The sequence below is a fragment of the Drosophila nasuta genome, chromosome 2L (genome assembly GCF_023558535.2).
Source record: "Drosophila nasuta strain 15112-1781.00 chromosome 2L, ASM2355853v1, whole genome shotgun sequence".
Lineage (NCBI taxonomy): Eukaryota > Metazoa > Arthropoda > Insecta > Diptera > Drosophilidae > Drosophila > Drosophila nasuta.
Window position 1 is genome coordinate 12,700,684 of NC_083455.1, and position 226,093 is coordinate 12,926,776.

The 226,093-nt window shown below is 37.6% G+C and overlaps 17 protein-coding genes and 2 long non-coding RNA genes across 24 annotated transcripts; 10 read left to right on the forward strand and 9 right to left on the reverse strand.

Annotated features, from left to right (window-relative positions):
* Window positions 1-23,246: 23,246 nt before the first annotated feature.
* LOC132796142 (uncharacterized) lies at window positions 23,247-45,466 on the forward strand. Of its 3 annotated transcripts, none has more exons than XM_060807208.1 (4): window positions 23,247-24,056; window positions 38,288-38,399; window positions 44,327-44,810; window positions 44,874-45,466. In XM_060807208.1, exons 1-4 carry the CDS (start codon window positions 23,631-23,633, stop codon window positions 44,971-44,973), a joined length of 1,122 nt encoding a protein of 373 aa, XP_060663191.1. In that variant the 5' UTR covers window positions 23,247-23,630; the 3' UTR covers window positions 44,974-45,466. The 3 variants fall into 3 exon arrangements, with proteins under 3 accessions (XP_060663191.1, XP_060663197.1, XP_060663203.1); XM_060807214.1 differs by having other exon boundaries at window positions 44,330-44,810; XM_060807220.1 differs by lacking the exon at window positions 38,288-38,399 and having other exon boundaries at window positions 24,004-24,056.
* A 104-nt stretch (window positions 45,467-45,570) lies between these two features.
* Window positions 45,571-48,478, reverse strand: LOC132796136 (UDP-glycosyltransferase UGT5). The gene is made up of 2 exons (XM_060807196.1): window positions 47,637-48,478; window positions 45,571-46,666 (listed from the first exon to the last, which is right to left on the reverse strand). The coding sequence occupies exons 1-2, from the start codon at window positions 48,326-48,328 to the stop codon at window positions 45,757-45,759; spliced, it is 1,602 nt and encodes a 533-aa protein (XP_060663179.1). The 5' UTR covers window positions 48,329-48,478; the 3' UTR covers window positions 45,571-45,756.
* Window positions 48,479-49,800: 1,322 nt separating this feature from the next.
* On the reverse strand, window positions 49,801-55,059 carry LOC132798710 (uncharacterized). The gene is made up of 5 exons (XM_060810667.1): window positions 54,926-55,059; window positions 54,139-54,846; window positions 52,134-53,989; window positions 50,607-51,288; window positions 49,801-50,542 (listed from the first exon to the last, which is right to left on the reverse strand). Exons 1-5 carry the CDS (start codon window positions 54,987-54,989, stop codon window positions 50,163-50,165), a joined length of 3,690 nt encoding a protein of 1,229 aa, XP_060666650.1. The 5' UTR covers window positions 54,990-55,059; the 3' UTR covers window positions 49,801-50,162.
* A 418-nt stretch (window positions 55,060-55,477) lies between these two features.
* LOC132798713 (hyaluronan mediated motility receptor) lies at window positions 55,478-57,296 on the forward strand. Its single transcript, XM_060810670.1, has 3 exons — window positions 55,478-55,835; window positions 55,897-56,290; window positions 56,345-57,296. The coding sequence occupies exons 1-3, from the start codon at window positions 55,535-55,537 to the stop codon at window positions 56,832-56,834; spliced, it is 1,185 nt and encodes a 394-aa protein (XP_060666653.1). The 5' UTR covers window positions 55,478-55,534; the 3' UTR covers window positions 56,835-57,296.
* Window positions 56,843-57,334, reverse strand: LOC132798716 (probable 26S proteasome complex subunit sem1). Its single transcript, XM_060810672.1, has 2 exons — window positions 57,122-57,334; window positions 56,843-57,062 (listed from the first exon to the last, which is right to left on the reverse strand). The coding sequence occupies exons 1-2, from the start codon at window positions 57,228-57,230 to the stop codon at window positions 56,935-56,937; spliced, it is 237 nt and encodes a 78-aa protein (XP_060666655.1). The 5' UTR covers window positions 57,231-57,334; the 3' UTR covers window positions 56,843-56,934.
* A 104-nt stretch (window positions 57,335-57,438) lies between these two features.
* LOC132798711 (menin) lies at window positions 57,439-63,931 on the reverse strand. Its single transcript, XM_060810668.1, has 3 exons — window positions 62,223-63,931; window positions 59,956-61,214; window positions 57,439-59,896 (listed from the first exon to the last, which is right to left on the reverse strand). Exons 1-3 carry the CDS (start codon window positions 62,458-62,460, stop codon window positions 59,231-59,233), a joined length of 2,163 nt encoding a protein of 720 aa, XP_060666651.1. The 5' UTR covers window positions 62,461-63,931; the 3' UTR covers window positions 57,439-59,230.
* A 286-nt stretch (window positions 63,932-64,217) lies between these two features.
* On the forward strand, window positions 64,218-65,742 carry LOC132798714 (WD repeat domain-containing protein 83). Its single transcript, XM_060810671.1, has 4 exons — window positions 64,218-64,382; window positions 64,445-64,636; window positions 64,850-65,380; window positions 65,441-65,742. Exons 1-4 carry the CDS (start codon window positions 64,304-64,306, stop codon window positions 65,563-65,565), a joined length of 927 nt encoding a protein of 308 aa, XP_060666654.1. The 5' UTR covers window positions 64,218-64,303; the 3' UTR covers window positions 65,566-65,742.
* A 2,081-nt stretch (window positions 65,743-67,823) lies between these two features.
* Window positions 67,824-88,667, reverse strand: LOC132798712 (hormone receptor 4). The gene is made up of 3 exons (XM_060810669.1): window positions 87,863-88,667; window positions 80,335-80,677; window positions 67,824-69,851 (listed from the first exon to the last, which is right to left on the reverse strand). The coding sequence occupies exons 1-3, from the start codon at window positions 87,952-87,954 to the stop codon at window positions 68,340-68,342; spliced, it is 1,947 nt and encodes a 648-aa protein (XP_060666652.1). The 5' UTR covers window positions 87,955-88,667; the 3' UTR covers window positions 67,824-68,339.
* LOC132798717 (uncharacterized) lies at window positions 79,406-80,340 on the forward strand. The gene is made up of 3 exons (XR_009633966.1): window positions 79,406-79,662; window positions 79,718-79,820; window positions 79,875-80,340. It is a non-coding gene; the product is annotated as an uncharacterized LOC132798717 (long non-coding RNA).
* Window positions 88,668-89,532: 865 nt separating the features above from the next.
* LOC132789746 (transmembrane protein 214) lies at window positions 89,533-95,732 on the forward strand. 2 transcript variants are annotated; one of them, XM_060797986.1, is made up of 7 exons: window positions 89,533-89,722; window positions 89,795-90,129; window positions 90,686-91,300; window positions 91,360-91,713; window positions 93,993-94,406; window positions 94,588-94,706; window positions 95,265-95,732. In XM_060797986.1, the coding sequence occupies exons 1-7, from the start codon at window positions 89,599-89,601 to the stop codon at window positions 95,377-95,379; spliced, it is 2,076 nt and encodes a 691-aa protein (XP_060653969.1). In that variant the 5' UTR covers window positions 89,533-89,598; the 3' UTR covers window positions 95,380-95,732. The 2 variants fall into 2 exon arrangements, with proteins under 2 accessions (XP_060653969.1, XP_060653979.1); XM_060797996.1 differs by lacking the exons at window positions 89,533-89,722; window positions 89,795-90,129; window positions 90,686-91,300; window positions 91,360-91,713 and adding exons at window positions 91,900-91,972; window positions 93,760-93,889.
* Window positions 95,733-96,961: 1,229 nt separating this feature from the next.
* On the forward strand, window positions 96,962-169,258 carry LOC132798629 (uncharacterized). The gene is made up of 8 exons (XM_060810562.1): window positions 96,962-97,624; window positions 105,012-105,444; window positions 156,894-157,216; window positions 159,516-159,593; window positions 159,919-160,051; window positions 166,522-166,765; window positions 167,147-167,244; window positions 167,865-169,258. The coding sequence occupies exons 2-8, from the start codon at window positions 105,168-105,170 to the stop codon at window positions 168,131-168,133; spliced, it is 1,422 nt and encodes a 473-aa protein (XP_060666545.1). The 5' UTR covers window positions 96,962-97,624; window positions 105,012-105,167; the 3' UTR covers window positions 168,134-169,258.
* Window positions 139,922-140,506, reverse strand: LOC132796123 (uncharacterized). The gene is made up of 2 exons (XM_060807176.1): window positions 140,368-140,506; window positions 139,922-140,286 (listed from the first exon to the last, which is right to left on the reverse strand). Exons 1-2 carry the CDS (start codon window positions 140,440-140,442, stop codon window positions 140,017-140,019), a joined length of 345 nt encoding a protein of 114 aa, XP_060663159.1. The 5' UTR covers window positions 140,443-140,506; the 3' UTR covers window positions 139,922-140,016.
* Window positions 169,259-178,624: 9,366 nt separating the features above from the next.
* On the reverse strand, window positions 178,625-180,143 carry LOC132796008 (peritrophin-48-like). The gene is made up of 3 exons (XM_060807022.1): window positions 180,081-180,143; window positions 179,449-180,020; window positions 178,625-179,388 (listed from the first exon to the last, which is right to left on the reverse strand). The coding sequence occupies exons 1-3, from the start codon at window positions 180,085-180,087 to the stop codon at window positions 178,816-178,818; spliced, it is 1,152 nt and encodes a 383-aa protein (XP_060663005.1). The 5' UTR covers window positions 180,088-180,143; the 3' UTR covers window positions 178,625-178,815.
* Window positions 180,144-180,447: 304 nt separating this feature from the next.
* Window positions 180,448-181,926, reverse strand: LOC132791406 (peritrophin-48-like). Its single transcript, XM_060800304.1, has 3 exons — window positions 181,820-181,926; window positions 181,176-181,750; window positions 180,448-181,106 (listed from the first exon to the last, which is right to left on the reverse strand). Exons 1-3 carry the CDS (start codon window positions 181,869-181,871, stop codon window positions 180,516-180,518), a joined length of 1,218 nt encoding a protein of 405 aa, XP_060656287.1. The 5' UTR covers window positions 181,872-181,926; the 3' UTR covers window positions 180,448-180,515.
* A 434-nt stretch (window positions 181,927-182,360) lies between these two features.
* Window positions 182,361-182,740, forward strand: LOC132798565 (uncharacterized). The gene has a single exon (XM_060810473.1). It carries the CDS (start codon window positions 182,370-182,372, stop codon window positions 182,661-182,663), a length of 294 nt encoding a protein of 97 aa, XP_060666456.1. The 5' UTR covers window positions 182,361-182,369; the 3' UTR covers window positions 182,664-182,740.
* Window positions 182,741-186,161: 3,421 nt separating this feature from the next.
* On the forward strand, window positions 186,162-188,157 carry LOC132798479 (protein I'm not dead yet; the record flags this gene model as incomplete). The annotated part of the gene is made up of 9 exons (XM_060810349.1): window positions 186,162-186,272; window positions 186,332-186,473; window positions 186,527-186,643; window positions 186,701-186,849; window positions 186,902-187,016; window positions 187,083-187,132; window positions 187,202-187,324; window positions 187,378-188,062; window positions 188,119-188,157. Coding segments are annotated over exons 1-9 (1,425 nt in total), but the record flags the coding sequence as incomplete, so codon positions are not given.
* A 2-nt stretch (window positions 188,158-188,159) lies between these two features.
* Window positions 188,160-188,448, forward strand: LOC132798480 (uncharacterized). The gene is made up of 2 exons (XR_009633948.1): window positions 188,160-188,210; window positions 188,278-188,448. It is a non-coding gene; the product is annotated as an uncharacterized LOC132798480 (long non-coding RNA).
* A 7,595-nt stretch (window positions 188,449-196,043) lies between these two features.
* LOC132798855 (uncharacterized) lies at window positions 196,044-199,694 on the forward strand. Of its 3 annotated transcripts, XR_009633982.1 has the most exons (3): window positions 196,044-196,759; window positions 197,541-199,532; window positions 199,587-199,694. XR_009633982.1 is itself a non-coding variant. In XM_060810847.1 (2 exons), exons 1-2 carry the CDS (start codon window positions 196,211-196,213, stop codon window positions 197,967-197,969), a joined length of 978 nt encoding a protein of 325 aa, XP_060666830.1. In that variant the 5' UTR covers window positions 196,044-196,210; the 3' UTR covers window positions 197,970-199,694. The 3 variants fall into 3 exon arrangements, 2 of the variants coding, with proteins under 2 accessions (XP_060666830.1, XP_060666831.1); XM_060810847.1 differs by having other exon boundaries at window positions 197,541-199,694; XM_060810848.1 differs by lacking the exons at window positions 197,541-199,532; window positions 199,587-199,694 and adding an exon at window positions 196,825-197,505 and having other exon boundaries at window positions 196,057-196,759.
* Window positions 199,695-214,614: 14,920 nt separating this feature from the next.
* LOC132792020 (uncharacterized) lies at window positions 214,615-215,479 on the reverse strand. Its single transcript, XM_060801217.1, has one exon. It carries the CDS (start codon window positions 215,232-215,234, stop codon window positions 214,824-214,826), a length of 411 nt encoding a protein of 136 aa, XP_060657200.1. The 5' UTR covers window positions 215,235-215,479; the 3' UTR covers window positions 214,615-214,823.
* Between the last annotated feature and the right edge of the window lie 10,614 nt (window positions 215,480-226,093).

A 226,093-nucleotide genomic window follows, 5' to 3' on the forward strand; every position in this document is an offset into this window, starting at 1 on the left:
CACATGATTTGTTTAGCAAGAAAACAAGCATTTAATACAAATTACATACTATAATATGCGTACATAAACATACAAATACAAACATACTCGTATAGAGAACGATAGACATAATTCATGCTATACTTACGTAACATAACTTCATGTATCCGACTGTCCCAACAACTGTCATTCTCTCTAGCAAAAACAAAACAAAAAAACAAAGAAAACTTAATTATAATGAACTTGATATTAATTCAGAAGCCATTATGGAACCCACCAGCGAGAACACAATAATAACTATGAATATATTCACAAAACAGAGAACAACACTTCAACATTTTTACATAAAATAAAATCTGACTTTATAAGTGTAAGTTTAAGTTCTCTGATTTTAGTTTGACTTCAAACAATAAATCATCACTGAAAGGACTATGTTTTAAAATGTGAGCTAAAATCAAATACAAAATTATTCACATTAAATTCAAATCACGTTGTGTTGTGAATATGAAAAGCATTGGCAATAAATAAAGCGAAAGCAATTGTTGTTTCGTATGAAAATTAAAATAAGTACATATATTTTGTATATGTATTTAATTCTAAATAATTTAGTGCTCATATACTATCGAAATTCAACATTTGAACATTATCAAAAGGCATCTAATACAAATTAAAATTAAAAAAATGTTTAATTTGAAAGTATTCGCAATTGATTGCCCAACAATGAGCCGTTAATAAGTATTTTTGTGCTTAACTTGTTTTCACATTTATTTGCCATAATTTATGAGCATTTTGTTTGCTCAAATATTATTATATTTATTGAATTCCACACACACTCTCACACACCAACACACACTCATAAGCACTCACAAACACACACAGAAAGTGGCACTCAAATGCGCAAATTGACCCATAAATAAATTAAACATTTATGTAATTGTTTTTAGAGATGTTATGCAAATAAATAAAATAAACATATGTATGAAATATATACTACTACAAACAAACAAAAAAAACAACACAAAACAAATAAAACCAAACATTTCAACACGATTTTATTTCTAACCTTAGCATAAATTTTAATGTATAATATAAATCAAACACATTGAAAGCGGATGAGCAAAAACATTTAAGAACAAAAAATAAAACCACACTTATTATAAATAAATGGCGCATTATTATTATCTATATAAATATAACCATAAAACGGAAACCAAATATTGTTTAATTGCTCAATTAATTATTGTCAATTGTCATTATTATGGTAAATTTATTTGCGGTTTGTTAAATGGAAAAGAACGCTCGGAGTATTGACTGTGAAACCTTGAACACCCATGGCCAATAGCGTTTCTGAAGAGAGAGCATTGATTCCTAGATGACCTTAATATCCTTGAATGCCTATCGTTCAAAATGAGTCTTACGAATGGATTAAACCACGTCCTTTGAAGACCCATAAAAAGTTATAGAAAATTTTTGAAAAGGATAAACTTATTTCAGCCATATCCCGCGCATATCCTTAAGGATTTTAAAAGGAAATATGTTTTTGATGTCACATGAAAGACCACTATCGAATTGCATTCAAACTTTTCAAACATATTTTTCAAAATTGTACTGCAAAATTTTTCAAGGGGGAGGCATGCAAAATTTGGCCAAAAATCGAAAAGTTCTTTGTATCTCGGCCATCTGAAGGACTAGGAGGATGTCCTTTGGCACACAGATAGTGATTTTAAAACCTAAGCGAAATACAAAATAAAAAGGACGAAAGTCCTTGAAACAACCAAGATACAAGGACTTTTTTGTTTAGAGAAAATAGGCCATATCTCGGCCATATCCTTGCCGATCTTCTCCGGCAATATGCCAATCGACTTCTTTTAGCAAGGACTACCAACTGGCCAAAGGACATGCAAATCGTCCTTGCGGTTCTCGAGTTATCCAGGATTTTTGATATTTGAAAGAATTTTTGGCAATTTTCGACACCTCAAGAAAAATGACAAAAAGTGTTGCCTATCTTTAAGGCGCAAAGTGTTATGCAGCTGGAAATAAAATACTTACTGTACTTACCATTTCCTATAGGCATTGATTATATTAAATGACCAAATTAAAAGTTAATTATATAATCGTTGCCTATCTTACAGGCGCTCAAGTTATATTTATTTACAGAGTATGCTTTTAGGAACTTGTCTTGAAACTAAATCGGATAGATATTTTTAAAAATAAATGACGCTTTATTAACAAATTCTTTAAATTTATAAACATGTTTGCATTGTTCTTAAATCCTTTACTTATAGATAAACAGTGAGTTAATTGTAAGCTTCTGCGTTCAAATATTAACTTTGCAATTAACATAGTAGTAAATAACTTAATCTAAGGTTGAATCTACATTTTCCCGCTATTTGTATATCTGTAACGAAAAACAAATTGATAAAGAATTAATTAGAATTCGTGTAAAGGCTTTAAGGGATTCAAGTTTAAAATTTACCAAGGTTACATTAGAAAGTTGTCAAAACTAAAAGCCACAATGTTATTCGCCAGATACTTAAAAGTATCAGCAATCGGGATGTGAGCTTTGCTGCAGTTGTTGAGAGCAACACCTTTTGCCAGTTTTGCGAATAACAATCAACATTAAGTAGAAAAGTATACGGTGTATACGGTAATGTTTTCGTGCTCGTCCTGGCACTCTCAGTCGGGCTAATGATAATGGCTTAGCAGCTAGGCAAACTTCTAATGAAAATGCATAACAAATAGCTCAGCAGCTAACCCATTTTCACTCAGACGACGAGAACCGCAAAGAGGAAAACAAAACACGCAACTCACGTAATTTCCACACACACACATACACGCACGCACATAGTACGATGTGGTTTCAGCATTATGATCTAAAATTTATAGAATTTATAAACAGAAAGCACCCAAAAGGGTTAACGATGATAGCGCCCCCTGGCGGCCAAGAGGCCAAGGCAACAACAACCACAGAGCAACCGCACACATTTAAAGCAACAACAGAGATGGCTACATAATAAGATTGAGAGAGAGAGGGAGAGAAAGGTGTAAAGATAGCGAGCGAGCGGAAGAGCATGGCAATAATGGTATCAATTAATGTGGCCATGGAGGATTCGGCGCTCTTTTGTGCAGCACACGATTGCATCGATTTGGCAATGTGAAATCACGCGGATATGCAGACAAGCCAAGCAAAAACTGCTAAAGCAAACACTGCCCCAGCAAGCGATAGGCGTTAATTCAAGGGGCGTGTCACAATGGCAACGGCAATTGCAACAGCAAACTGCAAACTGCGAACTGCAACTGCAACAACGAAAAGGAAAAGGATCAGTGCACTGCGTTGCAGCCTGCTCACAAATTAAAACCGCACACGCACAGAGGCAGCAGCGCTGTGGCAAGAAGTGACATGGGGCGTGGCAAGGAGGAAGAGCCCAAAGGATATACGGAATTGTACTGCGGCACGGCAAATGGAGGCGTGGGAGTGACAAAAGGGGCAAAGGAGCTGGGGCAGCAATGATGTTTGCCATGATATGCCTGCATAATTAATTCTCACACACACACACACACACACTATTGCACGAGGGGCAAGAGGTTGCCAAAGGAGCGAGAAAGCGAAGGGGAGACGGGGAGGGGCTACAGGTGGATGACGTCGCCTCGTGCAGAGAGGAAATGCCGACAAACGGCAAATGCCGCAGCGCTTAAATTGAAACTCATTCGCACACACACACACACACACACACTAACAGAGGGCATACACATGAACTGACAGGCAGACAGAAATTTACATAAAGGAGCCGCACCCACACACACACGCGTAAACGCACACACACACACACACATGCAGATATACAGACACAAACATGCCACAGTTCCCCACGCAATTCCCACTCCAGGGTTTAAGTCTACGCTAAATGCGCTTAATTTCCCGTTCGCAACTTTTTGTGCCGCATACTCTACAGTGATCGGCAAAAGCGATTTCCACAACACTTATGCAAAAACACATTTGCATACTTTGAAATTTCGATAAGAATTCTTCTTAAGTAATTAAGGTTTTATTATTTCAAACTTTAAAAATTGATACTTAAAATGTTGTAAGAAATTTAATTTTTCCATTATTTGTATTCATTTTGTCACTTTTTAAGAAAAACTTCAGGAAATAGATCGGCAAAAGCGATTTCCACAACACTTATGCAAAAACACATTTGCATACTCTGAAATTTCAACAAAAATTCTAATACTGGTAATTAGGTTATTAAGTTTTTATTATTTCCAAGTAACCAAATTAATTTGGTTAAAATATTGTTATTAATATTTACTTTTTACTTTAAAATTGAATTGAATGAAATTAAAGTGTCTTTATTTGTATTATTTTTGAGAATTTCCAGTGCAGGAAATAGAAAGTAAAATATTTAAATTATTTTTCAAGATTTCCCCCCATCAAAACGTGTTGTTTTAGTTTTAAATTTTAAGTTGTAAACCTTGTGCGTATACGCAATATTAAATTTCAGGGGTAAATAATAAGTATATTTAATATTATACTATTCGCATGCTGAAGTGTAACAGCAAAGATAATTGCCATAAAGTATTCACAGTTCGTGCAAAGTTGTTGAGCATATTTTTTTTGCTGCTATTGTTGCCATTACAACGTGGCATTTTTACGAGCTTCATATCGGTGTGAGGGTGCAAATGTGTGTATGTGTGGGTGTGTAATTGTGTGCGCTAATTTTGTTTTTGCTTGCATTTGGCAAACGAATATGGCAAACATTTATAAAGAATTAAGCATTAACACAATTCGCTAGAACAGAACAATTTGTACAAATAGTATTTAAATCTTATTTCATTTTAAAGTGCAAATCTAATGATTCGTATCTGTCGCTTTTGTCTCACTATCCTGTTAAATATTGCATACTTTACAATAGTGAAACCAACACCTAACCAAGCGATAGTAATACTTTGATAAGGCTGTTTGCTCTTAACTGCTTTCAGCATGGATTTCAATAGCTGAGCTGCGATGAGCTGAGCTTAGAATGGAATGTGTGGCGTCATTTATAGAGTGACGACCTTGAGCGTCACGTGAATGTTTGAGTTGTTATGCAGTCGCGATCTTGCCGGGTTTATAGCACCTTAGTCGGCATTGACCTTAGCCCAGAGCCCAGAGATACAGTCAGAATCAGAATCAGAATCACACAATGACCCCATCGCCCAGGCACGCACAGCAGCTCAGTTAGCAGCAGGCGTGGCAGGAGTTGCCTCTTCTTTCTATTCTTTTTTCTGAAGCACTCGCGATTATCCTCGGCGACGCATTGGAATGGGATTGGTAACATTGAAGGGTATGGGAATGTGCTCTCAAGAACCCATAAACCGGCAGAGATGCCCCATTCCCGGTTATGTGTGTGTGTGTGTGTGTGTGTGTGTGTGTGTGTGTGTGTGTGTGTGTGTGTGTGTGCCATTGATATATGATATGGTTGGGATTGCTCCCAACTTCCCGACGACGACGAGCGACGAGCGAACCGACTCAACGAGCGGCGCGTGAAGAAAAAGCTAATAAAAAATATTTACACATGCACGCTTTTTGTGCGCCGCTCTTTCTCTGTGTGTACGAGATGTAGATGGAAATGTATCTTGATAAGAAACGATACGCTTGTGGCACAAAAGAGCTAAGCAAGGTACAAGCACTCGTCCCTTCCTACCGCCTGCTAACTGTGACTCTGTCTGTGGGAGTGACATTAAAAGAGCACTGCGAATTTGATTAAATGGAAAAGCCTGCGAAGCATTGCCATCGACTGACGCACTTAGCGATTGCATTTGGCATTTAAAGATAAGACTTGAATGGAATATTTTTACAAAACTATTATATATCATTTAATGTCTTATAGAATTGATGCAAACTCAACTGCAAGATAAGTTAGCAAAGATCTGATTAAATTGTTTTAAAATAAATCTCTTAATTAGTTCTTGACCTTCTTTTGAAAAATATTTTATCATGCTATTTATAAACATTACAGGTATAAGGACCTTTTTCTAGGGGCAATTTCCCCTTCCTAGAGACACTCAGTTTAACCTACCTTTAACCTATTTATTTCGAGAGCACTTAAATCAGTTCAACACATATATAATTTCAGATATAAAAGTGGAGTATGGTAAAAACACAGTAACAACTGCGATGAAAAATAAAAATAACAACTTTAAAATATTAAGTAAAATTTGATTTACATGTCCAATGGTCAATTGAAATTACATTTGTCAGTTGTAAAGCACTTTATGATCACTTAAAAATGAAAAACAAAACGAAAACATGCACAATATTTACATTTGGAAGTGATTAATAGATTAGAGCTTAATAGCTTGCCAAACACTTGCAATTGACGACCCATAAAATTGCAAATAAATAATCTAAATGCGTACAAAATCATAAATTTATTATATAAACAGCAATAAATTTGAATGCGGTCTCTGCAAAAGTATTTTTAAAGACGAGGTAAGGTTCGCATTTAACCCACATTTAAGGTTAACCAACGTAAAAGCATTAAAAATCCTTTTATGCCTCGATGTTGTGCTAACATTTTAGCCATTCGATGTTGACTGCAAAAGCAAAACCCAAAGCAAAAAAAAAGGTGGCAAACGAACCAAAACAAACCCAGAATTTGAGGAGGCAGAAACAGGCGCCGTGGCAGCAACAACAAACATTGAGAACAACAAGCTAAAGTTGCTGATTGTTGTTGTCGCTGCTGCTGTTGCTGTTGCTGTTGCTTTTGCTGCTGTGGCTGCCGCTGTGAAGCGTGTGCTAATCTTATTTTTATGGTCTCGACGGACTTGGACTTGTTTTTTGGTTGCTCACGCAGAGTGAGTTGAGACTGTGAGACTGTGCCGGGTGCGTAAATGTTGCTGCCAGAGTGTGTGTGGCTGCATTTGAGCCAAGTTAAGTTATTGGCAGTGAGTGGTTGTTGTTGCCGTTCGCTTGTTTGCATATTAGTCACAGCAGCAGCAACAACAGCAGCAGCAGCGACTACTCGATGTCGATGCTGTGGATCAGAGATAAAGACAAGAGGGGGATAAGTTAGAGAGCGAGTACAACACACTAAATTGAGTATTAAACGAAAGAAATGATGTCGAGGCTGCACATCTGAGGCTATTAGAATTAATCAAAAGGATTTGTTAGCGCTTTGCAGCCGCAGGCGGTCAACGCACACACAACAAACACAAGGGGAGTATCTAGTATCGAGTATAGAGTGTATATATAATCGCGCCACACACAAGTGTGGGCTGAGGTGTAGTTCGAGTTCGAGTTGTGGCTGTGGCTGTGGCTGAAGATGTTGTCGATGCTGCTGCTGCCCCATGAAACAGCTGCTGGCCAGAACAAGATATCGTTTGTCGACGCAGGATGCGAGTTTTGCGCATTTTGCGGTTAGTTTGGCAATAAATTTGTGCTGGCTTATTGATATTTATTATTAGCCCCGGAAATTGTGCTCATGTTCTGGCCATATATCGTTGCGATAATGTGGCGTTTGGGAATCGAAGAGCAGCGCCGAAGAGAAGGCATTTGATGTTTTAGCTTTAGCTTTTGCTGCAGCGCTTCTTCTGCTTCGCTATGATTATAATTGATTGTATTTGTCAAGGCTTAACGATGTTTGTGTGCCGAGGTTAAGTGGGTCAATTGAATGACAAACCGGGATTAAACTGAACCTCAGTCCATTCACAATCGACATAGTAATTGCCGCCTTAAGTCCCCACATAAGCTGGCATCTTATGTGAGCCATAATAATACATTAATTTTACAACATCTTTGGGCGTTGTTACAATGACAATTTCAATTTGCAAATATGTGCATAAAATAAAGGTGCAAGAAAAAAGAGAAAGGCAAGGAAACCAAATCAAACACACATTGCGAAAACATCTCAGCCCAATTCTCAGGCAAATTGCAGTCAAGACAAAAGGTCTTGACCGCCTCGACGTTTCCGCACACAACTTCACTCCGCTGCAATCCCCTCGAATCACACGATAAAAATACAAATTAAATGTGCAAAAAGCCGAATTTCAATTTCGCATTCGATTTTTCATCGTGTTATTTACAAGCTTTCAATTTCAAATGCGATAAACGACACAAGCAACAACAACAACTGCCAGTGGCTGTCACTATAAACGCAACAGATTGCATCAGCCCCGCCAGCGAGCAGACAGACGGAGGGAGGAGAGGAGGGGGAAAGAGGGGGACTGCGATCGTAGTCATATTCAAGACCAAATCGATTTCGACTGCGATCGAAGCGACTTCTCTCCTGGCATCTTGGCCTTTGCTATCTTTGGGGCACTTGCCCCACGCTTCTTCTGCAACGTTGTTGCTGTTGCAGCTGTTGTTGTTGTTGTTGCTATAATTGTTGTTGTCGTTGTCGTTGCACGAGCAATTAAATTGCGAAATAATCATATTTATTGGTTGCCTGCCAACAAGATGGGCACCAAACACCCGCAAATGAAATGAAAATCAATTGCTAAGACGCCGCATACCCTGCAATTATTAACCACTTGCATTGGGGTATAGTGATCGATATGTAAAAGTGAGTTGTTGATTAGAAAATTACATATAATTGCCATTCATCAAATGTTAGTCAAACAAATGCGTTTAAAAAATGAATTGTATGGAACATAAAATACTAAGCTATGGCATACTCTGTAATTTATAAATAACAAAGTGAGTTCATGCATTCATCAAATGTCTGTAATAAATTACACAGATAAACTTATTACAATGTACATGAATTACAAACTGTTGCCCTGTAATTATGAAAGAGCTACAATGAACCATATTGCTTATGATTATTTTTAACAACACAAAGTTTTCAATATTTGTCAACCATTTTAATAAAATTAAACTGATTGTAGTATATGTTTATAATAGCGACCCCCTATAATTAAACCACTAACTATATAATACATATATAGTTCACGTCTTGAAAGTAAATGAGTTCATAAAAGATGTAGAAACAGATAGATTAAACAAATTGGGGAAAGTTTTGCATTGCCAAAATAAAGAAGACATATCTTACCATACAAAAGAAATTGCATAATTTATAAAATCCAACAATTGTTGGAGGGCTAAAAGATTTATTTTTTGCCAAAACGTTGTCGTAAAATGAAAAAAAAAAAAAAATTTGAATTAAATCCCGAATTTTACAATACCCTATTATTACTCTCAATAAATAGATTTCAAAATTTTCCCAAGCAACAGAGTATTTACCAGTCGATCACTTTCTTAAACTAAATTCTTAGTAGTTTCTGTAGTGATGTTAGTCAGTTGACAGCATGTTAATTTGCCGTTTATACGACGACTCAAAAGCCTGGGCGTGGACAGGTCGCAATAATTGCTAATCGACAATCGATAATCGACAATCGGCGAATTGGCAAATGGCAAATGGCTTTCTCATAATACGATCTATGGAATCGAATGCCAACGAGCTAAGACGTTCAATGACCGGCGAGACAGTCGTGTGGGTGTTGCAAGTGTTTCCCCTCTTGCCTCTTGCAACAACTTTCGCGTAAATCGCACATACCCTACATACATATGTATGTATGTATATGAATGCGAAGAGATTTAGTCGAGTCTGCAGTTGACTCATGAAAAGTAAAATGGGGCGAAAGGTTGTAAAATGATTAAGAGGCGTTTGCATTAGACAACTCGACTATTCTGCCGCTGTTGCTGCTGCTGCTGTTGGTGTTGCTGTTGCCCTGCTGCCCTCCATTGGCTCTCTTTTACGCTAGGTGCATTAGAAAGTTCGTGGGAAGTCTTTTCAAGTCGCGATTGCCGCCTCCAAGGAGGAGTCGCCACAAAGACACACAGAGCAAGAAACCAGAGGAGAGCTGAAAGTGCATCCAAAAAAGTTTTTCCATTGCCCGTGTGCAAATGGTATTCATAAAGGAAGCACACACACATTTGCAAAACTTAAGAGGTGGTAATGAAAAGCGCTAATGCGAACTAACATCTGAGTGAACTCATGTGTGTGTGTGTGTCAGCTGGGTGTGCAACTTTTATGTTAATTGAGGCAATGCGTCAATGGCATTCACTGCTCTTGCTCTTGTGCTGCAACTTTGGGTTATGTCAACTGTGAAAAGCGCCACGAAAAAGGTGCCAAACAGTTGAAAGCATCTCGAAGTTATCTCTCTCTCTCTCTCTCTCTGTCTTTCTATCCTTCTTTGTCTTTCTTGCTGTCTCACTCTCGGCTTGCCTCGCCGTGGGCCGCATCTCAACGTGTGGGCTTTCTTTATGTGCCACATGCTGTTGAACCAAACGACATTACTCTTCGACTTGCCCCACAAAAACTATTAAAGTTTCCAAGATGAAATTAAGCAAAGTTCCATCAACAAAAGCCGCCCAGGTCAACCACTATAAAACTTTACGAGACTCACAAAATCAATTACATATTTCATTTCGTAAACTTCATTAAATGTGATTTAAGCAAATAAGTAATTGGTTTAAGCATCGATTTTTTTATATCCTGAAAATTGGAACAACTTTCATTTAAGACATGGCAATAAACAAACATCCAAATAAAATGCTTTAAATTTCATTTCAAATTAAAACATGTAGAACTAAAAAGTTTTAAGTAAAAATCTGTGGAAAAGTCGGACATCAAAGAGGCACACAACATTTCTAATGCCATTTTAAAAAGTGATCGACTTCCAAGATAGCGATAAGCTGTAGTTCTTTTATTTGCATTTGTCACAACAAACTAATCAATAATCAAACAAATTTAAGTAAATATACAATATTGAATTGTGCTTGGACTATAAGATGCTACTCATTTTCAATTACAGAAATACAATGCAGTATTTTTCTTAAAAACCCCAAATTAATATACTACAAAAAAAAAACTAAAGTATACCGAAGGCTATTATTTTTTATATTGATATGGTACTACATTTCAAATATACTATAGAGCACAAAATATACCAGATTGTCAGGCAAAGCAAAGTAAATTATATATCTATCTCTTATAGATAGATCTAGGGTTTTCTACGGACTGAGACGTTCAGACGGATATGGCTACATCGTCTCGACACAAAGTTATAACTGGTATAAAAATCATTTAAATATTTATAGTAATTATGTCAAAGTTAAAACAGTTAATGCTCTCTTTCTGCAATTTTCAATGATTTTCCCCCTCATTTGGCTTCCACTTTGATCTATTTCTTAAACTAGTCTCACAGGCAAATTATAATAATTAGCCTGAACTGTCAGATAAATGCTGAGCACTTTTATTGATTGAGTGAACGTTAGACGCAATTTAGACAGTTGCCCACACAGACAACTTACTTCGATCTCAGCCTGTTTGATGCACATTAAATATAAATAATAAATGAAAATGGGCAAAAAAATGCTGTGTTAATATTTTTTGCTATTTCTTTCTTTTTTGCGTTTTATTACATTGGGGATTTTTATTGTGGGCGCTGCCATTTGGTTGCCAATTTAGCGATAGCGACAGCGGCTGCCACATGAGGCAGCTGCAACAAGTGCGACAATTTCGATGATAAATGTGGTTTATTTTTGGCTGGCGACAGTCGGCCAAACTAAATACACACACAGCGAAAAGCAAATAGCAAAAAGCAGAGCAGCCTCTAAAGGAGGCAACTCAGTCATGGCAAAGAGAAACGGTAGCCGACAAAGATACAAGAAAACACGAGCGAATACACAAACTGGAAATTGGGTCAATCAGCTATCCGTTGGGATCTCAAAACGCTGCTCGTTACTCGCTGTTCGTCTGTCTGGCTTTTCATTTTTTTTTTGTTGTTTTTTTGTCGCCGCAAGTTCAAAGTTCTGCCACGACCCGGATATAAAGACAGACAAATAGAAAAATGTTGTAGCAGCGCAACTAAAAGCAAAGCCATAGGCAAACCCAAGCTAAAACCAAAGCTAAAGCCAGAGGCAAATGCAAAGGCAAAGGCAAAGGCAAGAGCAATGAGATGCCATCAAAGGCGCGCCCTTGTCCGCCTTGGGAGCAAAGTCTTGCTCTTAGACTTGGGCTGGAGTAATCGTCGCAATCGTCGTCGACATCGTCTGGAGACCAATGCTTTGCCTTTGAGCGACTTGCGATGATCTTCACGCCGCCTGCTAGAGATGGGCGCGTGAGTCAATTAATCTATTAGATTGCTACCTGACATCGACTCAAAGATACTACAGAGGATTAGCCAAGCTTGAGTACAGCTCTCTAATTAGTATACAAGGGCTATGATTGAATGATCTTCAAAAAAATATTTATACAATTCAACAATTGGATTAAGTTATACGAACACTGTTGTAATCATAATAAGAATAAGAATATGTGAACTAAAACTTAAGAGTTCCTGATTCAAATAACTAGAGTGCCTATATGATTGTTGTTAGTATAGATTTGTATAGAGTATTATTACGAATACTTTTTTTTAGCAAGAATATCTTCCTATACATAGCAAACCCTAAATTAAATTGCAAAAATATAGGGCTACAATCATTAACAACGCAAAACAATGCGAAAGAAGTATTATTGTTAAGATATACCATATCAATATACCAAAAAAGTACTTAAGTATACGAAATTTAAGTTTAAAAGTAAAAGCCAATTTCAATAAAAGCAAAACAATGAGAAAGCAGTATTATCGTTCAGATATGTCGAGTAAATATACCATCAAATACTTAATAATAATAGTTAATAGTTAAAATATACCAAATAAATATACCGAAAAAATACTCAAATATACCGAAATTAAATTTAAAAGTGTTTCTTCAAAAGTGTTAAATCCAGTGTTAGTGCTAAAAGCAATATAATGAAAAACCAGTCTTATCGTTAAAAATTAAAAATTAAAAGTATCGAAACTAACATACGATACTTGCCGTACATCGATATTTTCGTGTATAGAACTATCTAAATTCAAAATACTTTTAAAAAGCAATAATATCTTTTATGTCACTCCCCAGATCTCAGAGCTCACTTCCTAAATCTATATTAATTCCCTCACTTACACATATCAATCTTCTAATCCCACATTTACTATCTTAATCAAGAGCTTCCTCGTGCCTCAAATAATTTATTTACAATTTGGTTTCCATCTCTAGCTCAATATCTGGCTGCAGGCATCACATTGCAGTTGCAGTTGTAGTTGCAGCGTGTCTCGGACTCTGGCATTGTATGCACAATGTCTTGAGTTGTGTTGTTGTGTTGCTGGATTGTTTTTGTTTTCGGCTATGTTTCTCGTGTTGTTATTGTTTGGCAAACAAGCCGCGAGAGAGGAGCACAAGTTGTACATTCGAGGTTGTAAGTTGTGAGACTTCGTCTTCGTCTGCGTCTTCGACAACGTGTTGTTCGGTAATTATCTTTTATCAGCACAACGCCTCAAGTTATGCTGCGCTTTTCGCCGCCGCATCGCGATGCCTTAATCATTCTTATCGTCGGCAAATCTTCTCTATGTAAAGAAAGAGAAAGAGACATGAAGGGAGAGTTCAAGTTCAACTAAGGTCGAAGTTGCAGTTGCAGCTGACTTGGGTAGCTCAGCTTGTGGTTGCATTGTACAATTAAAAAGCGTAACGTGCAGCAAACAATGATGCTAGAGAGTGTGTCTCTCTTTCTTTCTCTCTCCATATCTTTCTTCCTCTGCGTGTTGTCGCTGCTGATAAGCACGTGGCCATCAGGTAGCTGGACAATGTGTCGCTCAGCTCGTTTGCAGCTCTAACCACACAACAACGAGACGAGGTCGCATTTTGATTGATTAAACGCACGCATGACAGTTGATGCACTTAGACACTGCATCCCGCTTGCTCTCTCTCTCTCTCTCTCTCTCTGTCCCTCTGCCAATTAGTGTTGCTTGTTGAATTTGGGGATTTGGAATTTTGGAACCGTCGTCTTAATGCCGCATTTTGATTACCCAAGCGTAGGCAATTTTCTGTGTCAAACAGCCAAAAATGCATCGTGTTTGGTGCTTTTGGTGTTTTGCTTAATTGCCAGAGGCCATTGAGGATTATTACCGGTTGACCTTAGCGCTCGCTTAGGTTGCCTCATCTGCATACATGTGTATGAATGTGTGTGTGTGCTTGCTTGCTGCAGGGTGGGGCAGGGATCTCTGCACTGTGTGGCAGCTTCGATTATGAAATCTCCAGTCGAATGTTGTGTGTGTGGTTTGTGTTTGCATTTTTTGCACATAAATTGCTTCGACTTTGACTATTTTAAATGCTTGTGACTCTTTTTGTTGTTGTTGTGTTTTCCGTTTCGTTTTTCTAACTTTGTTTTGGGGCGCCCAGAGCATCGAGTGTCTGCCAACTGTGGGGAAAAATGAGACAATGTCTAGAGAGGCCCGGCTAGCGAAATATGACTTTTATGCAAATTGCTTTGTAAATTTGCGATATTTGTTGTCTGTTGTCTGTTGTGTGTTGTGTGTTGCCAGCGGTTTTTCCTGCTCCCTGTTGTTATTTGGCTCGTTTTGCAGTTATTGTAAACCAATTTGCCAACGTGATTTGTCTTTTCCCTGCTCCTTTATTGCTCATGTTGTTGTTGCGGTTTTTTTTTTCTCCCTTGACAGTTACTTCTTGAGCCGTTCCTGCATAACGTTTATTAGCCAGTGGGTGTTGTTGGCCCGGTTAAATGGTCTCGGCTCTGGCTTACTGTCGGAAGTGTGAAGAAGAGGTCTCTGACTCTGACTCTGACGCTGGCTTTTGGCTTGCGGCATCACAAAATTGACAGTTGCTGCTTGGCACTTATACCTCTTGTGTAATAACTGTGAAGGGCATGCTTGTAAGAGTTGCTGTTAACTACTTAGTGAAAAAGTATAAGGTTCTAAGATCTAGAAAACAATGTTCAAATTAATCACCGAACCTAAAATCTTTAACCTGAGATCAAAATGTACGAAAAATTATAAATTAGTCTTTTCTGAAATTTTATATTCTATTTTTAACTCAACATTTAAGAAAAATTAAAGATTAGAATTTTCTGAAATTTACGGTTTTTACTTCAAATCTACATTTAAGAAAAATTAAAGATTAGTCTTTTCTGAAATTTTGTATTCTAACTTTAAATCAACATTCAAGAAAAATTAAAAATTAGTCTTTTCAGAAATTTTGTATTTTTAATTTAAATCTTTTTTCAAGAACTTGTATAGATTGAAATCTTCTTTAAAAATTTATTTGAGGTTAGAACCTTTTTTAAGAATAACTTTTTTAAGATCGAAAAGAATTGAAGTTAAAGTAAAAGCAAAGAGTTTTATTCTTGTTTTTTTAACGTAATTTTTATCTCTAAGTTAAACTAAATATTTCTTAAGCAACTTATATTTCTTATCTTTTGCAATAACAGACTGCTCTTTACCTTCATGTTATCTTTTTTCTATAAATATTAACTATAAAGTAGATCAGCTAATCATATTATATATTTATACACTAAGCACATATTTAATGTGTAAATTAATTAGTCATTTAATCTCAACATTGGATATCAGTCTATTAAATTGCAAATATATTCTATACAATAATTTAATTTATTGTCGCTAGTTATCTGTCTTTTACAGTAGCATGTAATTGCAAATTGAAGAATCTAGTAAGCATGTTGCATAAATTAATTATGAGTATCTGCTAGTTGAGCGTACGTTTAAGTGAGCTGCTTGCTGTCTTACTGCATTACAGCTAATTACTACATTTTTAATATTATTTGACACAATGACTTTGCAGCCTCGTATTTCCGGCATCTTAACTGCCTTGGCACAGTTCCAATGCCCCATTTTCTGACCTTACACAAAGAGCACACAAAAAACTAAGCAGTTTGTTTGGGGCTAATAAGTAAATGTCAGTGCCAATTGTTAGCCTACTAAAGAGAGAGACAGGTGAATAGAAAAAAAGTGAGGAAGAGTGCCCACCCACGGTCGAGGTCTGAAATACTCTAACTTAAGCAGAAAAACAATAAGAGTTCATTAGATAACTTATAGTAATGAGCTAGATTACTCATAGAATTTTGTGGTTTATTAATTTCACAGTTCTCATTTTCATTCAAGTCAATTACACAGCGTTGCTTTAAGTGAAATATATCGCATTTAAATGTGCCCCCAAAAAGTTTGGCTTAATGACCCCCATTTGTGTCAAACAGCAAGCAACAAGAAAAAACTTTGATCATAAAACAAATTAACACTTGCGCTTATTGCCAAAAATAAAGCAATTCATTTGCATTTTGATTTTGAATGCGAGTGCGAATGCGAAATGTGGCCCACGCAAACCGCACAAATGGTCATTGCTTTTGAGTGCAGTAAAACCAACAAACACAAAACCAACAAATATCAAACTGGCGCAGACATTAAATAGACGAAAACGACGACGTAAAGTCTCGAAATGCAACGCCAGATGCACTTTTCCTAACGCCTCGCCCCACCTCTTCTCTGGTCTGTGGAGTCGCCCCAGTCATCGCACGCCTCATTGCAATGTTGCCAACTTGTTACGCACTGTCTCAAAGACCCAATTGAATAGACTTGGCGGCCCGAACTCGTATCCGAATCTGCATAAAGACAACTACAGCAACAACTACACAAAAATACACCAAATACAATATACAAATACAAATACTCATGGCCCAACCCAAAGCAACAGAGTCCGGCCCCATCATGCATCATCATTAACAATCGTTGTCGTTGCCGTTACATTGTCGCTGTTGTTGTTGTTGTTGTAGTTGGTGGTGTTGTTGTTGTTGTCGCTGTCGCGCCACCAATGTTGCCTCCGATGTTTTCTTTAATGTTGCGGTCGCCGTCATGTCTATGCCACTGATTTTTTGTCGACCGTCTATTTTCGCACAAAACTATTTATTTACTTGCGTTTTTCATATCATTTGGCTTGGGGCATCACAACTTTGCCAGTGCACAAGAATTTCCCCGCGAAGTTCTTGGTTGAAGTTCGTATTCTAATTTTTGCGATTGGCTAAAGAAAACAATGCAATTTTGTTTGCTTTTGAAATCCTCAGAATTATAACAATAACAATTGGAAGTTTCAATTGAAATTTTGGCACATAAATTTGATTTATATTGAATAGTAAATTAAACAAATAATTAGCACATTTAGCTGGTAGTTTAATTGAGGCCTTGATTGGTATTTCAAATGTGTTTGAAAGATCCTTTTGTATTAATTTGAAATACTAACTTGAAAATGTAACATAAATGACTATTAATCTATTACATTTTTTAAAATTTAATGGTATTTGTTCAGCTTAATATTCTAATTTAAATTGAGTAACCAAATAAATAAATACTGTAATCTTTGGAGAGTGATTTCAAATGTTCTTAAATGTTATTTTTGTAATCAATCTATTATGTTTTAGTTTAAAATTCAAAATGAAATGTATCAGCAAAAGAAGTAAATAATCGTGAACAAAAGTGTTAATCTCTTGAAAGCTACTTCAAATGTTAATAAATGTCCTTTCTGTATTATTTTTTAATTCTATTGAAGTCAAATTAAAATCTATACTTAAATGCTAATCAATCTATCAATTTTTTAAATATAATGGCGCTTGTTTAGCTTAAAATCCAAAATTAAATTTAGTAGCAAAATAAATAAATAATCAAAAACAAAAGTGAGTATCTCTTGAGAGTGATCTCAAAAATCACATTACTAGTACCTCAAACAAAACTTCTGCACTTAATTGATGTTTGCTAACTAAAATATTGATTGTAGTGTATTTGTCATTTGGTTTTAGAGTTGTGTTTATCGTGTGCTTTTTGTTTACTTTGTCTGCCAGTTTTTTGTCGGTTTTTCCTTTTTGCATGGCTGCTCGTCTATTTTCGGGCCAACATTTCTTGGCACAGTTTCTGGGCTGGTTTCTTTTTGGGCCCAGCTGTTAACTGTAGCGCGTATGCCGGTTGCCTTTGGCTGGCCTAGACTCCTGTGTGGCTATTGTTGTTGCTATTTGCTTGCACTCGAATCTCTCTCTCACGTGTGCTTTACCTTTTGTGCCGAGCAATTTGTCTTGGGTCAGACGTTAATCCTGGCTGGAGCTTATCGTGACCAATGTGACCAATAAATTTGTGGCTTTCTTAAGTTTCCCAGCGCCGATGCCGATAATTTGTTTATTGTTTGCACATTGGCAACGGAAAAGGATGACTATATATTCGCCTTAGAGCAGTTGGTTATTGTGTGTGTGTGTCTACTGCTCCATTTTCTTGGTGCATTTTCAATGGAAAAGTGAAAATCAAGACATGGCAAAGTGCAAATCATGGCACTCACAATTTTCACACGTCTTAAAGATCGCTGCCAATGGATCCATGACAGCATTTAGTTTTGTGTAAACAAATACTCCAACAACATAGAGAACTGGGGCAGGGGCAAAGCAGCAACAGCGACAGCAACAGCGACACTTCCACTTTCACTAATTGACAATTCTGTAGCTCAATCGGAAAAACAAAAAAAACCGCAGACACCAAGCAGACAAACGACAACAAAACTGAACGTGACAACAAGAAGTATAAAGAGCAATAGCTGGATGGATAGCTAAATAGATAAAAGAGAAATACGAAGAACAAGAGCAAGAGCGAGAGCGAGAGCGAGAGGGAGAAAGGCAAATTGAGCAAACAAATATCGATTCACTTGACGCCCCCACAAAATAAAGTGCGGGCACAAATGGGTTAAGCATCTGCCTTATCGATATGCGATATGTTCATGTTGTCCAACAGATCGGCGACAATTTACAATTTGACTCTTGAAGTGTGATCAATATCCAATTGCCAGCTGAGTTGCAATAAATGAGCTCAGCTCTAAGCAAATGAAATTCTATTCTCTCGCTGCATTTTATTGATGCTTAGGTCAATGTACTTACATATGTATTTATTACTATAATAATTATAAAATAAACTTGGATTAAAAAAATTTAATGAAAGTATAAAATTTCCCTACGCAATAGATATAGATAGATCTTAGATTTGATTTCTTTCTTCACAAATGAATTATAATAATGAGCTTAATTCTTCTTATGTTATAAATAAAATTTTAACTGAATATCGAAAAATAGTATTTTTATTTTTTTATATTATATTTTGGAGATACAAATGGGTTAAATTAAATGGAAAATAAAAGTATTTTCCTTTTCCCATTTTTTTTTATAAAATTAATTACATTTTTAGAATATTAATTCTTCTTATGTTATGATAAAATTTTAAATTAAAATCGAAATATAGTATTTTTAAAATATTTATTTAAAATATTAATAGTTTAGATTAACAAATCGGTTAATTTAAATGTGAAATAAAAGTATCTTACTTTTTCCCATTTTTTTTTTATAAAATTTAATTACATTTTTATAATATTAATTTTTCTTATGTTATTGTATAATAAAATTTTAAATTAAAATCGAAAAATAGTATTTTTAAAGTACTATATTTTGGATTAACAGACGAGTTCATTTAAATGAGAAATAAAAGTATCTTACTTTTCCCAACTTTTATAAAATTAATTCCTCAACCAAAGATTTGCTTTTGAAATACACAAATCAATCTATAGCTTATCTACCTCGCGTGCCTTTTCCCTTACGATATATTCCACGAATTCCTTTGATCCCACGCAACTGCACTGCATCTGATGTCGGCGCCAAATTGATTTCACGAAAACTTCACTCAAGTCACCCCGAAACCAAAAGAAAAAAACCTGCTGTGGCATACCTATCACAACAAAAGCCATGAAGTCATTTTTTTGAGAGCACTCTTTGGGTGCTGTGATGATCAGGTCCAATTGCTGTTGTTGGCCCAAAGCATTTTGTTGGCGTGACTAATGCATAAAAGCATGTCAAACAATTAGGAGAAATCGATTAATCAATGTAATGTCGGAGAAATGATCAATGAAGAGCGTAGTATTCTGGACTTGGAAAAACCAAACCGATATATGAAATGGAGAAAGAGATAAAATATCGAAGGAAAGCGGAGAGAGCAAAAGTTAACCGAATACCAAAGAAACAAGAGCTGTGTAAAGTGTTTGCAAATTTTTGTTGGCTTGACATGCAATGTGGGCGTTGCCACATTTAAAGCTGTGGTTAGTAGCGAGGGGTGTCAGGTGAGTTTTATTTTTTTGTAGCAGACCGCAGACGGAAAAGCATTATGGATGATTGGCTTGGTTCAGCCAACTGGACACGCCCACAAAAGTGTGTTCTCCCAGTGGGCGGGAGACTGTGACGCAACAATGTGTCAGAATTTTGTGGCTTGATCATTTCAAGCTTCAAACAAAAAAAAAAACAGAAAAAACGTAGAGTTGAAAACATTGTTCGACTGACAGATTGACTGGTAGCGTTGAGAGCAGTTGTCCATCAGCAAACGCGACGGCGACTTTTCCACTCTGCAACTCTGCAGAAACTGCGGCTGAAGAAACTGTCAGAGACAGGCATATGGAACGGGTATTGGGCTGGCTGGTTGGTTGGTTGGTTGGTTGGGGGCCTCACAGCCACTTGACAAGATCATTAAGAAGATTTATGCGCTATTAGCAAAAGCAGCCAAAGGCCATAAATAAAATACGAGTACTACGAGAAGAACGCGGCAACGTGCCGGCAGAGAGCTGAGAGAAGCTGCCAAGAACGAGGCGACAACAAACCCGTTGACAGATACACGCCCCACTAACTGGCTCCCATCTGGCTGGAGCACAAATGCAGCTCCATCTGCATCTCCCAGTCCCAGCGAGACACTGTGGCAAAAATAATGACACCTCGCATATGATGCGGATAAACACTGTTCTAATCCTTCACAAGCAAGTTTATTTGTTTCAAGAAATTTGCTTTGCGAGAAGTGTGAAAGACATCGGCGAATGTCGAGGGATATATTTTCACGCATAAAAATAAATTTTAGATACATATTAAATGGTATTGTTGACAGTATTTCAAATCGTTCGCAGAAAAAAGGGTCAAATAATTAATTGCCCAGTAAAATGCGAGAGATATGTTACGAAACCAAATTGTTCTGAAAATGCAGAAGTCAAAAGTTTAAAATCTGCACAAAGTATGGTAATATTGTCAAAAGCTCTTGCCGATAAGTCGTCGAATAAGATAAGTATTATTTAAAACAAAAATGTTCTCAAAGATAACGATATAGTCTTAAATTTAATTAAATTATTCAAGTTTGGTGTAATTAATTTCCATCTAAATTTGTAATTTTTATTAAAAATAAAGAATAATAACCAATAATTTTGATCCCCGGTAAAAATGTATATTGAAAGCATTGTAACAATTTGTTAACTTGTTTTGATGATAACTGACTCAACCGGATGCTCTTGACTTTTTCTCTTAGTGCTTAAATAACAGCGTGAATCTACATTTATGCAGTTTGCATACGTTTTTGTGTGTGTGTGTGCAGCCATGACCATGAGCTGAATCCCAAGATATTTAGAATCACGCTTATCAATCGTGTTTGTAATTAACATTTACAAAAGACAGAGTCCGATAGTTGATGACTCAATTTGCAAGAATATTATCTCGACATTTGACATATGTTACGTTGCATTGCATTAAATAATGAGCAACAAGTTCTTATTGATAAAAGAAATCTAATGAGCAACAAAAATGCAAAACTGATTCATTTGCTAATTTCATCATTTCAGCAATTAAAATTGGAGCAACGCAGTGGACTTTGTGCTACTGTGGAGGCTAAGTGGATGAAATGAATGAACTTGAAAAGGTCAGTGTAGAAGCTAAGCTTTCCGAGGAATGTGGATGGCAATGCAAGAAGTAGACTTTAAGAACATTACTCTCCACATCTCAGTTATACAAATTGAGTTCTTAAACTACAGCTGTCCAACTGTTGATTTGTTTATATGCATGCAAAGTGATTAAACGGAATAGTGGAACATGGAACGATAATGGCAAGGTGAGAGAGCGGCGCATGCGAATGCTGTTAACAAAACGAGGGGGGGGGGAGAGCAAGGTAAAGAGCGCAGGCGCAAGCGAGACAACACATGTCAAACAATAAAAGCTGCTCATAAGTCTGCAGAGCGCGCGCATTCCTTGTTGTGTCTCTGCCTCTTGCTTTACATTGCTTCCCATACAATCTCCGTCGCACTCTCCCCACACTGCATGCTGCTAATCGGACTGCACAAATACAAAGCACAAAGCTGTATGGCGTGTCTGGCGCGCCAGTCGCTTTGTCGCTGTGGCGACGCAACGCGACGCGACGCCATGCATTGCGTATTTTTATTTGCATAGCAAAATGCTTGGAAGTCGTCTAAATAAATCACTTTAATTGTCGCCTTTAGATAACGGCTGCAGTGCGTGCACTTTTATTAGGTGAAATCTGCACACACACAAGCACGTAGACAGATGCATGTGAGATGAGATCAGCGTGTGAGTTAGGAGTGCACACGAATATCATTTGCACTACTAAGAACAACTGTAACTATAAATAAATATGACACTTACCAAACGATGCAGCTTAATTCGGGTGGCCGCATGAGTCATAAGCAGCCTGAATTATTTGATCATCAATTCTGCATTTGCACACACGCACAATGAAAAAACAAAACAGTAGTCCCACAATTAACGAAAATGATTCACGTAGTACTTCGAAAGACAGACTGAACAGAGGACAGCCAGTGCGAAATGTCGATTGCCAAAAGCGTGCTCAATCGGGAGTAACGCGACGTGTGCTGAGAGCGACACTGAGCGTAGCTTTGCATGCAAAGCGAGTCCTCCAACTTATTGACACCCACTCTCAGACTCCATCTCTCTCTCTCTCTCCATCACTCTCTCGTTCGTACGCATGCTGTGTGTGGTGGTCTCGTAGAAAGCACAAACAGAGCAATTGCAAACGCACAAGCATGCTTGCGCTCACAATACTCCGGCCCCCCCACGCATACAGCAAGGCAATCGCACGCGACGATCGCAGAGAGAGAGAGAGAGAGAGCGTGAACAAGAGCGAAGCTTTTGCTGCTGCGACAGACAACAGCGACAGCAACGGCTGCTGCTGTTAATGCCGCTGCTGCTGTTCGACGCTGCCCTCAGATAGAAAAGAACTCCCGACGCGTTCACATCGTTGGAAAGCAAGCGCGCGTAATTTGAATACAAGAAATACAAAATAAGCAACAATACAACAAAAGAACCAAAACCTAAGTGAACAAGTGTGCAATAGTGACAACAATATATACATATATAAAAAATACAAATTATTTAAAAAGCCCACATACGAAATTTCAATAAAAAAAAACCGCATGGATCATAAAAATATTTATAGCACTTAGTTGCGTTTAGCCGCAATCTCTCAATCTCAAGTCGGTTTGACAGCTGCCGTCGCCGGTCTCTTTTTTATTTGTATTTAAAACAACATTTAAAAAAAAATCCACAACAAATCTACGCATACATATTGACAGCATTTGAAGAGCAGACAGCAGACAGCAAACAAATTTTCAAAAAATACATATAAAAAACCACTTGAAATTGCAAGTTCTGACAAATTGTTGCTGAGTCTGGGCAGCTGCTGCTGTCGCGTGTGCCAATAAAAAACGAAAACCGACAAGAAAAAAACGTTGACAAATATTTAGCAACGCGTTAAAAAAATATTTCGTGCGTGACGACATCTAAAAATAAATGAATTAGAATTCGAAGAAAGAGATTTATAATTAAAAATATAAAATGTTAAGTGAATAATTGAATTGCAATCACAAATCACAAAAATTCAATTCAATCAAGTGCAAATAAATCAATAAAATATATCTCAAAATGATGATGTCCAGCATGTTGTATCTTTCGTCATTCTTGTTACTGTCCATGTGGAGTAATGTGCTGGCCACAACTGACAATCAGTTAACACATCCAGCACTCAATAAAACTGACGCGACCCTGAGGCGTCCATCTAATCAACTGACTGTGGATCAGCAGGAAGACGATGATTATTATAGCGACAATGAGCCAAGCGATTCCATTGATAGTGATTATGCGGCGCCTAAATATAGCAACCCGATCTGGATCACTCCGACGCCGTCACCTCCAACAGCACCTCCATCCACAACTCCAACGACTCCAATGCGAACATCATCTTCAACGGCAATGCCCATGGCAATGGCTTCTTCATTGAAGCGCGTGCCACGGCATCCTCAGTATTTGTGGCACGCTAATCGCGTGGATGACGACGCCGCCTTTGATGAGGTGAGTTTCAATTCAAGCGCGCTTCTTTGCTGGGTGGCCACATGGACACAAGAACTCGCCTCGTTCTTCGTGGAAATCATAAAATCATCGTTATCTTTCTATGTGCTCTTTACAAATCTCTTTCTCTCTCTCTCTCTCCCCATCTCTGTCTGTAAATATTTGCCAGCCGTGCAGCAAAGCGTGGCGCGTGGGTGGCTCGAATTGTTATGATTGCGTTCAAAGTGAACATGCGCAGCGAGCTCGCTCGCCTCGCTCAATAAATTCTCAAGCTTTGCGAATGCGAATGCAAATTTTATGGTCTACAAGACTGCAGATTTATGGTCTAAATATGTCAAGTTCCCTCACATAAATTTGTTATGAGAAATTCCAATCTATTTTTTTTTTTTCAAAAATAGACTTGACCATTTGTGTTAAGCGTCTGCATATACCAAAAAGTATTCCAATACTTTATAAATATTGCAATTTAAAGTAACTAAGCAATTGCTAAATAATACTTTAACTTCATTCTTGATAACTAAATTCTTTATTATTTTTATAACGTGTTTATACTAAAGTTTTTCATACACATACCAAATGCACAATAAAATACTATCATTTTATGAGAAAATTTATTTCAGTAATAACTACAAATAACAAATGCATAAGATGCGAATTAGTGAAAGAAGACACAAAAATATTTTTACTAAATTGAATTCTTTAGAGTTTAGAGTATTGATAAGAATATATTAAACATTTTGAAAAATTGTACAATCTAAACTTTTGTACAATTATACCAAAAAAATATTTTTATAACATTTAACTGCATATTCAATTGAAAAATTTCTAATTGAACTGTATAAAAAAAACAATTCAATCCAATCATTAAAAGATAATAAAAATGATTCATTTTCTATTTCAAATCTGGATCACTTACTCACTCACACAAATTCATTTCATAAAAAAATCGCAAACAGATTTCTATTTCTAAAGATTTCTATTCATATTTACAATAAATATATAACTAACAGTGCAATTGAGTATTTATAATACACAATAATATTCAGTAATGTAGCTAAATTAGTGAACTTAGTGAAAAACGAAAAGTTTCTTGGGCAACCCACATCAGTTGTCAGCTTTAGCTCAGATTGTGCATTAGATGTGAATGCCTCACCTTGAACCTCAATAAGAAATGAGAAGCAGCACGAATGAATGAACGAAACGAATGTAAGCATATGAGTGTGTGTGTGTGTGAGTGTGAGTGTATGAATGACTAACCCTGAGCTTGAGCCTGCGCCTGAATGTTGAGACTGAATCTGAATCGTGTTTATCTTAAGCTGCGATGCCAGTGTCGATTTTGAGAGGAAGCCCACCCAGTTTGGCAGTTATCCAATGGTGAAGCGAACGCCTGGCAATTATGAAACGTGTTGCGGCAGCAGCCAATTTGGTTAACAAGCCAATTTCGCACAATGCTTCTCGTAAATTGCCACGATCGACAGTGGTCTTCAGCCATATGTGGAGACCTCATAGCATAGCATAGATCCTGCAAAAAGCAACAGCACAACAAGATCAGGCTCCGTCTCTCTGTGATCAGTTTCACTTTCTGGCCTGTAATTGGGCCAAGCGTGCCGACAAAGACGGACAAAGAGACAGAGAGTGAGAGAACACGAACTCAAACTCGAACTCGAGACCGAGACCGAACCTGTCTTCGATCACAACTGGACAATCGAACAGCTGGGCTATCGCTATGTAGCATAGCGGTCATGTTAACTGATAAGCAGTAAGGCGATCAGTAGCCATTTAAGGCGAGCTCTTGAGTGGCTCTTCACTTTCCGTTAATTGCCTCAATTGACTTGCTGAGCAACCAATTGCCTGACATGTTGTAACAGTTGTCGCCTTAATGCGAGTATCCCCCGTATGAATACTCATATTCATACTCATACTCACACTCACACTCACATATGCAAATGAGCTCCAATTGCTGTCAACCAGCAGATCTTCCCCTGAATTCATTCTCCTTTTTGTTTTTTCGTTTATTTAAATGATCTCTGTTTAATTTGTTGACTCACCAATATCACAATACTATTGTACTTGAATGCAGATTACATTCGTCCACTGCAAATCAGATCAATTTAATTCGTATTCATTCTGCAACTAAAGAGCATGATTCATGCTAAAAGTATTCGCAAATTCCAACTCTTAACCATTTCAAAAGAAATGAAAATCATTGAAATGTAATTCATATTCACATAAGAACGCTTGAAATTTAAAGAAATATTTCCGAAAATTAAATTTATAATTTCTTTAGAAAGAATGTTTCTCAGTTGCTTTTTAAACTGACATAAGATACGCCAAGCAGATTTCTGGGAATTCAACTATTTAAAATTGAGCAGAAAACATTTTGAATAGTTGAAAAAGTAGAAACAAAGTATGATAAGGAGATTTCTAAATATATAACAATCAGAAATTAATCAGTACGAACTAAGACCACAAAACATTTTGGGAAATTAAATTGTAGAATAAACCTAATGTAAATTGATAATTTCATGAACGATTATAATTAAAGCTAAATTGCGAATTTATGACATTAATCAAGGTCAAAATGATATCCTATGCTCAGAGCTAATCTATATTAATTTGAGGGCATTTATGGCACATAGAAATGTGATTTACTAAATTTGCTAATATCACGTGAATTGAGCAACAATTTCTCTCTCTCGCAGCACAGTTCAATACATATAGATTAATCTGCTTAATCTAAAGTCCGCACACACAATTTAAGGGGATTTCCAGAAAAGCTGAAACCCGAGCTGGCATTAGCCAGAGTTGCGAATCATCAGAGAGAGAAGATTAAAGAGCAAGGCGACCGACAGTCAGGCGTTGTTGCTTCTGATTCTGTTGCTGTTGCTGATTAATGTTGATGTGTGCTTCCAATAAGTTGCATTTGCAACTCTCAAGTTACAGGTACCACCCAACCACACACACACACACACTCAGACACACTCTTGGCCAAGGGCTGAAGACCTTGACAGCTATTTTAATAAGCTTGCAACGTTGTTGCATGGCATAGCTTATGGTTATGCATCGCTCCTTTGATTGCTGACCTTTGGAAGGAATTTAATATTGTGCTCTCGTCATTTTACTTCTTTTCCTTTCTTGCTGCCACTCACCGGTTGTTGCAACAAGCTCTCAGTCCTTTGGCTTTGAATCACCGCACTTGTTTCGCTCCCGTTTTCATTCTTCACTCTTCACCGGCTGCTTTATTATTGCTGTTTACTTTGCACACATTCCGCATTCGTTTGCATAGCTACGAGTGCAATAATAATAACAGAAATAAGGTGAATTAAAATAACTTACAAATAATGCGAGCATTCTTACAAGATATTTGTGACGCTGTAATTTCATCATCTCAGATATTCGTCATGGAGGAAACTCTGACTCAAAAGGTCAGTTGGGTTATCTTCGCAGCTTTCGCTGTGAATTAAATTGTTCAATGCCATAGAACATCGTTATCAACTGGCAACTTGAGAAGAGCGACGTTTCTACAAACTATTTACAAACATTTTGCTCTCACACTTGTTTTAGCGGGCAGCTCATTTATTTACATTGATATGATGAATAATTAATCAAGCAAACTGTTAGTTTGCTTTTCACCTTACAAAACAGGTCATGAAATGTGTATTTTATTTATATCAAAAGTGTTGCTTTTCAAGTGTGCAATTTCAGAGAATCTTATCGTGTACTTCAACAACACAATTGAAATTTACCCATTTCGACTTAATAACATAAATATTTATTTCAATGTTGTTCGACATAAGTATTACAATTGCATTTCATCCTGTTTGCTTGACACTTTTAAACATATGTGGCAATGAATTCAACGGAAATACATTTTACAAGAGAGCAAATTGAAAGCATAAGAACACATTTACGATTATAAAATATATGTGAACTTAACTTCTTAAGCGGAAACTAAATAATTTCAGAAGTGGAAGAAAGTAGAACTTTAAGGCAATCGTCTTAACGAACAAATATCTCCACTTTGAGTGCCAACACTTTAAAGATGATTAAATGCTTATATAATAATATATCAGATACATATGTACATTACATTTTACATTATTAGAAATATATAAAAAGTATATATACGAGTATCTTAAAACTTTGAGTAGCAAGAAAAATCAGTTATTTAAAAAGAAAATTAAAGTGTTATCCTAACCTACAAAAATAAAATAATTTAAAATAAATATAAAGAAGTTTCATACAAATAAGAAAGTAGAAAAACTTGAATACAATCGTTAAAAGAATAAAATATTTCCACATCGACAGACAGAAAGACAATATAAAAAGAACTTTAAATGCCTTAAATCATTAAAAAACCTCAAAATTATTTCCAGAGAAATAAGAAAGCAGAAAAACTGTTATACAAACATTAAAAGAATACAATGTTTCCACTTGGACAGTCTGGAGGAAGCAGACATAAAGAGGATGAAATGCTTGCATCATAACATATCAGATGCATATACGAAAGTGCCTCTGATTGTTAAAATGCAACCATCTATCAATCAGAAAATGAGAAAAGAATTAATCCGCTTGCTGCGTGCACAATCCTTTGCACTTGCAACGTTGCAACATTTTGGTGCAGTTGCACTTTACAAATTGCATCGATTCGATTTCAGAATCACAGCATCGATTTCTTGTAATCTGCCAGCACAATTCTGTTGCGAAAGAGGAGACCCAAAAGAAGTCTCCGGACTAATTGTAAGCTTTTAAGCTGCCGCATACCAATGGACATGCCACAAATACAAACACACACACAACTCCTGAGGAGCAACTGTAAAAATGGAAATGAAAATGAAAATAAAATAAAAACCTACATAGCATTCGATTTCTTGCCACATCTTGCTAGTAAAATTGGGGATACCGAAAAACTCTTCATAGTGATTTTGATTTATTGGCATTATTCATTTATGATTGCGCCGACCGACAATGTCATAACTCGCACTAATGACAGGCAAATCGGCTTATGACATAATGTGGCCAACATGCTGCCTATATGTATATATCAACAGAGGTATCTATGTATATATTTATATGCTACTTATATGTTTGTACATCATTTCGGTTATATGCGATCCGGGCGTGATTTATAGGCCAACTAACAAAATGCGGAAGCCCCAAATTTATATGGCAAATCTATAAAGTTTTATAAGTATTATTAATAAAGAAAAAAAAACCGCACACGTCTTGTTTCAAGCCTTAATGAATGAGGAAAACCAAAAGCTGAAATGCTGAAAACTGAAAACTGAATACCGAAAAAAAAAACGGAAAACCAAAAACCGAAATTGTAGCGCCAACGGCCAAAGTGTCAAACCCGAAAAAAGAAACTGTCGCCAAAACAATAAATTAAGATATTTGGCATTCGACTTGTTGGCATTTCGAATATCTTTGTTGGCTGCTGCTGCTTTTGCTGCTGCTGTTGCTGCTGTTCATAATTTACTGCCCCGGACTGTTTGTTGGCTGCTTTTTGATTGATCGTCGACTTGTTGGCCATTAAACTGGCGCGCCAAGAGTCGTGCAATTAAAACACGACAACGATGCATATGGAAATCTCTTTACCTCCCAAGCATCACAGCATCACAGCATCGCAACATCCCATGAAAACCTGCACACTCTACACTTTTCCGAGCTCATTAAGATAGTCCCGTTTATAGGAGTGTTGCCAATAGCTACTTAAAATTAGAATGAGAAATAGAAGTGTGAGATAAACTGGCAAAAGTCTCTTAATTGATGAAAATTCGTTGCATTAATCAACAAAAAAGTGTTGTTTGTTTGTCCTTAAGAAAACTGATAACTGATTGCAACATGGTGTAAGCTATTAAATAAAATATATATACTAATATGTTAATCACAAAGATGCTATCATTAAAACTGCATTATTGAATATTGAAATACTTGAAATGATGAGAGCATTAAACTTTTCATAAAGAATTTTTAATAAGATTTCAAATTTTTTAAATTAGCAAATCATCATTTGCAAAAATTATTAAAATGAGGAATTGTATTCTTATTAACCAAATTTACTTGTAACTGTTTTCTATATAAAATCATAAGAAAATAATAAATACTCCAATCATTATACCTTCCTAAATATACTATTAAAATACATAAAATGACAGTTAAAAACATAGAAATTTTGAATTATTATTAAAATATAGAAAACAGAATGGGCAACAAATAAAATATAAATTTATGATATAAATTCAAAAATAAATAACAACTATTCCGATTTTATAGTGACATTTTTCCATTCTTGAAATGGGAAATAGAAATTTTGAATTTATTGAACTATTCTAGAATTTTCGTAGAATTATCATAAGATCTTTATTGAAGAATTGATTTTCTTTGTACAATTTTGACATCATATATATAATTATGATTGAAGATTGTATTCTTGATTTAAGCACGTTATTTTAGAAAAAGAATTTGAAACAACCTAAAAAAAACGTATTTCAACAATCACTCCACAACAAACTTTAATAAAACCAATGCACTATTTGCAACATAATCAATAAAAGTGTCGACATAAATTCACTATTTGCAATAATGCAATAAAAATGCTCACAAATATTATGGCCACATGCTAAACAGATGTTACAAGCTGCATCACCATGTTGGCAAACTCTTTTTCCGACTTCGCCTGGTGAAAGAGAACAACGCGTAAATGAAGCAAATTGCAAAAGTCAATCTGTGGCAGAGACCGTTGCCCAACAAGCGGCAATCTCGCTTATGCAATCTCAATCTTGATCAACAGACTGTGTGTGTGCGAGTGTGTGAGTGTGTTTGTTGCATGCTGTGTGTGGGCGTTGCAATTAGAAGAGCTCCGTCATGTTCTTGTAGCCAAACAGTTCGACGTCTCGTCAGGGCAATCAGTCAATTCAATCAGACACACACTACTGCCTAGAAGTATGCGTATAATCAGCTGTATGTCGGGGCCACATTTCCGGCATATTTATAATCGCAAGTCGTAGTCTAGTCTAGGCTTTCTTGCCTCGCCTGGCAAACGTGTTGCAGCAACGCAGTTTCGCAGATTTTTTTCGTTTTTTTTTTGGTTTAATTGGACGCGCCTTGAGCGGTTCTCAGGCCAGGCTCATGTGGCATCATGCAACAGGCAAGAGGCAACAGTCAAGAGGCAGGCATCGGCATCGTCATCATCATTATTCTCATCATTATTGGCTGTCATTGACATTGGTCGCTGTTTGCCTTTTATGGCCCACAGGCGGCGCTTTTGTGCCAACGCTCGCTTTCTTCATCTCTTAATTTCTCTGTCTCTCTCGCTCACTCTCTCCTGATCTCTTTTTCTCTCTCACTCACTCTCAGTCAACTGCTTTCGTTTTCGCATTTCGCCAAAGCAAACAAATAAAATTGTCATAATAAACAGACCAAAGAGAAAAGGACAGACGGAGAGACAGACGGACGGACAGACATTTGGACGGACAGCATCCATTTCCATTCGCTCGTTAAAATTAAAAAGCATTTTACGCACTCGCCCAAAGGCCGCTCACAATTTTAAAAGTCGCCTCGGCCAGAGAGCAAAACTGTGTCCAAATGTTCAAAATGTTCAAATTGTGATGTCTTTTAATGCGCGTAGTTTCAATTAAGTTATAAAAAAAACCCCCCAAAAACAAAAAAAAGAAAGATAGAGAGAGAAATATATCTGCACATATTCATGCAAAACTGTTGCCTTTTTCTTTAATTACTTAAGTTTATGGCCAGTGTGCTACAACCAGCCTAATTGCCACTTTTATGTCAATGTATAAAAACGAAACACAAAAACCAAAAAAAAAGAAAATATGCAAAAATGGAAACAAAAAAATTGCTTATAAGCATTTCACATTACGCATTCGCCATGTGGCATGTGGCAGGAGGCATGAGGCATGAGGCAGTGTCTGTCTGTGTCTGGGCCATGTTTACAATTTCTAAATGAAAATATTGAGGCGAAATGTTTTCCAAAACGATGCGCTGCTCTGCTCGTTTCTATGCCTAGCTTTTAGCCAAATTACAGCATTTTTGCAGTTAACAGCACAAAGAAGTCCAACACACAGAACAAATAAATGAAAAGATACAAAAATGTACAACAAGGAAGCAACAACAAGAGCAACTCAATTAAGCCAGAACGAAAACACGTATGCTCTACTTGCATGTGAATGAATTGCCTTTTGTTGCTAAGCAAACTTTGAAGCGTCTGTGAACTACAGGCTATTAAAAAACAATAAAGAAGGCTACAGCTAAGTGTACTCGACTGTTAGATACCCGCTGTAAATTAGAGAATTAATATACCAACATAATATACCAAAAATACGGAAATATATCGATTTAGCACTACATTCAAAATATACCACAAAGTGCGAAATAAACCATATTATCAACCAAACCCACGAAGAACAGACAGCAACTGTGTTTTTCTAATCTGATCTCAACCAGGAAATATAAAGATCACAGTTATGATTGTTTGTTCTCTAGCTTTAATATCACGAAAAAATATAGCTTTATCTCTAATAGTTTCTGAGATCTACCAATAAATGGATAGACGGACAGACAAGCGATATTTGGCTTTTTTAAATAAAAAATTATTTAAAATATAAACAACTTGTTTTTTGAAAATCTGTTCTTTTATATATAGTAGAAATAATTAAAGATTATTGGAAAAAATAAATTAAATCGATTAACATATTTTTACGAATTTTACATCACCTTAAAGTCAGAAGTGTCAAACATGTATCCACTTTTCGTCGTCACTGTTTACTTTATAGGGTCCTTATAATACCCTTTTACTCTATGGGTACCGGGTATAAAATAATTTTAAGGAAAGGCTATGCAATTGATTTACCCATGAAACAATTTTTTTTTTATTAGCCAGTCCAACAAGTTCAGCTTCTTATCGAAAGATGCGTGTGGTCATGCAATTCGCCAAGATATCTGAAAAAGATACAGTTTTATTATGAAAAACCCGTGAAAGTTCAAATGCAAACTAGAAATATAAAAGCACTTAATTTTGCCAAATGAAATTGACTGTTCAATATTGCAAACCAGGGAATAAACTCTTTAAACTGAAACAGAAACCAATTCAGTATAAACTTTAAACATTGGCATTGTGGCAACACGTTGTGGCAAGATGTCTACCAAAAAGTTGCAATTGCTTTTGGACAAGTTAGTAATAAGGGAAAAAAGATTGTGTTAGGTTGCGAATCGGCAATTGGCAGCTGAAATAGACACGAATTGTGGCAAGTTCGAATGTGTCTGTTTGTGTGTGTGTGTCTGCAGTTTGCCACATATTCACACTGCAGTTGGACCGTTTGTTATGCTCTCTTTTCCATAAACAAATATTGGGGCTGAGTTTTTGTGTGTTTATTTGCACAGTTGGCGGCAAATTTGCCGCTTTACTGACTCGATGTGGTTCTTTCAGCTACTGTTTTGACTGCTGACTCCCTGAACTGGCTGGCAACTCATTCGGTGGCAGCATATTCACTGACCACGAGCAGTGAGAGAGGCCTCTAAGCGAAACGAAACGCAACGCAACGCAACTCCTGAACTGGGAGGATCATAAAAATGAAAACAGTTTGTGGGGCGTGCTATTTGCATTTGACTCATAACTCTTTTGATTGCAAATAAACCGAGGACGGGTTTCATTCAGTCCACTGCCCGAGCTGTTGCTGTTGTTGTTGTTGTTGTTGTTGTTGTTGTTATTGTTTGCAGTGTTACCTTCTCTGTGCTTTGGGCCCATAAAATGCCAGACGCGCGAGTCACACCCACGCCAGGAATTTGACTCGTTTCATTCCCGGGGCATCCTTCAAAACCGAGCACCCAACTGAACTGAACAGAAAAGAACCGAAGTGAGCTGAGCACAAGGCATATGCAAATGAAGTTTGTTTTTATTGTTTGGTCCCCGACAACAACAACAGTAACAACAACAACTGTTTTCGAATACTGTCAACCGGCAGACACTTAATGGGTTTTTTCATCTGCTTTTGCAGCTCCGACACCAACTCCATCTCCAACTCCGACTCCAGACGGGGTCTTTGGGGTCTGGTCTTTGGGCAACCGAAACGTCACTGGATTTCGGAATGGGCCTGTCATGGCTGAGCATGCGTAATGAAGCTTAAGTAGAACTGGTTATAAAAAAAATACAGACACACTCGAAAACAAACTGCCAATGCCCATGAAAATGCTACACCTCACAAAAAGGTGGCAGTAGCTTAACGAACCCAAGGAGTTTCGCTCTCCCCCCCAAAAAGAGGATGAAGCGCTATTGAACTGTGTGTGTGTGTGTGTGTGTATGCCACAAAGACAATTTTCGACCTAGACAATGCAGAGAGTGTGTTGAAAGGTAATCAATTGTGATGTGAGAGAGAAATGCTGAAGCTGTGAAAGTGTAAAACAGAACACTTCTAAGCGAATAATGCAGAGCGTGTGTGAACAATAAATTGAATAATATAACGTATTAACGAAGAAGAGAAAATAGACAATACTTTTGGGAATATTTGAACAGTATAACACATTAATGAAGTAAACAATATGCAATGCACTTAAGACATACTTACAACAATGGGAAAAATGTAGAAGATGTGTATAACGAAATGGAGTATAACGAATGCTTCAAAAAGTTAATTTTTGATCATTTTCGAACATTCTACTAAACTTAATTTAAATATAGAAATATAGTACTACAAATATTTGCATCAAATGAGTTAGAAAATGTTAAGTTATTTAACTGTTATTTAATTAGAATGAAGTATCTTAATAATATGAATAATTTATTATAATTAGTGTTTATACTTTTATTATTCACTTATGGATATTTTTACTGAATATATTTTTCCTCTTAAAATCTATAACTTCATTTTCCTTTTTTAATTTTGTTTATATGTTAATGCATATAATAATAATAGTACAATACAAATAAAAAATAAATTATGTCTTCCTTTAAGTTAAATAAAAATATTACTCTTTGTTTGAAATTAATAAGAAATGCGAAGGCTTTTTAATTGAGCATATTATCTTTATAATACTGCTTGCTGTTTATAATCTCAGAGCATTAATATTTTATGTTTCATCATAAGTTATTTTCCAACTGTTGATGTTATTTTCAATTAAAGAAGCAGCTGCAAAAGTGACGAAAGAGTTTGTTATTAAATGCAATTTTGTTATTTTATTTCCGTCTCTTTTAAATGCAATAAAAACCATTTAATATTTAATTATATTTCATTCATATTGTTCCCCACAGCTGTTTGTAATGGACATCAAAGCGTTAAGGAATTGCAATAATTGAAAATTAAATGCACGCCAGATGGGAATTTAATATTAATTTCAAATTCAACTGCATTTGGCAACGAAATTGAGCTCAATCAAGATTGCTGCCATTAAGAAATGTTTAAGCACGCACACATATGTAGAATAGGACAAATGCAATTTACAAATTTACAGATATTTAAGGACATTAAACGCTTTCAACCTGCCGCTTTCACCTCTCTTTCCCTTCAAACGCCACACAGTAGGCAACAAGATTTGAATTGAATTTATGCGTCTGATTTATGGCATGTTTGCTGTTGTTGTTGTTGTTGTTTTTGGCATGTTTTTGCCGCGTGGCTTGTTCAAGGCAACAATTTGTGTTTTAACACGCGCATCACAAGCAGAGGAAATTGCAATGTGCCACAGACATAACACACATAAGTGCAACACCTGAAAACAACAAGCGTAACGCTATCACTTTCAGCTCAAAGAGCAGCAGCGTTCACCATAAAAAAAAAAAACAAAATACAAAAAAATTAAATTGAAAATTTTTCACAATTTGCAAAATATCGATTTTCAACAAAAGGACACGGCTTTCGTTGCTCTCCATATAGTATATTTTGTTTTTTTTCGCTCTGTTTGAGTTGCAAGTGAGTGTCATGAAAACTAACGACATGCATATAACTGACATATAATGCCAAGCACAGGCAACGAATGCGGGAGGAAAATGAGGGGGAAAGGAGGGTAAAGGAAGCTGATGGCGTGGGTAATAAATGAAGTGTGCAGTCAAGAAAAATGGCATACAATTCGCATTCTCTTGGCATTCGTATTCGCATTCGCATTCGCATTCGTATTCACATTCGTATTCACATTCACATTTGCCTTCTCAGGACATCGTGCGGCAGCCCGTTAAGTGAAATGGCCAATGTGCTCGGCCAATGCAGGATGCAGCAATGTGTGTGTGTGCGTCTGTGTGTGAGTGTGAGTGTGTGTGTGTTGGGCATGTCTTTTGCTTGAGAGCAGTGTGCCACATGTTTCTTATTTATTTCAACCCGCAGATGCGCCTTTTGAAATGAATATTTTGCAAAAGGATATGGCCTGCACTTTAACCTATTTAAAAAACGCAATAACTTTTGCATCTTTATTTATCCAACAATTATATATACGTATACATTTTTGTACCTTTCTTTATGCCACAATTATGTATATTACATTGTATTCTGTATTCAGTACAATGATGATTACAATTTACTTCAGTAAACCAAGGTAATTGCATAACTTAAAATAAGAGCCGACTTAAAATAGTTTTAATTTTTGTTTAAATTGCATTTAATCGCTGTTTTCTTTTGTGTACGAATACGGTATGAAACTATCGATTTTATATTATACAGTAATATTATACTGTATATAAATATACATTATAGTATATTATTCTACTACAATTTAACTACCACAATTCAAATTGATATACAAACTTTCTATGCAATTGTAGTAGAAGTTTCGGTATTCATAAACTACTTATTATTTCCTTCTAAACATAACATTAAAAACTAATTAAAAACAAAATTTTAATATTATTATTCTATATTTAATATTTGCTAAACTATGATATCTAAATCTCAGAAAATATTAAAATAAAATCCCAACAAAAATATTTTTAAATGTGCAAATGGAATATTGAAAACTTCCGAAAAAACTTCACTTAATGTTCACAAAATTCTAAAATAAATCCGTCAAAAAGAGAATACAAATGATTAATCATAAATGTGCAAAAAGCATAAGCTAACTTATGCAGAAAAATAAATGTACAATTTAATCTCTGCAAGGCTTTTTCATATTCAACAAAATTGTTTCCATACAGATTTTGAACCGAGATTTTTCTTCAACCTAATCCCAAAAAATATACAAGTAGTTAAATTTGTCCCAATTTAATCTGTTGCATGGATTTACAATATTTCTACATTTTGCAAGGCAAAAAACAACCACAACAAAATTTATTAAATAACAAAATGTTACCATATGTACGAATAATATATATATATATGTATATGTATATGTATATCGGATGTGGCTGTTCTCTCATGCATTACACAATTCACAGCGAATTTTATGTTTTCTTTTATTTATACATGTATTTTCACTTTTTCAATAAAAAGAAAAACCAAAAACCCCCCAAAAAAAAAATGTGTAAATGTTTCATATGTTGATTGCATGGCTCCCAAAAACATATTGAAATAGTGCAATAATAATGAAAGCCGCAACGCGAAATGCAATATGAAAAGTGAGAAACTATATATGCAATGAGAAATGACAGAGGCAAAGACTAGAAATTACCCTGTGAAAGTGTAGAACAATTATTAAATCAAAAAAAGAATTACAAAGAGGAAGAAGTGTTTTAGAAACTTAATATCGACAAAAATCGAATAACAATCGTAAGAATCATACAATAATAATAGTATTTAATATTTCTGAAAATTTGATTGCGATTAGATAAAAATTGACGAAGTTATTTACGCCTATTGCAATCGGGTTTTAGTTGCTTTGGCTGACAAATCTGGTATATTTTGACCTTTATACCTTTGGTATATTTTAGTACTGGTATAGTATAATATTTGGAATATTTTAAGAATAAAATCGCACTGGTTTTCTTTTATTAAAAATGGATAGCGAGTCGAGTAAACACGACTGTAACTTTCTTACTTGTTGAAATGTTTCTTCTAGCTTTAATATACCCCTTTCAAAGCTTTTAGAGGGTATTTCTTTATAAGTATATATGCACGTATGACTTTGCGTGGTCGGGCCAAGGCAATTGCAAAAGTAAATCAAAAGCGAGAGTGAAAAAAAGTGCATAGGGCACCGAAAGTGGCAGTTGCAACATTCTACTCGACCCGGCATCGCATTTCAATTTAATTTTCATATTTTCTCCTCCCACTGATTTCCCGTCGTACTCTTTCTTCACTTTGCAGGCGGGCTATCAATCGGATCAGGCGGTCGGCACTTTGACCGCCCAGAAGCAACAGGAAGTGGGCACAGCCGAGGGTGTGCAGCTGAGTCGACGTCTCTACGCCAGTAATCTGAGTGAGTATGGCAAAAAAAAAAAAAAAACAAAACGAACAAGATGTACTATATTTTAAGAGCACACACATTGGCGCCATTAAACGCCACAAATTCCGCCTTGGGAAAGGCCTCATGAAGGCATTTCTTCATCTGCTGTGTATTTGTGCTCGGCACTTGATCATCACGTTTTGGCCATAAAAATTGTGCTAAGCAAATGGCATTTTGTCCCGAGCAAAGCCAAAAGACAATGTCAAGGAATCAGCGTCGTCGTCTCGCTCCCGTTTGTTTTCGTTATTTATATCTGTGAATGGGGTGTTGTTTGCTGGTTTGCTGGTTTGCGGATCGTCTAATGCCCATTTTGACTTCAGCACGTGACTGCAAGCAGTGATGAAACATTCGCCAGCAGCCAAAGGGCACAAGTTAAAAGACAGTCGAGAACGAAGTTTAGCCCCAGTAACATACGAGTATATGAGACACTTTCTAAATGGCCAAGAAACGCACAAAAGAAGCAACCAAAAACCAAAAACTTGCTGCCATCGCCCCACCCAACCACAAAAAAAGTAAAAAAAAAATTAAACCTCTACCAAATGCCACACATTTTCACTCTGCCAACAGCGACTTTTCTACTTCTTTTCGCTCTCTTTCTTTTCTCTCTCTTTCTCTCTCTCTCTCTCTTGCTTGGTCTGTGCACTTTCGTTGCAATTAAAACGAGTTAACTTGTCAACAGTCAAGTTTTTGTTGCTGTTGACTCCTCTTTATGACAGACTTCTTTCCACAGCCATGCTCTAAAAGTCAACCAGAGTCATTCTAAAATTTAGTTTAAGGTGCTCAACGAATTTACTGCAAGTCTTTAAAACTAATGTGCACAGAAATGCAAACTGAAGACACATTAGCAGTGCACAAAAATTACAACACGAATATATTAAATATGACACACATTTGTAGTGTTTAAAAGAACAAGTTCGGAAGACACCAGAGAAATGTTAAAAAAATATATATTAGGAATACAATTTTAAATGTTTAAGAATATATATTTATGACATAAATAGGCTGATTTGTAAACCAACCCAATTAATTGAAATACTTAACATTTTAGAAATTTATTGAATATACAGTTTTACATTTTAAATAACAATTCTTTGTCAACTAGACAATCTGATAAAATGAAGAGACATAAGTACAACAAAAAAAAAACGAAGTAGTGTAGTCAATATCAGTAATTCTCTGGCGGAATTTTCCGGGTGCGAAACAGTGAAAAAACATAAACATAAACAAATTTAATAAAGTAAAGATTATGTTAAGAACTTTTCCTGTTTTACGATAAAATATATAGTATTCATTCATTTCATTCATTCATTAATTTTTTGGCTTGCATACCTATTCATTTTGAAATAATCTTACAACAGAATATTAATTATAAAATCATTCCTAGCTCTAACAAAAATGCAAGTCAAGCGCTGTAAAATTTAGATTTTTCTCAAAGTAAAAAAATATTTTTGTATATGGTTTTTTCATTGTAGAAGTGTCGCACGTAATATTTTGGCATGAGAATTACCCACAAACATTTTTGTAATGTACAAATAAAAAATACATATTTTACTGAGCAAGTAAATTAAATTAGATACGAAGTCCTGGCTCCACTGCACAGAATCGTGTTACAAGTTCACTAATATGACTAAAACATTGAAAACTTATAAGCTTAAAGGTTTAAAGGAATCGAATGAATGAGCATTAAAATGGTTTATCAGATTTATATAACATTTTTCACATTGTTAAACTATGCTTCTAATACGTAAATATTAATTGGCTCTGCCAATTTTATATATATTTAATATACTCGTAGCAATCAAAAGTATGATTGACAAAATTCAGTATCAATATAAAAGAAAAAGTGTAAGGAAGTGTATGGAAACTTCGTTGAACTGCACTTGACACTTATTTAGTGTTTATTGTTGTTGCGCTGCTGTGGTATTTTAGCCTTGTGCTGATCTTGCCAATTACTTCATTAAAAGCCTACGACTATCGGGCATACCAGCAGCCACAACAAGCACAACAACAACAGCGACAACAACAATATTTGCCCAGTGCAGGCATTGACAATGAAATGTGAGCTCATCGCGTGTATCTTTTTCGTTGCCACTTCCATTCGACTGGAAAATTGCCGCTTAAAAACGCGCGTTAAAATCGTCGTCATCTCTCTCTCTCTCTCTTTAGTTGTATTTCTTTTTATTTTTCACTTACTTGTGTGTGTGTGTATTTTGTGAACCGTTAAGCGCGTGTGGACAACAGCGACGTCACCACAAATGAAAGTGTGTCACTAAGCCTGGGAAATTGTTAACTGATATGCCACAATGTACTCGGGTACTTTGCTGGTTGTTGTCGTTGTTGCAGCTCATTCGCTGTGGTTGCAGTTGCAATTGCCGGCAGCACTTTAAATGCGTAATGATGCAACAATTTTCTTATCACATTTTTGTTGATGTCGTTGTTGTCAGCGAATAAGCATGAAAGCGGCTTTAGACTTGGACTCCGACTCGGCTTTTGGTCACAATCGATTCTCAATATGCGTGTTCGGAGGAGAGTATTGGCTTCTGTTTATTGGCATTTGCCGCAGCGACATGTTTACCAACTTACCAACCGTTATCTCGAATGTTTGTTCAATGCTGTTGCTGTTGCTGTCCATGCCACAGTCTGACGTCGCTGCTGCTGTTGCTGCTGTGGTTGCAACTGATTCAATTGTTAGGCATGCAATGCCGCAGATTCCAAGAGCTTACGACTAGAAAATTGTTCGCTATTCAATGGCTCGCCTCTTGAGTGTTATTTATAATGGCATTCATTCATTTTGTTTGACTTTCGAGCGTTGCTTCTTCTTCGTTCAACTTCCTTGAGTGAGTTTCTATAGAATATCACTAACCAAACACCAGATGAATCACTCAATGTCTTCTTCGATAGGAATGCAAGCAGCGTTAAAGATAATATATGTAACAGAGATGGAGGCTTATCAGTATCGGTTAGCATTAGCAAGTCGATAGGCACGAAGCTATCAGCATTAGCAATCGTGTTTAGCAAATCATCAGTCCTCAAAAATAGAACGGAAACAGCAGCAGTCGTCAGTCGTAAGGAAGCAGTACACAAATTATCAATTATCCATATATAATATTAAATAGTCAAAGGTTATCAATATTTCCAAAATTACAAATATTTAATCTGCAAAATATGTAAAAGAGAAATTGATAACAATATATGTTTACCAGCAAAGAACTAAAAGATATTTCAAATATTTTGAAGTTGAATTAAAAGTCGAAAACATTCAAAATAAACATATATCATTTAATTTGAAATTGAAAGTTATTACCATCAAGAAGTGCTTTTTAAACTGCTAAATAGAAAACCAATAAAATATTCTTAAATGTGTTTGACATTTAAGTCAAATTACCTTATCTGATAAGTAGGTGAGAGTGCTTAAAAAGCACATAAAAAACGTATTCCTCAGCTGGTTTTGGGTAACAATAAAAATGTGTGTAAAGTATCGCTGCAAACATCATAAAATCGCAAATTAGGTCATTACATATAAAAAGTTACTTGTATCTCTTAAAGAAATCAATATATTAGGAAAGAAAGATGTTTTAAGCAACAAAATATGTTGTACAAGGACAAATAATAAATACATTTTTAAAATAAAAATGATTTAATAATTAAAATGGAAAATAAATCACTGAATGTCGCAGCCATCGGTGATATCAATTAAAATTTATCGCAACTGCTTTGTGTACGACATAAAAAATCAAGTGTTACGTTGTATTTTTTTAATAAAGTTACGCGTTTCTCGCGCGTTTTTAAACGCAGTTCAGTAAACTTAATTATGGCAACGCTGTTGCACCTTTCAATGCCATTTTACGCACAACAATAAATAAGTATTGAGAAAAAAAACGAAATACATTAAAATAATCCAATCAGTTTAATCAGACCCAATTCGTGATGCTAGCGTTTTGTTCGCACACGGTTTTTGTCGCGCGCGTTTTTTGTCGCCCATTTACATTTCATTTCATTTTTTGTGTTGTTTTTTGTTGGCATTCGTTGAAAAATAAAATGTTGTGTATTCCTCTTTATTGATCGGCAGCATTTTGCACCTTTATTGCCCTGCAAACATTTCTCGTTGCTTTTTTTTTAGTCGTCGAAAAGGCCATAAAAAAAACTCGCAAAAAATAATTCTCTGTGTACGCAGTTTTTATGCTGCTTCCGTTATCGGACACAGAATCGTCGTCGTCGTTGTCTGTTGCAAATGCCGACAAACTGCAGCCAATAAAGTCATAAAGTTTTGGCACAGCAAACAAAGCAACAGATGTGTGCGTGTGTGTACAAAACATTTTCTCTCACACTCTACTCCCAATCGAAATTCGAACTGAAAGCCGAAACAGAATGGGAATCAGAGTTCACATAACGAGCATTCACTGTACACACACAGTACAGCATGTCAGACGATTGAATCATCAAATTGGCAGACGACACGGCGACAGCCACAGCCACAGCAGCAACAACAGCAACAGCACACACACACAACATGAATTATTCAAGGCCCCCAATTTGTTATTGCCGCATAAGAGAGCCGTTCTTCAACACAATGTGCAGCTGCAAGCAGCTGCTAGTTGCCTTTTCACAGTTGCTGTTGCTTCTGTTTGCTGCCACGTCTTCTGCCTTTGAACTTGCCCCCTCGAGTTGTTGGGTGGGTGAAGTCAGTCGCAAATTGCTGCACTTAGCCGTGACCGTGTGGCGTTGCATTCAACGCCCACAATCCCATAAAGTCATTACGTCTGCCATAAAATGCTACTTGCCACAACAACCTTTGCTTCGGGCAAACTGCTCGTATCGAAACGTCCAATTAGGAAATGTCTTATTACAAAATTGTCTGTAACAGTAAACTGTTCGCTCTTCAAAAGGCTAAGAATTATACTACCAAAATTATTTAACTAAAGAAAAGTCTTCAATACGCAACTTAAGCTTATCTTGTTAAATATGCATATTTCCTTAGAAGTTTGTGAATTGGAATGAATTTGATTTCATTCAATTTTCCTAACCTTAATTTGACAGCACTTTTGCTTTACTAAATATTTTCAAAAGCATTTATGTCAAAGGCATAAACAATGAGTATGGAAATACGATAATGTTCATTCAATTTGGTAATATAAAAACAGCAAATAAAGCCAAATTTGCATATTATCATATAACAAATTCTGAAAGCTTTTATGTCAATAGTAAATCAATAAGTATAGAATATTATATTAAATTACACAAATTGACCAATTAATTTAATTACATTGTTGGATAGTTTACTTGAGTCTTAAATAAGAAAACTTGAAGCCAAGCTAATAAATTGCAATATAATCTTAATGCAAATATACATATTTTCTCAGAGGATGAAATGAGAAATTATATTGATGCAACCAACAAAAATAAAGCTGACAAATTTGCACATAAACGTATACTTAATTTTTGACAGCACGTATGCTTAATTGAATAATTTTGAAAGCATATGCGTCAACGGAAAATAAATGTGCATTACATATGAAAATATGCAAATTGATTAATTTAATTAATTAGCGCATTTTACTTTGAATTATCAGGCACTTTAAACAAAAGTTTTATAATAAGGGAACACATTCGTATACGTAATTTTCGCTGTGGCTGAAGTATATCGCACGCAGTATTTAATTGAGAAGCACTTATTATAGCAATGTTCGACTGTATTAATGGGACTTATAATAACAACAACAAGAACAGTGAATGGAAAAATATCTTATGCGTAATGCACAGTTCAAGAGTTTTCTTTTGTTCCACTTGCAATTGTCTCTTTTAGTACATATGCCTTTTTTGTTTATTGTGTGTAATTTTACGATTGCATATTATTAACGACTCTCTATATTGTTTTTTTATTATTTTAATTTTCCCCTCAGGAGGCATGGCATTTGCGCATCTACAGCGTATTAACAACGAGGCACGTTGCAGGTGGCCGCAACCACGTGTCATCCACATCAACAGCGAGACATCGAAACATTATTCACCGCGTGCAACAATTCTGCATCGTTGCGACGAAGGCACCGGCTGCTGTGAAGAAGACTTTATGGTCTGCAGTGTGAAGACGAAAGCAACCGTGGAGCTGCCCTTCTTTGTGAAAGCTGTGGGAAGTCCCCGGGCTTCGCCCCAGATGCTCTCGCTGACCAATCACACCGAATGCGAATGCGTCAGCTTGTCGGCCGTGCAGCAGACGCAGCGTCGCAAACGTAGCTCGCAGTGCCTGTGCCCCAAGCACTTTAGCAACTTTAGCAATGCTCTGAACTGGCATCACGGCACAAGTTGCCGCTGCGATTGCCACCTCAACGATGCAACGTGTCAGCGCCTGAAGAACGGTGACGAAGGTTTCTCCATGTCCGAGCGCAGGTCAGTGAATGAAATGCATTTCCAATTTTCATTTGCTTCATGTATTGTTATTTCTTCTTGCAGATGCATTTTGTACAACGATTGCAGTCCGCCCATTTGCAACTATGGCCTGTATAATTCACACAGCGGACGCTGTCCGCGTCCACAGCAGCGCCATCTATGAGGCGGTAGTGGCAGTCTAACGCCATCTACCGGTCTCAAATGGGATAACGCAGCTGCCATCTTAAACATAGCAATCCAGAACTGTGCATACATTAAAATATTACACACACACACACACACACACACACACATACACATACACTTACAGTCGTATTGCATTCAAAGCAATTGAACATTTATCCGCTGTGCGATTAAATGTGGGCAAATCATGTGAATTCGGCAGATTCATAATTCAATTTAAAAACAATCTAGAGAAAAAACAATTTCGGAGTATTTGATATCATTTGATTTATGAAATCAATTAAACATATAACAACAAAAAAAAAACAATTTATTTAAACATTCAAAAGATTGAATATCATTGCTTGTTTTTGTGAGCATTTAAATGGCCAATTTATGCATTCAAATACAAAAATATTATGCTATTGTCTTTACTAAATCAAAATGAATTTCCTTTAGGCAGTTTATAAATTCAATTGATGACAATGCAAAATAGAAAAGTCTAAGCAAATTTGAAATATAAAACAGAAAATGTACTCAAATATTTACACAACTTTTTAAAGCATTCAACAAGCATGATTTGCCCACATATTTAAACAACCTTTAAAGGGCTGAAATTGAACGCCTTCGAATCGTTTTTCGAATGTCGAACAGAAAAAGTATTGAAATAACTAACATTCAATTTGTACTTAAGTTACGCATATAAGTTTCAACTATAACTATAAACATAAACTATTTGTACTTATGATTAAACGATATAGCTAGTCAGCGATCACAATAGTGTTTACATTCTGATAATAAGCCACAACAGCCACGTGAGCAATGCCACAATGAGATAGAGAACAAGCCGAATGTCCAGTAAGTAATACTCCCAAAAGTCAAGTTCTCTAGCAGGACTATATAAATGCTTCGCTTTCTTGTGCCTGATGACATACTCAAGCCAATAGGCTGCCAGGTAACTGGCATTTAGGGGACGATCTCGATAGAGGAGCGCATCCTTTTTGATCTTTTGCTTAAACGTTGCATCGCCCAGCATTCGCCTTATGGCACTCAGCAGCTGCACTTGGTCAACACTTTGCACATCCAACGTTAGTCCCCAGCCTTTGTTCTGCATTTTACGCAGATTAGCGCGCTGATCACCGACCAAAGGCAATCCCAACAAGGGCACACCATGAAACAACGCCTCACTCAGACTTCCCTTGCCGCCATGCGTGATGAAGAGCTCAGCCTCGGGCTGTGAGAGCAGTTGCGACTGTGGCCACCATTTGGCCAGCTTAATGTGGGCATGTGTCAAGTTAATGCCGCTCGCATCGTTGCCATCGTGTGTCCAGTAAATGTCATACTCGGGCAGCTGGACAAAAGCCGCCGCAAAGCTTTGCTCCAAATGCTTCGATGCCAAGCGCCAAGAGAAACGTGTGCCCAAACTGAAGAGAATAAATGGTCGCCGCTGTCGCTGTTGCTGTTGCTTTGGCAGCTGCTGCTGTTGCTGTTGCTGCTGCTGTTGTGCTAATCCCTTGTCGAATGCAGCATCAACGTGAGACTGTTGCTCCATCACAATGCCGCCAATGTCCAGCATGCTGGGCAACACGGGACCAATGGGACCTTCGCTAATCATGTGATGATTGTTCAGCGCCAGGACAACTCGACGTCGCATCTCTTCAAAGCTGGGATAACGCGGCGATGCGAAGTGTGCGCTGTAAATGCAAAATAAATGTGTTAAATGTGTTGCACGTTGTATATATTAATTGGTTTTTTATCTAGCCTAATCTTATCTGACAACAACAAAGTGAGCGAAAGCTCGTGGAGTGTGCTTAACAGCGAATGACACGCGGCAAGTTTGTTTGAATCACATACAGGAAGCAAAATTAAAAAAAATCAAAATTACTTAGATAAACTTGAATAAAATGTGATATTTGTGCAACCATAAAATAAAATAGAAACCAAATAAAACATTTGTAGCTTAATAACCTATGTGGTTATTAGTACTTGAAAAAAATACAATTGGCTGCCATATGTATAGTAATATGTTAAAAGCTTTATCTACAATATAATGCTGAACCCTCATATCCAATGAGTTTTGTGCATAATCAGTAATTTTTATTATCGAAACTTTAAATGTACTTGACGTCAATAAAATCTGTGATTGATTTTCAATTCTTCTAAAAAAGTAGTTCTTAATATTGCGAGATGGCTTAGCAACAAAATGGAATTGGTTTAAATATTAAACATTAATAAAATAAATAAAATTATCTGCAGTATAAATCGAGGGCGTATTTAATAATAATAGCCAACAGAGATTGATAAAACTATTATTTATATTCTCTGCACCTTTAGGCTCTCATTAAAGTCGTTGATTGGTTCTTAATTCTAAATATGAAATGCCAGAGTTTGTTCCACAATGTGTTAATAGAATAACAAGATTCAAAACTATGCTAATAATAATTTCACATTCTGCACTACAATTCGAGTAACTATTCAACATCAAATCACATATTAAGTATACGACACAGGTACATTTACTTCTACATATCATGCATTTAAAATATATGGAATTGTTTTAATGCAACTACTATATGAGTAGATGAAAATGCTGTATCCATCCCACATTCCCTTACTTGCATTCTCAGCAATGATTTTCAAGAATAAAAGCCTCTCTGGTCTCACCTATAAATGCGTTGCATGACCCGCCTGGCCAAGTACTCCGATGACTTCTCCCACAGCCCAAACAGAAGTGCTGGAAAGCCAGTTCGTTGCTGACTATCGTAGGGCTGGGGCACGTACCAACGCTCCTCGGCATTGCCCATCAGACTGTGGATGAATCCAATGGGCTGCTGGGTGGATATGATGGCCACAGGGCAATCGAAATGTGCAGCAACGCCCAGCAGATGTTCATTGAAGTGATAGCCGAGCAGCAGCAGATCGTAACGAGGCGTAGGCACATGCTGCATAAACGCCAGCCAAGCTGGCTGCTGCAACAGCTCCCCAGACAGCTCCAGACGCGTCAGTGTCCACTGTAGGCGTGTGATAAAATTGTCATTGTGTTGCCGCTGCTGTTGCTGCAGCTCGTGGTTCGTTGGCAACTGCCAAGGCACCAGCACATGCTTCACTTGCGTTGTATTCGCCCCCGCCGCCAGCCAGTCTTCCTCCAGTGGCAAAGTGGTGACCAGAGTCAGTTGATGGCCGCGTTGCAACAGCGTTCGAGCCACCGCCAAATGGACGAGCAACTGCGAGCGATGCAGATTCACAAATACGCCAAGTATGTGACTGCCATTGGCCACTTGAATAATGCAGGCAACGAGCCAGAAACCAAGCCACAATCGGAGCGAGGCAAGTGTGGAGTTGACCGGCAGATTCATAACTGTGGCACTGCGTTCACATTAACAGCCCATTAGCTGGGCCAAACGGAATCCCAATCAATCAGCCTGATAACAGACTCGAAATTAGCTTACACAACAACAATCACAGTTCCCAAGCAAAACCCTAGAGAACAACGAAGTGCGGGATTTATAACGCGATGATATACGAGTGCATAGTGTACATAATTGCTAGTACAGTATACATTGCCTACAACGATCAGCATCAGTTCTGTCAATATAATCAATTTCGAGTGTGTCACACATTTCAAATAATCAATTATGCAGAGAAAGCTTATTCCGGTTTTTTGCAATAAAAGATTCACATGCTCTCTATTGTATTTACGCAGAGTAGATAAACACAAATTAAATGCACTTTTTCAATTTCAAAATGTATTTAACAAGCACTATCAGTGAATAGATTCGCGAGGGTCAAAAATATTTATGCACAGAACTATTAAAGTAACTATTAACTATTAAGTAAATCCCGAAAAATAGAAAATAAAAGGAGCGCAGAAAAAACACAACTGCTCGCCACAAAGAGTAAAAGTCAAACCAACAGGTTTGCTAAAAATTTGAGAATTTCATATACTTAGGTTGATCACAAAGAGTTTTTGCATTTCGAAATAGATTTTTTTGGAACTCTGATGATGTCAACATTCCACACTGGGATATAGAAGCAAAAGCGTTGAACAGCTGGCCGCTTTTCAGCAACGTCAAGGGTGCCAATTAATGGCACTTAAGACACACACCCATAGATTTTTATGTAGAGGTATTACTTCGTAAAACACTCTAAACTATATTGTTTCAGAAATGCAAACTGTCAAATTCACACATATCTACATATGTATTTTAACAAAAAAGAAAGCTACAGTCAAGTGGGCTCAACTGTGGGATACCCGCTAGCTTCAAAACTACATATATTCTAAAAATATACCAAATTAATATATCGGTAGATTACTACGTTCCAAATGTACTATATAGTACAAAATATACCAAATTGTCAGGCAAACAAACTAAGACCCGATTGCAGTAGGCTTTCTTGGCATAAAAAAGTATTTCTTATAGTAAATAACATCTACCATTTTTATCCGAACATAACCAAATGTTGAGAAATCATCAATACTGTAGCTTTGATTGATTGAATCGACTCTAATCTATCGAAAACATATTAAGTCTCTTACATACATTTTCTTCACGCACAAAGTTATAATACCCTTCTATTCTTTGGGTAGTGAGTATAAAAATATAAAACAAAAATAAACTAAATGTTAATTTGAAATGAAATTCGCGATTCTGCATGTCAATACAAATTGCAAAATTTAATGTACATATATGTTCAATACATTCTATAAATAAAAAGCTATGTCACATATATGTACCTTTAAAAATACATTTTTAAATATACATAGAAGGTATATTTTTTCAAAGAAAATATATATATATATATATATATAATATAATAATTTCTGAGCTCTTTCTTCAACTTTAAACTTTAAAGTGACACTTATTCCACTTAAAATTAATGCCTATTTTTCCTGCAAATTATAAGACATAACTTTCTAAATTAAGAGGTCTGCAAGAGCCTATCAATCCTTCACCAATCGTAGGTAGTTATTTTTTTTTATAACTAATTATTTGAAAAATATTGAACACTATTTATGAATCAATGCAGTTTTGCACATAAAAGTGAAGTTTCATTACTGTTTTCAGCAAAAGCACTAACAAAATTGACGCTGTTGTCAAAATCACTGAAAAAAAGGTATCTGTGGCTCCTAAGAGTGAAATCGAAGTGAAATTCGAGTGGAAGTGATTTCTTTGGCAGTCCCCTCATAGTTCATTTTTTAGGCAACTTTGAGAAGAAGTCCTCGTGAAACTCCTTGAGTATCAGCCTAAACTTGTCCGCCTGCTGGGCCAAGACCAGCTTATAGTCATCGTGTTCGGTTTCGAGCATTTCATCAGCCTCGCCAAGCGTGTGAAGATAGTGCAACCAATTGGTCTCCAAATCGACGATCTGCACTCGCGTCTCCTCAGACATGGTGACCCGATACTTGTGGAGCAGCACAAACAGCTCGAGCATGGGCGTAAAACGTGTCTGCTTCAAGGGCAAAGCTTTGATAAGACGTTCGAAGAGCTGTTGGGCAATCACAGATTCCCGCAGAGTGCGTGGCACCTGCAGCACCTTGTGCTCATTGCGTGCCATATAGCCATAGAGTGCTGTAGGAGAGATGAAAAGTGAATTTCAAAACCGAAATAAATAGCTGGTTTAGTTTAAACTTACACTGTATCAATGCTGTGGCATGGTTGAGTAACAATTTCATATTCAACGCCTGCCACTTTTCGATCCAGTCGAGCAGCGTGCTTTTGATGGGATTCTGATTGATGAGCACAAAGTGCACATGGGCAATGGCGTCCACAAACGAGATGTCATCGGCCAGCGAGCTGTAGTACTCGATTCCGCCCTCAAAAACACCCGCAGTCTTGGCACTACTCATCACTCGCTGCTCGAATATCTCATCTGTCATCTGCCACAGCGAGTTGTGCTTCATCCAATGCGCCACATACTCTGCAATCTGTTCGTGTTGGCGTGTAATTTCTGCCTCAATACTGCGCACCAATTCCGAGCACTCGACATCCTCACGAAAGGCGCGACCAAAGCCAGGTCTGCGTTGCTCCTTGGGCAGTTTCAGTTTGTGTCCTAGCCGTGGAAATTGATCCACTAAACTGTTCACGCGATCGATAATGCCACGCAACTGCTTGGCAATCGTCTGCAAGTCAGGTGTAAACACTATCTGAGAGTCCTTCACATCGGACTCCATCACCAGAATGGGCGTGGATGGCATATTGTCCTCACGGTGCAACGCATTCTGCAGCGACTCCAATGCACCGCGTATGCAGCTGAGAAAAGCGCTGGCCAGCATATCATCAAAGACGTTTACAAATCGATACCACTCAGTAGAGAGCTAAATAAACAAAATATATAAGCTTTAATTTGGGTTTTGGAAGAACATGCCTACTCGAAGATCTCAACGCATGGATTAAGGCAAACTATTTTGATTCTCTCTAGATACGATTTTGTTGATTGTTCAGGCTGATTGAATAAAAACAAAACAGTGTGTTTAAAATCTTCCAAATAAGTAAATCGCAAAAATACCACAATATACTTAAGGTTATAAGTGATATAGTACTACATGCAAAATATACCATAGAGTGCAATGTATACCAAATTGTCAGGCAAAAATAATTCTTATATCACTCTTATCTTCCTTTGGCTTGTAAGATACATTTCAAAGTTATAATAACATTCTATCCTATGAGTAATGGGTATAATAATAATATTATATTATTCTAGTCTGTAAGTAATTTATTCTCAAACTTTTTTTCAAGATATTAAAAAAATAAAGAACGTTTTTCAAGAATAGAAAAATAAAGAACGTTTTTCAAGAATAGAAAAATAAATTAAATGCAGATATTATATAAAATATTTAAAATGTGTGTGTGTTATGTTGCTGTCACACATTTTTTCGCAATATTAAGAAAGTCAATCCATTCAATTTAGCATCCAATTAAAGTCCTTATAAAGTTAGAATATGATTACTGCAGTTGTTCACTTTTACTGTTGGAGTGTGGAAGTTGGAAAGTATCTAAGATATGAACTATGTACACTAGCTTTGGTTCAATTGCGATTGATTGATTATTCAACCGGTCAGACGGACAGACGGAGTGCAGAACAAGAAGTCTTTGCATTAAGCCTTCTACTGTTATCGAATTTTTTGAAAAACTTTGTATTTGATATTTGCTCACTCACCTCCTCCTTGACATCCTCAAACTCGAGCGCCACAGCGAGCATAATATCCACAATATTGTTGTAGTAAAGTCGCAGAGAGCTGTTGCCGCGATTTAACCAGCTGCTGAGCTGCTGCTCAAAGACAGAGATGTCGACGGCGCCGCTAAAATTCAAACGCAGCATAACCGTATCGCAGATCTTCTCGCAATTTCGCCCAATTTGCCGATTGGCACGCTTATACAACTCGACAATCTGACGCAGATACTCCACGTGCAGCACGCAATCATCCAGCCACTGAGTGTAACCCTCGCTGGGATCAACGATGGCGCCAAAGGTGAGCTTGAAAATACCTGGCGCCAACTGACGATCGCAGTCCTGGATCAAAGGGCGAAGCAAGCGACGCTCTCGATCGCTCAGAGCATGCATAATACGATTGTAATCCAAACACAATTGCTGTACGCTATTGCATACATAACGCAGCGTGTCGTGGCGTTCGTAGATCTTCTTGACAGGAGCTGGCACTGTAAAAGCCAAACGCTCAAAGTGCTCGGCTTGCATATTGAGTTGCAGCACGCCGGCATCCATGTTGCACTGCAGCAGCGCCTTGGGCTGCTTGCCACGCTGCAGCAGATGACGATCCAGACGCTGCCCCAAATTGCCGCAACACTTGGCAAACGATTGCTGCCAACTGTCGTACGAATTGTGCATCTCACGCTCAAAGTCGCCGCACAACAGCTCAAACTTGGCAATGATGCCAGCGGCTTGTGGCACCATTGGCAGCCACGAATTGCTGCTGCTCAGCAATCGCTTATAGATCCACGTCAAGCGCTCTAAGTTGATGCGATAGGCCAAAGCACGCGCCACATGTGGCAGCAGCCAGGATTCGTTGCCACGTTGCTGCAACAGCAACCGTGTGGTGGCATCCATGTCCTCATCAAACAGCCGCCACACATAGTTCACCTGCTGCAAGTAGAAAGGTCGCAACTTGGCATGATACGAATAATAGAGCAGCACATTCAATGCTTCCAACGCTTCTTCCACATTGCAGACACGTCGAAACACATTCGCAATGAGCCGCTGTTGTGTCTCCTCCATGTGCTGCACGCTGCGACGATAGTTGGCCACCTGTTCGTACCACTCGCCACGATGCACATTCAACATTACATCCTTGGAGCCGCAGCTTTTTAGCTGCTCAAGTGCGTTCAGAAATTGCTGCTCCACATTCGATGCAATCTTCTCCAGTTGCTCGCCATTGGTGCCACTAAATTGCGTCGGCTCAATGTGCTCGGTTTCATCGAGACGCCCAAACACAATCATCGATTCACAAATGTCCATGAGATCACCCAAGCGTTCCATAAACGCATTCACATGATTGAAGACAATACCCTGATCCAGCTGCCAGCCAATCTCCTCTTGTTGCTGCTGCACATGTTCCTTGTAGGCGAGACAGCATTCCAGCGATAGATGGCACATTTTAATGCCGAATCTTGGACAACCACCTAAGATTTCGTCTAGCTTAATTTGCTCGGTGCAGTATTTGATAATTTGATTGCTCAAATTGCGAAATAATATCGTTATCCTGGCACTGCTTTTGTAATGAGCCGAATGCAGCCAAATGAAGCGCAGCAAATGTATAATCTTGGGCAGCAGCTTCGTCACTGCCGCAGGTGTGGCAGCCACATCGATTTGGGAGCAGGGTTCAACCAATAGATTGAGATATTTAATATTGGAGGCGGCTAGTTGCTCCTCCACCTTGGCGGCCTCAATGAGCTGCTCGATTTGTGGCATGTGCACCGAGTGCCACTGGCGCAGCACCTTGAACACCCGCTGCACGTCAAACTGCACCAACTGCGAATTGAGTCCTTGAAGCACCTGCACTATAAGAAAGCGAATTAGGAAGCTTTTAGTGGGAGAGAAGCAACTCCAACACTTAATGGACTCTTTAAAATTCTTGCTTGAATACCGTTCTACTCTAATGAAATAAATTATTAACATAACAAATCTTGATTGATTGTCGTATACTTACATCGATACTCCCAGAACTCAAACTCATCTTGTACCGTGGCCAAATCGTTGGGCACCACCAGCGTACAATCGCCGAGCAATGTGCGAATCTGTGTCGTCCAATAGACAGCAATGCTTTCTAGATTCTTGAAGAGAGCACGATCGCAAACAATCTGCTCGCCACCAATCTGATGCAGCACAAAAGGCACATAGAGCGAGGTGATGCCACCAATCTTCGAGTTCATGGCACAGAGAAAGACCAGCAATCGATCCAAACTAGCGCAAAATCGAGCACGAATACTTTCGTTCCAATCGTCAAAGTTGCGAAAGATGGGCGCATAGAAACGTTCCAGCAAATACATGAGACAACCATCGGCATCGCTGTGTACGGTGCCAAAGTGAATCTCGTCATGGAAACCATCGACAGTGAATATTTCATTAGGTTCACTGCGCAGGAAGTAGCTAATGTCGTCGACAGGATCGTTGGGAAAGCCGAGGTATGCGGTTAACCGATTACCCGAATAGAAAACGGTAAGAAGCGGTTCGCTAACTTCCAGCAGCCAACGGCGGATAATATCTAATGCTTGTTCGTGCCAATCGCGCTGATTTAACGAATATAATGTGGTCATGCGTTGAATATATTCAACCAGTTGGTTCAACTCCTCATCGCTGTAGGTGGGACGCGGCGTTACTGGACGTATCTCTTCGGGTTTTACTTCCTCTTTGCGCTCTATTAACAAGAAATAACGGTATTAATAAAATGGCTTGCTTTGGATACATATTGTAAATAATAATATACAATTATTTACCCTCATCATCAGACAAATCTGAGTCAGTTAGTCGCTCATCTTCTACAGCGCTGGAGGACGTCATTATTGCAATTTAATTAAAAGCGCAAACAACACACTAAACAACATGTCGGTCGTTCCTATGACAGCTACATTGTAAAAGACGTTAGGGCGGCATTTATATTCAACTGCGCTTTGCAACACTCAAATAATACTAACTATTCTACTTTGAAGCACTTAACATTTCAAAACATAGTTCGCTTACTTATCGATAAATATTCAAAAGAACGACAAGTTCAATAACGTTATATCATAGCCGTTAATAAAAAAAGGAGGTTCTTTATGTCAAATTTTCTTGAACACTGTACTGAAACTCGAATGGAATATTTAAGATAACTTAAATGATGGGCTTCTTCCGTCCGCTTTTGTCATAATTGGCCATTAAATTTTTCTCCTACAAACACACTGCAGAAAAACTATTCGGTAGTATCGCTCGTAAGGCTTGCATCACTACCATATACTCCACATATTTTGGTATATTTTCTAGGGCAATATTAGGATATTATTCGAATGTAACTTACAGTCACGCTACGATATTGGCGTTCATTTTGCAATCAATTTTAAAACGCCATGTCCGTAAAAGCCAATCCCGCTGTGGAGCAGGTCTGTAAGGCAGCCAATTCACTGTTCCCCGAGTTGAATGTGCGGCCCTCCGATATAGTCAATCCCACCGAAGCATTCCTCGTACGCATTTTAGTAACCTGCCTAAAGGCTTATGGATTTCGCGTTGATCCGCCATACAACATCGACAGCGATGACGCCTCGAAGATGAAGCGCGTCTTTCTAGCGAAGCTGTGTCGACAAGTGCAGAAAATATTGCAGATCTCGTTTCCCAGCAAAACTTACACCTACTACGACATAACACAGCCAAGTAGGTACCAAGAATAATAGTTTAGCCAAAGATTTATAAAAAAAAAAACCTTTTGTTGCAGCTGCCAAGACTACGCTCAATACTTTGGATGTGCTCATCAACTATTGGTGCTTCTATCGCATGCACAAAAAGAGCATTATTCAGCCCATCATCGAGCGCATTCACGAGCGTCAAGCGCTGATTACTGTCAACGCTGCTAAGCGGAACGAGCTAGAGCAGCAGCAACAATCTGGTGTGCAGGATAAGATTGAACTCAAGGAATGCGAAGCCAACATGCACAAACTGCACGATGAGTTGACACAGGCGAAGACTGAATTGAAGGTGCAGTCAAAGGCGCTGCGACAAGTGGAATCGGAGATGGCAGTGGAAAAAGAGATGAAATCTCAGATTGAAAGTCAACTTAAACAAATCAGCCAGCTTGTGGTGCTGGACAGCGATGTGGCGGATGTTAAAATGTAAGTTATAGTTTAAATACTTTATGTATAATACTACAACATGCTTTTTAACAGGGAAACAAAGGAGTTGACTGCACAAATCGAGAGCCGCAAACTTGAGTTGGAGAAACTCAAGCAGATTTACAATGAGCGGCGCGTGGAACTCGAGACTATTGCACAGCTTAGTGAGCACATTGATGAAGCCTCCAACATTGTGCCACCCGAGGTATTGAGCGGCTACAAGGATTGCAAAAAGACTCTAGAACGAGTCGAAAAGACGCACAAATCCCTTGTGGAAAATCATCAAAATTTGCTGGACGCTCAAGTGAAGTTGCAAGAGCGCGAGCAGCAGAATGAGGCCAACTTAAAGGCGCGTATTCTGCAATGCGAGGAGCAAGTGGTTAAAAAACGAAAACAGAATAAAGAGCAGGAATTAGCGATTGAGCAGCAAAGCGTTGAAATCGAAGAGTTGCAACAGACGCAATCGACGTTGGAGCAGCAGCTTGAAGAGGAGCAGCGCGTGGATGAAAATCTAAAAATCTTTGTATCAAAATTATCTCTCTAAACACGCACTTGTATCTTAATTAATATATAATTCCGTTTTGTTTATTACTAGTTTGTTTTAACTCAATTATTGTGTGGTTAGATACGAACGCCGAACGATTTCATGTCTCCATTTTCTTGCTCTCCAAATGCGCCTTGAGCTGTTGACTGAAATCATCTTCCACATTGTCGTCATCCCAATTATCTTCCCACACGTTGGGCTCTTCAACATCGTCGGCTACACGAAAATCTGCAACACACAAATTGCAACTTTTAGTAACAACAAAAACAAATATTTCATTCACTCACCTTCAGCGGGAAACTCTTCGAACTCATCGTCTTCCTCGAGCAAGCCCAAGTCTTCGCTCTTTTGATTGGTCTCCTCCTTTGTATCCTTCTCTTTATCGGCCGAAGACATTTTTCGTTATGTGTATTTTAGCAGTTGAATAACAATTGTTCAACAATTTTCCAACTATTTATTTGACGCTTGCCAAAAAATGATGCCGAGTCACTTGTGTAGAGCTCATGTAGTGTGACCGTAGATTCGATAAGTTACATGCTGAAATAAATAACACATGAGAGGTCACACTGAAATAATTTGTTTTGGCTTATCGATAGCAAGGTGTTTTTGAGCGCTATCGGCTTAGTGAAAAATCGAGCGCTCGCTTTTTTTGCTTTTTGAAAGATGCATTTATTGTTTTTTTTTTTAACATTTTGACTTGTGGCTATTTGACTTTCAAGCTAATAGGGTTATTGAGCAATTGCAAATATATATATATACGTAACGTTTAACATTGATAATAAATAGTTTGCGGTATGCTTTTGATTTATTGCATGTATTCATTTTGCTGTTTTGCTTGATAGATTATTTTTTTTCGTTTAGAAATTTGGATTGGATTTTTGTTTGCCAAAAGTGTTGGGTTTTTTTTAGTTTTTTACTTCATAGCTTACGGTAAAAATTTTGTATGCCAAAATATATCTACATATGTATGTATTAATATAGATTTGTTTTCTTTTTATGTTTTTGTTTGTAGTTTAAATATGCTACTTTTATAAAGGAATAAAACACCATACATTTGATTAATTAATTAATACCATTTGAACTTATTGTTCGATTTGTGTTCTCTTGTTTTTGTTTACTTAGTTTTTTTTTTAATGGGCTTAATCGCTTCCTCGTTTTCTCTGCTCTATACAATTTTCATCACAGACGCACGACGCACAAATAAAAAAAAATAATGCTTATTATCATCATTTAACAATTTGTTTTTAAGCTCCGGTTTGCTTATTATTTTTTGTTATCTTTTTTTTACTTTTTTTACAATACTTATTCGAAAGTTGTAACAAAATAAAATACCTCTGTTTTGTTTTTGCTGATATTTAGCATTTGGATCTTTGATCGATTATTTAAAAAGTGCATGCCGCGTCCCTCCCACGGCCCTTGTTTTGTTTTTGTTAAGTGTGAGTGTTTAAGTATAAAGTAGTTTTTGATAAATATGTATATGTTTATGTTTTATGGTTAGTGTATTATTAGATACGTATATTTATAGTACATAATAAGTATATGAAAGCTTTCTAGAAAAAACAGTTTATCACATATAGAGAGGAAGTGTTAAATATGTTTTCCGTTGCGTTAATAAATGTCCTATGTTCTTTCTATTTATTTTTTGTGGTTGTGTGTTTAGATATTTCTGCTTACTGTAAACAAAACATAAAAAAAACAGCTTAGCCTCATAAAATGCATAAATTAGTAGATATACATAGATTAATTTATAGATATAGATGTAGTATAGTACTTTTGTTTACACATATTTCAAATTTTTCGTAGAAGAGCACCAATAAAGTTACGTTTGAGCTTAAGCAAAAATTATAGGGAGGAATTTTTTTGTGAGGAAACAAGTTGTAGTAATAAATACACAAAAACAATACAAATTAATTCATTAGACAATATTAACAGACTAAAATACGGTTACAAATACGTTAGAGCGAGTAAATCGAGCGAGAATTTAATAAACTCGTTCGATTTGACTCGCTGTTCTTACAGCGAACTCTTTATAAATAGTCGACAGCTTTGTGTGCTTTCTTCAGTTTGTGTGTGTGTGAGTGTGTGGTGTGTATGTATAAGGTGTGTGTGTATGTGTGTGAGTGTTGATCTCTTTTTAAAACGCTAAGCGTTCTCTAACGGTTTTTGTTGCGCGCTTACAAACTACATAAATACACATCGAACATCAAAAATATTGATAGCGCATAACTATATATGCATAATAGTAAAGGATTAATGCCAATAAAAGTCCGCAGGCAAGTCCAACGAGTCGCTGAATTTGCTCGCAAACCACACATATACAATATACGATATACATCTATACATATATAATATATATAAATACAAACAACAAATTACTACAATTTCGATTTTTGTGTTTACTCGCGTCTTGTACGCTTCGGTCGCGACGCTGCAATTGAATCCCCCGCCCCCGACGATGCACTCGCTGCACTGCCTCCGCCTCCGCCTCCAGCTCCTCCGACTACTTCCGTGGACGCTATCGCTGTGATTGTGGCCGAAATGGTTGCTGGCTGTCGACTACTGTCCACTGCTGCTCCACGGACTTTACGCGATGCCACCGACTGCGCGGTGACCTGCAATGATATGGCATGCGTGTTGAGTTTCTCCGCCAGCAGCAGATCCTTCAGACCCTTCATCTTCTGACTATGTAGCGTGATCACTGGACGCTTTAGCATGATCTCAAACGGATCATAGTCATCGACAATTGGCGTCGCCTGCTCAACGTTATTGCTGGTGCCGCTGCTTCTGGTGTTGTTCTCCTCCAATTTAGCTTCTTTGTGCTTTGCCTCAGTTGGCGGCGATTGCGCCGCGCTGCCGCCATTGCTTGTTGTTGTAGTTGTAGTTGTTGTAGCCTCCTTGTCTGTATTGTTGCTGTTAACCGTCTCCGTCTCCACCGTTGCTTGCTGCTTCTGATCGGCAAACGGTTGACCGCCGCCTTGCAGCAAAAAGTCGGGATTTAAAATCTTTTCACCGCAAGCAGCTGTTAAATCCGCCAGCGTTGTGGGCAGCTCCGATTTGGGTTTCTACAACAGCAGCAACAATTAGTATCAAATCTCTGAATAGTACACTAATTTTTACTCACTTCATCCTTCTTAACAACAGTGTTGTTATTGTTGTTGTTGCCCTCCTCAGCTGCTGCTGCTGCTGCTGCGGCAACTGCTGCTGCTGCTGCTGCCTTCTTAGCCGCCTCCTCCGCCTCCAAATCCTCAGGCAACTTGATGACCACCTGCGAGCGTATATCATAGTCGAACTTGGTAATGTTATTCACCAGCGGCTTGGCCCAACCAATGTGCAAAATGGGCGTCAAGCTGTCCTCCTCCCACTGACAGATGCCATCGTAGAAACGCAACAGATTGGCAAAAACTTCCGCATCGCGTAGAATGCTACGTGCTGAATGCCCCGAACTCTCCGTTTTCATCACATAGGGTATCAGCTCGTTGGCAATGTCCAGCAGCTCCTTGTAGATTTCCTCATCGTCGCGACATTGATAAGTATACAATCGGATAACATCCGCGGCATTGGCCCAGGCGGCGAATGCCTCGCGATACTTGAGCAACCGATTGTAATAGTTGCCCTGAAAGATGTGCGGATAAACGTGATGATTGTGATAATAGCTGCGGGACGCTTCGATCGCTTCGCGAAACAACTGCTCGCAACTGATGCTGCGATGCGTGCGATTGATCTCCTCCAGTTCACCGAGCAGTCCCAGTGCCATGGGATAACGCTTAAGGTGCCCCAAATCGTAGAGCAGCCACAGCAACTGTTGCTGCAGTTCGGCAACTTCCACACAATCGCTATTCGCACTCAGGGAGATGTTCAATGCCACACAGATGGCAGCGACTTCCATGCCACGTTCACAGACCACAGCCAATCCACCTAGATATAGCCAAGAGCCGGATTCAATGCCAGCCCCAATGTCCTGTCCACGTTTATCCTCGCTGCCTTTGCCATGCCAGGTCACCTCGATGCTTTCCACACGCTTCTGGCCGAACATGACCCACGCATGATCCTCGGAGATGGCCAAACGCACATCGCGATAGCCGAGCAGTTGACATCCCGCCGTGGTGGCAAGCGCAACGCCAAAGCAATCCAATTTGTTGCCCGACAAATAGCTGTAGAGATTCTGCAGATGTGCCCGATCCTTGTAGCTGCTGCGTATTAGCGAATTCCAGATGACATCCGACACCTTCTTGATGATGTCGCGCGTCGCCTGGCGATGCGGCTTTGGCTTGTCCACCACTGACAGAATGGTCTGGAATTTCTTATAGAGTCCTGCGATCAATTCATGAGTGACCACCGGAAACGGAACGCTGTTGCCCATGATGACATCGCTGCTGTTGCCTAAATGGGGTAAAAGCGAAGAAGATATTAATATTGATACTACTAATATATGAAGACGTAAATTTAATTGAAAAAAATTGTATTTAAATGATAATTGATTAGTAATTTTTAGAAAAGAAAGAAAATAATATATAAAAGGAATATTCCAAATATAATTCCGTGCTGTTTTTTTTTCAGTATTCCAAAAAATATTTCTTATTTTTATAATATTCTACTTATATTTAACATCAAATAAATAATTATTAAATTTGTAATTATTAAAAATGTAAAATCTCTTTAATTTTAAAAATAATTAATAAATTATTAAATTTTTAATTATTAAAAATGTAAAATCTCTTTTATTTCGTTTGTGTTTCGTGTGGGAGAACAATTATTTAAGGCATCAAAAATTTTCTTTATAAAGGCTACATATGTAGATCCCTTACTATAAACATAATAATATATAGTAATAAGTATACTTTAAGTAAATTCTTAAAGTTCAGTCTTTATAGCAGTAAATAAAGTTAATATTTTATAAGTTTTACCATAATAATTTAGAGCCTCTAAGACACAAACTTTTACGATACAAAAAAATTCATAAATTAAAAATTAAAAGCCAAAACTTTATTAAATTCATTTACGTTAAATTTTAATTAAAATTTTTGAAATGTAGGTGGCGAAATATTTATAAAAAAATCAGCCAATTCAAATGAAAAAACGTCTAAATTGCTTCACAGAAATGTAAATAACACAAAAACTATAGCATACTTTAAGGCACTGTTAAATAATCAAAAGCTGACATTCATATTTTAATCGAAATAATGTTGGAATTTCAATTACTAAATATGAATTAAAAAGAAATCATATAAATTAAAACATAGCATATATAAATATGTTTTAAAAACATTTATAATTTTAGGTGACAACAAAGAAAAAAGTAAAAAAAAATATGGCATAATTTTAGGCTTGCGCAAATAATCAAAATCCTTACACTACGGTTCATGAATGAAATGCAATTTGACTGCTCACCTAGTGCCGCTTGTGCTGCCTGCGCCGCCTGAGCCGCTTCTCCGGTGGTGAGCGACAACTCGATGTAGCCAACAACGATGGAGAGCAGCGTCAGATCGGGCTCGATGGCGCTGGTCAAGGCGCGTCGAAAGAGATTCACCACATCGCTGGTGGACTTCAAGGGGAACAAACTGGCATCGATGATGCCATTGAGGGCCATGCAAGGACTTGCGCTCGCGCTGCGTGTTACCGTCGACATGATGTTGCACCACTCACAAATAAAAAAAAACTAAAACACAAATTGCTCTGCTTGTTGTTGTTGTTGTTGCTATTACTGGGATGATGATTTTTCACTTGCTTTGGTGGATGCCACTTAGCACTGGCCGCAGGCGCTGTTGCATGCACACTGGACGCGGAGTTGCACTTCCACTTGGTGGTAGCAGCAGCAGCAGTACAGCCAGACACTTTGTTGCTGCAACATTTGTGCTTTGAGCGGCAACAGCAGCAGCAGCAGCAGAAGTTTCAACAGTGGACAAGGGCGCGGGCGCAGCTGCGAAGGGTGGGAGAGAGAGAGGGGGGTGGTGTGCAATGGACGCCACAAGTTGACAAACAACTTTTTTACTTTCCACCTTGTTTGTGCGCGCACTGTTTGCCCTTTTTTTCAATGTTGTTGTTTGCTGCTGCTTGTTGCTGTTGTTGTTGTTGTATTTGCTGCTGTAGTGCTTGTTCTTGTTGTTGCTGTAGTCACTGCTCTTATTGTTGTTGTTGCTGTTTTTAACTTCTGTTGCTCTTCTTCTTGTTCTAGTTGTTGCTGTAGCTGCTGCTGTTCTGAGCTCGCAGCTTGATTGTGTGTGTGTGTGTGTGTGTGTACGTGCGTTTGTTATGTGCTTGTTTTTCTTGTGTTTGTGTGTGCTTGCACTTGCGTTTGTTTGTATTTGTATTTGTATGCACTTCTTATTCTTGAGCAGGATTTTTATGCAATCTACTGTGCGCTGCGTGGCGCTGCATTTTCTGCTGCCGTTAATCTTGTTGCTGCACTTTCGTTATCGCTGCTGTGGCTGTTGCTCTTTTTGCTGTCATTTGCCTTCTGTTTTGTGTATTGTATTTGCTGCGTGTGTGTGTATGCGTGCGGTGTGTCGTTCAATTGCACCACACTGGACACTTCGTTAATTTTGTCGTGCAGTTTGCAACTGCTGTCGTCGTTTTTGCTGCCACTATTGCTGTTGTTGTTTTTGCTTTAGTTAAATATCCTGTCGTCGTCGCTTCGCACTCGTTTGCACACGTCAGCAGCAGAAGCAGCAAGCGACAAACAGCGCAGCGGTCGCCGCATCGACGTTTCGAGTTTGTTGTTTTTTTATATGGTTTTGTAGGGCAGGTGCGTAGAGCGCCCCACAGCGGACAGTAGCGGAAATTGCGTAGCTTTCGGGCTATCTTATTGCGTAGCATCCAAAAATTGCGTAGCGCGCGTCTCTTACATCCCCCCTAGCCAACAAGCACACGTGCTTGCTGCGTGTTTTATTATGTGCCACGCAATTTGCGTCGCTCTTTTTACGCGTTTATTTATTGTTTTCAATTTAATATTTTTCACCACTTTGATTTACTTAAAGCACAAACCGCGTTTCACTGCCACTCTTTCAGTTTTTTTGTGTTTATTTCGTAAATTGTTGAAAAAGTGCTGCTGTTGCGTCGCGCACTGTTTTGTTGTTGCCGCTGCTTTATTTATTATTGTTGGCATTAGAGCTGGAACCGATTCGATTTTTAGTCGATTTCAATCGATAGTTTTTGTTGGCGTAAAAAGAATCGACTTTTATGTAATTCAAGCGGACAAGTAGTTATTGCTCAATTAAAATTTTTAATTAACTCAGCGAAATGATACCTTAATAATTTATGTTATTATGCAATAATTTCTGAAAAATTCTATGATCGATTATAAAACTGTAATTTCAAATCGATTTTATTTTGAATCAGATCCAGCGCCAGTGTCTTGGTATTTTAGAACTAGTTTAGTATATTTTGCTATTCACTGCACTCGATACGTCTTGTGTATTTTTTGTAACTGCAGTTGCGGTCGTTCTAAAAAAAACATAAACAAAAATTGTTAAATGCCGGAATTAGCGAAATTCAACTGCAGCCAGACCATCGATTGCAAACAGGGTGCGGTGCGTGCAGTGCGTTATAATGGTAAGCAAATACTTAATTCTAGTTTTACTTGAACATAGTTACCAGTAATTTTGGCGTTTTAGTGGATGGAACTTATTGTATGAGCTGCGGCTCAGACAAGAAGGTAAAACTCTGGAATCCCGCCTCGGGATTGCTGCTGAAGACCTACGGCGGTCATGCGGATGAAGTAACTGATGCAGCAGGCAGCTGCGATAGCAGCTATATAGTCTCAGCCAGTCTGGACAAGAGCATTATCTATTGGGACGTATCAACAGGTGAGGCGAAACATTTATTAATTGTTACGGCAGCAGAGCGATAATAAATTTATATCAAATTTTGACAATCACATTAATAATAGTATTATAAATGTTTGCTGAATATTTGGTTACTATTAAATAATGGATCGTTTTGTTGATTAGTGGGTATCATAAAGTCGAGCAATCTCTCAGTTGCTTTATTTTGAATTTTTCAACTACTTCTGTTTGTAGGCACACCGGTGCGACGGCTGCGCAGTCATGCTGGAGGTGTGCGATGTGTCTGCTTCAACGAGGACTCCTCCATAGCGATCTCTGGGGGACGTGACAATGCTGTGATGTGCTGGGACATACGTACACGACGCCTCGATCCTGTACAGGTAATGAAAGAGGCCAAGGATTGCATCACAACGGTGCTGACCAACGAGCACAAGATCTATGCCGCCTCCCTCGATGGCTGTGTGCGACACTATGACATTCGTGTGGGTGAAATGACCTGCGATAAGGTGGGCGAACCCATCACATATCTGGCGCAGACACGGGATGAGCAATGCTTGGTGGCAGGCTGTCAGGATAGCACTGTGCGGCTGTTGGACTGTGAGACGGGCGGATTACTCAACGAGTACAAGGGTCATCAGGCGGATGACTATCACATCGAATGCGGCATTTTGCAGAGCGATGCTCACATTGTGGCGGGATCCAGCGACGGTTATGCTTACGTCTGGGATCTGGTGGAGGCCAAAGTACTGCAGCGTATTCGCATAAGTAATTTAATACTTTTCGTTTTTAAAGTACGCCTGTTAAACTATATTCTCTTTCTTTCAGGTGACAATGGTGGCGTTGTGCATTCGCTAGCGACGCATCCGAAGCGACAAGAACTGCTTTTCGCTAGACGGAGAGATATGTATGTCTTTACTACAGATGTGCAGATCGAGGAGGAACAGCTGTAAATGATCATTTTTAGAATAGACTCCTATAGTTATAAGCTATACTAAATAGGGCAATTATTAAATACATAAACAAAGATTATAAATTCAGTGTTTAGTTGAAATCGATATCTGCAATTAATTCTATGTGATAGAAGATTACAAACAAATCTACATGAAACTGCTTTTTTTCCTATATCAGCTTTAAAGAAGTAATCGCTTATGCTTTTCTTTGGATCACTTAAGAAAAACTTTCGTTGCCCATACGCATCCCAAATAAGTATGCTATAGATTTTTTTTAACTGACGTATTAATCGGAAAATCCGCCATTTTTTAAATATCCCGATAGTTTAACGGCCTGGCGATAAAATGGTATAGAAAAGGATAATAATAATGCATTAAAAAAACATTGGTTGCCTAATCCAATAGATCTGAAAGCAATAAGTAAACACACAATGAATAAAAAGCACAAATTGTATTTCTTTGAGGGGAAAAGGAAAAACCATTTATTTGACATAATTTTTTCGTATTTTTTTTTTGTTTGTTTTGTTGTTTGTAATTATTTAATGTATTTTGTTTGTTTATATAGAGCATGAATGTACGTAGTAATATGTTGTTTGTTGTTGTTGTATGTATGTATGATCTGGCTTATGTATATAATGCGTAATCATGTGGTTCTTGTTGTTGTTGTTGTTTAGCTATTAAATGTGAAGGCGCCTTTTTTGCAAGCGCGCAACACGTACGCAAAAAATCTTCGCATGCAAATGCCTAATACATGTCCAAGTGTGTGCGTTTGTGTGTGTGTGTGTATGTGTATGGGTGGAGCGCCGCTCTCTCCATCATTCTCAAACTCTCTCTCCGTTTGTTTGGGGGGCCAAGCCGTTGCTACGCTGCGCACTCTGCCGGCTATGCTGCCGATGCATTTGTTTGCTCTCTCTTTATAGCGGTCTCCCTGTCAGACGACAACCAGACACTATGTGCCATTGTGGGTGCGTGACTGACAAAAAGCCTGCTCTGACAAGCGCGCAGCGTCCCAGCGGCTTAGTAAGAGAGATTCTGCAGGCTTGTTGGTTCTACACTCTCTCTCTTGTTGTAGCTGTCGCTCACACTCACACATGCATGGGGCATTTGATACGAAGGATGCGCTTTATTTTCTTTTTTTTTGTTTTGTAATTTGTCGCCTCTCTTATGTTTTTGTTTGTGTTTTTAACTGTGAACTCTCTTGCTTGCTTGCACTTAGGTTCTAATCGCATAATACAATGTAATGTATTTATGGACAATTTATTTATTTATATGTATATGTTGGATGTATGTATGTATATATATATATATATGTATATGCATAATTAATGTACTTGTATTTTGTTTTAGTAGTAGTTATAATATATTATGTAATGTTGCGTTAGCTTATGTCGTATGTACTTTGCATGTATGTATATAAAGTATACATATATTTATATATATATAAATATATATGTATGTGGGTGTGTATATGTGTGCTGTGTGTGTGGGTGTAGTTTATATAATAAACGATTTTCACTTGCCACGCACTCTCCTCTCCTCTCTCCTCTTTTCATCTTACAATTAATTATATAGATATACACAATCAACAAAAACTCAATAAATTCCAAAATCCAAAAAATTCTTGTTTGCTATCCTTTTTTTGTTGTGTTTTGTTTTTTGGGCAAATCAAAAGGGAAAAAATACAATTAAGTTCGTTTTTTTTTTGGGAGGAGGTTGTTTATACATACAACGTAATAATAATAATTGATTGTAAATATAAACTTAAAATAATTAAATAATAGAAAATAATTTAAAAATGTAAAAATTAATGCGATGGTGTTTATAGAGTTCAGCATGCTCATCATACATCATTTTACATCATACATCATACATATGCATATGTATGTATGTGCTTTTCTATGTGTCTGTGTGCTGTAGCATGTACCATTTTGTTTTTATTTTTGTTTTTTTTTTTTCGTTTTTTATCATATTTGTTAGTTTAGTTTTTTTTTTTGTAATCTTTTTTGTTTTCGCATATTTATATTTTAGTTTTTTTTCCTTATTTTGCTCTATTTTTATGTTTTATTGTATGTGTATGTGTGTGTGTGTTGTAATAAACAGAAAATCATAAAATTTTATGTCTATTTTGTTTTTGTACTCTGTTTTGTTGATTCTGCCTGTTGGTTGTTGTTTGTTGTTGTTGTTAAATCGTTATTTCTCTCACTTTAACTTAACCAATAAATGAACAAATTTTTTTACTCTTTCTTTCATTCGCTCTCTTTTCTTTGTTTTTGCATTAAATTACAGTGGCTGTGAGTTCTCTGTTGTTGTAGTTGTTCTGTTATGGAAAATGTGCTGATTAAAACTGCAAATCAATCGACAACAAAAAAATATTTGTTAACTGCACACGAAAATTTGTTTACGATTTTTTCATATTTTTATACAATTTGCCATATTTTGTTTGTTTTTTTTTTTTTGTTTTTGTAAAATTTCGTTTAGTTTTTTCGACAGCAGCGACGACGAGTGCGATCGCAGTTGAGCTTTTGTCAACATGCAAAGCTGCTCTCTTTTTAACGTCGCTTAACAGCTCTGTTAACGCAGGGCGGCTGCTGTTGTTGCTTAACAGCGCTGCGCTGCCGCTTATTATGTAAATGTTTAGGAGTTGCTGCTGTTGCCGCCGCTGTCGCTGTTGCTGTTACTGTTATGTTATTGCAAGCGCCTTTAATACTAGTGAGTAGAGAGGCGCTGTTAATGCTGCTGTTGCTGCTATTGTTGTTGTTGCTGTTGTTGGGCAATCAGGATGACGGCAGCTGCTTGGCAACAATGACACCGGGACGGCACTGTTTGAGTGAAGTGGTAATTGTAACGGGATGACTGCTGCCGCTCAAATGATGTGTCGTCGTCGCCCCTGATGTTGTCGCATCCCTGGTCTGCACTTTAAAAATGGCCGTTGGCGTGACACGGGCACTCGATAAGCTGCCCATATCCTTGGCCGATTTGGCTGTAATGATCACCTGCTTATTGCCCTTGATCTGCAAGTAAGGCGTCAGTTCGGCCAACGCCGCATGCTGTTTGCCTGTGGTCAATGCCAACGGCGCATCCTGCGCCAAACGATGCGTTGCACCACCGGCTGTGGTGAGTTGCATGCAATGCTGCGACTGTTGCTGGTGCTGCTGTTGCTGTTGATGATGCTGTGAATGATGCGACGTCTGTTGCTGCTGTTGTTGGTAGTGCTGTTGCAACTTGTGCTGCTGATCACCATCGGCGAACAGATGATCACCCTCCAGGTGGCGTATGGCCTCCACAATGGTCTCGAGATTTTGACGCGAACGCGTAAATACCGCCGTTCCACCCATCACCGTGGGCTGATCCAGTTTCTCTGTCTTCACCTTGACGATCTTCTCATTGATGCGCTCCACCTCCACTTTGGGCGTGGCCTTGATCGCCTGCAATATCGGCGTGCTCATGCCCTCGGCATACGCTTTGGCAATCGCATTCACATTAACCTCATTCTCCGACTCGGTCGAACTATTCGATGAGAGGATGACCTCCTCATGCACCTGATCCTCGCTAATGATCTCGGCTGCTGCATCTGATTCGAGCTCCTCGATGCTGGAACACACAACCACCTGCTGTTGTCCGGTCATCTCATCGATCTCCACATACGAGACGGTGCCGCCCAAATCCTCCAGCTCCTCGGCACGCACAAAATTGTCGGTGTGCTCGATGACCTCACGTGGAATGTAGGCGCCGCTGCTGTTGGCTGCCACAGCGGCAACAGCTGTGCCTGGTGGCGCGGTGGCAACACTATACAGTTGTCGCTTGATCATTTGCAGCTCATCCTCGAGCAGGCGTCGCAAACTGCGCTCCTTCTCCAGCAGCTTCTTTGTCTCCAGCATCTCTTTGGCCGCTATTATGCTGGCATTGCTCAATTTACTGGCCGCTGCTGCATTGGCGGCTGCCACGCCCCCTTGACCACCAGAGAGCAGTGTCATGGGTTCGGGAGACATCGATCCAAGTCCTTCGTCCGAACTGTCGCTGATCGTCTGCATGTTGATGACGTTGTCCGTCAGCTTGCGTTTCTTAATGGCCACCGCACTTGCTCCGCTCTGGTTGTTGCTGCTGCTGTTGTTCGTTTCGTTGGCATTGCCGCTGCTGCTGTTGTAGTTGTCGCCGGAGGCGCCACCGCCTCCATTTGCTTCGTGTTCACCGACCTGACGCTTCAGTTCGCTGTTCTGTGTGAGCAGCTGCGTCTTCTGGGTCTCCAGATCCACAATGTATTGGAAGGTCTGTTGTAGTATTGCCGCCTGGAAAAGAAGAAAATGGAAATTTCATTTAACAAATTAAGTACTTTAATCTGTAATATTCTAAAATAAAAAGTATTTCAACTTGCAACTTTATTATCTGATATTTCGACTTAACACATTTAGTTCGAAAAGTTAGTTATTAGGGTCTCTGAATTATCTTAAACCCCATTCATTTTATGCAATAACTAAAGCGCTTTATAAATGAAATTTGTAAATTTTTAGAGCATTGATGGGATTGGTCAAATACTAAATTAAACTAGAATTGTGTGCAATTTAAAAAAGTAATGACTTCAAATGTTGTAGCTCCAGTTCTTATAGTTGTTTTACCAGCAACAACAATATTTTTGCTATTGATGTACATAGATAAAGAATTTATGTAATTTTTGCCATCGAAATTCCCTTTCTCTGACTGCTGACACTAAGTACAATAATTAAAATAGAATCTAAAATTCCCATTCAATTATCGATATCTCTGCAGATCTTGCATTTCATCGCATAAACGCAACCCCAACACAAGCACTCATACACACTCGTTATACACACGTTTCGTCTGGGGGCCTCACAATGAAACTCATTCACAAGGCAAGATGACAAGAGCAAAGAGCACAGCGCAAAAGCAGCATAATTGCCAAAGAGCAAGCGAGCGAGTGCGATGACTATGAGTGTGTGAGCAAGAGTGAGAGGACGAGCTTTTGATAATTACAGCAAATGAATGCACGCATACATGCACGCAAACTTAACACACACACACACACATACACTTAAGTGGCGGCGCTGTGGTTTTTGTTTGTGTTTTTTGTAGTTCTTGTGCTGGAATTTGCATTGGTTGTAGAAAGAGAGCTTATAGTAAATAGTGTAGTAAGCAAGTTGCTGTTGTTGTTATGTTGTGTTGTGTTCTTCGCTTCTGTTGTGACGCCGTGTCTTTGCCCAAAAGGTGAAGGAACTTGTGTCCTTCAAAATGCGCGCGTTCTCGGCACAAACAACACACACATACATATGTATGCATGTTTATGTCTCAGATAGCATATTTGCATTGGTATGTGTTTTGTGAGAGTTGTTGCTGCATTTCTGCACTGAAGAATTCCCATGCAAAATAGGCAAAAACAGCAAATGTGCGTGGGCAACGCATAAAAGTTGCATAGCAAGCAACCTCCAAAAGGCGTAGGCGAAATGGAGTCGATGATGGAGAGAGAGTATGCAAAAAATGTGCAAAACTCCGGCAACACCCAAAATAAAGCCCATCATGCCATTGCCAGATGCAGGCAAAAACATTGAACTGGTAGAAGAGGGCAGAGGCTGCTGCCGCATCATGCTAATGGAATGCGAAAACTGTGTATAAATTCTTTAGCTTGTGTGCAGCTTTGTTTGGGCTTTGATTAAAAACTAATAAATCTCGCGTTGTCTCTCGTTGCATGCTGCAGCAGCAGCAGCAGCCATAAAACTTGTTTCACATTTTTCTGGTCGCCGCCGCCGCTTGTTGTCGGAGGTCACTACTACAACAACTAGTACTCGACTACGCCGGCTACAACTACAATCATACACAAACACATACACTTGCACACACAGCTGCTACTCTCTCACTCTCGCCCTCTTTGTCGCCCACCCGCTCTCGCTGCAAGCACAGCTGTCTGTGCGGCCAATGTTGTTTTGATATGATGGGGACATACAGCAGACGGTGTGAGAGCGAGAGATACAGTGAGTACAGTTTTCTCAGCTTTTGCTGTGATAAAAATCGAGCGGCATCGTCGTCGTTGTTGCTGTTGTTTTGCTTGGAATTGCAATGTCGCGCGCATATACATATGTATTTTATAATAAAAATAGTATAATAATAAAGCACATACAATTTAAGTTTTTCTATGTTAATTTATGCAATTCATTTTTGTTGTGCTCGCCGCCGTCGCCAACAAAGGCCGTTCATTGACATCAGAAGGCATTGGAAACGCATTGGAAAACAACAAAGCATAGTGGAAAGTCGCACATGGTTATTTGCAAAGAGGGCCGCCATAGAATGCTTGCAAATGATTAAAAATCCTTTCAAATCAACATTACTATTTTTGTCATTGTAATTGCTGTTTCTTGCTTATTCATAAATTTTCAAATTACCCCAGAAGACTTGCACTTGCTTCAAATATCACTCAAGAGCTTTCAATTGTTAAATATTTTCCAATTGGGTAAAAATTCAAATGGGAAAATCGTGCAATATTTTCCCCCTAGCCCATCATATGGCCGGCAATTTGAGGCCTTGGCTAATAAGAAAATATCGTCGTCGCCGTCGTCATATCTACGACGCAGTCAGAAAATGCCGGCAAAAATCTATACACAAATCGCCCCCAGCGCAAAAAAAAAACAGCAAAGCAATAACAACAGCGCTACAGCTGTACTACAAGCACATACATACATGTGTACATTTACACACAAATACATGCATGCATAGTTCTTCTTGGTGTGAGTGTAAACAAAAAGCCGATCAAACGCGCGCGCGAGACTCTCGTTGTAGTTCCAACAAGAATCCCAGCCAACGCGTTCGAAACCAAACCAAACGAAACCAACCCAACCAAGCACAAGCAAACCAACAGCAGCGCTGCGCAGGCAGCGTTTTTGCGGCGACTGTACTTTTTTTCCAACACACCGCTACAAAAACACACCACCAAACAGCAGGCAGCGACAGCAGCAACAGTTCCAATACGAAAAGTTTTTCAATATTCGCCGGCACCAAATGTTGCTAGAGTGTGGTTGGTTACTGCTGCTGCTTCGCTCTCTTCTACGTTGTACGGTCGTGTGCACGAGAGCGAGAGAGTGAAAGATAGTGAGAGAGCGTTTGGTTTCGTTAAGTTTACGTTTCATTTCCATTTTGTTGCGCTTGAAACGGAAATGGCACAGCCAGTCAGCAGTGTGGCGAAAAAACATGTGGATTCAAGCTTTTTTTTTTCCATCAGCTTTTTGGTGACGCTACTTTGCTCGCTCGCGCTCTCTCACTCTCACTACACATTGAGGCGTCAACGTAAACACGTGTGTTGTTCTCTTAAACTTCCAGTTGTTTCCAATACAAATTGGAAACGACTGTTCAACTGCTTGTGAGAGGGAGAGAGAGGCAGCAATCTGAAACGCGTGTACAGCAGAGGCAACAACAGCAATAGCAGCTGACTCGATGCTGCTGTTTTGCCGTCTGCGTTTCTATAAATGGCGCGGCAGCCGCGTCGACTGACGGCGGCGACGGCCTGTTTTCTGTTTCTTTGGCCCTACACACACTACACACAATTTTTGATTGAATAAAATGCATAAAAATAGCAAAAATACATGCAATGAGAGCAGCGCGCGCCAACTGCCAACTGCTGATTCGTCACCATCAGCTGAGTTGGCAGTTCTGCGTGAGTGAAAAAAAATAGTACTACATAGCATTTTTATGACTGTGACCAGTTTTATGGGCGCGCCCGGGCCACCCAAAAAGCACAACAACATGCTGCCGTCTGTCGACGAGCAACCACCGCAAATGCATAGTCCCCCTCCCTTCTTTAGGCAGCTGGCCTACGTGCGTGCTCGCATGTTTTATGCCCAGAGAGAGCATAAAATTAGTCCATAACTTGTAAAAATATACAAAACAAAAAAATCAATTTATTTATATGTACACCAATTGTTTGGTTTGAAGTTACAAACCAACAATGCCAATGTTGTCTATTTGACGTATCCAGAATATTCTAAAATATTGTATTTTTAAATTCTTCTCAGTCGCATACCAAGTTCCAATTCGATCGATATACACATTCATGCATTGTATGAATATTTCTAAATTGATTCTACTACGATGCAGTAGTATATTGATTGATCAATGTACGAATGGTTTTTGAATTAAATCGATTCTGCTGTTTGTTGATTTATCGATATACGATAAATACATACATTTACTTGTATTGAAAACGATTCTAGTTCAATTTTTTTATCATCTCAATTGCATTGCCACTTTTGCCTCTTTCTCTCTCCTATTGCGTCGCACGTTTTCGTTGGCGGCAAACAATTAGCGTTGTGTTTGTTCTCGCTGCTTATCTTCCTCTGCCAACGTCGAAGTCGACGACAACGACAGGTGCAAGAGAGTATGAGTGCGAATGCGAGAGCATGAGGAGAGGGTGAACTAAAATTCTGCTCTCCTTGGGCGAATAGCGCGTCGTATACATACATATATACATACATATGTATGTACATAGTTAACAAAACAAGTCAGCTGACATTAAAATTGTAGTTTCATGCTGTTGCTCTTGTTGTTGTTGATGCTGTTTTGCGAATTTGCGCGTCTTTTTTCTTGGGCAAACAAAAGCGCGTGTTTTGTGCGGCCACTGCTGTGGTTGATTAACATTTTTTGTTTTTTTTTTCGTAGCGTTGAGCTTTTGCATGTCCAATGAATTTTTGCTAAAATTAGCAAACACACACATGCATGCTTGCGTATATATGTATTTACAAACATAGCGGAATTTGAGATGGCCGCACACATTGCAGCCTCAGCTCATTTTGCGAAAAATACACACACGCACACATATTTCACATAGTATTTCGCTGTTTTTGGCAATACATGCGCAACTTCTCATGCGCAAAAAAAAAACAGCTGCGGCTACTAAGCGCTGCCGGTATTGATGCGCACATACGCACACACACTTGCTTACCCATGTACATGTACTTTGTTCACTCATACAAATGAAAAAGCACCCACATGTCGGCAGAGCACACACACATACACACATCTTTGGTTCGCTCGTACTCGCTCTTTCGCACTCAGCTGGTAGCGCGCCCACAACACCAACGAATGGGCGCCAAACATGTGTTTTCTACACACTCACATGCACACAGATACATAGCTGTAACAAAAGCTACCGCTGCTCATGATAATCGGTGACAACATCGCTAAAGTGCGAAGGAGAGAGCAGCACAATTGCATTAAATGAATACTATTTATAAAATGTGAGACATATGGACACACTGCTGATGTAGTTCACAATAGAAGTGCGATTGAACAAAATTTCACAGAAAATGTCGTCATCGAGACAAAAGCCAAAGAGATTACGGAGCACAACACAAGAGAAGGCGAGGTCATTTTGGGGGGTCTCTCGAGAGAGCAGAAATAAAATAAAACAGCTGTCGTTTTGTGGATCTGGTAGCGCTCAAAATATTTAAATATAAACACTCATTTTTTTGTGTTGTGTGCCAAATTGTATTTTGCGTATTTAGCTAATTTTTAACGAGAGTCGCCGGCGCCATAGCAGCTGCTTTGTGGCCTGTGACTCAGTCTATAAAACATACATACATACATACATACATATGAATGTATGTATGTACACACTTATATACTGTATACATTATATTACTTATTTACACTAACCTAATTTAAGTATAACACGTGCTTTGCCTCTTCGCTTCTCTACTCTACCCTTTTCTCTTTTAGCACTCACAACCAAAGCTCGTTAAACGAGTCGTTAAGTGTTCGACACTCAAAAACATAACGGATAACAAAATGCAGTCCTGCATTGCCAGTGTTGCCTAGCTGCAAAACATTCATATGCAATGCACAAGTGTTGCCTCTCCAATTTGCCAAGACTTCTGCTTTTGCTTCTTCTCATTCTTCTTCTTTTTGTTTTTGTTGTTGTTGTCGTCACTCGCGCTTTCAGCGACTTCATTAAAATTCCATTACAAAAGGTCAATAAAACTTTGAACCAACAACAATGGGCAAGACATACATACAAAAAAAGCTCATGGTCAACGAAAGCATTTAATTAGCATACAAAAACAAAGAACGAACGAACGAAAAAAATGGTTACACACAAACACACACATGCGGGATGGGTTGAAAGTGTGTTGAAAACCATTTGAATTTGAATAGCAGGAGAAACAGCACAGCAACAACCACAAATGCGATGAAAGCACGAAAGCAACAAAACAACATTTGCCGTTAGAGCATTTTTTGTGTATGCCGGCAAAACGCGTTGTCAAATTCCATTGCAATAACAACAACAACAATGACATGAAGCAGCCGACAAAGCAAAGCGGCGTCAACGCTGACGCTGACCCTCAAATACCGTCGCACGCATAAATGCGAGTGTATGTATGTGTGCGTATTCACAGCAGATCAGCTGATCGAATTTCATACCTACAGGCAAGTAAAACCAACAAAGCGAACGCGAAGCGTATTTATTTTGATTCGCATGTGTGTGTGTGACTTCACACCCAAGACAGCTGTTTTAATTAACCCAAATAAAATAAAAACAACAACAGCTGCCAGCCACGCTGCGCATTGCATTTTGTTTTAAAAATAACGCTTTTAATTGCAGCGTAAAATTGAATTAAAAATAAGAAACAATGATGCGGGCGGGCGAGAGCAATTGCTCTCAAACTTTGGTCAGTCACACAATGCTTTTTCAACTGTCGTCGAGACGACGACGCAATTGGGAAAGCTGAGCTTTTTGCCGGTCAACCTTGTTATTGCTTGACCAGCTGAGCTGACGACGTCGTATATGTGTGTGCGTGCAAATTGCGCAGCAAAAATGCCGGTTGTTTTTTTGTGAATTAAATAAAAATATATTTAGCTTTGTTTGTTGTTGCAGTAGATTTACTTATTTAGTATTTTTCATTGTGCTGTGTTTGTTATTGTACATTATTTAGTACTTGAATTATCATCAGCTGTTTGCTGATTCATTGATGCAAGCTAATATTGTTATTGCTGTTGTTGTTGTTAAGGGGAAAACGGAACGGAACTAACATCTGAATGTGGAATTCATAGACCGCCTTTCCCATTTTGATGCTGTTAATGGCTTTTTTCTTTTGCAGTCGCCTGTCGCTTCTTTAGCCATTGATAAAAAAAGAAGAAAAAAACACCGCAACAAAGTCATTAAATCCGGCGAGACGGCATTCCATGTAATCAACAGTAACTGCAACAACAAGTCGAAAGCTTAGCTCAGCAAAGCAAAGCCTGCAATTGACAAAGTGACGGCGTCGTCGGCTACGTTCGCAGCGGCGTCGATCTTTAAGCGCCAGACGACGACAGCGGCTCTGCCAACGACCGACCGACATTTTTGCAAATACACATACACACACTGTCACACTTGTCTGCCTGCTGTCTGTAGCTGTATGTGTGTGTGTGTGTGTGTGTGTGTGCGAGAAGAAAACCCACAAAGTAATTGATCCATTGCACTTATGCTTTGCTAGGCCGCCGTTATTGTTGCCTTGCAGCTTTCTCTCTGCTTTCTTGTTGTTGTTCGCTGACTTGCTCGCTGCGTTCTCTTTGCAATTGCATTCTTGGTGTCTGTTGAAAGTCACAGTTAACGGCTCTCGCCGTTAAGTTATCGTTTTGCTAGTGACCCTGCATATTCAATAATCGTCTTCTGCCACCCACAAAGGAAACTTACGCACACATGAGCAAGCACATATAAAGCAATTAAGTAAAGCGCATAGACATTTAAATTTTAATTAAAAAAGCAAAAAAAGGGAGGAGACATAAAATAATTTCAAATTACGAAATCAGGCTGCATTAATTGCATTCTATAGCCAAAGATAATCTCTATAGTAAAAGTAGTGCGCAAGTGAACGAGATGACGACAACTTTTTACTACGCTGAAAGTACAGCTACACTCACTAAATGTGCCATCTATTGGCGACTATATACAAATCATGTATGTATATATGTACATAGCTGACATAACAGCAGCAGCACCTTGCGCTTATGTATTTGTTCTTATGTATGGGTGTTGGCGCATCCCGGACCAGCTGCTGCGCTGCAATCGGCGCACAAAGGTTGCCCGATGCCAATGGCCTAGTGCACTGTTTGCCCTCTACTCCCCACTCTCCTCTCACGGTCTTGCTCCCTACCTATGCAGCCCTTGCCCTGCCACGCCTTTTTGCCGGGCCAACGACAACAACATGCATTGCGCAGCTGCGCGCCAAACGAAAAAGCTGAACGCCCAATTCTTCCTATTAGAGTTTGAGGGCAACCATCCAGTCCCCCTAACCCACCATCCACAAGTCCTTTTCCTACACACGGCTGCCTGTGCCTGTCACTTCCAGTCGTCGTCATCGCTGAAACAGCTGCCTACCAGGCGCCAGGCAGCCGACGCCAACAAAACGTTTCATTTCGACAAACAAAATGGCAATGAAACAGGCGTGTTTCCTCCCTCCGCCACCCACTCACAAACTACCATCACCTGCCATCATTCACTCACTCTTTAGCAATACGAGCGAATGAATTGGAGAGAAAGAGAGAGAGAGCGCGTCGCTCTCAGCTGTGGGCAACATCATTTTTGTATAGTGGGAGTTGGTTGGGCTTGGCTATCGACGCCGTCAAAGCTTTGAGTCTGTGCGCCGACTACAGTTAACTGTAGTCCTAAGCACCTAATGTCATTGTCTGTGTGTGTGTGTGTGTAAGTTGTAGGAGTTGTAGTAGTATTAGTCTATGTCCATCCAGTGTTGTGTTGTCCCTGGACTACAAACTTTAGGGTTGGTTTTTTTTGGGGCGCTTTTGGCGCGCACTGGAATAGGCCGCAAGACAACTGGATCGATATTTTTGGAGCTGATGCCTCCTGCTAACGTTAATTTTTGGTATAGAGAGACACATAGAAATATGCTGAATACAATAATTCCAGTTGTCAGCCCCACAATTCCTTCTCTCATGCTTGCTCTCTCATGCGACACTTTAATGTAGGTTAGTTCAGCTGCTGCTACTGCAAAATGGGCAACACAACAAACGGGACAAAACTGTACGCAATTGCACTTTGCACTTTGGCGCCACCTAGCGCACAAGTTCAATGACCCGCCTCAACGAGTAAATCACAGACTACTTGGTATAGTCGTTCCTTCTCTAACCTACCAACCATCCACAGTTCTTATGTATGTATGTACGTATTTTCGCAAAGCTCTCTGTGCATGTGTGTGTGCTTAAGAGTGCGTTTACATGCATGTGTTTTTGTGTGTGAGCTGCATTCATCGTGCGACCTGATTCCGATTTCATTCGTTGCCGTCGTCAGCGCCGTCGTCAGTTTGTTGTCGTTTTAGGCCTAAGCCAAAGCTGCCGTCACTTCAACGTAGGGCAAGGGAGAAGTTGAGGGGAGAGGATGGCTTTTACTCCAAGTTGGTCAAGCTAGTGCTGCTCTCCTGCTCGCACACTAAACTACTACATACTACAATGTTTACTATGTGTGATAAACGTTGCAGCACTGTAAAAGCAAAAAAAAAGAACGCAAAAAATCCATAAACTACTTGCATCGCAAGCAGTAAAAGGGAGAAGGAGCAACCACCCACCAATGGAATAGTCTCTCTCATTCATACTCCTTCGTTCGTCATGGCTGCCATACGCCCATTATGTCATTCATCACGACACAGCAGAGCAGCAGCAGCGTCGACGTCGGCGTCAACGCTGCTGATTTACCCCTTTTCTGATGTTGTTGTTGTCGCGCGTGTCGTAAAGTAACGTATTTTTTTTTTTAATATTTACGCGTTTTTCTTCTTCCTGTTTACATTGTTGTGTAGCCCTTTTACTCTTTCACTTTGCTGTTATATTGACACATGAGCTGTCATTTTCTTGTTTATGCTGCTGACTTTTTAGCATTTTGTCGTTTGATTTATGCTTGCGGGCAAAATGAAGTTTAGTTTGTTGGCTGACATTTTTCAATTTGCAATAAATAAGACAAAAACAATAACAAAAAGGACCGCAGCGCGATCTCGATAACTCAGTCATATATTTTGGCCCTTTACAATTGTCGAAACAAACGAAAGAAGAGAGAGCTAGAGTGAGATAGAAATAGAAGTCTAGCAGCAGACACATAAATAACGACAAAAGAAAGTATGTACATACAGCAAATGAATCTTTTTTAATATGACAACTTGCTGATTTACAGCCGTCTGCTGCACACACACACATACAGTTACATCCCCCCACGCAGCAGCCGTCACAACAAATCGATGTTTGTCTCAAGGTGAAAAATCTACCGCATAACTTGCGTATGTATGCAAAAGAAAACAAAAAAAAAATAAAATAATAATGCCCAACAAAAGGTGACTGCGACGTCAAAAAGGTTGCCATATCAACAAGCCTTGTAAAGGGACCTTCACGTGTCAAGAGGCTAAAATGGTAGGAGTGTGAGGGGGAGAAACATACATACATTGTTGACGTCGCTGTTGGCGTGCAGCTTAAGCGCCGACATTTTGGAAAGTTTTAGCAAAGTGACTGCAGTCAAAGTGCGAGAAGGAGTGCGGCAGTGTGTGTGTGTGTAAGTGTAAGGAGCGGCAATTTGTCAACATATGTGATAAGGCACAAGGTATTTGTTGCTGTTGTTTCTGTTGCTCTTATGCTAATGTAATTGGAGTTGCGTGCTCATTGAGGTGTTGAGCTGTTAATGGTCTACTCTACCAATATACACACACTGCCTGCCCGGCTATTGCAATCCAATTAGTACCTAGACGCAGTGCCGTTCAAACTGTAAAAGGTTCTTCTTGTTTGTTGTTTATCACTTACCTTGCTCAATTTTTCGCCCTCGTGTCGCGGCAGCAGGGAACGTAAACTCTGAAAACCGGCATTGATGCTCTGCATGCGTCGACGCTCATTGCTATTGGCGATTTCGCGTCGCATACGTTTCTCGGTATCCAAAATGGGTTTGCCACTTGGCGAGCTGCCTCCGTCGCCCCCTCCACCCATCCCATCGCCACCGCCGCCGTCTGCTCCCCCTCCTCCCTTTGTGGTATTCGAACCGCTCATGTTCGATTGACGACGCTGCGAACTTGTAGTAACCTGATGCGACGGTTCGGTGGTATATTCAATGTGATACGTATTCTCGCCCCCAGAATCTTCGAGTTGTAATCTGTAAAACGCAAAATGAAACAATTACAAAATTAAAAAGATATTGTAATAGTCATATGATTTGTCTTGCATATATTTATAACACACAAATCCAATTAACTTATACATAGTCAACCACATACACACACACAGCACAATAGCGTTGAAAAATTCATTCATTCATAAATTTACAATTCCATTCAATTCCACACTACACAGTTTTAGTTTAGCTGCTGCCCACACACACACTTACAAACACACATAACAATGCGACGTCGCGTCGCGTCGCTGCAAGCAGCGCTGCCCATAGGCAAAGCCAAAACCAAAACCACTTCGCATCAATACAACGAAAAATGTACAAATAATAAACACAACTACAACAACAACAGCATAAAAATCAACATGTCGATGGCGAGCGTAAGAAGAGAGTGTGAGAGAGCGGAAGAGAGCGATAAACTGAACTCAACTACTGAGCGTCGTTCGTTGCTCGCACCGCACAGCTGTCAAATATGGATAGCCATTTTGTTGTTGGTGTTGGTGTTGCTGTGTTATTGTTATTGTGACTCTTGGATTAAAGTCGAATTTATGCTACACACATACACACGTAGCATAAGAATTTCAAACAGGTTTCTTACAACAACAAAATACAATCTGAAAATCATTTTCACAGGCCATACAAAAAACATATGAGAGTTTGTCTATGTGTGTGCATTTAAGAGCGTCTGTGTAAAGTTGCAACACTGCATTCCAGCAGAAAGCAGCAGCAGCAGCAACACGAAGAAGAACGTTGCAAGACAAAGTCAACGATAGAAAATCTTAGACGAAGTTGTCGTCGTCTAGTTGCATTGGTTTATTTTTAGCAACATACCATTACCATCCACAACAAAGGTCGTTCTCCGGCAGCATATTTGTGTTGTGGATGCGATACCCTGTACAGCTCAGCCAAGTGAGGTACTACTGTGGGCAAAAAGTAGTAAGACTTTGTTCATAATTTTCAAATTCTTTATTTATTCGGTCAAATCTATTTCGTCCCCCTCAAAGTAATCCCCCCCGGCCACAATAAACTTTCGTAAATTTTTTTTCCAATATTGGAAATAGTTGTTAAAGTAGATTTCCGGAATAGCCTTCCATGCGCGTAGCGATTCTCGTTTAATGTCTTCAATTGACTCAAAACGGTTTCCCCGGAGCGATCGTTTGAGTTTTCTGAACAGCCAGAAGTCACACGGAGCTAAATCAGGCGAATACGGTGGTTGTGGAACGATATTGGTTGAATTTTTGGCAAAAAACTCACTAAGAATCAATGCAGTATGCGACGGTGCATTATCGTGATGCAAAAAGCAACAGTTGTTGATCCATAATTTTGGTCTTTTTAGACGAATTGCTTCACGAAAACGACGCATAACGTTCAAATAATAGTCCTTATTAACATTTTGGCCGGATGGAAGAAATTCATGGTGCGCAACACCACGAAAATCGAAAAAAACTGTCATCATGACCTTGATTTTTGAACGACTTTGACGTGCTCTTTCTTGACCCTCCTTGAAGGCTTTTACCACTTATAAACATTTTTTGTGACATGGTAGAATCACCGAAGGCCTTTTGCAACATTTTGGAACATTTCGGCACCCGAAATTTGATTCCGCACACAAAATTTAATGGAACTTCTTTGTTGAATAATTTCACTCATTGTAAAAATCGCCGAATGCACTTTCTGTACTTCAGAAAAACAAGCATATATTAAACACTAATGATTATTTTGATGTGATTTTTGGCATAGAAGTTACTGACAGTCTTGCCAACCTAGAAACAAAATATTTCGACGAATGGATTTCCGCACGAAATATAAATTAAAAAGTCTTACTACTTTTTGCCCACAGTAGTATATTCACTGTTTCACTTATACAAATTTAATACACTCTAATTAGCTTAATCTTTTACAATACTAGCTTTTATTTGATCGAATTTGGTTTTAATCCATTTATTATTTTATTACTTTAAAAAAATTATATAAAAATTAGATATTTTATATATATTTGGCAGCATCAACAAAAAACAAGTAAAATTGTATTGGTGTTATACCACTTTTATTATTTTATTGTAGTTCAATGCTTAGTTTAGAAATATTTTCCAAGTATTTTTAAATAATTTATTTTGAAATTATTATAGGGTAGCTAGTAATCGAAACAACTTGCAGTCTTCTCGACTTTGTTGTTTGTTGCTCAAGCGGATGTTGCTGCACTTGCTGCTCTGGAATTTCTATTTACGCGAACAAAAGGTAAAAGCTACACAATTTGAATGGAAGCTGCAGCAGCCAGAAGCAAAAACCAAAACAAACACCAATACAAATTATTTTCGGCACGCAGTTACAGCAAGCAACACATGCACAACTTACTTGAATATGCATGTGTGATATTGTTGTTTTTACTGCAACAGCTGTTAAAATTAACATACACAAACACAGCAGGGTGCGCGGCTAATAATAGCGATCATGCTAAACTTAACAGCAGCTGTTAAACATGTCAGATCAGGGTGGCCATCATGTGTTGTGAGTTTGCTAATTTAACAGCTGCTGTAAAAGGAACCAAAATTATTTGAATTTGCAATTGCAATTGGATGTTTTGCATGTACTACGAAATTTCACTTGCAGCTAAAGAATAACAAGCAAAGAACACATGACACACAACAGCTGCTGTTGCTGCTGCTGCCCGGGGGCCGACGCTGCTGTTGCCCCAAAGTTCAATGTAGTTCATTGGCCACTTTTCGCTAACCAACCAGCACACACACACACACACACACACACACATGCGCAAATACAGAAACCTAAACAGAACAGACAAAGCCGAAGTCACGAGTGCCGCCGAGTTGATGTTTTTGTTGTTGCTGTTGCACTGCACATAAATCGTATGCAATGCATGTGTATGTGAGTGAAGTGTGTGCATGTGTGTGTGCGTTTATTGGGTCAACGCTTACGTCATCATTTTTGCCTGGAATTTGTCGGCAACAATTTTCGCCGATTTGCAGGTGGATGGAGCCGTCGCTGCATTAATGTTTAATTCATAAAGATAAATATGAGTTATGTAATCCCCATGTACACGCATTGTTGTTGTCCCCCTCTAACCATCAGGGCAGTCAATAAGATGCAAAAATCGAAGTAATCAACTCAAGTTCAAAATGCCTCATTTGAAGTGGTTATAGTATTATTACTGACTTCACTAGAGGACTTCAAGATCCTAAAAAGTGAGCTACTTAATATTTATAGTTTAATTCATAACATTTACAACTATTTTACTTTTTATTTATTTTTTAAGGTACTATAAACAACAAATATTATACCCGTATTGCTGCATTTTTTTCCTAGAATAGATTACGATAAAACGCTACTAAAATATAAATTGTGTCAGGTCCAAGAATCGTTTGTTTACATTCTGTATATTATACATAGGGAAAATTTTGCAGCGTTTTTATCTATATTAATAAATCATTAACAGTCGTTACTTTTTGATATGTATATGACAACCTAGATTTTAATTAATTATTTAGATTAAAAAAATCATTACCATAGATGATTTTTTATTTAATTCACTGAATGCATATTTTTTATTTTTATAAATTATAAATAAATAATATTTTCCTAATTTATTTTTCTAAATTAATTTGTTTTATTGCAGTTGTTTATAATTTTAACTCAAAGTTTATTTGAATATTAGCAAATTACGGGTTTTATTACATTGATTTCCACATTTCCCATTGGTGATTTCAGATGCTAAAACAGCGAGTATTTATTTGGTAGTCAAAGCTTATCCTTATTTTATTTGGTCACACTTTTACGATCGCCCAGATGACGATTATGAGCATGAAGGGGGAGGTGAGTGCAAAGCTGCTGCAGCGTTTTGTGCCCAGTCACGTATTTGCGCACACACACACATACAACATCGCATACTAACACATACATAGTTGCAAATAAAGGCCGAACTAAAGCGTAGTAAATGCTAAAAAGGTAGTAGAAGAAGCAGCAAATGGCGAAATGCGCAATAAAACGCAATAAACTTTGCCACTTGCGTAATGTGCAGCACAGCAGCAGCAACAATAGCAACAATGTAGCATAAACAAATGAAAAAGTTTAGAATAGTCTCTGCCCCCTCTTTCTGACTTCCCCTCTAGCAATTGAAACGGATTCAAATGTGTCGGCCTTTTGGCGCCACATTTGCAATAAAAATATAAACAGAGAACATGCAATTTCGATGATGGGGTCTATGGGAGGGGAGGAGTGACACATAACGGTTACATAAGCGCACACGCTCTCGCATGAGGTAATTCGAGATGAATGTGTGCGAGAGAGTGAGAGAGCGGGAGGGAGGTAGGTGTACAAGTAATGCCTTTGCATGTTGCTCAACATGCGTGTGAGTGACAAAAACAACAGCTGTTGAGTAAGTGCTGCCAATGCACAGAAGACTTACACATTAAATGAGTAAGTGCTGTTAATACATTGATAGTTGTCACACAACAGCAGCTGATGGCAAAAGTTACGTTAATCTTTTGCAAAATTTTCGCATTTTAAGCAAAAACACAAAAAAATAATATCATGTGTTTTTCAACATCAACAAAACTGGTGCCGAACACTTGGCGCTTCCCTCTCACTCTCTTTGCTTGCCTGCTCATTCGCTCACCCACTCTCACTCTTAGGCAGACGTCGACGGAGCGCAGGTTGCCCATAATATAAAATGCCGCATGCGAAAAACGCAGTGGGAATTGAAACAGCGAAACGCTTGACATGTGAAACAGCCATCGCCCAAAAATTTGCGCAGCAGCTTTTTATCTTTGCTTATTGTTGCAGTCTATATGTGTGTGTTTGTGCATTGTTTTCTTATTGGCAATTTTTTTCTCTTTTTTTCGAAAATTTATAGCGCACACACAACACACACATACATATGTAAATGTATGTGCATTCACAGTCAGCGAGATGCGTCGGCGTTAACAGCAGCGGCATTTTGTGTATATGTTTTTTTTTTCAATGAACTGTCTGTAGTAGTAGTAAAAAGCGCTGCTGCGGTGTGTGGCGGCATCTGTACTTTTTGCACATACAAATTCCCCTTACTCAAAAAACACACAAGCTCTCTTTGCTCTTGCTATCTTTCGCTCACTGGCTCTCTCTGTCTGTTCGACTCTTGTCGGGCGAAGGAGCAACAAGCTTTTGAGTGCAATGCAAACACACTCACTCTAGCTCACTCACTCACATGGGCTGCCTTATGTACTTTTGCAAAGCTGGAGAGTGTGAGAACGCGAGGCCGACAATTGAACTGCACATGCAGAAACACATACAGAAGGCAGCTGGCGTCGCAGTCGCAGTAGCGCATTGACGCCGCCTTCCAGTGTGTGGGGAAAACGGAAATGACGCCACATGCAAACACAATTTGCGTGTGTGTTTACGTGTGTGTGAGAGAGCATGTGCAACTCTTTGGAGACTTTTAGCCAAGGCACTTTGCCGGGCGCAGCTGCTGCAGATGTTGTTGTTGCAAGGCGCATTTTAAATTATTTTTCTCTTTTTTATGTTTTACTTTTGGCATGAAAACGTATATAACGAAATTGCAATTTGTGGGCTAGCAATAAATAAAAAGAAAAGCTGTCAGCTGTTTCGCACAATTACTCGTAGTGTTGATAAAGTAAATAGTAAGAAGAAGACCTTCGGCATGCAGTTATACAATATAAACATATGGGAAATGCCAGGCTTATTGATAAGCCACACGCACACACACAAGGCCTTGAGGGCTGTCAGCTGCCTTAGAGGGAAAGGGAGAGAGCGAGTATGTACGGCGATTGGTTTCTTTTACGTCAGCCTCAAGCTGACTGCTATGAAGATATGTGTGTGTATGCGAACATATGCTGAGCAAAAGCAACCGCAACAACAGCAGAGGCGGCTGATAACGTTGACGTCGTCGTCTCCGTTTTGCTGATTTTGTCGTCGTGTGACGTGTGACCAACAAAACCATATGATTTTGATAAAAGGGCCGGCGCAACTTTCGCCGCGAGCAAAAATAAAACTACGATTCGCTAATAAGCAACAAAAACGGCAAACAAAGCAAATAGAGAAAAAATGAAAAAAGCAACAACAACCGCTAACTTGCCTCTACTCTTTTACTCTGTTTCTCAATTCTCGTTCTTTCGTACGGTAAATCAAATGTGTCATTTTGTGCAAATAAAAAAATATACCAAATTTTAAGTATATTCATATATTTTATAGTATATTATTTTTGTATTCAGTTGCTTTCTGCACTTCTTTCTACATTCTACATTTGTAGTGTGAGTAGAGAGCGATAACATTGCTCGCTCGCACGCTCTTTCTCTCACTTATTCAGGTAGCCTCTGCCATATGATGATTATAGAAATATTCAGCCGGTACAGCTGACTTCACTGCTGTTGATTAGACACAGTGTGCCATGATAAGCAACAGACGGCGACAGCGACGCGTTGTTTGTTATTGACTGAGAGAGCGGAGAGAAAGAGAGCGCATTGCAGATCGTAATGCAAATAAAGCAACAACTATAGCACATACTTTGAAATTGTACAACTCAAATAGATAATTAAGTTTAATTGAAATTTTTGCAGCAGCTGGGCAGCCATAATTTTTTGGACAACAGTGTAAAACCCTAACAGCCGTATTTTTTAAACATGGCGAGTGTAAAACGTAAAAACAACAAAAGTGAAGAGCAGACAAGAAAAAAGTAGCGTCACCTTTTTCCAGCCCAAAAGTGAGAGAGAGAGAGAGAGAGAGAGAGACAAAGTGGTATATAAGCGAAACGGGCAGAGAAACAACAAACGGGGGAATGGTGTGGAAATGAAATGGAATGCTGTCCATACGTTTTCCCATATGTACGCTTGTTATTTGCCTGTGTATGTATGTGTGACTTCGCTGCTTTGTAATAATGCACTAGTGGTGGTGTATTTATGCGGCGTTTGTTTTGTGCGGCAAAACAGGCGGCAAAATTATATACGACGTTTTCTTTCGTTCGTTTCATCCTTGGTGATTGTGTGTGTGTGTGTAAGAGAGATAGCATGATGCGTAACAAAAATAATCGATAATTTGCGTGATAAAAGCGAAGAAAAGTGCAAGCGCAAAAACGTTTTGTTTATTTTACCTTTAAGCGTTTGCAGAGTAAACAAAAAGCGTAATATAATTATTGTTTATTTTTATTAGTTATGGGCCACTTACTGTAATTCTTCATCCAATTCCTCGGCGCTGTTGTATTCGGCGTTTTCCAAAATGACTTCCTCCGTTTTGATGGGCAGCGGTACAGAAGACATGTTTTATTTTATATTGTATTTTGTTGGTTTAGCTGATGCTGTTGTTGTTGTTGTTATTACTGTCGCACACACGTGTTTCACTAACACTGCTCTGCTTTTTAATTTTTGGTTTTGCAAGTTATTTGCTTTGCGAATTGTTTTTGTTTTTGGTCACACTATGCTCTTACACGCATATATACATATATATAAAAATATATATATATGTAAACACACCACACACGAAATCGATCGTTGACTTTTCTTTTTGCTATTTGCAACTGTATGAGTGTGTTTTCGATTTTGTCGTCGTCAGCTGGTCGTCTGTCTGCTGCTTCTTCTCGTCGGCTGCCTTCAGCTGCTTTTTGTGTTTAGCGGCAAAAAATTTGTTAGGCAGACAACACACAAACACAGACAAGCACGCATTCACTCACACACACGCGTACAAACAGCAGGCGGCGCGCCGTTAAGATTTTATTTCTTCTTTTTAGCGCGACGACGTTGTCGATGACGTTGTTGTTATTGCTGCTGTTGAACAGCACAAACACTAAAAGTTTTTCATAAACTTTTGTACAATATAAATTTTTGCAGCTGTTGTTGTTTTTTTTTATTTTGCTTCGGCGAACTCATACACTGATAGATATATATATGTATATATATATAAGCAAAATGGTTGCACTGTACGTAGACCGCGTTTTTGGTTCAAAGCGTCCGCGACACACGTCTGCTCGGTTCAAATAGTCAACGCAAATTAACAGCTGTTAAACATGGATAGTGTGGCCGCATCAACAAACTAGGAAAATGTACCAAAAATGACAGGGGTGCACATCAAAGGTACATCGCAAGTATTTCTTTTACCCCGCCGGGAAGTACAATATTTTAATTTAATATTTATATGAAATAATTCAAGTATTATCATATACAAAATATATTATTTGTACTTATTGGGCTGCATACATAAGTGAATCAATAATAAATTTTGGCTATTGGCAATTTCAAAGTCATAATAAGGAAATATTTTGAGAAAAGCATTCCAATAAAGCATTCAGCAAATTCAAATTGTTAATTCTAAATGGGTTGCTATGTGACCATTGCATGCAAAAACACGTGAATAAATACTGACGCTCTTATACACTGTGGGATTTTTTAACATGAGGCGTGCTCTTAAGCTGTTACTTAGCAGTTGTGAAGAGAGTGAGCTCTGTTAATCAATGTTGGCTGTTAAAATTTGATTCACAACCAAACTTTAGAACTTTATTAAATAGTTTAAGATGGTTTGATATAAACTTTATATTATAAAGCAATTTAATAAAATAATTTTCATTTTGTAATACATACAAAAATTTAATATGAATTCAAAAAGTTTACGCTTAAGCAGCAGTGCGACCATGTTATTCACAGTACAGAATTCCACTCACTGTTAACTAAACAGCAGCAATTTTCATTTGTTATGAGTGTCTGAGAGAAAAAGAGAGCGAGTGTTGCCAGTGTTGAAAAAGTACGCTTTGTTGAAAGCATAGTATGCAGCTAACATTTTTGAGTATTTATTTGTTTTTTTTGTATGATTTTGTATCGCCGGCTGCTTTGCTGCACTTGCACTGCAAACACACGCACACAAACGCGTTTTAATTGAAACCACACGTTAATTGAATTAAAGAAACGGAAAAAATGTCGAACAATCAGTGGGAAGTCGTCGCAAAATCACGCAAACAGCGAAATTTAGAAAAGAAAGTGACGGCGCATACGGAACAAAAGCGAATTGCCGCCCAGCTGCCAAAACTCGAAGAACTTTGTAAGTCAAAAGTGGGAAACTGAAGGAAAGAAAATGTTCCCATTTTATTGTCACCATCGTTTTTATTTGCAGTGCCAACGCAGCAATATCGCAATTTGTTTGGCAATCATAATAATAACAACAACAATAAGTCGCACTCTCCGGCAAAATCAACTTCCAGCGTCGCTTCTGCATCATCGAAAAGTAAATCGCCACGCAAAAGCAACAACAATGCAAAATCGAATGCAACAGCTGGCGGAGGGGCTGGAGGTAATGGAGATGCAGCAAAGAAGCAAGCGAAACAAACGTCAACAAAGCCCAAAACCTTGGAGCAGGCAATGAAGCAAATAACACCCGATGATTTCGCAGCTCAAGTGGCGCAGGTGAAAATCAGTTGTCCGGGTTCCGAGCTGCGCTGGCTGAGCAATGTAAGTGTAGAGTTGCCACATGACAATGCTGCCAACTTCATCGGTCTGTCCTCATGTAAAATGAACTATAACTTGGTGCCTATAAGAGTTAGAGCTATCAAACGTTGGGATTACATTTTTAAGGTTTAGAAGCATACATAAATTAAGTGATCGCACTCTTTTATAGTTTTTTTTTAAGAAAGTCCGCCTTTCCGTTCTTTTGAATAGATATATCTCTGTGACTATAACGGCTAAAACTGTCAAATTTGATGAGATCTCTATTTAAACTCAATAATCTTATTATATCAGATTATTGCTTTATCATTCTATCCTTCTGCATACTACAATCCGTCTGTCCGCTTGTAAGAACATCTTATCATATTCTCTATCAAATTTTCAGACCATGCTCTTCAAACTGAATATTTGTATTTTATCATTCGGCTTTACTTTTTTTTTCATCTAGTCCGCTCCATGAATCTCTGCATATAATTGATCTAGAGCTACCAAATTTACCGATCTTATTATCCACTATCAAAACTCTTAATACTCTCCATATCACCACGGGTTTCTTTTGCAGATTGCCAGCTATCTAAATGGCGCCTTGTCCTACGACTGTGATCCCGTGTTCTCGGGTCGCAGTGCTCAGTATCCCAGTAACTTGGCCAGCAGCGCCCTCAAGCAATCGATACTGGAGTTTCTAAGCAGTGTAGGAGAAACGAATCTGGAATACTTTTTCTACTCGCTGCTCGACAGCATGGCCACGGAGTTGAACAACGGGCAGCACGTGGCAGGCTACAAGTTTGTGCTGCAGCTTATTGGACAGCACTGGCCAAGCATTTGCTCGCATAATATGGCCAAAACGGCGCTGTTACGCAACTCGTATCAGAATCGGAGCAACATCTGCTTGAGCATCTTGTGGGCCATTGGCCAGGGTGGACATCAATCATTGACCGAGGGCGTTAAAGTCTGGCAGAATCTGATGTTGCCCAATTTGGAATTGCGCAGCTTTAGTAAATTTGTTGTGGAACATATTGAGCGCGTGTTGCTTGCAGCTGTGGCACGCAAGACTGACGATCATTTGCTGATAAATCAGCAGGAGTTTTTCTACTGTTACAATTCGTTGAATTCTACGTACAATAATCTGCCCAAGGAATTGCAGCAGAGTCTTAAACGTAGTGCGCGATTGTTGCTCGTAAGTGCAAATATCGATAGATGACAGCGAAAAAGCATTAATTATTATTGTATTTACAGCAACGTTATATACAAAGTCCCGTAAAGCAAGCGAATATCTTTTTAACGCTGCTGCGCGAAATAAAAACGGATGGCGGCAAACAACGCAACGAGATCGACGGCTGCATTAGCTGTTTGTTGAGCTCCGGTGCCGATGATTGCTTCAAAGTGTGGCGCATGAACTACAAGAAGCAACAGTTGCCCAGTTTGTTGCTATTGCGTGCCATTGACAATGATTGGACGGATTCCACCAAATTGCTGGCCCAATCCGAAGCATATCATGCTTTTTTGCAAGATGTGCGGGGCCTAAACGAGGAACTGCAGTCGGCCAAACGTAAAGATATCTACGTTGATGACTTGCAGTCCGTTTTAAAGGTGAGATTATTCAAATTTTCAAATATTACGCGTTATTGATTTGTTTGGCGCTAGTGCTCTCTTTTTTGCGTTACGGTGACTCCATTTTGCGGCAGTCCGCTCTCTTTCGCGTTTGAACGCTTCCTAGCTGGTCACACTTTTTGTGTTGGCGCAGCTGTTAGCGTGTCTACGCTTTACTATGAATGGCCTTTTGACGCCATTGTGTGTAGACGTTACGAGCTGATTGTCAGTTTATTGCAAGTCGCTGCACAACAAAAAAGTAATTTTCCATCGCTGGTCTAATTAATTTGCTGTTTTAACAAATTTGAATTGTTTTTGGGTTTCCAATTAGAATTCGCAATTGTGTTGCCAGACATTTACGTAAACAATTTGTGTAATGCAACAAATTAAATGCTGTTGCTTTTAAAGTGTGTGTGAAACACACATGCAGTGTTGGTGTGTGTGTGTGAAAAAGTGAAAGACGCCGTCAAAGCCGGGCGCTTAAATAATTTCTCTTTTTTGCACTAGAAGCAGCGCAAAGTGCGTTTTGAAAACGACGGGTTTTTGTGTTAGTGTGTGTGTGAATTAGTGTGCATATTTTTCATACAGCGTTGCCATGCAGGCTGACCACTTTTTTTTGCCGCTAATTTATGCATATTGTGAGCGTATGTGTGTTAGTCTTATATTCTTATCGCACGCAGCAGCAGCTATTTATGATCATAGAGCGTTGCTTTTAACATATATTTTTTTGTTTTCTGGCATGGATGATGTGTTATAGCTGCGATTGGCTGTTCGCTGCCCCCTCCAACCTCACCGCGCCCCACCCTCATCTCTGATTGTGCGCAGCGCAGCCTGTGGTGGTGTCATTTCAATTTAGCTTTTTTCACTTCGGCGATAACAGTGATGTGCAGCTTCTGTTTGACCGCTGCCCACGTCACTAAAAAATACCTTAGAAAAAAAAGAAGCAAGGCGGACAACAACAATAAGAAGATGCCGAAGAAGAAGAGTAAGAGCAGTGACGCTGGCAACAACAAGTTTCTTGGGTCTTGGCCATTTTCTTGTTGCTGCTTCAACACGTGGCGGCCTTTTTCCTCCTCAGATTTTCTTTGCTTCGCTTTGCTTGCTGCGTTGTCAGTTTCTCCACGTCTAAATTATTTTTGGTTTTTTAATAGGCAAATTTTTGACAGCATCTCTATTAAAAACAATCAACGTTCGCAGTTCATTCAACCTGTGATATGTTGTGTTCTCTATTACACATATTAATACAGAAGGCGTAACGCTTTAAACAAAATACATACATACATATGTATGTTAGTTTCGATGTATGTATGAGGCTTATCACAGTTACACTGCAGAGCTCTCGCTCGCTCTCATGCATTGACACACTCAGCTGATGACGCGTCACATCAGATTCGATTCTTGTCTCTGCCCTTGTGACGTATGCAGCTGCTGCTTTGGCTGCTGCTGATGTTGACGCTTTATCTTGCGCGCGTTTTTTTGCCAATCACATTATTCGTGTTTGCCGACGTGCAAATTTTGTATTTTGTTGCTGCATTTCGTTTTAATTGCCTCGCTGACCGGAGCTTGACTTTAATTGCGACTTAACGACAATTTGCTGAGCTTTCCTTAAGCTCTCACTTAAGTCACCCGCTCTCTTTGTCTTTCTCTACGTCTTGGTGCGCTCAGTGCTGTCAACTTTTGCGCTGTAAAAAAGCTGGTTTTTAACGGGGAGTAAAACAAAAAAGCTAACAGTCTTTTAAGCAAAAGCGAACCAAAATAACTTGCGGCTTAAATATTAAATTATATTATGTACTTAAATTTCCGCAATATTTAAAATTTGAATAAAAAATTGCTTTGCGCAGTTTTTTAATTGATAATCAAAAAAGGCCAGTTGCAAAAACATTGACAGCACTGGTTGCTCTCTCCCTTAGTGTGTGATTGTGTGTGTGCGTGTTTGTCTGGCGTCACTTACTCTTTTTTTTTGCAACACAATTCAAACTACAATTGGAAACAAAAACAAAAATACATCTCATTAACGATAATTGTAATTTTTAAAACCAAAAACAGTTGAAGTGAAAAGAAACGCAGCTGAAAAGTTTAGTTGGAATTAAAGAAATAAAACAGAAAATCATAAATTATGGCTCAGGTTAAACCGAAACAAAGCAAACAGGGCAAACAAGCGCCTGCCGCAAAGAAGGTAACAAATCCATCATATATCACTTTCTCTCTCGCACAGCTAGGCTTTTAGCATATGTAAGTGATTTAATCAACATCTCTCTTTCTCTTTCTCCCCCTCGCAGACCGTGCAGGAGAAGAGCAGTGCACAACAGAAAAAGAACAAACAGAATGCGTCGCAAAAGAAGAAATGCGGTTGCTGCAAATGGGCGCTGGGCAGCATTTTTATCATCGCCTTGATTGCGGGCGCTCTCTGCTACGACACCGAGACCAATGGCAAGGGCGTCTTTGAGAAATCGGCCACCGGCAAGATACTCAAAAATGCCGGCGTGTTGCCCCATGTGCAGAAGGCGTGGTATGTGACAATGGGCGCCAGTGCCCGGGGTTACAAGTGGGCCGAGGAGCATGTGCCGCCGTATGCTGAGCCGGCGTTGAAGACCGGCTGCAATCTGTGGAAGCTGGCGAGGAATGCCTGCTGCAATGCCTACACAAATGGCCTCAACTATTGGCGTCTCAAGTGGCCAGCGGTTGCCAAGTTTGTGAGTATAGAGCTGACATCATTCATTAACGGTTTGCTGCTAGAGATTTGGAAAGTTGTGTGATGGTTTATTATTATGAGTGGTAAACCGGTTTAACACTCAACACCAAACAGCAACCAACAAACACTTCTAACCTTTTGCCTTCAACTCATGCTCTTCCCACTTCTTTTTTTTTTGTTAGATTGATCAATATGTGCCAGATTTGTCGAAGAAACTCGAAGCATTCGCCGCGGGAGCTAAGGATGTGGCTGTCAACAGCTACGAAAAGTCCGCCACGATCATCAAGGAGAAGGTGCTAGTGTAAGTATGCTTATTGCTTTATAAAAGCAAAGAAGGGTAGCTAGATAATGAGAAGGGTACTCGAACACCTCTTAGTAGAGATATTCTTGATCAAACAAAAGATAAATCGATGTCAGACATTAATATTTCCAAATATTAGCATTACTTACTACCAACAATTGTTATTTAGTAAACATGAAAACAATGTTTTAAAGGTATCCTGAGAATTTCCTATCGGTCCGATTCTAATTATAAAGTCACGATTTAATATGGATCTCTGTTTGATCATATATTTACAGCAACCACTTCAGACTTTGTTTCAAAATTTGTATCTTGACAAATTCATCTCAATTTAATGAATAATTGTTACAAAAATTATATTTGCAACTAAATTAAGAATTTTATATTCTTACATAAGGAAATATTAAAGAGATTATTAGAAAGAGCAAAACTCAAGTGCAGCTGTTGCAATAAAGTCGCAAATTATTCGCTCAAAATAGTTAGCGGAGAATTGAATGTCGGAATAAGTTCGACTTTGGTTTTTGTAATTGTTATTTTAATTGCTTTTTACTATTGCAGTGGACGCTTCTCGCCGGAGAACATTAACCAGGCCCTCAATCAGACGCGCAATGCGGCACTCGAGTACTACAATCAGTTCCACAAAAAGGTCGATGCGTATGCCAAGCTCAAATGATTTTAAGCGTCCGGCACGTTTAGCAATCATTTCGATCAGCATACAACAACATCAACAACAACTACAACAAACAACAGCAACAACAACAACAACAACGCGTCATAGTCAAAAAATTAGAGAAACAACCCATTGAAATGCAATTTTAGTCGAAGAGAATGTGAGCAAAAATATTATCAGCAAACAACAAAAAAAAACACCACTGTAATTCTCTCATGTTTTTCAACAGCAATTGTAATAACAACAACAAGAGATTGTCGTTAACGAAGAACATTTATAATTATAAACATACAATTACACTTAGTAAATTAAAAACCAAAAAAAACGAAAAAAAAACAACAAAAACATAATCAGCATTTAGTTGTAAAGTGAAGAAGAAGAATATGCGATACCCTGTAAATGAGCTCGCGAGCTGTTTTTGTACAAATTTTCCACAAGTTTTGGAAAAATTATCTTTTTACAATTTGTTTACAAATCCGCGTCGCGAGTTTCGCTCTACGAATTTTCTGTCCTTCAATAAACAAAATTCAGCAATTTAATTAATTTATAAATCATGCATATTTTCACAGTCAACACATTTTCAAATTTTTCGAAATTTTTCCAAATGCATTTTCTGTTTGGGGTTCGAGACGCGCGCAACGAAGTAAATTAAGTGAAAATCAACAACAAACATTTCCAATTGCATTTCAAAAAGCAAAACAAAACAAAACGTAAAATAAAATAAAAATGTTTAAACAAAAATGATAGCTACTTAGATATTTAAAGGTTTCTTTGTAATGTTTATCATATTTAGTTTATTGTGTGTATCGAATGAATGCAATTTTTTAAGCATTTCTCTCAAAAGACTTTCAATTACAATGTGTTTTTTAGTCAGAATATGTTTTTTAATTGAATTTCAAATTGTAATTCCAATTGTAAGTTTAACGTATTGAAGGAATTTTTGCATAAATAAACAAGAGTTGAAGAAAGATTAAAACGAACTCCGAATTGTCACTAATTTGCCTTAACACTAAGATTAACTGTTATTTGTATTTACAGCTCTACGTAAACATGCTGCCAATGTTAGCGAAGAAATCAACCGCTGTACCTTTTGGGATATTTTTAGTACACCCTTTGTTGCAGGGGTAAACTTAACATAGCACTGTTATTAAACAGAGCTGGGGCATGCTAACAGCACAAGCTGTAATTCAGAAGGGACATTTCGATTTGTTGGTAAATAACATTTTTGAAAATTCTTGAATGGGGTTCAATTGCGTTGGTGCAAAGTACGATGTCTGAAATCTGAAAAATCTGAAGAGGTCTTTCAGGTCTAGACCCCGCTTTGGGTCGCGATAATGCGATAATAATTTGAACAGTGGAATTACTTTACTGATAAGGAAATACGCACTTGCGTATGCCAAAGTTTTATAAATACTGCAAAGCTAAACTTATGTTATTTTAAAAATAATCACTAGCTCTGGTAAATGTGTATGTACGATTTAGTGAAAATGGTACAGAAAATGTATTTAAAAGGGTCTTTACATTACCATGTAGTAGTAAAGTCAAGAACCATACTAAGCACAGATAACCGAACAGCAGACTTAACATAACAGAGACCACTGCTTAACAGCCGCTGTAAGCAACATATTTCCCCTCTTCATAATTCGCCGCACTTGTATTTTTCGGAGTTTCGTTGCCCCGCTGCGCAGCTTCGGCTACGTCAACGTCGTGCTGCCGACGGGACACGTTTGCAATCGGCAGGCAGGCGGCCAGACAGAAAAGCTTTACGCTTTCGTGCAGTCTCGAACGAATATCAATTCGCGACGCACGTGTTTTTTCGTGGACTACACCGCGCGGCATATCTGATGTCCCAGAACAAGCGAGCGAGCGAGAATCGCGTCGTCGTACTATTCATTGTGTATTGTTGTTGTCGACGTGTGTTTCTGTGGTAAAGGCGGCTTGGCTGTCGTAGTTCTTGGCAAGCAGATTGCAAATGCATTTTTGATCAGCGGCAAAACGGAAAGTAGTGTGCAAGCAAATCGTTTCGTTACGATTCGATTCGATTCGATTTGTGCCAATTTTTGTGTGGTGTGAAAGTGAAAAGAAACGCAAACGAAAACGACAACGAAAACGTAAAACGTAAAGCGTAACGCAAAAGAGTGTGGCCAGCTGTTGTTGTTGTTATTGTTGTTGGAATATCGCGTAACAGATAAAAAGCTGTTTTCAAGCAACAATGTATAGACAAGCAGATCTTAACTAAATTTCCCACGTAAGCAAAATAAGTTGTACAAAACACACACACACAAGTCTAGTATTATCTATCTTATGTTTAACCCATGGCAATAAAAAATACACACTCGCATCACGTACACGGCTCATTTGACTTGCATTTCCCTTTTCCACTCTCTCTCTCTCTCTCTCTCACCCTATCTCCCTTACACTATGGAAACACCTGCTCCTCCTTCTCTTTCGCTCGCGCTATCGCAATTCTCGTGTATAAATCAAAGTAAAATATTTATTTCGCATCGGAAATGAACTCCGACAAGCGACGTGATTTAATGCTAATCGAAAATGCATTTGTTACAACTTTGGTTTTTCCAATTTTTCGCTTCAAGAAAACACACACTACTTATAGATTTTCTTTTAGTATTTTTCTATTTTTTTTTATTTGAGTTGGGTTATTTGTGTGCAAGTTTGTCTCAGCTGAGAAACAAACACTTGGAACTTGGATTGAAAGTTTGCTCCCCTCTCCGAAAGAAAGTAACTTTTAACTTATCTGCTTTTGATTTTGTTTCTTGCTGCTTGCCACATCAACCGAACTTGCCACTGAAGCTGATGGTGATGCTGATGAGAGCACGTGTTCATGTCCTCTTCGCCTGGACAACTGGAAACACCGAAATGTCTAACTCTGACTCCAATTTTGTCTCTGTTTCAGTCTGCTCTTCTTCTTTTTCTTTTTCTGTTTGCTGGTTCACTGTTGTAAGCTGTTGAGTGATTTGTTGATTCCGTTGAGATTTTTAGTGAGTGACAAATGATGTTAGTTCTTTGGGTTAACAGTTTTTCTAGTGAATGAGTGGGTTTTATGCTTTGTTTTCTTATTCCTCCTGCTTTAAACTTTACCGCATTTCTCACGAAATTCATAGAATTTTTTATGACTTTTATGTTCACATTGTTTTTGATTAGATCATCATCATATTACGTAAAATATTTTCCAACTGAACTTTTTAATAATAAATGCGATTTATGAATGTGTTTTTAAGCATCCGAAATAGGTCAGCGAGCTTTGAATGTTTATTTTTTGCTAAAATATAAAATTCTTTAAAATAAACTTTTCTTAAATTCGATTTACAAATGCTTTTTTTTAGTACACTAATATAAGTTTTTCTTTTTATTACTAAAATATATATTTCTTGCTCTTTTTTCATTGTTTTTTGTTGATATTTTAGTTAATTTTCAAATTAAAAATTTAAATTTAAAATTTGAAGATGTTATTTTAAGTTTTAGACTAATTTAATTGTGTAAATTTTAGCAGCAGATTATTAATGACTTTTTCGTTCTTTCGCTTGTTTGACAACAACGAGATAAAAATGATGATTGAGCGTGTTTTCTGTAATTAAATACAAGCAGTGCATGCTGAATTATACTTTATTTAGTAGCCAAAAAGTAACATGTTAAATTACGTATACGTCATTTTTTCCATTCAATTTTTTCGCTACCGGAAAAATATAATGGAATTTCGCTGATGGCGTTATTTAAACCAATTTAATTTTGCAAATTTAAAGAGCATTTGAAGAGGATTATGAATGGCATTTTGCTATGTTTTCTTTTGGTGATAAAAATAGGAAAAACACAATTATGATTGAGCAGTTTTCCTGTGGGAAGAAAAACAAACTCAGAGACTGTTAAGTGGGCAAAAACTGAATAGTTAAAAAAATACGTATACGAAATATTTTGTATTATCAATTTTCACACACAAAAAGGGTATTATTTTTATGCAAATCACAATTCCAACAAGAATGCTAGACTCTACAGCAGCTTTTACAGGATATGCGTAGAATGTATTGTTTACAATTATCCTGATACGCTTGTAATGTTCATAATCTTCATGTTATTCTCGTTATCCGCTGCTTTAGCTCATTTTATAATCTGACCACCTGATGCCCATCCATTTTACGTTTTGCCATTCCATTTTGTTGTTAAATTCTCGTAAGAAACGAAAATGCAAGGAAAATATTTAAAATATCATTTTGCGATGCTCGGGAATTAATTGAGCTTTCAAAGGAATTTTTGAAGGATCTGGTAACGTGTAACATTTCCATTGATGTTTTTGCCAACCGTTAAATTTGCTTTCGTGGGGGGATTTACATACATATGTACATATAGATTGTATATAAGATTGTATATGTTTATGTATTTATACAGGTCGTCATAATATTGTTAATTAATTTGAAGATATGTCAAAGGTCAGGAGACAGTTTTGCTACATTTTCTTTTCGTGTTTGCAGTGTGTGTGTGGGGCATGATTAAAATGCCAAACGGAAATTGCCCACAAAAATCAGGAGTCTGTTGGAATTTTGGTTTTGTTGTTTCAAAACAATTTCGATGGCGCCGTGGTATGCGAAAAGTGGAAAACATTTTCCATAGCCGTTGGCGGTTTTCCTGCTCTTTCTCGGACCTGTTTAAAGCGTCAAGGATGCGGCGGCGCCTTGATTGTCAGCTGCCAGGATACACAGTTGAGTTGAGCTTGGCTCACCAATTAATTTAGATGCCGGGCAGAGGCGGAGAATAATAACAAAAGATGAGCTTGTCACTCATTAATCTTATGACCTCATAAACATCGTCAACAAAAAAAAAAGGGGGGACACATGGAGAGTTCGACAGCATGTTGCAAGGACATTCGAAAGCCACCTCAACTCTCACGTGCTTTGAATTGAATTTCTGCTCATTCATTCGCCTCTTTTTCTCTCTATTTTTTCTCCTGTGTGTGTGTGTGTGTGCCTTGCTGTTTTTTTCTGGTTAGCTTTTGTGGCTGCCGGACGGTTGTCCAGGTGATTAATGTGCAGACGTGGCTTGTTTAATTAACTTGTATTTATACACACACTCTGAATAATACCTTAATGGCTACACTTGTTAACCATGTGCGGAGATTTCATTTGAGCCCTGCTTTGACTCTGGGCTTTGGGGTTACGCATCAAATGAGTGTAAATGAATGCGCATTCACCTGAGTTTGAGTGCACGCAAAATATGCTATTTCATTTCCAAAGCATCTAATTTAACATTATACTTACAGTTGTCATGTGTCTGTGTTTTTCTTCAATTATCGGCGCCACTTTCCCGGAATAGCTTTGCTGGTTTATTAAACACTCGAATGACAAGCGGAAAACGAGAGCTTAGCTAATTTTGTTTGATGAAAGATGTGATAAACAGCTGTTCTATAAAATAATCTCTCTTGTTTCGAGTATTATTTTTATACCCTTTACTTATAGGGTATAAGGGTGTTATTAATATTATCCAACAGGAATTCTATGTAAAAGGCAGCAGAAGTCTTCTTCTTCTTCTTTATGATTCCTGAGAATTTGGTTGCGATTGTGATAATATCTTAGAATTTATGCTTAAATTAATTTTATATGCTTAATTATACTATATATAGTATTTTGTACTCTATGGTATATTTTCAATTTGAGAGTATACTTATGTGCCAAATATAAATTTCAGTATATTTCAGTATTTTTGGTAGATTAATCGTGCACACATTTCAGTATATTTCAGTATTTTGGTAGATTAATTTGGTATACAATTAAATATATTTCAGTATTTTTGGCAGATTAATGTGATATACATTTGAGTATATTTAAGTATATTTTAGTATTTGTAGCAGATTTATTTAATATACATCTCAGTATTTTTGGTAGATTAAATTGGTATACTCTTCAGTATTTTCAGTACTTTTCGTTTGATTAATTTGGTATACATTTCAGTATGTTTCAGTATTTTCAGTAGTTTCAGTATTATTCATATCAATATATTTCAGTATTTTTCGGTAGATTAATTTGGTACACAAATCAATATATTTCAGTTTTTTGCACATTATTGTGGCATACATTTCAGTATATTTTAGTATTTGCGGTAGATTCATTTGCTATACATCTTAGTATTTTTGGTAGATTAAATTGGTCTACACTCCAGTATATTTCAGTATTTTTAGTTGAGTTATTTGGTATACATTTCAGTATGTTTCGGTATTTTTTTGTAGATTAATTTTGTATTCATATCAATATATTTCAGTATTTTTCGGTTGAATAATTTAATATAATTTCCGACTTATTTCGTATATATTTTTATTAACTAGCTTTGGATTTATGCTAAATAAAACTAAAAATCGAATTTCGCTCAAATAAATATTATGGCTGACTTTAGCATAATTGTTTGATACTTCTTTGCTCTAAATTTGCATTTTGATGATGGGTTCTTTTTGCGCTTTTCTGCTTTGCGTTGCTAATTAAACCAAAAGTTTGCACAAAGTTCAAATTATGTCGCAACTTTCACGTAAATTTTTTAATCAAATTAGCATTGAGCCTACAAAGCTTTTGGCTATATTCATTATGCAGAACAGAAAAATAAGAGAGAGAGAGAGAGAGAGGTGCGAATTTAAGCAGCGTAAATTTGTGTTTGTGCATTTAACACTCAAAATTGAAAATCGTTTATTGCATTCATTTTGCTGACCACATTGAAGATTGCATTACTGCAATTCAATTGTGTTGAACTTTTGAATAACGTTCGTTCATTTCATTGTCGTATGCAAAGTGAATATCGTTGTTTCTTACTCAAATATTTAATTTGTACACAATGCTGCTGCCATTTGCTTACACACTTTTCATTTTTCGTTTTTCGTTTATTTTTTTTTGTTTTTGTATTAAATTTACGTAATTTTCATATTGAATTGTTCGCCGATGAATTTATTGTTCCCTGCAGTGTATATAAACGAACATTGTTTGATCGACTTGAGACTGCAGTTAATTGCTTTTTTTGTTTAAATTTATCGAATGCATATTACAATGGAATTTTAAAATCTTATTATCGAATAAAATCGATTCTCGATAGAAAGGTTGGAAAAATGTATAGGATACAAATAAATGAATAATGAAAATAATTTAGTTCAAGATTAAATAGCAAGGAAAAGACTAGAGAAAAGACCAATTTGCAATCGAATATAAATAAAAAAATTTAAAAATAAATAAATTAAAGATTTATAGGCTATAAATAATCAAAACTATATTAATGAAATAAAAAAGTAAGATGTTTATCAAACAGAAAATATCCAAATTTTGTAGGCATCAAATTGATATTATATTAAAAAAGAGGATATAAATTCAAAATACAAAAAGAAAGAAAATTTTTTAATTTACATTAATCAATCAAATTTATTTTTAAATTTGGCAATTTATCAGCGCCATGGAGTAAAGTTCCTAATTTCGTTGCCTGCTTTTAGGCGCAAATAAAAGAGACAAACAGTTTATTTTAATTTTCATTAACTTATTAATAAATCAGAGAAATTTATTTTACATTTTATTACAATGAGTAAGAAAATCGAAAATAATTTATTTATGCAGCAATTTATAAATTTAGTTGCCTTCTTTTGTGCGCAAGTTGTAAGTTCAGCAGTAATTAATTAATTACATTGAATAATATTTATAATATAAACCAATAAAGTGTATAAAGTAATTAATTTGAAATTAATCTAATAAAACTCACACTAGAATAAATGAATGAAAATATATATACATAAATAAGAAAGGATACTGTGATTAAGTAGCGAGATAACAGAACAGAAAGAACAGAAAGAATACAATAATCTTTTAATCTCTGGTCCGCTCTACAGGGTATTTTAATGTTGAGTTCGCCCTACTATAAATTGTTTTTTTTTTTTCTGAATATTTATGCAGTTCAAATGTTTCCGGCATTGAAGCACTTTGTTCTTTATTATTTTATTTTAATCGTATCTGCTTTTTTTGCATTTTTGTATCGCTATCTGTTTTTTCAACATGTCAATGCTAACAACTGCATAAATATTAACTTGGCCTGACTAATTTAAATTTGATGCAGAAGTTGAAGTGCAGAAGTTGAAGTGCTTCACATATTCACACACATTCGACAGAGGGGAAGATATAGAGAGAAACGCGACAATTGCCGAAATGCCAAAAATCCAATTAAAATGTTAATTTTTTGCGTAAACAATAACAAACAATGAAATTTTATGCTAGCTAGCTGCTGTTAATTTACAGCATTGGCATAAACGACATAAGCCCCAAAAGTGCAGAGCAATCCCTCAGCTCACAGATGACACACCCACTGACACACACACACAAAGAGAGCGAAAGAGATACAGTGAGAGGGAGGGAAATCAGCTGCAGAGAGACGCACACTAATAAGCTGCAAGCTGTGAGATAATCACGGCATTTAAATACTTACATATTACGAATGCGGTTCTCCTGGTCATTGTTATTGTATTCGTCATTGTTGTTGTTACTTTCGTTGTTGTTGTTGGTGTTGGTGTTACTGTTATGCTGCTGTAAATATTGTTGTTATTGTGTAATGAGCTGTTTGGGGCGTTTGGCGCCCAATCAAACAATGAGTAAAATGGACATGAAATTAACACAAAGCCTGCGGCAGAGCCACACAGGTAATTGTTATGCGAGCTGTGGCGGCAATTTGCTATCGGTAATCGGTATTCGGTAATCGGGCAATCGAAATAAAAGCAACCAAATGTTCAGCGAACTGCAAATAATGCTGTTTGTCAACGCAGGTTTGAGTGCATGGCAGGCAATTGAATATTCTTAATAAATAATAATTTATGTTGATTTATTTTTCAATGCTACTGTTCTTCATTTAAATGTATCAGTAATTATAGCCAAGCAAATTAATTCATGCAGAGAACTTTTGAAATTTCGTTGGCCTCTTTTGTACGCGATATTTACTCTTTAATAAATAACAAGCAAGCCTTATTTATTTCTTAATACTACAACTACAACAAATGGTTTGGATTTATCAGTTAATATAAGCATTTCATTATTTTTCTCACTGGCTAATTCATTCACTCAGCAGTGTTGAAAAATTTGTTGCCTTCTTTTAAGCGCAAATCCTGATTTAGAGGTGTTAATTTCGGATTGCACAGTTAAATGCAAGGCAGGCAATTAAATATAATTAACAAATAATAATGAAGCCTATTTTCTTTATTAATGCTACTGTTTTATTTTACAATACAACTTGAATTGCATTTAACAGTTAATATTGCCGAGCAAATTAATTCATGTAACAAAAGTTTCAAATTTTATTGCCTACTTTTGTGCGCAAGGTGTAATTTTCATTTGCTAATCGGCTAAAGACTTAAAATACCCCCCGAGTGCAAATAAAACTAGCATTTGCAGTCAATTAAATAACATAAATAAATAATAAACAAGTGTGAATTTTAGCAAAGGCACTTGATTACATTTCTTACGACGAGCAGCTCAAGCTTGAAATTGAAAATAGCATAGCATACTTTTGAGCGGGGGAATTTAAGTCGATTGCTTTATTAATTTAATCTGACTGTGTGTGTGTGTGTGTAAAATTAATTGCCTAAATTGATTGTTTATTCGGGTGATTTTCTTCAATTGCAGCGTTCCATATTCACACAAACTTCGTGTCTCGGCTCTTGGGTAAATCATGTGAAAGAGCCAAGCCATTGAGAAGCATTAATCTAATTCATCAAATGCCTCTAATCAAGCTCGACCGAAACAATAAGGACAAACAATAAAAGCAGACAAGTGCGGCAAATGGAAGGCGACGGCACTAGGAAAATGTCCATTGATGGCAAGTGGCAACGACGGCGACGGGGACGGGGACGGGGCAAGTGTGTTCAGCCATTGCTGGCAGTGGCAGTTGCAAGGCTGCTACTCATTGCGATAGGGCTGCCCACAATGATAAATGCAACAACGATGAAGGCAACTTTAATTGCAACAGCAGCAGCAGCTGCCACAACGACGACGAGTGCAACGGAACAGCTCGAGGCGAATGTTGGCCAGCAACAAGAGGAAAGCATTAAGTCAATATGTAAGTACATGTTTAAACATATACATAAATGTATGTATATTTTGTATATCCTTTTACTACATACGACCAAACGATTTGTATTTGTACATTTAACTGGAATTTGTCCTGCGAGCGAGCTGGCAACGAAACATATTTGCTCAGCCTGCCGGCGATGAATGTTGAACGTTGCGTTTCACAACGATTTTCCATAAGTAGACTGAATCCTGACCGAGTGCGGCAACCGCTTGATTAATCCCCATAACAAAACAGAACGAAGAAGAGAAGTTGCAACATCAGCAAGGCAGATGGTTGCAACAATTAAAATTATCAACATTAGTTTAGCTTGTCTCTGATTAAATTACTTATGCATATGAAATGCATTTCATTGCAATCCAACACATCTGCGTGTTGCCCAAAACTACAATTTATAATTAACCACATTTATGCATTGATTCAAGTTTGTTTGATGAACTCACTGGGCAACTGTTGTTAAGATAAATTTGGCAAATAAAGTCATGCTAGAAATGTAGCTAATTAATGGATTTTGCTTGCGAGGAATCTCATCAAATTTTGCAGTGCTTTCAATGTGATATTTCATTTACTAGTAGAACATAAATTATTTATATAAAGTGTGTCTTAAGTCATAGGAAAATGAATATAAAAGAAAGGAAGAACATTAAATAATGTTACTAAGCTGCCCAATCCAAAAAATTTAAAAATATCATCAAATTTTGCAGTGCTTTCAAATGTGATGAATTTACTAGTGGAACATAAATTATTTATATAAAGTTTATCTTAAGTTATAGGAAAATGATTATAAAAGAGTCGAAGAACAGTAAATAGAGCCACTAAAGCTATTCCATCCAAATCGAAAAATTGCTAAAAAAAATTTGATAGAAGTAATAAAAAGTTTAGCTAGAAATCATCATATAAAATTAAATTCAAATATGCCCTGAGAAATCAACAAAAGAGCAAGAGTTTTCTTTTTTGCAAAGAAAACATTCATTTTATTGGCATGTTATTTTCTGTATTTTTACTCTGGAGTTGTAAAACGATGTAAATTTGCGCATTTTACATATCGAAATACAGACAAACATGTTGTTATTTTGTGTGCACAGGCATTTATGCATATTTCTTGATATTGCGCGTGGAACAACAAGCGGATGAAATATGCGTATTCAACGTAGACAATATTGACTTTAACTGCAAACTAATATGAAGTGAGCTTAATATTTTCATAGAATTTACAGAGGATTTTTGGCTCAATGTTTGCTGGTCTGGCTGAGCTTTAATAACACAAGTCAGATATTTATGACTCGGAGTTTTGAGCTGGGCTGTCAGAAGAAGCGAAAAGTTTTTGTATGCAAAGTGAGCAGTATATAAAATCAGGCATTCAATTTGCTTATCATATCATAGCCAGACACATGGCAGAGAGTCAGAGTCAGAGTCAGTGTTAAAGTGCAGCCTCATGCAAAACTACGACGCTCAACAATATGGGAGAAATATGCGATGTCATAAAGTAATACACATCCTTAAAGCAGAACCTTGAGAGAATGTAATGCAATGTACATTATTGTATATTAAGCATTGTATACATTGTAGTAAACTCGAGTTAGGTAGGGGGGAGGGAGAGTCATGAGAATCCTTGTCTGAGCAGGTTTTTGCTAAATCAAATATAATTCATACGCAGCGTTGGATGGCCTGTTAATTTATGGGCAACTTTTTGCTTGGCCGTCGTTTAATGCAGTAAACGCCTAAATCAATTATGGAGCAGCAGCTGAAACAGAGGCAAGAGGAGGAGGGCAAGAGGAGGAGAGTAAGAGCCAGAGCATGAGCGTAGCGAGGTGCACTGAGGCAAAAGCGAAAGCAAATAAGAAGTTGGCATAAATAATAAAATCTACTTAGCACATGTAGGACCTTAATTAAATCATGTCCCAGCAGTGGCAGCAGCCACAGCGAATAGAGAAACACAGAGAAAGTGAAAGAGAAAGAGAATACAGAGTAGACTCAACGCGACGCGACTCGACTCAAACGTCCTTCATGTCCTTTTGTCGACATAACTCAGCGGCAGGCTGTTAGGTTTGCGGCTGTAACGCCAAAGCCAAAGCGACAAGGACTCGCTTTTATGATTATTATCATTATTACTTGCTTGCGCGTACTTGTTGTTGTACTTTCTCCCCCACATTGTTGTTGCTGTTTTTGTTGTTGTTGCTGCAGGTCGTTGTGTGCTTATTGTTATGTTGTACAATTTGCCAGGCGTTCGGAGGGCAAAAGCAAAAGCAAAAAAAAAAGAAAACATTGAAAAAACGGGGAGACAAAATTACTAAAATAAAAAAAAAAATTATCATCACTGAACACTGAAGTGAGTGCCGAACACGTGCTATGCAAAATACTCATTTACAACAAAAACAAAAAATAATAAAAATATAAAACAACGAAGCGCAACAAAATCTGAAATGTGTCCCAAGTCTTTAATTCAACACACGCGTTAATTGAATTTTTATTTTTACACTTTCGTCGCAATTGTTTGGCATTCTTTTGTTCCTTTTTTTTTACGGATTTTATCTACAAAAAGTAAATTGCAATGCTTATGAACATTTTGCAGTTTTTAGTTGGTTAACTTTAATGCTTTGACCTGCAGTTGATGAAAAATCAATTGCACATTTGCTCGCACAGAAAATTATGTTTTCCTCCTCTAGTCTAAATAAATTAAAAAAGGTTTGACACATAAAGAATCAATTCAATTTAAATATATACTTTAAAGCTTTTATTGTAGATTAAAACAAAATATTGGTAATGTAATCGAAAAAGAAGATTATATATTTTTTTTTAACTTCAAAGTTTACAAATTTTTCTTTACATCAAGCATTTAATCCTTTGTTTTAATTGTAATATGAATTCCTCGAATTTAAGCAAAACAGGAAATGAACAAATAAGATAAATAATTTCTACGAATATTGTCTTAGGTGACTGACTGACTGATGATCTGTCATGACATTTCCTTAGTACTGTTTTATTTAATTCCGCTTTCAAGCCTTGTTTTTTTCTGCAATTATAATGAGCAATGGTAAAGACGTCTTTGACAGAACGTTTTGCTATGAAATGGTGTCATTCACATTGGATATTTAATAATCTTTTGAAGTGCTTATCAAAACAAGAAGTAAGTTAATTACATTTTTATTTATAGCTGGATAATTGTGACGGCAACTTTCTGCCTGTCTGATGATGTCTGTCAGTGAGAGCCTTGAACTCCAGGTTGTATCATCAATTGAATACTTGGCTTGGTTTAGCTTGTCAGACAGTTGATTTTGCCGTATTGTGTTGGCTAGATGTCTGCCAAATTAATTTACTGTTGTTGTCCCGCACACAGAAAGAATGTCAAGGGTTTTTTCTGTGTGTGTATGTGTGTGTGTGTGTCGAGCTATTTGGCTCTGGTTTTGACATTGTTGCCATAGACATGCTTGTAAGGGTTATCAGCTTTGACATTGCCAGCGTTGCTAAGCACAACTTAAAGTACACTCACAAATACACACGCACAACACGATGACACTTGAGCAGTGAAATAAATTTTAAGCAGCTCGCAGACTTTCATGCTCGCAGTCGTATTTGCAATCGCAATCGCAATCGCACTCGCTCACTCATCCTCTTCACTTGTAAACTCGTGCAACTCTTTAGCTAGAAATCCTTGCAAGAGGGGAAAGCGACGTATGTGTGTATGTGTATGTGTGTGCTTGTGGCACTCAAAAGCCCAGCCAACCACTCACACGATAGCAGCAAATTTTATTCGCTGATTTATTTAGTGGCTCTCATCCCAGAATATTTGCTCTCGTTGCATTTCAGCAAAATTTTGTTAACATTTTTATGGCCATGAGTTGAAATTAACTTGTTGGCAGCAACGACGACGACGACGACGACGTCGACCAACTAAATTTTATACACAAATGCGCATAAATCACTTTTTTTGGGCGACGCCTTCCATTTTGGCTTTGCTGTTCATCCGCCACCTCTAGCTGGTATTACGTATACGCAGCGTGTTGTTAATTTTTATGTTGCTTTAAGTAGCTGACATATTTTATGGCACCGCGACGAGAGCGAGATAGATATAGAAAGATTTTAAGCTGCCACCACAGCACTCACAACAGCAGCATCGTCGTGGTCCTCGGCTTAAGTAATTTAAAAGGCGACTAATTTGCCTGAATGTGGTTTACGGTTCGTGAAGCTCTTGGCATTGAAATTGAAATTCATGTTGTATGTAATGTTTTGACTAAAAGTTCACGTGCAAATTGAATACAAAATGGAATTTAAAGTTTAGTCCGCAAAATGCACGTAAATAAATTTGATCAAAGGGATTTTTCAATTGATGATGAAATTCCATTCAAATTGATCAGAAAATGAAATGCAAATTGTAACTACAAATTGAAAAGTGTAAATTCTAAGTATAGTAAACATAAGACTCCAATTAAAACCACATTTATTTTTAATTGAAATGCCGTAAGATTTGTATTCAAAAAAGACTTTTAATTGCAATTCACAAAAAAAAGAAATATAAGTCGACTTTCTGCTTAGAGGACTTTAAGCAAACAAACTGAACCAATTAAAGACTAAATGCTTGTTATTATGTATTTAAATTGGCAAAAAGTAATGGGTTTATATCATAAAAAGCAAATTTGAAAACATTTTGTAAGCAACTACAAACGTTGCCTGCTTAAAGTTTCCACTGCAGAGTGTTTTTGAAAGTATCCTTTCGCTAAGGAGCTTAAGTGCTGCTTCAATGTGTGTGCAATGAACAACATAACAACTATGTACAACTGAGAACTCTGTCTTTCTCTCTCTCCCTCTCTGTAAGTTGTGTTGTGTGTGTGTGCACACCTGCACTTTGACTTTAGTCACTGTCAGTCAATTCCTTTTGCTACTGCTGCCTGCTGCTGGCTCCAAAAGCATATATTGACACTCGTTGTCAGTTGCCAAGTTGATGAGGGCAAGGTCTTTGCCAAAAAACGCTGCAATTGCAGTTGCACTCGCAGCACAAATTTTGTGGAGACACACAGTCCAAGCAGCAGCTGCTTGCTGCTTTCTGCTTGTCTTCCACTTGACTCGGCCTTGCTGCCCCAGCTCCATCCACACTTGCAGCCAGAAGTCAGCGAGCGCAATGCAACGCAGATGAAAAGTCAACAACAAATGCAACGACAAGGACTTACCAGCTCCAGTGACATATATAATGCTGCTGTTGACTTCACGTCGCCGTCGTCTCCTTGCCCAGTCATAAGCGCAGACAATGGACCACGCCCACTGGCAGTCTCTTACGCCACTTCGCCCACCACTTCCCCCCACACTCTTGCTTCACATTCCATGTGCTACGCAGCGTTGCGTAAATGAACTCAAACTTTAAGTTGATGCGCTTCAAAGCGGACGAAAGCGCTGTCGAAGCGGCTCGGGGAGAGGAAACAGGAAAACAAGATCGTAAAATAATTTTATTACCCACCAGCCTGGCCGCACAATTAAACTTGCCAAAGGGTCCCCCCTTCTGCTTCTACTTTCCGCCTCTACCGCGAGTTCAGCGACTTTTGCTGGCAATTTTTATATCATCAGTCGAAAAAAAAAAAATGAAAATGTAATACGAAAATGGGAAAATGGTAAAAAACGCTGGAATGCAAAACGTGCGCGGCCATTTGTCGTGGCAATTAAAAAGTTTAGATTATTTTGTAACAATATAATGGGCGTACGATGGGGCGTGGCATGGCCATTATATCGACTTGATGACAAGGTAAAAGCTGCCGCATTTCCTTAAGCCTCAATTCATAAATTGCATAAAAATGACTGAAACAGAGACTGAGAGGGAGAGAGAAAGAGAGAGCGAGAGAGTCATAAAAACGGAAGCTATTGTTAAGTGAAGTGGAGACAACGAGGACTATATATATACTATATATACCGCAGAAGAAGGGTTATATTAAAATTTTTTAATGATATTTAATTTTAATAATGAAGACAAAGTGGCCGACTGTTGGCCAGCTGCTACAGCTGTTCATTGCGGACAATTCGAAACCATGATGCGGCCAATTAAAATTGCACCAAAATTAATGAGCTGATGACGTGCCTTAAAATGTCATTATTGTTGTGTTATTGTCCTCCCCTTCCAAAAAACCTTCTCCCCAGCTATTGTTGTTGGCAATCGCTCAATCATTTGGCAATTTTAAGCCGGCTATTAAACTGGTGGACATATTGAAATGGTTGGTCATTAAACTTATATGTTCATGCATACCATATTCTTTCCGTTTTTTGTTAGTTATTTTTATTGGCGCTGAGCTGGAAAGGCTGCAAAGTAAAGCTGTGCATTTAATGCGGTAGTATACTTAATAATACCCTATTGGCAATTGTTTATGAGTGTCGTAAAAATAGAAAAATTGAACTAGAGTAGAGATAGGAAAAGGGAGGCAAGGGATGGATATATATACATATATAATAAGTAGACAAAAGCCTTGTTTAATTATATTAATGATTTTGTATACATCAATAAAAACTTTTTATAATAAAATGACTTTCAAATATTAATATTAATATTTTTATTTTTGTTTTTATAAAAACGAATACAATTCCTTAGTGTAATAAGTGGGAAATGCGTTCAGGCTAGAATTAATATATTAGCAGGAAATAAATGAAGCGTTAAAAACACTCTTTTTAATTTTCATTAATCAATTTATAACAAAATTAAAGTTTTTATTGTAGAGAATTATTTGTGTATTGTGTAAATGAATCAGAGTTAGGAGGGAACTATTTTTAATTTATTTCAATCGAACAAATTAAAATTTTTTTTAGTTGTCCACTTGACTTTATTTTAATGAAATTAGCAAGACAATATTGTGGAAGAGAAGTGATGAAGTGAAAAACACGCGTTGTGAAATTGTCTTTTTCCTTTTACGAATATCCGTTTCATTTATCTTATCGATCAAGACTGATCGTTTACATACGGAAGTATAGAGTAATAAAAGAGATGAGAGAGTAATAAAGAGAGCATAAGTAACATCACGAGAGAGTTGTTAGAATAACCCAGATAGAGTAAAGTGTATATGTGTGTGTTCTTCAACAAAATGCAGATATTAATTTGCTCTGCTGTCGTTTAGAAAATAAAAATTAAATATAAATTGCAATAAGTAATATTGGAAATAATTTTAGCATACACATGACATAAATTTAATATCTTTGCCAATGTCAAACAAATTGAAAGCATTCAGACTTTTTAATGAAATTTTATCCAAAACCCACGCGAATGTTTTTAACATTTTCTTCATTCTGCTAAGTTCATTCTACTCTCAGACATTCTATACCCTGTAAGAATTCGTGTGTGTGTGTAAAGGCGACATTACAGCCTGCTGTTGGTCTGCTGACTTTGCGGCCAACTCGGCGGCTGCTGCTGATAAAGGCAATGGCCTCAGCTTGGGTCACTCTCTTATCCTTCTATTTTTTTTGCTGCTGCCCTTGCTGTCGCAATTTAATAAACATAAATTTCATTTAAACAATACAGAGCAACAGCAAGAAGAACAATTACATGAGCATGTGTGTGTGCACTATGCATATGGGCACGTAATTTTATATACATCATCTTTTTTGTTCTGTTTTATTTTTGTTTGCTACTCACATTTCGGCGGCGGCTTTTTTTGGTGTGTGTGTTGGCATGGTCCAACTTTTTGTCGCCAGCACGTCGTGAGCCCAAAAAAGCGAGTTGCTCGCCTGGTTAAGAGACGTTTGGCGAGACACACTCTGTCGTGGCGACCGTGGCATAGCACCCTAAAGGATATAAGGAAATCATATAAATACACGCTCATAAAAATCATGGCAGCATGTCCTTGCCTCTGTCTCTGTGTCTCTGAGTGTCTGTGTGGTGTGTGCGGTTATTGTCCTGCATAACGTTGGCCTACTCTTTTCATTTATATTTTATTTCATTTTATTTTTCCATTTTTGGAATTTTGTTGCTACTTCTTGTTTTGTCTTTGGTTTTTATTTTATTGTATTATTTGTTTTCTCGCTGGGTGTTATGAATTGTTTTACATATACTTTAAATATGCGGCATATGTTTTTGGGCGCTCGCTTTGAATATTTACATGCATTTGCCTTTCGTTGTGCGACACTTTCATTGTGTGCCACAAATTACTTTTGGCCTGCTGCAGATGCTTCTCGCGCTCTTTTAAATTGCGAAAACCAAGCCAACAAATGCGGCACACATTCAATAGTAATGCGTTTGAAATTCAAGTTTTGCACTTGTTGAGCTTGCCGGATTTTAAAAGTCAAGTTTAAGCAACATTGATTTTAGGACTTTCTAACATAATACTTAAGAAAGCTGCAGTCAAAAATATACCTAATGAATAATCCACAAAATGCTAAAATATACCGAAGATTAAATTTGGTACATTGATATACCATTTCGTTGAAAATATTCTATAGTGTAGAGAATATGCCTCATTGTTTTAAAATATTCCAATTAATACTAAAATATATCGATGCCTAAATTTGGTATACCGATATACTATTTCATTGAATGGGTAGTGTACAAAATATACCGAATTGTACAACACACAAAGGAATACAAAAATTTATTGATGACTAAACTTGTCGATATACTATTACGTTTAAAATATTCCACAGAGTAGAAAATATACCAGATTGTGTTAAAATATACCAAATCAATATTCCAAAAAATGGAATAAGATGCCGATGACTATATTTGGCATATCGATATACTATTTCGTTGAAAATATTCTATAGAGGATTGTCGTAAAATACCAGATTGTCATAAAAATTCCGAATTAAATATACCGATGACTAAATTTGGCATATCGATATAGAGTAGAAAATAAAACAGATTGTCCATTAAAGTAACTAAGAAACTTAAAATTGATAAAATGGCTAACGATTAAATGCTGCTATTTAAGCGAAGAGCAAGGGATGTGATCAAGATAAACTGAAAATAAATTATAAATTGTTGAAGCTGACTGAAGGCATCATGTCTATAAAGTATTGTAATTGCCGTTATGTAAGTTTGATTCATAAAACAGGGATAAAAAGGCAACCAATCTCGGAAATATAAGAAGACTTATCCAGATAATTTATGTTGAAAATGATCAGCTGCAAATGCTAAAGAAAAATGGAATTACAAATTATTGAACAAAGTGTTTCGTCAGGAAAGGTTTTTGGCGGAAGCGTAAATAAAACACGTCTATCTGCTTTGTTTATAATTTACTCGCGACTATTATGGTATATCTATGTTAGTTTTACGTAATCTAGTCACTTCTAACATTGGTTATGGATAGTGATGTTATTTTGCACAAATAATACACATCTAATGATTTGCGTTCAATATTCAGAGAACAAACTATTGAGAGCATATGCTAGGTAAACAGTAAAGCTGTAATGAAGCTGCAGGAAATCTAATCAAATTTGTGTACATCGAGAACGTGTTCAATGCTAGCAGAATGTGTGTTGCACATTCAGGATAAGTGCAACTTTTTGGGCACCAAACATTGTTTTCGAGTGTCGTAACAGATGCCACAAATTCCCTGGGCTAATTTGGCACGTGACATTGCATCGCATTCCCATAATAGTATGCTATACTTTTTTTAATTAGCTGACGAAAGACGTATGCTGCATTAAAGTGCATTTATGTTAGATGACGTATACGCAGCGTAACACGTTTATAATTTGTTAATTGACTTTGATTGCAATTTGATGTTGTTCTGTTTGCCGTGGAGAGGAAGAGACTGAGACAAATCAAGCGCACACAAGTGATTTATGCCAAAATGCGTTTTCAATGATGTTGCGCAAAAACGCAAAACAAATTGTATTTGGGTGTGGGAGAACATTTTTGGCAGCCAATGTACAAATAATGATTTGCTTGCTTGTTTTAGAGTGGGAGTCTGTGGCGTGGCGTGGCGTGGTTATATGTGCGCTCAACCGAAATAATAGTAAGTCATAAATTTTGTGTGCTGCGACTAAATTTAATTTTAGTTGGCCAGCCGCAGTGGCAACTCAAAGACCAACTTCCCAATCACCGTCCATAAACTTTTTCTCCCTCACTGTTGGTTTTTTTTTGCGTTCCATTGCAACAGCATGTTGTTTTGTTTTTTTCTTCCTTTTTTTCTTGTGTTCTAGGTAAAAGCGAGAAATTATGGCAGGGCATTGTACCCCAATCTATGGCAAAGTGTTGTTGTTGTTGTCGTATGTTGTATTGTATTGTATTGTATTGTATGTGTGTGTTTTATGTATGTGCGGCAAGTATAATCTGTAACAAATCTTTCGTCTGCAAAAACATTAGCCTTACGACGCATAAAAGTTGACATATGTAGCAAACTGCAGGGCAGCCAGCAGAACAAACACACAAACTGAGCACAAATCGAAACGGGTGTCTAACGAATAGAATGTGCTCTATGTTATAAAGAAGTAAATAAATCAAAGACCACTAAATTCCTAAAAAAAAAAAAATAAACCTATAAGATGCTTGTTTAAATCACTGCTTAATTTGGAAACATTTTTAAAATATTTAATTCAATAACATTTTTCAAAAGCGTAGAATAGTGCGAGCTTTCTTTCAGTTTAAGATTGTGATCGATCTTAATTAAAATTTAAAGTAAATTGATTTTTAATATTACTATCTAATTTCCAAAGTTTTTCTTTAGGGATTTAATACTTAATATTCTAAGAACTTTCGGAGTGTTCAATTTTAATAGATATTGTTTATTGTTTTATTTTTAAAGAGTTTCTTAGATTTAAAACTTCATAGATTTTTGTAACTTGTTAATTTTATATCTTTTTTAAGAGCCAAATTATGATACACTTTTATTTGAATTTCGAACTTGATACATTTTTTTGTGCTTTTATATTTTGCAATTTCTTTCTGATAATATAATATGAAATAGACGAATTGTCTTGCTAAAAAGCATTTTTACATATAATTTTGTATTTACTTTTGATTTTATAAACTTTTGACAGTTGCTCTTAGTTAAACGCTTAGTTTATTTAATAGTTATATAACTTTTGACAGTTATTTTAATTTTAATGCTTAGTTTATTTAATAGTTACATACTCTTCTTCCTTTTAGGGTATGCAAATATACTAGCAAAAAATAAATAAGTATACAATCAGAAATATATGTAAAAAAACATATATATGCTCGTTGTTGTTGTTGAAATAAGCCAAGTACAAACAAAATGCCATGACGCTTATATAATTTTTGGGGCTGACACCGCCAGGGGGGAGAAAAAAGAGCAGTGTCAAGGGGGAGCCTGTAAGCTACAAAGCCTTTTTGTTAGATTTATTTCCGTTTTCGCCACTTTTGTATGCAACTTTTTTCTCTCTCTCTCTCACTCTCTCTCTCTCTCTCGCAGTTGTTGTGCTTTTGCGAATGTGTGTGTGTTTATTTGTTTGCTTGTTTGTTTGTTTTGTTTGTTGGTTGGTAGTTTGATGTGTAATACTTTTGCTAGCTTGGCCCCCCCAGGGTGAAAGAGTCATCGCACATTCTCATGCGGGTTGGAGGACGAGCAATGTTCGAATTGTTGTCACTTCATGAAGCATTCAATTTTTCATTGGACTCTGTGTCACTTTGCTGTTATGTGTTGTCGTTGTTGTCGTTGGGCAATGTAAATTGGGCGAAGGGAAATGTGTTGATGTTTATAAATAAATTAAAATTAAGTTTGACTGCTACTTTTCACTGCACGAATGCGTGATACCAAAAGACTGAGTGAGGGGCTTAACAAACAGGGAGAGAAGGAGAAAAATAAATGATCAGAACAAGAGATAAAAGATTTAAGACTTGTTGGAAAAATATTTGCACAATAGCTGCAAGATAAGCAAAAGAATGTGTGTTATACAGTTAGCTAGCTCACAAATAAGAAAACAAAAGAAAATCAAATGTGAGAAAAGCAAAACTCTATTGTCATCAACATTTATGCATGCTATTTTAAGCTACTTGAAATGCAATTGTGCTTTCATATTAAATGCGCTTAATATAAACGAAAGAACGAATTTGCAGCAAGTGCCTGTGTTCAACTCAGTACATTGACGAAACGAAATGAGAATTAAAGTTAAGAAAACGCTTTTATTCACCCATTTTCATTTTAATTACATAGTCTTTACAATCTTCTCTTCTTTTGACTTTAACTTATTGTAAGCGAACGCGCACATTTCTTCGCGTAAATCTTCGCTTATATTCCGCAACATTACAGCATAATTAAGCTGCAGCTGCTGCTGCTATTGCTGCTGTGGTTGCCACATGACCTTACTCAAAAAGATAGTAAGTACGAAGTGTACTCGACTAGAAAATGACCTGTAAATATGCTAGAGTAATTTGAACGTCGCGTATACTTAATTTATTTGCTGTCCTTGACTTTCTCCGCATTGCTGAGATCGACAGACAGTAGAGCGTAAATAAATTTCTTGTCTTTGCTTTATAGCAACCGTGTACTTTGTTATTTATGTCCCTAGTACAGGGTGTGAAGCTGCTTGCAATTGCTAATTAAAAATTCGCCAGCCAAAAACCGAAAGTCGCTCGCTAAAAAAAGGCCAAATAAAAAATTGTTATTATGCCGTAGTTGCTGGTGCTGCCGTGTCAAGACAAGCTCTAATAAGCTTCTTGCACACATACACACACAGACACATACACACATGAGGAAGTAACTAGCACACTTTGTGCAGCATATAACGTATACGCAACGTTTACAAATGAAGCTGCCAGCAGTGAGCAAGATGAGTAGGGCGATAAAATGAGCAAGTACAAGAGAGATGGCAACATAAAACAACACACACACACACATATACTCAAACCACACATATTAACAAGCTGAATGTCAACGATGAACACACACAAACACATACACAGAGAGAAGGAAACTTGTAAACTAAGAGAAACTTCTGCTGCTCTGATTGTTGCCAGCTGATAAACAAAGAGTGGGAGTAACTGCTAGTTGTGAGTTGGGCGTGCGAGACAACAATTTCGCTAAATTACAAACAATGCTTATTTGTTGTTTATCTCTGTAAAGTATCTCTCTCACTCCCTATTCATCTCTTTCTCTCTTAGGGCGTCAGGTGGCTGCTCTGCGTAATTGAGTTGATAAAGCCGGGTGGGCCGGGCGCATTGTTGTAATTTGGGTAATGCATGCAAAGTTAATTACCTCGGGGATCTTTGGTAATTAGAAATGTGATTGAACGCGCCGCACAATGCCGTTGACACCAGCCAACCAAACGCCAGCCTTATGCTTAAATTCAACCATTCGTTTTGTCTGTACAATTGTGTAGCATAAATCAAGGCGTCACGGCAACGGCAACATTGTGACACAGGCCACCTGCCCTGTCAACTTCTAAACTCACTCATAATTTTTCCATTTGACAAATCGAATCAAGTTTGATGCCAACAAAAGCAACAAAAGCAGAAAAAAAAGAGAAAAAAGACAACCGTGCCGTGACAAATTATTATTGCTGGCAGCGTTGACTTTGCAGACATTTTCAATTAGCAGCCAAAAAGTTGTCTATACCGTTGACATTTATACGTTGGCCACGTTGTCAGGTTATTAGCCCACCTCTTGCTCCACTTGCAACACGAACAAATTGAATTCCAATCAGACTGAAAGTTTGCAGACTTTCTTGTCTAGCCATTTCGCTGGCCAATGAACGCCTCAAATGAACACAAAAATTGGCTAATAATGTGTGCATTACATTGCCAATAAAACATGAATTGTTTATTTGTACTAATTCCACTTTTGACTGTAGCATTGTTCACTTGACAAACTGCTCTTGAAAAGGTATAAAAAAATATAAACTTATATGGCTGGCATCTAATTATAGCACATTTTTTTTTACACAATATTTGTGAATTTTTTGCTCATATGTTTTGCTTTTAAAAATGTGAGTGTATATATGTTATAGGAAATTAAAAATTGACTTTATGTGATGTTAATGATGATGTGATGTTATTTTTTTTGTTGTTTATAAAAAAACAAATTTTTTGGCTAGCTGAGCGTCGAAATTCTGAAAGCATTTTTCGTCTTAATTTGACCAGTCACAACAGTAATACGTGAGTGTACTCATATAACCGTTTGAGTGTACTCACACTCAGACAGCACTCAGAACGAGTAACAGGGCTCCTTGGATGCTCTCAGGCATTTCAGCACTTAGCCAAATCCCAGCTTAGATTTATATATACCGAGGCTGTGGAGTATGAGATTGCATATGCATTTCTCTGGCCGCAAAAGTAGTTTGAAGGCAATGCATGGCAAAGCTGCCTCCTGCTGTCTGTTAGCCACATGGCAAATGCATTGGGAAAAAGTTTTTTTTAGGTAATATTGTAATACCATAAAAGGCAATAAACTTTTGCAATTGCAAAACGTTTTTCAAAAACTTTTGTATGCGTATATCCCCAGCCATTGAGGAATTTATAACGGATGCGAGTTCAGCAATAATAGTGACAGTTTTTCGTTATATCTGCTATAGACACACACACACACACAGTTCTATATGTGTATGTTATATCTGCTCTTGAAATGGAGGGAGGGAGATGAGAATTCAATTATAGTCTCGGTAGTTTGCCTGTAGGCATTTTTTAACCATCGGCATGGAAATTCACCAAAATGTGTATCGATTTGTGTTTTGCATTGGATTCCCTTTCGTTTATTTTTTTTTTTGGGCTCAACTCAATTGTGAAAAAATTGTTGCAGCTATCAAATAGCAAAAGCATTTTATTAGTCTATCTCGAGCTTTTATTTACTTATAATCATCCCCCACCTGGGAGGCAAAGTATTCAGTACTTTGCTGCAAATAAATAAAGCGCAAATCAGTTAAAAAGTTTGGCGAATATAATTTTATATTGCAGTCACCGTGCAGAGCTTTGTTTTATGGCAAGTTTCATAGTTAGTGGCGCATCGTCTGAGTTGTCATAGATTATGCATGTGATTGTGGGTTGGAAAGGAGCTTAGAGAAAAGGTGGTGCTATCAGGGTCCCATTGGGTCAACGAGAATCCAACACAGAGAAGAGGAGTGAGAGAGAGAAAGAATAAGCAGACGGGAGTATGACGCCAAAAGTTTTTCGATAGCCGAAACTTAAGTGCCGGCAACTGAAACTGGCAACTGGCAACTGGCAACGGGCAACGAGTTGGCAGCCCCGCTATCTACCTAACCTCACTCCTCAACACTTTCGTGTTTGACTTTTGTGCGCCTGCAAGCCAAAAACTTTTGGACCGGCCATAAATTTACTGCAGCTTCTATTTCTTTCATGCTCTGAATCGTTTGTTTGCTTTTCATATATACAAATATATATATTTTTTGGTTTTTATTTTTATTTTCTTCTTCTCAATTCTTTGCTGCTTTGCTTCTCATTGCTACTTTATGATAATTATTAGGGCTGAGTACGCATATATTTATGTATAAGTATTTTTTTTTGTAATTTATCCCTTTGCTGGCGACTTGAATTTAATTAGTGCGAGCGCCTTAAAGTATGCCATGGAATTGGCGCATGGCGCGTGACGCGATTTCTAATTAGAAATTTTGAACGCCAAAATTACCGCACAATTCGCAACTCGCAAAACTCGCAACTGGCAACTGCATTGTGTTTGTGCCACTTAATTGTCGTTTGTGCTAGTTTTTCCTTTTTTTTTTGTGTGTGCTTGTTGCTTGTGTCCTTTTCTGCCTGTTGGCTACGGCGCGTCTTGGGTTTTGACTGCCGTTGACGTTTGCTGCCAATCTTTTTCACTCGCCTCTGCAATTGCCACAGCCACGGTTTCAACTGTTTCCTTGCCTTGCCTTTGTTCCATTCAGGCCAATCAATTAGGAACAGTTTTTCGTGCATTTTTGTTTGGTAGTTTGCCGTTGCACGCTTTTTGTAAGTGAAACGTTGCACACTTTGCGGAAGTCAACAAAGACGTGACTTAAAGTCGCAACTACACAGTTAGTTTGAATTTTTATGTTATGAAAAATATTGTGGAACTTCTTGTACGGAATACTAATTGATAGTAGTTGACTAGACTAATTTGGCATGCTTATTATTCTAATTATACCAACTGTTATACATTCTATTATAAAATAGCATTTATCTAAATGTAATCCAGAAAGTAACACTTATCAAACAAACTTAATAAAATCTCATAAAAGCTCTTATACCAAATGTGATACTTACTGTTATACGTATTTTTATAAAATAACATTGATCTAAATGTTATACATGAAGTATTATATTATAAAGTAAAACTTATCACTTAAAAAAATCTCATACAAGCTGCAATACAAAATATTATTTGTTATGTTATACAAATTTATATACGTTCTCTTGTACAAATTGTTATATAAACTTATACAATTTAATGCACTTATTTGCATTACATACTTGCGAAAAATACTAATTTGTTATACAGGCTTTTATACAAACCGTTATATAAAATTATTCATTGCAATATACTTATTTACAATACTTACAGCGTCCAATACCAATATATACTTGTATATAACAGTTTACTCAAGTTGTTATACATACAATGTCAACTTGAACAATGTATTCGTATCAACTTTGAAGAATTTTAAAGAAAAGCTATTAAATGTAATGCATATTTATTATTCTGAATGCTTAAGTTTGTCTTTACACAATATCACTTAACTAATATTAATTTGCTTGTTACAAATTTCAAATACGCTTTGTCTAATCAACAAATAATCCCTTTCGGTTTGTTTTGAGTTGTTGACGTGCATACTATGCATTCTTATTTCGTAACAAATTGCACTTTAGCAATTTGTTGGCAAAGCCAGCACTTTCTTTCAGCCAAAAACTCAAGACTTGGCTCAGCTTACCTGCGAAAGGCGAAAACTTTTGAAAGAGGATGATGGCATAGCCTTGAAATGTCGAGCTGTAAATTATCTATATGGAAGGCTGCAATTGTTTGGCCAAATAGTTTCGTTAGTTTGTTCCTCTCATTCATTCAGTTGTTGGCACACAAATGCCACAAAGCATTCATCATAATAAATACTCGTTGTCTGTGTATATGTATGTGTGTGAGTGTGTTTGTGTTAGAATGTGTCTCAATGGGGAAGTGGCGTCTGAGGAATCTTGAAGATGAACCTCAAGCTCTAGCTGAAGCACTCAGTGTAATTGAGCGGCACTTAGAAAATATGCGCCTCATTAGCTGCACAGCCCAAAGGTGTTGGGCCCCCAATGAGTTCGACAAAGCAGTCAGAAAGACAACTCATATGAGTGGTTTTTAGGCATACACACGAGCGCACATATGCACACAACAAGCACACATACATAAAGTAAACACACACACACACACACAAGTGTATGTGTATCCCAACAGCCGAGTGAACTTAACGCTTCACTGATTTTTCTTGGCCTCAAACAAAATTGGCACGCGCTTGTTGGAATATGTTTGTTGGCGCACACAGGAAAAGGAAGCATGGAAAAGGAGCAGGCGGCAAAAGTCGTTGTAGTTGCGGTAAAAGGGAAATAAAAATGATTTCCAGCAACATGTTTTAGCTTCTACTTTTGCTTACTGCATGCTTAGATATCCATCTACTGTTTATATGTGGCTACGTGCCCGCTGTGAGTTCCCTGATTCTTCTCAGTAGACTCTCTCTGTGTGTGTGTGTTTGTTGTTTGTGTTTAGTCTTTGGTCTCGGCTCAAGTTTTGTTACGTGCTTTGCTTAATTTTGTGCTTGCATGCCGGCGCTTCATGTTGCTGCTGCTGCTGCTGGCAGTCTCAACTCAACTCATTGGGCTCCGATTACGCTGCGTATACGTAATACACACGAAAACTTTTGCTGCTGCTGCAGCACCTTAACTTTGGTGCCTTTGCCTGCCGCTCTCGCTCTCGCTCGCACTTTCACTTGTGTTCTATGCAATTTTAGTAGCTGCAACAAGTTGCGAACCAAGGCCACACCTACACACACATAAAATCGGCAGTGTTTCATACACTGGCATTAAGTAAACAAGTTGTAGCTCAAGTTACGCTTCGCTTGGTTACTCATACGCAACGTTACCCGGCTTCATAATTTCACAGTATCTTTTTTTTTTAGGCTTTATTTGTGCCTGGCATTTCAATGATGTTTGCGCCCCATAGCTAAATTCATGTCTGCCGCAATGTTGCATAGTAAGCAAATTTCATTTATCATGGATAGCCAGCAACTGAAAATGTTTGATGTTCGACCAAAAATCGAAATTGTTGTGCATAGAATTTTTGAAATTTGTTCAACAACTGCTTTCAATTGTTCCTTTCGATATATCGCTTTTAGTTTCTATTTCGAAATATTTTTATTTCAATTTTATTTTACTGTGCATTTTGGAGATTTTCAGTTACATGGCGAACTGCATGCGGAATGCAACTTTTGATTGGCTACCAAATTATGCTGTCAGTTAGCTGGAATTGCATATTTTCTAATTCAACTGCTCGAATTTGCAATGTGTTTGTGTAATTTCATTTTGTGCTTTTCGTTCTTGACAGCAAAAGTTTTGATTTTCGTTTTAAATTTCCTTATTTAATTTTTATTTCCATGGATTTAAATTGTTTGCAAGGAGAGCGAGTAACGTAAAAGATCTACGACTAATGAGCATTTCATTATATTTCTGGGTCTTTTTATGTTTCCCTGCTTTTTTTTTCTTTAAAAAAAAATGTTGTCGTGCTCGTTTTCCTTTTTTTTTGTATAGTCTTGTTGTTGTTGCATCTGTTCATTCATTTTCTCGCTCGTCTGCTGCCAGCTTCAATTTGGAGAAAATTCGCCCGGCAGCATCACTAGCGCATAAAACGCGCATTAGCAAACTATTAGTCAAATCCCGAAGGTGCCATTTACCATGTCCAGCGCTGTCGCTTTTCTCACTCTCACTCTCCCTACCTCTCTCACTCTCTCTCTCTCTCTGGCTCATTCGTTTAACTTATTCGTGCAGCGTCGGCCATTTGGCAATGTGATTTGTGATGCCTAATAAAATGCCAAAATACTCTGTAAAAATAAATAAATAAAACAACAACAAAAAATGTGCATAAATTATAAGGCAAGAGCATCAGTCGCATTCGCATTCGCATTCTCCTCGCAAAAGTGTGAAAAATTACGTATACGCCCCGGCGTCGCAGTGAATTATACGAAAACACTGGGAGAAGCAGCAGGAAGAAGGGAGAGAAAAAACCAACGTTCTCACACAGACGACAGACAGCCACAAAAACCCAATGAGACCACAAACCACGAGCAAAAACAACGACGCCGAACAACGGCATAATCTAAAATTTTATGCCACAACTTCGCCCAGAGACAAAGCGACAGTCGGCGAATAATTTCATTTCATTTGCTTTTAATTTTCACTTACAAAACTTTTGGGCGCAATTTCTTCAACTTGTTCGTCATGTTGCTTTACGAACTGCTGCTTTAAACATGCTTTCAACGCATATGTATGTGCAACAACAGGCTCTAATTGATAAACAAAGTTTGGTATTGATTTCTGTGAAAAGCTTTAGAAATGTATACAGCAGCAGCTCTATAAGTTTTCAACCGGCTTCATTGCATTGTTGTACCCTGTAAACTAGGAAAAAGTAGTTTGACTAAGTACAATAAATATAAAATGTAAACATAGAAGAAGTTAACTCTTAGAAATAACTGATTAATAGTTAATATAATAAATATATTAAGAAATACAAGTTAATTTTTAAAATTTTCTGCTATAAATACTGGGCATCTCTTGGTCAATCAATCAGCGCAGCTTTTGTTTTAATTGCACTTATTGTTTTGCCATGCAATAACTTTCGAATGTTTGCTTCTCTTCAAATTCAGTTTTGTGCACAGCATTTTATTTGCTTAGCGACTTTGCTAGCGCTTTGTTTATTTTGTCATAAAAAAAATGAACAATTTCATTCTGAACAATTTCATTTTGTTTTGCGTTTTTATTTCGACGGCATTGTTTCGCGCTGATTGAAATTAAGTGAATTTTTGAAGAGACGGCTTATAAACATTTTGCCATAGTTCAAGTGTTCGTCGCTGTTACTTGTTCTATTGTTTGCTACAATATGTATTGCAACAACTGCCAAATGAAGCGATGAGTTTTGGAGTGCTTCCAAATTGTTATGTCCTGGATTTGTGTGTTAATTTGACAAACAATTGTGTTGTTCTGAGTGCTGTGCCGGAAATTGTGATAATTGTGATGAGTGTTCCCGAAAAGTAGGCAACATGAATTTTCATTATTTTCATAATGCTTAAAATGTTGCTCAGTTATTAGACGCCATTAAAACAGTTGGTTTTTGTATAGAGTTTTGCAATTATTTGCAACATTTCTAATATATTTATGCAGCATAAACTTTTAATGAAGCTACGACACAACAAAATTTAGCTGTTAAAGAGAAACATTTCGAGTTTTGTAGAACTGTTTTTAATGGCATGTCAAATGGGATAATTTGGGAAAATGCTCATATCAGAGGAAGTTTCAAATGACCGGCAAAGAGTGAAATGAAAATGACAATAAGCCTAATCAGAGTGACAGCAGTGCCTCGACTACAAATTGCAAACTCATGCTAGGCATAATTAAATGCAAATTAACAATGCAATGGACAATGGCAGCAGGACAGACATTTTGCACACGACTGGTACGTGTTGGAGTACATTGTCATGTTGGTAGTTTATCGGGCCAGTGAATTGTTAAACCCCTCGAATACATTCGCGCAAAAGTTCATTAATGGACAAGAGATACGACAGTGTTGGTTATAATGGCATCTATGACGATTACCATTCGAAATGAGTATGTGTTGTATTATGCAGTTGGCATAAGTCTCCTCTTGGCATTGTTGTTCAACTGGGGCGTGATGAGCAACTCAATCGCCAGCTTCATATTCTCTAATTCCATATTTTCCATGCATTCTCGCCGTACTTCATAGCGTGTTATTTCATAATGTTGCTTCTGCTGCTGTTGGTGTTGCTATCTGAAACCTGCCTGGCAAGTGCAGCTCGTAAATAGACAAAGGCCATGGCAATACACTGGGCTCGGAATAGTTTTCCAACTTACTCATGGCTCAAAGCCAAAGTTATGATAGCTGCATAACCGTCTGTGCATGTATTTGAGGCTTGAAACTCCATGAAACTCGGAAGTTTTGCGTGCGAGAAAACTAAAGTTTTGCTACAGACACAAAAAGATGGAGAGAGGGCACGATGGATGCTGCAAGCGAAGTCTCAAAGTTGTGGGCAAAAATTTACCTGCATTTTGATGGCTAATGAAATCAGTGAGATTCTGCTGAAGTGCAGTCTTTAATCTAAAGTCTCTAGTTGCCTTATCGATTTCACCAGGTTTATGGCAAACAAATGACAGCAGTAAAAAATACTCATCACATCATCTTTTGGCAATTTGTTGCACATAAAACTTTGGAATATGTGTACGCATAGATTGGGGCCAAGATATTAAATTGAAACTCCTCAATAATCTGTGTGACATAAATGCCGTATAATGCCGCATAAATTCAATGGCAAAACATAAGTACACATGCTGTGACACACATTGAACAAAATCATTGAGGTAGCATGTCGCAGTGGATAACCGCCAAATATGCTAGAGTGTGTGTGTGTGTCTGTGTGTGTGCTTGTGTGCTATAAACACAATGTCCAACACATGAGGTTTTTGAAATGCAATCTAAAGCAAAAGCAGCAAACTTTAAAAACTGTTGGCCCGTTGGCCAACCACAAAGTGTATGATGCAGTGCGAGGCGTTTGTGTAAATTGCAGTATTCGATGGCCAATATGGCCGTAGTAACATACAACACGGCTACCACGGTAAAACCTGCCAAAGAACAAAACCAACGGGTCGGAAAAGTGCGACTAACACACACACACATACACATATATATGAAGGCACTTTTGCCCTGGGAAAATCGAATACAATATAAAATGCCAAAAATGCGAGCAGAGAGCACGTTAAACGTAGAATGTTTGCTATACCCTCTAGACATCAAATGCGTCAAGTGGGGTAGATTGAAGTGTTTTCCATCGAATAGGATATTTTTGTAGAGTATTTACTAGGAAAATATATTTTGTACTGGAATTTGTGAGCTGCCATTATTGAGCCTAAAACAATTGGCATGCAATGAGGTTGCGTTTGGCATGACCTCATTGATCCCGATCCATTGACTGAGCACATAAGCACTGCGGTATCCCAGTTGCCAGTTCTCTATTCCCGATTCCCGATTGTCTGTTCTCTGTACTATTTCTTTTTTGTTTTGCGCCGCGTTTGGTGTACGATTAGTTAAGCTGTGGAAAATAATGACAGCTGACGAGGCTTACTGTGCAATGATTCCCCCCAAGCTGCTCCCATCTGGCGCTACGGCAATAGGTGCTTCAATGCGGATGGCTAAAGCACACGGGATTAATTGAGTGATGAGTCGATGCTGTCGACCAGTTAATGGATACTGGCAGGTGCCTCATAACACTTCATGGCATGGAGCATTGCACGTTTCTACAACTCGCTTCAATGGCCACAACGAGCAGGCCAAATATTGCATGTTTATTCAACTGTTAGAATTGCCTTTTATACAGTCCGCCACACATACGCAGATAGACAATAAATGCACTTCAAGAGATTTCCATTCAGATGTCATGTTCAAATGTAAAGTCAATGTGATGGCAGTTGCTTATTTGTTATTGTTATTGCGCTTTAAAGCAATCAGCTTATGTCGTTTTCCTAATGTTTTGGCATAGCAATCAGCTACTCTAAAGTGCAGGCAAATCAGAATTTGAGATACTTGACAGCAATAGAACTTCTTAGCTGAATATCTATTTGAAAATGATAAATATGAAAATTGATATTTATAAACATAGTATAAGAAATGTTGCAACATTTACATTTACGCTTTTTCATTTATATTTTAAGTTTAGAAGTGATTAAATGAGTTTGGCATAGCAGACAGCTATGAGTGGCATAGCAATTAGCAATTGTATAGTGCAGACAAATCACAATTTAAGATAGAGCAATAGAACTTCTTAGTTTAATAACTATGTAAAAAGTATAAATAAGAAAAATATTCAAGAAATGTTGGAACATATTAATTTAGTTAATTTTTTAAAGTAAATGCATTTCTATCGTGTTGCCTATCAATATATAAGTCCAACAGTTTATTCAGCTAATAAAATTGATTACTGGGCAATTCATTTAAACTTTCCACGACGGCTTCTTTACCTCCTTCGATTGAACTCGCTTTGCATTAAGCGTACGCACCGGTATCCGTGGCAAGCGCAAAGATTTAATGACATGCTCTGGCTCTGGCTCTGGCTCAGGCTTTTTTTGATCCAGCAAAGCCTTTTTGCTGCGCTGCACGAGACTTTCGATGATGGTACTGTTGCTAGCCAGCGAACGTATTGATAATGTCTCTTGAGTGTAAACGATTTCGTATTTGAGCAGCATCTGATGTCGCTGCATTGTTCGCAACTCTGCAGGCGTTATGCAGGTGCTGCCGAGATGCTCCATTGTGTCCGAATAAAAGCAGTGAAGCTTTAGCTGCGTTCCCACTGTGGATGCGTGTACCACAAGTAAAATGAGCTTATGCAGCTCTCGTATGCCGCTGATTTCGTATAGCAACGGTTGCAGCACATCCAATGCATTGTGACCATCAAAGACATTACCATAGCGGGGCGATATGGTTCGTTTTGTAAGTCCGTGTTGTAGGCTGTAGTTCTTCACCCAGCGACCCTTTAAAATGACGCTGTCGTTGGGTCCATTTTTCAATGCAGATAGTGTGTTACGCACATTCATCTTTGCCTTTATACAAGAATTTGTTATTGATGAACAATTTAAATTAAAATGTTTTTGTGGTTTTTAATAAAAGTTTAGTAGTATTGTATCAAAATTGAATTGAAATTTATTTCGGCGTTCCTTAGATATTCTTAAATTTCGTTGACCTGCTTATTAAATTCCAAGAAAATTCTATTCACATTCTTATCATGTGTAAGATTAAACTAATTGCATTTCGTTGATAACCACATTATAACCTGTCTGCGGTTACGACATAAAGCTTAAATTAATTTTATGCATTTTAATTAATAGCACAAAATATTTGATTCGTATTTCACCATGACAATGTCGATGGAATTTTGAGACAGTTCAGGGCCAAGTGTCTGCAACTGATTGACAGCAGCGGGCTGCACAAAGGCAGCACAATTTGCATTATAATTATAAATAAATGATATGCATAGAGTATTATGGATTTCCTATTAACCTGCCCACCACAAAGGAATGTCATTGATTGTAAGAAGAGCCTGACGGCAAAATGTTGCCTCTGAGTTGACATTTAAGTGCCTTGGGTTCTTTTAAGGTTTAAGTAGAGTTTAAGCTGCTTAACGTACAATATTAAAAATTGGCTTTAACTTATATAACTTATATGTTTATGTGAGTTAACAATTCTCTGATTTAGGGCTTAGTGCCTGCTATGGACTGATAACCAATTTGCATTGTAATTATATAATATATAAATGAAATGCATTGAGTGGTATTATGAATTTGTTATTAACAGACTCCTGAAAGAAATGCCTTACAATAAAGCGCTTGGTCTAGTCTTCATTTAAGGTTTAACTAGAGTTTAAATTTCTTAGCAAAAGGAAAGAATGGTCGTGTACTTAAGTCGTTTAACTTAACAAAAAAAACAAAATAAAATGCTGCCACTGCGACTGGCTACGTGCCGAGAACCTGTCGCCACAAAAGTGTTCGCCTTTTATCGTATGTCCACGCCACGCTTGACAAACGACACGACGGCCATGAGCATTACATCAAACAAACAAAAAAAAAATTAAATAAAATGAGTAGCAAACTCATTTTTATTTTTAGTTGCAGTCTTTTTCAATTGTCACTGCACAAGTGTTTTTCTAATGCTTCACTCCTCCGCCTCACTCATGCCATCAGATCCATTTGCCATTCGTTGTTGGCTATTTAAAAAGACAGCCAGCTGGTGCAAACAATTGCATTGTCCACAAGTCTGTTGCCATGAACACATCAGCTGCTAATTTTCTGGCATATGTCGAGCATCTCATGGCCATGGAACGTTCAGAAAGTGGACAAACTGCACTTGGCTCCATTCGCATCTGGTTTAACAATATCAGTGGGCTGACTCAGTGCGGCAATTCGCCTAAACAGTTGTGCTCGGCCAATCAGACGGACACTCAACAAGACAAGAAGTTCCATTATGGATGGAATTATTTGCTGCAAAAGTTAGTGACACATTTGCGAGAATTATTTGAAACAATGTTAGACAAGTTGAGACAAAAATGTTAGCTCTAAAATTACAATTATTTAAATGTGTATTTGGAGCTTTTGCTTTTAAAAAATTCTATTATTAAGCAGAGCATTTTCTTGTTAAAATTATTTACTTTATTTTGCATCCTGATATCAATTCTAATTTATAATGATTTGCCGCAAACTTAGTAGCGATTTTGCGGGAATTTTGTGGCAAAGTGATAGATGAGATCAGCCGAAAATGTTAGCATTAAAAGTTCATTATTTAAATTTGCATTTCATGTATAACAATAATAATATTTAGTACTCATTAAATTTATAAAACATTCACATTTTTTTTATCATTAGCTATAGCTATAATATCAATTTCTATTTAGTTGAGAGTCGGATTCGACGACAAATTTAGCTGAAACTGTTTGTATTTAAATTACAATCTTTAAATAATTATTTAAAATATAATATTTATATATAATTTTATTTAAACGTATAGAGAATTTCATACTTGGACTTCATGATGTTTTTAGTAGATGAATTCAAATGAAAAGTATATATTTGCTTATAAGCAATTTATTTATTTTTTTTTTGGGTAAATTTCCTAATGCATTCCTGACGTTTGCGGATCATAAATGTTTACATATTGCCTCAATATTTTGGGGCTCATGTGTAAACGCAAATGAAACGCATTGGAGCGTTTCCAAGTAAACATTTCGAAAATGTATCGATGGCAATTTTCATAAATTTTGCGCCAATTAAATAAATGAAAATAATTTGCGCTGAGTCAGGGCAAAAGTGGAACCTAAAACAGCTCAATTTTCAGCGAACGATGGCATTCAGCTAATGAAAATATATTACCCCAGAGAATGAGTGAGATATTAGAAGTGAGAGGGAGGAGGAAGTAAAACAATGAAAACGAGATGCGAAAACCGAAACGAGATATAACTTCATTAGGCGCAGTGAACCGACAAGCTGTGCGATATATACTATATGTATCTGACAAGTCGAGTACTTCAAATGAGAAATATCTTTAAAAAGGACACAGAGAGATATTTTACGCAACACAATCAATAAAAGCGCTAAACACAAACATAAATAAAAGGGATATAGTAGTCGAAATACGAATTGCGCCCCGAATTTATTAGCCATCAGACAAAACTGAAACGGAACGTAACAAAATATATCTTTACAAATCTATATATATATATATATGTGTATATATGGCCACGTCAATGGCAGAAAAATGATAAAAATAAATAAAAGTCTGTTAAGTTCGTTGAAGCGTGGGACGCGTAAACAGTTCAAGGACTCTTTGGCTGGCCGCATGATTTATTTACTTTCCACTGTCTTTCCTATCCTGATGACCTGCCTTTCCTATATGAGTGTGTGTGTGTGTGTGTGTGAGTGTTGGTGTATAGTGGTTCAATTGCCGCTTAAGTGAGGCCACATTTTGAGACGTTTTATTGGCTACGTGCAACTGCGCAAACAAATTTACATGACACTGAACTGTGCTGCTGCTGGTTGCTCACTTTACCTGACTTTCTCTCGGCATTCCAACAGCAATTGCTACAGCATTATTGAAAGATTGATGAAAGTTCGGGTGCTTCGACTTACAGACGACTCGAGGACTATCGAGCGCGAAAGGACGCTGCCAAGATAAATGACTTGAGTTTCCCCTTTTTGGTTTATTTTTGTTCTTCTTTTTTTTTGCTTTGTGGTTGGCTAAAAGTTATTGCGGTCTGTTGGAAGCGCTTATAATGAATAATGAAAGATATGCTGCCTTTTTTTTGCGGGCGTTTTATTGTCGATGCGAAGCGCTCAGACCGAAAACACAATAAAATGCCTGACCATTGACTAAATTTGTTTCAAGGCAGACCGCTCCTTAATCTACCCCAACTCTTGCTCCTGTCGTTGTCCTGCTGTGTGTCTCCCTGTCGAATCATGTGAGAAAACCGTTGAGCAGTATTCACACTTTGATTTCGTGGTTGATACTCCGTATGCATGTAAGTACGTTTTGGGCTAAGTATTAATGGCTTTTATAACGCTTCCTGCCTGGCCCATATATATCTTGTTTTTGGCCTAAGGTTCTTGGCCCCACATCAACATCAACATGTGTATATAGTATATATTCGGAGTGTGTGTGAGTGTGTGTTTGTGGGTCTCTCTCCCTCTGTCTCTCTCTCTATGACCAATTTGACTGTCAGCAAGTTCTTTTGATGCCAAATATTGGCTAAAAATGTTTCTCTTTCTATGCTACTCTTGCTACTGCTGCTGTGTGTGGTGTGTGATTGTGTGTATACCCTGGGGCACTTTTGATTGAATGCCGCATCATAATTGCAGCTTTTGGTTCATTTCATGTTGGTGGTATCTCTTTGATATGTTGTTGCCTGGTTTTTTTTCCGGATGATGGTGTCTATGCCTTGATAAATGCCTTGCATTGATTGGTGCTCGAGGCCAAATTGTTCAGGGGCATTTTCGTATTGAGTGAGGATTTTTCTTGTTTTTCCTTTTTTTTTTTGTCAAACAGAAAATCTAGCTTATGTGTCAAAAGCTATGCAGCTATTTCATTGTGTCGCATATGTGACTAAAATTTGAAGTGTAAAACACACGACTTTACTGTGGCTAAAACTTTTCAATGTTCTAGCTTGTCACTTATTAAAAATTCCTCTTTTAATGTGGATGGAGGTCATTAGAGCTATATTGAGATGATATGAACTCTCTTGCTACATTCAGTAAATATTTACATTATATACTTCGCCAGTCAGAGTTTTCTTTTGTTTATATTAAATATTATATTAACCAAAAACCGAATATGATCTAGTCCAACACATTACGAAATACGATCTTGAGTTGGAATTTAATCAAAAAGCTGTCTCGCTTTAATTGATTTATGCAACTTAAATAGTTGCTACTTAACTCGAATTGACATGTCTAGTCGTTAATAAGCACTGATTGCCAAAGCGTTAGTAAGAAAGTTACAGCACATTTTGCCACACAGCTGACAGCAGTTTTCTCCAGCTCTTTCTATTAGTAAGTTGGCAAGTTGTGTCTGTATCTGTGTGTGTGTGTGTTTGTTTACTGGCAATTAGATACTCACAATTTGCACAAATTAAAACATTGTCACATGGGCAGGACATTGGGTCAGAAGAGCCTTGGGGTCGGTCTCCGACGACAGCACAGAAACTATTTACATGTAGGGAGAAGCAATAGAAAAGGGGATAGGAGCAACTGACGGACAGACAAAGGGAACGTGGGGGAGCGGGACAATTTTTGTGGCTGACAGCCGTAAAAGGCGACAGGGGGTCGAGCTGGTGGGTGGTTCCACTTTGACATGTGGAATTTGTTTGAAAATTTCATTGCTTTTCACGCCCGAACAATTGAGCAACTGGAACCAGTGTGGCCAGGCTGCTGCTGCCCGGCAGGTGTCCAGTGTCCCACAGACTGTCCACCTCCCCCCTCCCCCTTTGCCTCATCTACTGTAGGTGTCCGTTTTCGGAATGGTTTTCTCTCTTTCTCCCTCGTTGTTTTTTTGGTTCGCTTTTTTTTGTGTACTTCTTGTGCTTTGGTGTTTTGGCATTTTTAATTAAACGCACGGCCAAAAGGCTGTTTGTGCTTCTCTTTCTCTCTCTGTGTGAGCTTGCGAGTGTGGTGTGCGTGCGGTGCGGTGTGGTGTGTGTGTGTCTCTTTTATTCGTGTTTAATAAATTAAGCTATTTTATTTCATTTTCTTTTGGAGCCTTTGTTGCTGTGGTTGTTATTCGGTTGTCGCCAGGCATTTCGACCGTGTCATGTACTATATAAAGTCTTGGCATTGTTGTTACCTGCTGATTCTTTGGGTTCTATAAAACCTGTGGCTCATTAAGGCGACTACGTGAGCGTTTAGCAACAGAGACTGCCAGTTGCCAGTTGCCAGTTGCCACTTGCCACTTGGCAGCTGCTGGATGACGGAGGAGACCATTTGATGATGACGGGACGGGGGCACGTGTTGCTTTTGTGGCATTGTTTACGTTTTCAGCTGCGCGGTTTTTGGTTTCTGCAAGTTTCGTTAGAATTTCTTTTTCTTGTGGGCTGCTGGCTGGCTGGCATTGGAGACTCTTTTGTGTTGTGTGGTTCGCCTTTTGAGAGTTGCTTAATGGCTGTCAAGTCCCTCCACCTCCACCTCCACCTCCAACTCCACCTCGACCACCTCCTATAATTGTTACTTTTGTAGTTGCTATCTGTATTTTGTGGCATGTGCTTTGCATTATTATTGTAATGTCTGTGTGAACAGTAAAGTTTTTGTATAATTTGTCGGTTTTGTTGATATTTTAAAAACATTATTTTTGTTGTGTGCCAAAATATACACAAACACACACACACACACATATTGTATTCGCATTTGTGTTTTGTATTTGTATTTTGTATTTATTTTTCGTCCAATTTTTTAATTAAAATTCTGTGTTATACTTATTTTTGTTATGCCATCAAATGAATTGTGTCAAGCCATGTTTACAAAGCATAATTACATCTACAATGTGGAATGTGATTGCTGTTGGCATAGCAGAGCAGCGTGGGAAGAGTATAATAGAAGCTTAGAGAGGTGAGAGGTGAGGGGTGACGGAACAGAGGTGAAGTCCCAGTGTAAATCTACATATTTATGAGTGTTGAAATTATGGCTACATGTCCGCACATGTCGTCCAATGCTACTTCCGTTTCCGTTTCCGCTTTCGTACCGACATGAGAAAACTTTTAGCATTTCTTTTATTTCTCTTTGGCTATGCCTTTCTGGGCCTGCTTTGTGCACGCTCCTCAATGAAATTATTTCAAATAAAAAACAATTTTCTTTTTTTTCTTCCTCTATTTTATTTTAGTTGTGCCAAAGCTTGTGCTTACAGCCACCAAACAAAATGTTAGTGCAGATTGTATTTGCTTTAAAAAGTGCTTTATTTGTATTGAGTTGAGTGCGGCCAATTAATTTTGCTCACACATTTTAATTGGTCTTCATTAATTGTATTTATGCCTTCTTTATTATTTATAGAACTCGTCTGCTATCTGAATTACTCATTAGTCTAGCTTAAAATGTTTTTAATTTCCACCCGAATAATTGTTGTTAATGAGCTTTTATCAAAATTTGAAACTCATTTAAAGCCATCACTTTTAGTTTGTGTTTGCAAAGAATTTGCAGAAGCGCCAAGAAATTTCGTCTATTTTATACTTTGGCCACAAGAATTTGCCAGTTGAAGCAGCTTTCAGCCTCAACTTGATGTCTAAGACAACTATTTGAAGTTTGTGCGTGTGTGTGTGTGTGAGGAGTAAGTGGATTAAGTATACCAATCATTTTTGCTGGGTGTGTCTGAAATTCTGGAGCACAATCTAGATGAAATGCCAGTGTGCTTAGAGCATTGTTGTTTCTATAAGTATGTATTTGTATTAGCCGTAAGGGTTACATGAACTTTGCTTTGGAAACAACAACTACAACAACAACTACAACTGGAATAATGCGCACAAAAACAAAACAAAGAGAAGCGCAAAGAATTTACAGTTGACATTTTTGAGCACAAACACACGCACACATGCAGAGGCTTTTGTTGTGTAGAGTGTGTGTATTTGTAATTGTCGTTGTTGTTGTTGTTGCTGTTGTTGGCAGCCACTACAATTATTATTGTACAGAGCCAAAGCACATAGATTCTGATGGCGTGTTGAAATGGAGCCCATGCTAAAAGGGTTGCCACAGCATTTGGCCATAATAAGCATCACAGTGAGTGCAAGAAATGCTCGACACATGCGATGCCGTGTTCCAGTTTGCGGCAACGCCTTTTTGTCGCACTGTTGTTGTGTGTGTGTGTGTTTGTGTGTTGTGACATTTCAAACGTCAAAAGCTGAAATGAAAACCATTTGTCCTGTTGCTCTTCCCCTCCTGTTTTTTTTAGTTTTTTTTTTCCTTTGCTGTCATGCTTTTACCCAGTTACTTACGTTTAGCTGGCGGCATAATCCTTTTGGTCACTTTTCATTTGCTGATTTTATGAGCGCAATTATATTATGAAGTTAAAGCCCGTAATTTGCACGTTAATTGTGAATGCGTGCCTTAAACGCATTTGTTGTGCATTTTTAAGTAATAAAATAATTAAATTATTATTTATTGTTTACGAACATGCAGACAGCTAGCTAGCGAAAGAGCGTTGCCTCCTCATTGTCGCGCCAAATGTTTGTGCCCAATATAATGATGATTTGTTGGGCGTAGCCATGCGGACATATGTTGAACTATGACCTTACTCCTACAGCAATAAATTCCGACACCATTTGCGTTTCTTCTTTTTGGCTTGCTATCAAGACACGTCTGAGCAAATACATATATAGTATACGTAGTAGTAGTTGGCTATCAACATAAAATAAGTAAGAAAGCTGCAGTCGAGTTTGCTCGAATGTGAGATACCCGCTACCCATTTTGAATTCAAATTAAAGAGTGCGGATTAATTTTAAAATATACAAAGTGAATATACCAAAAGCTATATTTGGTATGTTGATATTCAAAATATACCACATAGAGTGCAAAATATAACAGATTATATACTTTAGAAGGTCGGAGATGCCTATTTCTGTCTGTAAAATAAGTATCCTGCAGGCACAAAGTGATAATACCCTTTTATCCTATGGGTAGCGGGTATAAATACTACATGCGCTTGCACTTAGAATACACTTTCGAATGAATATCTTATATTGCATATCTATAATTCATATAGATAGATAGATAGATAGATAGATATAGACATATATGTAGATAGATTCGAGAATTCAGTTCCATTTGCGGAAATGTGAAGGACAAAGCCATAATTTCTCATTTCGCACAAGTATTTATATGAACTTGGCACAGAGCGAGAGACAGAGAGAGTTCAGCTTTCTCTTTTTGTGGTTTTTTCTTGTGGTCGCTTGGATTGAACTGTTTTATGGCATTGTCAGTTCATCTATTGTAGAGTCGCAACGCAACGCAGTTATCTAAAAAGATAGTTTTATGCCTGAGTTATTGGTGCATAGTTTCTCTGCTTTTTCCACTGACTGTTGGGAAAGATTTATGCGGGCAACATGCGGGTAGCGTTCTACTATACTTATTTTTTCAAAATATTGCACCCAAAAGAATGTATTAAATTATTATTTTGCTGCGTGACTAAAGCAGCAATAAGCTAGAGCTTTTTTGCGAGCAAATTTATTTATTCAGCCAGCGCAATTTCGATTTAAAGTGAGCTTTTGTGATGCACACAGAGCACACAGAGTATAAACATAAATTGCATTTGGATAATACCATTGAGACACAGAGAACTGAAATCAATCTAACAAAGATAATTCTATTAGAATTAAAACAAATGTTTCACATTTTCATTGTTTTAACTATAATTTATATGGAGATCGCACTATTAATAAAATCGAAAATACATAGCATTAGCATTTAAATCATTCTACAAAGCTCCATTAGCATCTCGCTCGATATTTTCAACTATGTTATAATTGAAATTTAGTCTACAATATTGAATATACTCCGGACTAAAAATCATTAGTTTGCATTTCAAAATCAAATATTAATTAGAAAACTTTGGGAAAACAGCACTTCAATAAATTTGAATACAGTACAAATATTAATCTTGTTGGAAGCCTAAAAAAGACATGTGATAGCATTTAAATCGGTCTAAAAGACAAAATTATATTGGAGATAGAATAGATAGCTTTAGTTTAAATAACGAAAAATCATTTAAAAATCAAATATAAATTTGAAAAACAGACTAAAGCTTTTAACAGTTAAACACATTTTAATACAAAGGTATTATTAAATAAATTCCTTTAACATAACCTTGGTGGGAGGCTCGAAAAGACATTTGAGTAAATCCTCTTTGGGTATTTAAAGTGTTTAAGTTCGTCGACAACATAATTGTGGATATTAGTTTAAGAGGCTTATAAATATTTTGTCAGTCCTTTTGTGGTTGATCAATAAGAAATATTGATAGATGGCCGTCAAGTTTGAAATTGATGTAGAATTTACAGAGTTAAGCCATTAAAGCCGCTTGCCTAATGACCTCTAGCTTTAAACATTATGTATACGCCACGTTTGTTAATAAATTACCCAAATTATAGACACAGGCACAAAAGAGTGACGGGTTTCGCTTGAGTTGCGTAACAAGCTCCAAAAAAGACCAAGGAAACTGAAAAACAAAACAAAAATAACTACGCAAAAACAAAAAAAAAAAAATGAAAAACGAAACTAAAGAAGAGGTCTAACAACGTAAAATTTTCCAACATGGCAACAGCTGAGGCGTCGAATGGACGACGGGTCGAATGAGTGGCTCACTGTTTGTTGTTTGTGTTGTTGTGTTGTTGTGTTGTTGTTTTGTGAGTGGCAGGCACAGCGACTGCCAACTGTCGACTGTCGACTGCCGGTTGTCGAGCATTGAGTGCCGCCTGCCGACGAAGGCATCTTAATAAATTTGGAACGCAACACTTTGGCGTTATTAATACTTCAGTGAATGGGTCGAAAATGGCGAGGCACAGCACGCAGCACCTAAAAACCGCTAACCAAAGAGACGGGTACAAAAACGTAGACGGTGCTTAATTACACGCTCTACCCGTCGCCAGGGGGCGTGTATGTGCGTGCGTGATAGCCGGGAGAGAGCGCTCCAAAGCAAAGGAGAGAAAGAACGGAACGGACTCCGCATAGCCGAATTTTCAGCGCAACATTAATTTAGCCAAGCACACACACACACACATACACACACACCCACACACACACACACACACACACACACACAATTGAAGCGATTTCAAAGTTGACATGACGCAAAAACTCGTAGTTTTAAAGCGAATGTTGGCATTGTTTTTGCCGTTGACATTTGCCTATTAAATTCGATTACGCAATTCATTTGCATAGCGGAAGAGGCAAAGCAGAATTGTGTGGCACATGTCAAGATGTTAGGTAACTATGCTTAATTAAACAAATTCCTTAAGTCGTCTCATTTTGAATGCGTTGTGCGGTTCAAATGCCAGTCAAGCCAGCCTTTTCTATTGGCCAATTTGGCAGAAGCAAATTCTTGGACCCGTTTGGAAAAAGGGGCGCAGTGTTTTGCCTAATGATGTCTATGCTCAAGTCGTGCATAATGGGCCTCGATGCCTCGAAATTTCCCACACCAAACTCGTGTGTATTGTCACTGCCTGTCAACGCAATAATCCAACCAATTCCAATTCCAGACATGTTAAGTCATTTCGTGGCAAACACACACTCACCTCCTTTGCTGTCACAGTTGCGAGAGAGAGATAGAAAGCGAGAGTTGAGTTCTTTGCGGCATTAGTTGACATTAATACGTACGCATTTGAATTTGCGTACATTAATTGAGATTTGTTTTTCGCTTTATTTCAACTGCGTTTCAATGTCAATTTGCGAGTTTACTGCTCTTCGTATGCCTCAGCAATCTCTTGCAAGTCATCGTCGCAGTCATGCTCATAGCTGATGCCGCGAAATTCACAGAATATTTTATAGATTAACAGTTCCTTCTTCTGATAGTAATCATCGTCACGACGATCGAGATTATCCACCTCCTGCTTGAGGATCAACAGTTGTTCTCGCATACGCATCATCTCGTCGTCACAGTGGAAATTATCTTCTTCCGGATATGGTTGAAGTGTCAGCAGCGAAAGCATACACGACAAGTTCAGCTAAAAATTCCAGAGCTAAGCATTAGTTGTGTGTGGGCTCAATTGCGCGTTTCCTGTCTTTATTGCTTGCTCATTACTCACCTCCTTGTCCAGCGGCAACACGCTGGTCAATATGTTCTCATCGTGAGCGTTCTCCACGGCATATTCGATATCCATTTCACATTCAGGGAAGTCACTCAATCGACTGCCAATTGGCGACTGTTGCTGCTTGCCACAGGCATCTCATATTTTATTGCCCTGTTTATGTTTACATTATGCCAGTGAGTGCTGATGAGTGTATGCATGAGTACTTTGTGTGTGTAAGTGAATGTGTGTTGCACTTACGATTATATAAGGTCTTTAGCTGAGTATTTTGTTTTTTTTTTTCATTTTCATTTCCATTAGTCGATTTCGTTTCGCATTTGCATTTGCATTTGCGTTTTTGCCATCAACATCATCGTCATCGTATTTTGGCAACTTTCATTAAAATTGTAATACTCGCTAGATGTTTGACAAGTTACAATATTAATTTTTAAAATATACACGAAAAAATCATTCTAAAATGAAGATTTAAATCATTAATCACGATTATAAGATGTTAAAATTCAACGAAGATGATTTTTTCTTAATAAAGATTTGCAATCTTCTTTTCATCCAAGATTTTTATCTTAAAAATAGATTGTTTTAATCTTAAAAGGCAAATTTAGTTTACAGATCTTGATTTCCGATTTCCAATCTAGATTTTTTCTCTGTGTATTTATTTTACTCAAATCTTATAACAGACAAATATCTAGTTTATTATATTTGAAAATGTTTTGATTTGCTTTTTCCTTAGGTTACTCTAAATAGAAATACATAAAATTGCGATTGAATCATAAATTTGTATTGAGAAATACTAAATTTTTCGATTACATAGTTGACACATTTATAAATACTCTACATTAAAGTAAAAATCAAATTTTCGGGAACTTAAAATTAATTTAATTTCAATATTTATAAATTTACTGTATTAAATTTCAACTAAACGATTTCGGAAATAAATCCTTAATATGAATTTTAGAACAAGAGTTTGACAGAAATCGCCAATATTGAAAGAAGCTATTTAAATTTATTTCTTTATTGATTTTAATTAATTTTTAGATTAAAATTACGAAATTAATATATAATAATGAATAATTTTTTGATTGAAAAATTCAAATTCATTCATAACTCCTTACTGATATTTACTTTTTTATTTTTAATGCTGATTAGAATAAATTAAGATGTAATAAATGAAAAATTATTTTTTCTGCAATAAAATTACTCAACCTAATTGATGAGTACAGGGTAGAAACCCACGAGGGGAAGTGAATAAAGTCAAATCTAATTTATAGTGGATAGATCGTATGACAAGAATGAAAAGAAATTTAAGCACGGAGCAGTAAACATTGAACGAAGAGTGGAAAATAAAATGAGAGAAGAAGAGTAGCGAACTTGACATAAATGCCAAGTTGGAGCAGTAAAAAGTAAATAAAATTGACACCCACACAAAGGGAGAGAGAAATATAAACCGAAATAGTGTAAACAAACAAGAAGCGACGCTTAGACGAATAAACATTGCATGAGGATGAGGTGACCGCAGACAAGCCAAGGCAAAGCAAATGCACAAAGTTAGAGAAAGATAAAGGGGGGAGAAAGACAGAAAGGAGGAAGCATGAGATGTGGTGCGTTGCGGTTAGCTAAAGTGGAACTGCTGCTTGGCTGCCTGGCTGCAAGACTAAAAAATGCTCGTGCTCGCATTTTTTATGAATTTTACATTTTGTTTATATGTATTTTTATGGAGATTATGCCGAGAATGGCAGCGATATGCGCGCTAAGTGTATGTAAAAGCGAGAAAGACCCACAGCGAGACAAGGATGGAGTTTTCGACTATAAATATGTGAGTGTGTGCTTCTGTGTATAAGTGTGGAAGTGTGTTTGTGTGCAAGTTGCACGTGCAGCACAGGTTGCAGGAAAAGGTGGCGTCAAATATGCAGTGTAATAAAATTTAAGTGCCGGATATTGAAAAGCTCGTGCTGATTCCCCTGGTTAATGTTAGTAAATAAAAAAAAAAAATGGCGAATATAAAAAATATTCGAATATATATAGAAAATGTACGGTAAATTCAATTTGACGATGTTTGCTTTACCCACATTCACCTTCACTGCTTCGCTTTAACTTTGCCAGCAAATATTTCTATTGCGCTTTAGAGTGCGAGCTGATTGATAAACTGCTATCAAAGATGGCAAAAAAAATATCTAAAGCACAGTCAAGCTTTCATAGATTTTTCAATTATTTCATTTTTATTTCGCTATCTCTCGCGTTGCAATCAATTGAACGATTGAACGATTGAAATGTATAGCTTTGCAGCTCTGTGGCAAATGATCCCTTGTGTCAGTGAATAAAAAAATCTGAGTGCTTGCGTTTCTATCCACAATTACACAAAAGACATTTCTTTTGACTGCGTTCTTGAACTCTTTTGCCAATTAAAAAACGACAGCATGATGTGCTTTATTTATTTACTTTTTTAACCCTACAAATTGTAATATTTGTATACCCGCTACCCATAGGGTAGAAGGGTATTATAACTTTGTGCCGGCAAGAAATGTATGTAACAGGTAGAAGGAGGCATCGCTGACCCTATAAAGTATATATATTCTTAATCAGCGTCAACAGCCGAGACGATCTAGCCATGTCCGTCTGTCCGTCTGTGCGTATGAACACCTAGATCTCAGAGACTATAAGAGATAGAGCTATAATTTTTCGACAGCATTTGTTATGTTTGCACGCAGATGAAGTTTGTTTCAAATTTTTGCCACGCCCACTTCCGCCCCCGCAAATCAATAAAATCGAATAACAAGCGTAATTTTCAAACTACAGCTGCGAATATACAATAATAACTATAGTATTTATAATATCTGAAAGTTTGATTGCGATCAGATAAAAATTGTGGAAATTATTAAAGAAATACTTTTGTATGGGCAACAACGCCTACTTACTAAGGGTCTTAGTAGCTTTGGCCGAAAATCTGGTATATTGTGCCGTCTATGGTATATTTTGTATGTGGTACTATATCGATATAACTAATATACAGTTTGGTATATTTTTAGTGTATCTATATTTTTGGTATATTTTGAAAAAAATACCGCAATATTTTGTTTTTATTCAAAATTGGTAGCGGGTATCTCACAGTCGAGCACACTCGTCTGTAACTTTCTTACTTGTTTGTTTTAAAATAGTATTATTTATCTGCAACAGGTTCAAAGGCAAGCGTCAAATTTTGTGATAATTAATTGATTCAATTTAATCAGCCATGAAAACGATTTTCACATGAGTATCCGTGTCTCATCGCAGGAGTTCTAAATTCATTAAATATTTGGTTTTGTCGCAAATAACAGAATGGTATTTGAGCAGCAAATTCGACGACTCGCAGGAATCACACATCAAATCGCTAAGCGATGTCACCATAAAGCGGCGGTTGCAAATAAATTTAATTAAGCAATCAATGTCTTAATTAAAACAGCAAGTGCTCGCTTCAGTTCTCTTCTCCCCCTCATTTAGGGTGACGGCAAAGGCGACGTATCAGATGCCAGAGCATGAGTAATGAAATTTGGTGTTGTCATGTAAATAAGGCAGATGCCCGCGCGACTCTCGGTTAATATAGACCTACACACACACAGCTGCACACACACTATGCTAAATGAGTGTGCGTGTGTGGGTGTGTGTGAAAGTATTTACAGTCAAGGGTGACAACGCACAGACGTTGTAGGCGTCCTCAGCTTGGTCGTCGTCGTCGTCGACGTTGTTAGCGCATATCGAAAATGAAGGAAATGAAATAAATCAAGACTCATTAAACCGCAGAAGGAGCAGGGAAAACCACAACACGGCAGCTGCCACGGCAATCTGTCTGTGTGCTCTTATGTAGGTGTGTGTGTGTGTCTGTGTGTGAGCGGCAGCTGTGTGTGAGTGCGTTTAGGTTATGTCAGCGCGCGCCAAAGCAAAGTTGACAGTTGTTGTCAACTTAATCATCGTCAACACACACACATATACATGCAGAGACATCCACACACATTCTCACACACACATGCTTAGATTACTTATGCATTGACAAATACTTATCTACCGTATAGCGTCAACTTGAACTTAATTTCTTGCGATAACGATAACTCGACATATTGCCAGCTCATTATGCGACTTCCCTTAACTCGCTCGCTGTCTTTCTCTATCTCTCTCTCTCTCTCTCTCTCTCTATCTCGTTCTCTACCTCTCTTTCTGTCGGGATGTATACACAGTCCATATAGCATCTATATATCTATTATGACAACGCTATTTTGGCGGCAATTTCCTTGTGCTCGGCGCCTTTTGTCATTGCCGCTGCTGTTGCTGCTACTTCTGCTTAATAATAGCAAATTACACAAGTAATTAGTCACGCATTTAATTATTATTTATGGCCCTCTCTCACTCGCATTGTGCAAATGAGCATGTGTGTGTGTTGAAGTTTTTCTATTGTACTTTGAATGCCATTTTCCCCACTTGTAATTATCCACTTGAATGCCTGAATAAAATATGCATGTGACAAAGAATAAATGTTAATCTGTTTTGGCATATAAGAATGTCACTTTGATATTTGTGTTGTGTGGCCTTCAAGTCTTTGCATCTATTTTAGTTTTTATTGGACGGAGATTTTCGTAGAGATTCTGCATCTAATTAAACGTGATTTAAGATTGCTTTTGCAGACAAATTTGCATAGAAAATTTAATACTGTAGTTCTATTAGGAATAAAGAAATATCTATTTTTTAACTTTAAGACTTATATTAAAAATATTTGCATGTTAAACATTTTATTATTGCATTCGAAATTATGGAAGTAGTTATATCAAGAACTAAATATCAGAATCGATTTAGTGTTGCATTTAAATGTTGAGGTTTCTTTAAATATTGCATGCAATTTGTATTAAAATTAATCACAGAAAAGTGTTGCATATAAATCAAACTAACAGAGAAATATTCGTATTGCGCCAGAAATCCGAGAAGTAAAAACGTTTCTGACCTCTTTATTGATTTCGTATTGTGGCAAGCTACGAGCATTTCCCAAATTTGAATATTGCCGAGTCAGGCGAATGTTTTGAATAGTAGAATTCATGTCATGTTTGAAACGACTAACCAATTAATTATTTGTGCTCATATTTCTTGACAAATTGATGTATGCTTGCGAGCAGGCAGCTGTTGCCAATTAGGTTAAAGTTCGCTTCTTGGGGGGACGGGGTCGCTTGCTGACCAAATTATTTGGGGGGGCTCACGTAGTTAAGCAAAAACTTTCATCGATTAAAAAGTTTTGCGTTCAAAGTATTATCAGCTCTTTGTTATATTCTTTGTGTTGAGTTTCTGGGACCCAGCAAAAGCAAAAAAAAAACAACTTGTGGCGACAGCTGCATAAAGTTTTCAAAAACATATTAGATTATTTGTTTGCTGCATAATAATTGGGAAAAACAGTGCGAAAATTGAAATGCCAGTTCGCATGTGGCCAACAACCCAATCATCGCACTGCGTCGACAAAAAAAAAACAGCACAGAACTGATAAAGAAAACCAATTCTCAGTGACGATTGCCAATGGCAGGCATCAGGAATGCGAAAAGCAGGCTGAGAACGACAGAGAGACTCGAGACTCAGTTGTCGGTTGATTGCATGGCAATGATTTCTTGTAAGCTGTTTATTGGGGCGTGATGTAATTAGCATAACCAAAAAGAAAGAGAGAGAGAGAGGGAGAAAGAGCAAGAATATAGTATTACAGAAAAGAAAATAAAGAAGACACCGAAACAAAATGAGACAGAGAAGCTCGTCGAGCGTTGCTTCAAGATTAGACGCAATTTGCTTAATGCTAAAACTTTTAATCACTCATACGCTCCGTGGAACCCGCAATGAACAAAAACTGTACGAAACAGTGATGACGGCAAAGGCAGGCAACCGTCTAAGTTAAATATATAGTAAACAAAGTGACTTGCGAAATGAAATAAGTGTAAATACGACCAGCATAAGAAAGAGCCAAAGAAAAAAAACAAACCAACAGCAGCGACAACAAATTCAACAGCACTAATACAGAGACGCTGCTTGAAATGCGCACTCAAATATGTATATATGCGCATCTGATTAAACATGAGTGTGTGTTGATGGCCGTACGTGTGTATGAGTGCGCCAGTGTGTGTGTGTGTGTGTGATGGTTGGTAATCCCCCAAAGCGCAGCTTCTTTCGAGCGACGGCGGACAGAATGTTCTGCTTCGCCTTAATCTTAAGTTTAATTTCTGCTTTGACTTTTGCATCGCAAACTCTCACACACAGAGAGAAAGTCAGCACATACACACATGCGTAAGCGTGCACACACCAAAATTCAACTTTTAATGCATATTTTCTTAATATACTTTTATATCTTCTCTTTAACCAAATTAACAAAGGGGTATTTAAAACTTTGGCAAGCGTTTGTAGCAAATAAAGTGAGAGCTAATTTTTCTACATACTACATTTGAGCACACAAAGTTTGAGCAGGAAACTAAACACATTTTGACAGTAATTAAAAAAAAATTTATTTGTTAGTACCGTTGCGTATACGTACTTTTGTTGCTTACTATTTTAAATCAGTTGCGTATACGTATTTTATATGTAAACGAATTCTAATAAACTTTTAAACAACTCCTAAAACCAGGAATTTAAAAAAAAATTCATCTCAATTATATATTTTTATTAATTTTTTTTTGTTACAATTCACGCAGGCGCGCACTCACGCCTATGGTTGTTAACTCCCATTGGTTGGTGGGTTTTGAGCTGAGCTGGTTTTGGTTTTGGTTTTGCTTTGCTCAACTTAGCCCAAGCACTGAGCTCTGGTTTTGTTGGGTTTCTGGTTTGGTTTCGCTGGTTAGTCTGGTTGGTTTGCTTGGCTGCCTGGCTGCCTCTCATAACACATTAGTGAAAGTGAAAGCCTCCATAATGACTGCTCCCAGTTGATTTTAATTTGCTGTGCGTGTCTGTGTCACACTGTGCGCTCTTATGCCCATAAATTTATATTAGTTAGTCCAGGCAACAGCGTCAACAGCCTCAGCAGGAACAGCAACAGCAACAGCAGCAGCAGCAGCAGCAAAGTCCATGACATCGAGATGCAGATGCAAATGACGATGGAGGAGATGATATTATGTTAGACGGTAGATGACGATGGCTTTGACGATGAGCCCGCATTGCTTATTTGCTCATATATGCTCGTAAAGATTGTTAAATATTTCAGAACTGCCTTTACGCTTAGACACTTATTCAGCTTTGCTCAAAATTATGCGAGAAAACTGGAGCAAATTGATTGTAGCATTAGGCTGCTTGTTAAGGAAAGACAGACAAATTTTTTGAGGCCATTAAATGAGTGTGTGTTCGTTTACACATACACAAGAAAGCTGTCTCAGCAGTTGAACGTGTCTAACAAGGCATGTCATAATTTGTCGCTTAAACTGTGAGAAAATCGAAATGTCATATTAAATTTCAAATTATTGATGAAAGGCAAAAAAAAAACTCGAATTTAAACATAATATTTATTGAGCTTTCAATGATCACTTTATGATTTTGGATAAACTATCTTAGTATTAAATTAAACAGTTTGACAATTTGCAATTTAAATGGTCCACAAATGTACTGCAAATACTTAAATTGTTCAAGTGGAATTAAAGAAATATATATAAATTTAAGAAACAGGTTTTCAGCTGTCGCTTGGCAATTTTTGGTCTCATGCTTTTCTTTGTTAGCATGTCTATTACATGTTGAGTTCGATGTCTATTAATTAAAATCCACTCGACTATTTTATTGAAGCGTAATAACAGTTTTTCAGTAGATGAAATTTGTTGTCGATTGCCATTGCCAAAAAGTTTCAATTTAATTTCATTAGCAATGCATGGCAGATATTTTTGCTTGTTTGGATTTTATGTGTATGTGTCTTGAGGGCTGTCCAAAATGAAATTTGATATAATCTGAGTACATTACAAAAGAAATAAATGGCAGCGCACTGGCAAAGGGCAAACATTGATTCAACTGGCCTCCTTCGCTTGTCGGATGGAAATCGAAGAAACCATTGAATGAAGCCGAGGATTGCAACTAAATCTAGCTGAGCTGGTTGGCTCAGATTTTGGACACATTTGAATTTCATTTGCAAGCTTACACATGGATGCATAAATATTTACGACTATTAGTCGAGGAGAGAATTTGAAACTTGAAAGTTTTTCGATCAGCTTTTCCAACGTATTTGCATATCGATGGCAATCGGATGCGGCATCTTTAGCTCCTAAAAAATACAATTAAAATAAACTTTACAAAACGTTTGCACTTTTTATGCATGCTTTTGGAAATGGTTTTAAATATTTTATGCTAAATCTATGTAAAAACATTTTTGCTGCACGAATTGAGTCAACAAAATGCAAATTAATTTGAGTCCAAGTTAGGAGGCGGCCCCCCACAAAAGCTGCCAAACTGGCTTGTAAATCAAGACAGACCCACAACAAGAACAAGGGCAAGGAAGTGTTTGCCTTTTGCACGTAGCCTATCATTATGAATAGCCCAAGAACTTCAACCATCCTCTCAGATGTCCCAAAACTTGAGCCATGTGTCTGTGTGTGTGTGTGCTTGTGTTATTTATTTATTATTTATGTAGCTCAACTAAACGTTTTGCCACAAAAATTATAGCATAATATGTCAAAAAGCAGAGAAAGGCCGTTTGCTTTAAATAATAACAGTTCAGCTTAGCTTTGCATCGCAACGAAATTTGTATACTCTAGTATTCTGTAGGCAATAACAATAAATCAATATTAATCTACTTATGAGAGCATAATAGATTACACAGAACTTCAGGTTTATATTTCAGGTTGTTAGGAAAATGTGTTATTAACCTGTTTGAGAATATAGAATTAGCTTTTCCTTTCAATATATTGGCGTATGGTTTTTAATCTCCACACATAAGATAATAGATTCTTTAATAATTAATACCTACGGGTATTTTTATTTTAAGTCTTCTATATATATAACATGTTCTTGCTGTCTCCGAAATTTACTTGAGTCTGTTGCATGCTGCATGTCTGAACTGAGTTGCTTAATTCTATTGATATTACGTATACGCGGCATGGCGCATGGTCATGCCAAGCACTCCTAAGCCGCAGCGAAAACTCTATAAATTCTAAAGCCGCTATTAGCTGCGACTTAGTAGCTATAGCGAGCCTCATAAATTCAGCGCTCAGCAGTAACAGCCAACAACAAAGTGGATTCTGTGCGGTTCTTCCTCTCTTTTTCTTGTTTTGTTGTATTTTGTTCAGTCGCTGTTATGAATTTAAATGTGATGAACGAGCGGCGGTTTATTTTTTTTTTATTCTTGTACGCGTCACAGTGGCTGTCCAGTTATGTTTTTGGCTGGCAAATTGCTATGCAATACACGAGACTCTTCACCTTAAATCATTTGCCGCATCATTTAAAGCATGAGCAACTAAATGGAATGTTGTGTGAGGACGAGAGAGAGAGAGAGAGAGAATAAGAGAGTGGCGAGAGTGTGGGGCAGAAGTTTTGTAGCAAAGTTGTTGCCTCAGCAACGCAACTGGCAGCAACTTTGGGGGCACGCATACTTTTTTGCTTTGTGCTTGCCGCTCGTAGTATTGGAAAAGTTTGTAGCCCGAGGCGAGTAGTTTTCAATGCGAGTTATGAAACCACTTAGCTGCCAGCTAACATAAGATCCCCAGATCTCCGGCACAGGGCAGCTGCACAGAGATACTGACTCGCTAAAAGTTCCAAGAGAGAGGGAGAGTGGAAGAAAATGTAAAAGAAAGTTATGCAAAAAGTCGAAAACTGGCTTTTAAATCATCGTCTGTCAGTGGCATAAGGAGCACAATTGCCCATATATACACTCAAGTGTAAACATCCACCTGGACGAAAAAAATTAAATAAAATAAAATCAAATTTATGCCTGTATATGTACGAGAGTATATAGATTGTATATTGACTTTGGCGCCAAATAATGGCTGGCAATTTGTAGAGCCTACTCGTTTTTTCTCTTGTGATACTTTGTGATGCAGACAATGAAATATACTTGGGCAAACACATGCTCCAAATTGCTGCACGTGTGTGCATGTCCATATGTGTGTGTTTGTGTGTGTAGGTGCGTGTGTGTGTGTGTATGTGTGTGTGTATGGTCCTAAGCACCATCATCAGTTACAAGTGTGAACAATAAATTGTCATCAGCTTTGCGCCGTAGACTTTGCTTCTACTTCTTCAATTTATGGCGGATTTTCAATTTGTATGCCCCGCGACCAATTCACACACTCACGATTACAAACGACGCGACTGTCGAATCGAAAGACCTTCCAGACTCAAATGCCACGTAGTCCATACACACACAGAGTCTTGTTGTCGCAGCTCGAGCTTTCAGCATCAGTTTGAGAGTCTGAGCTGCTTTTCATGCGGCAGCAACTTGACAACGCTCATAAGTATGCTACACAAAAAGCGTCGTGACCCCCTCGCCGAAATAAATAAAGAAAACAAAACGGATGTGAAGCAAAAAAAAAAAAAACACATCATGTGAAGTTTTCTTTTCGTTTTCGTTTTCATTTGCTGCCGATGCTGCTGCTGCTGCTGTTGTTGTTTGCTTTGTCGCTGACATTTATTGCGCACATTCGCTGCCATTGATTTTTTATGCGTTTTTGAAGTAGTTCAGTTGGCGACGCTCATAAGTAGGCAACGCTTTTCTTCAATTTTTCTGTTATTCGATTTTTTGTCAGTTTCTTCCTTTTTTTTACAGACAGTAAATATCATGTGTGTGCGTGTTTGCGTCGCATTAATGTTGTTGCTGCTGCTGTGAAGTATATTTTAATATGCTTGCCGGAAACTTAATAAAGTTTCATTGTTGTCGTTATTCTTGTTGTTGTTGTTGTTGTTATTATATTCTGCTCGCTCTTCGTTGCTGTTGTTGTTGTTTGCTAAGAGAAAACTTTCGACATTATTGACAGGCAATGGCATATGAGATTTATGGCAACACTATGAATTTTATATGACTTTTGAGTGTCGTTCAAAATTGCGTCCCACTACACTAAAGTTGAGTTTCATGTTGACAAATTAAGTGTTTAAAAAAGAGACAGCTAAATTTGAAGGTAGTGCTATCTAATTAATTTCTGTTAGTTGTGTTCCAATCATTTGTTATCAGTTCATAGCAGCTGCAAGATGAGACATGGCAGATGTTAATCGTTTGAATAAACAGTGTAATTGAATATGCATATATCCAGACGCGTTTCAACTCAAGCATAACATTGTTAAATGGATCAAAAGTTGTGCCTTGGCATCTCGTTCATGCAAAATGGATTTTTGCAGCTCGCTTAAAATATTAGAGAAGATGCGGAATTTTTGAAGCTAGCTAGAACTCTTGGGGTCCAGCATGCAGTCAAGTCAATGAACGCTGAAGATGCCATTAATCTTCGTGTTACATTCGAGCTGCAGTCAGAAGAAGAAGGGAGTGAAGGGGACACAGTTAGTCGTGTACGTGCAACGTGCTGTCGTGTAGAGCGACACTTGCAAACAGCCTGGGGGCCATGTTGCAGTTTGACTTGAGCTCTAGTTTTCAACACAGTCTCTTTTTGCAGCGAGCATTCGAAATATTATACGCCTATCTTAGACATCTTTTTGCACAGTCTATTTGTCTGTCGTTTTTAATGCCCTGGGGCTATTTGCTTGACCGGCGTACATTCTATGAACCGTTCCCTGGAATAGGCTTTTGGCTGTGGGGCTTAAAAACAGTTTGGCTATTTTGTATGACGACGATGATGATCCCGCCCATTTATACAAATATGCCCACGCTACAAGTGAGCAAAGAAGCTAGAACACATAGCATATAGTACAGCCTTGAAGGCCTTCGGGGGCCAAGCTTCCGTTTCCAAAAGACAGACAACAGGGGACGAGAGACGACGGAGCGACGCAATGGCAACGGCAACTAAGGAATATGCACAACAAGCCACAGACGCCTTTTGATATGCAAAATAAAATTGTGCACAACGATTTTAATAAATATTCCCCACACACCACCCAAGTGACGATGCGAGGACACGACTACGACAACGAGGACGACAAAAGCAACGACATCGACGTCGACGTCGACATCGGCGTCGAGCTGAGGATGAGCAGCTTATTGAATTTTTCAGAAGCCTTTTTCTTTTGACTGTGGCTGCTTCCAATAGTGAATTGTTTTGTTGTTATTTCTTCGCCTCTTGTTGTGGCTTAAATGCTTTAAGCCAAATGCTTTTAAAGTGATTAAGTTTTTCGAGTATAAAATACTTCTCTAAAAATAACCTTAAAAGGAGCTTGCATACATCTTGATTACTGTGCTAATTGCTTGGGCACACAAAAGCATCGAGGTGAAAATGCATCTTAAAATCATATGAGAATTTATTTTTATTAGCCTAGACGTTGAGTAATTTTTTAAAAACTAACGACAGGCTTATAATTTATTGCAATGGCTGAGTGGCCTTTCTAAACAATATGTCTTATTTATTTGTCCATTTTCCATATAAATTTCTTAAAGCAATATTGTTTTAAAGATGCATTCTTTAATTAGCTCTTCAAGCTCTTAAAATTTAGGTATTTGTCTTCAATGGCATTTCCTTTGTTGAGGCGAGTATTTGCACAGAGCATTGTGATTCTCACATTACATGACGATTGTGGGCGAATAATAAACAATTTTGCTGTATTGATATGTTGTCTGCGTCAACAAATCAAAAGTAAATCCGTAAAGCAGCTTTATGTTCCCACCTAACCGGCATATTATGAGCGCTAAGCCCACAATAAGTAGGCATTGACATTTACTTTTGTGTCGGCCAATCGTTGAATAAGTGCTGCCAAGGTCAATCAATGGCTTATTGAAACTCAGCTTTGGCAGCACTTGGCAGCACTTTTGCTGTTTTTATGTGCATTCAACAAACTTCGTGACATTACTTTGTTTCTCTTTACTTTATTTTATGATGCCCTTGTAGTTACTTCAGTGCTGTTAAATTAAAAATAAAATAAACAATATGCCAAGCCACATGAGAGCAAGGAATATGCAAAAGCGTAGAAACTTTATAGGCTCATCAGCCACAAACAAAAAAAACACAATATATATATATATAGCGGAAGACCTGGAGCATAACAAAAACACACTCGACAAAAAAACAAACAAAATAAATGTGAAGAATCAAAGAGGCCAACCATCAACCGCAGCACAACAGCAGCTAACCAAGCCAACCACGCAAACAGACATCGAAATCAGGCAGGCAGTCATCCAGTCAGCCAACCAACCAATCAGCTAACCAAGTCAACCAGTCATTAAGCTCCATGCCCTTCAATTCAACTGCCGGCGACCTCCACTCAACCAGCGATGACGTTATCAAGAGCGAGAAAAAAAAAGTCGATCGTTAAATCAAAAAGGCGCATTCGAGTGCCTGCAACATCATTAGTTGCAGTTCATACACACTCAAGCGCAAGTTATGATGCAGATAGACTTCTCTCCTTCCTCCATTTCTACTCTTCTTCCTTCACATCGCGAACGCGCATACTTTTTTTGTGTGAGGTGTCCAAATTAAATTTGCATCAGTTGCTCGACGAGCATCTAAATGATGCCAAAAAAAAATGTATGAATGTGTGGAACGTGTGTGTCTGTTGCATAAAGCCAAACAACAACAAGGAGTAACAACAACAACAAGTGCACTACTCGCTTTGGCGCGTTTGCATGTTGTAGTTTTATATCTTTTATTGCGCTCTGTGCTGCTCGTTTTATACCCTGTATTTAAAAGGCTTATGGTGGGTATGCTAGGGTATCATTGAAAATAAAAACTTGCGGAAAAATCATAGTCAGCTTTCTGAATTAAGTTACCAGCTAAAGGGTATAGAAAAGTCTCGCCTTCATGGCCATACATTTAAAGAGCAGCGCATCTCCTTTATACTCGTTACCCACTGGGTAGAAGGGTATTATAATTTTGTACCACCATAAAGTGTATATATGTAACAGACAGAAGGAAGCATCTCCGACCCTATAAAGTATATATATTCTTGATTAGCGTCAACAGCCAAGACTATCAAGCCATGTCCGTCTGGCAAAAACACCTATTTAACAAACAGGTATATTTTGTACTCTATGGTATATTTTGTGTGTAGTAATATATAAATACACCAAATTTAACGTTTGGTATATTTATAATAAATTTGTGGTTTATTAATTTGGTATATTTTAAAATGAATATCGTACTGTTTTGATATTATTCACAATAGGTAGCAGGTATCTCATAGTCGAGCACACTCGACTGATGCTTACTTGTTTTTTTGCGCCAACACATGTGAATGCGAATGTCTACCTTTGCCTTCCCCCGCGCTGCTTCCTGTGTGTGTGGGCACTTAAATAATTTAGATTTTTGTGTCTAACATGCACAAGTGCCACAACGGCCTAAAAGATTCAAGTGCAGCTGCAGCAGCAGCAACAGCAGCAGCAACTGCCAAAGTGAGTGACCCAGTTAGCAAAGGTGTAAAAGAGAAAGAGACAGCAGTAGAGATAGAGACAGAGAGAGAGAGAGAGAGAGAAAGAGAAAGCGCATGGAGCAACAGTAGCAAACGAGCTAAATTGAGAAGCAACCGCGTGCGCTGAGTTATAAGTGTCGTCAACCTGTGACTGTCACTACGATTGTGACTGCGACTGTTATTCTGGTCTAAACTGCCACATGGCTGACATTATGCGCTCATTAAAATGTCAAATAAATGCAAATGCAAATGCGAAAAAAAAAAAAAAAAAAAATGGAAGAAAAAATGCAAAATGCATTTTACTTTGGAATTCAAAGCGAGAGAAACTGGGAAAAGCAAAACATGAAGAATGGATGCGAAAGAATCTGTCTGTCAAGTGTTGCACTTAAAAATGGATAATACATGACAATATTTAAACCAAAGAGAATTTTTTGTGGCTTCCATGAGAAGTGCATACATATAGATGACATTAACATAGTATATGTACATACTCATATGAGTGATGGGTGTCTATAATTTATTCACGCAACAATGTGAACTTTGAACTTTGCTAAACGGTCAATGGGAGCTAAAGGTTATGCATTGAATAAATACAGACAACTTGTCGTGAAAATTTGAATGTGATGTCAATTGATTTAAATTTGGCTTACGAGATTTAAAAAATTTTGATATCAAACCAAATAGTTAAATTTTAACAATTGGAAAACAAATGATTATGAATGAAATTAAAATAAATTTGACAATTTATTCAATTATTTCAGGAGTTATTTGGCGGTTTAAAATAATAAAAATGAAAAATAAAATTAAATAAATAAATAAATAAAAATAAAACAAGTAACAAAGCTACAGTTGAGTGTGCTCGAATGCTACCCGCTACACATTTTTATTGTTTTATTTTTTTGTTTTTGTATTAGTTTTGTTATTTTTTAGTTGATTGTAAATTATTATTATTATTTGAGTAATGTACATATTTTGTTTTATTGCCTAAGCATATTCAAATCGCTATTAAATAACTTATTAAATTGAAGATACTCTTTTTATTTTTTTAATATATAAATCTCACCATTAGCAACATTATTGAAATAACATGTTATTTTATTTAATAAATGCTTTTAATTTTGATTGCACTTACAAAGTTTAATGGTCAGCTTCAATTGAAACTTTTAACTTTAAGTGTGCATTCGATTCACAGCTCCCCCACATAATCATTGAGCTGCTATTAATTGTAGCACTTCTAGAGCGAAACACTCATTAACTGTAATTTTTGTGCGCTGCTGTCAAAAATATTTACCACTTAAGCCAAAGGCGTTGCTGTAAGGCAACAACAACAAGAAAAAAAGTGAACAGCCAAAAAGGCGCAACAATAACAGCCAAACAGCGGAGCAGTTGGCTTGGTTTATGTGCACTTCCGGCCGCAGTGGCCATTAAAGCGCTCATTTATTTTAATTAAAAACAATTTCCGTTGTTTAGCTGAAGTGTGGGCGAGCAGCGAATGGCGAGTGGCAAATGGCGAGTGTGTGTAAAGGGCAAACAGAGAGGAAATCTTTCAATTGCTGGGCCATATGGTTTTCGTAATTATTATAACGAGCATTTTCCGCACGTCATTTCATTGGGGGTTCCGTTGCATTCACCTCGACTCATTCGCAATCCCATTCTTATTGCGGCATATTTGAGATAAATGAGCGTAGTGAAAAATTCTTGCACAGCTATTTGACTTATCTCCACACACACAAACACAGAGACTATTGTGAAGGGGCTCTATTACTCGTGTTTCCCAAGGCATTGAGTGGCATTTAATTAATTTGCAGTTAAAAAGAGGCATAGAGATGCTCTCATCCTTTATCGTTGCCAGTATATTCAATCTCTTCATTCAGCTTTAAGTGGTTTTATGTGCATACACTGTGTGTGTTCGTTGTGTATCTATGTATCGGCCTAAGCTGTAAATGAAGTTCTGATCCAGCTATCGATAGTTGGCAGCAATGTGAATGCTTTCAATTCAATTCAATTCAATCAACAATTTCAGCACATTTGCTTATTCAATTCACAATTCTTCTTCTCTTCTCTGCCCTTTGCAGCTGGAAGCATTTTAGACAACGGACTGTTGCCCTCCATTGCCGCTGTGGATGATGTATATATCGCCTCACTGGTCCATGACCACAACTATAACAGCAACAGCAACAACAAGAACAAGAATAACCACAACGTAAACGGTAACCACCATCTGCACCACAACAATGTGGCTCAGTTTGACAATGCACTGGACGAGCTCGATGAGCAAGTGGACGAGACAACTTATCCGCCGCCAGTGTTTGACTTTGGCATGCCCAGGAATATAACGGCACGAACCGGACACACGGCAGCCATCAATTGTCGCGTTGACAATTTGCGCGATAAATCGGTGAGTCAAGTGGGCGGTCTTATCTCAAAATGCTTTTCCCTTACACATAAATATATTTCACTTTTTTTCTTTATGGATTCTTAACTATCGCTTAGGCAAATATTGACCCCGCCGCCTCAGGCAAACTAGTCAAGCTGAAAATCAAGTTACCGCCAAAGTCGCCAAGTTTCACGTTGGCTTTTTTTTTGTTCTTTTACAGCAGCAGCTTTCAGTTTTCTGTTTCTTTTGTCAGTTTGTTCAGCTACTCGTATCGTTTTCCGGTTCCGCTTGCTTGTGCTTTGTCCTTGCCATCATCTCTCATCACATCTTTTGGTCATTTTCTTGCTTGAATGACAGAGTTCCAGCGTTCGCTTGCCCTCCGTTATGCTCTCTCTGTTCCCGCATGCTGTTTCTTGCTCCTTTGTCAGTCCATTGGCATTCGCCAGCAAAGTTCAGTTTATGGCTTTGCATTGTGTTTCATTTTTTTTCTATATTTTTTTTTTTGCTCAGCCACCCTTACTTCATTTTTAATTTTGTTATTTTTTCAGCTTTCTTTTCATCACTCTCTTTTTCTTTTTTTTTGTATCTATTGATTGCTACGCTGCTTCATCAACTTTAAACTTTGTTTTTTTCTCTGTTTTTTTCTTTGCACTTTACACTTCACTTGAGGGCGGAGGGCGTTGGGCGTAGGGCGTAGGGCGGTCTGCTTGGTGGTCGTTTGTAACATAACTTGGTCTTCAATTGCTCTGAATTGTGTGAACAATTTTCAAACAGTGGCTACAAATAGCATTGAAAGTCCTTCGAGCACTTTCGCCGCCGCTGCTGCTGCTGCTGCTTCATCAAACTTAAATTATGTATATAACCTTTGTGTAGCATTTCAGTAACAAATAATGTTGCCACCAGAAGCATAAATTGTTTGAGAAATTTATTATTTCTCCACGGATTAAATTACTATATATTTTATGAACGCTGTAGGTCTTAAATCCTTGGAGTTTGTTGTTTATTTTACTTCTGCCGAAAGCTGAGAAATTTATTTAATATCCGATTGCAAATGTTACACTAATGAGTTTAAGATAGGGCAACGCTTTAAATTCGTTAGGACGCAAAGTATCTGTTTCTCAAATCTGAATAAAAGATACATTTTTACAGCTTTTAAGTTTGATGGGCATCGTAACTTTTAACGTTAACAAGTTTTGTCAAGTATTTAACAAAAAAAGAAGCAGCCAACAATAGTGCTCTCTGTACCTTTGGCATCATTAATCTAAATAATTTCGAAGGTCAGTTAAGGTGCAAACTTTGAAGCTTAACTTGAATGAATTTCAAGCAGCTGTTTAAGTTGCGAACGCAGTTGCTTAATCTATCATTGCTGGCTGCTAGTTCTCACGGTCCTTTTGCTGTACCCTTTTATTTTTTTGTTTTCGGTTTTTTTTCCATTTTGCTGCGACTTCTTTAGCCTTGCTCTGTGAATCCACTTAGACGTGGAAGACCTATCGCCGTCGTCCAGCAAGAGCAGCAGCGCCAGCTCACCTTATTCATCAACAAACTCGTCATCATCCATTCCCATGATGAGTCAGATTTAGTAGCACCTTTTTGTTACTCTTCCTCTTTTTCGTTTTTACTTTTTTATGAGGGGTAAGCGGCATTTCCTTTTGCCACTTTGACACTTTTAGTTTTGGCTTGAGCTCTTCTTTTTTTTTTGTATTTCACTTTGTTCAATGTCTTTTTTTTATTTTTTTTCTCGATGTTATTTTTTTTGCGTATTTTTTTTTAAATTCTTTTTTTGTTGTTGTTCATGTCTGTTGGAGTAGCGAAAAGTTTTGGCTTGCCTGCGGCAGGCGCGCAGATTACTTTTCGGTTGAAGCCACCATTTTTTGGAGGCTTTGGCAAGTTTAAGCCGCTGACATTTTGGGCACGCACTTCGTCGTTCTCTGTGCGCTCCTTTGCAGGCTTTACTCACAGCATTTCAGTGTGTGAGTTCCTCGCAAATCGCTTTGTCTACCGCCGATGCTGATGCTGCTGCTGCTGTTCCACAGACGGTGAGAGTATTTGCAGAAAGTTTTTTAGTTAGTTTTTTTTCTGTTACCTGCCGCTGCCGTTCCACTATACTCTACTTTACTCTACTCTCTGTTCTGTAGTTCATTTTGCCGTTCGGTTTATTAAATTTTCCTCCTTTATTTGGGCTTTGTTCGTCCCTTTCGTTTTGGGGACAGGGCAAAGCAATTTTTAAAATTGACTTAGGCGTTTGCCGTCCTTTTGTCCTGCACTTGCCTGGGCTCACTAAATATATCTCACTCTCTGTGTGTGTCTGTTCTATTTGCAGGTATCCTGGATAAGGAAACGCGATTTGCACATTCTGACTGCAGGCATTCTGACCTACACATCAGACGAACGCTTTAAGGTGCGTATACGTAATCTACTTATTCTCTGTCTCTGTCCTTGTCTCTCTGTGCCAGTTTATCGCCATCTACCACTGTTGTTTGTGTGTCTGAGCTCGTCTAGCTTATTAAATGGCCAAGAGGCATGCGCTGGCCATTTGTAAAGCTAAGACGGCTTAATTGCGTATGCAATTCGGTGCTTGCTCCTGTGCTGTTTTGCCTTTGCCCAACTTGTGTGCATTGATTAAATTTGCCCAAGGACACCTAGAGCCCCGCCTCTCAGCCCCAGCTGTCTCCGATAACTTAGTTGCCCTCAGCGATTTATCTATGCATTGTGTGTGCTTGCAGGTCGTACGCACCGCCGACTCCAAGGATTGGACGTTGCATGTGAAATATGCTCAGCCACGTGACAGCGGCATCTACGAGTGCCAAGTGAATACGGAGCCAAAGATTTCGATGGCATTCCGCCTGAATGTCATAGGTGAGTTAAGCAAAAGCATCCAGCATCCAGCATCCAGCATCCAGCATGCAGCATTGCAATTCTCTCTTCTACTCTGATTTCCATTTTCGATTCATACGCATTGTCAGCGTGTCGTCGACGTCGTCTGCACGAGTTGCAGGTTGCCAGCTGTAGCAACTTGCAACTTGCGACTTGTAACTTTTTATACTACACACCACCCAGGGGAAGAGTCTTTTAAATTGGGCACAAACTTTGCCCAGTCGCTGACTGAAGGCGCATAAAGGAGCAACGGGTTTTCGCAAAAGTTTCCGTTGCTCATGTGTTATATTGCAACATTGATGTGTGTGTGTGTAAATGTGATACAATGTTGCTTATATATACCTTTAACATTAAATAGGGGTTTTTGTGTTATGCTCAATTTAAAAGTTAGTCGAATTTTCTTTACTTATATTGAAAGCGCTTTTTTAGATTAAAATGTAAGCGTCTTTTAGATACCATATTTATATATTGTCCTTATTGAGCTATTAAATACATTGTTTATTTTATTAATATTACAGTATTTTCCAAACTTTGTGTTGACGACTTTGAGATAGAGGAATTGATAGAGCTTAAGGATTGTTTGTTAATTTTGGTTTTTACAAAAAACTCTTCCAGAGCTTCACAAATTATTATTTTTGTTTTGTTATGTATACTAAAGTATTGGAAAGAGTTATAGTCATGTAAAAAAGCTACAGGTGAGATTGCTCGACTGTGAGATAGCCGCTACCCATTTTCAATAAAACCAATACTATAAAAAATACCAACTTAATATACTAAAAAATACCAAAATATAACGAAGGCTCTCCTTGGTTCTATATTCCAAATTGCCATAGAGTACATATATTATATGTCTCTTAGAGTCTCTGAGATGTAAGAGTTCAACGGCTATATCGTCTCGGTTGTTGACGCTGATCAAGAATATATATACTCTATGTGGCCGAAGATGCATTCTTCTAACTGATACATAAGTTTGCTTCAGGGACAAGATTATAGTATTATATTACCTTTCTACTTTATGGGTAGTGGCTATTAAAATATTTTTAATTAAATTGTGTTGTGTATTTTAATCATTATATTTTCTTGTATCCGTTTATAATGTTTAATTTTAGTGTTATTAATAGTTTGATTTAAAATATAAATTTCATTTTTTAAACTATCTTAATTTTTTTACTCATATTATTTATTTGATCTAAGTGAGTACGATTATTGTATGTGTTTATCGGCCACTTGTACGCCAATTTATACAGAGCCAATCAATTAAAGTACGTGTACGTTCTGTAGTCCTATATCTGAAAACGTTAAAGTATTTTAACGCAATGGCTTGTTGTATACAACATGCTACTATACGTTCTTCAATCAATTATAATCACAAATTTATTTGTTTTCATTCAAAATGTTAAATTATTATTAAGTGCTTTTTTATTATATTTTCAATTTCCAGTTTTTAAACTGTTTCTAAAATATAATTTACTCACATTATAATTTATTTATTTAAAGTTATTTAGGCAATTAGCCGCTCTAAGCCAGTTCGCTAATTTGATGTGTTTATCGTGTCATTTGCACGCCAATTTATACAGCGCCTCATCAATTAGAGTACGTATACGTCGTGTAGTTCGTACAGTTAGAAACGTTAATGTAGGTCAACGGTATGGTTTGGGTATATCAATTTGCAGGCATTTGCGTATATATATATATATACTCTGCATACACACATACATATGCGAGTTTATGTTGGTACGCAGTGAGAGCGAGAGAGAGAGAGCGAAACTCTGCCTTTTGTGGTAGCGAAACTTTGCTGTCTATTTTTCTACACGTTTTGCATGCAAACGCAATTTGCATTTAAATTCAATACTAAATTCATATGCTGCCTGTAATACACACCAGCCAATGAGGGCGTGGCCCCGAGGGCGTTACGCTGTCTGCGTTCGGGTTTCACTGTGAGCGAGTGTGTGTATATGTGTGCGTGGGTGTGTGTGTCTGAGTTTGTGTAGCAGGCATCCTTTGAGGTGTTTTTGCACGTTCGCACCACGATCTCGTACCATTGTTTTGGCATTTTACAAGTTTTCTACAATGGATTTCCGTTGCAGGCAATATTTTGCGTCTCAGCTTCAAGTCGCTGTTGCTGTTGCTGTTGCTCTTGCCTCCTGTGTATTCAGACACTCCTTGTAGTGAGTTAGTGTGCGTGTTTGTTATAAATTGCTACACAAAAGCATGCACGTTCATGTTTCATTCATGTACGTAAAATTGATTTCAAACTTTATTTTCGCCTTTTTTTGCTGTTGTTGTGTGGCCCAGTCCAGAAGCCAACTTGTAGCTCAATGTTTGTCATCATGTCCGAAAGTTTCTCTTAGTTATTTATTTATTTTTCGCTTGCTGTTGTTGCTGGCAAAGTTAATTGAAATTATTGAATAGTTTACCATCAAATTGCTTAGCTGAAAGTCTGGAAATCTCAAATGCACGTTTCTTGTGTTGTGTTGTGTTTTGTTGTTTGTTTGCTTGCTTGTTTTGTGAAGATTGGTTTAGTTTGCTTTTGATTCACTTTGATTCAATTTAATACGATTCGTTTTGAGTCCGATTCGTTGGGAGGTTGCTGTTGTTATGTATTCCCTAATGTGCATTCAATCGTTTACTTGACCACTTTTGGCCCACTTGACGGCCATTCATGTGATTCAATAATACCAACGTAAAAATGTGCTCACATCTTTGCTGTGTGTGAAAATTGTGAAAATTGGCGCACATGTCTTGACATGCTAGATTTAACACAAGTATACCGTTAGCTGTTGGCAGCACCTGGGGAATTTTCAACGTGCAACACAAATTGGCTGGCAGCAGCCAACCGAGGGTTTATTTATAACAAACTCAACGCAAATCTCATCAACATCTTTTAAAGTCAAATCAACGCTGCAACATCCTCTGGCTTCCGTTACAAAATCTACTCGTTTTCTACACGTTGCAGCAAACTGCAGCAAGAGTCGCAAAAGTACATGAAATATAATCTATTCCATTTCATCGTCCTCCTCATTCCGTTAACCCACGCATAGCACTTTGAATTGGATTTTATCCCGGCGACGGGAAGTCGCGGCAATGCCAAGAAAAATTTATGCTAATGATTTGAAAGGCAAAAGTAAAAGCAAAAGCAACCAAAAAAACCAAATTGTTGAGCGCAGATTTCACGTTTGGCTTCTGCAGTTGGCAGCGTGATAAAATATTCTGTCACCGGTCTTACGCGCCCAAAAAATGCTACGAAGAGGAAGGATTTCCTTAAAAATGAACAGCATTCCTCAACTCAGCTGAGGGCAAACAAAGATTTCGCTTTTTTCGAGTATGCAAAACATTGCTTTTGTTTGCACGAATTGTGACATGAATCATGCAATAAGTTTCCCCCAAACTTCTTATATAATTTGTGTGTACATTTCTTTTCTGGAAGATGAGGCTAACCGTGAAAGTATGTGATTTAATGCATGAAAATTGTGTTTTCATAACTTCAACAGTCTGCAACAATTCAAACCCTTCATTTGACCTGCATATTCATATTCACCTTTGTTGCAAGTTCCCCAAAAACTTGCAACTAGGACAAATTCACTTTTATTCATCGCTTCTTCGTTTTCCTCATTTATCTGCGCTATGTAGTTTCTATTTTTTTTTGTTTGTTACATTCATGAATTTCTCTTTCGCTGCTATGTTAATTTGGCTTAGTAGATAGCTTTTCCAGACTATGATGTGAATTTTTATGAAAACTACATTTCCACACTAAATTTACGCTATTTGTTGAAGATTGTATTTTTATTTTGTTATGGTAGTTGTGGCAGTTTATTAAAGAATTTTTCTATCTACAGTTAAATTTGATTTGAGCGCATAATATTAATTGATTTTGCATTTGTTTGGATTCTTCTTTATTTTGCTTTGGGCACATTTAGTTGGAAGTATAAATAGATTTTCTCTTGAAATATCTACATTGAAAATCTGGCTTATAAACAGAGCGAAGCTCTGGCGAAGCAGTCGCCATTCAGGTGGCCATTATCTGAAGAGTCAATTTCAGGAAATTGTTCTCGTCTGGTCTGTGTGTCTTTGCGTTATCAAATGCCGGCCATAACAGGCACATAATAATAATAAAAAGAAAAGAATCGAGAGACAAGCATACTCGAGTTGAGAGTGCTCGACGTATAGTAAGCTAGTTTGTCAAAGAATAACAAATATTAACTGACGCAATGGAAAATATTTCGTTTTACTATTTCAACTGAGTGGGAGACAATTAACGAAGATAATATTTATGACAAAATTGTGCCCATAATTCAATTGAGTTCAATGCCTATCTATGCCATCTGTTTACAGGGTATATAAATATAAAGTGAAAAGACTGGGCGAGAAAACTAAATGAAATGGCAAAACTAGCACATAAAAATTTGTAACCACAAAGCCTCTAACATTTTTGTGTGTATTTGCTAGACGATGGGGATAACTGGGAGAATGGATTAGGTGGGTTGTGTGTTGGACATTTCATTGTTGTCGTTGGCTTTTGGTGTATCATTGACCCATTGTTTGCGAGGGCGTGGCAAGGCCAATGAAGCTGTTGGTTGCCTGGAACAATTCTTGTTGCTGTCGCGCATTTTACACACATTTTAAGTGTTGTTAGCTAGTTGTTATTGTGACTGGCACACACACACACACACACAAAGTAGAGAGCAGAGCATGTGTGTGTGTGTGTGGCATCACGAAACGGAACCATTATGTCCACAGCGTTGCGTTGATGGCTGTTCCCGAGTACGAGAATGCGTGGCTTTCTAATATTGCCCATGATTTTGGGGGCGAGATAAGGTCTCTCTGTTGTTGTTGTTGTTGTTGTTTTTGGTGGCTGTTGTTGTGCCAGTTTGCCAGTTGCCAGCTGCCGCAGACAGAGACAAATGCAGAGCACAGTCGCCCCCTAAAGCTCGCCTGCTCGCCTGCTCGCCTGCTTCACTAACTGACTGACTCACTTATAGGCACTGAAAATTGGTTTAATGTTTTTTCGTGCGTCCACCGACAGTTTGGCTAACAGCAGCCAGTCAGCAAAGTCAAATGTTGACGTTGTTAATGATGTGCAGTGGGGTCGAGTGGTTGATACCAGAAGTAGGATGATGGCCTGAAGCTGTAGCCATAGCAATGGCAATAGCTTCGCTATGTAGTAGACAGTAAAGCCGATTTCAGTGCGCTGCAAACACAAACAACAAGAGTTAGTCAGCTAGTCACCTCATATCGTTTTAGTTTTGTTTGTGGTTAACTTTCTGGCTCTTAGTTCATTGGCACCCAGTAACAATACAGTTGTTTTTCACGAGCCTGTCGTTTAATGTCTTTAAGTAATTCACAGCGAATTATCTTCGATAATTTCTGTTGAACTCGCCGCAATTGAGATAAGATATTAGGCTGTCACACTCATGTTTATTTTGTCGAATTTCCGTGCTAGATATGTGAAATGATATTGCCCTTTAAACTGATTGAGTTTCTGAAAAATAAACAATTATGCCGGCAGTAAAAATAAATTACCTTTACATTGCCCAAAAGACCAAAGATATTGAACACTTCACAGCTGTCATAAGTTTGTCAAAGCCAAGAAGATAAACACACGCTATTTAGTTTCACAATAAGTTTGACTGATGTGCACTTATTTATTTTCATAACTATTAATATGAATTTTCATTATTTTGCTATTCGAAGAAATAATTAATGATTTGTGCTTTAGCTTTTCGAAAATAATTTTATTTACGTGCATTTCAATTGATTTCATTTCCACCTTGATAACTAAATTATGTCATGAAGTAAATCAACCGAGAGAAATTAAGTCAGCTTCTCAGCCGAACTAAGCTTTATCTGCAATGTTTAAATCTCTTCCGCCAGCATATCGTAAAATGCCTTTCTAAAGTACATTTGGCGCACGAAAGTATGCAGCAATAAAGTTCAATGCTTAAACTTCAATTTGTGTTTAATGCCGGTCTCTCCAACTGTCTGTCTGTTTGTCTCTTGAATTGTCTGTTCTGTTGGCTACTCAAAATCTGCTTCATTTAAGAGCCATTTTGGGCGGCGCACATTGTGTCACGTAGCTGGCACTCGTTAAAACTGTGAAACCTGCACATTATCGCAGGTGAAAAGTACTCTAGCTATGCGAGATGCTCTCGTATTGTATGCGGCATGCGGCTGGCTGGCATCTTTGATTCCTCAAATGAAAATTGTGAGTCGTCGTCGTTGTCGGCTTTTGAATTGTCGTCATGCCAATGAAATTTCAACTGACTGGGCCTTGGCCACATGCCTAACAACCGTAAACAGTATTTGAGGGGAGGGGAAGTGTGTAACGAGAGAAGCATTACTCGATTAGCGTATGTGTGTGTGTGTGTGTGTGTGTGTGTGTGTGTGTGTGTGTGTGTGTGCACCTTGGAAATGCCATTAATCAATTTTTCGCACGTTCAATTGGCATTTTGCAGTAACACCGCCAGATGCCAAAGCGATTATAGCCGGTCCATCGGATTTGTACGTCAAGCAGGGCAGCGTTATAACGCTCACATGCCATGTGAAGCAACCGGCGAGTGCTGTACAGGATATTGGACCAATTTACTGGTATCGCGGCCCCTACATTCTAACACCCTTTGTGGCGCATCCGAATGATGCAGCCATCGATTTGCAACGCATCTCTATGGAATCAACGCTGGCAGAGAAACTGCAGAGCAGGTAAGCAAGCGTGCAAGAAGCAGGCAGCATGCTACAGAGTGAGTTCTATTGATTTTAGGAATGTGTTCATCATAATCACACGAAGAGACTCTCAAGTCGTCGTTGCATTGCATTCAGCCGTCAACACAAGCAGCTGTCAGCTGGTCTGGCAAGTGTGTGTGTGTGGTTGGTTGCAAGCGTGTGTATCGAAGGTGTCTGCATTTTCAAGTGCTTGTTGGTTTCCAGCTCAATAGCCAATGCTCCAGCACGCTTTGAACTTTGATCAATGAAGCTGAATTCATGTGGTGGCAAACTCTGATTGGCCCCCCTTATCTCTTCCTCTCTATCTCTCTCTCTCTCTGTCAATTGTGAATTGCTTAAAGCTTTGCTTTAATGTTGCAGATTACGGATTGCTAATGCACAGCTGTTGGACACCGGCAACTATACGTGCATGCCAACCACTGCGGAGGCGGCCAGCGTTGTGGTGAATGTCATTAATGGTAAGTGGATTGGCTGTCAGAAACAGCTTCATCTCTTTTACTTTGTTGTATTTTCTGTGTTTTTTTATACCCGTTACCCATAATGTAGAATGGTATTATAACTTTTTTGGCTCCAGGAAATGTATATAACAGGCATATAGGCATACTGTCTGTCTCTCTATCCTGTCTGTCTGTCCGTATGGACACCTAGATCTCAAAAACTGTAAGAGAGATATCATTTTTGACAGCACTTTTTATAGTTGCATGCAGATCAAGTTTGTTTCAAATGTTTGCCACTCTCACTTCCGCCCCCGTAAGTCGATAAACATCTAATAACAAGCGTAATTTTGGTACATACAATAATAACTATAGTATTTCAAAACCTTGAAATTTGATAGCGATCACATAAAAATTGTCGGAGGTATTCAGGCTATACTGATACTGTTTTTATGGTATATTAATTTGGCATATTTAAAATTAATACGCCACTGTTACTCAAAATCGGTAGCGGGTATATCACAGTCGAGAACACTCGACTGTAGCTTTCATACTTTGTTTTTTATTTTACTTAATGCCTTTCTTGTGCTGAGTCGCCATATCATCTTCATTCTTCTTCTCGCCATCTTTCAATGTATATACAGACGAGAGTCCGGCTGCAATGCAGAAGAGCGGCGCAAATGGAAGCTGCCTGAAGCGGAGAGGCAGTCTCAACTTTAGCCTTGTGCTGGCATTGGTCGCCAGCGCTGTGGTGCGATGGATGCGTTGGCTTCTTGGCTCCGGCAACTTATCCTTAGTGCATATCAATTGTGATGTCAGGCAATCAATAAGCAGACCCACACAGCAACAACAACATCGAGAGCAACAGCGAGAAAAGCAGCAGCAGCAACAACTACAACCAATGACATCATGATAATTAAGTGAAACACATTTCTTGTACATAATTACACTGATAGATAACGATAATTTTATGTGTAAAATGGCATTGCAAAAAGGTGTCATACTTTATGACCCTCAATGAACAGTGACATTTAGTTTTAATTTATGCATAGCGTACAATATATATATACATATATGTATAAACCACATAATATATATACATGACATTATGTAACAATAACTATGACAAAATACGAAAATACATTTAACGATAGGCTGAAACTATAATAAAAACAAACACACAAACTACATTATAAATCGCTGCTATTGAAAAACAACACACACACGAAAAAAAAAAAAAACAAAGTATACATAATAATTATAAATGTAATTGCAAATGTGTTAAATTACTGGTTCACATTAATCGATGTACTAATTTAATTTAACACTTTCCCTTTGCACAACGCTTCAGCAAAAAACGAATGAAAATGAATCACATCACAATAAAAAACTCAATTACAAATGCAAACTAATCCATATAAGCGATATTCGTTTAGTCAACGATCGGATACCCTTACAGAGAGAGAGATTAGTCTAACTGTAATATCCTAGCTGTAAGCATTGAAATATCCTGACTGTAAGGGTGTTTGTGGATAGTCGTAATAATAATAAATTAATTAATTATGTTGTTAATTTGAGCAGAGCAATTTGTGCTTCTCAAAATGCAAATTCAGCTTGCTCTTCTTGTGTACATATACATTATATATAGTATCGGATATTTAATTTTATTTTCAAAATATTTTCATTTTCCTCAATTAACAAATTGTATTTGCAATTTGCAAAGAAGAGCAAAATTATAAACACATTCAAGTCGAAAGAGTTGAAAGATCCAGTTTAAATAAATGCAAAATAAACTTTCGTAAATGTCAGCAAAACTATAAATAAAAACGCAAACTATGTACTTGTAAAATAAGCATAAGCAAATATTATAAACAACATCAAACTGCACACTTACATACATAACATACATACAACATTTTCAGATTTTCAGAAGCCCGGAAGGAAATTGAACTCATGTAATTTAACACACAACATATGTATGGCAAAAAACTTCTCAACGACAACAAAGCGTGAGAAGCAATAAAAATTCATTTGATTAAAGAAATTAATTCACAAAATAGTTTTATTTTTCCACATTTTAAACAGGTTCTGCAAAAGTTGGCAATTGCCTTTGACGTTGACAAACAACATAATAAACATGAAAATAAAAACAAAAATATATTCACCCAAATTGTTTGCGCGTCATTTTAATTAAATTTTACTGTGACCCGTCCATTTATTAATGAACGTGTTGTAATTTGTAATTATTGCAGCTTAACGCAATGACATAACAGCGCAAGGACGGTTAACGGTTATTGGGTTTGCCTCTTTGTTTCAGCGTTAAATCAATAAATTGTTAATATAGCCAAGGCCTAATTTCATTTCACTTTATTCTCGCTTGTTTTTTTCGTGCCAACAAACATGCAAATTAAAGCCGCCTACTCAAAGTAAACGGAATCGCTTCAAATTAAGCGCTTCAGATAAGCCCAACAACGACTGCTCATTAATTCGCACTTGTGCCGCACAACAGCGCGTATACGTAATATGAGTGCCACAGCGTGTGTGTGTGTGTGTGGTTCGTGGTGTTTGGCTCTCAGGGCCAAGGCGCAAAGTTCTCGCTCGGACTCCCAGCTGTGGTCAACTAATACGGACTGTTGATGGCGACCCCGCTTTCCGCTTTCCGTTCCTCCTTCTCTTTTCCGATTTGCGGACGCAAAGCGCGACGCTTTCTAATTTTGGGCTTGCGGCGCGTATGAGTGATGTGTGTATTATGAGTGCGTTTGTGAGTGTGTGAGAGTGTGTGAGAGTCCGAACAGTTGTGTTTGTGTGCGGTCGCATAATTACTCGCAGTTCAGTTGTTTAAATGAAATCATAAATTATATGCACACGCGCCAGCGTTTCACTTAATTGTGGGCAAATATTTTACACGCAAACAATTTAACTGACTGATAAATGTTTCTATTGCATTTTTCGCATGCACACACGAAATTTATGCCCGAATACGTTGATTAATTCACTTATCAAATGCCTTCTAGCTACGTTCTCAATTATTCGAATTTAATTTCGACTTATTATTTCATTAACGGCACGCATTAAACTGATTATTTATTAATGAGCTTCAGTTTAGAGAGAATTAAAAACTAATTGCAATTTCCGCCTCTTGCTACGATTTTTCCATTAAGGCGAAAGATATTTCGCTGACCTTCGACACTGCTGAAAATGGCCTAATTAAAATTGTTTGATACTGTCATTAATATAATTCTAGTTTCAGCAATAAACATTTGTGTGCTTATAGTTAATGCTGTGCCTTTAAGTAGACGCAGTAGCGGAGGTCATCAGATGCCTGTCATTAATTACTCTGGCACTTTTTCTTTCTCATTTATTTCATTTGTTGTACAGCTTTTGTAGCGTTGTGGGATTTGCAGGAATTTTTGTGAGTATTTTTGTCTATGTAATGATTTGATTTTGCCAGAAAGTTTTAGAGTCAAAAAGTATTAAACTAGAGTATTAATTGATTTATTTTATTATTTTTATTTTCCTGTTATTTTAAAAAATTTTACTACAAAAAAAAACTTTATTTTGTGAAGTATTTTATTCTTTTGCCATCCACACAAGTTTGAGAATATGTTACGTATACGTAATATGACCAAAATAATAATCTATAGAGATTTTCTGCAAAAAATTAAAAGGGCTCATTAAATGTAATATTGCTATTGTTTTGCTGGCTTTTTTGGACCTCAAGGCTCATATATTAACTCTACAACTTAGAAAACTTCAAGATTATATACATTGTAAGATCGAAAAATGCTGCTCAACTTTTGAGAAGATTCCAAAATGCCAACTAAATAAACTGAACAGTTAATTAGAGCGTTGTTGGCATTCTGCCAGCGTGATCATCATAGATAGCATGCCGTGAGGGGTTGCAATTAAAATTGGAAAATAGTTTCATGAGGAAAGTTTTCAAATTTTTCGAAGCGCATGCAAAACGCTTCAATTTTTGTTTAATTTTGTATGCAGCTCTCAACTTGCTTGTTATCGTTGACTGTTGCTTTTGTTGCCTTTGGTTCTGTTGCTGTTGTCACATTTTGTAAACTGTCGAGGCAACAGCGGCAGATAAATTTTACCCATTAACAGAGTGAGGTAAAAGTTGTCCGTTGTGCGGTTTATTTCCATTTGCCAACGCAAAATGGCTGCCGTTCTTGTCATCGCTGTCTGCTTTTATTGCTGTTGTTATTATGCTTCTGCTGCCTTTTGTTGTTGTTTATTTATGCCGCCAACTTGACGCAACCATTGAAAAATCTCCGCGGGCCAGCAACACAGTGCCACAGTGACTGCAAAAAATGCAGCTGAAGTCGTCGGTGGCCATGTCACCTGGGCTGCAAAACTTTTGAGATGTCATCGTTCGTCCACGTTGACCTACAGCGCTGGGCCAAACAGTTATGCAATTTAAAAGTCAACCACGAAGTTGGGATGGGCGTGATGGCGTTGTTGCTTTATATGCGGGTATAAGTACCACAAGTTTAATTGTTATACCCTGTAAGTAAACAAAAGTTCCAACAGGGGAATACTAGAAGACAACGCAAACAAATCAACTAATCATTGTCAAAATCAAATAAATATTCCAACAATATTATTTATTTGTTATTTGACTTTACATTTAATTTATTTAAATTGAAAGATATGTGTTAGTTGGTTTCTAAGCTGCTGGCAGTTTATGGTACTTTATTTCATCGAGCAAACTAAAATTCATATTGTAATTTGGCCACCACACAATGCGCAAAACAAAATGCATTGCAAAACCAAGCGAGCAGCTCATAAAAAGTTTTATCGTTTTAAAGTTGTTGCGCGCAATTTTGTGCAAAAGTTAATTAAACGCCGCAAGCGGGTTTGCTAAGTGGGCGTGGTAAGTTGTTGTGGTTGAGTCATTTTTATAAATAAATTCTCAAATAATCGCTGCTGTTTTTGTGTTTCTTTCGTTTTTGTTTTTGCTCTTTTTGTTGTTCATCTTTTCTTTTGGCGCTCAACGAAGCATGTTCTTAATCAAATCCAGTGCACTATGGAGTAAGTCTAGATTTTATAAAAGTTATTTCATAACTTTAATGACATTTTAGATCCTCAGATATTTTTGGAACTAAATTTAAAGTACTTACATTTTATGATACGTTATTCGTTGACTTAAGGTGTTGCACTAAAAACATGAATGAAAACAATTCATAGAATTAGTAGAGAAAACACAGATTATAATGTTAAAATATTGGAAATCCATAGATACGAATGTTTTTTTATTCTTGAGGGTCTTGCAAGGAAAGTTTCCTTGCAAACCGATTATTATACTACAAATATATACAGCAAACTACAAAAGAAACTAAAAGCAATTCGAAATGACTAACGAAGCTTTTACTATCAATATTTAGTTATTTTAGGCAGTTTATTTTAGGTTTTGTTAATTGTCTGCTTGATTTTTAATCATACAAGTTCAGCAATTGAGAGAGCTTTCAAATTTATACACATTTTAATTTAATTATCTTTTAAGATAATTTTTTTTATAAACTGCGTAGATTTCTTATGTAATAGAAACTCTTTCGTTTCTTGTAATGTTTTTTTGTTTAATAAGAATGAGTTTCTATTTCAATCATATTAATTAAAAAAACTCTTTAACGCCTCTATATACAAATATTTTTAAGAATCCACTTCCCAAAATTTTGCTTGCTTTTCCTGAGTATCAGAATTGTGACATTTATAAATTGTCGAAAAATGCAAATTTTACCCATAGTGCATTGTTGTAATTAGTGTTGTTATTGCTGCTAATGCCATTGTTGTTGTTGCATGCGTGCAAATGGCCTCAGATACAAATCACGTATTGTTAAGCTTTTCGGATTAAGCAAACAGTACGAGTTGGGGTGTGTGTGTGTGTTTGTGGGAGAGCATGCCAAAATGCCATAACGAGTCACATTGTTGAAAAGTATGCTATGAAAATTTGCATATCATGAAGGGGCATTTATATTTAAACTTATTAATATGATAGCCCCACTCATTACCGTTGCAAATTGTTAAGCCTAAGAGCCAAGCCGAGCCATATGTGAAGTTGACCTCATCAAGCATCAGGCACTTGACACCCTAATATCCCTATAGCCACTCACACACACACACACACACACGCATGCCGCAAAACAGAGTTGTGTAGAATCGTAATTCAGTAAAACCACAAAATGGCAAAAAGAGAGAAATGAAAATATTTGCTACTCACAAAGAGAGAGCGAATAAGAGAGAGAGAGAGTTGAAAAAGTTTTTAGACGCTGTGCAACGAGCCGGGAAATGCAGAGCCTTTGTGCCATTTAATCTAATCTGCGTCAAATGAAATAAATTAATCCCCGACCCGGTGTCAGCCAGGATACACCCGACAAAACAGTTGTTATTGTTGTTCTTTGTTGGGCCTCTTTCAGCTGCTTTTGTTGTTTGGGGCTGTTTAACTTTTACCACTAATTAAGTGCTTACACGAAGATTTCCACATAAATGGCTAAAAACGAAACGAACGCTGAGCACAAATGCTCGGCCACTGTTACTCCAAAAGCAAGACAGCGAAACAAAGAAGGAGATAGAGAGAGAGAAAGAGAGCAAGAGAAAGTGAAAGAGTGTGGAAGCGATAAAGTGAGAGATAGAGCAAACGGAAACCGGAGAAGCGTGAGGTTTGTATGTCCTGTTTGGAGCATTGAAAAAAGTGTTGGCGTTTAATTATAAATTTACACGTTTCAACAGAAAAGAGCAAGTTGGCTAAAAAGGATGGACACGTCAGCAGCACACACACACACACAGACTAACACATCCACCCAGCAAACACATGTCCTTAAACTTCTACACCCTGCATCTCAGCTGAGGAAATGGGTTATCTTAATATTGAATTATTGCAGCAGCTAAAAAAAAGAAGTATGGATTATAAATTAGTTAAGGTGAATTGATAATAAAAAAATTGTATTTTTTCAAGCAAACTATGTTTTTTGATAAGTATTTTTCCTAAATTATTAGAGAGTATGTTGTCGTCGTGCAGGTTACAAACTTTGCACTACTTCACAATTTTTTTACTCTCTCTTTTTTTAAGACGATTTTGGCAGGATCCGTGCCCAGACCGTTTGAGGTGCCGTTACCATTACTGGACCCGGGCACGTTTGATGTATCTTGTTTGTTTGCCTGCTTGGCTGGCATGCATAAATAAAGCTATGGGTCTATTTGCATGCTGGCATGCTGGTGGGTTAGAAGGCGTGGTTGTGGCTCTTTCTCCGGCTGCGCTGTTGCTGCTGCCCCTTTTACACACGTTGGCAAATAAATTTGTTAAAGCCCAAATGAAATATGTTTATGCAAAACACAAAAACCGTACCGAAACTAAACCGAACAATGAGGCGGGGCAATTTGTAGGCATTTAAAATTCACTTAAATAAAACATTTGACATGTGTGCACCATAATCATTTACTATAAATAAATTTTGTGCCCCGCTCAGCAACAGAGCGAGAGGAAAGTTGAACTGCAATAGGGGCACATAAGGGTGAAAGTGCTGCGAACAGCTCATTAAATGTGTTTGGTATTTAAATTATAATTTAAACAAGTGAAATGCAATGTTGGACTGTTTGATTTATTTGCCGTTAATCAAATGATGGCCCACAATACAGAACAAATATCGTAAACCAATAAAAATACGTACGTCAATCAGGCAAATGCAAAATGAATGTCAATCCGAAAAATATTTGCGCACAAATATTGCACTTAAAAGAGCGAACAAAAAATCATTATCGTAATTGCAATGGAGTTGCATAATTGTTGCGATTAAAGTAAAGTTGATAATATTTAATATTTGTACTTAAAATTATGACAAAATAACGTAAAACAACTTCCATCCTTATACCACAAGTGTGCGAGAAGTATTTTTGCCTCTGGCTGCCTCCGACATCGCTGTAGGTATTAATAATATTCCACACGAAATAAGGGCGACAAAAGTGTACAAAGTTTTTGATATTCGTCTTCACTGCTGGGTAGATGGAATGCACCTAATTACATTCACAGTTGGACTTTTGAATAGTGGTAGTAGAAGTTTTGCACAATGCGCCGGAGGATGCAAAACGCCAGCGCCGACGACAGCGCCAACTACAGCGACAGCTGCAATAACAAATGCCAAACCGCCATCATTATAAAAGTCATTAAATTTGCATTGTTGAAGTTTTACGCGTAATTATTTTCAATCATAACGCTGCCAGTGAAACAATTCTCCATTGAAACCGAACTCCAATGTTCAACTCCCTAACCGGGGTAATAATAAAACAATACCCTCAATTTGACATGCAACTTCCGTGTCATTGACGGAGAGCTTGAGCCAATTATCCTTATAAAATATGCATGCGATTTGCGGCTCATTATGAAATCAACGAGTAATGCGCAAATTTGTGCAAATTCAATTATATGTCCGGTCTTCTCTGTTTACCAATTGAATTTGCACTTGACAACAATCACATTTATTCGGTTTGTTTGCCATTTTTGCTGTTTTCTTTCATGGTGTAAAAATTTTGTAAAGTGAATTTTTGACGGAAATTAAAAGTGCTTGCGAATCGATTGAGATGATGACCCACAAGGCGCATATTTATTGCGCCTATTTGTATGAACGGCAAAAGGGAAAAGGAAAGCGAGAGTGAGAGATAAACCAGAGTCAGGCTTTAATGTGACTGATGCGGTGCTGTGGCTGGGATCGCTTTGTCAGGTCGTCAGTCATTGTTGCATTCGCTGCCAGTCAGTTTGTCACTCGGCTCTGTCGCATTGAAAACTGAAAATTCATCATTGGTGCAGCAGCAGCAGAAGCAGCAACCGGAGCAACAGCAGCAACAGTGGCAGCGTCAAAATGTGACAAGTAAAGAGATTCGCATGATAAATGACGCATAAACCGACATCAAGCTGGCAACAAAAGAGGAAGCTCAAGAAACAAATATATGGCAGCCAAAGATCACGCGCTGAATGTGAAGACGAAGACGACGATGAAGATGATGATGATGATGCACGTTGTCGGGAATGAAGATTTATGACGAAACCGAAAGCCATTCGACATGTGTCTCTAGTTAAGTATTATACTACAACAACGTATAGAATGTGTATCTTCTTGCCTTTAGCTAGTTTGAAACTCATTAGAAGTCACTTCATTTAGCTGGCATGCAAGGCAACGTAATTGCTATAGTTAGTTTTGTATGCAACTCTTTCAGTTTTCAGCTTTCAACTTTGCAAATGACATTACTCATACGCAACGTGGCATTGTGAACTTTACAAGCGAAGAAAGGCAAATAAAAACAACATATACAATGCATTTCACCTTTTGTTCTAACAGCATGAATTACTACTGTTATTTTTCGAGAGCCTTTAAAGTGCAAACATTTTCGTCTATTGTTAAAAAAAAGACGAAAAGAATATGCAGAAGCATTTAAATCAAGCACACAAAGGGCCATCAACACAAAATGAAAACAAAACCAAAAAAATAAAAAGGTCAAAATTATATAATTGAATTTTTCTGTTGAGGCCGCTTTTAATTCTTGTGAAGAGAGCCCCAAACCGCACCAGCTGTTGTTGGTGCCAGGTGACAGGTGGCTGGAGAACTAAAGATTCAACCTGGCAGAGGATGTTGAAACGGGGAGTCGCCTCTTTGTGCGTTGCTCTTTGTCGTTGCTTTAATGGAGTTGTTGAAATGAAATGAGCGGCATTTAGCAGCCATAACGAGCTAAAGCTCAAGTTGCCACATGGGCTGGTTCACTGCTGCTGGCTGCTCGGCTGCTTGGTTGGGCTCATTATCATTCCGGCTGCCATTGTTGTAATGTCATTAGGACACATCTTTGTACAGGTTACGGGGCCAGTTGAACAGCTGAACAGCTGAACTCATTGAGGACCACGTTTAATGGGCGCGTCCCGTCAGTATGCGTGTCAGCTAATTAATAAAACCAAAAAACGAATGTTAAGAAAGTGCCGAAATCAAATGAGTTGAGGCTAATGCTCAACATTATTAGCCAAGCGACGAAAGCCAATAAAATGTACCCAACTTGATGCCGTACAATGCACAAAATTGCTTCATTATGGAGCTTAACAAGTTTTTAAATTTGCTTAAATACTTAAGAGCGCTTTGCCACGGTAGTCCGTATAGCTTTCAAGGCTAGAGTAGCAACTACCTCATCCAACATCCAGCAACAGCAGCAGCAGCCACACAGCAGCTGAAATGGAATTAAAAATACGAAACAAAAAAATGGCAAAGACGAGAAGTGAAGAGAAGAAATGAGAATGCCGTAACATTTCTGGTTGGCGAGCGAGAGCTGGCCTGTAATGCCCATTGCAGAGCATACCTTTGAAAAAGTTACCTTAATCCTTAATTTAATCCGAAATGAATTTCATGCTGAGATTTGACTGCGAACAGCAGCTGAAAGCAGCAAGTGAGGACAACCAACAACTGACAGTTCGGCCAGTTGTTTTTGTCGTTTGCCAACGGTGGCAATTTTTAACTGAATTAACATTTGGGGATTTCGTATTTATGCGTCAAACACAAAGCACATAATGGAATTGTGCTGTAAGTAAACATTCTACCATGAAAAAGGTGCCACGAAATATGCGCATAAAGCAAATAAGCAAAATTATTGCAATAAGATAAATTATTTCCCTTCCATAGTGACAGGTTACTACAAAAATTGTTCTGCTTCAACGTGTATTAGCTCCATCCAACGTTATTAATATAAACTTTAATCTTTTCAGTTTTTATTCTTATCTTGTAATTTATTAAGGTATTTGGTTTTTTATTTCGCTACATTTTTCAGCTGCATTTCATACAGTTTTCCACGCCAATTTCGTATTTTTTTATTTAGCGCCTGTCACATTTTCTGAAGCTTAAAAAAGCGGGGTGAAAGTTTACTTTCACAACGATATTAAATAATATTGATAACAGCGCGATTCACGCTCGATTGGATGTGCCAATTCGGTGCTGTGCTGCAGCCCTCATTTCGGAATGTGAATTCAGCGATAGAAAACTATACGCAAAAAACCCGCTGAGATATATTCATTATATCGTACTGTGAAAAATAGTTAACAAGTCATCTGATGGTGTGGTGTGTGTAAAAAGAAAAAAAATGCAATTCAATTTTTATACGCGGGAAATATTCAACATCAATTTTTATGCGGAATTCAAAGTAAAAGTGCAGTGAAAAAAATGCTGCATAGTAGATATTATTGGTTCCATTCGATTGACTTTTGCAACAGTTAAGAATTGATTGCAAAAATGTTGTGAAGCCCACAATGTCAATACTACTATATTATGATAAATGTGTAGTTGGCAAATATCAATATTTTACTATCTTGTGAAACACTAATTATTATTTTATTGTCTTAGAATAAGAATTACATTTCTCTATTAAAATCGTAAATTTATTTTGATTATCGTAAACTAAATCATAAATTATTAAAATACCTATTATAAATATAAAACTTCGAGTTAGCGTCTCGTCTTTTCTTTATATGTATAAAATGTTGGACGTTGTGCTCTGCTCTTTTATTGTTACTCAATATTCTTAGCGAGTAATTAGGATTTTTGATTATTTATTTGTTGTTTATTGCGCTTACTTAGCACCACTTTTTGTGTCGTTTGAAGCTTCCTTGGTTTCTGTAGAATCTTCTTTGGTATCCTCTTTTGTTTCCGCAGAATCCTCATCAGCTTCACTGGAGTCTGTTGCTTTAGCCCCGGAGCAGGCGCCATTATCAATCACATATGTGGCCAAGTCGCTGTTGTCATCGCATGCTTGAAGTTCTTCATTGAAATATTTACCAGTTGGGCAAGTTGAAGTCGATCCATGCTCGCCGTGCTCGCAGTAATAATACGAGTTACACAGTTTATCATCGACAGCATTGGCAAAACCAATATAGGTGTCCTGACAGCGATTGCAGGTGGCAATGGGAACAGCGGCTTGGCGCAAAACACACGTCTCCTTAGCCACATCATAGTAGGCGCCAGTGGGACATTTGTTCAACTGGAAGATGCTGCCGTCGCAGACATAATAACTGCCACACACCTCCGGATCAGCTTGTTTAGTGCCCAGTGTGGTGCAGGTTGTAGGCACTGGATCGCTGGTAACTCTGTCGCAGGCACCGGGATACGAGCTGTAACCGCACTCACCAGTGGATACAATGAATGCCTAAGGAAGGTCATGAATAAATCATCAAATTATAACCAAAAACAATTAGCAATTACTTACACTTGAGTTGCAGGCAGAGGTTGAGAGCACGCCGCTGTCGCTGCAGTAGTTCCAGGTCTTGCAGCTATCGGTGGCACCAAAGTACACGTTGGGTGGCACCACACTGCAGATCGACACGTCACCAGATCCCGCTGCATTGCTGCTGCATCTGCCGTACACACATCTCTGTGTGGCACTCTCGAATTTGAGTCCATCAGCACACTCACCGTTGCCGGCAATCTTATCGTCGTTGCACCAATACCAGGCTTGACAATTGCTCACATGAGGCACCCATTTGTTGCCAGTGTTGCCGGCACATGGATTCGCCAGGCCATAATAGCAGCTCGCCTGGCCAGTGGGCACACAGCTCTGTGTCTTATAGTTGTAGGTGTAACCGGTAGCGCAGGTTGCCTTCTTGGGCCCCGATGATGTGCACGTATAGAAATAATCGCAGGATTGCGTGCCTCCAATGCGAGTGCCAGCTCTTACCATGGTACACACTTGGGTAACATTGTAGGTTCCTTCGAGGACGACAGCGGTTGCCAGGGCATTACCCACAGCCAAGCACAGCACAGTTGCCAATAAGTAGTATCCTTTAATTAACAACGATACTTATACATTCAATTTAAGACCCATTTCTTATTCGCACTTACCAGCCATTGTATGCAAGTTTCGAGTTTTTTCGTTATACTAATTGAAATTTGCCTTGTAGCAGTCTTATTTATACTATGAAACTTCTTGCCAAAAAAGAATCGCTGATAATTATTATATTATCATTATCACCAAATATGGCTAATTCAATGGCGTCACACGCAATTCTTTTGAATTTCAATTCCAACATATCTAAATCATTATCGCGCTGCTTTAACAAAAGGCCGCTACAAATAGTTATTAATGCAATTAATGTTATCGTGAATGTTTTAATAGATGTCGTTTAGTGAAATACCCCAAGCGAAGTATTTGTCAAATATTTAATCTTGAAGTGAATTCGTTTACATTTGATTTATGCCAATTATACAATTTAGTATTATTTTGTTAAAATGCTTGCTTTATTTATTATTGGTGGCCACAGTATTGCTTAAAGCTATTTAGTTTGTGGTGGCTTCGGCAGTCACTGTGGTGGGTGCGTCAGTCGATGCGTCACTCGCTGCAGTTTCACCTGAGACAGTGGAAGCGCTGGAATCAGTTGCACCTGAAACTGTCGTAGAGGTAGAGGAGATACTGGCTCCCTTGCAGGCACCATGCGTTGGCACGTATGCCGCCAGCTTGGAATCATTATCACATGCCTGGATGTCTTCATTGAAAAAGCGTTCTCCTGGACATGTGGTAACAGAGCCAGCCTTGCCGTCAGAGCAGTAGTAATAAGTGTCGCAAAGCTCATCGTTGACAGCATTGACAAATGTAGTTGTTGCATACTGGCAACGATTGCAACCAGCGGCCGGAGTTGCAGTCGCACGGGTGACGCAGGCCTCTGTGCCGACATCATAGTAGGTGCCAGTGGGACAGATTTGCTCCACATAGGTGCTGCCATTGCACAAATACCAAGTGCCGCATGTGGTGTTACTTGGTGCCTTAGTACCAGACGAAGTGCACGATGAGGGCGTGGCTGCTTCGACAATTCTATCGCAGGCACCGGCATCGGTGTCATAGCCACAGGAACCGGTTTGCACAATGAATGCCTAAAATAATCAATCGAAACATAAATAGGAATAGTAAAATATATAAATGTTGAATTAGTATTGACTTACACTTGACGCGCAATCTCCAGTTGAGAGTGTGCCGTTGGAGCTGCAAGAGTACCATTGCTTGCAATTACTGACGCTTCCAAAGTACATGCCGGGTGGCACCACATCGCAATAGCTTGACAGAGAGTCTTCATCGGTGCTGTCAGTCGCTAAGCAGCTGCCATAGATGCATTTCTGGGCTGTGCTATCGAATTTCTGTCCGCTTGCACAGGTGCCAGTGTTGCCAATCGTTTCGCCATTGCACCAGTACCAACCATTGCAAGTGTTCACTTTTGGCACAAAACTGGAGCCAGTCTTGCCAGCACATGGATTCTCCATGCCATAGTAGCAGGTCACTTGGGCGGTGGGCTGGCAGGTCTGAGTCCTAAAGTTGTATGAGTAACCGGTTGAGCAGGCAGTCTTCACAGGTCCAGATGAGCCGCAGACGTAATAATAATCGCAGGATTGAATGCTGCCCAGTGAGGTGCCCGTCTTCACCATGGTGCACACTTGGGTCACGTTGTAGGATCCTTCGAGCACATCGGCTGCCAGAGCATTGCCCAGAGCCAAGCACAGAATCGTTGCGAACAGGAAAGTACCTGGAATCCATATATCACACTTTATATAGCTCATTCTCGATACGATTGCGATTTGTAATTGTCACTTACCAGCCATGATAGGTAATTGTCTAGTAAACACTGAATGACTTTGCTGCGCCATTCTTGGCTTTTATACCGAAAATCTTCTTCGCAATTTCAGATAAAAGCACATACGTAAACTGAAACATTTTCCAATTTTATTTAATTTGATAAATGTGGCAACATAAGCTTGATGCTTGTTAACCAATTTTAATTAAACGCTATCTTGTATTTTTCACAAGCTATTGCTCGCATCACGCACAACTTCTTCCGCTGATAAGAGTCGCAAGAATTTTTCACTTTTTCCACGAAATAGTTTCATTTATTAGGCTCTTCATTTGTTGTAATCAATTGGCCACTCAATTAAGTGCTTGTCTTTAAACAACATATAATTTCATAGAAATCTCCCTTTAATTTATAGATTAAAAATAATGCTTGCTTGTACCAGTCGCGATTTGAGCAATTAATTATATTTTGAAATGTCTAACCAGCTGTTTTCTATTTTTATTAGTTTTGCGCGATGGCAAAGCTAGACTCTGTTTTTAAGTTACAAGTTTAGTCGTCGCCCTGCAGTCGCAGCATGCTGTGTAGTCGAAGAGAGTTGTGCATTCAATTGCTTATTGCTGCCTTAATTATCTCAAGATATTGTACGGGGAAAATTGTCTTGGATATGGAACAGTCACGTCCGCTGGATATGGAAGACTATTGTCGAACACTGGACATATTGCAGCCAGAATACGAGCAAAGGAATTGTGCTCAGATCTTAGCGGAAGAGAAGGAGCTGACGATGACCAGTGAACTGTTGATGGACACCGATCAGCGTTGCTGGTGGGGATGGGAGCTCTTTGGACGACGTTGCCGCAAACGCGTTTAACTTAAATCATCGCTTAACTGTTGCAGCTCTTTGAGCCATTGTACTTTTAGGATTAAATAAGAATATGTGGGAAAATATAGCAACAGACTTTGACTTTGAAATCGGCTTAAAGCAGCTCAAAATCTGTGCCACACTTGACATGAGTTTGTCTCCCACACAAAAGGCAGCTGACTGAGGCATTGACTGACTGACTGACTGACAGGCAGAGAGAAAACTTCTACGGTTAATGCCATAAAACTGAACTGGCAACATGCGCCGACCATCAGTCTACGGGCTTATGTTCGCATTATAGTATAATTATTTTACATGTTTTCGGGTGCTGCGAGGTTAGCGAGTTCGCACACTTAACCCTAATCAGACCCCGGCAAAACGTGGCGAAGTCAAACGATGCCACTTTTCACTCATAGCTTGATGTCTTTGCCAAAAGTCGTTGCTGCCTGACATTGCGTATACGCACCGTTTGACGCAAGACCATGCAAATTTTGTACAACAACAGAAAGAGACTGACGAAGGAGAACTAAAGAGGCAGCTAGAAACAGAGAGAGAGAGAAAGAGTAAGTGAGGGCGCCGCATAAATCCAAGACAAAACATGGCCATTTTTGTTTATCAAACTTCCGTATGCGAAAATTTGTTCAACAAAAAGTCAATCAACATCCGCAGCCATTTCGTGTTCTTTTTGTTTGGCTATTGTTGCTGCCGTCCTTGCTATTGTTGTTGTAGGTTGTTGTTTGTTGTTTTTGTTATTACTATTGTCATACGTTCATATGTAGCGTTGTTTGTTTGTGCCGTCATTGTGGTAGTTGTACCCATCATTGTTTCCGCTTCGGGCTCCACATACCTCAATGGCTACTGCATTCAAGTCTAGCGTCGCCGTCAATCACCATCTAGATACAACAACAACGACAACAAACATCAATCTACAACAACAATAACCATGTTTTCAGAGCGGTTTACCTGTGGTACTTGCCACAGCTGATTTCACACGTGTTCAACTTAATTCCGATGACAGAACATGGCACTGTTATAAATTGTCGCTGACATTGTGATACGGCTAAAACATTTGATAAGAATTGTTTTTCACAGGCCAAAATACTCGTATTGAATGTAAGACTGTAAGATTTTGGGTTAGTTTTATCTATATGTTTGTAGTTCGTCGAAATCGTTCGATATCAATGTCAAAAAAGAACTAAACAAAATTTCATTGACATTTTCGTAATGTGTTATTATTTAATTTATCTATACATTAAATCCATATTTGTTATATTTAACCATATTTAAAATTGGAACGATTTATATAAATATCAATGTCAATGCTTATGAAAATAATTGTAAATAAATGCAAATAATAACTTTAAAAAGCTTTATTAAATAACAATTAAAGATGGAAATCTTTATATAACTATAAAAGATGTTAATGTTATTACAAGTTTTCTTTTAGCATCTTTTAAAAATCTTTTAATTTTTATTATTATTTTTATTGCAATATTTTAAATTACTTCGCTATTTTTATTACTAAGCTATAAAAAATCCTTAAAATTTGTTGCATCTTAATAAAATTTGTATTTAAAAAGAAACTGAATAAAAGTATTAAGAATTTTTTAAATAAAAAACCCATTATTTCGCACCTTGACTTCTTCACTTTTCTCTCTTTCTTTCACAAAAACTGGAGCTTGGCAAATAAAAACGAACGCAACTTTACATTTACACAAATAATTTCAATTACCAAAAGAAATTGAATGAATGCCGGATTAATTGAAGTGGAAAACCAACCAGAGGCACTAGTAGTCGAAATTACATTTAAAAACAGCCGCATGCCCAAAATACATGCTCGTCGTTTGCAGAATCAGTTGCAGTTGCAGTAGCAGTTGAGGCAGGCAATGGAAAATATTGTAGCACAAAACCCCGAAAACCAAATGGCAGGCCAACAATGAACTCAAATGAAACAAGAACAACAAATGCGGGCAACCTGGACTGGTTTCAGGGTATAAGTTGAGCCACAAAACTTTGCAAGGCATGCAAAGAGAGAGAGAGACAAAAAAGAAGGGAGGTGAAAGGAGGAAGAATGGATCGCGCATTTCACTGCCGATTGCACAAACAAAGTAACAAGAAGCAGGTGAGTCAGAGACAGGTGCGCTGACAGTCAGCAGCCAACAGACAGTCGGATACCAAAGACAGACGGAGAGCAGGAGCAGGACGACAGAGACACGTGCGCCCCAAAACATTTGATGCAACATTATCTGCAGTGACATCCGCTTTTGGCTGGCGGGCAAAGTTTATGCAGCCAGCTCAAGGGAGAATCGGAAAGAGAAAGGAGGAACAGTCCAGGCATCTGACTACCCTAACGAAGCAGAACGGCGAACAGTTACGCAAAATTGCCAACGAGTGCGCATTGTTACGCGCCACGTGGCCCTACAACCCTTCTCCTTCTCCTTCACCTTCCCCTTCCCCATCGCCATTCCTTTGCCAGCAGTGAAAAGTTTTATTGGCCAAAAGTGCAGGCAGTGAGTCGTTGGCTGGCTAGCTGGCTGGCTGGCTGGTTGGCAGCGCGCTGCTTAAAACTTGACCCACAAAACTTGCCAGCTATTAGAAAAAACTTTGGCAATAAGCATGCGTAAGATAGCTGAAGACTCAACATTGCCACCATGAAGATAGTCAGGCATATTCGTAGATATTGTTCGTACTTACTGGTAGTTACCACGAAAGTGCTTGTCGAATGTCAACATCAGAAGAACTCACTTTATAGTATACCAATCTGTATTCAAATTCAATCATCAAAATTCAACCAGCCATTGCAGTGCTTAGTAATCGAGTAAGTCCAAGGGGGAATACCACAAGAACAAATCACAAAAAATACCTTTGACCACGAAGCAAGTGCGATAAGCGTTATCAACATGAATCACACTACGAATGGAAGTGGCTATAATTAGTTTTAGATATTTCCTGAGTAACACAACAATTAATACATTACCTACGATCACTTCAAGTGCCACTCGAACTACTCAAGTGGCATTGATAACACATTTATGACAGACTAATTTACAGCATTAATATTTTTTTTTTTGAAATTTCATTCTGACTAATTCTCAAACTCATCTGCTAGCGAATTAAAAAGCCCACAAATTTATACTGAAATTTGCAATCAGACATTTATTTTCATTCATATGCACATAAAAAAACTCATTCATCACGATGATATTAATTTGCAAAGCTTCTGCGCTGCCTGATAAGTCAATATTTTTTCAACCAAATCACTTTCTCATGCTTATTTGCTAATATCGAGCTAACAAAGCAAAGGGAATGGCAGGAACATAACTCAAAGATACAAGAAGCCATAAAGCGTTTGTATTTTGTGTAAACAGTCTTATTTATCCACATGTTTTCTTAGTGCATATTGGTTTGCAATTTTAGCAACTTAATATTTCCATCGACTAAATTTTGATATACTTTAAAATCGCAGCAATCGTCGTTTAATAAATCATCATATACAACTTTTTCCATCTAGTTGTTACTTAGAATATTTGTCGTCAGATGGAATACACTTTATATTAAAAATTGATGTGTGGCAAATAATTTTACAGATTAAATTTAAGTACAATAATTTCTTATGGCGTAAGTAATTAATATTTCCGCTCATATAATACTTTTACTTATATACACCACGCATTTAGCGAAGAAGACTATAAGCCTGGCCAACTGCCATACCCAGAGCAAGATGAGCGCAAAAAGTTTTGTTTATTTCATTATAAAGGCGTGCTCCTTGTGCTAATTCCATTGCTATTTAGTCCGATTTTACTCGGACCCGAAGTGCATGTAAGACAAATGGATAAATGAAAATGGATAGATATAGAATTTGTTTATTGCAGGCATATCGCATGATCTATCTGACAGTTTGTGTTTATCTCTATTACATATTCAATGTTATGGCTCAGGGTGCAATTGCATTTATTTTCATTGTCTTTATACCGATATGTGGTATATCGGTAGGTTGACTTACTCGACTAAAGTTTTCACATTAATAGAAAACTTTCCACTTGCAGACCTCGAAATCGTTATGTACCGCCCACTATTCCGATCTAATATTCGAAACATATGGAGCAGTATTCATAGGTCTCGCCATGGAATCCTCAAAGCTAAACGAACGTCTGGCAACAATTGCGATTAGCTTCGTCGGCGGCAATATAAGATTGTAAGCAATTTGTATATTCATACCTTTATTAACTTTTACCTCTACTTCGCAGTTTGCAATTTTTGCTTTTTGTAATCGTCGCTGAACTTTCATTTTTGTTCAACGCCTCATTTGTGTCCGCGGTTTTTATGAAGATAGCAATGGCAATTGTCGCCGAGTACAACACGGTGCGCATTAAATATATGTTGCCTCAAAAGACAAGTACATTAATAATTAATTATTATTTTTTATAGGCTGGCATATTGACAGCAAATAGTGAAGAGGAAACATACGAGCGACAGGCGTAAGTTTGATTTATCGATGTTGTATGTACTATCACTTACTTGATTTCCATTTGTTTTCAATTTGCTAGCAAACCGTATCCAACTTGGCCAGTCGTTGGCATTTATTTGACCGTCTGCTATGCATCTACAATTGGCGCAATGCTCTCGCCATTTCAGAATCCCAATGGCATCATCTTGACCGTCTTCAATCTGTAAGCAGCTGTAATTCGCGAAGAATTAATTTAGCATATTCCATATCTTGCAGCTTTATGAAGGCGGGTGTTGGTGGTATTATTATTGCGATTTTACTCGCACATATTCTAGGATATATCGTGGCAATTCTGTGGATTCAAATTGTTTTCCTTGGCTTGTTTGGTGGACCAGTGAAGGAACAAGTCGAAGCTGCCGCAGCGGGCAAGGATACCATGACCAAGGCCATGAATGACAAGAAAACCGCCATGGGCCCATGGAATATCCATGCCAAACTTGTTGCCATATTGTTATGGGTTACAATGATAGCGCTAGTCCTTCGAAGCCCCCAATTCACAAATGGATGGGATGATGAAATCCACTTGGCCCGTTGTGGCGCCTCAGTCGCTTTGATTGCCGCTTGTATTCTGTTCTTTGCGATCCCAGCAAACTATTTCTTTTGCCGTTATTACGTGTGCCGTGAACCCGAGAAGCCGGGCACATCTCCTTCTTTGGTCGGCTGGAAGCTGGTCAATTCGAATACGCCTTGGGCCCACATCTTTATGTTGGCAGCCGGACATGGCTTCGTAGTTGGTCTGCGAGATTCCAAATTGTTGCTGTTGTTGCAACAGATGTTGGTGCGCAAGCAACTCGATCTTGGCTATTGCCTCTTCTTGGGCAGCTCATTGGGCACGTTGTTCACATTCCTGGCGCCTGGCACCGCCTTGGCTCGCATGACACTGATGCCCATGTTTAAAGCGGTAAGTGATGGCAATGATCTATTTTATTTTCATATTCACTTGCTCTTTTTTTTTAGGGAATTCAATTGCGCAAGGGAACTGGCAGCGTTGGCATTCCGTATCTAACACAATTGTCGCCGGTTGGGGCAATCTCAGACCCTTTCAGTTTGTAAGTACCAATTCCGTATTGAATTCCTTTGCATATGATACAAGTTTTATTGTTTTTATAATTGCAGATAATTGGTGGCATTGTGCCGTGTATATTCGTCTTCGCGTCAATTTGTATTGGCATTAGAGCCTTTGGCGAATTTGCTTTCGACGGCTACTTGAAGGTGGAAGATGATGACTTCAAGTACACCTATAAGCCCTAAAAAAAAAACCCAAAGGGCAATTTGCGTTTGAAAGTTTCACTGCAAAAACTTGTTTTCATCTCCAAAAAATTACATATGCGCCAAAATGACAATCGCCGCCAGCAGCATCAGCATCAGCAGCAGTCATCCATCTACAACAGACATTGTCAGTTGACTCTTATTTTGTGCAGGGTTGAAGATTCCTACACCGTAAAGCATGGTTCGGTTTTTCCGTCTTTGTTTTTTTTTTTTTGTTTTTCGCTTTATTTGTATTTTTGTTGGTATGTTGCAAAATGGCGCAGAGAGCGCAGCATGTCGAGCAAAAAACAGTCGTAAAACAACCCAGCTGACCCGACCCGGCAGACCTCACAGACAATCGGACAGACATCCGGAGTATTGTAGTTGGGTGATATTGTGAATGCAGCCAAAAAGCTAAATATAGTTCAGCTATCGCGTATGCAGTGAGAGAAACACTTGGCTATTATTTAATCGTGAAGTAAATTCTAATTGTAATATATAAAGATTTCTCTTGAAAGTTTTGAAAGTAATCTAGTATCTAAATTATTTTGAAAGTTTCGAAATGACAATGTAAAGCGGTATTTAATATTTGCAGTAATTTAATATTTCATTAATTTATAAAAATAAATAATATATTATATATACACAAAGATGTTAAAAGATATTTAATATAAGAAATCTCCAAAAAAGGTGCCATAAATAATTAAGTTAAAATATCATATTTAATATTATGTGTAAAAAAAAACTACAAAATTTTAAAATGTTTATATTTCTTTAGTTGGAAATAAAAATACTAAAATTGTACTTGTAAATCATTTTGAGAAAAATAAACAAATTAAATTTTTATCTGCATTTATTTTGCCAAGTGTAGCACAGGTGTGCATAACGTGGCTTAAGAAGCATCCCACTTTTTTTTGTGCTGTGCTTGGTAAATAGAAATTTCGCAATTTGTGGCGAATGAAGTTAAAATGTTGCCACAAATGTAAACCAGCCAAGAGGAGCCAAAATACGCTTACTTTAAAGAAAAGTCCACTTTAAGAGTTTCATTAAAGTGTTTGCCGGGCAAAAACATTTGCATGTGGTGGCAACGTCGTGCAACGCTTTTAACCAAATTACACAGTTTCGCATTTAGGGTAATCCCCGCCTGGTCATTCGCACCTAATTCGCATTGTTGTAAATCCAAACATTGCCCACGAAACTGTTCGCACTAAATAATTCATTTGTTAATTTAGACATCCTCGTCCCAATGGAGCTGCCAGTCGAGTCGAGTTGAGTTGAGTGGCGCCCCCAAAAAAAAAGTGGGCGTAGTATTCACACACTACCCAACTAACTGTAGGAACTGTTCCAATGTTGTGTGTTGGCTTAGTGGCGTTCGTAGACAGTCTGCATGCCGGTCTGGGATGCCTGGCAGCCTTCTGAACTGTTGCCCATTTGTGGGCGCATTTATATGCAAACTATTTAATTATTAAATTCGTCGCGAGGCAGTCCATGAATATTCATTATGCTCACGACATTCCAGAATTGTTTTATTTTGTTTTGATTACTATTTGTTTTGCATTACGTATAATCTAGACAACATAATATGCGACCACTTTTGGTATATTTTAGTATTTATATTTGTCAATTCTATGGCATATTTTGAATGTAGCAGTCTGTCAATATACCAAAAATAGCTTTAAGTGTAAAATAATAATAATTTTGTATATTTTAAGATTATAGTAGTATATCGAAGTACCTTACATACATAGCCTTTGGTATATTTAAGTATTTTTTTTTTTTGTATATTAATTTCATATATTTTAAAAATAAATCCCACAATGTTTGCTTTTATTGAAAATGTGTAGCGCGTATCTCACAGTAGAAAACTCTAAGCTGAAAGCTTTTTACCTGTTTTGATTACTCATAGAATTTCTCTCTATCAAATTCCCAAATTTGTATATATTTTTCTTAACACCTTTATAAATATATTTTCCCTAATTTCAATATGTACATAAATATATATATATACATTTGCACCTTTCAACCGTAACTAAGCTATTGTTTCCATCAAACGAAAATCATTCGAGCGTCATTAGCCTATCATTGGGAAAAAGTAAATTTAAATTTGTAATGTAATCATAATAAGCTCGAATATTTCGACTGAAATTTCAAATTAACCTACTAAGATGCTCCCATAAGCTGCCACACTTGTTCATCATCTCTTTAGCGCTTTAAAAGCCGACGAAAAAAAAAAGTGAAAATAAAAGGAAAAATTAAAATGCCTTGCTTACATTTTATCCGCCAACCAATTGTCAATTTCATTCTATTTTTGCCTCAAGCCCAACCTTTGGAAAAATAAATAGGGGAAGATGCATATACGCACATACATAAGTAAGTATATTCAAATGGCATGCATGCCCTAAGCTGATTTTCCCCTCTGCTGGAAAATGCCTACACCGTGACTTGACTCCCAGTCTGACTGACTGACTGACTGACTGAATGGCTGACTTACTTGATGGCAACTGGCGGCTGGTGGCTGGCTGCTGGCTGGCAACCTGCCCATCCGGCTTCAAGCTCATTATCCCTTTTGACATCTGCGCAGATTTCACACAGTCAAATTGACAAAATTGTGCACAGGTATTTCAGATGTGTTCTAGGCATGAAATTTAATTTGTGGCATCCCATTAAACGAAAGCCAGACTTTCGACTTACGACGATGTCTCTCTTTGCCTTAGTTGTGAAATCGTTTGCAAACAATTAATTTAGCTCTAGCTGCAGCATGAAGTTTTGCTCGTGGACATAAAAGACGTCATTCAAATGGAGAGACACATCAGCTGCATGTTGGCTCATGTCAGCTCTATTAAATATACTAATGACTGACAGACAGCCGTATGCCATGAGCGAGTTGCTATCATGAAAGCAGCTTTCATTTCATAGAAAAAACTCTGACTGGCGGCTGGCTGAAGTTATAGAAAGCCACGTCAACTCTTTGCTTTAGTCATAATACATGGCAAGTAAACAGTCTTTTCTGCCTGCCATGATATCGCACAATATTAAGTATACGCAGTGTATAAATAAATCATTTTGTGTGCGTTTTATCCTTGGCGTCGCTGCACTCGACACTCGTCTCTCGAGAGCTGCTTCTTACTTTATAATTAAAGAAGATTCCTTTATCTCGTTGCGGCATTTTTTGTGTAAATTTATATTTATTGCGACTGCCGACCGCAGAACGACGACGACGTATGCGCAACATTAAGCATACGCCACGTTACACTGCAATTCATTTGTCAACGCATGTCGGAAGCGGTAATATTGTAATATCGTAATGTAAATTCTTTGGTAGGTAGCAACTAAGCCGCGACTCACTCGGCGTATGCGCAATGTGGCGCTAAGCTTAAGCGTAATGCCCGATAAGCTGTTTAGCCCGCTAATTGATTTGTTTGCCTGCCTCTGACGCCGCTGGCTAAACTGCTAACCGTGCTAGCTCTGCTATCTGGCTGCTGTTGACTGATTGCGTGGCGACTGACAGCATCAAATTCAGCCTACAGACACATTGAGGTCTAACCGGGGAAAATGGAACATGCTCAGAACAAACCGCAGCAGTTTCTCTCCACGGGCCGCAGCACACAATGCACAATGTGGCTGTGGCTGTGGCTGTGGCTGAGACGGTGGTGGCAGCAGTTGTGGCAGACGACAGCCTGACAACCGCACAACTTTTGCAAAATGCATTCAAATGCCACAGTGCCACAATGGTGAGGGTACAGTGTGCCCAGTAAGTAAACATGCTGTCAAAATATTCACGCCAACAACGCAGCTAAATGACTGTCCATTGTCTCTCATTTATGCATGCCGGCCTCTTAAATACGAAGCATGAATACTTTGGCCGTAAGTATGACAAATCTCTTGTCTTGTGCCGTATTTCATCGGGCTTTTTCATGCTCCGCTTTTGCTTCTTTTTTTTGTTGGTGAATTCACTTGCATTGTTCGGCTCGGGACTGCCCTGAGGACTTTAAGATAACATAAATGTCTTCGACTGCAATAACAAAGGCAGCAACAAAACAGGATGCCAGCCAGCCATCCAGGCATCCAGTCATCCCAAGAGAGCCTGACATGTGGCAAGAAAAAGCTGTATTCTTTGCTGTTGTCAATAAACTTAGGTATTCATTCTATACCCTGTGCACATAAAACATCAAAAACTGGACATGATTATGACTTCCGCAAATTCTGCATAGTATTACCTTCAAAAGAAATTAATCGGAAAACAAAGCAAATAACTTTTGGCTAAATTTCGACATTTTTCTGATACACTTAAACTAAATTCTTTAAGTTATTAACTAGGGTATAATCAAACGACTCGCGATTTGCACTTCTCAGAAGTCCTTTGTGTGAAGCATTTTAGGCATCTGGACTGTAGTTGTATAGATATCTTTCACAAGCATACAATTTCAAAGCTCTTAAAGTTGCACACAATTTCAGTAATAACATTCTATTTCCACTCAAAGTTGTCATGAAATTAAATTCTTGTACGTTTTTTTTTTTTGCATATTCGTAAAAATTGTTCGCATAGCAGAAAATCAATGTCCGACAAACGCATAAATGTCTACATTAATTCAATACATTATAATAGTAATAACAATAACAATGCTGATAGTGTCAAAGCTTCAACATTTGTCAGTGTTTATCAGCAACAACAACAACAACTATTAATGGCAAATGCAAATGCGTGTAAAAAAAAATATTTCAATAAAACCGAATGCAAAACGGAAATGTAAAAATTATAGAAAAAAGCTAATAAAATTAAAACGATTACATCGCATTATAAATGATCCGAAATGTATTTGAAATGTCGCCCTCAATTATTGCACGCTTAAAATGAAATGGCGCATTGCAGTCTCGACTTTTTTTAATGCTCTTTCAAATGGAATTACATAAATAATCATCAAAGAATTGTGCTCAATTTTATTCTTGATTTAATGTAGTTGGTATTTACGACATTTTTGTAGTAATTCTTTTTTAAGTGTAGTGTATATTCGGTCTGGCAAATTTGATTGTTTATTTTTTCTTAAATGTTGTTGCTTTTAATTTGCCAAGCATAATGAAATGCGACCCGAATCAAAACGCAAAATTTGCCATTTACAGTTTGAAGCGCAGCCGGAAATCAGGCGGCCATGACGCCATCTTTCAAAATGGACGCTTGTTTTTTGTTGGTTTTTTTTGTTGCTGTTGTTACTGTTGTTGTCGTCTCTCTTTTTGTGGTTGTATTTGTGTTTGGTCTCGGGCTGTTTTCTGTCTGCCTCTGGTGATTAGCTGTCACGAATTGTGGCGAAAAACAAAAATGAATTATTACCGCGCTGCGTTGAAAATGTTGACATAGATTCAAATTATTTGTAACAAAATCAACGAACTGTGGCCGCATTGCCACCGCATTCCCACACCCTCTCCGCAGCATGTCCCAAAAACACGACCACTCCGCCATCAAACAAGCAGCCCCTCAAGCATCAGTGGTCGCCCAACAACAAAAAGTGAGAAAAAGAAAAAGCGACGCTGATTTGATTAGCTTGAAAATGTTTTGAGAAGTCCGCAACGCAACGCAAAGTGGAGCAAATGGGGGAAATGCCCGAAATGGTCGAAGAGAAAGAGTTTCCTCTCCAAATTGCCCGACAAGTTGTTCAGCACGTTTTGCAGTATTTGTTATAAGAAGGCAATGGAATGAAGATGAAATAATTTGCGTAATTAATAAACTTTTGTGCTGGCAAACTATTTCTTATAGTTCATTTATTCTGAAGGCCAATTCAAATGCTTGCAGCTATAATTTACGGCTAGCCTTAGCTCACAGATCTCTCTCCCTCTCTCTCTCTCTCTCTCTCTCACTTTCTGAGACTCTGACTAGGCCAATGTTATTGTCATCATCTCAAATCCCCAGCCTCCGTCACATAATTAGACCCAATGCCATGCCTGCCACGTATAGTATGTAGTAGTTTTGTGCTTCTTTTCCATTCTTTCTTAGCATATTGCCAAGGGCCTCGAATATAATGGACAATCTGGCCAGGCACTGAGCTTAGCCTGATGCCATTTATTCCAGTGCTTTGTGCCATTTGCCTTGTTTACGTAAGGTTTGATTGTTGTTTGGTTCTTGATTCCGGCCTCTTATTGTACGCCATTGATTCATAATCGAGAATTGCTTACAACACGAATACAAACACGAAAACGAACACCAACACGGACACGGACACGGACATGGATACGGACATGGGCACGAACTATGGCTTCATTCAACTTCCAGATGCGTTTCCATGCCATTGCACAAGACTGGCGAGCAAGCAGCCTTCACTTTAGACCTTTTGTTTATGCCCGTATATAGAATTTAATTCAAGTAATTTTTGTTAATTTTTCGGGCCACAACACAACTTTGCTCGTTAAATAAGGACCACAAACAAAAGCTGTTTTTGCTTCGACCGAAGAAGAAGGTAATGAATGTCAATGTAAACCCCATCAGGTTGTCGCCTTAGCTCCCCCTTTTCACTTGTGGCATTAATTTCTGCTGTGTCAGCAGATAAATTGCAAAATGTTTGCACAGTTTGCTGACAGTCATTGGCATTAAAATGGATACAACGATGCGTCGCTTGGTCTTAAAATTCAACTTTTCAGTACATTTTTAAACAACACCTTCATAAAAACTCCATCTATAGGATAGGATTTCAATATTCAATCGACTTGGCTTTCCAAAGAGTTGCTTACTGTATTTAGATTGAGGGTCAAATGTCTTTTGAGATAACATATTCTTACATTCAATACATCTCTTTGGCTTTGTAGCTCTTGCCCCAATCTTTGGCAGCGCCATCAAATATTCATAATTATAGCTGGCGGCAGTTGCTGACCCACGGTGCGTATTAGCAATATTAACAGCGGTGACAAAGCGGTCAGCAATCAACTAATTATCCATAATTGTGCCATGGGCAGCAATAGCAGCAGCTTCATCAGTAGTAGTTGTCGTGCAGCTACAATACATTAACTAATTGCAATGAGCTCTGCACTTTCTCACCTGAGATAAGCACACGTGTGGAGTTGAAGAGTCCTCAGGCGACAAAAGCATTCTCTTATATAATACTTTGGTGTATGCGGATACGACTGTTCGTATACTTAATTTTGATCTGTGTCGGATTTGTTTTTTTTTATGAAACAGCTTTACATAAGAGCTTTGAATTGATCACTGCAAAAAATTTAAAATGTTTTTTACAGCTTAAAAAACTTAGCTTAGTGCATTATCTGATTTGCTTAATATGTAACAAATAATCATTCAATAAGATTAAAAGTAAAAACTAATAACGAATGGTATTATTATAAGCAAAAGCATATAGTAATATAGAAAATATTTGTATTATTTACATTACGGATTACTGGCAAGTGTGAGAATTAGGTTATGAATTACATAGCTTACATTACAACAATTTATACGCAAAGTATTTCTTAAAAAAAAAAAACAATGTCATTGGTTTTAATTCTTGTATTATTATGTATAAAAATAATAATAAAAATATCCATATTCAATCAAACAAAGAAAGCACTTTAAAACTACGTTATTATAATTGTCTTCACCAAATATAATTTGATAACTTCTCTTGCTAAATATTATGTTTGTTTCAAAATTTTTTTTCAATTGACACTATCAGACGCTAAGCCACCAAACAACTGTGGAAATCCTTTAACAAATCAAAACAAAAACAACTAACCTTTGCTAGCAAGCTGTGCCACATCTGCTTTTATTGTCGCCAAAATAAAACAACTAACAAAAATTCCTCTAATTGCACGTCAAAACTTTGCAATGTTCAAAGCAATCTTTAAAGCCATTTTTGGCTTTGTCCAATTTGCTGCGAATCGAATCCGAGCATGGATACCACAAGTGGCAGCGTCTCTAATACTTTTCGGCTATCTGGGGGATGCGCTGCAGGCGATGCTGCAGCTACGAATGCATGCACATCATATGGCAATGCTTATGAATGGATGGGAAACAATTGGAGTTATCTACATGCTGCTCGATATCGCCATAATTCTGACTGGCACTGTGCTAATTGCGTACAGCTGCGACTGCAACGATGGCAGCGGAAACGGTGTCGCTATGCTCTGGCTGCAGCGCACGTTGCGAACACTCGCCTTTAGTATTTGGGATTATGAATTGTTGCTGCACTATTGCGTCGATGTTGGGTGTTTGCTGCTGCTGCTGTTGGCAATGCGGCAGAGTCAACGCCAAGCAACTGCTGGCGTCTGCTGGCAGCATGACAGACAACAACAGCGGAGCTTGCAACGTTTGCTCTCGGTCGCACGCATTGGCATGTGTTGTGTGTGTCTTTTGTGGATTGTCGAGCCACATCAGGTGAGTCAACAGAAGAGAGAACTAAGCTGCTGCTGCTTCTGCCATGCAATACTTATCGTCTTTAGATAATTAACAAACCATTTGCCGTGGCATGCTTTATCTTAATGCTGCTGGGAATTCGCTGCAAGTTGTTGGCTAGCCTGATGATTGCCCCACTATTGTGGCAGGCAAATGGATCGCTCATTTGGGGCTGGAACGATTTAACAATTAGCCTGCAATTCATAAGTTCAATGCTCAGCAAAGTGGCTGGGCTTTTGCTCCTCACTCGCCTTGGCGGTGGCAAGTGGTCTCTGGATGCTTTAATCAACCGCACCACAAAAAGTCCACTTAATACTGGAGACTGAAGCAGCAGCTTGAACACAGCACTTAATTTTGCTCGGAGTCAAAAGACCAAGCTGTAGATTAAGACATGAAAGCATCTTTAAGCGCTGTCTATTTGTCTATTACTGGTTTCGTTTTGCTAAATACCTGATGGTTTTTAGAGAGATTTACATACACAAACACTCTGATTGAGCATGAGGAAGAGAGTGTATCAACTATACAAATACGAGTACAGCTGGGATTTTTGGGCTATTTGTTTTCCCATGTTTCGCTTTCTCTATGTATTCGCATTTTATGCTCGGCATCTGGCTCATGAAGCCTCTTCCTTAAATTTTGTTGCCTTACCTTCTTGCTCTACTTCAATTTTTTGTTTGCGTGAATTATTGAAAAGTCTTGAGCAGTAGCATTTAAGCGGATTTACCTTACAGCGAATCCCACGCCAACTGTATTATTTTTTCAGCTTGCGCTTGAAAGAAAATTGAAGTTATCCGAACCAAGGGGGAATGTTGTGTGTGGCGTGTTAAATGCGAGAGGCAACATGAGGCGCAAGTCAGCAGCCAGCCAAGTGGGCGAGTTAAAAGGGGCAACAGAACTGTTAATGAGTTTTGGGCACCAGGCACCAGGCGGTGGGCAGAGGATGCATTTAACAAGTAAGACCCAGAGAGAAAAGAGAGCGCGCATTGCGATAGCGTCCCTGGATGCACTGACCTTCGCTCTTGACTTAAAACCCATTTGCATAAGCGCGACGCCTGGTGGATGGCGCCCTGGCAAGGATATGCGTATAATCATCGTCCTGCGCCTTGTGCTTCTGGTGTGTCTGGTGCTGAGTGTTTGCTGCTGCTGCTGTTGCTTGTGTGTGGCGCCGTTTTGCTTTTGTTTATCCAACTGACGTCGCTGGTTGGCAAGCTTGTCTGCAATGCGTTTCCTTAATTAAAAATCGCCAGCGATTTATTGACCTACCCGTTAAACGAACTGACAGCATGATAAACAAATAAATACACAGCAATCACAGTCAGCCAAAAAAAAAATATGGTATAAAAACAAAACACGCATAAGGCAAAAGACAATGCAACTGCAAATGGGCTGAGACAATAAATACTTCAATGCAAAGTGCTGCATAATTATGCGTACAGGTAAACTGCAAATGAAATGCTATTTAAATTCCGCTTACTCCCGTTTGCAATTCGTGTCATTGAGCATAATAAAAAAAAATCCACGGCTCGTACATCTTACCAAAATTATTCTCCTCAAGGAGCGCGCCCTTTTGGCGCTCAGAGGACCAGAAAAAACCAAAATAAGATACTTGTCATATGCAAGTAAGTGCATCCATGTAATTTTCTAAATGAAAACAAGCGACCTAGCCACAAAAATAAAAAGAATGTATTAAAATGCAGGACAAGAGCAAACAAAAAAGCAAAAACGACAGCAGTAATAAGAGAACAACAAGATTCTAACCAGAATGCAATTTTCACAAGTTGTATTAAGAATCATAAAAGGGGGGAAAAAAGAAAACAACATCAAAATAAAACAAAAAAAAAATGTTGTAAGCAATATAAAGAATGTTGCAGAAGAAGAGACAAACAAACACTCAGACTAAGTGATACCCTTTAAGCAGTTTTACCATTTTTTTCTTTACCCTTCTAATGCATAATTAATATCACTCGCACTGGGTATTAGAAATTTAAGCGGAAAATGTGGAAAATGTTATTTGCTGTGTCTAGAACAATTGCTTCAGAAGGTTGGGATACATCTTGCTGTTGCATAAATTGTTACAAGTTTATTACAGGGTAAACACAGAGAGGAAAAAAAGCTGAGAATAAATAAAACAGCATGACAAAACCGTTTGCTCAACAACAAGAAATATGCAAATGCAAATCTCAACTGGCAAGCAGAATAAGTAAAAAAAAAGATACAGACACACAGAGCGAGAGAGGAAAAGAGAAAGGTGCATTTTGTAGGGGCCAAAAGTGGAGGCGTGTCAGGTGGCGTATGAGCAACGACATTGCGTATACGTCTGTATGTAAATGTGTTTAATTAAAATGGTGCAACAAACACACCTGTGTGTGTGTGTGTGCGTGCGTTTAACCGTTAGTGCACACTGCAGAGCAACATTTCGCATTTGCATAAGTAAAGTAAAACAAATACTCGACTCGCACATGGCTGAAGACAATGTAAAACCGCAAAATTCCCCCCTTGGTGAACTGCGGCTCTTTAAGCAAGTCCCCGGATGAGCATTTAAATCTATTTACCTGCCTTTGAAGGTTGCTCTTGCCACTCAGGTGTTACTTTTGTTACTTCTGCTGCTGCTGCTTCTGCTGCTGCTGCTGCAGATACGGATAAGAGTAATCAAATAGTCGTAAAGTTCGAGTGTGTATAATTAATTTGGCAAGCCTGTGAAAACAAACCACAAGAATAGAAATTGAGAGCTGACAAAACTTTGGCAAACATTGAGGTAACTGAGGCAACTATAAGTCGCATTCTTCTCTAACACTTTACATTCCCAAAGGCATTCTCTACTAAATTCCATGTGTATTTAAAAGTGTATTTGATTAAAATGCGCATGAGATGCGAATAATCTGAGATGATTGAACCACAATAAATAGTCTTAAATTCATTTCTGCGTTGTTTATAATTAAATAAATAATATATTTTATTCTAAAATATGTTTATTTGTTTTTTAAATTTTTTAATTCTATAGCTATTATTAATATTATTAATTATTTATGCGTTTTTCACTGCATTTTTCATTGAATATGATTATTTATTTATTTGCTAAACTTAATTAAACAAAAAAACAAATTGTTTAATAATTAAAAATAATATGCACCCAAAAATAGCGAAAATATAATGAAGATTACATAATTTTGTTACCTACTAACTTTGATAAAAAATAGAAAAGTAGTTTTTGATTGAATATAAATAATAATATTAATAATTCATTTGTTTGATAAAAGAAATTGAAATTTACACTAAAATTAAATAATTTATTAAAAATTAATAAAATAATCAAATAAAAATATATTTAAATGAATTTTTGACAAAATATTGTAAAGAATTCCATAAATTCAATTCAACAGTTGCCTTACCATAATAAATAAAGCCTTGTCAAACTTCTGTCCATACAAGTATACCAAATTTCGACAGTTTCAAGGCGGTTTCAGCTGTCAGAACTTGTGTCTTTGTGTGCTTTGACTAATCCGTGTGATTTGGTAGCTTGCGTATGGCTTTAAGTTTAACAAGTTGTGACTTGAGCATTTAAACTGAAACTTCAAGGCTAAAATACACGTACGAAATGAAATGAAATTCATTTGGGAGCCGCATCAGAGACAGCGCATTACGTAAAAGCACTTTTACGGCTACATTTGTGCCGCACTCACACACTCATATAGAGATTATTCACGTACACACATACTCACAAACAGTTGTACTCGTCACTTGGTTGCTGGCTCAGAGAAAACTCGGATGGTTGGTAAGCACTTGGCCCCAGCTAACAGGTTGAATGCGACCAGAGAATTTTGAGCTTCTGCAAATGGCAGAGACAATAAAGCTTAGCTCGAGAGGAGATATTCACAATCGCATGTGCTATTCGCGCTTATTGCTTAAATATAAACACACACACACACACTCGAACACACACACACTTTTATTTACGCTTTTGTTTTCTTTGGCATTTTCCAATAAAGTGAAATGCCAGCTTACTTTTGCGGCTTGACAGTAAATGCGGCTTTTCAGCTATAGAATTTACTTGCGAATTTTTAATACATTTCTGCTTCGTTTTTCGTTTTCTTGTCAAATCTTAAATGCATGCGAAAATCGCATTACAAAGTCATTTTTTGGCATTCACCATTCAATAATAATAATAATAATGCCAGTTTGTTGGGTTATTAAAATGTCATATAAACATTTCACGCTGACTTTGACTTTTGCCAGAGAGTTACGAATTTCGTTTATCACGATTTTCTTTTTCATTTTTTTATACCCGCTACCCATAGGGTAGAAGGGTATTATAACTTTGTGCCGGCAGGAAATGTATGTAACAGGTAGAAGGAGGCATCTCCGACCCTATAAAGTATATATATTCTTGATCAGCGTCAACAGCCGAGACGATCTAGCCATGTCCGTCTGTCCGTCTGTGTGTCTGTCCGTCTGTCCGTCTGTCCGTATGAAACACTGGATCTCAGAGACTATAAGAGATAGAGCAATAATTTTTTTTTTCGACAGCATTTGTTATGTTTGCACGCAGATCAAGTTTGTTTCAAATTTTTGCCACGCCCACTTCCGCCCCCGCAAATCAAAAAAATCGAATAACAAGTGTAATTTTAAAGCTAAGGTTGCGAATTTTGGTATATACAATATTTACTATAGTAGTTATGATTCCTGAAAATTTGGTTGCGATCAGATAAAAATTGTCGAAGTTATTAAATAAATACTTTTGTTTGGGCAAAAACGCCTACTTACTAGGGGTCTTAGTTGCTTTGGCTGACAATCTGGTATATTGTGCCGTCTATGGTATATTTTGAATGCGGTACTATGTCGATAAACCAAATATACCAATTGGTATTTTTTTTAGTATTTTCGCAGTATATTTGGTATATTTTGAGAAAATACCGCAAAATATGTTTCTTTTATTCAAAATGGGTAGCGGGTATCTCACAGTCGAGAACACTCGACTGTAGCTTTCTTACTTGTTTCCTTTTTGTTTTTTGTCGCTCTCACTCTTCTTCAGTCGCGTTCTCGCTGTGTGAATTTGTTGTTTTATTTTTGTAGGCGCCAAAATGTCAGCGACACGTTTCTCGTACAGCGGCAATTTATCATAAATATTCACAGATATTTTGCCCAGAGATTCATATGTGTGAATGTGTGTGGCATATACGTATAAATTCAACGCTTGTTGCGGCCTTAGAGCGCCGAGCCTCCGTTCAGTGGTCGCCCTTTGTTTATGTCGCTGTCAGCGTTCGTTTAATTCAACATTAGCGCCTTGCGGCGCAGTCCAAAAACTTCGCACGTGTGTGTGTGTGTGTTTTGGATATATAACGTATACGCAGCGTGTGCATATGTTGCGACTGTTGCGACAGAACCGTTCAGTTCTTTTGTTTGGCCCATGGCCGTTTTCATTTTCACACGCTTTCGCGTTTTTAAATTGTCAAAACTGTCAAATAAATTACAACAAAAACATGCACGAAAACAATACAAAAGAACGCACTTTAACCTTTTGTATGCAAACACAATCACAAACACACACACACACAGACAGACTCACGCATGTATAGTGAAATATGCCTAGTCTTTTGTGCATGCATTTGACGGTTTTGTCTTGTGCAAAAGTTGTGACCAAACGGCTGTCAGAGACAGTGTTTAAAACAGGCTTTTGTCACGCAGCAAAGCGTAAGACAAGCAAAAACACAAAATAAGTAAATAAAGAATAACTATAATGCTGCACGCAAATATGTTGTTTATGTTGGTAAATCTCACTCAATTTAATATTTATAGCTCAGGCTTGTATTGTTGAAACAAATTGCATAACTTGCAAAGTGTTGAAAAACCCACAAAAACAGTTTAACAGTAAGAGAATTTTATGCGTTTTGCTTGTAACACACACGCACACACACACACACACACACACACACACACACATGAGCTAACACACACTTGCAATAAAGTCTTGGCCAAAAAGTCAAGCGGATTTTGGCAAGCCAAAGTTTGTCTATGGCAAAAGCCGCTTAGCCTAGTTAAATAAAAGTCGAGTTCTCACTCTCTCTTTCTTGATCTTCTCTGTGCATATATTTTGCATAGAAGCAGCAGGAAGCGTTAAAGTCAAATGTTGCAAGTTGCAACTTAAAGCCGCAGCAGCGGCAAGTTGATGTTTGTTATATGGATTTGTAAGCAAATTTACAGTCTAGCAATACTCTAAGGTCATTTTGGCTATTATTAAATGATTTAAAACGAACTTTAAGCGTCTCTCTCTCTCTCACACTCACATGTGGAATGCTGCGTGTATGTGTGTATGAGTGTGTGGCAGGCATGTGGCAAGCAAAGCTGGCTTTACAGTTGCCAGTTTACATGCGATTCCCAAAAGGTGCGCCATTGGCGGCAACGGCTGCCACGGCTGCTTCTGTTTATTTATGGCATCTGCTTCTTGCAACATTTTGTTGCCTCTTTGTTACAGTTCGTTCGCTCGCTCGCTCGTTCTCTGTGTCTGTGTGTATGCTGCGTGTTTTTGTTTTCACAAGGCATTTAAATATTTAAAAAGGCCTCAAAACCTATGCGGCGCCCAGCTATAAATATGCAATGAACTTTGAGTTTTTTACGTGGTCAGACTCCCATCTCTTTCTCTGTCACACACACACACACACACTCTCTCTCTCTCTCTCTCTCTCTTTTGCTCGCACTCTCTATTTCCCTAGGGGCGTATACGCAACAGCATTTTTTCAATCAGTGAATTTTGATGACTTTTTAACTAATGCCTCGGCGTCGCGTCGCATCGCGTTGGGGCTAAATGGGCAGGTTAATTAGCAACAGCTGTTGGCCAGCTTTGCCTATCAGGGCATTTCATTAGACGTCGATTAAAATTGGCCAACAGCATGAAACGAAAGTCAAAAGTCCAGTTGCCGCTTTCCATTTCCATCATGCCTCACACACACACACACACACACACACACACACACACACACACACACATTCACGTACAGTGGATACATAAACCGTGGCTCGTATATTTAGAGTGTCACAACACTAAGAGATGGAAAGTCTCCTCTACGGAAGTCGTAAAAAGTTTAACGTGTTCTTAAAGCATCAGAGGCTAAAGCCAAGTTTTGGCTTTCTGACTTTTCCAAAATCACGATAAAAGTTTCAAATTGTTACACGGCAAATGACACGCGCTCTTGTCATCTCTTTCAGTATTTTTCTCTTTTTCTTTTTTTTCGGTTGCATCTTCATCTCCATCTCAGTGTCGCTCTGTGTTAATCTGTTGAAATTTGCGTTTTAATAGAATTGTATGTGTGTGTGTGTGTGGATTTTTTTTCTTAGTCTCGTTTTTCTCTTTTTTCTCTTTTTTTTGCGTGATATTTTGGGCAACTTTTGTCAACAGGCCACTGCGCGTGGCTGTATAAAAATGCTTATTGCTTTTAAGTACGTGATTTTGCTGTTGGAGTTTTATACGCATTTTTCTTCTTCTACTCTCAGTTGTGTGAGTGTGTGTGTGTGTGTGTGTGTGCGGCAGATGCATTAAACGTATTGGTTTTTACGATTGACAAGCCATATGGGCCAAAACGTGAAGATAATTTAATTAATGTAATGGACATGAACATTTTCCCCTCGAGAGCAAAACTGCTAGTGCAAAAACTACACACAAAAGCCACAGCAGGACACAGCAAACATACATATATAGAATACGCTTTCGCATTAAAAATTTTAATTTTTAAGGGTCCCCACAAAGGCCGTGAAAAATGGCAAAAGGAAAAGCGTGAAATGAAAATGAAAATGACTGTAATAATAACTAAAACATGCGGCAGCTGAATAAATGTTCTGTGCCGAAAGGGCAGGATTAAAAATCAAAAAAGAAACGAATCTCTAAAATGTTATATCAGGCATAAGAACAGTTTTCATTTTTACGAGCTGCACATTTTCCATTTCCATTTTCCCCGAAAACCAAATGCAAATATGCAGAACAAAAATCTATTTACCCAATGACTTCAGTCAGTTAGTGAAAGAGACAATAACGAAAACTATACGGATGTTATTGTGTTTTCTTTTTGCGGCGAAATTGAGCGAAACAAAAGTTGAGTTGACATAGCAAAAATGGCAAATGAACACAGACATTTTGCTGGATGACTAAATGGAAATGAAATTTACATGACAGCTAGTCTCTAATGGACAAATAAGCTTGAAGGAGTCATTCGATTGTGAAAATTGAAATTTGCAGATATTTTGATAAATACCTGGCACATACACACAAATTGACAAATACTCAAGCACACAAACAGAAAATGCAATCGAATATTCAATTTAGTATCTTTATGAACTCCAGCACTCCTTCCACTGTTCTTTACCACTTTATTACACGATAGATGAGTCCACATATTGTCTATATAGAGGCAGAAGGGAACAATTTTAATTTCACAGTTGCTCTGATAATACGCTTCCACTCGAAATTCATTTCACAACTTTGACAGAACTTTTGGCAAATTTAACAACTTTGTTACACTCTCACAGCAACACAAAAAACACAAACAAAAATTTTACGCACAATGGAGCACATTTTCTTGTTTTTATATTTTACAATTTACCTTACAAATTTGAAATTCCCCTATACAAATTGCCATGGGCAGTAGCTAAACGAGGAGGCTTAAAAAAAAGCAGCAAATGCATTTTTCCAGCACAACACAACTAAAGAGTGAATCGAAAGGTTTTGAGTGATGCGATTCTCTACGAGTTCACATTGCTTTCCCATTGTTGCATTGGTTCCATGTAAGGTGCAAGCTCTACTCATTAGCTCCATACTCAAAATATTTGCATGGAGTCTCAATCAAAGTCTGATTCGACTTACAATCAATGGGCAGCCCATGCTTCAAGCACCAACAAATTATTGCCTACTTGACACAAAAAGCCTTTCGGTTAATAAATATAAGGACAAGTTTTCTTCGGTTACTTACTGATCAGCCAAACTTCTGAGTTTGAAGAGATAGCTGATTGTTTCTGTACTACTGACATTTCTCTTTAAAGCCAGCTTAGTTAGCAAAATGCAGTTATAGTATTTATTTTCAGGTGTTATTTTTTTCTAATTATGTTTCTTAATAAAATATTTTTGATATCAAATATTTATTTAGTATGCTATTCTATTATATATTATATATTACAAACAAAAACCACTCTAACTAGCTAGTCACCCCATAGTGAATAGAAATCACAAATATTGAGGCAATCCTTATCACTGAAGAAGATGTCGAGCTGCAAAGCTGATTTGCAGCACTCGTAACTGCCAAGTGGAAAAGCTGAAGTAGAAGGAAAAAGTGAAAGAATGTTGGACCACAATATGTAAATGTATGTGAGAATGTGTGTGTGAGTGTGTTTGTGTGTGTTTGGGAGCATGCTCTGGCACATAACTCATCATCAAGCGCAATTTGTGTTTAACAATCGTTGGTAATCTTTATTGGATGTCAAGCACTCGCCTCTCTTTCATGTTCTCTCTTTGCTTTTTATCTGCTGCGAATGTGTGTGTGTGTGTTCACCTAAGACAGCCGTAGCATTCGCTCTCCAAAGTTATCTACGTCAAGTGTCAGACAAGGCACACATACTTATACACCTACTCACACACATAGAGAAGGAGAGAGACTAGGACACTCGCAAATAGATTGCGACATATGCAAAGCTTCTGCTTGCAGCAGCTCTGCGACTCGTTGAAGATTTTTTAGTGACAACGAAAGTGTAATTGAGTGCCACACAACAGACAATTCAAACACACACACACACAGACACGTATAAGGACAGCCTGCTTTGCCTAGACAACAACAATAACAACGTGGACAATCATGAGCAACAGCAACAGCGGCAGCAGCAAAAAAATATTGTTCAAGAAAATTGCCATGGCCTGGGCTCGAACCATGCCAATGAATGCGGCGGAGGTCTGCTGTTGCTATTGCATGTTCCATTCCGTTTCGTTCCACACAACGCTGTATCCCATGCTCCCCCAATGCCATTTCGTTGCGTTGCGTTGCGTTGTGTTGCATTGCGTTTCATTTCGTTTCCTTTCCTTGCAATGCCATTATGAGTTGTTCTATTTGATTTTTCATTTCCGCTCGGCACTTGGACTGGGAAATGGCAGTAAAGAGTGTGAGTGAGAGTGAGAGCAACGGCTTCAGAAACATGTGCATTGTGTTGGATTTGTAGCCTTTAGGCTGTAGGACGTTGAAGGAACTGGCAGCAAGAAGGACTCTGCCATAGTTGGACAGGTTGCACATGACAAGCACAAAAGTTTTCAAGTGCTGCCTGGCTCATGAAGTAGTAAGGGGAGAGCTCAAGTGAAGTGGGTGGAGTGGGGAGGTGCTTGGGTAATCGAGCACGACAGCATTTGCCATTAAGTTGAGTTAAAGCGCTTGAGTGTAACGTTCCTTCTTTCCCACCATATTTTCCCATTCTTTTTTTTTCGTTTGTTCCTTTTTGGGCATGAGTGAAGGAAAAACGGGTTTTAATTAAAATGCCTGGCATACTTTAAGACGCGTTCTTCTGTGTTCCAAAGAAGGCGCCGGCAATAAACCTCAACAGCATAACAGCTTGATATTCCCATGGCACACACACACACACACACTCATACACACAACATCATATTGATTAACAGAATACAGTTTAAGCCAAAGTAAGTGGCTGTAATGTAAAGGAGCTCAAAACTTTTTGTTGATCCCTGAAATTTTAATATGTATATAATTGAATGTAAACAAAAGTCCTTCAAAATATGCGGTTTATTGCATGACAGCATCCGAGCATGTCACAATTTTAATAACAAAAAACCCAGAACAGTTGCCAGAAATCAAAGCACTCACAACTAAATCTGTCTTTTGTGACCATAATGCCAATCAATTCAAACTAAATAATACATGTTATGTATTGTGTGTTATGTGAATAACCCTGAAATTGTAGCGCCTAATATGTTGGCAGCTTAATTAGCAGACAACAAAATGCATACAAATATCAGATTACAACACACACTTTACTCAAACTAATGCTGGACTAATACACTAATTGATTTCTGGTATTTGCGGCGTCACAAAACGCATATTTTGAGTGAACCAGCGAGAGACCATGATTTTGGTTTGATTTTCATTGCAAACATAACATGTCAGAAGGGAGAAGCGAGAGAGAGGCAATTGCCAGAAATGCTGACAAATTTGATACGTGTTATTAATTTATATTTGAGGGCGTCCATCGTGTTGCATAATGCGCACGCTAATTCAAATGCATTTATTGCCATCTCGGCAGATTTTAATGCAACGCCTACCGCAAACAACAATCGACAAACCGACGAACTTGTGCACTTGTTAAAAGTTAGTTATTTTTATAAAATTGATATTGCTTAACCTAAATAAAATTAAGTTTTGCCGTCAACTACATTTAAATATATGTATGTATTACTTAAATATATTTGCAATTGCTTTTACCAATATATTTATTATTTATTTTTATTATTTCAATATAATTCTTCTCTTTTTTAAAGATATTTATATAATACGTATATATATATAAAACTTGTATATTATAAGTATGTGCAAAAATGTCTGGGTAAATAGTGAAATAAAATACTGATACCCACAACTGTGTTAGCTGCATAAACATATGGCTAAATGCGAGGACTACAATAACTTAGTTTGGCTAAAAGCTTGTACGAACGCTAATTGAGTTTATTATGCCCATGTTGTATGAGCGCTTCCCTCAAATTGATGCGCCATAGTCCTGTGTCCTATGTACATATGTATGTGTATGTAGGCTGATGCACTTTAGAGCGCTCTTCAGCCTGTCTAGTTTTCTAACCAAAAAATGCACAAAAAAAAAAAACTGCTGACGAATATGTCACGCGCAATCAGCGAGCGCGGTAAGTGCTCTAACCACGCCCCCTCCGCCCACATTTGACAAGTTGCACTATCTATAAATTATGGGAGAGCTTCAAGGTCTCGTAACGTGTCACTCGTAATGAAATTCTCCTATAGAGCGGCTTATTGGTGATGATAGGATGACAGCTGTCAAAAGCATTGCTCGAACTTCTAATTCGCATTCCTTTTGCAGAGTTTAATTAAACTGAACGAAAACATTGCCATAAATCGAAAGTGTTAAATTCATTTTTCACACAAAGTGATTCAAATTAATTTTTTAAATAAATAATGCCATAAAAAATCATATAAAAACTTATTAAATAAAACACGCATTAATTAAACGCACACAATATTTAATCAAAACGAGATTTAATAATATTCGCAAAAAAAAAAAATGAACCCACACAATTGAAAGTATTTTAAATTAACATCAAATGGTGTTAATCAAATTCTCGAACTTGACCGCAGAATGACAACAACAGGAGGCATCTGGCAGGTAAGTGACTGAAAACTGTTGGAATTCTCTCTCATTTGTCTAGCTAAAAATGCAAATTAATTAAAAGTTACTTGTTATTTTTTTGTGTTGTTCTGTGTGTTGAAGTTTTTCCCGCGAGCGTTTGTGCAAGCAATTAATAGTCAAAAGCCACCAAATTGGTTAGCCTTTATAATTGATTTAAAAAAAAAACCCGGAACGCATTAAATCAACATATCCCTACACAAATATAATATATATAACAGGCAACCAGGATCACGTCAATAACAACAGTTGCACAACTTTTTTTATTTGTCGGTCTTCAAGTATTCAATTACACAGCAAAAACTATGAGACGAAAATAAAATTGTAAATGGTATGCCGACAAATTAGATATCCTAGCTTTTATAGTAAAGTTTCGTTATTAAGTTACGTATACGCATTTATTTAAATGTTGAACAAATGAGTTAATAGCTTAAATTAAATTCAATGGGTATAAATAGTAAGAGAGATACAGCCGAGAGTGATCGACTGTGATATAACCGCAACCCATTTTAAATACAAACAAAACAGTGCGGTATTTATTTTAAAATATACCAAATTGATATACCGGGATTATACTAAACCTTTACCAACCACTATATTAATATACATATAATATATACCATAAAGTTCACAAAATACCAGGCAAAGCAAAAATTCTACAATTTTTATATGATCTCAACTGAATTTCTAAGATATGATATAATACCCTTCTACATATAGTTAGCATTTAAAAAAAGCGTATTTATAACGCCGGGGTTTGTGTTCAATAAAAAGAATTTGGTTAGTAATGAAAAAACTTCAAATTCTCACATTGCGTGGTCTGCTTGCATCTATTTTTGTTTTATTGCTTAAAATCGTCACATTTCACATTGATGAGGGTCACGCAAGCTGCAATAGTTCCCGATTCTCTTGTACGTCTGTGTGTGAAGTTGCACATGGCCTGGATATTTGTCAAACAAATTGGTTAGATATTTAAATCAATTTCCAGATATGTATATGCACATATGCATTTTATCATCCGTTTTTTTCAGTTGCCAAAATTTTACAATATCCTTTTCTATTTTTGTGGGGCAGATGCAACATGTGTGTTTGCTTGCTATTTGAATTCAAATTACTTTGTTTATAGATTGTAATGCGCTTTAAATTGAATTTGCATAGTGGCATTCAATTGAAATGCACAAGTAAAGCGACAAAATCGATTTAAGCTATTTAAATGCATGCGGCAACTGTGTGTTGTGCTGTGTGTTATTTGGCTAAATATCCAGTTAAATGTGGCTTAATTAGCTTGTTAAATGTTCTGTAAAATAGCATGCGATAACACACGCCATTTGTAGATAGTTTATTAATTTCTATTGAAATCCACGTTTGACTTTCAATAATCTCTGCCGCATGTGTTTCTCTCATATCTTTTGCCAAAGGCAACACACGAGCACATCGTTCTCTGTGACTGAGTTAATTAAGAAACTAAAAGATGTTTCCTTTGTTCTCTATAAAGAAATAAAGTAGCCGCAAGCATGCAACCACACATGGTGTCTATCTCGTTCTCTGCGTTAATTAATATATTAATGTGACTTTTATATAAACTTCTATATAGAAATTGTAATTTAATTTTTAAGTTAAGATTTTTATAGTTTCCAAATTGAATATTAAGGAAATATATTTAAATATTTTAATTCAGCAATTTCAAATTAATTTTCTCTTTAAAATATTTTATTTATTTATTTTACTTAAATATCAAATTTAATTCAATTTGTAAAAACAAATATAAATTAATGTTAAGCACCTGTTAAATGAGTATGTTTCAATGAATTGATATAATTATTTAAAGGCATTAGACAAATATTTTGATATGGGTATTATCTTTTATTTCGTTTTTCAACGCGTGTACATACATATGTGTTTGCTTTATAAATAAAATTTTATTTCTGCAAATTCTAGGGAAATTCAATTATTTACGTTTTCAAATTAAATAAAGCTATTTAACCCTGTTTATATAATAAAAATAAATTTAAAAGCCTATAAAAGACGAAAATTGCAATAAATTTCACTAGAGATATTTTAAATTGGGTATAATTTTTTTTTTATATATATCAACGAAAAGTATTGCAATAAATGCACCACACTGAGATCTCACTTTCTATAGCAAACGTACAAATTGCAAATACACTTTTGCACTCAGACTAACTAACGACTTTATTGTGCACGCAGGGTAAATACTCCACATTGTATTCTTGTTTAAGCACTATTTTTCCGCTGGCTCGTAATAATAATGATGTGCAGTTTACGGGAGGATTGCGAAAGATGGGTTTTAACTTTCACAACGAGCCGGAGAGCAAATAATTTGCTGGCTGCGCACATCATAAAAATTACGCAGCACTCATACGACGCGTGGCACGGCGTGGCGTATGAGTTATATTCTGGCACTCGCACTTGACGAAGGTAAGAGGCGCACATGTGTACATTTTTAATTATGCGGGCACTCGGCGAAAACTAGCCGTGAATCTGGAGCGAGAGGCGGAAACAGAGTGAGCAAAGAGTAACTTATTAAAAATAACTCGACTGCAGTGTAAACATTATTCTTGAACAAAGCATCAAAATTAAAGCAATGAACAAGGCCAACAATGGGGGTGACCTAATCTCTGGCCGACCATCTTTTGATGGTCGAGTTACTCAGCCAAATTGCCAGGCGATTTGCATGACGATAGGCTGTTTCTCATCCTCCAAGTCGTCGCATGCCCCCGCGGCGGCTGTTGCTTTGTATTATATAATATAAAAAAAAAATAAAACGACAACGAAGTAGCAACGAAAAAAAACGAAAGAAGAATACTAGTTGTAATGCCTTGTAAAGAGCCACAAATCCTTTTTGTAATCCGGCTTTATGCCATGACGATGATAACCTAAAAGTGTGTAAAGCCGATGAAGCTACAAAAAATGTTTGTGAACTACGACAAACTACATGGAAATTGAGGGGTGGCAAGAGGGGAAAAGGAATAGCACAACTTTCATCAGATGTTGGAAAATTGCTTAATTTGCACAGCGGGCAGCAGCACAAATATCCCAAAACAAAACGAATGAAACCAACCTGACTATATACATACATATATATATCTATAGTATTTCTGTATGTTTGTATGTAAATCGCAAACAGAGTACTCGTTGTACAATGGGCTCCTAAGAAAAATCATTATATGGCTCATTTGTTTGCGCCTCTTGAAGAGATGCTTATTATGTTCTGATTATTTTTCGCACGCGTCTTTGCGAGACACAAAAAAAGAATTGGACTCATGAAGCTCTAGAGGAGTAGCTCATTGCTACTGACCAGGAGATGCCCTGTAAGAGTAAAGAGTAAAGAAATTGAAAGTTACTAGATCACTTGATATATTATATAATGTTAAACAGAATTATGATTGTTATTAAAATACAAAATCGTTAAAAATAAATACAAATATTGACTTCGGGGAATGTCTCGATATGTTAAATATTAGCGAGATTATATTAAATAGTAGATTATATTAAAAACATTTAAAACTGTTTTAAATATTGAAACACCAGCATTAAATGTTGAACCATTTACCAAAATTAAAATAACCTTTATTAGAATAATATAAAAAGAGTAACAATTTATGAAAATTTTCAATAAAAACAATTCATTAAAGAAAACAACATATAGACAATAATCTTTATATTAATTCTCTATTTAAAATCAATTATGTTAAAAAGATTATTATTGTAAAGTTGTGAAATATTTGAAGAAAATGTGCCTTAAACACTAAACAATAACTTTATTTTCATTTTATATAAAAAAAATGTATATACATACAAAATTTTAAAAAATTTAATTATAATAACTTCTTTAAGCTCAATCAGCTGGTTAACGTGCACCTTTCCGAGAAATAAAATCACACAGCTGGAGAGGCACAACAAGTTCTACTTCGCTGGTCATTTGATCATGCATGCAGGGTATTGATGGGCAGCGGGTCGGGAAAATACATTTGCCACAGACTTTTCTCCCAGTTGTCCAGTTGCTCGTTGTAAACAAATTCATAAATATACGCACACACACACAAAACACAGAAATACACACGCACAAACACACCGTTAGGGACCCGAACTTGAGCTAGGTCCAAACGAATGGTCAATGCCTTCTTTTCGCATAATTTTTTCATTTCATTTCTTATGTATCTGTATATGTGTGTAGTATGTATGTGTGTGTGTGTGCTCGTTTGGCCTGCTTTGTCCATAATGAGATATCTCTATTTCTCTTTTGTTTCATTTCATCATGTTTCTGAGTACTTTGTTTTTTCTTGTATTTTATTTTATTTTTTGTATATTCCGTGCCAGCACAACTGTTCGTCTCTTCTCTTATTATATTGTGTGAGTTTGTGTGTGTGTGAAAGAGAGTGTTGTTTTTGCATTAGACAAATGCCGCTGGGAAATTCATGCAGCGAAAAAATCCAAAGGCTCAAACAGCAAATGATGCCGTCGACGTGGCCTTATTAATTAAAACACGCGCCTGCATTTCCTCTCTCCATCTATATCACACAGTTTTCCTCTCCATCGCACACATTCTGCATACACACACATACACACACACACTTTTTCTCCCTTCACATTTTAAGGTAATTTAAATTCATTGCAATTTTCGGACGGTTCGAGTGTCATTTGCATATGAATGACAACAGCCAAAAGTGGGCAAAAACAGAAAAAGGCACATCGCAAAGCTCCCAGTGTGCCGTCATGACCCTCATATTTAAGCATAATAATAATAGCAGAGGATCCGCAGCAAATGATACCACAGAAGACAAAAAGATACGCTGACCTCAAGTTATTTCTAATGTCCATTAATGTGACACGAGGCGTGAGACTTTGTGTCATTGATCTTTAAATTAATGAATGAAATGTAGTAGGCTAGTGACAATATTACACATAACTAATAATAAGATACTATAAAGAAGATAAGAAGGCCAAAAACAAATATGTAAAACCATTGTCGAAGTATATTGCACAATTAAGGTATTTAGAATATATATTTTAATTTAAACAAGTCTGAAACTAACAGCAGAGTGTGCTCAATTGTAAGAGACCCGCTACCCATTTATAATGATTTAAGACAGTACAGTATTATTCTTAAAATATACTACACTATACTGATGGATATACTTGTATTTGGTATATAGCACTATATTTAAAATATTTAATATTGTCCAGCAAAGCAAATAAGACCCTGGTAACTTGACGTTTTTGCCCATACAAAAGTATTTCTTATATAACTTCTACAATTTATGAAATCCGATCCCTATTATGTACTATTTTAATTAATTAATTAATTAATTAGTTAATTTGGTAATCCCTCATAAAGAAAAAATTTAATACGTGAATTACATGAATACATGAAACTCGCTAGAAATGCGATTAAAAATGTATATATATTTTTTATATTTTGTTTTTTTGTGCACACGCATTACAGACAGAGTAGGGGCAGCATCCGATACAATACTACACAGTGGTAGCAGAAGAAGTGTAGCTTTAAACACAAACAGAATTTACAAATTGCAAATAACAATGTGAAATAAGGTACAAGTATTCAAGCTTGGTCTGTAGTTGTTTTCGTGAAAATGCAACTAAAATTTGTAAAATCTATTTAGTTTTATTCCTTATTTGCAGCAGCTGTCTCTTCATTGACTGCCACAATCTCCTTCTCAATCGTCGTCTTCATCTTTTGCAAGTCCATCTCTAGATAGATTTTGCGCTCGTATTTGGTGGCCAGCTTATCAATGATGCGACCGAGGTGTTGCTTGAATATCTCAAGCAGCTCTTGCTCATTGGGTTCGCCCAAAAGTTCACCCTGCTGACAGCGTTGGAATTCATCTTCGGCCAATGCTTCGGCTAGATTGTTTTCAATGTTATCTTGTTTCTTGCGTATTTGTACAATTTCATCATCCAGTTGAGATCGTTCACGTTTCAACGTTTCATACTTGAAGATTTTCATGCTGAGCTCTTGGGTCAGAACGACGCCCGGATTCAACTGACGGGCAAATACTAAAGGCAGGCTGTGCATGGCAGGCGAAATAAAAAAACAAAAAGATCAACAGCAGCAATAGCAGTTGTATAAAAACTAGTGAAATACTCCAAAAAAAAAAAAAAAATAAATAAATATGTAATTTTGATGGGGAGAATATGAAATCGTTATCTTAACGTTTTAGCCGCTCAAATTTGAATAGAAATAAATGATATGAACAATGTTTCGAGCTCTCCAACAATAGCCTGCCTGGCCGAAACTACAAATGTGTGTGCGTGTGTGTGTATATTATACAGAAAAATAAACCCCAAAGTGTTCAAGCAAAGCCAGCTTAAATCTGCGTTAATGGTTCGGCACTACGAATGAAATTAAAGCCGCAGCAATCTCATTTCCGTTCATTTCTCACACACACATATGCAGATGGAGTAGGAGGGATAGTGTGAGGGGACGAGCGGGCAAAAGAAATGCTGCAAATTAAATTGCGTATACGCACAGTTGCCGCTGCGGTAACTGCGGTGGCCACGTCGACGTGACGGCAACGACAACGTCAGCGCGCTGTGTTGACTCTATCGTTAAGTGCATAAATTGAATAATGCCAACAGCGAGCAACGAACAGCATCTGCAGCAGCAGTGTCACCTCTGGCAGAGAGTTGCCAGATCACAGATCGCAAATGTTTGAGCTTTAAATTTATTGAATTTCCTTTTGCACAGGAAAGTGCTCCACACATAAACCATCATTTGATTACTCTATCTGCTTAACATATAAGCAATAGTACTCTGTATGCTGTTGACTATTGGAATTCAATCACACACACAACTAGACCAAAAATTTTGTCAACATTTCAGTGGTAATAAATTTGCAAATTTCGATTGCACAGTTTTGTGACCACGCAAATAGACTGCCATCTGTCGCTTAGACGTTTGTCTTTTTGTTGGCTATTCAATCAGAGTTATTTGAATGCATTCAAGCGAATTTGCGAATGAATACATTTAACAATTTTGATTCAAGTTGTTGCCAGTTGCCAGTTGGCAGTCGCAAGTTGCAAGATGCAAGTTGTAAGTTGCTTCAGCTTAGCACACAACTTAATTTACATTTATCTGACTGTCGGCAAGCCAAATAAACGCAAAACTTTAACTTTTATTGACATTGCCGGACCACAAACAGAAAACTCTAAAGAGATAGAGAACAGAGTGGGAGAGCAATTGAAAATACTTTGCATACTGCATATATTTGTTGTTACTTACTTCGTTTTCAGCTAAGCACTACAACAGTCAAAGATTCTCTTCGGAAAATGGCATTAATCGTAAGATAAAGTTGCTTGGCATTTTATATAGTATGTGTACAAACAAAGCCATTGGCTACACTTTAATTAATTAAATTGTATAGGTCATTCCCCCCAAAGTGAGCTCCCTAACTAACTGACTCAGTGACTGATTGACTGTTCAGTCCAGTCTAGTCCAGTCCAGTCCGGTCGGTAGCCAAACATTTGCCACTTTAGCCAGTATTAACAAGCTCAGCTCAGACAATTGTAAATGCAAATTATGCTGACTGACGTTTTTCGAGTGTTTGCCCAATCGCCAAGTCAATGACAAGGCACCAAACTCTGTCTCCGTATATTTTCCCATTTCTGCTGTTCATTCAACTGTAAGTCACGCACTTTTTTCTCTCGTTTTTCCTTGTCTATCTACTGGATGTGATTTCTTTCCTTTGACAATTGTACTTGATTGTCTTCCCGTCGCAGACAATCAAAAAGCGGGTCCGACCAGCTTATTGAATGCTCTTTAAATTTAATCGCTTAAGGTCAAATTGCCTATCCAAATTGCATGCAGTTTACTTTTTCTCAATTTCATTTTATTTCTTTGGAAAATGAAAGTGTCATCGCACCTTGTGTTGAAACATTTCTCAGCTGTCTGAGATGGATACGCTTATTTAAAGGTCTTTTTCTCATTATGCCAAAGCAGACTTTTCTAAGTTATTTTTCTCTCAATCGTTTACCTCAGGCACACTGCACATCAAAAGTTTTGTTGTAGGCACAATTCTATTGACTGCCTGCCCATATAAGATTTTGCAAACATTTTTCAACTCGCACTTAAACTTTTTTTATGCGCATTTGATAGGTAGAGATAAAAAGGTAGATGATATTCATTGAGGGGGAAAACTGTTTAGCAAACGATGATAGTTAAGTTGTGTAATATTCAGATAAACATTATGATAAAGTTTAGTAACGTTTGATGTAATTACTACACAACAATGTAAAAGCATTGATTGATCCTCAATTACAAGTTATATTTTATTCAATCACCCAGAAGTAACAATAAATATTATACACAATTAAATGATAGTTGAAGTCAAATATAAAAGCCAACTTCCATATCTCTCTGTATGTTTATTTATTTTTTTATATACTAATATAAAATTACGTACTCGTACTGATTTGACTCTAGGGTACATTAGCGCTGACTATATAGTATTAGTTATTATTAGTATTAGATATTAATATAAAATAATTATTTTTTCTTTTCAATTATAATACGCATTACAATAATTTAAATTGTTGACTCCAATTATTTATCTATACTTTAAATGTTATTTATTTTTAATTATATTTAGCTTTCATAATTTAATTTGATGGCTTCCAATTCTATATTCTTATATATTATTTCTTTTTAATTATGATAAGCAATTATTTTTTCTTTTATACATAAATATTATGTTTAGTTAAGTTTAGTATTACGATAATTTAAATTGTTGACTCCCTAAACACCAATTATTTTTCCATATTTTCAGTATTATTTATTTTTAATTATAATTAGTCTTATAATATTGAAATTTGTTGGCCACTGTTGTCAGCAGCAAATGAAGGCTTGTAACTTGTGCAGCTGTCTAACTGCCTTGCAGCATAATTGTCTGCAATGCGACTAAAGAAACACCAACGCACACACACACTCATAAAACACACTCTCACAATATACACACACTAACACACACTTGTATTATGAGACGTGTCTTACTCAATCTGCTGTTTATTAAAATGGCGCAAGAACTTTAGAAGCGAGGAGTGCAACCGTTCACACGCTCTGCCAACTGAAATAACAACAACATGTAAGGAACAGCAACAACAACTAATAATAATTGCAATTATGTATGTGGCCATGCCCCCATTCCCCACACCCCTCTGTCGTCTTGCTGCTTTGGTCACAGCTCGCAGCAGTGCGGCATAATTCTGTTGCGCAATTACGTAAATTACCAAAGTGAAATTCAATATGCCTGGGAAAGCTAAATGGAAATGGCAGCCAATTGACTGTCATGCCAGGCCCGCACCTTCCTCCTCCTCCTGCCTCTCTGCCTATGCTCCTTTCACTCGCCACACACACACACATTGAGACGTCTCCCAATAGAGCCTTTTGCTATGCATTATCAGTGGAGCCGACTGTGCTGCTAATTGCCCATGTTTTACATGATTGAGCAACATTATGAGCGAACTCCAACTCGAACAACAACTCGAACATCTTCTCCCACTCCACGAATGATTCATTTGACTGCGCGTCCATGGCCATAGTTGATGAGTAGCTGCCACCGATGGAAAGAGAGCGAGCTAAAGCGAAAGTCCATTGTTGTCCCATCTTTATTGTCAGCGCATCTATTTTAATACCAATTTTTGTTACCATTTTTTTTTATTGCGCACATTTTTCTTTGCAATTTGTTTTGATTTATGTTACGGTTTTCGTTGTTGTCGTTATTCTTCCGCTTTTTGCCAGGTTTGGCCTATTGTTGCTGCCTAGCCTACTGTCTGCTGGTATTACAACCGGCATTGGCATAGTTTTCTCTTATCGTTCTTATCACATTGACCATATTTTATTGCCATTTTCTTGTTTGCTCTCAGCTAAAGCTTTTTTTTGCGAAGCTGCTATTTCTGCTTGGCAGGCAAATTGAAAAAGGCCTAGGATATTTTCCGCAATAGAAAATTTCGGGCCATGACCTGAATTGACATGGAATTTAATTAATTTCCAATTTTTTGCAATATATTTTCTAAACATTTGCCACTTGAACACTCCTGAGGACTCTTCCTTTCTGTGCACGTGTCAGCAAAATGTGATCGCCCGCAAAATAGAAACTATAAATTTGCTGTCAATACTCGTATATCCTTTTAGTTTTGCACGTAGGCTTAACGGAAAAGCTCTTAAAGTGTTATTTATAAGCATTTGAGTGTATGCCAAATACATTTTCCCACTTTAAATTTTCCCAAAAATCATTTCAATAATATTAAATGAAAGTTTTATTTTCAGTTTTTTTGTTTAAGTAATTAACAACTTCAAAAGTTATACGAAAATTTGCGCAGCACTTGAAAATAATTTCAATTTATTCGACGCAGCTTATTTTTTGTCAGCATTGTCGTTGGTCAAGAAAAAAGCAGAAATAACGACAATGTCTAAACACAATTAATGATGCATAAATTGCTGATAAGCTCAATTAAGTTGGTGCTGCCATTAAAAGGACACTAAGCAGATTACACTGGCCAACAGGACGACGAGGCAAAAATTATGCAGAGAAAACGTGAGAAGCCAGAAGGCCATTATCTATGTGTATTGATTTTTGTCATTAGATCTGACAGTGAAATTATAAAAAAAAAAAGAACAAGAAAGTAAGCTTCAGTCAAGTGTGCTCGACTGTGTAATACTCTATACTCATTGTGAATAAAAGTAAAACAGTGTGGTATTATTCTAAAATTATACAGAACTCCGAAAAATACTAAAATATGCCGAAGGTTGTATTTGGTATATGTACATTCAAAATATACCATACTACTAAACATGCTGGATTGTCAGTATTTCATTAATAACCTATACTTCAGGTGCCATAAATACTTAGTTATTATTGTATGTGTCGAAAATCGCTATTCTAATTTCAAAATTAGAAATTTTACTCGATTTGCGGGGGCGGACAAAAATATAATACCCTTCTAGCCTTTGGGTAGGGGGTATACAAGAAAACGCATGTGGGATGCATTCAAAACAAGTTGATTTACTTACAGATACCCTAATAATACAGTTTTCTACTTGATAAATTAAGAAACATTGCACATTTGTTGGTGTGCATTCAAATCAAGCTGCTTAATTTAGAGATAGTCAAAAAATTAAATCGCCTCCTTTATAAATTTATTGTCGTTTAAAGTTTACTTTTATAGGGTATGGGAAATTTGTTGCTTGACAACGGCGAAGGCAACAAATTAAAGTCCACATTTTGTCTGCCTGGATTTACAATCATTTTTTTTTTTTATGATGCATTCCCCGTTCATTCATTTTGACCATCTAAATCTAATACTGGCTTGCCTTTCGTTATAATAGGCTTCATTTTATTCTTTTATGGGTAGACAACGACTCTGTATATACTACTTCGACTACGACGTCGGCGACTGTGCAAATCCCTTTTATGTTCTCAAGTTACCAACCTGTCGTTCAGGGATATTTGCCTTAAGCTTCGTTGCGTCTTTCGGGCCTGTCAAGTGGCAAGGCAGCAAAGCAGCAAAGGCGGCAGCAACGAGGCAACGTTGCGTATGAGAAAAGTTTAACACTTGCCACCCGGCAACTAAAACTTGGCCAAGTATCTTTACAGACGAAACGAAACACAAGAAAAAAAAAACGAAACAAACCAAAGAAATTGACCGTCATTTGTTTTCTTGACACTTTGAAGAGCGCCCAGTGTCGGCTTATTTTTTATTTCTAAAGACCCAAGCCCACAAAAAAAAAACAGCAAACAAAAAAATACAAAACGGGTTAAGACACTGAGACAGCGAGCGATAGATACGACGGCGGCAAGGACTCTTCAACTGGGACGTCATCGTCAATGTCGGGTATAACTTTGCATAATTTTGTTTGGACGTCGTCTATTGTTTTGCCGCTAAATAAGTCGCCAGTTTGATATTAATAACACCTCATTATCGCTTCATTTTATTTTTCAGCACAGTGCAAAATATGCTTTTGCCAGCGGCCAAAGCCATTTATCATAATCAAACAGAGAGCAGCGGACATTGAACAACGACGATGTCGACGTCGAGTCGAGTCGAGTCGAGATGAAAAAATAAAACGGAGTAGCATCTCTCGACCATAATCGACCTTCAAATTTGATCATTTTCTGTGCCAAATTAGCAAAATTTTGGCATTGCAATTGTTATTGATGAGTTTGCATTGAACAAGCGTCTTAAGTATTTTATTGGTAACATCAGAAAATAATGAAATGATTGCATTGTCAGCTACAACTTTTCATCAATCGATATCAAATGAAATGCTTGTCGAACATTTTCTGCTGAATATAATGAGCTGACATTTAGATAGTCATCGTAAATTAAATAGATAACATAGTTTGAATAAATGGTTTGCTAATAATTGAGCTGAACAGAAAATCAACTGAAAATTGAACTTACTTATTTTTACTCTTTGTCAATTTTAGATTTCATTGAACTGCGAAATAACACTCTAAAAATAAAGTAAGATTTCTTCCAAACTGATAATCGAGCATTTCATTCACGTTCTGCCAATAATTGCTCACTAAATAATTTGTTATTTCAGGGCCAAATTTATTATCACTTAGACAGCTTTCTACTTCCGCAAGAGCGTAAGTGGAAACAAGCTGGCAACAGATAAGAGGAAATAAACATTCAAGCTTTAATAAAGCATTTAACACACGTCTATCTACTTACGCTTCATTCATGGGAGATAAGATTAAGTAAGCGAAAAGAGTGCTAAAAGAATAAAGAGGACCATCACTAAAATTATGAACATATGTTCTTGGAATTTTACACATATCAAGATATAGATACAGATACATTGACGAGCACAACGAAGCCTTGAAGTGTACTCAAGAGAAAAAAAGTACAAGTTTGGTTAGCGAACTATTGGCTTGGTGTGAACATGTCAAACGCTGATAAATGGCAAAAGCATAATTCAGTAAAATTCAGTAAAATTCAGTAAAATTCAGTAAAAAGAAAAGAAAGAAAATCAACAGATGCTTATCTATTATCTACAGTCGTTTATCTATCAATAGTATCGTCTTCGTACCGCTCTCTAATGGCAGTGGGAATAAATAAAATGTGCTAGTTGATTTATGTGCGCAAATATTTTTTATAGCCTGGACATGCTTTAAAGCATCATAACTTTAAGTAGAGGGAAGACTACTTCTCTTCTTCTATCCACTCTCCCTCGCTCTCTCTCTGCTTTCTATATTTATCCTTAGCGAGGATTGTCAACTGAAAACAAATCGCTGCCATCAGTTCTGAGCACAATGTTTAAAGAGCATTTTAAAATTCAGCACCGCAAACAGCACCGAATGTTCCGTTCCGCATTTTGTTGTTCTTATTGTTGTTGCCGTAGTCCTTGTAATTGTTGTTCTTGCTGTTGTTGTTGTAGTTGTTGGTGCTGGATGGCATGTCTGTATATTATTTCATACGCACGTTGCTTAAGCATGGCAATAAATTTTGCGAAAATTTTCATATGCGTCGTCAACAAATGCGCCAACAGAAACGCAAAGCGCACGCAGACCATGCCACGCACACCAGCAGCAGCTATCTTGCCCCCGTCTGCCTCCCCACATCTACTTGCCACATCACGCGCTGCTGCGGTTACACAGGCAATGAAGCATACTTCAAGGCGGGACTGCGAGGGAGTGCGGGGGAGTGCGCCACCAAACGAACCGAATTGTAGCTGACATAAGTCTTGCCGGGGAATTTCCACTCCTCTTCATCTTCGTCTACATTTGGCATCGCTCTTTCGCTCTCTGTGTTTTGTTTTGCGTGTGCTCGCTTCTGGTTTTTTGTAATTTTCAATTTAAGCGCTCAACATGTTGCATGCCACATGAGTCTGGTATTTGTGCTACCCCAAAAACCATTTAGTGACAAATTAAGTGCGCTCGTATGCGTGTTAATTTCCAGCAAAACAAAAAACACTTGCAAATATTACGCATACGCATACGACGCGTCGCTTTATGCAGCGCGCCTCAAAAGCTTAACGCAATTTATTAAACATTTCGCGCACAAATTGTTTATTTTGTTGCCCCCAACTTTATGACCAATGATCGAGAGCGGCGCTCCTATAATTCTCTCCCCCCCCCCTTCACAGTTTGTGTGCCCAATTTATGAGCCGAACAATCGCTGCTCCCGTTTCGCTGGCAGGTTAAGTGTCGAATTTTATATGCGACAGCAACGAAAAGAACTTTGAACACTTTGCGGAAGCACGAACGAACGGACATTGTACGCCGCACAGTAGTTGGCATTTTTATGGACAATGTGGCAAAGTCATTAAAACGCGAGACGCGAGTGCATTATGACTTAATTTTAATGCGACACGTTCATAATTTTTATGTAGTGCCACACGGCGTTCACAAAAAAGGTGCGATAAACACCTTGCAACATCACACATTTGCCCCCCACGGTCGTGGAATAATACATCATAATTGGCAACTTCACTCGCTGTTGGCTGCTGCTGCTGCTGCTGGTCACGTCGCATTGTCAGTTATCTCTACTCGCACTGCCAGCGCCGTCTATCACTTGCCACATGCCGCATGCCACTTGCCAACCCAACGACACCCACTTGCCACTGCCAGTTGCCACTTGGCGGCTTCATTAGACAACTGTCACATGTACCCAGTGGTTTCTGTGACTGCTGCTGCTGCTGCAATAAACGAGTTCGCTTTGATCACAACTGCAGCTGCAGCCATTTTACTCATGCCACACCACAAATTGCATTGCACATTTTTGGGGCACATTCCAGTTGCAGGTAGTCCATTGAGTCAGCAAGCAAGCGTACAAATATCAAACTAAAGAAGTCATTACAAACAGATGCACTTTACACTTCGCAACGTTCTCAAACTTAATTTCAGACCTTAATTGCACTTTATTATTAATTAAATTCAATTGCCACCAATTAATTGATGACAATATTAATATTTCAACGTAGAAATAAATTGAGAAATATAAAAAAGGTATAAAAATAATTTTAAATTTGGTTTGCTTTAATCATAATAATTGTAATAAAAGTAAAACAGGTTTAATTCTTAAAATATACCGTGAAATATACGGCAAGAATTCTAAAATTTGCCGAAGGCCACATTTTGGTATATCAATATACATCTCGATTTTTTGCAATTTAATTTGAGGCTGGTTGAGTAATGATTCTACTTATATTTCAGTAGGAAAATGTGATGAGAAATTCCCATTCAAATATAACTACTAAATATAATGATAAAGATAAAACAATGGCAGATTAAGCAATGATTATATTTATACTTATATTTAGAATTTTTCTAAGAAACTTGAATGTTTACCTGAATATTATGATAATGAAATATAATTGGTTTTGCATAACAAACTAAATTACAGACATTAATTATCGATCATATAAATACTTAAAATGTGCAATATTTTAATAAAAATAAATGTATTTTATTGAAATAAACAAATTCCTTAGAAAATATTGAAATTTTAGAATTCTAAACGTTTTATAGAACACTTCTTTTTTTGCAAGTACAAATGAGAAATGCAAGTAAACACAAAACCAAAAACAGGAAACAGTACATGTGTAAATGCCAACTTAGACAAAATGAGAGTGTGGAGAGGGGACGAAGAGAAATAGTGAGATCTAAAATTTCTTAGCCACAATGGCCACAGGACATGTTTCACTTTCGCACAGACTGTAATATAAATATGCATCAGAGGAAAGTATACAGTATACAGTATAAATACAAATGTATGTATGCATACTCGTTCGTACTTATGTATTTTTAGTGAAATCCAAAACTATATTATGCTGCTGGCTTTTGGCTTCTGGCTACGCTCTATCTCTCACTCTTGAAGCATTTGGAAACTTGAAACGTTGCACTTGCCGTTGACCAAACAGCAGCGCAGCTGTGTTTAAGGATTGCCTGCAGGAGGTGGAGGAAAGAAGGAGTTGTGTCAGCCAGACAAAGGCAAGACTTACAGTTCAGAACCAAAACTAACTGACCAGCCAACAGACCAACCAAGTCGGACTAAGTCACGTCACGGACGTCAGAGGATGCTCATTGTTTGCAGACGTAAGTAAATGTACATAAAATTTATTTCAGCTCATGTGTTGTTGTTCAACACACAATGTTCGAGGGGAAGTGAAGTAGTAAAGTGAAGCGGGGAAGGATGGGGGGAAGATGGTGGAAAAACCATGGAAATATATGCAGATGTGACCAGTTTCTTGACTTTGTCTTTTGTTTAGCAATAAACATATATAAGATCTTTCTTACTACTGTTCCGTACAACAGAAGCAACAACCATAACACAAATGATAATAACGAGAAAATTTTGTATTCTCTCTCAATCAATGGAAAATCGAAACAAATGCGCTGCATTTGCCAAATTCAATTTGTTGGCTCGCTGGCTGCCTGTCTGGCAAATTTTATACACACGACATTGCCAGCTTTAAGGCTTTGATAGATATACTATATGCGTATTGATGCTTTGCAGCAGTGGAATACGACAGCTTCACTGTCATGATTGTTAAAGAGCAGACAGAATACATACAAGAATCGAAGCTTAAAGTCTTTTTGCCAGATTTTGTTGGGATTAAATCGATATTAATGTATTTTGAAGGGGAGTCAAATATTCTATCAAAATTGGTAAAGGAATATTGCTAATTTAGTGTGGCAATTGATTCCGTAATTAATTGGGCAAATGCACTGGAATGTTCAGTTTGCAGTGCCTAACTTAATTGCAGATTGAAGGAAAATTTCGTTAAACTAGGTCAAGATATCTGCATAGTACATACTGTCTGGTGAATACTTAATATATGTTAATCAAATTGCTTTCAAAGTTCTGTCAAACTTTTCGATGACTTTCACACAAATTCTATTTCGAGATATGTCTGGCAAAGCAAGAAAG

Coding starts and splice junctions, on each gene's coding strand:
- LOC132796142 (XM_060807208.1), top strand. CDS start 23,631: ATGATGATGTCCAGCATGTTGTATCTTTCGTCATTCTTGTTACTGTCC. Junction 24,057..38,287: donor ACGACGCCGCCTTTGATGAG/GTGAGTTTCAAT, acceptor TTCACTTTGCAG/GCGGGCTATCAATCGGATCA. Junction 38,400..44,326: donor TCTCTACGCCAGTAATCTGA/GTGAGTATGGCA, acceptor TTTTCCCCTCAG/GAGGCATGGCATTTGCGCAT.
- LOC132796136 (XM_060807196.1), bottom strand. CDS start 48,328: ATGAATCTGCCGGTCAACTCCACACTTGCCTCGCTCCGATTGTGGCTT. Junction 46,667..47,636: donor GTCATGCAACGCATTTATAG/GTGAGACCAGAG, acceptor TTGCATTTACAG/CGCACACTTCGCATCGCCGC.
- LOC132798710 (XM_060810667.1), bottom strand. CDS start 54,989: ATGACGTCCTCCAGCGCTGTAGAAGATGAGCGACTAACTGACTCAGAT. Junction 54,847..54,925: donor AGATTTGTCTGATGATGAGG/GTAAATAATTGT, acceptor TCTTGTTAATAG/AGCGCAAAGAGGAAGTAAAA. Junction 50,543..50,606: donor TGCCACAGCATTGATACAGT/GTAAGTTTAAAC, acceptor TCTCTCCTACAG/CACTCTATGGCTATATGGCA.
- LOC132798713 (XM_060810670.1), top strand. CDS start 55,535: ATGTCCGTAAAAGCCAATCCCGCTGTGGAGCAGGTCTGTAAGGCAGCC. Junction 55,836..55,896: donor CTACGACATAACACAGCCAA/GTAGGTACCAAG, acceptor CTTTTGTTGCAG/CTGCCAAGACTACGCTCAAT. Junction 56,291..56,344: donor GATGTGGCGGATGTTAAAAT/GTAAGTTATAGT, acceptor GCTTTTTAACAG/GGAAACAAAGGAGTTGACTG.
- LOC132798716 (XM_060810672.1), bottom strand. CDS start 57,230: ATGTCTTCGGCCGATAAAGAGAAGGATACAAAGGAGGAGACCAATCAA. Junction 57,063..57,121: donor CGAAGAGTTTCCCGCTGAAG/GTGAGTGAATGA, acceptor TGTGTGTTGCAG/ATTTTCGTGTAGCCGACGAT.
- LOC132798711 (XM_060810668.1), bottom strand. CDS start 62,460: ATGTCGACGGTAACACGCAGCGCGAGCGCAAGTCCTTGCATGGCCCTC. Junction 61,215..62,222: donor GGCAGCACAAGCGGCACTAG/GTGAGCAGTCAA, acceptor TACCCCATTTAG/GCAACAGCAGCGATGTCATC. Junction 59,897..59,955: donor CTGTTGTTAAGAAGGATGAA/GTGAGTAAAAAT, acceptor CTGCTGTTGTAG/AAACCCAAATCGGAGCTGCC.
- LOC132798714 (XM_060810671.1), top strand. CDS start 64,304: ATGCCGGAATTAGCGAAATTCAACTGCAGCCAGACCATCGATTGCAAA. Junction 64,383..64,444: donor GCGTGCAGTGCGTTATAATG/GTAAGCAAATAC, acceptor TTGGCGTTTTAG/TGGATGGAACTTATTGTATG. Junction 64,637..64,849: donor CTATTGGGACGTATCAACAG/GTGAGGCGAAAC, acceptor TTCTGTTTGTAG/GCACACCGGTGCGACGGCTG.
- LOC132798712 (XM_060810669.1), bottom strand. CDS start 87,954: ATGTCTTCTGTACCGCTGCCCATCAAAACGGAGGAAGTCATTTTGGAA. Junction 80,678..87,862: donor GAATTGGATGAAGAATTACA/GTAAGTGGCCCA, acceptor TGCGTTTTACAG/ATTACAACTCGAAGATTCTG. Junction 69,852..80,334: donor AGGGCGAAAAATTGAGCAAG/GTAAGTGATAAA, acceptor CTTCTTTTCCAG/GCGGCAATACTACAACAGAC.
- LOC132789746 (XM_060797986.1), top strand. CDS start 89,599: ATGTCGAACAATCAGTGGGAAGTCGTCGCAAAATCACGCAAACAGCGA. Junction 90,130..90,685: donor AGCTGCGCTGGCTGAGCAAT/GTAAGTGTAGAG, acceptor TTTCTTTTGCAG/ATTGCCAGCTATCTAAATGG. Junction 91,714..93,992: donor ACTTGCAGTCCGTTTTAAAG/GTGAGATTATTC, acceptor TCCCCCTCGCAG/ACCGTGCAGGAGAAGAGCAG.
- LOC132798629 (XM_060810562.1), top strand. CDS start 105,168: ATGGAAGGCGACGGCACTAGGAAAATGTCCATTGATGGCAAGTGGCAA. Junction 105,445..156,893: donor GGAAAGCATTAAGTCAATAT/GTAAGTACATGT, acceptor TGCCCTTTGCAG/CTGGAAGCATTTTAGACAAC. Junction 157,217..159,515: donor ACAATTTGCGCGATAAATCG/GTGAGTCAAGTG, acceptor TTCTATTTGCAG/GTATCCTGGATAAGGAAACG.
- LOC132796123 (XM_060807176.1), bottom strand. CDS start 140,442: ATGGATATCGAATATGCCGTGGAGAACGCTCACGATGAGAACATATTG. Junction 140,287..140,367: donor TGTTGCCGCTGGACAAGGAG/GTGAGTAATGAG, acceptor TGGAATTTTTAG/CTGAACTTGTCGTGTATGCT.
- LOC132796008 (XM_060807022.1), bottom strand. Junction 179,389..179,448: donor CCTCTGCCTGCAACTCAAGT/GTAAGTAATTGC, acceptor GACCTTCCTTAG/GCATTCATTGTATCCACTGG.
- LOC132791406 (XM_060800304.1), bottom strand. CDS start 181,871: ATGGCGCAGCAAAGTCATTCAGTGTTTACTAGACAATTACCTATCATG. Junction 181,751..181,819: donor ACAATTACCTATCATGGCTG/GTAAGTGACAAT, acceptor TATGGATTCCAG/GTACTTTCCTGTTCGCAACG. Junction 181,107..181,175: donor CTGGAGATTGCGCGTCAAGT/GTAAGTCAATAC, acceptor TGATTATTTTAG/GCATTCATTGTGCAAACCGG.
- LOC132798565 (XM_060810473.1), top strand. CDS start 182,370: ATGCTGTGTAGTCGAAGAGAGTTGTGCATTCAATTGCTTATTGCTGCC.
- LOC132798855 (XM_060810847.1), top strand. CDS start 196,211: ATGTTCAAAGCAATCTTTAAAGCCATTTTTGGCTTTGTCCAATTTGCT. Junction 196,760..197,540: donor GGATTGTCGAGCCACATCAG/GTGAGTCAACAG, acceptor TTATTTTTTCAG/CTTGCGCTTGAAAGAAAATT.
- LOC132792020 (XM_060801217.1), bottom strand. CDS start 215,234: ATGCACAGCCTGCCTTTAGTATTTGCCCGTCAGTTGAATCCGGGCGTC.